We start from the raw sequence: 219702 nt of genomic DNA, 5'->3' as shown, positions 1-219702 counted from the left end.
TGTGGACCCACACATATATTCTGTCATTGTCAACAAAGACCTTATTCATAACCATCTCCCTAAACCTTTCTACAGCATCTTCTGTATCCATCGCACAGTCTGGAACTTCAGGCCCATCATTAATAAAATCCACCGTGCCCTTGCCCTTTCTCCTCTCCCTTCCTCTCGTGTTCACCCCACCCCACCTCGTTTCTTATTGCCTGGCTTGGGCTCTTACCCAAGGAACCTGCTTCTGCTGGGGTTTGCTCTAGTGTTCTGTGGTTTTCTTCTCTTTCTGTGCCCCCGGGAGTTGGGGGACAAGCAGATGAGCAACTGGATCTGCACCTTTGCTCCCAGAACCCCCTAGACACAGACATTAATGTCACCCCATTAGACTCTACCATGACCAGCTGACAAAATCAGCTCTTCCTTTTCTCTAATTTGGCCTCCTCTCTGTTCTCCCAGAGGCCTATGGAAGTTCCTCTCTCTTGCCAGGTCCCCAGAACCCTCTTGCTGTCAGCCACTGCATCTTTCCCCCTTGCTGTTTGTCTGAGGTAACTGACACTTCAGTGGCTCCCAAGCTCATTAAATGACATACTTCCACCAATGAGGATAACCTGTGCTCAAGTCCAAGGCTATATCTTCTGATGTGCTGGAGCTGGCACCTTCCGAGGTGCACAAATGGTTCTCCAGTTGCCTCCTTATGGGGCTAGCAATTCCTGCCTCTATAACTATTAGAAACTGCAAAGCTCCTGCCTCAGGCTCTTGAAGCTTTACCATTGAAAGGGAAATGTTTCAAGAAATGTAGTGAAAGGACTTTTGGAAATGAGATTGACATGCTGACATCTGTCCAGATGGCTGAAGTCTAGGCTTGCATTTCAACTGCATTTTGATCCCGTGATTTGCCCATTTCTTGCATTAGTTGAGTTTTCAGCTCTGGCTGAGGAGAAATGAGTTGTCATGTACTAGGAAGATTTCCATGAAAGAATGGCACTTGGCACAGAAAGCTGCTTCTGTCAGCCTTAGCTGAAAACCCTATAACCATCTTGCCTAACTTCCATGTTTTAACACGGAGGTGCTCAGCCTGGGGGTCCAGAGAAGTGGTAGAAACTTATGAAATGCATAGCCTAGCTGAAAGGAGTTGGGTCACTGGGGGTGCTCTTGAAAAGGATATTAGATCATGGCCCCTTCCTGCTTCTCTCTTTGCCTCCCAGACTCCATGAGGTGAGCAGTTTCCTCCTGCACAAGCTCCCAAGCCACAAAGCCAACTAGCCTGGTTGGGAGCCAACATTAACCTTGCTTGTATGTTGTTTTCCTCGGGTAGTTCATTGCAGAAACAGGAATCTAATAGGAAATTTCTCAGTATATGCCATGGTATGGTCACCAGTCAGCTAATGGAGGACCCTGGAATGAGTTCCCTTCCCATTCAAAACAGTGAGGTAGGTCAGTTCCATGTCCCTAGATCACTAGAATTAGCACACACCTAAGACAGTGCAGAGCACTTAGGGAGTGAAAACCGAGTGGAGAGAAGGCCATCAATAGATAAAAACAAACAAACAAACAAACAAATAACAAACTAGAAAAAGAAGCCAATATTCTATTGGGAATTTACATAAACATGGCCCAGGTATTCCATACTTGGAGTGCTGTGAGCTTATTCAGGCAAGATTGTTCTTACTCAGCACAGGTCCTGGGTTACATGGCTCTGGTCTGCACGGCTCTGGTCTGCATGGCTCTGGTCTGCATGACTCTGGTCTGCATGGCTCTGGTCTGCATGGCTCTGGTCTGCACGGCTCTGGCCTGCATGGCTCTGGTCTGCATGGCTCTGGTCTGCACGGCTCTGGTCTGATGACCCTGGTCTGCATGGTCCTGGTCTGATGACCCTGGGTTTCATGGCCCTGGTCTGATGACCCTGGGTTTCATGGCCCTGGTCTGATGACCCTGGGTTACATGGCCCTGGTCTGATGACCCTGGGTTTCATGGCCCTGGTCTGATGACCCTGGGTCACATGGCCCTGGTCTGATGACCCTGAGTCTCATGGACCTGGTCTGATGACCCTGGGTCTCATGGCCCTGGTCTGATGACCCTGGGTCACATGGCCCTGGTCTGATGACCCTGGGTCACATGGCCCTGGTCTGATGACCCTGGGTTTCATGGCTCTGGTCTGATGACCCTGGGTCTCATGGCCCTGGTCTGATGACCCTGGGTTTCATGGCCCTGGTCTGATGACCCTGGGTTTCATGGCCCTGGTCTGATGACCCTGGGTTTCATGGCCCTGGTCTGCATGGCTCTGCTCTGCATGGCCCTGGTCTGCATGGCTGAGATGATGGAGTAACCTGCACAGCAGCTCACTCTAACTTTCCAGATCTGAGCTCCAGCCAGCCTGACTGTTCTTCACAGGGCATAAACGACTTGTAAGAAACTTTGTACAAAACCTCACCCTAATTGAGCAGTGTTTCCTAAGTAGAGATTCTGCAGCACATTGCCTTGGGCCATGGGTACCACTAGACTACTGCCTCCTCCTAAAATGTACCCTCCTAAAAGGCACCTCCAAGGTTAGAATGAACACCTGCGTTTGTTTGGGGGATATTTGTTGGAGTTCAGCATTTTCTTTATTACCTCTGGACCAAGGAACTCAGTTCACAGCCAAAGAAACAGTGCAGAAAGCATAGAAGATACTGGCTGCCGACTGGGGCAGGCTCACACTGCTAGCCTTCTTACACAGTTCAGAATCACCCCCCATATGAGATATGGTGCTACGTATAGTGGGGTGGACCCTTCACCAAAAAACAACACACGTGCACATGCATTCACTCACTTACTCACACACACCACACACACACACACACTCACATGCACACACACACACACACGAGCACATACATGCATACCCATGCCCTTGTACATGCTCTAAGACTTGCCCACAGGTCAATCTGATGTAGGCAATCTCTCAAATGAGACTCTCTTTCCAGATCATTCTAGATTGTTTCAAGGTAACAAATGAAGCAATCTAGGAACCTGAACCCACACCTTTAACCACAGAGGCAGAGGCAGAGGCAGAGGCAGAGGCAGAGGCAGAGGCAGAGGCAGAGGCAGAGGCAGAGGCAGAGGCAGAGGCAGAGGCAGAGGCAGAGGCAGAGGCAGATCTCTGTGAGTTCCAGGCTATCCAGGGCTACATAGTAAGATATTGTCCATAAAACAAAACAAAACAAAAAACCCACAAACAAACAAAAAACAAACAACCACCCCTCAAATTCTAGAGCTATCCAGAACAGGCTAGGGGAGAGGCGAGGAGAGGGCTCTCTAATCAAGAGCTTTCCCCTTTAAACCTCTTCCTCCTGCCTGCTCTGGGTGTGGTATGCTATGTCTCCGAGGACTGTGAATATAAACTGCTTTATGATGATGCTTCAAACAAATTCTGGGCATGAGTTTTTAGAACAAGGGGGATTGTGGCTGTAGAGGGCTATATGTGTCTCCACACAGAGAGAAGGCTCTAGATGGGGGTGAAGGGACTTCCCAAGAATTTTACTCTTTTGACATATTTTAGGAATCCTCCCCCAATGTTGAAAATACAAAGCCCACCTTCCACCCAGGAGACCACAACATAGGCGCCTGCCTCTTCAGCCTTCCTCACATCCGATTCTTGGGAACAGAGTTAATCAGAAGCATTTATCCTGACCTTTGTATGAGAAGCCAGTAACATGTATAACCAGGGAGGGGGGAGAGTTGGTCGTGGCAGTGGCAGCGGCGGCAGCGGCAGCGGCAGCAGGGCTGATTTCCAGGGACAGCTGAGGTAGCCAGTACCAGTGATGCTTGACTTGGTGCCTGGCTCTGCAGCAGAGGTCTACCAGGCAGGCAACAGGGCTGCTCTGGGCTGAAGTGGAGCTGATCCTTCCTTTGTTCCCACCTGGCCACCAGGCCCTCCAGTTTTGTAAGTGCTTCTGCAAGCTGCCCCGTGGCTTTATCTTCTGCTTTCCTTAAATGATGGTTGTTTCTATTGCTGAAAGCCAAGAATCTTGACAGATATAATCTGATACTTTTTTCTTTTTCCCTTCCTCCTCCCTTCCCTCTCCCTCTTCCTTCCTCCCTCCATCTCTTCCTCTTTTCTTCCTCCTTCCCTTCACCTCTGATTCTTTCTTCCCTCTCTCCTTCCCATTTTCCAGTTTCCCTGTAAAGAATGCATGCAGCTAGCATCATTTTTGCAGATGCCAAGATGTTATGGTAACATTTTAAATCAGGATTAATGAGAATATGAGTGTTTCAAAATTTTAGCAATCAAATACTCAGCGATAAATGTAGTGCATGCAAATGTTTGTGTTTGTACAAACGTCACAGACACTCTCGCCATCTGAAGTAATTCACAGTGCCCATGCCAACTCATGGGCTCCTCAAAGAAAGCCTATGGGTAGTCACCATCATTCATACCCTCCTTTCACTTGTGAGGAAACTGAGGCACAAACCACTTTTGAGACTTGCCCGAGGTCACAAATCCAGAGCAGAACTGGAAAGCAAAGGTAGTAGCCCTTGCCCACAGAAGTCAGAAAGCCTTGAGAGGGAGTAGTTCAGTGGGGAGGCAGAGCTTGGAGTTACTGGGTGGGAGGGGCTAAGGGGAAAGAGCAGTAAGGAAGAAGTCAGGGCCTGAGAAAACCTGGGGTCACTAAGTGTGGGGTGGTGCCTTGGAGATCCCAGGCAACCAGCTGCACAAAGCTGGCTGTGATAATCTACAAACTGTAAAGGTACCGGAGGTCAGCTTGTAGATTTAGAGTATGACAACTTGATATCTCTAGAAGATAGACATTGAAGTCATGTGCAAGGAGGGTGAGAAGACAGGCCTGAAGCCAAAGCAGGCAGGAGAGAGACCCTGGCACCCTCAGGCAGTAGCTGGAGCCAGGGCAGGTACCTTCCAGGTGAGAAAGAACAGAGGCGACTGTCAGCTGAGTGGCCCACGGCTCACTCACATTTTGCTGACAACTGTACATTGTTATGACAGGCCCTACAATCCTAGAGGACCTCATCTGGGGTGTGTTCAGGGATCCAAAGACACTCCACATGACAGCCCCAGAGCCTAGGGTCCTTCAGAGCCGGGAGCAAGCCATCATAGTAATTGACTGAACAGAAGCCAGAGCCGCATCTGTCTGTGCTGGACACAAAGTAAAGAATGAACGGTAGTAGACTCCTCCTCCTTCCAGTGTGTGTGTGTGTGTGTGTGTGTGTGTGTGTGTGTGTATGAGAGAGAGAGAGAGAGAGAGAGAGAGAGAGAGAGAGAGAGAGAGAGAGAGAGAGAGAGAGAGAGAGGCACAGTACGAGTGCACAGTCTGCAGAAGCTGTAGTGCTGGTGGCTGGCTCTCCAAGAGAGCTTCTTCCGAGGCACCTATACTGTCTCTTGGAGCTGAGTAGCCCCGGAAAACTGACTGCTCTGCTGAACTCGACCATGTATCCCCAGGAAGCTAGCCTGAGTCCCTCATCCCAATAGTGCCTCCCAAACCTTCCAGCTTCCGTGTCTGTGCAACTGTGAACTGAAGTGACTGAGCTCTGATCTGCATCTGTCACAGCTTCCAAGGGACCCTCATCAGCTACCTGCCCCTCATCTCCATCCAGCTGCTTCCCCGCATGCCCCGAGGGCCCCACCTTCTTCTGTGACCACAGGTAAGTAAGCAGGTTGTTCGTTCCCAAGGTTTAGACTAGGTAGAGTAGGTGCTCCGCACACTGGGGAGATTCTGGGGGTGAGTTCAGAAGGAAGTTAGCAACTTGTGAGCACTTAGGAAATGGTCATGTCAGAATGCTGGGAGTCACCTGCTCTGCTGGGCAAAATTCAGCCTTCTGGTTGACCCTGCTCACCCTGCTCAGAACTCTGTGAAGGGATCACTACCTAAGGGCTGTGGAGGCTTCTGTCTTGTAGTAGTAGTTTTATCTTATCACTCCCATCCTCTTGTTCTTTTATCTCTTCATTCAGTGAATATTCTACTCACTTAGACAAATTAGACTAAGTGACAGTGGTGTGGTTTATGACGTGAAAGCTGGCAAGTCCTCTACAGCTTGTGTGGGTCGAGATTGGAGTTAGACAGAAGTACTGCCTCGGCTGGTGATGGCACAAGACCTTCAAGATTCCACCTGACCTTGAGAGGTGACTCTGCTGTGACGAGCAGAGCAGTTGTGGAAGCAAAGTGCGAGCCCTCCGTCCCTGGAGCATGTTGGTGAGTGTTATTTGAAAAATGAACAACTGGCACCATTTCCTCTAATCCGGGGGTCTCTTTGGTGGAGAACTGGGGTTGTCTGTGTAGTGCTGTGGCATGAGGGGTCTCTGGATGGGGATCTAAGCATGTTTGGGGGGAGAGGCAGGGCTTCCAGAAAGGTTAAGAGTGTGTTCTGATGACTGCGCAGCTAAGAAGCAGCTGCAGTAGGAGGGTGGACAGGGCAGAGGGCCCGAGTTACACTGACTTCAGTGGATTTGAACCTAGGTAGATGAGCCAGGTTGCGAGAAGTGCTGGGGCTGTGTGGGGGGGAGGTGGTGGTGCTAGACCCTCGTGAGCATCACCCCAATGGGACCGTTCACACCTGAGCCCTTTACATGTGGAATAATTTTGTGTGTGTGTGTGTGTGTGTGTGTGTGTGTGTGTGTGTGGTGTGTATGTGTATGTAATAGTTTTTGTTTGTGTATTTGTTTGCATAGGTCTCATTTCCCCAGACTTAACAAATAGCGACATCACCCCCCCACCAGCATCCTTATCCAGAACTGCTAATACTCTGACACTGGGGCTGAGTCCAAAGGCTTTCACTTTAAATCTTTGTAACTAGTGGTGGAAGGTTACTCTAATTACTGCTGATTACGTGGAACAATTTCTTCCTTGGTTTCCGGTGACAAATTAATGAAATGATCATGGTAGGCTAATTACAAAAGGTGGAAATTGGAGGCAACTCAAACACAGCCTCTGGAGCCAGAGGGGTCTCATTTGCACATTGCTCCAGACAGCCCTTAACTGACATCTTTTCCCTGATCTCTAAACAACACAACTTCAGCACTCCTGCATCCCTGGCCTCATTAATAAGAGGGAGCAAATCTTTATTCCCTGTGATAACACTCAGACTATAACCTTGGAATCTACAGCCACGGTATCAGTTAAAGGGAAGACTCAGAAGCCTGCATATACAAGAACATTCTAGAACTTTGGACCCAGGTGAGCCAGCTTGGGAATGAACACCTTGTCCATCAGGGACTCCAGTCTTGCTGGTGGCTTGGCAATTATGGTCATAGCGTCCATGTTTCTAGAATGCTACCAAGTATTGGCTGAGTGAGCTCTTGTGTGGTCACCCAAGTGGTTGATGCTACCACCATATACTTTAGAAGCAGGGGCTTGGGTTTGACCCCAGTTTTATCATTTCTACGCTCTGAGAACTGGAGAGATTCATCAACTTTGCCAAGAAGTAATTTTTTAATTACACATAGGAAACATTAGTACTTTCCCTCCGGGCCCTCCCGGGGATGATGTCAGTCTTCATGTTGGCCCACAAGGTACCAATGTGCTTTGTAAACCTTAGGGATGTTAGTGTGAATTGTTCTTAGGAAGACATGTTAACATGAGACAGATGCTGGAATGGTCCTTACCCAGCCTGTTTCCTAGCATAAGAACAAAACAGTGTGTCTTCTTGCCCATGGGATGCTGGATATAAGGACTTGAGGTTTTTAATTTTTATAATTATCTATTATCTTATGTGTACAATTGTGTTTCAGGGATGTATGTCTCTGTGCATCATGTATGTGCCCAGTGCCTGTGGAAGGCAGAAGAGAACACCAGATTCCTAGAACTAGGGTCACAGGCCTGATATGGGTGCCTTTGGGAAACTGAATCCAGGTCTCAGGCACTGAGCCATCTCTCCAGTTCCAGAAACTGAGTTTTGTGCCTTCTCTTTATAACCCCTGGCTGGTTATGACTGTGAGAGTGAGGCTTACATCACTCATTCCTGCAGGTAAATTTGAAGGCCTGGTGGCCTTGAAGTTCCCCCAAGGTAGAGAGGATGAGGAGAAGAGAAAAAGAGAGGCATAGGACAAACCACCTAGTCCAAGTCTCTCAGCTTAGCCTAGCTATATAGTCTTTCTTGGGTGTTTGCACAGAAATCAAACTTAAAGAAGGGCTTCCCCCAAACGGGTGGCCATTTAAAGCCTGGAAGAGAAGCTCAAGGAACGAGGGGCATTGAAGTCAACAAGGGGGTGGTTGTGGAACAAATAAATATGTCAGGGATCACTCAGGGTACATGACAAATGAGTTATCTAGAATTATTCTTTCTTATGGTTCCTCTCTGTCATCCAGGTGGCTTCATTTTCTGTTTGTTACTTACTATGCACATTGTTATTGTTGGCCTTGGTGAAGGGTAGGATAGGGGAAAGAAAGAAATAAAGATTAGATAACCGGGGTATCTGGGCTGATAAATAAAGAGCTTAGCACAAAAGTGTGTGCTCTAGAGTTCTGAAACCAGATAAACGCCAGGCAGGTGTGGAGGCTGCTTATAACCCCAGCAGTTCAGAGGCAGAGCTATGGGGTCCCCGTGGGCAAGCTGGATAACTGGACCAACTGGAATTGATGAGCTTCAGGTATAGTGAGAGATCCTGCCTCTATAAATAACGTGGAGATTGAGGAAGAAACCCAGTTTCAACTTGGGGCCTCCGCAAGTACACACACTCACACACACACACACACACACACACACACACACCACATACTGCACAATATACAAGTTACACATAAGTCAAGTAACCAGATTATGACAGCTATTTCCCCTGCTCACACTTCCTGCTGAGAATGGTGAACTTTGGTCTTCCCCATCAACTCTCCAGGCCTCTGTTCTCTCCCCAGACACATTTTGCAGGAGGCACAGAGCAAGTAGGGAACTTGGTCTTCATTTCAAGAGGAGAGTTTACACCAGAGCTTCTCAGTCCTCATTCTAAGGAGGGAGTTCTCAGCAGAATCCTGCTCTTCTTAGAACTGCTGCTCCCTTTGCCCCAGTGTGGGTGGCATGTGAGAGTTCAGATGTCTTAAACCTAGAGAGATTACAAGATGGACTCTGATATACAGTTACTATCATGATAAAATACTGGTAGTGCCATGGGCCAGGCCCTCAGCCTCCAGACAGCAAACCCAGCAACATGGTGTCTCTCTACCAACGCAGACTCCAGAACCATCCTCCCAAGTTGACGCTCTACACTTTAAATGCCACCTCCTCATCCCCACCTGACTCTAAGTTCTGTCTCTGGGAATATGATGACTCCAGGTGTCTCTTCCTAGAACTGGAGTCACACAATGTTTGTCCTTTTGTGCCTATCTTATTTCAATGAGCACAGTGTGTTCAAGGTTCATTTTCGCCAGGATCTTCCTTTTTAAGGCTCTATGGTCCGCACTGGGAGCACAGACAATGCTTTCTTTATCATGTCTCTTGGGGAGATAGGCTACTCCTCTCATCACACAATTCACCCTGATTGCTTGTATCCATTCCGATGGTGGACTGGAATCTAAGTGCTGGGTGAATTTGGAGTGAAGCCGCACCTGTGAGACTGGAGGAGGACACGTAAAACACACAGTGGGTGTCGTTGCATACTAAAAAGACTCTTCAATATTATGCTTATGGTAGGAAATTTAGAAAATGTAGAAATGTAGAAAAGTGTCACAAAGTTTTAAAAAGTCTCTGAGCAAGGGAGAGATGTTCTCCCCCTCTCCTTCTTGCTACCTTGGGCAGGCTATCTTGAGCTGGCTCTGAGGCCCTCAGAGTGGGAGAGCTGGTTCTGCGCTCGCTGGCTACAGCACTCACGAGAGCAGGCCCTGCATGGCAGAGCTGACCCTGGTGATGGGCTGCAGGTGAGCTAGCCTGAGGGTGGAGGCATGGGAGAGCTGGACCCTACAACGTGTCTGCTGTGCAGTGGTGCGGCTGAGGGAGGCATGCCCTCCTGCTCACCTCCCTGCTTTGTCCCTCACCACCTATGGTAGGCAGGAGAATTGGCCCCGAGGTCATGAGAGTGTAAGAACTGGCCCTGTCCCTCACCTGCAACATTAGGGAGAGCAGGCCCACAACTCCTCTGGGCAGCAAAGTAGGGATGGCTGGTCCTGGTTGTGGGGATTGCAGGTGAGTCGCCCTGAGGTCACAAGAGCAGGAGAGCTGCCTCTACCCCTGCTGGTGGTGGCACTGGATGACCTAGCCCGGGCAGGGATAGAAAGTCTGGTATGTGGTGACGGAGAGCTGCCAGGCTGACCAGCTCAGATACCTCTCAGGCCCAGATCAAGGCTTTGACTTCGCCTACCCCATCATCTACTCCATCTGTGAACCGCTAGAGCATATGAAGGGTCCGGTCCTGTAGATCCAAAACTACATTGTCCCGACCCACAGGACAGTCAATAGGGTCCCCGGAACTACCTAAGAGGAAAGCGAGAGACAAAGAGACACGGAGACATGGAGACGAACAGCAAGTCTGTATTCTGATCAAGCTGTCAAACTTTATTGTTTTACACACTGCAATATAAAGGAAAGCAAGCAGGTTGTAGGGAGGGGGTATGAGGGGGAAACATTGTCTCCCGGGCACAGTCTCTCAGGGGGCAAGCACTGTCTCTAAACATTGTCTCTAGGAAGTAGTCTCTCAGAATTTTCTCTCAGAATCTCATGACGAAGCTGGCTTGGGCTTTAAGGAAGCTGGCAAACTAAACAGATCACGAGGAGGTGAAGTGGAAAGAGATTGTTATAGTAACCTAACTGCAGGTGAGCTCTGTTTGTTCTAACCAACATGAGCTCTATATGTGCTGACCAACTTGATATTTGCAAACCTGAGAGCTAATATTTCTTCTTCCAAAGGCAGGCTTGAGCATGTAAGAGGGCTGAGGAGGAGGTTTTGAGATCTAAGTGAGAATGACTCCTGGCAGGACATGATCTCCAGGACACAGGGCAACAACAGGCTATTCGAGGGGAGTCCCAGGGAGGTCCCAGCACTGATGGTGTAGCAGAAGCCAGAGGCCTCGAACAGACCAAAGACTCAGTGCAATGAACATTTGCATGCAAACTGGTGTGGACAAAGGGTGTACCGTGGGACACACTGTGACACAGGGCAGCTTCCACTACAAGAGCTTTTTTCTTTCCTTTTGTGGTGGGGGGAGGTTGAAAGGGTGGAAGGCAAGTATGAAGGGATGGAGAAATGAGTGGGGCTGGGGTACATAATGTGAAATTCACACAGAAGCAATAAAAAGGTTTTTATTTAAAAAAAAAGTTTAAAAATGCCTCTAACCTAGGCCCCTAGAGACAACAGGTGACTGCAGGCACACAGGAGAAAAATGTAAAGATAAGGGAACGTGCTGGTTCTGATCCCTTTCCCTGGAAGTGAAGGAGCTGGGGTTAGGGAAGCCGGGTGGGAGTGGGAGGTGGGGGGTGGGAGGTGGGGGGTAGGGTAGCACCTACTGTGCCTGCTCCAGGGGCAGCCAAGGCTGGTACCATCAGCAAGGGCTGATTCCCACGGCCAGCCTTCCTGTTGCTCCCCTGTAGGTGACGCTGTTCTGGAAGACCTTTCTAGCGCTGACACTTTTTGGAAATCACTAGTTTTTTTAAACCCATTCCCTGGGACATTTGGGGAAGGGTCAGGACAAAGCCACTCACCTCTATGAGAACCAAGGCAATGCAGAGAAAGGTGTGGTCAGGATGTGTGCAGTTTAGCACAGACACAAAGGTGGCTAGGGTGGTAGTCTCCCAAGGGAGCAGATGAATGAAAATCTCATTTTTAAAAATAATACTTTTTTTGAGATTATACTGTAATTGAATAGTTTCTGCTCCCACCCCCACTCCAAACTGTCCCAAGCACATCCATCCCCTCTTGTTCTTTTTCAAATTCCTGGTGTCTTTTTAAATATTATGCATATATTGTATATATTCCTATATACATAAATATAACCTGCCTACGCTGTATATAATGATTCTTTTATGTGTGGCTCCAGGGATAAGCATTTGGTACTAGAGAACTAAATGGTGTGCTCTCTCCTGAGGAAGACCATTTCTCCAGCTCTCAGCTTTCCTTAGCTGATTGTAGTTCTTTATGCCAGAGAGGCATCATGGACTTCCTTTTCCATGTTTACATGTCTACCGTTGTTACTGTTCTGGATACTTTTGTGTATCAACTTGACACAAGCTGGAGTTATCACAGAGAAAGGAGCCTCCCTAGAAGAAATGCCTCCATGAGATCCAGCTCTAAGGCATTTTCTCACTTAGTGATCAAGGGTGGGAGGGCCCATTGTGGGTGGTGCCATCCCTGGGCTGGTAGTCTTGGGTTCTATAAGAGAGCAGGCTGAGCAAGCCAGGGGAAGCAAGCCAGTAAGCAGTACCCCTCCATGGCCTCTGCATCAGCTCCTGCTTCCAAGTTCCTGCCCTGTGTGAGTTCCTGTCCTGAATTCCTTTGGCGATGAACAGCAATGTGGACATGTAAGCTGAATAAACCCTTTCCTCCCCAGCTTGCTTCTTGGTCATGATGTTTTGTGCAGGAATAGAAGAAACCCTGACTAAAACAGACATCCTTGCTCATTTTGTGTTGATGAGACTTGGGTGTAGCTTCTGACATTTCTAGGAGACACAGTCTCACAGCAAACACCCTATTCCTCTGGCTGTGATGATCCTTCCTACCTTTTCAGTGATTCCCAAGCCTTAGTTCAGGTGCAGGGATTGGGTTGTAAATGTACCAGTTGGGACTGGATGGTCTCTCTCTCTATTGCTAGACCCCAGAGGAGGCTGTGAATGCAGGATCTGGCTGGGTGGAGAGGTTGAGTGTGGTGGTGAGGGGTAATGGTGAGGCTGTGGGTCAGGGGCCGAAAAACACAAATATTGATAAATCTCTAAATTGATGTGGGGCAGGGCCGGGGAGGCTTTCCCCCCAAACATATCCTGGAGCTGTCAGTTATAGTAGTAAATAAGTCCCATAAGCTGCAGCATGTTGGCCTTCCCCCATTCACTCTTTCTCTACTTGGCACAGACAGTCACTATGTGTTCCCACTGGGTCACGGTGCATTGACCTCCATAGAACAACCCAATGCCTTCCCTCCCCCCTTCAGTGTTCTGTAGCTCACAAACAGATGCCTATGACTCCACTGGACTATGAACCTGTTCCAGAAGGTCAAGGCTACCCTGCAGATAAGCTGAGCTCTCAGCTTATGTCCTGGACTCAAAGTCATGTTTGCAGACTCTGGATGGGGTAAGGAGCACAATGCAGAATGGTGACAGTTTGGAGGAGAGACAGCAGCAGTGGGTGGCATTAATGGGTCACTTGAGATAGGATAGGATAGACTAAAGGATGAGCACTGGGGAAAGTAGCTTCACAGCTCCATTGGTAACTATGGTGATTCCAGATTCCTGCATGGATGTGGCCACTTCTATGTTTAAAGCATCTTCTTACACATATTTGTGAAGCCATGGTTAAGAACACACGGTATCAAATTATGAGTGGCATTCAGGGCTTTAGGAATGTTGTGTGCCTATCACCATTCCAAAATGTCTCAGAATATCCAGAACATTCTCATGACTATCAAAAGGAAATACTATGGCTGTTCTAAGAGCCAGTGTTCTATCAAGTCTGTATACACAGGGTACCACACACGGGACATTTGGATAGATAAACTCTCTCTCTCTCTCTCTCTCTCTCTCTCTCTCTCTCTCTCTCTCTCTCTCTCTCTCTCTGTGTGTGTGTGTGTGTGTGTGTGTGTGCAGGTGCACCTGTGTGGGGTGCACATGTGTGCACATGAGTTCAGAGGCCACAGTCTCAGATATTCTTCAGGTGTTACCTTTATTTTTGAGACAGGGCCTCTCACTGGGACTACAGCTTGAATGGCTAAGTTTGGCTGGGTGGCCAGCAAGTCCCAGAGGTCACCTGTGAACAGACTCATGCAATATGTGGCTGGCTTCTCTCACATAGCATGTTTTTGAGGTTCATCCCAGCAATTACAGATGTCATGTTAGTACTTGATTCCGTTTGATGCCTTTATTGTGTCCCATTGTTTAGATATGCTGTCCGTCTCTCTATCGATCAACACGGATGGCATTAGCTTGCCTACATCTTTGGGTCATTGTCATTAGTAGCCAAGTACTTCTGCTGACTGCCATGTCCAATGTGGTTAGCCCCATGTTATAGATGAAGAGTTGAGGCCACTATGGCAGGAAGGCTAGCACCTTCTTCTGTGAAGGTCAGTCCTGTCTTAGCTTGTTAGTTGGTAAATAACAATCCAATGGCTCTGGAAAAAGGAGAAGTCTATCTCCCCAGCAAAGCTAGCAGCCAAGGGGTCCACAATTCAGGCAGGTCCATTGACAGCCATCTGCTCAGCTTCTAAACCTTTATGGACTATGAAAGACAAGGACACTAGATGTCACATCGCTTGACCCTAAGAGTCTTCCCCTTGTTTATTCAGTTGTAGAGAGATGGAGCCTCGCAGAAGTCAGCTCCTGGTAGTCCAAGGCAAACCAGGACCCTATGAAGCCATGGCCCCCTCCCATCCTGCTCTCCAGTTCCAGATACATCTTTATCTCTGGTGTCTGCTTTTGATGCCAGCAGGTGAGTAGGCACCACCACTTCCACTAGGACTTCATCTTACCACCGTGTGCTCACAGACTACACAGTGGACTCCTTTGAAGTCCAGCTCCCTTCATTCTCAAGGGAACAGGGAGCATTTAAGGTCAATGGTTGGGTGGCCAGTGCCACAGGGTGAAGATGAAAGGCTGTTCCAACTTGTACTAGCAGCTTTGTTGCCTTTGAATGCCCCAAGCTTTAGGGTTCCTGACCTCAAAATGCAAACAGCATCGTAGACCACCAAAGATTACGGTAGGGATGAGGGAAGCTTACAGCACACAGGCTAGGGCAGATATGTGACTGCACACACGGTAGCTACGGCCATTGCTGTACTTTCTCCCAATGGCTGCTGAAGAGTTTCTGGGTTTTTTTGTAAGGTAGTTCTTTGCCTGCTCAGACAGCAGAGCCCCTGAGTGGAGAAGTTATTATGCAAAACACAGTGCAAAAGACAATAAATCCCAATAGACAGTTTTGCAGAGCTCTGCACAGCTGAAGAGAACTGGTCAGAGCTGGTGATTTAAGAACTCAGGGTGGTACCCTGTGTGGGAGATGTTCTCGTGGGCATCAGTAGCTTGTTGTAAGTGGATGGAAATGGAAAAGCTCTCACTGTCAGCCAGGCTCATAGCAGACTGAAGCCCCTTTCAGTCATCTCCCATCCCTTCCCACATACTGCTCGAGGCTCGCTGGTTCTGGCTGAGACTGTTTTCCAGGTCTGAGCTTTCTTACTCAGCTGTGGCCACCCTAATTCCCTGACTTTTTACTTAAAATCAGGAAGACACCAGAAGTGTTTGCTGCTTGCCTGGTGTGTTATTATACAAGTGCTGTGTTAAGCACCAATCTGCATTAATTTATAGAATCCTCAATGGGATTTGAGACAGGCTTCCTATTGCTGAGGCTACATGATGCAGAGTGCTGCCGATTTGATGGGAGGCATAAGGAAAGGCACAGGCTCATCTCCTTGACCTCATGCAGACTCTTTCTCTTCTGTCCCTATCCCACAGTGTTGGCCCAGCAAAGCTCACATACCCATGCTGAAGACCGCTTGTTCAAACACCTGTTCGGAGGCTACAATCGCTGGGCACGGCCAGTGCCCAACACTTCTGATGTGGTCATTGTGCGCTTTGGACTCTCCATTGCCCAGCTCATAGATGTGGTGAGCCTGCCCTTCCATGCTGCGTTCCCTTGATCAGCCCCCTCCCATCCGCCCCCCCCAACCACCCACATGATTTTTCTCTTCTCTCTGGATTCAGCTCAGCCCTTCTCCCACCAACCCTCAAAGCCCACCCTGGTCACAGCATGCAGCTACCTTGTTGTGTTGCCATGGTGTCTTTGTTCCTACGCCTTGGAGCCCCCAAGAGCACAGGTTGTCAAAAGATGGTTTTCTAAAACACATGCTCAAACCCCTTCCTCTGTGATCCGGGTGATCCTGAGGAATCTGAATGCTGGTGACAGGAGAAGCGGCTGGGCTTTGGGTGTCCTGTAAGTAGATCCTCAAAGTGCCTCCTATACACTCTGTCTTCTGCGCTGGCTCACCAGTCACCCCAACTGTTTTTACTTTCTATCTCTGCTACCCCAGGATGAGAAGAATCAAATGATGACCACCAATGTCTGGCTAAAGCAGGTAAGCCTCCCCTAGTAGGAGCTGGCAGACATGTGCAGTCTCCAGGCCCTTCTAGGACCCTCATCATCAAGCAGCAAGATACTAAATTCATGGGTCATGACTAGTCGCCTCCAAAGGTGTGAGGCAGCTGTGGTACAGCAGGCTGCTCTCCCCAGGGGTTGTTTGTTTGGTCATTCTCTTATTCAACTGTTCTTTTTACCCACAGCACCAAAGGATGCCTTTCTAGAAGCAAGCATCTCATAGTCCCAGGTTTACAGGACAGCTCACTGAATCAGCACCCTTTCATCATAGGACAAGGGGGTACCCAGGTGTGCCCAGCTCCAAGAACTGTCTCCTTCTAGGTGTGGCTTAAAGTCTGTGCTACCTGAAAAACGACCCCAGAACTCACAGGCTTAAAGCAATGACCCGTTTACCATACTGCATGCATTAGTGACCTGGTGGTCAGATGGCTTTCTCTGCTTTAAATGGTGACTAAGGTACTTGGTAGCATCTGGCCAGCTGTGGCTAGTCTGTTGCTGTCTAAAATGGATTCTCTTACATCAGCAGTTCTCAACCTGTGGATGACAGCCTGTTGGCAAACCTCTATCTCCAAAAATATTTACATTATACTCATATCAGTAGCAAGATTACAGTTATGAAACAGCAACGAAATAACTTTATGGTTGGGGGTCACCGCAGCATGAGGAACTGTATTAAGGGGCTGCAGTATTAGGAAGGTGGAGAAGCACGGCCTTACATGTCTGTCTTTTACATGGGTGTTTGGAAAGCTCTGGAAGATTCTGAAAGGCTGGGATCCCCCATTCACACTCTCAGGTTCCTTCCCTAGGGTCCCTTTGGCAGGAGATTTGTCAACTTGGTGGTTCAAGCCTCCCTGAGTGAGGGTCCCAAGAGACAGAAAGTAGAAGCTGATAGACATTTATGGGTGTATATCGGTCCCCTGCTCTCAGCTTCATATCAGGCCCCTTGGGTACTAGACTGGCCCTGACTCAGAGGCTAGCAGGCAGAAACCCACAAAGACCAAGGTCACATTTCAGTCATTCAGATAGGTTCCTTGCTCACTGTGGGGGTCCTACACACAACCCCTGACTCTCTGGGTCCTGGATATGTGATCGCTAGTTCTAAACTAGATGCTTGCGTCAGGGGCTGCTCTGAGCCAGTCATTTCTGACATTGCTTACTCTGGAGTCAATGGAGGGTCTGAGCCTCATCTCTGTGGATGAACCAATGGGAACCAGAGTGAGGAAGGAGCTTTGAAAGGCATGAGACGGAGAGGTTGGGGGTAGGTCCAGATCCTTGGTCACTCACGCCAGGGCTTGTGGAGGAGGAGAGGAAAGAGCAGTTGGTGGAGCCAGCCTTCCACAGCTGCCTGGGACTAGCCTGAGATGCTGGAGAAGTTATTACACTCTGGGAGCCCCATTTTCTCTGTGAAAGGGTGACTCACCTGTCTTAGGCCTATGGCATTCAGATGCCCCCCTTTCTTCTAAGTGTCCTCAAACGTATGAGCCTGAAATCCTGAAAGATAAATTAGAGAGAGAATAAGAGCTCTGTTTTGGGGTCTAAAGGGTAAAGCTGAGTTTCATATGGTGCTTGCCTGGGTTTGATTCCCCGGCACCACATAAATTGGTCATGGGGGCTCATGAACTCAACTCCAGAGCCTGGGAGTAGGGGCTGAGGAGCAAACGTTTCAGGTAATGTTTTTTCTTTCTTCCTTTTTACCTTCACAGTAAGTTGGCAGCCAGCTTGCACTACACGATATCTCATTAAACAAACAAACAATAACAAAACAAACAAAACCTGGTTTTAAAACCCACTTGGACCTGCTCCAGTGGGAGCAGAGTTGTGACCTAGAGTGTTCTCTTCCTGCTGGGACTCCTGGATCAGGAGGTCTCTGGAGCATAGTTTGAAGGTCATAGGTTCCTCTCCTGGCTTCATTGGCTATCTCTGGCAAGCCCTGCATGGAGAATGAGTGACTTCATAACAGATTCACAAGGTGGGGAGAGTCCAAACAAGGGGACGTACAGCTAGGGGGCTGAGTGTGCTGGCACTGGCATCCTGGGATTTCCACTACCAAAGTCAGAGCAAAACGGGCTGATTATCAGACGGCCTGATTCCCAGGCCAGAGCCTTTTCCTGGCATCGCAGACTCTGTGGATTCTGTGGGGCTAGGAGAGGGACTCCGGGGGTCTTTTCAGGTCACCTTGAGGTCCCTGCGAGGCAGTGCTCTCATGTGACCCCTCCCCCAAGCAGGAATGGAATGACTACAAGCTGCGCTGGGACCCGGCTGAGTTTGGCAACATCACCTCCCTCCGCGTCCCTTCAGAGATGATCTGGATCCCAGATATTGTTCTCTACAACAAGTAAGAAGCCATTTCTTAATTAAGGCGTATCCCTGGAGGGGAGGAAGCCCGGTGAGCACGAGCTCTTGCTGAGCAAGCAAGAAAATCTGAGTTTGAATCCTCAGAGGTCACTTAAAAAAAGCTGGGTGTGGTTCTCTGTCTCTGTCGGGTTGTGTGTGTGTGTGTGTGTGTGTGTGTGTGTGTGAGAGAGAGAGAGAGAGAGAGAGAGAGAGAGAGAGAGAGAGAGCACTTTAGCACTGGGGGTAGGAAGAGACAGACATGCAGATCCTAGGAGTTCACTGGCCAGTCAGGTGAGCCAAAAGGACATGCCTAAGATTCTCGAGAACCTGTCTCAAGAATAAAAGATGGCGCATGATCAAGGAAAGACACTTGATAGCAGCCTTAGGCCTATATACACTCAAATATGCACAAGCACTCCCCACATGTATGCACACATCACACATATACATACTCACACATGTGTACTAGCATACACACACACACACACACACACACACACACACATTCATACATATACAAACAGGCAAGCATACATACATACAAGCACTAGCATCCTCCCCACATGTGCATGCACCACACCCCCCATGCACGTAAACACTCGTGTGTGTGCACACGCACGCGGGCGCGCGCGCGCGTGTGCACACACACACACTAACACACACACACACTATTTCTCATAAAAGAAATTAAAACCTACTCTTTCCTTTTGGCTTGGGTAAGGTTTCACAGAGAAGTCCAGAGTATTTAAGTATTAAATACTCTGTATTAATAATAAAGTATTATTAATATTTTAAATATTTTAAAGTATTAATAATAAGTATTATTATGTTAATACTTAAATGATGGCAGTGTCTCTTGCTGACACACTTTGTAAAGCAGGTCTCTGGGGGACACTGCTACCTTCCTGAGATATAAATAGGCATGGAACATTCTTGGTGGCGGTGGGGTGGAAGGGTGACATAATTTTGGATAGCATAGTCAACCCCTCCCCCTTCCTCCCTCCCCCGCCGGTGGTCTAAGCCTTAAACCCCTGCTGCTTGCTGCTTCGGCAGTCATATGCCCCAGCTCCCACACTCCAGCTCTGTGCCCTGAGCTGGCACCTGGATCCTTCCAGGTTCTGCTTCTCTCTGACAGATCAGAAGCAAAGCTTCCACAGCAGACATGTCTGAGTTTTAAGATTGTCAATAAGACAGCTGGTTGCTGATACCTGATTGCAACAAGTTCTTCTGGTAGGACAAAGGCTAGTCCAAACTTCTGCAGGCATTTAAAGGGTGTGCGGAGCAAATCCTCCTCCAGGTTAATAGGCAAAGGGTCAATGAAACCACGTGGTCTCTTCCCCCAAATGGGCGCCTGTTACCATCTAGTGGTAGTTCTGTGAAATTACCAAAATTAACACTATAGGTTTGGTGTGAATGTAGGAATTGGGGATGGAATTTAAAGACTAGACTATATTTCTACCCAGAAGGATTGAGAATTCCCTGAAGTTCTGCCTGCCAATCTCTTCCTTGTTCATGTGAGGCCTCCCAGTTTATGCCCTCATCTCCATCTCCCAGATCAAGGCCTAATTAAACAGAAACTTTCACAGTAATCCTGCTGAGCCCAGTCAGAAGTCCCTCCTTTTCTCAGAAGCATTCCAAATGCCCAGTTGCGTGGTGATGTCATATGAATATACCTCACTTCATGTAGTTCCCCAAGGGCAGGAACCACATCTGATATCCCCCAGGTTCGGGCCCTGGTAGACAAAACTGGCCCCAAATACTATGCTAAATACATAGACTGCAGGGAGTTTCCTCACCAGCCAAATGTTAGTCTCTTCTGGAAAGGAACAAATGTTCTGAGTACAAAATCTAGGATCCCCCTCTTCTGGAACTGAGTTCCCATTTGCTCGTGAGGGAAATCAAAACACTCAAAAAATCACTACTCAAGTCAGGTATGGTCGAGCTTACCTGTTATAGTGGAATTCAAGATATGGAGGCAGGAGGATCACAAGTTCAAATCCAGCCAGCAAGTTGTCGGCCAGCTGGGGCCACATAGTAAGATCCCTGTCTCATAAAACAACAACAAACCCCACAAACGCTTCAACATACTAAATGGATAAAAACAGGATCAGACTATGAATGTCCCATGATTTGAAATATGTAAAATTAAGATACAGTCTTTAATAAGAGTCAGATATGAAATGATAACATCAAAATAGCAATCGTGGTTTTTTTTTTAGTTTATTTTAAATTTTCACTTCTGTAATTAAAACACTGGTATATGAAGAGATACATCTGTCTGCAGGAGAGATCCATACCCTTGCATGGGTGGCCCTACCTAGCCAATCAATAGTGACTTTGTTTACCCAGTTGCCCTGCTTCGTGGAGGAGACAGATACGCAGGACCCCAGCTTGTCTCCTCTTCCCAGTGCAGATGGGGAGTTTGCCGTTACCCACATGACCAAGGCCCACCTCTTCTTCACGGGCACTGTGCACTGGGTGCCCCCAGCCATCTACAAGAGCTCCTGCAGCATCGATGTGACCTTCTTCCCCTTCGACCAGCAGAACTGCAAGATGAAGTTTGGATCCTGGACATACGACAAGGCCAAGATCGACCTGGAGCAGATGGAGCAGACGGTGGACCTGAAGGACTACTGGGAGAGTGGCGAGTGGGCCATCATCAACGCCACCGGAACCTATAACAGCAAGAAGTACGACTGCTGCGCGGAGATCTACCCCGACGTCACCTACTTCTTCGTCATCCGCCGGCTGCCGCTGTTCTACACCATCAACCTCATCATCCCGTGCCTGCTCATCTCCTGCCTCACCGTGCTCGTGTTCTACCTGCCCTCCGAGTGTGGAGAGAAGATCACGCTGTGCATCTCGGTGCTGCTCTCTCTCACCGTCTTCCTGCTGCTCATCACGGAGATCATCCCGTCCACCTCGCTTGTCATCCCGCTCATCGGCGAGTACCTGCTCTTCACCATGATCTTCGTCACCCTTTCTATCGTTATCACGGTCTTCGTGCTCAATGTACACCACCGCTCCCCCAGCACCCACAACATGCCCAACTGGGTGAGGGTGGCCCTGTTAGGCCGGGTGCCCCAGTGGCTGATGATGAACCGGCCCCCGCCACCCCTGGAGGTCCAAGGCTCCCCAGGTCTGAAGCTCAGCCCCACTTATCATTGGCTGGAGACCAACATGGATGCTGAAGAAAGGGAGGAGACAGAGGAGGAGGAGGAAGAAGAAGATGAAAACATATGTATGTGTGCAGGCCTCCCGGACCCTTCCATGGGGGTTCTCTATGGTCATGGCAGCCTGCATCTGAGGGCCATGGGGCCTGAGGCCAAGGCTCCATCCCACGCTAGTGAGGTCCTGCTGTCACCTCAGATACAGAAAGCACTAGAAGGTGTGCACTACATTGCTGACCACCTGAGGGCTGAGGATGCTGACTCTTCGGTGAGTTGGGCTGAGGGAAGGGTCCCTCCATGGGTGATTCTGCCAGCTTAGCAGGGAAAAAATCCCCCCTTCCCTTCTTGAAAGGACCAGTCTCCCTCAGTCATGTCTGAGGAGTCTGGACTGGACCACAAGAGAGGAACACTAGCTAGAAGTTCTTTGGTCACTTCCTGGCCGATGACAGAATACCACAGGGCCCATCTCACTCTCTTCAACCCAAGTGGGAGAGAATGAGCAGAAATTGGGGAGCTCAGATGCTGGTTTCCATCTGCTTTGGCTTTGGCTGAGCAGCCTTTCTATGAGAGGATGGGGGCAGGGCATGGAGATGGAGAGACTGCTCTGTACAGGGGCAGGAACCAAGTACAGAAACATCTGCTCAGGGCATCACTGGCCTTCGCACTACCCTGTGGTACAGGGTCTCCTCCATCAGAGCTCTGGGCATTCTGTGACTTTCCCTATTCACACGCAAACCCTGCAGATTCTCAGCTGAACCAGGGTGGGCTCCCCTCTCCAGGGCTGCATATAGAAAGTACTTAGCGTTCAGAACCTGGCTGTCCCCTTAGCAACCAAAGGAGAAGTGGTAGGTCTGTGGTTACTGTGGCATGATCCTATTGAGCAGAGAAGGATATTGATCATTAATTCGGAAATGTCTAAGAATTTCGATCCTCTCTCTGCCTTATTAGCTGAAGAGCTACAAAGCCCTAGCTCTGTTACAACCTGCCTCTTTCTGTTCCCTTCGGGTGTGTGGGTGGGTAGCATGAGACAGTGCATTATCGGGCAGCTAGATGACTACTGTGAGCTATATTTAAATTCTCCTGATTTTGAAGGCCTGTGTCCTCTTGGCAGTCCTAGTGTCTCCTCATGTCCCTCTGGTCTCCTGAACCTGGAAATGGGGAAAGGTAGAACGGGGTGCCCAGGGATTCATCAGCCCCGATAAGCCTGTTTCTCTCTCCACCCATCTCTGTGTGGGATAACCTTGGCTTCTCAAGCCTTCAGTAGCCTGGCGACTGCTGCCCCCATGAGGCGGGATGTGGGAGGGACACGTCCTCTTCCCGAAGCCTGGCTCCTGTCACTGTAAGCTCAATTCTAACTCCAGGTGAAGGAAGATTGGAAGTATGTGGCCATGGTGGTAGACCGGATATTCCTCTGGCTGTTCATTATCGTCTGCTTCCTGGGGACCATCGGGCTCTTCCTTCCTCCATTCCTGGCTGGAATGATCTGACTTCATTTCCCTCATGTTGGCTCCAAGGTGGCCTCAACAACTATCTTCTAGTCTTCTGTAACTGGAGCCCTCTCTAGAATATTCTTTTGACTTAACACCACCTGCCTGCGATGTTTCTACGAGGCCCCCAACCTAGCCTGGACTCCATAGCCCCCTTGCAACAGCTCATGGTGCCACTGTGGTAACCAGCACTGAGACCACTCAACAAGACATCTATTTAGGGCTGAGGATCTAGAAGAGGTAAAGGCATTTGCTCTGCAGAAGGTGACAACATGGTGGTGACATGGGGGTGAATAAGATATTCCTGTAAGAGCAATAGAACTGTATATGGCTAAAGGGTGGAGAGGTCAGACCAGGGCAAAGGGAACTAGAACACCATCCCAAAGATGGGCACATGGGGACAATGCAGGGGGTAGTGTCCCGTGTGGAAGAGTTCTACACAACACTGTGGATTCAGAGTGTCAGAGAGGATAGCCGACTAGGGTAGAGAGGCTGGGAGGCAGGTTGGTGTGTTTTTAATCCAGGCCTAGGAAGAAGCTCCGAGTCTGCTCTGAACCTGTCTCTATGTGCTCTGCAGGAAATGTCAGCGGGATAGGGATACTCCCAGAAGGAGTGGGACACACAGAAAGTCCTAGAGCAGTGCTTCTCAACCTGTGTCGTGGGTCGCAACCCTTCTGGGAGGTCGAACGACCCTTTCACAGGGGTCACGTATCAGATATACTGCATATCAGATGTTTATATTACAGTTCATAACAGTATCAAGAGTACTGTTATGAGGTTGAAACAAAATAATCTTATGGTTGAGATCACCACAACATGAGGGACTTTAAAGGGTGATAGCATTAGAGAGGTTGAGAGCCACTGATCTAGGTGCCCGGTGCATGCTTGAGGCAGAAGAACAGCAACACTGGGTCCAAGTGGCTGGGTCATTATTCATCCAAAAGCACCTTAGAGCCCCCAAGTTTCCCTCAGCACCATGTCTCACTGTTCTATGATGTAAGAAAAGAGGCACAGTAATTGTCACAGGGGGTCAAAGTCACCTTCAAATCACCAAGTGGATGAAATAAGAAGGCAGTCTCCAATGCTGGCCCTCCTCTCCACAGGCCCTGCTCCCCAATCCCTGCTCTGTCAGCACGCCTTGCATTGGAACCGAGATCTTTGCTCCAAGCTCTTTCAATTGTGTGCTCCTGCAGGGCGGAGTCTCTGTTTATTATTCCCACTCAGCCCAGTGCTGGGTGAGAGAGCTCAGCGCCTGGACCTTTCATCCTGAGTAGTGGAAAGAAACCAGTCTGGTTGCTTTGGGTTCCAGAACTGCTACACAGCACCAAAGCTTTCTGGAGAGGTTTCTTCCCCAGGCTTCCCAGGGGCCCCATCAGGTGGCTAACCTGCTCTGAGCTGTTCTTATAATATTCCACCGCCCTTTACTGCATAAGAGCCCAGGGGATTGGGCCTGTTAGAACGTTCTCCAGTGCCCAGGGAATTAGACCCCAGAAGCTAGCAGCAATGGATTCAGGGTCACTAATAGATGTAGAGACCAAAGTAGGAGGCAAAATGGGGCAAATTTGTTCTCTGTCTTAGGGTGCTCTCCTTCTGAACTCCACACCGCACGTTGACAGACCTAGAGGACCTGCTTGCCAGAGGCCTTACCCAGACTCCCCATTATCAGTTCTAATGATACCCCACTCAGTATCAGGCCCTGGCTCCCCACTTCTCCACTGAATGCAGCCTGCCCCTCCCTTCTCTATGTCAAGCCCCAAGACATGATTTCCTGATGGAGAGATGCTTGTTGGATCATCCACCCCTCCCATCCTCCTTGCATGTGAGCGAAACGTCAAAATAAAGCTGAAATGGCTGCTGCCAGGAGTGTCATGATTTCATGCCAGCCACCTCAGCTGTCACTGGCATCATCTAGTCCCCACCCCCAGAGCCCTGGTGGCTCAAGGAAAGTCAAGAAAGGAATGTCCCACAGAGGGAACTTCTCGGTGTCTTCTTGGAGAGCTGCCTTTAGACGAGGTGTCACTGGTGTCACATGGGACGAAAGGCGCGAAGCCACCACACACCTCTCACTGGTATCAGTTAGCTCCTGCTCTGTGCCGGGCACACACGCAGCTGGATCTTCCAGAGCTGTGGCTTCAGGTCTGCTTCCTCCCACAAAGATCAGATCAAATAAACGACACAGTCGGGGCTAACCACAAAGCAAATGGTAATGATTTTAATTCAACCACAGATCAAAAAGAAGGAAGGTAAAGGGGATGTTCTCCACAGACATGAGAGAGGGGAGGAGCAGATGTGGAAAGGGGGAAGAGAAAAAGGAGGAGTAAGAAAAGAGGGGAGAAGAAAAGAGGGAGAAGAGAAACGCAGGAAGGGCACGGAGTCCCGTTCTGACCTCCGACTCTCTGCTTCTTCCCTGTGGTACTCGCTTTCATAAACACAGAGCCCTGTGGCTGGATTGGTTTGTTCCTGGACTATGGCCCTTGGCTGTCCATCCAGGCCAAACTCACATTAAATAAATTCCAATGTACACTGTACAAGAGAGCTCAGCCCAGCCCTCATCTCACCAACTTCTCTACAAATAAAACCCCTCCCTGTCCCCTCTGGATCGGGGGTCCCTGAGGGCTGAAGAGGAAGGAGAAATACTGCCTCTCAAATGTCCATGCAGAAAGCCATATTGGCTGGTGGGGGTACAGTCATGACCCCAGTGATGCTCCAGCAACCCAGGCTGGGGTAAGAGGGAGTGGCTGGCAGCAGTACCCCTATGAACTATGTCACCCCATCCTGTGTCTGTGCCCAGAGTCCTTTCTGTCCAGATGCAGCCCAAGTAGCACAGTCTGGGGTGGGGTAGGGAAGGGGGGGTCGTGCAAAGTGGCAAGGGGAGGTCTCTTCTCAGCTTTCCCTAGAAGACCAATAACCAAAGGCAAGGCAGGAAAGGTACGCCATGACAGGGGGCAGAAGATGCAGGCAGGTGGCCCCTCCCTTGATCACTCTGCAGGCGGGCGGGCCAGATTAGCCACAACCTTGGCTTGGTCCACAGCATCCAGAAGGTTTTTGGCATCCACAGCCAGGGTATGGGACGCTGTGAGCATCTGCCGCTTGCAGTCCTCACTCAGGGACGTCACGGCGTTCTGCTGGGCCAACCTCATCTTGTTGATGAGCTCTGCCAGGTCCTTGTTGAGAAGTTTCTGGGTCCCTTCAATCTGGTGGGCAAGCACACAGGAGAGGCCGAATGAGGAATGGGTCAGGAAAAAGCATTGGCCAGGACATCAGAAGCTCCCCGGGGACAAACGAAGTTCAAGCCTGAGATGAATCCACCCTTCTGCACAGATCAGAGCTGGTCCACAAAGATCAATGCAGCAGCTAGCCCATGGCTTCCTTCACAGCGGCGACACCTGCATGCTGGCCAGAGGTCAACCACTTCACCTTTGATTGGTGATCTTGATTGTCACACTGATGGCTTTTAGAATGACCATGGAAACAAACCACTGGTGTGTGTGTTTGTGTGTGTGTGTGTGGTGTGTGTGTGTGTGGTGTGTGTGTGTGTGGTGTGGTGTGTGTGTGTGTGTGTGTGGTGTGTGTGTGTGTGGTGTGTGTGTGTATGTTGTATGTGTGTGGTGTGTGTGTATGTGGTGTGTGTGTGTGTGTGTGTGTCTGTGTGTAAGGGAGTTTCTAGATAGGGTTAACTGAGGTGAGAAGACCTAAATGTGGTGACAGCACTCCACGATCTGAGGTCTTGGGATGAGCAAATAGGAGAAAGCATTTGTTGTTTTCCCACTTCCCAACTTGCAATGCGAACAGTCACCTCACACCCCTCCGATCACGCCTTCCCTGTCTCAGTGGACCACACCTTCAAACTAAGGAGCCAAAATAAACTTTTCCCTTCTTCGAACATTTTCCTGAAGTATTTTGCCTCAACAATGAGAAAAGTAACACACTGATTCTTTAGCTGTCTGTGGTCAAGTACAGAGAACAGATCACATATCTATTTAACCATTGTATTGATAGTTATTAGCATGATTAATACATAGCACTAAAGCTACTGTAGAACACAATGAGTGAGGAAATCAGCTCTGCACTGGGAAATTCACCCAGTGAGCTGTCCAGGTTCTCAGGAGCACTCTCAGTCCTCTGGTGGCACCTGCCTAGCTGGGACTCCTTAGTAGGTCACTGCTGTCACCCAGAAGGTAGCCATCTCTGCCCTTGTTCTGTCTTGTCTTGGGTAGCCACAGGCAGTAGACATCACATGACAGCATGTGCCACATAGATGACCACTGGGAGGCGAGGCATCAAAGCACTGCATTTTCCACACAAGAAACAGATCTGTTTGCCATGACTGTGGGAACACAGCGGTGCAAACTTTGCATGTTCATTCTTGAACAGTCCTGGGGGTCCGAATTCTGAAATAAGTCCCACAGTGAGCTAAGGGCATCAACAGATGATGACCATAGGTGCTTCAGTTAATGAGTCCAGGGGAGTCTGTTCCTTGTTTTTCTCAGCTTTGAGGTTATCTCTTACATTGTGGTCCCTTCCAGCAGAACCATAGCTCTGCTCTCACATTCCCTTGTCTCTGACTCTGGCCGCTTGCCCCTGGATACTTTATTATTGCCTTTCCTGCTTGGGCCCTTAACTTTATCAGCTCAATAAGGTTCCTTTTGCCATGTAGGGTACTCTGCATGTGGATCACAGCTTTTGGGGACAACACTGTGCATCATTCCACCAGAGCACCAGGACTCCCCCTTGACGTCAGCAATAGTTTGTTATCTCAATAAGGTATCTAAGTGAAGAGGGTTACTAGGTAAGGGATGGTGGGTGGGGGGAGGAGGGTGTGCATTTACTTGCATATACCCATTGAGACTATTTGAAACCTAGACTGGGATTTTTTTCACTAGGTCCCAGAGCAGGCTCTGCCCTGTGGTGGCAACAGCTCTGATGCTCTGAAGAGACATTTGGTGGGAGAATTAAGGCTGCCCAGATGGCTCTGGTGGAAACTATAGCCAGGGATGAGGGAGGCTTAGCAGGCATGGCGGAGAATGAGGTCACTCACCTCTGTCCTAGAAGATGCTGGCAAGGAAGGCAAGAGATCGTCCACGCTGCCGATGAGCTTGCGCAGGTTCAGCCCCACATTCTAAGAGAACAAAAGCAAGGCAGCTGTTCCACCTACTTCGTGAAAAGCTGCCCCTCCTGCGACTGCACTCGGGGATGGCATCGGCCCTGTGAGACTGCCTGGGATTGGACTCCCTAGGGTCCCCTTGCTCCCCTGGGGTCTACAGGGCTGGTCAATGAGAGGGACATAGTGGTCCTCCTTCCAGGGTCAGTCCTGAAAGCCCCTACCTCCCCAACCCAGTCCAGCCCTGTCAGTCACCTTCACCACCACCACATAGTCCTCAGGGGGCAGCTGGCTGAGCTTGTTCTTGAGTTCCAGCACAGCCTCCACCAGGGTCATGACATTGTGGTACACGAGGTCATCGGTCCTGTCCAGATTGGCTGTGGGCTGGATGGACTGAAAGAGGGTGAATGGCTAAGTGGTTCACGGGAGCCGGGAGGACCCCTCTGCCACTATTATTCATTCCTGGGGATGCACAGCTATCAATCAGGGAAGAGGCCTCTGCTTTGCAACAGCAGCACTCTGCCCCAGGGGTAGAGCCACTCCTTCTGCTTCTGGGGTCATGGTCCTCCAACTGGGGGACCCAACCAAAACGTTAGTGTGTTATCAAACCAGCCCAGTGTAAATATCATCTAGCCTTGGAGTTCATGTCGTCTTAACACTTCTCCTCTAGCTAAGACTGTGAATGCACATTCTGGAACCAAGAAAACCAGTGGGCAGAAGAATGCTGGTATCTGGGGGAAAGCTCAGAAAGAGAAGACACCCACACCTCCCAATCCTAGGCTGAACCAATGAGACCCTTCCTCTAGTCAGAGCAGAGCCCCAGGAGAGGAAAAACTGGCTCTTCTCCCATCTTGTTGTGAATTAGCTATGAGGCCTTAGACAAAATGCATGTGTTCTCTGAGGTTCATCACTACAATAATGACACTGGACTAGGTTATCTCCGAGGGCCTCTGAACATTTATTTCAGGTCTATGGTTTTCGACAGTCATGGCCCTAACACATACCTGTGCGCCGAGCCGTGGTGGCTTCTGTGGGGGCCCTGTGAACTCCGCTGTAATAGGAAGGACAGGGAGTAGGTGAAGGTCTCAGTACCTGGCCTCTCTTTCTACCTTCTGATAATCAAGCCAGTGTCCCAGCTCTACCATCAGGAGAACCCCCCCCCCCCAGAGTGTAACCCCAATCCTGAGAAGATGACCAAGGAAATAGGATCTTGGTCTTTCTGCTTTTCCAGTAGCCAGAGACAAGATCTGTCCATGGCATAGAAAGAAAAGAAGCTTAAGATAGGGCTGTGTGAATGCAGCAAGTATGGAGACTCTGCGGCTTGGTGTGCTTCCTCAAGATGGCCAAGTTCCTGAGGAACAGCAATCCTGGCTTTGCACATCCATGGGAAAGAAACCCACAGCCTGCAGGTGACAGTCTGGAGAGCCATGGCGGTACAGCAGTACAGCAGAGCAGTGGCAGCTTCGGGAAGCTGAGTTTTCATACTACCCACTCTACTCTGAGCAGCAGTGGCACCTAACAGCCTGGGCGAGCCACTGTAAGAGTGAGCCAAGATACAAGCCGGTGAGCGTGCCTCTCTGATCTCCACACCGGAGCTTGTTCATCCAAGGCAGACGCTCACACCCCAGGTCTTAATTCTTATCTGGAGAATGAGATCATTCATTAGCTCAGAAACCAGAAACAGAGAGACTGTTCCAATGTTGAGAGGGTGTTAAGAAATTAAGATGGAAGACAAAGAGGAAGGAAGACTCAAAGAAGTCATTAGCTCCTGAAGAGTAAAACGGGGCCGCGGCAGATGGAGAGTGGGGGCTGGGCAGAGCTGAAAGGGAGGCTCCTTCCAAAATCCAAACGACTCCACACATTTAGGATAAAACAGGCAGACGGTACTTTTTCCTTCTCAAAGTCAAAGGCAGCCCTCTACTCCTTGCAGGACAATGAGCTATCATAGATAGCATCACATCCCCTCCCCCCCCAACACACCCCAGGCAGAAACTGCCCCAAGGAAGCACTCACTGTAGCCGGCCTCCTTCTCTGGAGTCTGCAAGGAAAGGAAGGGAGAAGGGAGTCAGTGCTCTGCCTCCAGGGAACATCCTGTTCCTCTTATCTCACCCGCTTCTGGTTTAGACATTGCAGCCATGAACAAGGGGACCTGAGAGCTCCTGACTCCAGGTGACCCAGCACTAATGATAGGACTCCCATGGCTTTCAGGTGAAGAGACGCATGGGTTAGCCTAAAGGGCAAAGAGGGGCAGACCCAGTGCTCTGGCGCATGGGTCCTGAGTAAATAAGGCTCTTTCAGGCGGTGGCTCTGAGTGGCCTTTCTTTGTGACTTACCAGCGGGGACTTGTCATTCATATAAACCATAGGGTCCTGCAGAGGAGAGCAAAGCAAAGGACTCAGATCCCAGAGTAGGAAGCACGGGCTCTCTGTGGTCAGCATCCTCTCTAGTGGGTAGCAACAGAAGGGAGCTACTTACCAAGCACCTTTCCTCCCGTCTCAGCCACTGGGAATCTTCCACCATCTGCTTCTGCTGTTTGTCTAGGACCTGCCTCATCTTGATCTTCTCTGCCTCCCAGAGCTGCTGGGCCTCTTCTCGGCTGTTGGGCCGGATGAAGTCCTCCTCCTGTGAGAACAAGAGCTGCAGTGAGCTCCTTCCTCAGGCCTGGACCAGGGAGGAGCTGCTAAGGAGCCCCAAGGAGCCAAACCTTGGCACCGCCTGCTGCTCTTTTCTTGGCTGTTCCTAAAGCCAGAGCCACAGATGCAGACAGTTTTGCTCTGGTCTCAGCCTCATCCACATGCCTGGCTGTAACCAAATGCCAAACCCCAGAGCACTGGGTTCAGACTGTCACACGGTCAGCCAAGGACATCTTTTCAACCATCCACCCATCTTTCTTGGCTGGCATTTGTGATGGCTGCGGATATTTAATAGGCTCAGAGATACAAAGCTGGCTCCAAACCCTCTGGAACTTGTTTCCACCGAAGCACTATGGTGGCAGGTCTGGAAACATCTACAGACAGTGGGGCTACCTCTGAGCTCCAGGTGGACAGGACTGTATGTGCCCATCGATCATGCATGCTTGGTTAGGACAACAGCTTGAATGATACAGTAGGAGGTTAAAAGAAGTGAATGAGCTAAGAAAGAAGACGAATAATCAAACTCCCAGAAGCATAACTACAGACACAAGATGATGCTCCTTCTTCCTCAATAGCGCTAACCCAGCAGCAGTGAAAGCTTTGGCCTTATTCTTAGTTTTGCTTAAGTGGGTGTTGGTGTTTTCCTATTTACCTCAGTCTTTCCAGCGTGCTTTTGCAAAATTATTTTCTCAGTCCTTCTAAACTCTTTTTTGCTTTTCAGCTACTGTGAGTGATGACCTTTGGTCTCCTGGGTCTACTGGAGGATGGAGGTTGTGTGTATATCTTCTTGATTAGGAAACCCTTTGCCAGGGACTGGGTCCTCTTGTGAAGTTCCTGTTTGGCTTGAGTGTGACCCCCTAAGGTTCGTGTGTCACGAATTCAACTTCCAGGGCAGCAGTGTTGACTGCTGAGGTGGGGTGACTTGGAGATGGCGGAGGCACTGACTTCACGAACAAGTTAGTAAATGCGTGGGCTCCTGGAAGAAGGGAGTTTGCATCTCTATGCTCATTCTGTGTTCTCTCTCAACCATATGCTGTCTTCTGCCATGTTAGGAAACAGCGGGAAGGCAGGCCCTTGCTAGAGGTGGCCCTCGATCGTGGCCCTCCTAGTCCCCCAAACTGGAAGTAATGACATTCTGTCCAGTAAAAAGCACCCAGCCTCAGGTATCCTGTTACAGAAGCACACGATCAGTCAACACGGTCCCTTCCCTTTGATGTGCCAGTGTACAGGCCACTTAAAGAAATTGCTAACTTAAAAAAAATTACATCTCCTTTTAACTAGTTGTGTCTCTGCCATTTTCCTGAAGAGTACCCCCACTAAACCCCATAAAACAGGCTTGATCATTACCAGATAGTTTTAAAATAGTTGTATTGGGGTGCATTGCCCATCACTCATATAGATCCAATTGTTGGTGTTTATTTCTTATAATATTCTTCATCCATCCCATTGAGCAACTATTGGTTAAATAGCTTCTGTGTGATAGCATAGAGCTGGATGCTGGGAGAACAGCAGTTTAAAACACTACCGTGTTTCTGTCTTCATAAGACTAAATGACCGACAGTTATTTATGCCCCCAACACAATGCTATCTACTAGGGTATGGTGTGGCCAGGGGGGTTGCAGGGGAGTCTGGTGGGAGCCTGTCCATGTTCTTAGCACTCAAAACTGAACTAACTATGCCTCTCTTCTGTGTGAAGCACTAGCCTCAGGCATTTTGTTACAGAAGCAAAACAACAATAACAACAACAACAACAACAACAAAACAGACTAAGAAACAAATGTTCCAAAAATGAAGGTAAGTATTTTAAAATTAAAAAAAAATATTCCCAGTTAAACTTAATATGGTCACCTTGGGCTTTTAATAAATGGTGGAACTAAGTGTCAAAAGCTTTAAATACAGGATAAGAAATATAAAAGAAAATATAAAGAATGGATACAGGGTCAGATGTATAAAAGAAAATATAGAGAATGGGGAATAGTAAATACTGATAGGACGAGTTACTAAACTCCAAAATCTACTACATAGTCTTGCCATAAGAGATTGCCACATATATTACATTATATGTAATGTAAGCCTCAGGATTGACCTTGGTAAATATTTTAGCAAACATACACTAGAAATTCTGATGACTTCTAATTACACAATAAAATTAATGGGTAAAAAGAGAGGCCTTTTGCTTTATTTCTCATCTATGTATGTATGTGCACACATGTGTGCACACATGCTGGCATGTGCTGTGGTAGCATGTGTGTGTGGTGGCTGGAGGCTGAGATAGGCATCTTCCCCAACTGTTTTTCACTTCCTTGAAGCATGGTATCTCCCTCAGAGGAACTCACTGCTAGGGGCTAATCAACCAAGCCACCTTACTCCCAGAATTCTCTGCTTCTAGAGCTGGAATTCCAGGTGAAGCAGCGTTTAGGTGAGGGCGAGGATCCAAACTCAGGTCTCCATGCTTGCACTGAAAGTGCCTTGTCCTCGGAGCCATCTTCTCAGCTCCAATAATAACTTTTAAACCTTGAACTTCTTTACTCTCTGGGCATTATTGCTAGGCAACAGACACCTACACTCCTCGGAAGGAATCGGGAACTTGTGTTACCGAATGGTGCTCATGACTTGTTTCCTGTAACTGTTGCGCCTCATCCTTCCTGCCTCATTTACACCTCCACATAAAACCTTCCTTGTTCTAGGAAAATCATAGCCCCGCCCCCTTGCTTCATTGTAAAGCAGCGGCCCCTTACCCTATAGCTTTCTGCCACTTATCTTGGCTCCTATAGCCACCTCTTCTTTATCCATCTCCCACATTCCAGTTTTGTCCCTTTCCAAAGTTTCCCTAGGTGAGTGTGCCCCTGTGTCTTGGAGACAAAGCCTCCTGGCTCCTCTGTCAGCACCTAGGACAGCACCCTGGCACACTTTGGAACCTCATTCTTGAACTGGGATATGGGGTAGGGGGTGACTACATCATCCCTGTGAGGTGTTCCACAGACTTCCAGTGAAGCCGTGTTATACAGGAAATCATTTCACCATCTCTGAATCCTTGTTAAATGTTTTCAGATGCTTCATGGGAGGGAAACCTGTTATCTTGTGAGCATGGCTCTGGGAAGAGACTGCCTCACGTATACCATAAAATGGAGTTTATGCTTTAATTTTCTTTTTGACTTATTTAAAGAAGAATCCTTCATGTTCTTTCAGAGTTCCCTTATGGCAATTGCTTCTAAGTGCCTGTCACAAAAGACCTGCACAGGCTGTCTTTATGGAATTGAACAAAGTCCTGGCAGTGAAATGAAGCCTAGACAATGGCAGTGCTGCCCCCTACAGGCAGTTAGCAGCCTCTTTCCAAAAGACCGCAAATGTTAAACAAAGCTCTCTGAAACTTAATTAACTGTGAATAAAGAGTTCAGGGCAGGGGTGTGATGAGCGTTGCCTAAATTACAGCACATGCTTAAAACTGTGGATTAATTATGGTTAATCCCATATGAAGACTGAAATTGGTTAAATTAATGTAAGAGAGAAAAATAGAGCGAGTTTGGAGAAATCTGACTTCTTAACAGACCTTGCTGCCTGGAATTCTAAATTATACTCATTTCAAATTTTTGCTAAATTAAGAATAACAGTACAGAAGCATACCAGCATAATTGCCTATGTTCCTCAAACATATTATAATGAACATGCATTTTATCCACAAAAAGCTTTAGGGTTATGGATCTTGAGTTTGAAACGTATATACATTTAGAACAAGAGCTGAAGTGGTGGGTCTTTCAGTCTGTTTCATAACTTAGTAAAATATATCAAGTGCTCACAGCAACTTGATGGTGGGCGTGGACACCTGCTCACAAGCAAAGGTGCTCTGTGCAGAAGACCTGACATTCTGGTCCATGAAGCCCCCGGGGCCTCACTGGAGACAAAGAGGCTGCAGTGGAGCTGGCGCATGAGCCTGTTTTCATTCCAGCCTCTATTCTTCATACCCAGAATCCCAAATCACAAAAGCAGCAGGGAGAGCCCTGGAAGTCTTTCTTCCAGGGATAGATTTAGCCACCAAAGCAATCAGTCAGGAAGGCAGCATGAGGAGGCACCTCCAGCATCCCTTATTCCATAGCAACCCCAGGCCATGCTATGCTCTGCCCACAAGCCTCTACACCACCTACTGTACCTGATTCCCTAAGACCCAGGAAAGGGAGAAGATCTGCATCATTGACCACTGCACCAGTCTGGACAAAACCAGGTCAGTCCAGCTGATGAGTTTGCAAAGGGAAGAGGGCCAGAGAGGCTCTCAGTAGTTTGATTGGCACATGGACACTTGGAAAACTCCCAGGCCACCTCCCTCCAGCAGCCTCCGTGGCAAGGCTGACACCCAGCATGCAGAGTCCTCTTACCCGCATGCTGTGGCGCTTGAAGACATTGTGCCGGTGGAGAGGTGGGGTGTGCAGCGAGTTAACTGGAGATGGATACTCCATAGGGCTGGTAAGCGTAGGAGAGCTGGCACACAGACCCTCAGGGACCTATTCATGAGAAGCAAAGAAGCACAAGGCACAGGGACAAGGCGAGAGGGTGGACAATTAGCTGCTACGAACAGGAGCACACAGAGGACGAGAGCACACACTTGCTCTACTGTGGCACATAAAAAATGGGGCGTGTCATTTCCCGGCTGAAGAGGTGTGGCAGAGTAGCGTGGCCTCTCCCTCTGCCAGACACTCCTCGTACACAATGTTCTCCACATGGGGAGATGCTCACACACAGCTCATCTCCCGAGACCAGGGAACCTCAGGACCCCTTGGAAAAGGGTTGTGTTTCATAGTTGTGACATGGGTTCCAATAAGTTTGCAGATAATGAATCAGACATACACACAGAGTTATCCCTCAGTGGCCCAGGGGTGTGTGGTTCCAGAATGTACCATAGATGTGGAATTCCTTATATAAAATAGTGTTGTATTTGTATATCTACAGCTGTCATGTGATATAAAGCATCTCTAGATCATTTACATTGAATATTTATATAAAGGCGATGTATATGGTGTAATATATCGTTTATGGGATAATGACAAGAAAAATTATGTACCTGTTTCATAGCAGATATGGGCTTTGTTCTTTTCTCTTTTTTTCATATTTTCCATTATTGATTGGTTGAACCCACAAGAGCAATATAGTTCTCTCTCCCTCCCCCCTCTCTCATATATGTCTCTGTGTGTGTGTTGTGGGGGGTATAATTATCTTGATTGAAACTTATTCCACGTGTGTGTGTGTGTGCGCGCGCGCGTGCGTGCTGTACATGAGTGTGTGTGTGATGTGTGCATGTGTGTGTGAGTACAAACGGGGGCTCTGGATTGATGTCAGGAACCATCCTTAATCACCATCCCACCTTATGCACTGAAGCAGGGTCTCTATGTCAACAACCCCAGAGCTTGTGTCAAAAGTCAGCAGTTCTCTCTGGGGATGCCTTGTCTCTGCCTTCTGGGGCTTGGGTTACAAACAGCCGCCATGCTCACCTGGTATTTATGTGGGTTCCAGGGCTTCAAACTCCAACTTTCATGCTTCTACAGCAGGTGCTTTACCCTCTTCTGTCTAACGATGTCACTTTAAATGCTCTTTAAAACCTTTGTAGTATGTGTGTACAGGTGTGTGTCATATAGTGATTGTGGAGGTCAGAGAACAAGTTCTGGGCGTTGGTTTTTTTCCTTCCACTGTGTGGAGTCCAAGGATTGAACTTAGGCAGCAACATCTTTACCCACTAAACTATCTCGGCAGCCTACATATCTCTCGTTAAAGGCATTTTCTTTATGTGGAGAGGATTTGTCTGTGCATTCTTGGCTGGGCTTGATCTTTGACACAGGGCCATCTCCCTGACCAGGGAAGCATTGTTGGAAGGCTCACTTCCTGTCCGGAGCAGCAGCAGTGCTAACGTTGGCTCTTGTCTTTTGAGATATTCTGTTTTCAAGCCACAATTCCATGCTAGGGAATGTAGGGGAAGGAAAGGCAGGAGGCTGGGCTATCTCCCACTCAGATACAAGAGAGTGGCACAGGGAATTGTGAGTCACAGGCTACAGCCTTGGGGCGATTCAAGGCTGGCAATGTTGGATGCAGACAGCTCAGATGGGCCCCTGTTCCCTTTTCACTGACCACCTAGGTCCTAGCCAGAGCCTCTGCACAGAGCCTTGGGTGACACTCAAGTCCATAGGACTGCCATCCATCCCTAGAGCTCTAGAATTCCTTCTCAGAAGGCTCTGCTCAGTGTAGGAGGTCAGAGAAGCCAGGGACACAGGAAGACAGCTGCAGGCAGGCACGGGAAGCAGCAGACACTGCAGACAGATGGGCTGGGCTTTAGGCAGAACTTCAGGAAGAACTGGATTTCTGTTCTTTTGATATAAGTTGAAATTCTCTCTTGGCTACCAAGAACGATCTAATCTGGGCATCCCCTAAGCAGATGTTTACTGCTGCACCTCAAAGGTGTAGGCATGACAGTTCAGAAAGGACCTTGAGGAGGGATGGAGTCAACTCTCCCCATCATCTGGTTACACACTTACCTGGAACTGCAGCTTAGGAGCCAGCAGGTTGGTCTGTGGAGGGGGTCTGTACTTGGGCCGGCTGGGCTAGAAAGAGAACACAGGGCTATCTCAGTCTGACTCTCCCCTTCTGCAAAAAGGATACACCAAAGGAACCACCAATCAGGGGCAGTTCTGTTTGTTTACAATGGAGAGATGGGAACAGAATTATCACTGGATCCATTTCGCAGGCCCTCATATAGCAATAGTTACAAGGCTGTGACAGGAGGGAGTGCGAGGAGCACATGCAAGAGAGACTATGAAAGAAGGCCTCAGGTCAGACTAGAAGTTGCTATGGATTCATCTTTTTGTACCCAATCCCAACAACACCTGTTCATGTACTGGCATCCTACTCCCAAAGTGATGGATGGTGATATGTGGTGTGCTCTCTGAGAGAGGAATGGATCAATGCCCTGACGAGAATAGCTCAGGAAACTAAGAGAGTCCTCATTTTCCCTAACATGTGAGGATATAGCAAGAAGGAGAGGCCATCTAAAAACTAGGAAGGGGCCCTGTGATAGTTAATATTGATTGCCGATTGACAGTTCTAGACTCTAGAGACAAGACTCTAGGCATGTCTTTGAGGAGTGTTCTAATTAAATTAACTGAGAGAAGATTCACTCCAGATGTGGGGTCATCATTCCTAGGGCTGAGATCCTGGACCATATGAAAAAGGAAAACTACCTTCGAAGAAGCATCCACCTCTCTGCTTCCTGACTGCAGGTGCTATGTGACCTCTGGCCGCCATGCCTTCTCTGCTCTGATGGGCTTTACCCTCAAATGTGCAGTCTGGATAAACTCTTCCCTCTTTGAGTTACTTTCATCCAGTGTTTTATCACAGTGATGAGAAAAGGAGTGACCACAAACCCTCACCAAAGACCAAATTTGAGGTTTACGGGACTGTGGACTTCCCATTTCCTGAAACTGTTGTGTAAGTCATTCTGCCTGTGGTATTTTGTTTTGTCAGCTCTAGCTAATACAGCCCTGTTTTCTGGAAACCCAACAACCTGCTGGTGGGGCAGTAGGGTCCTGGATCCTGAGCCTAAGGCTGTCATTGCAGGCATGGACATAGAGCCCGAATCTCAGGGGTTTGGGACTTTCTTCCTTCTTATCATAATGGGTACCTGATTTGCCATCCCTAGAAGCACACTGGTTTTCATGGGTAACTCTGAAGGACAATTCTTGCTCTAACTCTGCCCACCCACCCCCAACCCAAGTCTCATATTTCTCCTGATGGGACACCCATGGCTGGTTAGGGTTGGGTTCAGGGCAGAGAGAGGATTGTAAGAAAGCAACTCTTTGTGGTCTATGAGGGCAGTGGGCCACAAAGGATCCTGGCTTTGCTGTGACCGTGGGACTGATGAGACCCAGCCTCAGCTTACCTTGGGTGGGGGTTCCTGAAAGGCAGTGGGCTCCAATATTTTGGGGGGTCGGTAGCGAGCATTCCTTTCCTGCTCTATGGCAATGTCCTTCTCCATCTGATAAATGTCACTGTTGAGAAGCCCGGTCAGGTAGAGAGAGAAACCAGGTCAGAGGGAAACACGCTGAAGTCGGGGAGGCCTGAATGAGGGCCACCAGAGATCCCATTTCTACCTCCATTTTCCCTACGAGTGACTTGGGAGATGCCTCTGAGACAGATTAGGATATAGATCTTGAGAGAACCTTTATATCAAGGTTTGAGAAGGCCATACGAATGGATTCAATTGGTAGAAGCCCTTAGAAAGCCAGCTCCGTGGGTGGCAGAAGCTGGCTGGCAGCTCTACCTCCATGACCTTCTGTACCAGTTATTGGCAACAAGCCCTGTTTACATCTCCAGTGTCCCACCTAAGTTCATGACTGGGGCCCAGGTTCACCATGACATTAGAGACTCCCTTCTCACTCCATAGCTTGCTCTGGGGCTAGTGTCTACTCTCTGAATGAGGTCTTGACTTTCTCAGTCCAGAGGCCCTTGTAATTACTGCAGGGTCTTCAGTCCATGTGTTCAAAGGAACACTAAACATTGTGCATTATCAAATGCATATTACATCCCTTCAAATGTATACACACACACACATATGGCACACACACACACACACACACACACACACACACACACACACACACTGTGTCCATAGCCTACTATGTTTTGTCAATAAAAAGGATTTTGAATGTTCAATAGCATTTTCTGTAAGTTCTCAAAGTCTGACACAAGGTTGGGGAGGGTTAGTTGGATCCTTTCTTAACCATGGAGGAAGAACTGTCAGGCTACGCCTGAAGGAGGCGCCAGAGTTCCTCTGGGCTCTGAGTCTCTTTAAGGGACAGGAGTGGGTGTCAGCGCAGAGACAGATAGGCACCTGGGGTTCTCAAGACACACCTCCTTTCACCCCAGAGCTTTTATCCTCTACAGTTGTATCTTTCAATTACATTTTATCCTAGAACTTTCTGGCTTCCTAAGTCTTCCAGATGAAGGACCAACAGATGGTGCAGAATTAGTCAGAAGAGTCATGGAGGGAAGCTGGGAGCAGATAGGCATTGTAAAATTATAGACTTTTGCAGAATGTGTTTGAGACTCGAAGCCAAAAAACAAATGCAGGGCCATCTTTACCTGGGCTTTCTTAGCTTCTCCCTTGGGCCTTCTATTAGCCTTTTAAAAAACCTTGTGCTGAAGATGATCTTGAACTCATGATCCTATTGATCCACCTTTCACATGCTGGGATTATAAGCATGTGCTGCCATGTCTTGCTTACTAATTTTCTTGCCCTCAAATAATATCACTAGAGCCGGCAGTGTAGCTCAGTGGTAATACACTTGCCTAACATTTCCAAAACCGTAGTCTTGTTCCCCAGTGTATACATCCACTCATGTACACACACACACACACACACACACACACACACAAACACAGACATACACACATATACATAGATACAGACAGACAGACAGACACACACACACACACATACACACACACATACACACACAGTTTGCTACACTATCTAAGCTCAGTAAGCAAGTTTCCCTAAGACAGAGGTTAGCAAATGCTGCCCACAGGCTAATCCCACCTTCCCAACCTATTTTTCCATAGTTCCACATTAAGAACAGTCACCATGGTTTTTTCATGATTGATTTTTTTTTTTAAAAATTATGACATAGAAATAATGCCAGGCTTTGGCAGACGCAGATGAAACTTTATCAAACACAGCCAGCCTTTCCTTTACCAGCACCTCTGGCTGCAGTAGCAGAGCCAAGTGGCTGCAATAAAGGCTTACATAGACCATAAGACTCCAAATATTTTCTACCTGGGTTCTTAACAGAAGTTTGTGGATCCCTCTCCTAAGGGAAACCAAAATATGTTGATGACTCATGCGTGGTGGGCAGGCAGGTGGGGACTCTGAATCCTCAAGATGGATAGCAGTGGTCTCCTGGCACTGGAGGACAGCAGCTGGGTGATGAGACGCATCTAAGCCCCAGGCCACTGATCCCCAAACAGAACGAACAGACAGGTAACCTGTGTGGCACAGTCTCAATAACAGGCCAAAAGAACCCCATTCTTCCATAACTAGGAAGGACGGTCAAGTGAAGAGGGAAGGAGGCAAGGTCCCAGGCATAAGTAGTGGCTTCATGAGGCATCGGATGGAACAAGGCTTCCCCAGGCTGCCTGTCCTCACTGCTGAGCTTTCAAGGAACAGTGAACATGGTCTCAACTTTCTTCCAACAGCGTCTGCTACTCTTTGTGCTTCTGCTGGAAGCGAGGGCTCCTTCCTCGTGCTGATCAGAAGGAAGTTCTGGTATATGCGCCACTTTACCTATCACTATTAGGCACCAAGTCACCAACTTTAACCTGAACTCTCCTGTCTGACAAAGGGGAGCAAAGATACCCACTGCACAGGGCTGGAGACAAGGCCCACCCACCCCTTCCCCACCCCCCACCCCTGTAGCATCTGGAGCTTCAGCCCCTAATTATAGTTCCCCACAATATGCTCACCTGAGACTGCACACAAGCTCTGTGAAGCGGGGCCGGTCGCTGGGGTCGTAGTCCCAGCAGCGAGTCATGAGTGTGTAGAGGACAGGCGGGCAGAGCTCGGGCTTGGGTAGCCTGTCCCCCTTTTCCAGCACCCCGATCACATCCTTGTTCTCAAGCCAGAAGAAAGGCTGCTTCCCGAAGCTGAGGATCTCCCACATGCATACAGCTGAGAGCAGAGAGGGAAGGCTCAGGGGAGGGGCCCACTTGCTCTCCCCAGAGATAACTGTGGCCACCACTGGTGTTTGACCCAACTGGAGGAGGAGCGTTCTCCCCTGAGGTTCTGCCCAACACTGTGGCCCAGCCAAGACAGCCTCTCCCTAAAGAACATGAACCACAGTCTAGTCCCTAGAACCCTTCCCACAGAGCTACTAAGATTCTGAGGAGCCAGGGGAGGCTATTATCTGTCATCATCAGAACTTCCTCATGGGGTGGGGCCCAAAGCCTCTTCCTCATAGGGTGGGGAGTTCTAACACTAGCACTAACACTTGTTGCCTGTGTCCTTGGGCAAGGCCCTGGCTCCTCTGAGCCTTCATTTCCTCTGGTGCAGGCTGCTCAGAGGAGCAGTGATGTTGTTTCCCAGACACAGATGCAGGCCCAGTGCAAAGTGAAAAGTGGTAGCACCCATCACATCCATCTGGGTTCTTTCTCTCTATGCACCCTTCATCAAAAGAAGCTGGCCAGTTTTCTTTAAGGAGTCCATGAAGCCTTTCCCACACAGTCCCTGGGGATGGCTGATGAAGTACATGCTTGTGACAAGAGTCTTTCCAAGGGAGTGAACCCAGTTTATCCCAATCAGGCCCTTGCCCATGTCAGGGCTGCTCTGCCCCTGACTCTCTGCACCTTTGGGCTCAAGTGCCCCTAGGATCTGAGGGGGCACATGGAAGACCCTTGTTCTCTGTTCTGCCCTCCTACCCAGGCCACAGACACGAGAATTAGCCCTTCCCCAGGCCCACCTGAAACGCCACTCACCAAACATCCAGACATCACTGGCGGTTGTGAAGCGGCGGAAGTTGATGGACTCGGGGGACATCCATTTGATGGGGAGACGGGTCACAGAGGCTTTGAGCGGACAAAGAGGTTTGCAGGGATTGTTTAGGGATATAAGATCCGGAATTGTATTCCTACTCTCCAGAGACCCCTGGCTGAGGCTGCCTGAACCCCAGACTTCCTTGCTCTGGGATTTTGAGTTCTACAACCATCCTGGCCCCTGGGAAGCCCTCACCTTTGTAATAGTCCTCGTCCTCAATGTACCGTGAGAGCCCGAAGTCCCCTAGCTTTACACACTCAGGAGAGGCCACCAGGATGTTCCGGACGGCAATATCCCTGAAAGAAGAGTCGAAAACTAGCATGAGGCACTGCCTCAGGACCCTGGTACAGGAGAAGAAAGCCAGGCATCGGCCTGAAGGAACATTCCAACAGGTTTCTGACAGGAAGAGTGCCACCAGGGGAACATAACGTCTGAAACTCATAAGCATCTGTTTTCCCCTTGCGGAGTGCCCGCTGACCTGGGCCATCTGTGTTCTTAGTATCCCACCGACCCCGAAGGGCCTGCCTGCTTCTCACAGGCCATGCCACTTCCTTCAGTTTCTGTGACTGAAAGGGTGATTCCTAAAACACACAGCTTCAGATACAGAAAGGAAAGGAACCCGTGAGCACAGCGCCCTAGCTCTAGGCCATGTGCAGCTCCCATCTGACGCTCACACTAGAATGTGATTCCCAAGGAAAAGGATTCTTGTTTCTGTTGATCATAACTTTGCTTCAGGACACAGGCTGGAATGGAGTCGGTGGATGAGGAGTTGGGAGAGATATTTGTCAGTAACCCCTACGTGGCTTTGGCCCAAATCAGCCTCAAAGCCACACAGGCCATGACTGTGGTGGGGTGAGCATCAGAGAGTGGTCTCCTCGGGGCTCATGCTCTCAAGGGAATGAGAACAAAGCCAGTGGAGAGCAGGGAAGAGCCACCTATGTGACCACAGTTAAAGTAGGTGGTTCAGGGATACCGGATGACTGGGGTGGAGACCAAAAGACCCTGGGAGGCTCCAGACACTTCTCTAGCCCTCTTCCTTCTTCCTAGACTGCGTGTCACCCAGTGGGCATAGTGGAGGAGACTGAGCTCTGAGCCAGAGGTCAGGCCCTCCCCCAGCCCTCGCCAGGACTAGAAGACACAGAGCTACAGTGAGACTTCAGACTTCGGACTTCCTCTCAGTATCCTTGCACCTTTGAAGTTTCCCGGTGAGGAAATGTTTCCTGGAGACTGAGTACGGAGTGCTCAGCACTCTCAGTGGCCAGCCACAGGCCAGGCCAGGGTCCTGGCTTAGGACCACATCACTCTCAAGTTCTACACATTGTCTCCTTGTCAGAGTAAAAGTCTCCCACTCCTCCTACCTGTGCACACAGTTGATGCTCTCCAGATAGGCCATGGCTTTGCATATCTGTAGAGCGTACAGGACCAGAGTGGGAACCTTCAGGGAGTTTTTATTTCGCTCCAGGTAGTGTCCCAGCTGCAGGAAGACAGAGATGACAAGAGAATGACTTTCTGCTCCAGCATGGCACCAAGGGACCAGGCTACTGATAGCCACTGACCCCTCATTTCCTTTGAGGGGCAAATTCAAAGATAGTAATATGTTTTGGCAATCTCCTCTGCCTAACAGCTTAATACAGAAGGCAGGAAGCTGGAAAGAGCCCTTGTTGTAAATGCCTCCCAAGCCTTGCTGAACTCCAGTTGTCACAGGAGTCCCTCATCAAGTCCCCGAGCTCACCTCCCCATAAGGATACAGCTCCATGATGATCCACGTGGGTTCCTCTTCAATGATGCCAATCAGCTTCACGATGTGCGGGTGGTCGAGATTCTTCATGATCACTGGAGGAGGGCGAGGGAGATGGAGCAGGTTAAAGGTCAAGCAGAAAATAGTTTGCTTTGCTTTCCCCAGTGCTGAGGATCAAACAGGACCTTATGCTCTCCAGGCAAGTGTGCCACCAGCAAGCTATAGCCCCCTCCTAGACACATAAGAGGAATGCAGCTTCCTGCCCCAACTGTGAAACATGGGACAAGAGACCTCTTACAATCAAGAGTGGGGGTGGGGTTACTGCTCAGACTTCCTTCCCAGACCCCCAGCTCCCCTCCCCAGGGCTGGAACATCTCAGGGGTCACTCCCTAGGGGATGCCTACCTGCCTCACTCATGAACTTCTCCTTGTTGTCCAGGGTACAATCTTTCTTACAGGTCTTGACGGCCACATTAATTTTTTCCCCTTTCTGCAATAGGAGTGTATGTTCAGGGACTCCAGTGGTTTTCAGAAGAATGTGTCCTCCCCGCAGGCTCAGCACAGCCATCTCAGACTTGACTACCAGTCTAGGCACACGGTGTGGCTCCTGACTGGCATCTCCCCGCCCCCCCACACCCTATTTCTCTCTCTCTTTTCATGCTTTCTTCCTTGTTTCCTTCCTTCCAGATTATTCTGTGTTAGAACTAGAAAGAGCTTCAGGGACCAGAAAGCTCAATCCCTGTGTCCAGATGAGGCTGCAGAGGCCTGTGATCTGCCCAAAGACAAGCAGGCTTGTGACAGAGCACACACAGGGGCTCTATCAGCAGAGGGCGGGGCCTCCTTCTGTCTTTGCTGCTGGCTGTCATCTGTCCTGCTCTCCATGCTCTGCCTTCTCCAGCCTGTGTGTCACCACACAGGCAAGGCTCACCTCGGCGTCAGCGAGCTGAACATCACTTCCTGCTGGATCCACTTAGGCCCTGGTCTAGCCTCATCTTACCCTCCTCCCTGCTCTGCATTCCCACAAGCCTCAGAGCCCACCTAGCACACTGCTCCCCAGTCTCAGGAATGACTCTCTTCCCCTTCACTCCCTGGGTGCTCCAGAAATCGTCCCATGCCATGTGAATGAGAACCCAGTGTGTGTTAGCCAGCGGCTACCTCCAGCCCCGCTCCCCTTTCACTCCTCAGACAGGAAAGGGACGCCAGATAAGGATCTGGGGCTCACATGGTTTGTGTAGACACCTTCGTAGACCTCCCCGAAGAAGCCTTCACCCAGGATGCGATTAAGAACTACATCTTCACGGGCAACACCATACTGTGGACCTGCACAGAAGGAGAAAACAGGGGGTGAGTGTCACAGAGTCCAGAGTCCAGCTGGCCTCCCCAGGGGACCAAAAGTGTTCAACAGCAAAGGTCCAAGGGCATAGCTGGAAATGGCATCTAGATTATTCCATTGTCTCAGATCTAGAAAGATCTGTTACTCTGCTCCCTGCCCCTGCCCTCTACCCCCTGCCCCCTGCCTGCTGCTCCCTGCCCCTGCTCCCTGCTCCCGGCTCCCTGGGTCCTAGGTCCATATTCTTAAGGTCCTCACTGAAGCTACACAGACCCACTTAAGGTCAATCTATAATAGAATCTCAGCTCCCAAACTCCTCAGTTTTTCTCTGTCTGAGCACAGGGTACATGTAGATGAAGACGAAGGAGGACAGAAGATTCCAGGGTGTCCCACGGATACTCGTGGTGTCACTTCCCAGGGCCCTGACTGTGGTCACAGTGGTGAAGGGTTGGTCGGACTCTTCAAGTACCTACCTCCTGGCCTTCGCAGGGTCTCATCAGGAATCTCTGCATAGATGTCTGACTCTGTAAGGACAGAAAGGGGCCCCGCCCATGGGCTATGTGTCTTCACTGGGCACAGCCAGGAATTAAGCCATGGTTTCTGCCGAGAAGCCAGGGCATCCAAAGGAGTGAGTGGGGGTGGGGTCAGGCAGAAGAGTCTAGGCTCAGACACAGGATTCAAGGAAGCCACACAGCCAGAGACACTTAGCTTGAATCTACGCTTATTCTCTCAACTTTGTTAGTTTCAAATGACACATCACTCATTTTACTCTACCATTAACTTGCTTTCTTCATCTCTCCCGAATCCCCTTGCCACAGTCCTACCCTACAGTGGGACATCTGGTGTCCTCTAGGAAGTGATGAGAGTCAGATGACATCATGAGGAGAGGACTCTTACTAAAGTTAGTGTTCTTAAAAGAAGGAGACAAGAGACTAGAGGTTGCCCTCTCTACCATGTGGCCACACAGCAAGGAGACAAACCTAAAAGCAAGCCTGCTCCGGCCAGAATCTGCAGAGATGGGGCTTGCCAGCCTCTAGAACTTGGAGAAATGAATGGCTGGTTTTGAGTCGTTCAATCTATTGTATTGTTTGTGCTGATACAGCTAACCAAGATCAAAACAGTGCCATGGTGCAAACCATTCACGTTTGCTATTACAACGAATGGTGTTTTTCTGAGCCATCATTGAGAAGCACTAGAGAAAGCAGCTATCACTGTGACTTGGAGAGAAGGCTGGGAAACATCAGCAGAGGATGCACAGGCACTGGGCATGAGGGAGGAACAGAGGCTGAGGATTCAGTGAGCAGGCTTACCTATGCTGCAGCTTTCTGAGAGGTGGGACCGCCGAGCCTCCAGGTTTCTGTAGGAGAAGGTAAGAGGGCAGAGCTAACTGACCCCAGAACCCTGAAACATCCCCCTCAAGCAGCCTCATTCTACCTCCATCCACACACTCAGCATGGGCTGGATCTTTAGAAACAGCCAACCTGGCTGTCAGGGAGCTGGGAGTGTAGCCCAGGATTCCAAGGGGCAAGAGCTGAAGGAAAGGCAGAAGCCTTCTTCTCAAGAAAGTACCAGTGGAAGAGAGAACGCTCCCATGGTTGGGTACTAGGAGGGAACACACGTCCTAATGAAATGAAGAGACTCTAGCATTCTCTTAGAACCAAGGGAGGTGGTGGTGTTCCCTGCATGGTCTTCCAGTCCTGTACCACAGAGGCATCTCTCTTGTACTCACAGCATAGGGATCTGAGGCAGGCTGTTCCTCTTCTCACCATCTAAGGGAAAGTAGAGGAAGGGAGGGTTGGGGCCAGAGACACACAGGTGAATGGATGGTAGCTGGAATACTGCTTCTAAGGCCCCCCTGTCAGCACCATGGTGGAATCTGGAACTGGAACCCTCTTTGAAAACTTCCTCCTGCCAATAGCACATGCTCCAGCCTTGCCTATTTCCTGACTGGTCCCCAATCAGGGTCACACAGAACAGAACAGTTATATGTTATCAAAGGCTCTGATATGCCAGAGGCTGCAAACATAGCCCCTCCAGAAGTTACTTCAAGTAACTGACCACCTAGAATAGACTTCGCACCTCCTCACACTCCTAAAATCTTTGCTTCCACTTAAGGGCCAATGCCTGATCTTCCCTCTGCCATCCACCTCTGGGCTAGTCTACCTCAGAAGAGAAACCCACCTTTCTTGGCATTCATGATGAGAGAGCCTTTATGTTCTCCTTGTAGTCTGCAGTAGCCATCTATGAGGTCAGCCATGTTCTCAGCCTCTGCCAGGGACGAGGTTTTGATGGACAAGGACTGTAGAGAAGGGGCCAGCCACCGGTGAGAAAGCAGAGCCTGGGCTAGAGTCCCTCCCCCAGGGAGGAAGAAGGAGCTGCAGGACCTGGCCCCACCTCTGTGGGATTCCACTCACACCTTTCCTGAGTAGTGTGTGTGTGTGTGTGTGTGTGTGTGTGTGTGTGTATTGTTAGAGATAGCCACTAGAGGGTACTAGTACTGTCCATTCCTCCTGCTGGCTACCTAGTGATCTTTGTTGCAAGGCCAACAAAGATCTCATTCCAATCTTTGAGCACATAGCACAATGCCTTGTATTTGGTGAGTGCTGGGTATGTACAGGCAGAAACTGAGAATTGGGGGGTAGATGGGATTGGGGGCTCAGTGCATGCTGCTAAGAGAAGAAAGACAAATGTTTGACTGACCCCAGAACCCTGAAACACCCCCTCAGGCAGCCTCAATCTACTCCCATCCACACACCCTACATGGGCTGGATCTTTAGAAACAGCCAACCTGGCTGTCAGGGAGCTGGGAGTGTAGCCCAGGATTCCAAGGGGCAAGAGCTGAAGGAAAGGCAGAAGACTTCTTCTCAAAAAGGTCTAAGGTCTCTCTCCTACTTCTAATAAAAGCCCCATGTCCCTCGGGTGTTGATTTCTAAACCATTGCTTATTCGCTAAGTGTTAGGCTTTTGCTATACATGTACCTTATTTTCAGTCACCTCTATCTACCCTAAAGCTTCTTCTACTTCTTTCTTGATATTAAAGAAATAATTTCCCTCCAAATTTCTTTAAATATTACCATTCGCATAGTGTCCGTACTGTGTTTGGATAATGGGTGGAGTTTTATTTTGGCTTATACTTATTTATTTATTTATTAGTGGCTGCAGGAGAAAGGCCACAAAGTTGCCACTGTGTAAATGTGGAGATCAGAGGACAATTCTCTACAGGTCATTTCTTTCCTTCAGGTACTCGGGCTGGGTGTCGGGGTGAAAGTGGGGACTGAACTCAGATTATTGCGTTTGGTGGTGGGTGCCTCCCTCTGGCTAGTCATGGGTACACTTTTCTTAACAAAATCTGTTAACAGAGAACCCCTAGTCCCTCCTGGACTTGGACAGGTTGGTTTGAATAAATCCCACCCACGGAACTCCCAGGTGCCCTAAAAAATGCTCACCTGGGGGGCACCCTCGATGCCCAGCTGCAGGACTGCCTGGGTCTCTTCTAGTGGGAGGCACCTGATGGATCTGATCTGCTTGAACTCGGCCAGGCAGGTGGGCTGTGAAGGAAGCAGGGAAGACTGAAGACCATTTGACCTCAGGATCTGACCAAGGAAACTTGAAGGTGAGGTGAGGATGTGGGGTGCAGAAGCTCTTTTGAGGATGGATAGAATATTGCCAGAAAGTTCACCTCAGAAGCCTCAGATGCTCGGGTTGGAGAAGAAAAAGGGAGAAAGGTGCACTTGCCAAGATCGTATGTTAAGTTAGGGACAGAGCTCTTCCAGGTTCCAGGAAATCACTGGCTTCTTTTGCCATCTAGGGAGGGGCTCTTCTTTATGCATCACAAGAACAGCAATGGCATTCTCTCGCTCCTCACTCTACTTTGTGCATTAGCACAAAGTTCATCACTGCAAATAATGAACTATCTGACCCTCGCTGCTATCCCCAGATCCTCCCAACAAATCTACACCAAGGTCCAAGGTTGAGCCCTTATAAAGTCTCTGCCCTGAGCAATTTGGGGTGGGGGATGGAGAAGAAGAGCCAATGGGGTGGGAGACAGAAAAAGAGGAAGGGAGGAGGAAAAAGACCTGAGCCGGAGCTAGGTTAAGGCTCACTCTTGGGCTCTCTCTACCTTTGTATCTTGACTTGTCAGCTGACGGATGCCTTTAGGGCCGATGACCAGGTCCACAGTAATGTTCCATCCTTGCTGGAATAAAAGGAGAGAGGGGACTGTTTCCCACACTGCCCAGCCATATTTAGGAGCTCTTAAAAAATCTCATTGAAATAGACAAACACCACCATCTTCCTAGCCCTTCCAATCTAACTCCCACCATACAGCTCACCTCTTCCCATCCCTTTTCTTTCCCTGACCACCTTCCTCTCCCCACCCCCAAATTGGCCCCCTAGAGTTCTATCCCAGAGGCCTGGAGCTCAAGCAGTGTGAGGGTGAGAAGAACAGGCCATTACAATGAGTTCGCAGCGGTAGGTCTCCTGGTCGATGTTGGCAAAGCCAGCCAAGGTATTGAAGAATTTCATGACACACTCTTCCTCCCGGAGTGATGCATACTGCTGGAAGGTCTGCTGGATCATCTTCCGGAACTGCTTGGGCTGAGCAGAGGGTGGAGAGCACAGGGTCAACTCAGCTTCCTGTTTCGATCTTATGGAAAGGCTGCCTACTGCTACAACTTGGCTCTCGGAGATGTGGAGACATATTCCCTGAAGCTCATGACCATCTCCACAGAAGCACATTCTATCTAACCCTTTGGGGGAAGGTGGGAGGCATGGAATCCCACCCCCCAGGTCATGAAATGAATCAAGCCTCCAAGGAAGTTTTGAGCCAGGTGTATATCATCCTGATTCCCAGGCCTGGAGGGCCTATCACATGCATCCGCTGTCTTCTGTGAGGTAGCCTAAGGCAATAATAGATCCTCTTCTCCCAACTCTGATCTCTTGTACCAGAACCCACATTGAGCAAGGCTCCCTGGGCTCCTTGCTCCCTGCTTCCCTTACTTTTAAGTTTTCCTGCATCTGCTTTGGGAAAAACAGGTCCAGACCGACTTCTTTTCTGAAAGAAGGAAAACAGACACCACATTTGATACACATACTGAACTTCTGACCAGCCAAAAGGAGGCGAGAGGGCTTGGAGACCAGGGAACTGGCCCTTAGGGCTCTTGGGGAAATGGGCAGGTGAACAGGACAGCAGGACACTGGGGGAGGGGTGGGGGAATGCATGTCTGACACAAAACTTACTCTAGGAGTTCAAAGTTGGACTTTTTGTCGAGTGCATTGTGGGGCATGTCCTTGAAGAATCTCCTGCGGGGAGAGAGGAGAGAGATGGCATGGAGAAGAGGGCTGAGAGCTGAAGGCTGAAGCCTTCAGTCAGGCATCCAACATCTGTGTGCTGGCCTGCCTCTGAGTACCAATGTCTACCAGATGTAGGGACCACCGGGAGGGCAGGGGACAAGATTCGAAGAACAATAAAACCAGATATGTATGAAACCATGAGGAAAGAGGAAGCCAGTGAGCTTAGTTCCCCAGAGAGTGCTTTAGGGATCTAGGCCTTGGATTTCTCAGATGTGTAACTAAGTGAGAAAATAGCAGCTCTGTAGGCACCAGGAAAAACAAAGAGTCCTGGGGCTCAGATGATAATGGTGCCCGCCACCAAGCCTGAGGACCTGTGCTTGATCCCCAGTACACATATGATAGAAGAGAGACCTGAATCCTATAAGTTGACCTCTGAACCCCCCCTGCCTTTCTGTCTGTCTCTCTCTGACTCTGTCTCTGTCTTTGCCTCTCTTTCTCTCTCTCTCTCTCTCTCTCTCTCTCTCTCTCTCTCTCTCTCTCTCTCACACACACACACACACACACACACACACACAAGCAATGAATGTATGCAAATAAAATGTTTAAAAGCAAATACTCTACGGCATCCAGCCCTCATGTTCTCAGCTCAGGAACATCACTTTCCAATGTGGGTGCATATGGTTGCATTTCCATCTAAGTAGTTAACTTTAGAATTCACAGAAGAAAATGAAAATAATTAATAATCATACTGCTAGATATGTAAAAGTTTCCCATCTTTAAGCCATACATATATAATAATATGCTTTATGACTATATATACTATATATTATGACTCTATAAAGGAGCAAAGACTATACTATAAATGAATATAAAATACATGGTATAATAGCATAAATTATAATAGTTTATTTGTAGCAATTGTGTGTGGTTTTTTTTGTTTTTTTTTTTTGTTTTTGTTTTTTGGATTTGGATTTGAGAGACAGGGTTTCTCTGTATAGCCCTGGCTGTCCTGGAGCTCATTCTATAGACCAGGCTGGACTTGAACTCAGAAATCCACCTGCCTCTGCCTCCCAGAGTGCTGGAATTACAGGCGTGCGCCACCACTGCCCGGCACAATTGTGCTTTTAATATGAGATAAAATAGCCAATGGCCCCAAGTACAACCAGACTTACTATACTGCTAAGGCCACTGTGAATAGTAACCAACTACCAGCCATTGTAGGCATTGTCCTAATCTGGATCTTACAGTCACTCAAGAGTTCCTTTAACTCAGATGGTTACAGATATCTGGGGATACTTCTGGTCTAATACTACAAGCAGACAGGTGGTACTCAGGAATCTGAAAGAGTGAACTCAGCTAACTGGAAATGTAGAAATGTTCTAGCTTCACATTGTTTATCTAGAATATTTATTTTAAGATTTATTTGCATCTGTGTATGTGCTTACATGTGCAAGTGAGCACACCAGTGCCCATAGGGGCCAGGAAAGTGTGCCGAATCCCTTGCAGCTAGAGTTATGAGTCTTTGCAAGGGGTTTAGCACAGGTGCAGGGAGTCTGAATTTTAGTCCTTTGAACAGTGAGCACTCTTAACTCCTGAGATATCTCTCCAGCTCCTGCAATGTTTATTCTTAGTAGGCTAAAAGATAAATCTGAATAAGGCCACTTAAAAACTAAGGACTCCAAGTAAGTATTCCCATACTCTGGGTAAAAATATGAGTCACAGAAGGAGCTGTTCATTCCATCCTTACATTTTTAAGAATTAATAGTTTTGAATATATTCTCAAATATGCTATAAAGCAATGTAAATGATTACCTCATGAGGAATATTCATTTTAATTTTGAAAAAAAATGCACTGGAAAAATCTGAATAGAAGTATCCATTGAGTAGGCCATCCATAGTTAAGTGATGGTCAGGCACTTTTAGGAAGTTTTTTTTTCCTTTCTTTCCTTTTTCTGCATGTTTTCAAAATTCCATATTTACTAGGATTAATTTTTTTACATTAAAAAACTTAAGGCACTGAGTATTGTGAGACAGTTGCTTTGTAAACCTTACAGGGTCATAGTTTTCAGAGGAAGTTAGTCCACATTACACATGTAACTCATGGACCATCCTTTCCTATTCTTTCTCTCAGTGACCTCTGGGTCCTAAGACTAAGGTCATCTCCTTTCTTAGATGTCATATATATGAAGGAAATGATGTTCTTATATGAAGCTCACCAAATAGTCATTTGTAGTTACACACACACACACACACACACACACACACACACACACCGGGCCATCATCTGACACAAAGTAAGAATGAGAATGAGAATACAATACAACAGGAACCTCCATATTAAATGTGTTTAAAATGCTACTGGTAGAATAGAGGAAGGGAGAAAATTAAAGATTTCTTATTTTCTTTTTCTTATTCAATCAAAAAGGGACACATTCAACTGAGAAGGTGTGGTAGAGACAGTTCATGACTGCCCGAGGAATATTATTGAATTCTAGTCAACAGTATTGGAAATACCTCTATTCTATCTACAGAGAGAAAAAGGTAGAAAGTCTTAAACCATATCAAGTGAATGGAAGCAGGAGATGAAGCCAAGAATATGGTTACACCTGGACTCAGCCTGTAGCAGGAATAGCCTGAGGCCTGATTGTGCCCCAGGTGAAATGGGATGCAGACTCCCTGTCTCAAAACTAAACTGAACTAAAATAAAATCTATATTCGTGCTGTATATGTTTTATTTCCGAAACACAGTCCAAGTGTGCCTTGCATGGGTCTAAGTGTCCTCAACTGGGGACAAGTTGTCACTATTCCCTCGTAGCCTGGAACTCTTATCTATATCTGGAGGGGCTTTTGGTTGATCCACATGCCAATGGCAGCATCTAGATATGTATGCTACAGAGTGGACACAGGAAAGTCCATCTAGACAAGGACTTACCCATCCCTAAATGTCCCTAAATAAGGAGAGAACTTAGAAAATGCAGAACCATGGCTCTTCCCCTCTGCCATTTCTCTCTACTGGGTTTTGGAAACAGCAATGCCAGGAAAGAGGAATGAGCCTCCGTAGGGCAGGTCTGCAGACTTGAAATCACAGCACGAATGATAGCAGGAGGAGCTTCAACTATGATCTATAAGGGTCGAGAGTACTTCACCACCCACCCAAAGGTCCCTGTGGTTAAGTTCTCCAAGATCAGTCACAGCAATATAGTTCATAACTGTAGCAAAATTATAGTCACAAAGTAGCAACAGAATAATTTCATGGTTTGGGGTCACCATAACTCAAGGAGTCATATTAAAGGCTCGCAGCATCAGGAAGGTTGAGAACCCCTGGGCTGGAGCTATCCAAGCCCTCTGACCTTAGACACGGGCAACAAGATCCAGAGTTTGCCCTGTGAGTTTTCAGTCTGGCGTTGGCCCAGTATTTTCTCACTGTGTCTTCTTTCCTCCCTCCTTGAATTGAAATGGATAGTCTGTTCTCTTGTATGTTGGAAGTATGTAGTCCGTCTTTTTTATATTATCCGTGGTCACAGTTAAGAGATTGCCTTGAGTCTCAGAGGAATTTAGACTTTTAAACTGTGTTGAAACTGAAAGACTACAGGGGCTTTTGAAGTTGGACTAGATGCCATTTTGTATTATGATCTCACAAATTTATGGGGACCAGGGAGTGGAATGTGGTGGAATGGCCCCCATAGACTCAGATGTTTGAATACTTGGTCTTCAGTTGGTGGACTGTTGGGAAAAGGAGGTGTGGCTTTGTTGGAGAAGGTATGCCTTTGGGGGTGGCCTTTAAGATGTCAAAGTATCAAAAAAAAAAAAAAACTCAGACATCGATTCATTGATATTTTTGTTTACCAGGGTAGACAGAACCAACCACACAGTCTAGCATGTGGGAAGATGCATGAGCCAAGGGGGAGGGGCAGAAAAGGCTTCAAAGATGGAGAGACTCACGGGCTGGCGCATCAGGAAGAGTGGATGATCATTTCATTAAATACACGCTTTCCCAGACCTGTTTTAAAGTCCCCTATGCAGATAAAGATAGGCAGGTAGCACCAACTTAAACAATTTAAAGAAGCTGCCCAAATACGGAAGCCTACCTTCCCACACCCGACCACTTTATAATGTTAAAGTGTGAGAAGAGACTTAAACTCCGTGCTCTGTTGCACAGCGTGATGATGGACGCTAACAACAATTTCATATTTCAGAAGCAACAGCAACAGAAATTGGAAATTCTTACCATAAATAAATCATATATGTTGATGGATGCATGCAATCACTATGTGCCAATCAAAAACAAAACTTTAAAAAAAGAGCTTTTCCCAGGTTGAAGACAGGAATGGCAAGAGGTTGTTTGGACTTCCTTTAGTACCCCTGGGTTCTCGCCCCAGGTCGAGCCTGCAATTCTGAGAAGCAAACACTAGATGGCAGAAGTATACGGGCAGGCGCAGACTCATAACTGATCCACACCCAATCCCGAGGACTGAATTAAATAAAGACATGCATAATCCACTTGGCAGTAATAAAAATGTGAACTTGTTGCCAATGTTTACAGGTTAACCACAAGCTCAAATTCCTTTTGGATTTTGTGAAGCAAAGCAAGGTGAGTATTCTGTCTCTAATCCTAACCTTGTCAGTCACTACTTAGCAAGTCCTGGGTGACACACACATTATAATTCTTTGGTTCAGAAATTTCTGTTGTCTCAGTGGTTAAGGGAAATATTCCTGGTTCCACCTGGTCAAAGAATATAAGTTATTTGGTCCTTCTGACTAATTCTAGCATATGGCCCATAAACTTCATATTTTAATGTGTAGTAGGGAACAAGAAAAAGAAACTCAAAGTACTATCATGTCATTTTTTGTTTGTTTGTTGTTTTTCTTTTTGGTTTTTCAAGACAGGGTTTTTCTGTATAGTGCTGGCTGTCCTGGAACTTACTCTATAGACCAGACTGGCCTTGAACTCAGAAATCCACCTGCCTCTGCCTCCCAAGTACTGGGATTAAAGGCGTGCACCACCACTGCCAGCTATCACGTCATTTTTAAAAACTGAATTCAAGGTCCCAGGCCTTAGGGAACCTGGGAACTTCCCTATAGCTGTCCAGCTTCTGTTGTAAACTGTTGGCTGAGTCCAGACATCTCAGGGACGACTTCTTTATCTTGCTGACAGGTTAAACAAGTCCATGTTCCCAGGCTTGGGAATGAACACCTATCCCGCCTCTCCAAATGTTTTAATTGTCTGTTAACTGGCAAAGAATATAGAAATTGCTGCTATCTAAATCAAGGTGTGTAAGTTGTAAAAACATATAACCAATTGCCTGTTGTGCCCTGGTTAACTGCATGAGGCTGACCTTTCTCCACGCATCTCTCTGAGCTCTGGACCCAATGTCTAGGAGAATGAATTAAGGACCTTGAAGCCAGGTGCCCTGGATATGGCCCAGTCTCCAACCAGTGCTGCCTGGCTTAGCCCAGAAAGTGGGCTAACACTGCAGCTCTCCCCAGCCCCCCACTCCCTGTGTGTTCCCATTCTTTAAAAATGCTGTACAGTCTCCCTTCAGGGATACGGTTCAGAATCTGACCTGGCCGCCTCCCTGAGCACTCAGGACATAAAGCTTTCATTTCTGAGCTTCTGCATCTGAAGTACAATTTCTTGGCTTCCACCCCAAACCCAACAGGAGAAATACTTGCACAAAGTGATGTGTTTGGCATCTATAAAGCACCCTTAGATAAATAATAAATAAATATCAATTAGCTATCATTCCAACTACGTGATTTCCCCGGGAAAGGCAAAGCCATAATAATAAAAAGGTCGGTGGTGGCCAGGGAGGGAGAGACAAACAACAGATGTTCACGGCAGTGAGACTTCTGCATGTGTTTGTCCACACTCACAGTGTGTGACGCTGAGGTGAACCTTGATGTGAGCTGTGGACTTTGGGTGACCCTGGTGTGCATCTGTGGGTATTCATTCACCATAGGAACTACACTGCTCTTGAGGGATACTCACAATAGGGGAAGCGCTCTCTCTCTCTCTCTCTCTCTCTCTCTCTCTCTCTCTCTCTCTCTCTGTGTGTGTGTGTGTGTGTGTGTGTGTGTGTGTGTGTGTGTATGCAGGGCCCAGGATCCATGGGAAATCTCAGCACCTTCTGCTAACTTTTGCTGTGAACCTAAAACTTCTCTAAATAATAATAATAATAAAGATGAGGAAACTGAAGGGTCTGTCTCTCGGCACTAGAGCGCTTGCCTTGCACACACGAAATCCTGTACCACAGATATAACTAAGAGTCATGAGTCATGAGAAAAGGCCCTAGCCTGCCCACCCGACACAGGGTCAGAGGTAGACGGCTTGCTCTCCCTTGCACATCTTTCTTCCATTCTGGTCACCCTTTCGCTACCTGCCAGGGCCTGTGACCTCCTCCTCTTCCTGGTCCCTCTCCCTCTCTTCAGGATTCTCCAGATCTCTGACCTCTTATAGATTCAATGAATAAACAACTAATTCTAGAACAGTTTTGTTAATGTTCTAAATATATTAACTAACTCACTCTTCCCAACAGCCCTCCAAGACTCTTATTTTCAAGATGAAGAAATTAAGGCCCAGAGAGATTATGTAACTTGTCAAGAGCAGCACAGCAAACGAAGACTCAGGATTCCTGTCCAGGCACCTCACTTTAGACCCTCTGTTCTTCCCAGTCAGCCCAATTCTTCTCAACAGGAACCAATCCCCCGAGCTTTGATGTCACTAGTCTCCTGTATTATATGTATACCATGCTTCTTTAATCCAGGAAAGGATATGTTATTTTTTTCTGGTGATGTCATTTATCTGTAGGCAGGTTATGCAACCCCTGGTGTTGGTAGAAGGAGACACAATTGCCCATAGTTCTAGAAGATTCTGCCTTATATCTGATTTTCAGAAACATGTCTTTCCTACTTTTGGTAAGAAATAGTAATAACATGATTTTAAACATCCAATCACCCCATCACCATGTAAGTTGTGTATTCTATATTATTCCCTTGAAGCTCATTGGGCCTGGAGGCCTAGTAGGTTTACATAGATGTTTTCCACAGGGATGTGGTACTCACTGGAACACCACATCCCTGGCCCTCAGAGTCAGAGACTGATTCTTTCTCAGGGCGTACATGGCAGGATGTTGGATTCTGAAACAGTGTGAGTTTGGGGACAACCCTGAGGTGAATAAGGAACAGACTCTGTCCTCTCAATGAGACCAATTCAGATAGAGGCCAATTCAGATGCCTCCCTGGTTGTCTAACCCTTGAGTGCTGTGCTTGGCATTTGGACCATAACCAATATCAGTTTGAGGATGGTTGAAGGGTGTAAGAATATGAAGTCATTTGCCAGCAGATCTGGACAGGTAGCTTACTGGAGTCTCAAAATTACACCACAGTCTAGCATGAGCCAGTCCCACAAATAGAAAGCTCAATAGAACCACTTTTCTGCATTGTCTGATTTCTGAGAGGAATCCTGTAGCATCTGGTACAAGCTTCAGGACCACAGCAGACCCAGGAAACAGACGAGGGCTCATATAACAAACTTCATGTGTTCCCTGGTCCACCAGCTCTGAGCACCCAAGATGACAGAGCCTATACTGGGTGCTATTGAGTCCTTGCTTTTGGGGACCAGCTGCCACTCACTGTAAGGAAATGAGACGTCCTTACCAAGACAACAATCTTAGATACTCAAGTCAAAATGGAACCTTCGCCTTCCAGTTGCACAATTCCCACCATGGACCTCATCAGCCTCTCTCTTAGCCACCCCCCGCCCCCCAACCCCCCTACCCTGCCCAAGTTTCATGGAAGTGTCAGCCGAATTCTGTTTTCAGTCAATGTGAATGGATATCATGGGTAGAGTCAGAAATCCCCCAGAATGACACATTGAGCCAAACAGAAGTAACACTTCTGTCATGTTTCCCTGGCAATGGTCCTTGAAAGTCTTTTAGCAATTCTGACCAGGCTAACTGCCTCTAAATCACCTCAGAGGCTAGCTTAAAGTTCATCTCCTAAGGTCTTGTAGCCCGGGGCCAAGGGTGGGTTTGGGACACTAGTGTGTATACTTCCTCCCAGGTAACCACAATGTGCACTCAGACGTTGAAGCTACTTTTACATGAATGGGGGTGCAAAACAGGGGAGGGAGGTAGAGCAGCAGGTGGCTGGTCAAACTGAAGGTGGTGTGATCTTGGTCAAGACCAGGCTAAGCTCACAGGTTTAGCCACAGAGTCCTCTTCTGCCCCAAATGGCAATGGGACGCAACAGCCAAGGGTAAGGCCTGGCTTCTTAGACTGTCCTGTCTCACTCTAATGATGTTATCCTAATGACATCGTCAGCATGCCGTCATAATGATGATTGCTTCCTCTCCCTGTGGTTCTCCAGTCACAGCTTCTGTTTCTACCGTTTCCTGGGTCTGGAATGCCCAGTTCCCCACCCTAATCCCACCTGTTATCTGCTAGCTGAAATCTTTCACTTCCTTGCAGGAACAATTCAACTTTCTTCTTTCTGGTTATCTTCTCCTGGTAGAAGACTGTTTGAGACATACTCATTTCATCTCTAATTATAATTTACAGCACACATGCCACCTCCAAACACTGTGAACTGGAAGTCATGGTTGGACAGTATGCTAACATAGGTACAGATGGAGAACCTACTTCTTGGAGCTTGGAATGCAGCAATGGGCAGCCCAGACTGAGATTCCTACTTCTGAGTGGTTTTCTAGACCCAGGCTACAGTTCTAGAAGTATTTCTGAATCACTGAGTAACAGCTGCCACGAGGGGCAAGTAGGAGAGACAAGCAATTTAGAAATGAGGGCGGGGACAGGCTGTGGGGGCGGAGACAGGCCATAGGTGGGCATAGGTGGGAGGAGACTAGGAAGAATGGGAGTGGCCCTTCTCCCTTGTCTTTAGTGAAGACTAGATAATGAGTTTTTCAGGTTGTTGGCCTCCTTTCCTCTTCCTGTCTCTCACATACCCACTTTCACTTCCTAAAGGAGGGACAGGCCAACAAGTCCAAAGCCAGCACTGTGCTTTACCAGAAGAGGGCTCCCAATTACCTACCTGAGCTCCAGACAGCCCAGCTGCAGAGCCATGCCTTCACTGACCTTGCTGGCATAGCGTTGCATGTAGTCATTCCGGAGCTGATGGGAGAAAGGTCAAGGGTCAGACTCATGCCCTCATTTTTCCTTCCTGGAGCAGAGGCCCTGGGAGGTAAACACACTGATGCCTCCTGGGCTTTGTCTCTCAAGTACATATTGGTGGTTTGAATGGGAATGGCCCCTATAGACTTATACATTTAGATGCCCGGTCCCCTGTTGGAGGAACTGTTTGGGATGGATTAGGAGATATAGCCTAGTGGGAGGAAGTGTGTCACTGGAAGCACGCTGTGATGCTTCAAAAGTCAAGAATATCCCCAGTATCTGCCTACCTGTTAGAGTCTCTCTCCCCCTCTCCCTTTCCCTCTTACCTACAGATAAGGATATAAGCTCTCAGCCGCTGCACTAGCACCATGCCTGCTGGCCTGCTGCCATATTCCCCGCCATAATGCTCTTGAACTTACCCTCTGAACCATAAGCCTAATAAAGTCTTTCCTCAGTGTGTTCCCTTGGTCATGATACCGCAATAGAAAAGTAATTAAGACAGTATCCCACCGTGGAGAAACATTTTCATGCCCCTCTCCCCCTGCCATTTTTGATAGAATAAAACTGAAGGCTGCCTAATGGTTAGATCTGTAATCTCAGCTACTCCACATGCTAAAGCGGGAAGATCAAGGTCTCTTGGGGCTACATGAGTTTATCAAGGCCACCTTAATCAGCTTAATGAGACACTTCTGCAGCCAACATGGTGGCATGGGCTTTTAATCCCAGTTCTTGGGAGGCAGATGGGTCTCTGTGAGCTCCAGCTTGGTTTACACAGCCAGCTCCAGGAGAACCAGGGCTACACAGAGAGACCCTTTTAAAAATAAATGAAAATAAAATAAAAATGAGGTGGGGTTGGAGAGATGGCTCAGGGGTTGGGAGGTCTGACTGCTCTTCCAGAAGTCCTGAGATCAATTCCCAGCACCCACATGGTGGCTTATAACCATCTGTAATGGGATCTAAAGCCCTCTTCTGGTGTGTCTGAAGACAGCTACAGCTGGCTCGTATACATAAAATAAATAAATCTTTGAAAAAGACTAAAAATGAGGCACTGCAAGAAGAAACATGGCTGAGGATTTGGTTTAGTGGAAGAATATTTGCCTAGCAAGTATTTCTTGCAATAATAAGCACTAAACTCAAGATATCGTGAACTCATGTGATATCTTGAGTTTAGTCCTTATTATTGTAAGAAAAATAAAAGTGAAAGAGAGGTGAAGAAAGGAAGGAAGGGAGGAAGGGAGGGAGGGAGGAAAAAAGGAAGATAGGAAGGAAGATTTGGGGGAGGAATTAGTGATTTAGCCAAGCCCATATTGATAAGCAGTTGATAAATGTCACTCAGAGTCCATGAAACATCTGGGTTGATGTCTGGCCAACAGGAAGTGAGGTGCAGAGAGACAGAAGTGACAGTGCCCTCTCTGCTGGCACTGCTTCAGAGATTCCTCTGTGCAGGTGTTGCGGCAGCTACTTGTTTAGTCTGAAGGAATGTGAGAGAGGTTCCGGTAGCTCAAGAGAGCCGGCTGGCACACTTTGGAAAGTCTTTTGAGCTAGTGGACGCCATGTTGGTAGCTTGAAAGAGGCTGCAACCAGAGTAATTCACACCATGGGAATTGGTAAGAAGTACAACTTGTGACTGGTTCTTCCTCAGGCCAGTTCACCAGTACTCTGCCTTGGCCATCACTTGGTCCCTGTGACCACTCTCTAAAGCAGATGCCATTATTATTCTGAACTTAAAGAGGAGAAAGCAAATTCATGCAAATGAAGTCCCTGGGTGGTCAGTGGCAGAAGCAACTGAAGCCACACCTCGGTGCCTGCACACTAACCTGCTTTTCCTGCTTCACAGGTACCCAGCCACACAGACAGGAGATAGGAGCACAAGAAACAGCCTTGGGGGAAGCCTTCTAAAAGGCTGCTCCTTATCTCACCATCTCCCCAAAGAGAATAGATTTGTCTCAGCACTTAAAGAGCCCCGAGACACCGGGATGCTTTTCACCTGTTGGTAAAAGTACAGCAGCGTGGTCCTGTCTTCTTTCAGGCTTTCCATGAAGTCTTCTGGCAAGTAGCGGATTTGAAGGTCATACCTGCAAAAAGACAGACTCTGGTTGGCACTGGGAAGCTGAGTTCCCGAGAGCAGAAGAACTCACAGGGCCAAAGCTTCTCTATCCTGGGCACGCAAGGACTATCCGTGAGGGCTTTTGGCACAGATACTAGTTTCCTTACTTCAAAGACCAACGCTTGGTCTGGGCTCTCCTTCCTTCCTTCCTTCCCACCCTCTGCTTCCCTTTACCATAGCACCAACAGCATCTTGTCTGGAACTGTAACCTAGATAATGTCCAGAAAGGACGATTCTCTATGAAGCCAAGTTAGATCTCAAAACTACTTTCATCAGAACATAGTGGGAGGACTAAGTCTAGAAAGCCACTCTAATTTTCTAGAATATTCTGAGCCCAGGGAAGGCTTGGAGGATGACCGTCCTACCTCCACTCAGCTTCCACATGTAGACACTCATACTTGTCCTGCACTTCGCCCACAGTCATCTGTGGGTGCAGCCAGTGGATCTCGTCTGATTTCATGTGCTTCAGCCTCAGTCCATAGCATTCAGCCAGCTGGATGTTGGGCCCTATTCGCCCACTCAGGAGGATGGAGGTGATGATCTCCTGGGGAGGAGATGAGAGGGTGAAGAATCAGGGATGCTCCCCTGCTGGGCTCTCACAGGCTCCCCATGCACATCCCCTTACTCTGTGTGGCAATCTGTCTTGACTATTTCTGATTCTCTAACAGTGAGCGCAGGCCCTGGGACACAGTGTGCTCTGCCCAATGAATGAACAATTTGGCAGAATGAGACAGACATAGAGGAAGTGGGAGGAGGTAGCAGAAGCGAGGACAAGATGCAGAGGCTGAGAGCACAGTTCAAAACAATTAATACCAGCTGGGCATGTGCGCCGTGAAAAGCCCCTTCTGGATGGTTTCCAGTCTAGCCAGCAGGATGCAGTACAAGACCACGCACTGCTAGGTCTTCTCCACACATGACGGCACTGAGTCCACGTGACACAGTGAAGCAAGCAGGTGTGACCACTGTGTTATGGCTGGTAAATAAGCTGATGCTGGGACCAAGCTGGAATGGTGAGCCCTGGACTTCTGGACTCCGATGTTTTGCTTTGCCAAGCTGACTTAGGGCATGGCAGAGCTGGGGGAGACAGGAGCATGAGGCTGACTTTAAGGGACAGACCCACAAAAAAGATGCTCTCAGGAAGGTACCTTTTTATTCTATTCTTGAGGTTTTCTTTTTCTTTTAACCACAGTTACAGCAGGTCCCACACCCACAGACCAATGCTGCTACTTCTTGGCCCAGACACAGAGCCCATTAACACAAATGTCAAGGCCTGTCAGAAGGCCCTGACTAGCCCAACTTAGCTGCTGGTAATCGCATTTCTCCCTTGGGTCCGCATCGGGTGAGTGAGCTGAGCTCATTCTTGGCAGAGCAGAGTTCCCGCCTGCAGATCTAAAACATCACTGACCCTGACCCTTGTGAGTTAGTAGTCTGAAATGCATGCCCACCCGACCTACATCAGTCTACCCCAGACTGCAGGCTGCAGGCTGGCCAGGAAGAAGAGGGAGGCTTCACTGTTTAGGCTGACTGTTGTTTTAAACATGCCTCCCAAGGAGTTGTCTAAGTTAGCAAGCAAAATGCAATTAATTCCATAATTGGAAATAGGAGCAAGCATGTTTCTTTTTCTCTCTACTAGGAAAATGTCAAGACTAATATTTAAGTAATGCTGGTTTAAAATAATGTCCAATTATTCATCAGCCTGGACAACTGTGGTTCTTGTTCCAGATGCCTCCTTTCAGTTCTCATGAACTTCCATAAAACTCTTTCCTACAGAGAAAGACAATGACTATCAGGGAAGCTCACTACTGCTCTGTGAGATGTGTGTGTGTGTGTGGGGGGGGGGGGATGTGGGGACCAGAGTACACACCAGCAGTCTATATCAGCTCTGAAATCAGAATGGAGGCTGAGGTGAAGATGTGCTCCTCAGCGGCTCCAGAGAGAGAAGCATGGGCGAGAACGTCAGGTCTATGTTGTGAGGCAGACAGGTCTGCCATCATCTCTACCCACTTCTGCTACTGATCATCTCTACCCACAGGCCACCCTGATATTTTACCCAGAATCCCTCTTATCTCCGCCGAGTCCCACTTGCAGTTTCTACCTCTGCTACTGAAGTATAGAACCTACCCCTTACCAAACTGAAATCTACTAACTGGGCACTTCAGTTTGTAATAGCTAGGAACCCTGACCCATGTAGAACTGAAAATCTCAGATATGCAAAACAAGGTCAGGAGGACAAGAGCCCTCTTTGCATGCGCAACCACTTCAGCAGATAGATGCTGCCATCTATACCCAAGCATGACCCACTGTTGTTCTTTCAGTTCTTCTCTAAGGTGATATGTATGTGTACACACACACACACACACACACACACACACACACACATGTATACATATATGTAACATGTTAAAATGTATAGATTTTAGCAATGCAGTACTGACACAGAAATATTCTCTTGTGACATGCATACCAATTTAAATAGACATTTCCCACATCTTTAGATGATTCTCTGTCTGGGTCAACCCTGTGGCTAACTCCTCCTCCCTCTAATAGAATTTTCCTATTCTATAATTTTATATGCATGAAACTACTTAATGTGTGACATTTTTTCCTGCCCAACTTCTTTCATTTAACTTAATATCTAAGATTTGCCTAAATTGATGAGATTATATGTGTGTGTGTGTGTGTGTGTGTGTGTGTGTGTGTGTGTGTGTGTTTGAGACAAGGTCAGGGTGATCTTGACCTTACAATTCTCCCGCCTCAGCCTCCCAAGGGCTAGGATTACAGGGATATATCATGATACTCTGGCAATGTTTCTTTCTTGTTTTGTTACACTGGGAATTGAACCTAGGGACCTGTATATGGTAAGCAAGTGCTCTGCCACTGACCTACACCTCAGCTTTCTTGTTCCTTTGTTTCAGGGATAAGTAATAGTCTACTGGATCAACAAACAACAATCTGTGTATTTAACCCTCTGTTTCTAGAAAGGTAAGGCGTTTATGTGTTTTGTTTTTTTTTTACTGTCGTGAAAATTAATGTAAAGTGTTTCTGTGTGTAAATGATACACTGATGTTTGCTTTCAATTAATCCAAAAGAGTAGGGTCTTGGACTTTATAAAAAACTTGCCCGGGCTGGAAAGGTGACCTGGGGACTAAGGGTGAATATTGAAGACAGATTTGAACAGTTGGTCTTCTCCATTTCTTTTCCTTCATTTTAAAATTACTTCTTTGATAATTTTGTACATGCATGCCTTCAGATCCAGCTTTTTAAGAAGCTTTCCCTAAAAGCTTCAGATCTAGGATTTTCCTAAACACTGAGATAGTAATAGAGCCTGAGCGAGGTGGTTTTGTGAAGATTAAATTAGTTAACTCTCCAGGATGTTGCTTGGCTCCAGGTTAATACGCTTTTTCTTTAAGTGAGCATATTTTAACACAGTAATCTTTTACAGGATCCCATTTAAACTGTACTATAAAAACCACAAGTTCATTTTATTCTTCTTTTTGATACCCACAGCACACCCCCCCCCCCCCGAAACACACCCTTAGTATCTCTTTCCTTCTCTTGGCAGGGCCAAGGGTCAGAATAGTAAGGCTGAGGAACTAGCATTAGCAGCCAGCCCAGAGACAGAAAATACTGAATAAGGGTGAAATTAGTTACCTTCAGGGGAGCTTAGCAAAGGGAGACATGTATTGAAAAGAATGGACCCTTCTAACAGGGAAAGTACTCAAGCCATGCCGAGGGGAAAGCTAGAGCAGACCACATAATAAGGGATTGTTTTGAAGTTGTGGTTTGAATGACTTACTGAAGGGAAGAGGGATTTGTTTTGAGTTGATTCTAGGGCTTAATGAGCAATGTCACATCATAGTGGTTTTCAAACCAAGCTTAAGTTTTAGTTTCCAAGCAACATTCTTCTGGAAAAGGGTCCAAGGCCCTTGTAGAAATAGATGATTCCAGGGCTGAGAGGAAGACAGACAGCACTAGGTGAGTCTGAAACATCGATTTGGACCAGAAACCAATGGCTGGAGTATGATGAGCATTCCTGACTACTACACTCCATCATCCCGAAGCACTCACACGAGGGAAGGCAGGCATAGCCCAAGCCATACATTTCTTTCCTGAGGATGAATGTGGATGGTGCTGGAGACTGCAGCCTTACTGAATGACACTGCTACCTTCTACCCACATGACCCGACTGATGACTGAGGTTGGATTATAGAGGACTTGGCTGGTCTTTGTCCTTGGTTTCAAACCTTGGGATTTTCCAGGTGGTGGAACTAGCTTTGTTTTTCTTGTTGGGGTCTAACATATAGGGGACCCACAGTTTCAGAAGCATGGGGGAAAGTGGGGGAACCACTGCCCATCTACATATTGGTCTTTGTTCTTGGGGTGATGCAACTTAGAATCTGAGAGTTAGCCCCAGCTGGGGATTGGGCGGGGGTGGAGAACACATGGGACCGTGTGGCCAAAGCATTCACTCATCATCAACCATGCCATAGTTCCTTTTGGAAGCTCTAATATATTTGAATCAGGACATTCACCTGAGACTTGGTGATGTGCATTGCTTTGCCTAGCAGATGATGGGTCTTGAGTACAGAAGCTTCTGGTCTGGGAGTCTCCCAGTTCTGTGTGCCTCTTAGGTATTAATTTGTATCCACTGGGATAGAACTATAGCCATAAGTATTGTACTTCCCTCAGTTCTTTGACTTCTTCTAGTAATTCATTGAGCCTGAGGAGGAAGTGGGAACCGACTAATTCATAGCAGAAGTGTGGATGGTTCAGGATCTGAGGGAAGGGGTGTCTGATGAACTGGGCCCTTAACCTATGAAGTCTGTTAACTATATAACTGAGGAAATTCATTGTGTCAGAGCTTCACGGCAAACTCTTTCCATCCCTCTTCAGACATGGCTGGGAGAAATGAACGTGATGCTCATAACCACATAGAAAGAATATCAGCATCGTATCATGCAAACTAATGTGTGACCATGCATTTCAGAAATAGGGACGTGAACACCAGAGCTGGATCTGAACTGAAACCTGTCTTCCTGAAGGCTGGCTCTTACAGTACCAGAAGGCATCATGCAAGCTTCCAGAGCAGAAACACAACCAATAGTCCTACTCACCCAAGGCCTGTGAACCACAACAAGAACCAGCACAGCTCCACAACCCTCCCTAAGGGCATACAAAACCTAGTGGTAAGCGACAGCTTTCTAATTGGACCTAATGGTCAGCCCAATGAGAGAGAAATCATGCCTGATAATTAGAAACCTAAATGAGCTATCTGGAGTTAATAAAGACATGGAGCTTAGAGGAGAATATACAATCAGTTCATTTCCAAACCAGCATAATCCCCAACTACATTCTAAGTATATAGCCCTACACCACACATAAGAGTAGTTCTAAGTATGTAACCCTACACCACACATAAGAGTTTCTTCAAGGAAACTCCTCTTTGCAAGAAATGGAAACTATTACAGAGAACTACAACTAATCAAAATGAAGAGGGTGGAGCCCAGACCCGATGGATGCACTTAAAACACAAATCCTGCACCTAGGGTTCAGGGATCTTTACAGAAGAAGGGGCAAAGAGCCAGAGGAACAGGGAGTTACTGGTGAGATTGTGTCTCCTGGAAATGTAAGAAGTTACACTCATGAAGTCTCATCAATATAGATGTACAAACAGAACATGGACAATGTTGGCAACACTGGACATGATAAAATTAAAGGGGGGAGGGAATCTCATGAGGCCACAACCCTAAACAAGGCAAGACAAAACTTCAGGCAACCAAAGAGTGCTGAGAACAGAGAAACAGTCTTCCCCAGAGAAGAGCACAACATTGGTTATCCAATACAAAATGGTCAGCCCTGAAAACATACACACAAATGATATACAGACTGAGCAGGTTGTATTTATATATTTAGGAACACACATGCACATACACACACACACACACACACACCACCACCACCACCACCACCACCACCACTACCACCACCACCACCACCACCAACAACAACAATTAAAGAAAAAAAGGCCATGAATTTGAAAGAGAGCAAGGTAGGGTTCAGGGGATTTGGAAGGAGGAAAAGAAAGGGGGAAATGATATAATTATCTCAAAATATATGATATATACTTAAAAAAATTAGGCTGTGAATCTAGTTCTGACGAGAAAGGTCTTCTAACAGGATGACAAGCTTCCTGGACCACAGTGTCCCCCTGTCCTGGGCCACAGTGTCTGTCTGTGATCGTCTACCCTTGCCCTATCAAATGGCAGATGGTTCTGTAGTCAAAGCATCAGCCACCATCTGCCACGTGCACATGTGAAGAGCTATGGGGCCACGGCTCCAGTGAGCACACACCCCTCAGCCACACAGAAGCTTGTGAGTCAAGTGGGAGGAAGAGAGAGGCTCCTGTTTAGGGGGCTCACCTGCCTCCAGCCCCGCCTCCCTTGGGCGCTCACTCACACATGCTCACACAGCAGGAGCAGCAGTTTGGTGCCCCACCTCCAGCTCATCAGCTGCCACAGCCAGTATTTCTTTCTCTATTAATAAAGCATTCCTTAAAAATGACAGTACGTGATGTTTCCCTTCTCACTCAATTGCCATATGTAACCTGAGTTTTTACCAAATGCTGCCTCTTTAGATAAGCCCAGGGTTCCTTTTGCTCCAGGAAGACCTTTCCTTCTTCTCAAACCAAGGCTTCCAGTGCTGAAGGGCAGGCTTTCTGGCTGCCTTGAGTTACAGTCTAGCCTCTAAAAGACTTCTGGTACTTTCTTGAAAATGTCTGTATTCCTCAAATTTTCCTTTCCTCTAGATATATTCATGTTGATTTATTCAAATTGTTAAATAACATGAAGATTCCAGAAGGCCTTTAACCCCCCTCCTTGATCTTTGACTTTTCCCCTTGTAAGTCAGAAACAAAGAAGAATTATCTCTACATAACTTGTCCCCACACCCACACCCACTATGTGAGGACTTTTCAGTTGGTGGTAGACCACATTTAGGAGAGCAGTCCCATGAGATGACATCATCTAGTGATGTCATAGCTGTCACAGCTTGTACATCCGCTTTCTAATGTTCATGTGTATGTATGTGGTATGCATGCATGCATGTACGCATATCCACATGTGTGTTGGTACATGCGGAGATCAGAAGTTTATGCCGGGTGTCTTTCAAAAGACATTCTCCACTTCATATGTTGAGGTGGGGGTCTCTCACTTGAACCCAGGACTCACTGATTTTGCTGGTCTACCTGGCCAACTCTCTCTGGGGACACTATGTCTCAGCCCCTGGAGAGGGGATCACAGGTGGGCTCTGTACCCACCAGCTTTGATGTAGGAACTGGAAGTCTGAGCTCTGGTCCTCATGCTTGTCTGGAGAAGAGGCAAGCAAAGATTCCTCCCCAGCATTCTAGGGCATAGCCCCACCAACACCTTGATCTTGGCTGTCTAGACTTCAGAGCTACGAGGCAATGCATTTCTGTAGTCTTCAGCTATACTACAGAGGGTATTTTGCTAAAGCTCCCAGGACTCTAAAACAACTGCCTGTGTCTGATCTTGGACCAGATAGACACATACCCTCTTTGAGTTCTAATCAGTGATTGATTAAGGATTCCATAAACTGTGTCCTAGCTCAAAAAGAATCTTCTATTGATAACTCTCTAAGAGACACCAGCGCAGGCTTAAGTTTATTTTCAGTTCTTTTTAGGTGACACACTAAGGTGTTTTGACACATGACACATAACTGGGACTGGCCTGCCTTATGTGCATTCCAAGTTCCTAAGGCACTCAGGCAATGCTTGGGATGTATTAGGTATTCAATGAATAGTAGTTATCTTGGGATGTATTAGCTATTCAATAAATAGTAGTTATCATGATGGGGCCATAAGTAATGATGATACAGCTTGAGTGAATGTGGATGCTACCAGAAACAAAGAAGATTATAAATAATAAAATTAGGCCCAGGATGATCAGGCCACACCCAGAGCTGATCTGGCTATACTTGCTCTCTGGAAGGAATGGTCCAGGGGAAAATAACTTCATTCTGCCCAGAACAAAGATCTGTAAGAGTTTTATGGCATCAGCATCAAGCCCAATATAGCAGTGTCTTCACTACCTTTTTTGTTCTACATGAAGATAAAAGGTAGAACTTCGGGAAAAAAAAAGAGAATAAAAAGATTTTGAGACAGCAACATGTGTCTTATCTTTAATTGACTTGGAACAGAGGGGTTGGCTTCAAAAATAAAAAATACTCTGTTAAATATAGACCTGTTCTATTCAAAATTCTGATTGTTAATATGCCACAAGGAAGAGCTCTTAATGCTAAGATGAGCTTCAGGAGGAAGAAAGAATAAGAAAAGGCAGACAGGAGAGTACCAGGCAGGTTAATGCATTTTTAAAAAATAAAATAAAAGTTCCCCACTACTCTGATACCTTTTAAAGTAATGACTTTGTAATTCATTGTGAAGTTGGCTTGGGGGATGGGTCACATGCCTTGCTTCAGAATGAACAGTTGGAGAGTGTTATTGGCTATGGGGGATGGATCTAGAGTATTCACATTTGCTATAGTGCTTAATAATCTGCATTGGTGAGTCTCAACGGGGTGCTGTTGACATTTGGGGCATGTGCTGGCTAGTTTTATGTCAACTTGACACAAGTTAGAGTCACTGGAGAGGAAGGAGCCTCAATTGAGATAATGCTTCTATAAGACTGGGCTGTAAACAAGCAGGAAGGGCATGGCTAAATTAGTGATTGATATGGAGAGGTTCAGACTATTATGGGTGGTTCCATTCCTGGGCTGTTTCTGAATTATATATTTATATACACACACACACACATATATACATATACACATATGTGTATATGTATACACAGATATATATACATATACATACACATATATACATATACATATGTGTACGTATATGTATATGTATATGTATATGTGTGTATATATATAAAAGCAGACTGAGAAAGTCATGATGACCAAGCCAGTAAACAGTGCCCTCCATGACCTCTGCATCAGCTCTGGTCTCCAGGTTTCTGCCCTGTTTGAGTTCCTGCCTTGACTTCCTTCATGATGGACTACAATGTGGAAGTGTAAGCCAAATAATCCTTTTCTTCTCAACTTGCTTTTGGTCATGGCGTTTTGTCATATCAGTACTTAGTCTCTAGAAAGATGGCTTCAAGAGATGGTGATGAGTTCTTGCCTAAGATCTGGATACCCAGTGAAGATGGAGAGCAGGCAGGTGAGCAGGAGAGTGTTATGGAAGACTGTAAACGACATTCAAAATTTGGGTACCACTGCAGTCAGCATCACAAGCTAGGGAACCAGAATCTAAGAAATGACGAAGTTACACTGGAGGAAGGTTCAATAGCAGGTGCTTCCTGTCTTCCCCAGGACCAGAGTTAGGTTTCCAGCACTCACACTAAGTGACTTTATCCACCTGTAACTCCAGCTCCAGGGGATTCCATGCTTTCTTCTGGCTTCTGCAGGTACCTACACACAAACCTAGCATGCATTCACACAGATGAAAAAACACACACATAACTAAAAATAAATCTTTTTGAACAGTGACAAGGCACCATATCTCCTGAGAACCTCACAGGAAACCAGATGCAGGGCAGGCTCCTTGGTGACTGAAACGCTTGGCAGTGGGGGTGGGGTGGGGTGGGGCAGAAATGACAGAGTTGTATCATCTGGGCTCAGTTCCCTGATCCAGCTGGGTGTCAAGGTAATATGTATATGAAACACCCTTACATTAAACTCACTGTGCATGCCTAAAGGTAACACTAGTAATTTCAATCAGATGGCTAATAGGCGATTGAATGTTCCAAGGAGATATGCCCATGTTCTCACCCTTAGATCACATTTCAAAAGAGGCTCTATATAGATATAATTAAGTTGAACAACTCAGGTTACAGTCTTTCTGGACTGTGTGGCTGTTAACCAGGGGTACCTTTATGAGAGCTATGGGAGAGAGGGCAGTAGGACTAGAGAGGAGGGGTGAAGTAATGCTACTAAAGCCCAGGAGCAGTAGGAGTCACCAGATGTGTTTCTGACACCTGCACTTGGGACTTGTAGCCTTTAGAGCTGTGAGAGAAACATTCCTGATGTTTTAACCATTGGTTTCTAGTATTCTGTTAAGGCAAAGTTAAGAAGAAGTAAAGACAATAGCTATTTAAGTTCTGAATCCTCGATTCAGATAACTGATTCTTTTCAACTAGCGGTAGCAGAGAAAAATACTAAAGTTTGCACAACTTATCACTCTGAAAGCATTCATTCTGAGGTGATAAAAGCTCTAAAGAGGATATTCAACCACAAAACTATCGGATCAAAAATAGAACAGCAGCACAGACACCTGCCTCCTCCTTCCCAGACGTCACGAGTCTTTGCACACGGATAACCGAAGAGACCTGTCAGTCTTCTCTTCACATCTTCGTTCTCACTGTGGTGAGTGTCTGTATGTGTGTGGGGGGGTTGGGGACACACACAGGAAGTAAGAAGGGGTGCAGAAAAGAAGAAGTGTGTATTAATGTGCTTCTTTTTTGTCACTCTGTGGTGATGGCTTGTGGTTTCCTGGCTGAGCCCTTCCTGCCTGTTTCATGGGCTGGTCTTATGTGGGGGGCTAGCCTGGTATGGCCTAAGCCTTCTCTCAGGAGTAGCTTTCCTGGACAGGGAGCCCCCTTTCTTCCTGTTGCTCCTCCAACCCGGAGGCATTGCCCTTGTGCCTCTGAAGGGGGGAAGTGAGGAATGCTAAGGTAAGGTGAACATGGTCCCTGAGCCAGGGACTGCCTGCCAACCTTAGGGAGAGCCTGCCCTGACCCTGGTGCTAATCTGTCCCTTCTACTGTCACAAAGTTCCTTCCTGGCCAGTTATAGACAGTGAAACTATGTCATTTTCAGTTCTGGGAAGCCTAGGATCAAAGATCTGGCATCTGACACAAGGTTTCAAGGTGGAGCCTATACTCAGTTCTTACATAGTGGAAGGAGATGGGCAGGGGGTCTTCCCTTTGACATCTTTTAAAAAATGATGTTTACATTTTTATTTTTAATTATGTGCATATGGGAGGAGGAGCTGTGTGCATGAGGATAGTGCCCATGGAGGCCAAAAGAGGTTTTTAGGTATCCTGATCCTGGAGTTCCGTGCAGCTGTGACCCACTGATGTGGTGCTGGCAACCAAATTTCAGTCTTCAGCAGGAGCAGTATGCCATCTTAACTGCTGGCGCAGCTCCCTGGACTCTCAGCCTCTTCTTAAGCACTTCTAATGATGCTCATGATTTAATCACATCCCCAAAGGCCTCGCCTTCCCGTGTTGCCATATTAAATATTAATCTACATAGGTATTTTGGGGAACACACCAATATTCAGTGCTAGCTCCTCCCAAAGGTTCCTATTTCCCTATCTATCATATTAGGAATTAGAACTTCAACATATGAATTAAGGGGTACAAAAGCATCCATCCCCTAATTCCCTGTATCTAGTTAGGTGACAGGATTAAACTTGAAGCCCTTGGGGTGTCTTGATTAGTTAGGACAGGACGGTGTGTCACAATACTTTAATCTTCCTCTGGGGAAGGCTTGTGGGGATTGACAGGTGATGGTAGTGAGTGGAAGTGTGTGCAGAGCCTGAGCGGGATTCCACACTCCCTTTGTTAAGCAATGAGCATCCAAAGGATACCAGCAATCTGGAGAGCCCACCACAGGTGGAAGGTCTGCATCTGGGCAGGGTAGGGAAAGCTCCCGAAGACTTCAGTTCAGGACAAAACCAAGATGAATTCTTTCCTTCTTTTCTTTCTTTGTATTTTATTTTTAAAGATTTATCTTATGTGTCTGAGCATTTTGCTTGCATGTATGTATGTGTACCACATGAATGGCTGGTTCCCACAGAGACCAAATGAGGGCATTAGATCCCTTACAAGTTGTGTTTCAGACTTGGGAGTCCCCATATAGTTGATGGGAATTGAACCTGGGTCTTCTGCAAGAAGTTCTCTTAACTGCTAAGTCATATCTCCAGCCATGTCCCCCTTTAAGACAAGGCTTTTCTATATATCCCCCGCTAACCCAGAAGTTATTCTGTGAATCAGATCTCAAATTTCCAGAGATATTCCTGCTTTGGCTTCCCAAATGCCGAGATTACAGATATGAGCCACCGTACCTGGTAAAAATAAATATTGACTTCACGTTCATACAAGGTAGGGGCTTGAAAGGGATCTAGGATGAAGATGGTGCTGGGCTCCAGCAACTCTTGAGATACATTGTACCATCACGTGGGTGAGAGAAATTCTTGAGATACATTGTACTATCACGTGTGGGTGAGAGAAACTCTTGAGATACATTGTATCACAGGCATTCTTGATGTGTTCCCTTATGAAAAGTAGAAGTTCTAATGATGGACAGAGTCAAGCACAGAATGGACCAGCAAGAGTCAGCCAGAAGAAGAAGAATGCGAGCTAGCCTTTCAGCATCCTGGTCAGAGAGGAGCTTGGCACTTAGACCTGAGTGATCTTAAAATTCATCTTCTAGTTCATGGTTGAATTGACATTAGCAGGCCACTACTAATCATCAAGGGCAGTGCATACAAACTGGGATAGAGTCCAGGACCTATGGTCACCCAACCTGCAAATGAGTTAGGGATGGGTAAGAGGGGGAAGAAAAGGAAAAGGTACTAGAAGGCAGATTTTAAAAAACACGAAGGATGAACCTTGTTCGCAAGGTGTTATCTTAACCCCTTTCCCAGACAAGCAAATTAGCACGTTTGAGGAAACTATAATGACAGAAGCTTCCACCTGTCATGAAGACTCAGAGCTCCTAACAAACATGATTTCAAAGAAAAACAAAAGTAGGAATTCAAGAAGGGCAGCACCCAGGTCTCATCTGGGCACTGTTGGCCTCATTAACTGCTGCCTGCTTTCTGCAAGAACTGAGGCTCCAGGGCCAATGCTTATTCACAAAGCTGTTCTGATTTGGATAGGGTCTCACTGTGTAGCTCAGACTGGTCTGGTACTGATGATCCTCAGCCTCTAGAAAGTTGGGATCATAGCTAAGTGCTGCCATGACTGCTTCACCATAGTTTGTTTCATCCCAGAGAAAGCATAATAGGGCATTCACATTTACACAGAGAAGAGTCGAGATTAAAAACTTGAAATCTGCAGTCTGTCTGGAGTAAGGACATTGTGAGACCATGATGGTAATGTTGCTTCTGTTTCATCTACACAGTTAAGAGAGGGGGTTGGAGTTGCAGCAGTGTTCTTAAAGAGGGACACGTGCTTAGCAAGTCTGAAAGGGCTGAGAACTCGAGGGTAGAGAGGATGATGAAGGGACATAGAGTGAAAGAAAAATTCACCAAAATCAAGACCAAGTGATAGGGGACACAGTTTAGGGTTTGGAAGCAGGAGAGAAAGAAGCTGCTAACTTCAGAAAAATCTTAGGCAAGGATGCTGGGCTTGGGTCCCATCTCTACACATAGGGGATGATGTCTTCAAACAGGCACTGCGCAAAGCTGGACCAACCTCTTTGGGTTGCACACTTGCCCAGGTTTTATTTCTTTCTATCAGAGCACTTCCATTGCCTTTTAAAGATTCATTCATGGGTATAAGTCAATGTCACAGCCTTGGTCAGGAAGCCTTACAAGAACAGGGAATCGCACCGTGTTTGGAGAATGTCAATGCCCTGTGTAGGCAGCTGGTACTGGAGGCTTACAGCCACAGCTGTGGGATGGAAGACAGATTATTCCGGTTGCTTTTCTGTCATCTTGTCCACAGGGTTTCATTCAGCCACCATCCAGAGGCTGACCAATTCAAATGGCTGTACCAAGAGGGAATCTCGCTCCAGAGTCACCTACCAATGGTGTTTTTCAATGTTGCCACTTTAAGATATGAAGGCATCCCAAATGTACTCAGTGACAAACCTGGGTGGAGGATGCGCCATCCCCAGCCATCTTCCTCCAGTGCTCGTCTCAGACAATGGCTCCTGTCTGTCTGAGTCAGGTTTCAGTTCTCCATATCCCCTCCCATGCCTCACGTTCTCAACCCATCACCAGAGCCTCTCCCTTCCAACTCCTGGATCCCCCGAGTCACAGCTCTTCCTTTCAAAGACTGAACTGGTTAAGAGTGTATGCTCTGGAGGCGGACTGTCTGGGTTTGAAAACAAAACCCACCACTTAAGTAACAATTTGCTTAACTCCTCTGCACTGAGTTTCCTTAAATAGAAAGTAGAGATAATAACACTATGTGTTTCAGAGGGGCCTTTTGAGAAGCCAGTGAGATAACAAGTATGGGGGGGCAGGTAAAAATGTTAGCTTTTGCCATCACCTTCATCATCAGCATAGTCGCCTACCCCTGTCATTACCACCATCATCACTACCACCACCACCATCACAACCACCACCACCATCACAACCACCACCACCATCACAACCACCACCACCATCACCACCACCACCACCACCACTACCACCACCACCACCATCAGCACCACCACCACCATCAGCACCACTACCATCAGCACCACCACCACCACTACCACCACCACCATCAGCACCACCACCACCACCACTATCACTATCATAACCACCACCACTGCCATCATCCCTACCATTGGTGGAGTCATCATCAGTATTACCATATCCATGACTTTCCTAATTGACACTCTTATCATTTCTCCGCAGACCTCTACCTATGAGCATACTTGCCTCTTTCCAATCTCCACCCTGTAACCTATATCAACCTTTAAAAAAATAATCTCATATCACTTGATAATTTGCATTTATATCAATGTTTCCAATGAGATGGAGTGAAGACAAAGGCACTAATATGACTTTATTTGTCAATCTTGGGGCACTGATGGCCTCAGAGCTACTATGTGCCTTCTCAATTTAGGACCTTATAATGTACCCTTTGCTGTGTCTTCCCCTATTTTCTTCTTTTCCTGGTCAACAATGCTGCCACATATTGGTTAATTCTCTCTCCCCACCAAAGGTCTCCTGTGGTGGAACTGCCCAGCAAAATACTATCCATGACATATAGTCCTAAAAGTCCTGAAGACAGTGAACCTATTTCTGGTTTTATCTGAGAACTGATTTTTTTAAAAAAAAAGATGTATTTATTTATTATATGTAAGTACACCCCAGAAGAGGGCATCTGATCCCATTACAGATGGTTGTGAGCCACCATGTGGTTGCTGGGATTTGAACTCAGGACCTTCAGTGCTCTTAACCACTAAGCAATCTCTACAGCCCCTATCTGAGAACTTCTTAGCATCCCACACTGATAACCACTCCTTTCTTGGCCTCTCCCCCCACCTCTGTTGGTTGCTCTTTTTTTTTTTTAAACTATCCTTTCTCTCCCAGCTCTTAACCTGGCTTCCCTGATCACCCCGACTGAATCCTTCTCTTGCTCTCCTCATCCTTCATGACCTGCTTCTCTGGCTTGACCTCCATTGCAGGTTGACAGCCAAATCCTCTCATATGCCCTGTCATCTATCCAAGCTGCAGGACCATGCTCATCCGTAGCGGTGCTCCAAATGTGCTTCAAACAGAAACACAGGTGAAGCTGAAATCTCAGGTTGGACTTCCTTTCTCGTCCCAATGCCTGGCACCAGTGCCCTCTGCTGCTCAAGCCAGAGCCTGAGTCATCCCTGTCTCCTTCCTTTTCTTCCCTCCCACATTTAATCAATCACCAGTTTCTAGTGACTCTATCATCTTGATACATGCAGATCTATCTACTTATCTCTGTTCCCCAACACTGTTAGTACAAATCCACATCTTTGTCCTACTAGTAACTATTGCCTCCCAGCCCATAGCCTGCTCCCCTTTCTCTCTCAGTCTCTCCCATTCTGCTATGGAGCAGGGTGGGGCACTGGGTGGGTGGGTGGGGGAGGATGTGTCTTAACGGCTTGCCAGGGAATCAACATGGCCTGCATACAGAAGAATCCCTTTAGTACAACATTGTGGCCCTGTGTCAGTAATTCATCAGGTAAAACTGAGGGTTCTTAGAAGTCTTGCTACAAAAGAATCTGTTCATGATTTTCAGGAAGGGCTGAGGGAGGTGTGTTCTAGGGACAGAACCTACGGCCTCCCAATTACAGGCCAGTGCCCTGTCGCTGAGCAGCTATCCAGGCCTCAGCACTGTTTAACCAAGCATTTCCCATGCTTCTTTGAGCATAAATCTCTTCTGTGAGCCTGCCTTCTTCCTTTCCCTTCCCTATGGTTCTCTCTCCTCTCTCTCCCTCCTTCCCTTCCTTCCTTCCTTCCTTCCTTCCTTCCTTCCTTCCTTCCTTCCTTCCTTCCTTCCTTCCTTCCTTCCTATAGTACTAGAGATAGAAACCAGGACCTTGTCACACCAGGCATGTAATCTATTATGCCATACTCTTCAGCTCCAGGGCAAACTCCTTGCAGAACACTGTATGCTATTTTAAAATACAAATGTAGTTAGTGCCTAACTTTAAAAATAAGACAGATAAATGGATAAATAAAAAAAAAAACTGAGTTTTTTTTCCCCTGTGGAACACTAGTTGCTCTGAAATAGCTGTGCAAAGCAACGGTAAATCAGATCACCAACGGTTCCAGATCCTGGGACCCACTATGTGCTAGGTACTCGACCCACTATGTGCTAGGTACTCCTCATTTATTATCCTGAGTCCCTACAGCAAAGCGACAGGTGGGCATGGTCCTCTTGAGGGAAATCTGCACACAGATTCCTTAAGCATTCAGATCCAAGCCCACACAAGCCACCCAGATGGAGCCTCACATGATTGTTAGTCCAGGTGGTTTTAAAGTCACAGCTTGTAATAACAGGATGGCATTAGAAGGTTACGTTTCATAGACAGTAGGAAACATTGCAAGCAGGAAAAACCAACTTGGTTATGAGTTCCAAGAAGAGAAGTTACGTCGCTCTTTTGTTATCCACTTTGTCCCTGTGCCCCTCCAGAGGATTCTTCAGACATGGGATTCTTAAGCTTGGGTCCATCGGCCTTTCCCTAAGCCCTTAAGTACATTCTGCCCTTAAGTAACTACAGAACGAACCATCACATCACCTCAGGAAGGTCCTTGCTTAAGAACTATGAGTGGGAGCCTAAATATGTATAATATTAGTACCTGGGAAGCTGAGGTATGGTGTTCATGAGTTTAAGATTAGTCTATGCTACTGGATGAGTATGAAGCCAGCCTGGGCCGTTCAGTGAGACCCTGTTAAGAAACCAAACCAAGCAAACAGCTATATGCTGTTCCCTAGTTCCCATCTAACTCAGGATTCCCAAGGCAAGTGTTCTACACTTTCATTATTTGTGGCCATCTCTCCTTTAGATACTTAGAAATACAGCTTGTGCCACATTTGAAATCTGTTTATTCACTAAGACAGCCTTCCAGGCATTCTCTACCACTTCTACCCCATGGCCAGTAGTTGCCCCGATTTCAGTCCCATCTGTCCATCAGCTGATCCACAGAGCATATCCTATCAGGAATAGCTGAAGACTGTTCATTTGTCATTAAAATTGGACAGTATTGTGCCCCTTCCCTTAATCAGATCAGCTATGGAAAACAGTCGTCTACCCAACCACAGCAACGATGCTAACTAGAAGAGACAGCATGCTCATCAAGGCATCCTGTTCTGGTGTGTGAGCTGTAGCATGCACTGTGCAAGATACAGCACAGAGACCTGGCAGCCAGGACCACCACAGCAATGATGGAAGGAGTCACCAGTGGACACAGGTTTTGGAGACTTTAGAAGAGCTAGTGACACAAAGCCTTGGACCTGGGGAGACTTCCCCCAAGGTACCCAATTCTTTTGCTCAAATTATGAGCCCTCCAGAGAAATCTTCTGAGGGTCATCATGAAGGAATGTTCTGGAAGAGAATGGGTGTGTCCTTATTGTGTCTCCTCATGGGAGAATTCAATAGCATGTGTGTGGAAAAACTGACCACATGGATTCATATAGTAAGAATTCAGTAAAGGCAAGTTCAAATAGGCCAGTGTACTGTAACCCTGCATGCACAGCTGGAGGCGGCTGGTGCAGCAAGCTGCAACATCTCTCATGATGCCAACCTCTGCCCTGCCCAGACAACGCTGGAAGAAAAGTTACTAGTTCAGGAAGCATTGCTCATCTGTCCAGGAAGAGGAAGGAGGAGCAGACCAGCTGAGAAACAGAGCCACCACTCTTACCTGGATCTCCGTCTGCACTGTGCATTTGACAAGCTTGAAGTTCTTCCCTGGGTTGAAGCTGTTGCTATAGAAGCAGACCTTGAGGATGCGCACGTCTTCCTTCTCCACATCTACTGGTACCACCACCATGGGCTCTGGGGGGCCCTCAGGCCGGCGTAAAGTGCTCACTTTCACACGGCTCAGGGGCTCAGACACCCCGGACATCCTCTCAGACTGCAGCTAGGACCGGCACATCGCAGTCCTGCAGAGACAAGAGAGAGACAGCCACAGGGTGAGTTCCCGCAAGCCACATGCCTCATCCTTCCAGCTAGTGCACCCACAAGATCCACAACTGATACAACAGCCCATTCTCATAATCCTGAAAAGTCCCTGCAAAGGCCTCCAGTTGCCTCGACTGGGGAGGCTGTGGCCTATGAGCACCTGTGGGAAAAACATCCAGGTATACAATCTAGACTGCATCGCAAGCACACAAGCTCTGTCTTCTAGGCCTATTTCCTTCCCTGTTCTCCTCCGACACTGGGCTCCCAGGCAAGAGGCCCACACTTAGCACATGAGGCAGCTGTGAGAGGAGGCGGCTGTGGCATGACACAGCAGAGCCGAAAAAGCAAGGAGCGAGGCTGTGGTAAATAGAAGGGAAACAGGAGTGGAGAGGAAAAACTCGGGGATCGGTGGCCCCAAGGGAACAAACAGAGAAGATGACAAAGAGCCCAGATCTGGTCCAGGTCATTAGCTTGATGGTCTGCCCACATCCTCAGTATTTGCTAGGAGTTTTCCTATAGGAGGCCTGGACCTCAAAGGAACTCACCTTGTAGCTATCAGGTATCACAGAAAGGTTAGCCTAGGGGAAAAGCCCCTTGGCTATTTCCCTGAGGTTTAGGGTGGAAAGTTGTTTTGCATGACAGTTGGAGCTAGTCTGGGCTTCTGCAAGATGCAGCTAGTACTGAGGGCAGTACTGGCATTACACAGAAGTAAATGAAGAATCCTTGTAATCTGTAATTCAGCCTGAATCTCAGCTGTCTTAACCTAGCCTCTGCATCCAACAGACCTATCAAGGACTGACTTCCTTCTGATCTAGAGCAGGGAATTAGGCTATTGAGATGGCTCTGCAGAGAGATGCCTGACCATCCCACAAACTCCATCCTCAGTCCCACCAGGTGGCAGGAGAGAACTTACTCCAGAGAGTAGTTTGTACTCCACATGGGTGTCTGCACATGCACATGTGCATGGGTACACACACACCCACACACACACACACACACTAAAAACATAAATAAATGTATAAAATTATAAAGTGGGGGAATGTCCAAAAGAAGTGAGGCAAGTTGTAATTATGCACTGGCAATGTCAGCTGAGACTTGTACAGGGGTCACCAGTGTACCCCCAAGCCCTGTCCTCAGTGCTGGCATTGATGTGTCTGTGGTGAGGATTAGACAGTCTTAATTTCCAAGAATTTTTCTAACAATCACCTTAAGCTTGGGTCTGATGGCTCACACCTGTCATTTCAGTACTTGGGAAGCTGAGGAAGAAGGATTGCATTAATGTGAGGCCAGCCTGATCTACAGAGCAAGACCTTGTCTCGAAACAAAAAAAACATCCAGCTAGTTCTAGGATGAGCTAGACAGCCCTAGGTCTGAGACTTATTCTTAGAGATAAGAGGTGTGTCTTCTCACATGAGTGTGGTTTTGGGCGTAGGGGGGATTGCCTGCACCAGGAATTAGGAGGGAAAATAATGGAGCTGGCAGAGTCACAATACAAATACGGAGTCACGTATTTTAGAAGCAGAACACAGCCTGGTTGTTAATTTATGCTGAACCAGATACCAGGAAAGATGTGAACAGTCATTAAGGAACTATTCCTTTAAAACAAAACAATAAAGTCATGGCCGGGAAGATGGCTCAGTCAATAAAGTACAAAGACCTGAGTTCAGGTCCCCAGGAACCTCATAAAATCCAGGTATGATGATGTGCTCCTATATCCCCAGCACTGGGGGCTGAGGAGAGGAAAAGTGGAGTCTCAGAGCTTGCTGGCCAGTCTAGTTGAATCCACAAGCTCTCAGTTCAACAGAAAATCTTATCCAAGAATAAAAATGGAGACTGAATGAGAAAGACATTCAAATTTTATCTCTGACCTCTACCTGTGTGTGCACACATACCTCAAATGTACATGTGTGTATACCCACACAACAACAACAACAACAAAGGAGATATGTTTTAGGAAGGGACAAAGGGGGTGCTCTAAGAATTTAGGGAGAAAGAAGACATGTCTCTTCTTGGGTTGGGGCAGGCAGAAAGGGGGAGAACAAGGCTGAGCTCGAAAGGGTAGATACATCTTGGAAGTAGACTGAGAGTGAACATGTGTTCTATAAGTCTGAATTTGTATACCTGTCTCTACATACACCTCTTTCTATGTATACCTCTTTAAGTATACCTCTCTCTTTCTCTCTTTCTCTCTGCATACCACTCTCTATATATATACTAGGCCCTAGTGTTCTATCCTACAGTAACAATCCATACGAATTCTTTTTGATCTATAGGAATTCAGAAGTTATTTGAGGGGTATCTGCAGGAAGCACCCCCAGGAGCATAGAACAACGTGGCACTGAAGGAAAAGCAGGCAAAAAGAGGGCTGTGTGCTGAGTACTGAAACTTGGGCAAGCTCAGTTTCAATCTTCTGGGAACTAGAGGGACTGGAAAGATCAGGATAGACCATGTCTCACTCAGAGAGAGGGAGGGCTGGGAGTATTTCTACTCCACTTCATATGCTCAGTGTTCCTGGCAGTTCCTGTCAGTTCTGCACAAGGAAGATGTCAGAAAGCCTTTAGGCAAAGATGCAGAGCCAGCAGCTGGGAGATGAGGGAGAATACTGAAGTGGCAAGGCCTGAGGGGACCCAGGAGGGATGACAGCAATGGGACTTTAGGACTGAGAAGATGGGGGAGGGGTACCTTGTCCCTAAACAGCATAGTCCTAGTCAGGAGTACAAACAAGCAATGCATATAATGCAGTAAGCACTGGCCTGCTGGCTTGAGGATCTGCTGGTCTGGTAGGCTTCTGTTTGTATGTGGTAATCTGTCCACAAGGCTTTCACAAAGGTGGTTCGGAGATAGGCATCTGAGGGGGAAGTGGAGTGAGCTATGATATACAACCCCAGGGACTTGACCTTATCTGCAATGGACTGAATGCATGGGTCCCTTAATATTCATATGCTCAAGTTCTAATCCCCAAGGTTCTGGGTATGAGAGGATGGAAATGTTGAGCTATAGGACCCCAATGAGTGGCATTAGGGTCTTTTTAAAAAGGGACCAAAGAGAGCTTTGTCACCCTCCTTTTGTTACATCAAAAGGTCAGCAATGTGTACCTGGGAAGGGGGTCTCACCCAGACTTGACCACGCTGATGCCTCAATCTTGCCTTCTAACCTCCAAATGCTTTTTGTTTGGAAACCAACTCTGCTCTGGTATTTTGTTATAGCAGCATAAACCAATCAAAACAGAAATGCTAGTGTCCTAACAGTGAAGGCCAATGGCTGGACCCACGAGTGATCACTGGGAGACCTGGCACAGCAATGATGCTGTGTCATGCTGATGGGGACACAGACTCAAGGCTAGAAAGGACATTAAACCCAAATCCAATTTACAAAAGGCAACTGCTCAGCACCCATAATGAAGAAAAGCAGGGTGTGTGAGAGTCCTTAGTGATCCCATCAGGTGCCCCTTCAATCTAGGTAGCACCTTCATTCAGAGGGCTACAGCATCACTAGGCACATTCTAGATGCCCCAGATGCCCCTTAAAGGCTGGAAAAGTATGAGAATCCTAATGTATACGTAAAATTCAAGATCCAACTGTGAGAACTGGGAAACCCTCCATGGTCATATGTCATGTGTCATTGAGTAATGAGGAATGTGGAGGCAGCAATCCCTGCCTGAAGATAGAGCAGAAGGTTGAATCCCTGTGCCTAGACACAGCCAGGGCAAAGTGTCAGGGACTTAGGAACGAGACCTTCAGATGCTCTTGAGCCTGTGCTGTTACGGCTGCTCCTAGAGTAGAGTTTTGCTTTCCATTCAAAACATAGAGAAAACTGCAATAAGAATGTGAGGTAATATGAACGAGGCAGTCCGTATTAGGAGACAGCCTGGCAGTCCCTCACCACCCCATCAAGGGATCCTCTCCCTCAGCATTTACCCAAAGTATCTGAAAACTTAACAGCCACACTAACATTGGCAGCCTCATCTGTAATTGCCAAAATGTGGAACAAGCCAAGGTGAATGGATTCGCAAGCTGGTATCCACACGATGAACTCTTATTCACACTGAAAAGCTGGGGCTGGGTAAACACGGCACAGCGCTGGCCATGCAAGCATGTGGACCTGAGCTCTATCCCCAGAACTCATGCTGTTGCTGCTGTTGTTTTAATAGCCCTGTGTGGTATCATGTATTTATCTTCCCATTGTTAGGGAAGGCAGAGACAGGCAGGCACCTGGCCTTACAGGCCTACCCGGGGAGTCCCAGGTCAGTGGGAACTTGTTTCAAAGAAGGTAGGCATTGTTAAAACCCAAAGCTGCTTCCAAGCCTCCATATGCACATGCACATTGGTGCGTGCATACTCCCACACAGACGTGCTACCCTCGTGTATAGGAACACATTTGCAAACACGCACACACGCAAGCATGCATGCACAAAGAGAGAGAGGAGTTGTCAAGCTATAAACTACATGGAAGAACCTTAAGTGATTATATTTTTTCCTTTGAGACAGGGACTCAGTATGTACATCAGCCTGGCCTCAAACTCACAGAGATCTGCCTGTCTTGAACTCCCGAGGGCTGAGATTCAAAGCACAGGCCTCATATACAGCTAAATGGATATTTTTAAGTACAAGAGGAGTCTATGTACATCCTGAGTGGTTCCAATTGTGGGAAAAAAAAGTTTAAAGATAGTTTTAAGGCCAGAAGTTGCCACGAGGAGAGGAGGAGGGAGTAACAGGGATCACAGAGATGCTCGGAGAATGGAAATGGTCACTGTGATTCCATAATGGCAGGCAAGGCGTACACCTGTCTATCTTGTAGACAGTCCATGAAGGATAAACTTTGATGTTAAATGACTGAGAAGGTCACAATGCTGTCAGTATGGGATTGGTAATGATATAAGCTATCTATGCATGTGGTGATGAGTGGCATTATGGGAATTCTTCGCATCTCCTGCAATTTTGCTGTAAGCCTAAAACTACTCTTAAAAATCAAGTATATGTGTGTAGGTATAAGCATATGCATATGTATATGTGTGTATGTATATGCATGTATGTATATATTTATGTGTGTATGTATTATACATATGTATGCAGGTATAACAATGAGAAACTACAACCTGGTATAGTTGTATATAGGAGCTCCACCCATCTCCCAACCTGACCAAACAGTGTCTACCACAGTGAGCATCCTGTCTCCAAATCCTGACCATGACCAAATACTCATGGTCTACCTCTGAGCAACAACAGCCCACACTGGCCAACAAGTCAGTCATTGCCTGTAAGCCCAGAGGATGTGGATTTCTTATCTTCTGCAGTTCCCCCTAGCCCAGTGAGCTCATAACCCACAGGGTGCTGACAGAAATGTTAGCAAAGTCATTCTGGTCACCCATGATCTGCTTTTACCTTTAGCCTGATGTGGGCCCCTCAGTTCTACATTTCGTTCTGGGGAAAACACATTTGCAGGAGAAACTAGCAGAATGGCTATAGAGTCTAGAAAAACCTTAAAATACACACACACAGGCACATGCACACACACAGGCACATGCACACATACAGGCAGTATTACCTCAAGGGTAGGGAAACATAAAACTCTGCAGTAACAAATGTGCCAGGCAGCATTTACCAGCCCAGACTTCCCTGGGAGACTGTCTCCACTGGTCCTATAAGAACTTAAGAATGAAAACAGAATTCAAATCCAAAAGCCCCAGCCCACAAGGCAGTGCCCAAACTCCCCTATGCAGACAGCAATCCGCAATGAATTACCCAAACTCTCTGAAGCAGAGTTACTGTACGATAGTGTTTTGGGAAGCCTGTCCTCATGGTCTGAGAGTCACCTGGATTCTCCAGTCTCTTGGCTCACTCTGTCTAGGACCCTGTTGCAGAACTTAAAAAAAAAAATTTCCCCCAAGACCCAGCAAATGGCTTAACTTTTCCTAGCCTCTTTTTCTCCACTGACAACATGGGACAATAATGCCCTATTTACCTTCTAGAAGCCTTGTGAAAGGGGAGAAAGAATGAAAGCCCATCAGTAAAAGTAGGACACAAAGAGAAATCACTCCCTAGCGATCGCTTGCCTATATTCCAAAATATTATGTGACCACCACATTCCAGTACTTTTTTCATTCTGCCAGGTGCTTTTTACAGGGGAAAGCGTCCGTCTTCGGTCTTTCCCACCTATGGTGTAGATATTCCCATCGTGGCTGATTTCAAGCCACCACTGTGTACCACTGAATTCCACGTGAGGATGAGAGAGGACCAACGAACTGACGGCCCCCAGCACTGGAGGGAACTTGCCTGCATCTCCTGGGTATTTGAATTTCTCATCTGTAGCCTTAGCCTGTTTCTAGCTTTCAACCTCTGAAAGCTCCTCTGACCCCTCACTCAGTTCATGAGCCAAAGCCCTACCCTTTTCTGCAGACGTGGCTCCCTCAGCACCGGTGACCACTCCACCCTGTATCCTAGCATGCCCTCGGCCCTCCAAATGGTGTCCAAGACATGTCTACACTGTGGTACCACTGAGCCCTTGGCCCTGAGCCACCGTGGGCTTCAGTGTACTTCTTAGGCCCCAGAACTGCCCAGGCCATAGGCAAAGAATAACAAACACAAGGAAATGGGCCCAAATTAAAACAGGAAACATTTTGATTGGCTACAAGAACTTCTTGGCTCAAACTTTCAAAGGGTACTCCAGGGGCCTATTGAGTCTCCGAGTCCCTAATAATCTTCTGGAAGAAACTCAATTATGTTCTTCCTGAATGGCAAGTCATCTACCTGCCCAAAGGAGGTGGGACTGAAATAGGATTTAAATCTCTTCCAGACAGCACAGCCATACTACCCAGCTCTGCACTCCCAGCCTGAGCAAGGTTCTGGGGATCATCACAGGGAAAGAAAGTCCTTTGTCAGGTGGACACTGGAAGGCAGTGCTATCTCTTATGGAACCAATACTGCCACGTTCCAAAGAGTTTACACAATAGTCTGATTTCCCGGAATAATTCTGCAGATAGAAATTGTCCTTATGTACTGCAAGAGGAAACTGAGGCCTACAGAGGTCAGCTTTGCCAGGCCACAGAGCCAGTAAGTGACAAAGACTTGAGGCTACCATGATGCCTGACTCCAAAGTCCACGGTGAGTGATATCCCAGGGGTGTGGCGCAGTAGCCCTGGAGACAAGTTTGAAACCCACATCTGAATGAGTCAAGTGGGTAAGCATCCATCTTCCTGACATCATGTCGACCGCGCTGCTGACTAACACCAGTTACCAAGGCTACCAGGTTGGCGTCAGCGTCTGCTGCTGTTAGAGAGCGCTGGGTATTAAGGCCCAGCCACTGACTGGCTCTGATGGTTAGAGATGGAGGTTGCTTGAATCAGAGTTTCCAAATTGTGGTTGGTAGACAGATGGTGGCCTTGACAATGTTTTCATGCATCTACCACAGAATCTGATATATAAGGATTGTGCAGAAAATTCATCCTTAGCCCAGTGAATTCGATTTTGGTTTTGTTCTGAGTTTTCTTGCTTTTGCTTTATTGAGACGGGGTCTCGTGTATTAAGGCTGGCCTTGAGATTGCTATGCAGCTGCAGGTAACCTTGAATTCTCTTTTAGAGTTAGGTGTGTGTGTATACACCTCTCTGTGGGAGTTACCTGCATATGAATGAGTGTGCGGGTGAGCATAGGTATTTGGATACAGGCCAGAGTAGGACATCTGATGTCTTCCTCATTTATTCTCTTCCTTAGAGGCCTCACAAAACCAAACACCCACGTGAGCCAGGCTAGCTGTCCAGGGAGCTCTTGGAAGAGTTGTTTTCTGCCCCTCAATGCTGTCGTTACAGATACACGCAGTCTCTGCCCCTCAGTGTGGTTACAGACATATGCAGTCATGCTCAGCTTCTCTCAAGGGTGCCGGGGACTCAAACTCAAGTCATGTATGCATAGCAAGTGTTCTTCCCTACTGAGCCTAGCTCCTCACCTTGGGCTCTTGATACTCCTGGCCCCACCTCTAAAATGCTGGGAGTGTAGGTGTATGTCTCCAGGTGTTTGTTTGTTTGTTTGAGGTGTATCCTGGAACATATACAAGGCCCAGTCTAGCCCTGGCCTTCTGCTTGGCCTTCTGAGGCTGGTGGTTGCAGCTACTGACTGTCACTTCCGGTGTCGAGTGTATTCAGTTTGAAAGGCATCCTCTCGTTCTTGGATCACACACTCTCTTTGGTATGACAATGCTCATTCCCTTATGAAATGCCAGCAGTAACTTTTGGCAACTTTGGTCTGAGGTCTCTGCAGCTTATCGGCTCTGGTCCCTGGACCAGGTGACCTTTTTGAGGCCCGTTTTCTCTATTGAGAAATGAAGCTGATGTTATCTATCTACAGAGTCTTTCCGAAGAATCAGGGGCATTGCAATACACATGTTGTTTGGTTGGTTGATTGGCTGTGCCTGGGAATTAAAGAAAGAACTGAAAAGCCAATTTAACAGCAAAGCCAGGTTTTCAAAGCCCACCTCAGCAGTCACTGCAGTGACCTCTGCAGCCCAGTCTGTCTCTCCAGCCCAAAGATTGTCTTCATAACCAAGATCGCCTTCCTGTGTCCCTCTGTTCACCTGGAAAGTTCCCCCTACCCTGAGTTCCCGCTCTGCCCACACAAGTTCCCCTGCCTGACCTGAGAATACAGAAGAAGCATGTTCCATGGAAGGAAACCCCACGGGAGAGAGCCACGCAGACCAACAGAAGTAAGAATGTCACGAGAGGCACACTTTGTTTCCACTCTGTCGCTGAGTCACTTCCCTTGGCTGTTTCCACATCAACAAAATGGGGAAGGCAAGCCTTTCCTATCTCAGGGCCTGCTGGGCACAGGCACTTAACTAACTGCAATGACCTTGCAGTCTTGGGGAGCCATTCCTGAGCTCCTGGACCCAGCTGTGCCCCAGGCTCCATGCTGCACCCGCTGACTTGGTCCTTTCAACCCCCAGGCTCCCGTGGGGCCAGCATTCTACAGCTCTGGGACCCCCAACCTGTCATTTGGTTAATCTCTTCCCTTCTTTCCAAGCAAAGGAATGAACCTGGAAGGTTGTGATTACCGCCAGCTATAATTCAGCGTAATTCAAAAAGCATTTGAGACTCCACCACATTTTCTGCTCCCCACCCCCGCACCCATTACCCACTTGGAGCCTTCTGTTACCAACACCTGCCTCGCTACAGGTCAGCAGGCTCTCTGAAGAGCCTGGGAGAGCACCAGAAACTCAGGGCTTTACCTTCCTGTGAAGGGAGCCTCAGTTCTCCCCATTAGTTCAAGGCTTGCTCCTTGCTGCTGGCCAGATTCAGCTCCCTCCAGTTTGACCTTTGGGTTCCTTTGCTTTCCATAATCTCTCGCACTCATGGTGGCGCATGTGACCCCACCACTGAGACAGAGGTGGGAAGAACATGAGTTTCAGGTCAGACTGAGCTATAGAGCAAGACCTTCCCTTTTAAGACCTTCCCTCTCAAGCCAAGCAGGGTCTGGAGAGACCTGAGGATCTGAGTTCAATCCCCAGCACCCAAGTAAAAATACTGCACACACACTTTAAAATTCCAGTGCTGGGAAGACAGCAATAGGAAGATCCTGGGCTTTCAGCTCAGCCTAGGCACCTGTCTCAAAAAATCAAGGTGGATAGTTCCTGTAGAACGACATCTGTGGCTCACCTCTAGCTTCTACATACGTGTTTATACATGTGCACAGAGACCAAACACAAACACCAAAATAATAGTAATAATAAGGATAATGAATTCTAAAAATTCCCTATTTGCCAGTTCATGAATGGTGTTTAGCCAGTGTTTCTCTTTCCTTTCCTCTTAGCACTCTTCTTTTCTCCCATCTTCTCTTCCTCCCCCTTCCCTTCCCCCTCTGCCTCTCTTCTCCTTCTCTTCACTTTTCCGAATCTCTGGAGCCATACCAGAGCTTAATAATGTAAAGCCAACCAGACAAGAAAAGACGATTTCTATCCACAGAGATCCATAATCCAAAAGAAAAAAATGTAGTGCATGTGTGTGTGTGTGTACATGCACACACACATGAACACATACACACACACACACACACACACACACACCAGTCATAGCATGATATGGGGCCCAAGGTGTCCTTAAGTGTACCTCTGGATAAGCACTGGCAGGACCTGCCCCCGGGGCTTTGGGACTCTGGGGTGGATGACCCAGAAGATCAGGAAATGAAGTGACAAACAGGGCTGGGGATAAGGGTGGGAGAGGGGTCACAGAGAAACAAGACCAGAAGGTGGCAACGTATTATTAAAGAATTTGAACTTCATGTGGTGGGGGAAAGCTTTTATTTTTAATAACTATAACCTGGTAATAAGGTGACTCACTGTATGACCTCAGAGGCAGCAGGGGTGGTTTGGATAAAGTCTGGCAGTACACAGGGATGCCTTGGCTCATAGCATGTGCCAGTTTCTCTGGTGTAACTATTTCTATCATGGACAATTTCAATCACTGGTATGATCTCTCAGAAGGCAGAGAAATGGCCACTGACTGGCTCATGAGAGTGCAGTCTAGCCTTCCCCTGTCTGGATAGTGTTAAGAGTTGGGACAAGGAGAACAGTTTTCATGGTTACAGGCTTCCAGCCTGTGACCTTTGACCCCCACCTTCGTTCACTCAGTGGTTTCCCCACTCAGCCCAGCAAGAGAAAGGAGCCAGGTGCACAGGAGCAGGGGCAGGCCATGCGCCTTCTTCTGAGAAGCTTGCTCCTCTCTGAGGTGGAAGACCTTTCAGAAGCCACACTCTGTGGCATCTGTCAGCCCAGGCTTAACTCTCCCCTGACTGTTCCACTTCCAATCATGTAGGAACAACAGTGCCGCCTGGGTAGGAAGCCTGCAGCCATGAGCAACCAGAGCTTTGTTGGGCATTTGACTGAGTTCTCATCCCATCTTCTTGAGAGGTTAATGAGCAGGCCAGATGGTAAGTAGGGGAAGTCACAAGTTTTCAAACAGCTCTTGTTGGTCAAATGCCCATGAGAATCTAGCATGGGGAAGATGGGTGTTCCCCGCCCATGGCCTTGTACTCCATACAGAGAGCTTATAGTTACTGAATGAGACATCAGGTTGAGATGGAGAGTGTTGGCATTAATGACAGACCAAATTCTTGGGAGGGAATGGACCAGTCAATACTGAGCTTGCTTTGCGTGCATGAGAATCCAGTTTACTCCCCAGAGCCTAACAGGAAAACAAAACAATCTAGGCATGATGACTTAATCTTGTAATCCCATTGTTGTAGAGGTCGACAAGCAGACCGGCCATCCTAGACTAGTTGGTGAGTTCTAACCAATGAGAGAGCCCGTCTCAAAAAAAAAGCTAGACAGCACATGGAGAATATGGAGAATGGTACCTAAGGTGGTCAAGTTTCCACCCCTATTTCTATCTCTCTCTCTCAAAATCTTCACAGATTTGTGAGACAAGGCAAGATTAGCTTGTGAAATGGGATAAATCCTTCTTACAGACAAAACATTAAAAAATTAAGCTGGGCATCGTAGCACTCACCTGTAATCCCAGAACTCAAGAAACAGATGTAAGCTTAACAGATTTTCAAGTGCAGGCTAGGCTGTGCTGCATAGAAATACTCGGCCATGAACAGATGAATAATTAAGGCTTCCCCTCGTGGGATGGGGAAGACTGGGCTTAGCGGTTCCATGGTTTAAACACTTGGACTCATATTTACTGTCATACTAACTGTCATGTTACTCACTGTTAGTTAAAGTAATGTGGTCTATCAAAAGTTAATGCATCGTTGCACTATCTAGAAAACTCCTACACATTTCCCCCTGGGCTTTGTACACATGTGGCTATAGCTAGGTTCTGCTGATTAAGGGCCACAGGTTTTGAGGGGCTGTGTTCCATGGTGAGGGACCCCTGACACAGAGTTCCAGGGGGAAGTAATGCTCGGGAAGACAAAATGGAGTATCAGTGTCAGATGGGTGCAGGGCTGCATGAGTCCTCATCCCCCATCAAGTCACAGATTCAAGACTAGGAGGAGCTTCATCTTGCTTGGAGAGCTCATGGGGAAGCTATAACTGGCAGGTTTGGGGGTGTCATCTAGATGCTGCGTGAGTGAAGAATGGCATGGGGTATTTAGAGAGGGGTGAGCAGTGACGTCAGGTCTAGCTCTGCTACCCTTCCTGGGTTTCAGGCTGTATGTAGGAACTTTGCCCCAGCTACCATGCCTGGAGTGATTGGCCCTGAGTTGGGTCCCAAATCCCAGGCACTAGCTGCCTCTTGGTCCTGCTGGCTCCTCTCTCCTAACCCCTCCCCCAGCCACTTAATTTTCCCTGTTGTTCCCTTGAACACATGGAAGTTGTTGATGGATCCTTTTCTTTTCTGTTCCAAGGCAAGTCAAAAGCAGATCAGTGGATAAGGGTAAGCTGTCCCAAGGAGCCTGATGTCCTTCCTCCCTCTTTTGACCTCCACAGCTACAGACCTGATTTGTTTATTTTGGTTTAAAAAAATGGAAAAAAAAAGAACCAACTTTGCATTACATTGACTTGATTCATAAACTAAGTTATCATGGCAAAAAAAAAAAATTTAGAACCATTCCTCCAGCCAAGATTTAAGTGGCTGGGGGAAGGAGGGGAAGAGTCTTTATATTTACATGCAGGCATCCTTCAGTGTTAGCAAGACCTTACAGATGTCGGCATCTAAGCATGTTCCAGCCCCTCCTAGAAATGTTGTGGCACTTCTATCTGGCCTATGCACATCCTGCTGTAGGTGCTACACTGAACCCAAGATAATTAATACACTTGATATACAAATGGTTATTTTATCTTATTACTTTAGAAAATAAGAGTCTGTAAATATTCAGTGCAGATAGAATGCGTTTCAAGTATTTCCTGTCTTTGGTTGGTAACCACTTAGATGAGGAGCCTTCCTGGCAATGCAGGGTTCCCTCGTCACATGTCTTTGCTCTCACTACTTTGCTGAAGTCCCTCGAGGCAGATGTCTCTCCCACTTTGAGCGTAAGGAAAACTGATGGAGCCAGCCACCTTAGTGTCCCCTTTCTTAAGAGACAGAAGCTGGATGAGAACTTCTTAACCAACACACCTAGGCCATACGCAGCCTAAACACCACTTTGGGATGTGCAGCTCTGGATGTGTTCGTGTGTCAGGGGTATCTCAGCTGCACATTGCTTTTCTGACATGGCTCCTAGACATGACTGCTTAAACAAAAATTCCGCTGCTAAGTTCATCTGTTGCCAGCTATGCAGCCCTGATAGGAATGTAGGCCTTGAGCAGAATGGCGTGCGTAGTGAGATGAATACGCAGACTTTCATTTAAGAGATCGAATGTGATCCATAGATTTCATTTAAATAATGGTAATAAAAAAGAAGACCCACCCGAGGGGCTGGAGATGGATTGACAGTTAAGAGCACAGGCTGTTCTTCTTGAGGACCTAGCACCCACATGACAGCTCACACCCATCTATAACTCCAGTTCTAGAGCCTCAGGCTGTTCTTCTTGAGGACCTAGCGCCCACATGACAGCTCACACCCATCTATAACTCCAGTTCTAGAGCCTCTGACACCTTCACAGATGTACATGCAGTTTAAAAGAAAAAAAATTGATAAAATAAAATTAAAACTTAAAAAAAGAGAGAGAAAACCCGAGTCCTCAAAAGAGCCCTATATAGTATAAACACGAGATTTTCATCATAGCCATTGCCCTCCCCATCCCACAAAAACATCCTCTTGAGGAAGCTTCCACCTGCCAGCCTCCAATCTGCCAGTCTACAAATCCAGTCTACACCAAAGCTCTGCATCGTGTAAACAGACACCGAAACCGTCGCACAGCCTGAATCCCCCATCTGTACACTACAGCCATCAGTCTTTGTTCTAACGGGAATCAACTAGAGCAACAATCCAGATGCCCTGTCAAACAAACAGGATGCCACCTGTGTGTGAAAAGACTTGGGAAATTAAAAATAGATGGAGAAACCCGTGCGGTTAAAAAATGCTAATAGAATCCACTTTAAGAAACCAACTGAAAACTCCTTAAAAGAGCTAAGAGACCCAGAGGGAAAACAAATGAAATTCACGTGGATGGGTGGTGAGTTACTCAGAACTGGCTTTCTGGTGAGCCACCTTTTAAAATACTAAATAACTCACACCTTGCTAACCTGGTTTGGGAAACACGGTCCATGTCCTAGTTTCACTTCTTATTGCTTTGATAAGAATGCTCTGACAAAAAGTGATTTCAGGGGAAAAGGGGTTTATTTGGCTTATGATTTTACAACCATCCATTGTTGTATAAAGTCTGGGCAGGAACTTAAAGGTGTACGGCAGGAACCATGAAAGATGCTGCTTGCTGGCTGGTAGGCAGGCTCAAGCTCAGCTAGCTTCCTTAAACAGCTCAGCACCGGCTGCCTAGGGAATGGTGCTGCTCACAGTGGCTGTGCTACGAGTAGCAATTAAAACAATCCCTGCAGACATGCCCCAGGCCAGTCTAACCTAGGTGATTCCTCAAATGAGATTCCATTGTCAGATCTTTCTAGGCTGTATCTAGTTGAAGGTGAAAGCTACCCTGGATACTCCATGGGTCAGAGGGGAGGAAAGCAGATCTTTTGTACCAGGATGTTCACTGCTGTACTGATTACCACAGGGGAATGACGAGAACTAGAACAAAAGGCTCAGAAGGAAATTTCAGCAATATCAATAACATAGAGATGAACCATGATAAAAATACAAGAGTAGTAGTATGTGAAAAGATGTATATAAAAATGTTAAGCCACAGAGAATGGAATTTGCATACTGAATTTGTAACTACATAAAAACACACCCACATTTAGAATCCCATGTAGCTACACGATTTGCTCTCTTGCTTCTATATTGGTCAAATGTATTTAAAGATATGTGCCGTCTGTCCCATATGCATAAGCCTCGCCTCTTCCTGGAGCCCTCTTTCTTACAGTCTGACTTCCTGTCTTCTCCAAAGACCATGGAGAGTGGCCAGTCTTAGCTCAAAGCCAGGCTAGGCAGCAAACAGCATTCCCGAATCCAATCCAAACTGAGGTATAGTGTAAACAATATAGACAGGCAACTGATACGACCCGGCAGGAGAGATCTGGGACGTGGAAAATCATCCTGGGCTCTAAGCAATATCCTGGGAGATGAGTGTCTGATCCTGCCTCAGCGTCCTTTACCGTGCTGTGCCTTCTGTTTGCTCCAGCCTTGAGTAGCTGACCACTCACCCATCCTGTCCTTCTGCCTCCGCGTGCTTCCTGAGTTATTTCTGCAAATAGCACAGGTAACAGAATCTTTCCCCTAAACTCCCACTATGGACAAGCAGTTGCACTCACAGGACAAGCCCATTATAGTGTAATAACAATGCAAAAGTACTGATACACACACACACACACACACCACACACATACCACACCACACACCACACACCACACACACACACCACAAACCCCACACACCACACGCATGCACACAACACACATACCACACACCACACACACACACCACAAACCCCACACACCACACAATGCACACACCACACACAACACACACCACACACACACCACACCACACCACACAACACCACACCACACCACACACACACACCACATACCACACACACACCACACACCACACACATGCACATACCACACACACACATGCATACACACACCACCACACATACATACCACACCACACACACACATACACACCACACACACACAACACATACCACACCACATACACACACACACCACATACCACACACTACACACATGCACACACACACACCACACACATGCACACACCACACACACAATGCACACATACATACCACACACACACACACATCACACACATACACTACACACCACACACACACATACACTACACACCACACACATACCACAAACCCCACACACTACACACACGCACACCACACTACCATCACCAATTTTTATGTGTGGAGCCACACACTGAACCTGGACTTGAAATTATATATACTTAACGTGTGCAGTATGATGTCTTATCGAAGAGCTAACTGGCATATTCGTCTATTTACATAGTTACCATCTGGCATGGGGGTGGGCATGGGTGAGATATACTCCCAGCGACTATCAACCACAAGATACCAGACTAGTCACAGCTTGTTAGAGATCTAGAACTCATTCATTCTGTATCACTGAAACTTTGCCTCCTGTGCCCAACATCTCCCTCTTTCCCAGCCTTTGACATTCTGAGTAATTCTAACACCTTCCCAGAAAGGGTAAGAAGCCAAAGCATGGCCTTATCTCTCTGGTGAGAACTGGATTTAGGAAACTAAACGGTGCATCCATCAGTGGGATCCCAGAACCCCGAGTTCCCAGGCCACAGGACTCCCTTGACAGTGTGCTGTTCAGCAGAGTTGTGACAGAGCTCAGTGGGTTACAGCTCATAAATGCAGGCCTTTCTGGCTATCTCCAGGCCTCATATCTGAGTGCTCTAGTAGTTTCTATTTCAGTGGCTTGTTACTCAAGCCTTCTATTGGGAAATGAGAACCAAGAAAAGAAACAGGTAGTTTCAGTTTTTCAGCACTCAGAAAATTTGGGGGGAAATTTGTTCTTCTAAAACTCTAGCTTTGAGAATTCAAAGTAGGGAGGAGTCAGATCCCAACCAAGAGCACTCCCTCCCCCTTCACCTTCTCCCCCTTCACCCTCTCCCCCCTTCACCCTCTCCCCCCTTCACCCTCTCCCCCCTTTCACCCTCTTCCCCCTTCACCCTCTCCCCCCTTCACCCTCTCCCCCTTCACCCTCTCCCCCTTTCACCCTCTCCCCCTTCACCCTCTCCCCTTTCCCCCTTTCCCCCTTTCCCCCTTCACCCTCTCTCCCCTTCACCCTCTCCCCCTTCACCCTCTCCCCCTTCACCCTCTCCCTCCCCCTTTCCCCTCCCCTCCCACTTCCCCCTCCCTCCCCTCCCCTCCTGTGTGAGGTCTTCTATATAGCAGCTTCCTGACTGCTGTTCCAACTACAGCAGGGTTTCTTATTACCGGCTTAGAAACTCAAATAAAAGATGATGGGAAAACCCAACTGGAAACCTCCACAGCATGGAAGTAGCAAAGAAGTCATGAAAGAAAATGTTCACAAGGACCCAGAGCCAGCCATAGGAGTGGGAAGCCAGGTGGATACTCAGGAATCTTCCAGAACCAAAGCTCTACAAATGAGAATTTGTAGAGAGAGAGAGAGAGACTAGTAATTTATCTGAAAAAGAAAGAAAGAAAGAAAGAAAGAAAGAAAGAAAGAAAGAAAGAAAGAAAGAAAGAAAGAAAGAAAGGAGAGGGGAGGGGAAAGAAGAGAAGGAAACGAACAGAAGGAAGAAAAGGAAGGGGAGGGAGGAAGGAAGAAAGAAAGGGAAAATGATGATAAAAAAAAAAAAAACCATGGTGTTTCCACTGGACTTCCTTCCCACCAGGACCCAGAGCCTCATTCAGAATCAACTCTATCCTAAAAAGTAACCAGTGAGCAGACTAGATAGGTATCCTGTGTTACCTTAATGCAAGACCTCAAAGTTACACATAGTTGTGACACAACTGCATCTCCATGTTTATAGCTAGAGTATAAACTAAGAACAAATAGAGCCTTGAAGTCAGTTATTTGAGTTTTCCCATTCCATGTTAGATTGGTTCAACAGTAGATATTTCTCTGGGATTGTTTTGGCCATCTCTTAAGATATATTGACCCAAATATGAAAATAGTGAAGACCCTATACCCTACATCCAGCCCCTCCCAAGCTTTTCATCTCCCCTTGTAGGATGCTAGCAAAAACACAGACAGAACCCTGGGTTTTACCTGTAAAACTTATGAGTCCAGCTTCCCTGCATGGATCAGAGGCTGTGTTTAGCCACCAGGTCCATCAGCTTTCCTTCGTTCGTTAAGGTTTCTGAAGAGCACAGGAAATCAGAAAAAGAATAGCAACTCACTTCACTACAGCTCACCACAGACCAGAAGGCAGGAAGGACAGAGAACCTAGCAGAGGGCTCAGGGGAATGGTGGAGGCTCCCTCCTCTGGCACACAAGATGTGTATGTGGGGGAGGTGAAGAGAGAGGGGTAGCTCATGGAGGCAAGTGTGAGGTTATGATCATAGCCAGGAGCTCAGGGTCTTCAAAGGCACCACATTTTATTTCTCTCTTGATTGAGAACTTTCTAGATCACTCACTCACACACACACACACACACACACACACACACACACACGCGCGCCTCATACACCAAGATTTTATACTTTAACTGCATTCCGTTGACATCCAGAAAGAGACCCAGATGGCTTAAGTAGCACAGCTGGTCTATCTGACCCCTACTTCTGTTTCATATAAAACCCCAGATTAGCTAAGAATGATTTCCCAACAATACCTTGGGTGTGAATATTCACAGTGCCTAAAGCAATAGCCTAGTTCCTCAGAGAACTGAATGTACCACTCCTTTCTAAGCCTTTTGCAGAAGTCCCGAGACCCCCTTGTGAGGGTTCCAGCTTGATGACACCAGGAGTAAGTTTCCTAGCACAGACTAGAGGCTTTCCCAAGTGGACCCTGGGAGTTAAAATCATTGGCCACAGGAGGAGGCCTTTATGGGAGGGGGAATGGGACAGCTGAGCATGTAGAAAGTGAGAGAAAAGAAAGAGATAAAGGGGAGGTACTGTCATCTACAGGAGGGCATGCTATCAGGGGTCCTGTCCCAGAGAATGAAGGTGCATACTATGGATGCTGGGAAGGAAGGCAACAGCCAACCTTGCAAATAAATGTGACAGCAAGGGAGGGAATGATGGCCACAGGAAATCCCAGCTGGGGTTTGACTTCCTCTGCTTTTCAGAAGAAAGTAAAACTTGAGGACAGAGACATTAAACTCTCAAATACCCAGGCTGAGATCCTGACTATCAGAAACAGTTGGGAACAGAACAGAACCCAAAACAGTTGGGAAGATTAAACTAATATTTATAATCTGTTTATTATTCATGAACAATCTTCTCATGAATAATTCTCCCTCCATTAAAGCTGCCTATAAAACTATAAAATTCCAGGCTATGCAGGTTTCTTGAGAAGCACCCCCCGCCCAGTGCTTTACCCATAATGCCTTGGTTCTCAAGCCTCCTGATGCTACGACCCTATAATACAGTTCCTCATGTTATGGTGACCATCAACCATAACATTATTTTGGCTGCTACTTCATAGCTATAATTTTGCTACTGTTATGAAGCATAATGTAAATATCTGTGTTTTCCAATGGTCTTAGGCAACTCCTGTGTAAGAACTGTTCTACCCTCAAGGGGGTCTTGGCCCACATGTTGAGAACCACTGCTGAAATAAAACGCCTTCTCATTTACGTCATTTGTCTCTTCTCTGAACTCTTCCTCTCAAAGTGACAGAGAGATGCCTCCAATACGGAATATCCGTCATGGTCATGATTACAGATCCTTCCTTCAAGCCTCTTCATAAAGGCTTTTGGTGAAAAGTTATCTTGTCAAGAAAACCTATCATCTACCCATTTCACATCTGCAGCATTTTCAGTATCACAGCTTTTTCCTAGGACATGTTGAAGTTTTTCTACATCTGCTTTCAGATCCTAGCTCTGCCCCTGGAAGTGCCAGTCATGAGTTTCACTCAGGCTTTGCCATCCATAGTCTATGTTTTTAACACAACCTTGTAGTGATGGTCTGAAGTATTCACACATCCTTCCATAATAAGGTCCCCTACTATTCACATACATTTTACTCCCATCTCCAGAGCTCTGTAGCAGTCAGAATGAGCAAGGCTGTTAAAACCAGGTATGATAAGCAGGAACTTTGGAAGCCAGTCCCAGAAGGCCAAGCCAGTGGTCCTACCCATTTGCTGGATGTGAACCTAGCCAGCAGGTCTCTGCTCTCTGAGTTTAGGTCTTGATACTTAGAATTTTGGAGTATAATAATCTCTGAAGGTCATACAACCTTCTCCATGGCCTTAAAGTTCAACCATTGGCTCCTATGAGATGCCAAGTCCATTCTGAGTTCTGTTCCCTGCTCATCCTTCCGCTAAGGTGGCGACCCCCAACTCTTTTTATCTCCACAGCACTGGCTGAGCAGATGCCCCTCTCACTCTTGGGTTCTATTCTCAGCTGTCAACATTGCCAGCTCTTGTCAAGTGTCCCAATGTATGGCTGGGTGCCAGGTAAGGAAAGGAAGAATCTAGAACACAGGCTGCCCTACTCACTGCATACCCCATAGCCTTTCTCGCATGGTTGAGCGCTAGGTAAGGAAAGGAAGAATCTAGAACACAGATTGCCCTTCTGGCAGCAAACAGGCTATATGGGTAGAACATTAAACCAGACAGGAATGGACACTGTAAAACTTGTGTTCCGTGAGGTTCACTGGCACAGGCACATGGCATGAAGAGAGAGAACCTGGTGACGGAGGAGCCCATGGGGCAGAAGAAAGAACACAGCCCCAGGAGACGGGATGATGCCTAGGTTGTAGCTTTCAGCCCTTCATTTCTGAACAGCTAATAACTTCAGATGCTCCTCTCCTGTCTGCCCCAGCCCTCCTCTGCCTCTGTGGACAGTGGTAACAATTTATCCCCTTGGACTAGCCCTGGCTAAATCAGAACACTGTAGAATTCAGCACTAGACAGGGTCTCAGAGATCATCTACTCTGCTGTTTTTTCTAGAACTTGCAAGATCCTTGGGAAAGATTGTTAAAAACACATGGCCCATCCTTTACCTTTCAATCAGAAAATAGGATTTTGAAACATGTAGAGTGTGTGTGTTTGTATGTTTTTGTATGTATTTGTGTGTGTGTGTATCTATGTATATATATATATATATATATATATATATATATATATATAGAGAGAGAGAGAGAGAGAGAGAGAGAGAGAATGGGGGAAAAGAGATAAAATCAAAGTACCTAGATGTTGATATAAACTCAGGTCTGTCACAGTAGACACCATGTGACCTCTAAAAGGACAAAACCAAGACCATCCAAAGCCAGCTAGAACAGGCATGAACCAAAGCAACTGCTAACTGCTTCATCTTGCAAAATCCACCGTTCCTATCATGTACCTAATGCTGTGACACATCCAAAAATCCCATATAAGGACGCAAAGTTGGAGTAAACTCTGCAGGAAAAAATTCCCAACCTGTTCCTGGAATTGCCTACCTTTGCCTTGCCTTAGTCATGGCTACAACCTCTTCATGAATATTTCTTCCCTCCTTCCATTAAGGTTTACACATCAGACTGCCCAGAATCCCAGGGTTTGCAGCTTTCTGGGAGAAGGCTGCCCTTCCCATTTGAGTTTGTACTTTTGATTTATAATGAAACTACCTCCCAATTCCTTCCTCTGTCTGGGCTCTAAGTTCTTCTCTTTAAACACAGGCTAGAGGGCTCAGCCTGGTCTCTCTCTCTCTCTCTCTCTCTCTCTCTCTCTCTCACTCTCTCTCTCTCATTCCTCTCCAGCCTTTACTTTCTGGTTTCATTAGAAGATCCTTAATGGGAATGATGACACAGCTATTTGAGCGTGACTGGGTGACATTTGCAAGACTGGTACCAGAGAGGGGAAATCAGCTGCCCAACACTTGGTTCAGACTGAGGTTGGGACTTACGGAGATTTCCTCATCCAGAGCAGCATCCTGGCTCTGACATCTTGTGGTCTTGGCTAAGCTGAGGATTGGGAGGCCCAGCAGGGACCTAATGCTGCTGTCTTCTTGCTGTGCCAGGGAGTTGTCAATGCCCCTGCTAGGAGCATTTCTGACCTCATGTTTTCCTAAGGTTTAAGGACTCTTACAGACAGGGACAGGGCATGCTCTCTCCAGTTTTATCCAACCCCAAGGAACATGGCTAAAGCATTGAGTTCTAGGCTGTGCTCTACAGTTAGCAATGCTATTTTTATTTTAATTAATTAATTAATTGATTAATTGATTGATTGATTGGGGACAGGGCCTTACACAGCCCAGGCTAGCCTCTGATTTATTATTTGGCAAAGAATGGATTGATGAATGAGAATTCCTAAAGTGGCCTGCCCACAAAGGCTGTGATTAGCACTTTATCTACTGTGAAGCGTTTGGAATGTTGCAGCCTTAGACCTTAGTTAGAAATTCTCTTTGGCTTTTTTTTTTTTTTTTTTTTTTTAGCCCCACAAGGAGTCAGACCTGTATCAGACTTAATATCCTGATAAACAGATTAAAAATCTCTGGAACATATTAACAAAACTCATATCATCCACCAATGGAAGGGCTAAGAATCAGCTACCATCTGGGGCCTAGGGTGGGGCCTCTCTTACCTTGAGGTAAGCCACCCCTTTGGCCTAACTTTTTAAATGCCTTCGGGTATAACTTTCTTTGTTCTAGTACCACAAAAACTCCATGAAATTGCTTCCGCACTGGGAAGCTGTATTTGGAGAGATCCAAATCTATGTTCCTGAGAACATTCACTCATATTTCGCCTTCAGAATAAACTGATTTCCTGATTCTCTTTGAGTTCGGAGCCGTTTTCCCCTCCTTACCTTCTGATTTCCCTGCTTCCGGTTCTAAAGTTGTGGAACAGAAGCTCGAGCCACAGTGTTGTTTCCATGACGCTGGGCAGTGAAATTAGAGGTTTATTTACTAGGTGAGCCCTGTAGTAAATGAGCGACATCCCCAGACCATGAGACTTTAGTAAAGGAAGCTCCACGCTTTGGGTTCAAGCTACCTCTTTACAAGGACTGGACTCTTGGGTCCCTTCGGGTTCCATTTAAAGTACCCCTGGGCTAGAAGAGAACCAACCAACTAGTGTGATATGTTCCTCCTGCAGGCACATGGAGAAGCTGATCTTCTCAACCCCAGGAGCTTACAATGAGGGCCCCCAGGGCCTTCTTCAGGCCAGTTTCTCCTCTGGTACTTAATGCTCTAAAGCTCTAACGCTTGGGGCTTTGTCAAGCCCCTTAGAGATGTTTCCGGCAACAGCCAGAGGCTAAAAGCATGCTTTTCACATGCAAAACTACCAAGTAGATCCTAAGCTCCTTCTATGGGTCTCTTTGACACTGAGCAGATTCCCATCTGATCTGCACACATCCTGGGCTCTCTGGCCCAGGCTACAGGGGAAAGCACTGACTCCTCAGAGTCTGCAGAAATTATTTACAGCAGCCACTCCTGAGCATGCTTACCGTTTCCCCGTGGGAGCCACAATAAGGCTCCTGCCCTACCCGAATGTTCCCCTGCTTGACACCGCATGGCCTGCCAACAAATGTCTTCTTCCTTTATCACAGCAATTTACACACAAGTATAACTTATCACGCCTGATTCAAACAGACCCCAAGTATCACAATGGGCCTACTACTTTCTGAACCTTTGGACCTAAATCAAGTCCTCTTTAGTGCTCCAAATTCCTTATTTCCTGAGACTTATGTGTTGTATAAGAAGTTCAGTGCTTATGTCTGAAAACAATTTATAATGCCAAGTCATAAGCCTGCAGTCTAAGAATGGGGTCTCTGTACTCCCTGAAGGCCCTCAACCTAGGGCCTCACTGCCTTCTGACTGGATGTTTCCATCTTTGAACAGTTTCTCATGCATAGCCTTCCTCATCACAGGTGGCCATCCCTGCCCAACAGCAACATACAAAATTGCTTCAAGCCCTCTCCAGTAGTGTGCTATCCCTTCAGCTTTGTAAGAGTGGACGTTCTAGGCTCTCTGGAAAGTCTCTTTCCCTGACCTAAACATGTTTATTTTGCTTATTGTGCTCAGAAATGGAGCCACATTTCTTTTTGCCACTCAGTGGTTCTAGAAGATTCCCATGTCAAAGCCCATCTCACCAGACCTTACCTTCTAAAATACTTAACAAGGAAACAGGGCATCTGACATCCATATGACCTAGTAGTTTCCCTCAAGAGTTATAATAATAAATTAATAATAACAGCAATAATAATAATAAATAAGATATTAAATGTTGATACAAGTTTACAAAATGTGGTAATCAGGAGGAAGCTGCTAGTCCTTTCCTGGCTCATAGCCAAGACCCTGCAGCTGTTTGAGTACTCCCTAGATAGAGAAGACAGTTTTCTTACCAAGGTCCTTCCCCTGCAAAGAGCCATGGGAAGGACTATGGTGGCGGCTGGGGGGTGGTCCATTAGACAGCCACTGGTCAGAGCAGCTTGGGAGGGGTTGTCAGAGCATCACTAGCAGAGGCCAAGGCAACAGGACAGCAGGTACACACTAAAGAAGGCAGCCTGGGCTCAAATTCAACATGTGTTTTCCATGTACAATCAGACATTTGCAGTCATATAATCAATTTATGGTTCTTCACCACGAGAAACTACAAATCGGATTTTTATTGTGAACTGTCTTCAGTATTGGCACAACTGAACAAAACATAAAGAGATCAAAAGCGTGTCCCTTGTATTAGATCGAGCTCTAAGGTTAGTAGTGACCTTCCCTGCCTCAGCCACAGGCCAGGTTCCCTGGTCTCAGGAAGCAGTGGGGGTGGGGGCTGCCCAGCACAGCCCAGAGGTCTCCCATACTCTTTCAGACCCATTCTCAGCTACGACTACCTCCCTGACCATTGTTCCTCACAATGATTTTTTTTTTCCTAAATTTCAACTTGACTGGGCCAGCCCCGAGGTAACAGGCATCTAGTTAAAACTTATTCTGAGTGGATCTGCCAGAGCATTTTTTGATGGTACTGGCATTTGAATGGTGAGCTGTATAAAGCAGCTCACCCTCTTCTAGGTGGGTGGGCCTCATGCAAGAAGGTGAAGAGATGAAGAACAAATAATGAATTTCCCAGGGTAAGAGAGAATTCCTACTGCCCTAAAGACCTCCCAGATGGGACTCAGGATTCTTCAGTCTTTTAAACCAAACCAAAGCATAGATTCTCCCTTGGTCTTAAGCCTGCCAGTTCTCAGACTGGAGTTTATCCACCATTCCTCCTGGGCTTCCAGCTGACTGACTACAAAGGTGGATTCTTACCAACTTCTACAATTATGTGATCCAACTCTTCAGATAAATCTTTCTATGCTTCCTATTGGTCTCTTCCCCCCGGAAATCCTAATAAAATCTCAACACAAGAGGAGTAGGATGGTTTACCAGATGAAGACATGTTTTCTTTTCTTTTTTTTTAATATTTTTATTTTCTATATTCTTTGTTTACATTCCAAATGATTTCCCCTTTCCCAGATCCCCCCTCCCCATATGTCCTATAAACCTTCTTTTCTCCACCCATTCTCCAATCACCTCCCTCCTTTTTCTCTGTCCTTATATTCCCCTCCAATGCTAGATCAATCCTTTCCAGGATCGGGACCCTCTCCATACTTCTTCATGGGAATCATTTGTTATGCGATTTGTGCCTTGGGTATTCAGAGCTTCTGGGCTAATTAATATCCACTTATCAGAGATTGCATTCCATGTGTATTCTTTTGTGACTGGGTTACCTCACTTAGGATGATATTTTCCAAATCAAACCATTTGCCTAAAAAATTTTGTGAATTCATTGTTTCTAATTGCTGAGTAGTATTCCATTGTGTAAATATGCCACATTTTCTGTATCCATTCCTCCTTTGAGGGACATCTGGGTTCTTTCCAGCTTCTGGCTATTAAAAATAAGGCTGCTATGAACATAATGGAGCATGTGTCTTTATTGCATGCTGGGGAATCCTTTGGGTATATGCCCAGGAGAGGTATAGCAGGGTCCTCCGGAAGTGTCATGTCCAGTTTTCTGAGGAACCGCCAGACTGATTTCCAAAGTGGTTGTACCATCTTACAGCCCCACCAGCAGTGGAGGATTGTTCCTCTTTCTCCACATCCTGGCCAACACCTGCTGTCTCCTAAGTTTTTTTACCTTAGCCATTCTGACTGGTGTGAGGTGAGGTGAAATCTCAGGGTTGTTTTGATTTGCATTTCCCTAATGGCTAATGATGTTGAGCACTTTTTAAGGTGCCTCTCGGCCATCTGAATTTCTTCAGGTGAAAATTCTTTGTTTAGATCTGTACCCCATTTTTAAATAGGGTTATTTGGTTCCCTGGGGTCTAACTTCTTGAGTTCTTTGTATATATTGGATATTAGCCCTCTATCAGATGTAGGGTTGGTGAATATCCTTTCCCAATTTGTTGGTTGCTGTTTTGTCCTTTTAACAGTGACGACATGTTTTCTAAGGTTCATTTGTGCCTTGTTCCTAATGCTGAATGGAACAGCAGCCATCATCACGGATTTTCTACAAGGTTTAGTGGCACAAGCAAACGTTCTTTTAGAATCCACATAATACTCCATCTTCTGGCTGAGTACACAGACAACCTCAGGACAGATGCCACATCAGTCTTTCCCACACAATGTCCACTCCTGGGTCATGCTTGGTATGGAGTAGACTCAATGAGTGCTGTGGTGAATTAAAGAATAAGGAATTCCTTGATAGAGGTACTGTTTGTACTCCCTCATAATAGATGGAGAAACGAACTCTAAGAGACACTAAAGAACCAACCCAAAGTCTCAAGGCTAATTCAGGGGAAATGAGATAAACTTCTAAGTTCAGTTGAGTTCAAAACCCACATCCTAAACCCTGGACTATAGAAGAGTTGGGCCTGACTCCAGATGTGATCCTGGCATTCACAGCTGTAAGTCTCTCAGCTAGTGGGAAGGATATGTGGCATCCCTTACAGCTCTGTAAGCCCTATCCTACCCCAGAGTGACAGCTGTGACATTTAGCTGTCCACCGAGGTTTCTATAGGCTAATTTGGGAACCTAGCCAAGGATGGGTCCATCTTCAACACCATAAGCAAGCCAAGAAAGAAAACTCAGCACAGGCATCTTATCACCCCCAACTCTTTCCTCAGAGATGCTTGCAGGTAGCAGAAGAACCACGTGGATCTGACCCCCAGGCTGAGAACTGAAAGCATGGAGCAGATAAGGCTGACTACTCCTGAGAGGGAGGGAGGGTTTGAGGTTGTGTCTCCATCTCTCAAGATTATCATCTGCTTACACCCTACATGACTCCTAAGGACCCTGTGGGCTGAGCTGTACTATACGGTGGACAATCAGCTAAGAGCTGGGTAAAGGCAGTCAGTTGAGCACATATCAGCAGGAGAGGGAAAGGAGGAGGCAAAGGCTTGCAGTGGAAGCTGATCCAGAGGCTTTCGTGATTCCCATGCACTGTCGAATCCACTTGCCATGGGAGGCACACAGGGAGATACCCAATAACCTGGCCTCAAATGAGGCCACACACTATTCTGCTTATTTGCCCTTTAGTAATCATGCCTTCTCACCACAGGTATTTAGAGAGCATTGGACTGGGTGCCTTGCCATGGGGGCCACCTTAGTCCATGGACCCATTGCATGACACAAACCAAACAAGTCAGATTTATCCTTATGTCCCTGCAGTACTAGCTCCCTTCCCAGGGATTTTAATACCACATAGCTTTGGGATAAGAACAGTGTAAGGCTGGAGAAAAGCTTCTTAGTCTGAGTGTTAGGGGTCTACCTCACCTCTAGGAGTCCTGGGAACCAGAGCGCAGCAATTCCCAGAGGGGATATCAACTTAGTTGTGTCATCTCAGAAGAAAGAGGGGTCCAGTTCTTATATCCTTTGTTGAAAAGTGTCCTTTGCTGAGTGTCTTAGTTTCTTTCTTTCTTCCTTTCTCCCTTCCTTCCTTCCTTCCTTCCTTCCTTCCTTCCTTCCTTCCTTCCTTCCTTTCTTTCTTTCTTTCTTTCTTTCTTTCTTTCTTTCTTTCTTTCTTTCTTTCTTTCTTTCTTTCTTTCTTTCTTTCTTTCTTTCTTTCTCTGTGAAGAGATACCATGACCATGGCAACTCTTACAAAGAAAAACATTTAATTGGGGCTGGCTTGCAAAACTGTAAAAGCAGGCAGATGTGGTGCTGGAGAAGGAGCCGAGAATGCTACATCTTGACCTGGAGGCAGCAGAAGGAGACTGTGTAGCACACTGGGCGTAACTTGAGCATATATAACCTCTAAGCCCACCTCCACAGTGACATACTTCCTCCAACAAAGTCACTTACTCTAACAAGGCCACACCTCCTAATAGTGCCACTCAGTGTAGCCAAGAATTCAAACAAACGAGTCTCTGGGGCTATTCCTATCAAACCACCGCACTGAGTATCCCCTGTCTGAAAACCCAAGCCTGAAATAATACTCTACAGGTAGATTTTTCAAGGAACATGACACATAAATGGAAAATTCCACATATGAACCCACCAGAACTTAGGTACACTAAAACATTGTGTGAAACCACCCTGAGGCTATACCTATGAGCTGTGCATGAGAAGTAAATATTTAGATATGACATGGGGCCTTTCTTCAAGATGCCTCAGTATGTCTGCATAAATTTTCCAAAATCCAAAATACTGCAAAATCTAAGGCCTCTCTGGTTCCAAGCATTTTCAATAAGGGGTATTCAACCTTCATATGAACTTGTGACCCTTGACATTAAATCTATGTAGTTTGGAACTTGTAGAGACAGAGCAGGATACACAGAATTGCCTGTGAGGGGAGCCTGTGCTTATAAGAGAGCCAGCAAGCAGGCATTGTAGAGGAAGGGGTCTCTGGGAAAGGCTTTGAGAATAGAAAATTGGAAAAGACTGAGGAGTGCGGGAGTCTAAACGATGGTAAGATTCCTTTCTCCTTTTATCCCCATATCACAGCTCTATTTATTCTGAGAAGCACCCAGCTGTAGCTCCAAAATAGACATGCTGAAAAACGCCTCTAATGATAGAGGAGGCTTCTGCAGGATCCCAGCTCGGAACAGCCCTCCGCAAGGGGTAGGAACACCAAAGGGCCCTCGGAAGGGGACACCTCTGGGTATCTCTGTCGTTCCTTTCCCCCATCCAAGGGAGTTATGGTTCCTCTTTCCAGGGTTACAGGAAAGAGGTTGTGGTCTGCCCCAGGAAGTCTGTCCATCTCTTTGCTGAAAGAGGCTCCCAGAGCTACACGGGACAGGTAGAATTTGTAGCAGACAAGGATCTGGCTGTCAGAAAGAACTCTTCACGTTAGTTAGGCAAAGACAGAGCTACCATAAGAACAGCGAGTCTCTGATCTAGAGACTGGACACGGCCACTAGATTCTACTCTGTACACAGGAGACATATTAGGTCAACACGAAACCCAAGACCTGGGCAGTTAACCCTTACTCTCCTGGGCTGTAAAGACACCGAGGAAGCTGAGATGCTAAGGGTTAAGTCTGTTCTCAGAAAAATGAACTAGTTAGTTCTTATGTCTGGCATAGACATAAGATAATGTCTAATAAGACATGGAAGCCCTGATATCTTCTAGGCTATGACTTTTGCTACTCAAGACCAAAGAGCCAGGATTAATTTCTTTGGGCTTTAGGCTTCCTGTTGATCACAGGAAGTGGAGTTACTGCCCCATTTAACACGAATCTGAAGTGGACAGTGGCACGGCTGAGGAGCACGGCAGCTAAGTTAGTGCTGACTGAAGGCCTCTTAGGTCTCAATATGGATGAAAACAGTGCACAACGATAAGAGAGGAAGTCTGTTTAGTGGTGTCTGGACGCTTCCTCAGAACTGCTAGTGTGACATTCCTTGTTATCCCCTGTTTCCATCCTCAGAGGACAGTTGATGTGGCCAGAAGATATATTACCAACAAGTTCTAAACAACTATTCATTATAAGGATTATCTTGAACCTTCCTGGTTGTATACATTTTGCCTTCTGGGAGTTATAACCACTAGGTTATAACCTTGGATAATTGGCATCTCCTGGATACTTTGAATGTTTCAGTCATACGTGCTAACTTTTAACTGTCAAAACAAAGGGAAGAGGTTGGTACTGTTACTCCTCTACCATGTTGCATATGGAGAAACCGAGGCATGAGGACATTGAAGTAACTCAATATCATAGAGCTAAAAAATGATATATTTATATCTTATATTCTTATCTGCTTTACCACACCCCTAGCCCAGTGAAACATATGACCAGTTCATTTTGTTAGGAAAGGAAGCAGGCAGCTGGGCAGGGGTGGTGCACGCCTATAATCCTAGCACTTGGGAGGCAGAGACAGGCGGATTTCTGAGTTCAAGGCCAGCCTGGTCTACAGAGTGAGTTCCAGGACAGCCAGGGCTACACAGAGAAACCCTGTCTCAGAAAAACGAACAAACAAACAAACAAACAAACAAACAAACAAAAAAGGAAGCAGGGCTTGGTTAGGTCCATATTCTAAACAAACAAACAAAAAATCCTATAGAAAAGATATCAAGGTTAAATTACGTGTATGGGTCTTCATGTCTCTAGCCTTTTCACAACAATACTTGAAACATACAGCTAGGATTGTGATTACCATAAATCAACAGTCAGTTTGAGTACCCATATAGTAGGAGAACAAGGAAGAGGCTACAAATGCTACAATGTTCAAATGCTCAAATGAACAAAAGTTCAGGGAGAAATCCTGACCAGTTGGAGAGAGGAACACACTCTCTAAATAATGCCATAGGGCACAGTGTGGTTTATGCAAGAGAGGTTTAAATGACATTACACTCAAGAGCAAAGCAAGCAAAGGAGTTAATCTTATCTCACGGGAAGGGTGGGGCAGGAGCTGGGTCTGTGAAGAGGAGAAGGTGGCTGAGACATGGGGTTTGTTACAGGGTGCAAGAGAAGCCCTGAGGTTTACAAAGGTGGCTGCACCCAGAGCTAGGCAGGGCATAGACTCCTTAGGAATGCACCCCGAGGGTAATAATTTGGTGACCAGTTCATTGATTTTGGCAAGTATAACTTCACCCAGGATACGGACAACACTTAAAAGATACAGAAGGCATGGGTGAAGGGAGTTATACTGAGGCAGGATCCAAAAGATCCACAGCCCATTGGAGGAAGAGCTGATGGTGGGGAGAGGCTGGCTGGAATCTGTCTGGGCCTGGGACCATCCACTGTGGGAGAATATAAAAGAGAAAGTCACAAACGCTTGTTTCGCAACTGCTGGAAACCTCGCAGTAAGATTCCCTCCAGCACAGAATGCTACACCACCAGTCCATATTCTGTATCTTCACAGATACGAGCCTCCTTTGTGCAAACACCTCAGACACCTTTTTTTTGTTGTTGTTGTTTTTTGTTTTTTTGCCATGGAACTTTCTTTATGCCCCCAGTAAGATGAGCTCTCTCTACTTCTACTTCTGTGTTTACTATACATTTGTTATGGTCCCTTTTCTAACTACAAGTTCTTATGTGTGCCTGAGTGTGAGTGTGGTTACACACGAGTCGAATGTGTATGTGTGTGTGTGTGTGGTGTGTGTATGAGTGTGTGTGTGTCTCTGTGTGTGAGTGTGTGTGTCTGTGTGTGTCTGTGTGTGTGAGTGTGTGTGTGTGTCTGTGTGTGGTGTGTGTGTGTGTGAGTGTGGTGTGTGTGTGTGTGAGTGTGTGTGGTGTGTGTGTATGTGTGTGTGTGGTGTGTGTGTGAGTGTGTGTGTGTCTCTGTGTGTGAGTGTGTGTGTCTGTGTGTGTCTCTGTGTGTGAGTGTGTGTGTGAGTGTGTGTGTCTGTGTGTGGTGTGTGTGTGTGTGAGTGTGGTGTATGTGTGTGTGTGAGTGTGTGTGGTGTGTGTGTGTGTGTGTGAGTGTGTGTGGTGTGTATGTGTGTGTGAGTGTGTGTGGTGTGTATGTGTGTGTGTGTGAGTGTGTGTGGTGTGTGTGAGTGTGTGTGTGAGTGTGTGTGTTGTGTATGTGTGTGTGTGAGTGTGTGTGTGTGTGTGAGTGTGTGTGGTGTGTGTGTGTGGTGTGTATGTGTGTGTGTATGTGTGTGTGTGGTGTGTGTGTGAGTGTGTGTGAGTGTGTGTGGTGTGTATGTGTGTGTGTGTGAGTGTGTGTGTGTGTGTGTGTGTGTGTGTGTGTGTGTGTAGGCTGGAGGACGACCTTAGGAGTTACTCTGCAGGAGCTATCAACATTGATTTTATCATTCTCTTTGGTCTGGCGCTCTCCCAGCAGGCCAGCCTGGCTGAGTGGGCAGCAAACCACAGGGATGCATCCATCTCCACCTCCCCAGTGCTGGGACTACAAGTGCACATGGCCAAGCAAGCACAGCTCTTTTCCATCAGTTCTGGGGATCAAATCCAGGTTCTCACGCTTGCATGGTAGCACTGATTCCCCAGCCTCAGCATGCCAGCTTTTTGCAAGCTAAGCAAAGGGAACGCCCCTCTTCTGAAGTTGTATTTAGCACAGGACCTGAAATACAATAAGCAGCCCACCATCCATCCAGGAGTGCGATTCCGAATGGCCCTGTCTGTTCTGGAGATGCCCTTTCCAGGAGCAGAGTTCTCGAGTCAGCTCTTGGTGGCATCTCATTAAAAAGGACAGGAAGACCTTGGGGCAAGCTCTAGCTCTACCCCTCCTTAGGCACGTCACGAGTGCACTGCCAAGTGTCCTCCTCCTCGACTTCCTCCCCAGTGACACAAGCATGACGGTGCAGATGCTGTAGGTCATAGTGAGGCTGCAAAGCCACGCTGGGCGTACACAGGGTGGGGGTGTATGCAGAGCCAGGCTCAGGGCTCTCCGGGCAGAATGCAGACACTGAATCAATGGATGCTCTGCGTGTACACGCATGTTAGTGGCAAGTGGCCAGGCTCCCTAATCAGCCCTGCTATTTCATCACTTCCTCCTCTGCAGTTCTACAGAGAACAATTGTAATCCATGGGCCTGAGGGAGGTGAAATGACCAATGAGAATTCACATTCACACTCACACACACACACACACACACACACACACACACACACTACAGAGACACTGAGTACTTGAATCCACTCAGCCTCTGTCACTCAAAGGAGAAGGACTACGCTAGGCGGAGTAGCAGAGACTGGCTACAGAAGCATGCAGAGGTGAAAGAGACCACAATAGATTCCAATCCCAGTCACAGAGGATCTCAGAAAAAAGCTGTACAGGTCACAGGACCAACAACCCAGCCCAGCTCAGGCCCCTCTGTTTGAACTCTTTTAGAGATAAGGGTCTCCATACTTGCAACCTGTCCCATTGCTCAAAGTATGAGAACGCCTTATAAAGTTCACATGCAGAGGTAGAGAGCTGGCTCAGTGGGTGAAGTGCCTGCTTTATGAGATCTGAGTCCAGCTCCCTAGCCCCCATATAAAACCTGGGCATGGCAGCACGTGTCTGTAGTGTCAGCGATGTGGGAAGGTGGTGGGAGGATCCCTGGAGCTCACTGGTCAGTTAATATAGCTGACTGGTAAGCCCTGGGTTCAGTGAGAGACGCTGTCTCAAAGAATAAGGCGAGAGCAATTGAGGAAGACTTCCTATGTTGAGATCTGGTCCCCACACACTTGGGTGTGCCTACTCACATACACACTGCACCAAACAAACATAAAAAACAGACAGACAAAAGAGAGGAGGAAAGGGAAGGAAGGGAGGAGGAAGGGGAAGAAGGAAAGAAAGGAAGAGAGAAGGAGGGAGGGAGGGAGGAAGAGAAGGCCCAAGTGTATTTTCTGCCATCTTTTGTGTCTGCCTTTAGGACACATGTGGAGCCAAACCCATCTCACCACCACTTGTTGACCCCTTTCATGGGTGAAGAACAGAACAGCTTATGGCAACAACCTCCACCTAAAATGATCCAACTCCTTCAAGGGACTGTGTCAAAGATGGTGTCTTTGGGGCATTCCCCCCCGCCCCATCTTCCAGTGAGGGCCAGGATATGACCAGAGGGGCCCTGGGTAGCAGAGAAGCGTGATGAGGTGGAACCAGGCTAGGAACCAGGTTAGGGCATGGGACTAAGCACAGGAGTGGTTTGCTGAAGGGAAGAGGGGAGGGCAGGGCAGTGAGAGGAAAGGATGTGGAGCCTGACGTTGGTTCCTGGTTCCCCTAAACTTCCCAGTGAGGGGACAGCAGCTGAAGGACCCCTGGAAGGATGTCTACAGCAAGCATCCAAGCCCTGTCAGGGGGTTAGCTGGGGTGGAAGACAGTGTGACTTTGGGACTCCTCAGAGTAAGGAAATGACACACACCTGCTCTGCTGACAGGAGCTACCCATGAGTCACACCCCGGAAGTGGAGAGGGAGCAGCTTGGGGTGGGGGAAGGTAGGTCCAGGAGGTGCAGGCAGAGGCTCTGGTTTCAACTTAACCCTGCCTTCAGAATGTCAAATGGGTCATCAAAGAAGTCGCCAGAGGACAAGGGCGAGACCTGGATTTGTACCAGCTTACCAGGAATTTGTCAGCAATGTGTATCAATAAAAAGAAGCCTCAGGCGAGACGTGGGCTGCTCTTCTTACCACTATGGAAATCCAGGCTGTCCCTTCAGAACATGAACATCGCATGTTCTTGATATACTGAGCTAAGGGGGGTGGGGGGTGGATTTAAGGACGAGAAAAACTCAAAAGGAGCGTGTTTAGAACAGCGGGGTTATAGATGAATCTGTGTGTGCACTTACTCATTCCCACGTGGCCTTCACGTGGGTACAGGGACCCAGCTGGTGTCATTGGTAGCAATGAAAACATGGGTCCATTTAGTATCTCTCAACATCTTTTCAGGATATAGGGAGAGTGTCTCAAGCAAAAGTCCTTCCAGCTCCTTCAGCTGGGCCTTCCAACACCACAGCGAAAGTACATGATACATGAAACCCCACTTGGTGCCCTCAATCTGGAGATTGAGGAGACCCAGGGCTGTGCTTCCCCCAGCTCAGGGCTCTCTGGACCTATGGAGTCGTCGTTGTCGTTGTTGTCGTCGTTGTCGTCGTCGTTGTTGTCGTCGTCATTGTTGTGAGAGACAGAATTTTATGTAGCCCAAGGCGGCTTCAAATCACTATGTAGCTGAGAGTGATCTTTAACTCCTGAGAGCATACATTGCCTTCATTAGAAGCTTTGCCAGTGAATTCGTGTGTATTCCCCAGAGCGTTTGACTTTGGCCTGTGTGCCCTACTGTGTATGAAGAGCTGGGAGGGCAGGGCGCCCTGGATGGCATGGATTCATTGACATTTGCTGCCTGAATTGACATAAATGAGTGTCAGTCTACATAAAAGAGAAGGCACGTGTGATTTTTAGTGGCTCTAGTGAAGGGACTGTGTCAAGCTCCTCTCCTCAACCTGCATGGAATGCTGGGTAAAATGAAAGCAGCTGGCTCCATTACACCCAGGTAGGAATGTGGAAACTCCAGGTATCAAAAATCAAAGAACTGTGATTTAGAGCAGTGAGTGATCGGTGGTGAGGTCACGGGACCAGAGGAAGCTCTGAGAAGCAGAATGGTGACCAGTGTTGGCATAGAGTCATGCCATCTGACCTTAGACCCAGAGGATAAGGCGCTGTGCTAGCCTGGAGACCCAGAGCAACAGCACTGCTCGCTAGCTCGCTGACTGGAGGAAGCCTGACCTCGGACTGGAGCCCAGCTACAAAAAGAAGGGAAAAAGTGAAAGGCCAAAACTGATGTAGTGTGTAGAGAAAAGTCTAATTCAAATAATTAAAATAGAAATGAATACAGAAATGAAGGGGGTGTGGGAGACTCAAAACACCATAGGATGCGTCTATAATCAGAACCCAAAAAAGTTATGCCCACTCCTCGTTTGCAACGATGATTGACGCACACAGGCAAGAGCCAACCTTAAGGCGTGGCAGCAGATACACATTGTCAACCAGAAAATCTACAACTGGGATGGCAGAGTAATTGAGGACTGTAAAAAGGATAGGGACTATACATGGCTCACACCTTTAATACCTGTACTTGGGAGGCAGAGGCAGGCAGATCTCCATGAGCTCAAGGCTGGCCTGGTCTGCACAGTGAGTTCCAGGACAGGCAGGGCGACACAGTGAGACCCTGACTCAGAAAGGAAGAGGAGAAGGGGGAGCAGAAGGAGGAATAAGAGGGACTGAGGCACTCAACAGTAGAGTGTTTGCCTAGTGCAAGGCCAGAAGTCAGGCCCTCAATACAATAGTAGCGGTCGAGCTGTATTATTTAAATAGAAGGGAGAGCACAAAAAGTTCAAGATAATAATCTTAATGACTAAATGGGGGGGGGGGTGAGGATATTTAACAGAAAGTCTCACTGGAACACTAGCTGACAATGGTTTAGGGACAGCTTGTCATAAACACCTTCTGCTTTGAGGAGGGGACTGTAACGGTAATGAATGTTGGGCTTAATTCACATACATGTTAAAAGTCAGAAAGACCGAAAAAATGTTAGAACTCCAACAGACACAATTGATTCAATGGCTGGTCACAGTGTGGTAAAAGCAAATGCAACATATGACTAACATCGGTATAAAATGACATCATAGACCTATGCTACATAAGGGCTGGACAGATGGCTCAGTGGTTAAGAACACTGGCTGCTCTTACAGAGGACTTGGGTTTACAGCCATTTGAAACTCCAGTATCAGGGGATCAGATACCCTCTTCTAAACTTTGTAGGCCCCATGCATGCAGGTCATACACATACATACATACATACATACATACACACACATGGGCAAAACACTTATGTGTGTGATAAATAAATAAATATTTTTAAACAAATATGTTAAACCTATTAGAAGTTGGGGCCAAGGAGATGGCTCAGCTATTGAAGCATTTAGACTCATATTTGAGGACCAGATGTCAGATCGCTCTATATTCACCATTGAACATCCATACACATATGCCTGCACAAGACATGCAAAATATAAAGCAAACACTAGCAGACATACAAAAAGAATTGCAATTTTTCTCCTCCACAATTTCATTTGTCCCTGGGCACTACAGAACTTCATAGCATTCAGTCAGCTAAACCCTCCTTCCTGAACTGTACCCTGAGCCCCGTGCCACCTCGATGGAACTCAGGAGACCTGAGCACTCTGCAGGAGAAAGGATACCAGAGGCAAAAGAACATGGACTCTTCAAGGCGTCGCCATCCCTTGGGCTCCTCTGTGGCGCTGAGGAGAACCCATAATATTAAAGTGGGAAATCCTGTTGACAAGTTATGCTCATAAATGTATACACTCCCAGACAGAGTTAAATACAAACCACAAATATCAAAAGAAATTAGTCAGCCTGGTTTCTATGAGCGATACCGATCCACAGAAAAGGAAGCAAGCCCCGAAGATGCTAAGAAACTTCAGAGGCCACATGAACTTTAACACTCGAGTGCTAAAGTCAGAATTCAGGATATCTAAAATAATCTCACCTGGTATTCCTTGTTCAATACAGAAACCTGTTTACACCAAATACCTATCTTGTTACTCAATCGTAGCCATCTGTTTCCTTGCCCAGACTTCCCCTCCAATGAAGTCTTCTCTCTAGCCTCTTTCCCAGCTATGTCCCTTCTCTCATGAAGAGAAGGTAAGGCAGGAAGCTAGACCGATAGCACGTGACAGCATTAACAGTGTCTCAGAAGCACAGAATCTCCTTGTTCCTTTAGTTGGCAATGATACACTGTGTAGGTGAGGGATGGGCAGGCATGATGTAGCCCAATGAGATGCAGATGTTGGGGGCGGGGAGCTACCACTCACTTGGCTCTGCGCCAGTTGCTAGTATCAGCCCTGTCCCATTCCTCCATGAGCAAACATCTGGAAGCCACAGAGGACCGTGAGTTGCTCTAACACTAACTCAAGTGGCCCTGAATGTATTCAGGTTTTGAAAATATTCATAGGAACAAAAGAAACTGAGAAATTTTAGCCTGTAGCTATTTTTATTTCTTTTGCAATGATTATAGATCACAGGAAGGGGCATAACCAGCAGAGTTCTGTGACTCAAGACCCACCTTTCATCTTTCCCTAATGATGACATCTCTCAGTACATTATCAAAGCCAGGAAATGGACACTGGTATAACACTGGGACTGAACTACAGTCCTTACTCCATTTTCACTGTGTGTGTGTGTGTGTGTGTGTGTGTGTGTGTGTGTGTGTGTTTACGCATGTACATGAGGAGTGTGTTGAGGTTGGAAATCAATGTCAGGTGTCTTTCTCTTCTGTTTTCCCTTTTCTTTGCTCAGGCAGGATTCTCACTGAACTTGAAGCTGATTCTGTTATACTGACTGGCCAGTCAGACCCAGGGACGCTCTTGTTGCAGCGTGTGTGTTCTGCTGTGTCTGGCTTTTGATGTGAATTCTGGGAACCCAAACTCAGGGTCCTTATGCTTACTCAGCAGACACGTTATTGATTGGGTCATGTCCCCAGTTCCCGTTTTCACCATCTGCAATACAAGTTCTCTTGTTTGCATGCGCTCGTGTGCTCTGTGTAATTTCATCTTACATGCGCATTCACATAACGACAGTCACAATAACCCACTGTTTTATCAGCACAGATGGACTTCCCTGTGTGGTGGCCTTTTTAAAGTCATAATACTATACGAAATCTCTTAATCTCTAGAACTCCTAACTTATTTTTCATCTGCACAAGGTTGTCTTTTTAGTTTGTTGTTGTTGTTGCTGTTGCTGTTGTTGTTTTGAGACAGGGTCTTACTGTATGTTCTAGTATTGTCTCTGCTGCTATAACAAATAACCCCCTGAACAAATGCAACTTAGGGAAGAAAAGGATTTGTTTGATTTATGCTTCTAAGTTACTTTTCATTGAGAGAACTCAACGCAGGAACTTAAGGCAGGAACCTGAAACCAGGCCTGTCTGCTATTCCACCCGTTGTCCCAACCCAGGGAACTTACTTTACAGCCAGCACAGTGGAACCCGTGGATGATGGTGGTTGCTGGCTTGCACGGACTCATATTTAGCCAGCTTTCTTATATGACTGAGGACCACCTGTCCAAGGCACGGTATGGGCCTTCCAATATCAATTAATAATTAAGACAATCACCTACAGACATGCCTGCCTATAGGCCAGTCTCATCTGGGCAATCCCTCAGTTGAGATTGTCTCCTTAGATGACTTTAGTCTGGGTAAAGCTAATTGTTGAAGCTATGTATACTATGTATACTATGTATACAAGGCTGGCCTACTCATGTTATTCCTACTGTCTAGGTCTCCCGAGTACTGACTTTGCAGGCTGGATGCAATTGCCTTTTAGGGAATGTTATATAAATGGCCCCATCCAGCATTCAGCCTTTTGCTGAGATTCACCTCAGTTATGACGTGTATCTATGGCTCAATCATTTTCATGACTGCATAGTATTTCGTTGCATGGATGAACCAGTCACCCACTGGAGGACCTTCAGGTTTCTTCCTTTATTTATTTATTTTTCTCTTTTAACTGTAATTCGAGGGTGCGTGATTTGCTTTGGAGTACAGAGCCTAGAGAGTTATTGAATGGAAGCAGGATCCGCATGTGCTGTTATTAACATGCGAACAGATGGGGAAAGTGCTGTCCTCTCTAAATTAGCTTTAACAGCTACCACTTGTTCCTACTGGTCCTTCAGAATTTAAGTGGAATGTCAATGTTCCTGAGAAATCTTTGTATCTGTTACCGTCTGTGTAACCAACCCCATCTACCTTCCCTGGCCTATTATGTGGCCAGGGTCAGTGAGCATCTGCTGAATCAATAGATCAAACCTGTCATCATAGCCACTTTTAAGTACAGCCATCAGTCCCCCTCGTGCCATAACAATATACTGTTCAGAGCAACAGTCGGTAGGGCAGCGGTTCTCAACCTGTGAGTCGCAATCCCTTTGGGCAATCGATTAACCTTTTCACAAGAGTCACCTAAGACCGTCAGAAAAACACAGAGATTTACATTATGATTCATAACAGTAGCAAGGTTACAGTTATGAAGTAGCAATGAGAAGAGTTTTATGGTTGGAGTCACCACAACATGAGGATCTGTATTAGAGGGTCACAGCATTCAGAAGGCTGAGAATCGCTGCTCCAGGGGAAGAGCCAACAGCATAAGGATCGTGTTGCAAATTAAGACACAACAAGGAAGGAAGAGTGCCCACAGGCCTCAGGCGGCTGCTCCCAAGGTTTTGGAGCATACACAAAAACACAAACATCATGAGACATCGTCAGATGTGTAAGTGGAATGACTAAGTGAGAACTCATTGAAATTTCTCCTAATCCATGCTGCCAAGTTGCTTTCCAGAAAGGTAGAGGAACATTTCTCACTGATGCTATAAAATATTACCATAAGATTCAGTGGCTTAGAACAACATATGTTTATCTTATAGTCCTTGAAGTCAGAAGTCCTAAAATGAAGGTGTTAACTAGACTAGGGGAGAACATTTCCCTTTTGCAGATTTTAGAGACTTTTTGTATACTTTAGTGCATAGTCATCATCGGTCCCTATGCCCCACCCCCACCCCCGCCCTGGCCCCTGCTCTCTCTATCTCTGTCTCTATGTCTGTCTCTCCATCTTCTCTTCCTCTGGCCATGAGTCCTGATTTCCTCTTTTCATCACAGGAAACCCACATGACCCATCCAGAATGTTCATCTCCTTAAAGATCTTCAACTTCACCCCCACTCGCACAGCTGCCTTCACCATGTAGGACAATCTTCTCTCGGAGATTCCGAGGCCAGGGTGCGGACATCTTTGAGAAGTCATTATTGTATAGCAACGAGCGGAGTGTTAAAAGCATGGAGACTCTTTTTGAACAAGAGCAAAGCGCAGTCTGGAGAGTCAAAAGACAGAACCAAAAATAGCTGCCTAAAAACATCGCCCATGCAAAGGCTGGAGGGCAAGGTGGCTTTTCAGTTTCAGACATAGGCTGCACAATATAAATATCATCTTTGAAAGCCAGGATCTGGTTCCGTGACAGGCACCTCACTGACGCTGACCCTGGGTTCGAGCCCAGGGAGACAGAACAATGAGCAAAGGCGTCCGTTGCTCTGAACAACCCCACAGCAGGCCGCTGACACTAAGAAGGCAAAAGCTGAGGCCTTCTTCCTACCGAGGCTGCGACGGGAGGGCACGGAAAGGCGCCAGGCTGCACAGCCCTACATAAAAGACTCACCAAAGTCTCCTTCTCAGTCCTGCTATCTTGTTCTTCCTTCACGGTTTCTGCTCTTAGCAAAATCATAACACAACCGGTTTCCAAAGACTTTCAATGCCATTGTTTCCATTGTCCCAGTTACATGTGGCCACTAATCATGAAGCACTACACAACTTATCAGGGCTTGCCAAACACTACCCGGGGCTCACCTGTTCTATCCGCCCGCCATGCCTCCTCCCAGCCCTTCAGAGGATGTCTTTCATTTTCCTGAGGGGAACCGCTCTCCTTCTCTCTCTCTCTCTCTCTCTCTCTCTCTCTCTCTCTCTCTCTCTCTCTCTCTCTCTCATACCTAAAGTGGAGGCTGCCCATCGTGCTGGACCATCTCTTCAGCTTCCTCATCCCATTCTACACACAGGATGCAACACATTAACTAAATGAAACCAACATCCTGCTTCAGTCTCAGAAGTAGACAACGAGACTGGTTTCATCATCCCATCTGAGTTTAGAAAAATGTGCATCCAGATAGATAAAGCTGTTAGCATGGCTGGTGTGTGTGTGTGTGTGTGTGTGTATGCGTGTGTGCATGCACATGTGGGTAGAAGCAAGAAGACAACTTTAAGTATCAATCCCCAGGTTCCATCCATTTTCCTTTAGCCAGGGATTTTCACTGGCTTGAATCTCGCTGAATAAGCTTGTTTCTTCTTCACCTGGGAACTCCAAGGATTCATCTGTCTCCATCCCCCCAGTGTCAGATCAGAAGTGAAAAGCACCAGGCCCAGCTTTATTTCACATGAATACTTGGGATTGAACTCAGGTCCTCAAGCTCGCAGGACATGAATCTATCTCGCACAGCCTCTGGTTGACTCTGATGGCAAAACACAGGCTCACAAATGTGGGATCTCTTACTATCCCACTCCTCACCGGCCCCTGCCCAGTGAAGTACTTGCTTGCCTTGTTGGGCATTTAGAAGAGAGAGGAGAAACTAGGAGACATCTCTTGGCTCAGTGAGGGGGTTCTTTATAATGTTTTATCTTTGTATTATTATTATTTTATGTGTATGAGCATTATGCCTGCATGTAGCATTTGCACAGTAGTCTGGTGTCTATGGAGTCTAGAAGGAGGCATTGGATGCCCTGGAACTGAAGTTTTGGACAATTGTGAGTTACTGTGTGGGTGCTAAGAATCAGACCTGGGTCCTCAGGAAGAGCAGCCAGTGCTCTTAACGGCTGAGCCATGTCTCCAACTCTTGGTTTTTGTTTGTGTTTTTCACAGGAATCCATTGTGACCCTCACTTGGCCTTCCATACCTCCTGCAGAGGAGTCAGTGGGTGTGGAAAAAAAGCACTTGGCTGCTCACCAAGATCTATGCACAGTGGGGTGGGGAGTGGGCATACAGAAAGCTGGAGAATCGACGAAGAGCAGAGATCCCACGACAGAAGGGACCTGAGTTGGCTGAGCAAAGAAGACATAGCCCTGCCCGTGGGCCCCTGAGTCACCCAGGATAGGGAGCACAGAGTCAGCTCCCTGCCCAGAGGAAGTGGGACCCAAACATCAGACTGAGTCATATTTATTGAAGAGACGCTGGGAACAAAAGCTGTAGACAAGAGCCTGTGCGGGGGAAGGCATTCAAACTGCTTTTCCCCACCCCATTAGCCCTGTTTCCCTGCCTGCTACGTGGGCCTCGGCTTACGGAAACCAAACACACAGTCTACTTTCACATCAGCCCAGGGCGGGTGGCTTTAACCCAATTGCAGCAGGTGTGTTTTGAGAGAGTGGCTTACTGCTGATACTTCATGATTAACATTTTCCCATAGACTGTGTCTATGTTTTATTCAAAAGATAATGTGTCTGAAATGATCCTGTGACTTGTGGAGTGTTGACAATTTAATGTTTAAAATGGCAAAAACTGCTCTGGGATTAGAACAGATCTTTTTGGAGATCCAGTTCCAGCTTTGCCTGGAGTCGCACTGAAGTTAGCAGAGGGATGGAAAGCAAGAGACGCGGGGAATCTGGACAGATTCTGTCTCCACGTGATGGCAGGGCTTTGGGCAAAAATGTTCTTCTATTGTCTTACATAGGAATTTTTATTTGCAATGTAAAAGAAACATTTTTTTTTAATATTCACAATTAACCTCCAGTCACATCTTGGGAAACAATTTCCTAAGCTGTGAATGGTGAGTAGGTTGGGCAGTTGCCAGAGTCTCTCTTGACTTAACCACCTTTGGTTATGACTTACTGTTCTAGCTGTCTGGGCAGAGAATTGGTAAATCTGCCTTCTCATAAGACCCTCATCAAATACCTCTGTCTTTTCAAAGCTAGCTCTAACTAGGTCAGTGGTTGACCTCTGTGGTATATTTAACCTCTAGGGACTAAGTATTCTTTTTTTATTATTAAAAAGCAGGAATTTTAGCAAGAAGCCCTGCTTAGCTCCTCGATGAGTTCACAGGATTGAGGGGTGGGGGTCGGTCAGCTCACTCGGCGAAGCTGCCCATGCCCCTCTCTAAGGGCTTTGGAAAGTACCGTCCAGTGAAAGACAGGGCCTTGAGAGCTCGCTGGGTTTCCCACCTTTCCTGTTGAGACCTTCATTTATGAAACTCGCCTCCAATTGCCTAAGGGTAGGTGTTGGGGCAAAGCGTTCATGCCTCTGGAATGTCTGTTCATCCTTGGCCAGACTCCCAACCTTCGAGATCCAATAACACCCAAATTCTATTTGACTTACTCTAAACCACCTATGGAGTGTGCTTTGCCACCTCTTGCCTCCAGAAAGCCTCCATTTGCAAATTTGCCTTTCACCCAGCTACCAAGTAATTGCCATGGAAGGTGACATAAACCTCAAACACCTACCTCAGGGACCGCTCTCTCTCAGCACCTCAGCTAGGCCTTGGTTAGCTTCTGACTCATTTGTTTTTTTGTTCCCCAGCCAGAATGAGAAGAGGCCCGTAAAATTCTTAAACTGAAGTCCTAACAAGGTGCCACCTAGCCACCTGAACCATGGGGCCCAAGGAAAGAAAAGGTAGAAGTGTTGCTATAATTTATTCTGACAGCTTTGAGACAAAGTGCTTTGAAATGGTTTGATGGTGCCACCAAGGTCATCAAAGAATGGGTGACTGGCATATATCTGTTTCAATAGATATCTCAGGATCTTTTCCAATCTCCAAGCAAAAACAAGACCAGATTTTTTTTTCCCAAGAAAATTTTTCTCTCAAAAATCTGTAAAGAGGCTCATAGAATGTAGAGTATATCAGTGCATTGATCTTCTTTGGGCCTTGCAAGCAGCTCTCCTATGCACAGGTTAAGTTCTATACTCAAGGGTCCATTTCCAAGATGAAGGAAAGGGACACATGGCTGTTGAGAACCGAGCCTGCTTTCGCAGACGCCAGGCAGTGCAGCTTAGCTCTCCTATGTGGTTTCTGCAGGACCCTGAGTCCTGAGACTCCAACCAGAAGCTGAATTTGGCTTAAGAGGCAGCAGGGCTAAAGGAAGAACAAGGACATTGTCTCTTGGTGTTCTGATCAAAAACTGGATTGGCATGACATCCCTGGAGACTCCTGGGTGCTGTGTATTAGGAAACAACACAGCCAGCCAGAGAGTCTGAGCCTGAACAGGTTGTTCCCAACTTGTGTGATGTCTGGTCCAGAGGTTGGATCAGGCTGGGATGCGTGTACATGGAAGAGCAGAGAGAAGGGAGGGACATAAAGATCCTGGGAAACTGAGACTGTTCGGCAGTTCAGGAGTGTCTGAAAGACAAACACTCTGGGCCAGTGGTTCTCAACCTCTGGATCATGACTCTTCTGGGGGTTGCATATGATATATCTTGTATATCATATATTTGCATTACGATTCATAACAGTAGGAAAAGTACAGTTAAGACATAGTAACAAAATAATCCTGTGGTGGTAGTCGGGTCACCACACCATGAAGAAGTGCATTAAAGGGTCGCAGCACCAGGAGGGTTGAGAGCCACTGCTCTAGGCACAGGCAGAGCAACAGCTGACAGGTAAATGGAAGGGTGTAGAGAATCATCTCCGAATGGAAGAGGATGTGGGGAACACAGTGGCTGGGGGCAGGGGTGCAGGCTTGGTGTAGGGAGGGCTGCGTGGGAGCAGAGAGGATTCTGCAAGCTGCCCTGACTGCATCAGAGGCATCCTGGGAACAAGTGCAAGCAGAGAGATCCGGCCCTTCAAGAACCACCTACCCACCCGCCCCCACAAAGATATTATCCAATGCCAAGTAAAAGCCAAACAACAACCAATGTGGGCCCCTGGATGATGAGCACTATGTCTCAAGAGCAAAACACTGGCTACCTCTGAAAGTTACCTTCCTGCAGCTGCAGAGAGAAATCAGGAGCTGTTTGTATCGTCTGCAGTGCTCCATGTACAATGCGGAGAGGTGTGATCGCACTTCCTTTACTGGTTGCTAAGCATATTGTTACTAGGCAACGGCACTGAGATGATGCACAAGGCTGAAGTTCTAGGAGCTGTGCATGCTGGAGAGCTGCATACCAGGGAAGAGTGGGAAAGGGAAATGGGAAGAGAAGTGGGCTCTGTTGGTTTTCCTTTGATGGAGTGGTCTTGGCATAATCCTGTGTTTGGTGGCACAGTCCCCTTAATCCCAGCACTAGGGAAGCAGAAGGAGAGAGACCTCTGAGTTGGAGGCCAGCCTTGTCTACATCGTGAGTTCCAGCCAAGCAAAGACTCCATGGTGAGACCCTGCCCTGGGTGTTGGGAGTATTGTCATACATAGTGTTTTGTCTACTTCCAGTTCTGGCTGTGACATTCAAGACAGTAGTAGAATCATTTCTCCAAAACATAGAGAGTAAGCGAGGCCACGCATTTGAAGATTCCGTTCATACAAGGAGGAAAGGAAGTGACTCTTTGTGTTGCACTTAGATAAGAGAAACTCTGGGGGATGGGGATCCCCTGTCATTGAGGGCTGTTGGATATAGACTTCAGGGCAGTTCTAGTTCCAGTTGTCTGAGAATGCAACACAGCAAGGGGACCAACCCTCTAACAATAAGAGATATCCAATAATAGATGGTGTCATTGGGAGGAAACCCATCCAATAGTTGGTGAGATGGAAGAAAATATCCTTAAAGAGAGAGTTGGAGAGTTGAGAGCAGTCTACCCCATACTCACCATGGTGACAGCCGTAGCCCATGTTTTTCAACAATAAGAGACTACTACTTTACCCCACGTCATCATGGAGTAGAAGGCAAAGTATTCTATTGGGATTGCTCCAAAGAGTCTCTTTCTTGAGCCCTTTCTCATCCACACACAGAACACGGGAGCACCAAGGCTCAAGTATACCAATGCATACCATGGTTCACAGTGCCCAAACTGACAGCTTAATTATGCCCCACCCATCTCCAGAGTGGCAGTGAGCTACACTTAATTATGTGTTGAATGGAATTTTATGAGATACGTGGGGACTTAATGAATAGCAGATGTTGTCAAAGTCACTCATCAGGGCTGAGAGTGGATTTAAAAATCCCATTCTCTGAGGGCTTCCTTAGAGACTGAGGGAGGAGAGTGCTTGCCTTCACTCAAGCTGTCGTGGCCTCTAGATTTGGCATGGGACGCTTCTCTGACCCAGGTAAAAGGAGATCCCATCCCGGAGGGCTTCATGAAGGTGGGATGGTAGGAAGAGGACAAGGCTATCATTGGGTGGAGAAGAAGCAAGAGGCAAGAGGACTACTTGGGATGACAGACCAGCTCCTGGGTCAAGGAATGAGACCCAGATAAGACTTGGGAGACCAAGTGGCTCTTTGTAACCTGTGACATCTCCTGCATTCTTGTAGTCCTCATGTGACTTCAGGGCCCTGGGTTCCTGGCATTCTGGGTGGCAGCTGGCATTAAGCACCTCTTGACTCACCTATCCAGGAAAATTTTAGGCATGTCAAAGGTTTCATTTGTTTTCCAGGCCTGGAATCCCTTGTACATAACAGAATCTATCAACCTTCACCTGCCTTTTCAGTTGATGAGAAAGTCAAGAGAGCACTCTTAGACAGGTTACCCAGGCCCACCATCAGAACATCAGCCTTGAAGTCTGTGAAACACAAATACCCTCTCTTTGTACACCACAAAACCCACCACACTATACTTCCAGCTTGTTTTGCCTTCTGAGTTCTAGGCCTCACAGTAAGTTACTCTGCCTGAGTATTCCCACTCTGCACTGACCAGGCAGATCCCCTCTGCTGAGTCAGAGCTTGCCTCAGGTTCACCTAGATTTTAACACTGGCTACTCCATCTCAAAGATCTGACATCTTTATTTAGACATAAGTCAATGCTGAAGAGGGAATAGGAATAGATGTTGGCAGGGCGGTGGTGGCGCACATCTTTAATCCCAGCACTTGGGAGGCAGAGACAGGTGGATTTCTGAGTTCGAGGCCAGCCTGGTCTACAGAGTGAGTTCAGGACAGCCAAGGACTACACAGAGAAACCCTGTCTCGAAAAACCATTAAAAAAAAAAAAAGGAATAGATGCTGTCCTTCCAGGAAGAAAACATTTTCCCATTTGATAGAAGTTGTCCCATTTGATGAGTGCAGTTAGAAGATGAGGCTCAGGGAACCCCAGGCATGCATCTTAGAGTTTGCTTGTTGTTCTGCTAGGGAAATGAAGAAGAGCAGACCAGAGAGGTAGCAGATACTACATCCTCTAACCTTCCCTTTCCTTTCCCTTTCTTCCTCTATGCCTCCATGCAACCTGCAAAATCCTCATTGCTTCCTATAGTTTGTGGCATCTTGGGGGTGAGTGCATGTCTTAGTTATGGTTTTTCTGTTGTGAACAGACACCATGATCAAGGCAAGTCTTACAAAGGACAGTTCAATTGGGACTGGCTTACAGGTTCAGAGGTGCAGTCCATTTTCATCCATGCGGGAGCATGGCGGCATCTAGGCAGGCATGATGCAAGAGGAGCCGAGTGTTCTACATCTTCATCTGAGGAAGACTGGCTCCCAGACAGCTAGGACGAGGGTATTAAAACCCACACCCACAAGGCCACACCTACTCCAACAAGGCCACCTCTCCCAACAGTGCTACTCCCTGTGTCAAGCATATACAAAACATTACAGTGGGGGACCGTGTTTTCTAGTGTGTCTTGAAGTGACATAGGCAAGAAGAAGCAATAGTGCAGGGGTGATAAGAAGCACGTGAGGTGAGTCTTAAACTGCCAGAGACCATGCTGAGGCTCTGAGCTGCAGAGCTGGGATTTGGTGTATGTGTAGTTGGATTGACCAGGGATGAGACTCCACCGGTCCCTCAGTTACACACACTTGCATCTTCTAGAAGTGTTTCCTCTGATACACAGAATCTGTAAACCAGATTGATTACTTATGACACATAGTGCAGCACACACCGTGTATTAACATACGTGGTAGATACATGATTATCTACTGCCTTTTGATCTTCGCAATGGCCTAGTGAGGAAAACATTGGCTGTCAGTGTTGAGCATGGTGAAGTGTGTAGGAAGGCTGAGCTGGAGGGTTTGCAAAGTGTGGTCACATGGCTGGGAAGAGGAGGCTGCAGGGCATGAGGGACGGTTCAGTTTCTAGGCATACCTAGAAACAGAGGCCTCAATTCTCATCCTCGTGACCCGTGTCTCTGACAATGGAGAATCGGCTGTATGCAGACAAAGGCTCCCTCTGCTATGGTGGGAGACACTGCAGAGTATCAGCTTCAGTCCTGTAGCTCTCCCCTGCTTCATACTGGGGCACCCCTGTGTCCAAGTCCTGCTCCTTCTCTTAGCCCTTGCTAACAAACCTCTGGTGTCCATCAGGGTTATGGTGTCTGGGGCCAGGAGGTAAGGGAGCATGCGTGCTTACCATTGTCTTGAAAAGAAATGTGGGGGAGTGATTGGGCCTAGGTGGTTTTTTTTCCTCTCCAAACACTTTCTGAAAACCAGTGTGCGTGGTAATGGTTAATGACTTATAAAATATTGAAGAGAAGTTACCAGCAGCGCATGGCAAGAAGTTTAGCTGGCTTCTGTTAAGGCACAATCTGGAGCTGTGGGTCCCTTCCAGGGTGATACTATCATCAGTTAGGTACAAACAAACAGCAAAGGCCAGAACTTCCCAGAGACGTGTATGGAACCTTCCAGAGCTTCTGGAATTTATGTGGGATTCACAGGTCATGGGGACACCATAATCCTGAAGGACACCAGGGACTTGGTTAGCATGGACTGAGACAAAGAGCAAGACTCAAGAGACAAGGCTGGAGGGAAGAAGGTCAACGAGGGAGCTGGGGAAGAGCTGCAGGGCAGGGGCAGGCTCAGCTTGGTGTCCACGGGGGTATAAATGGGGACGATCTGGAGGAGATGAAGAAATGAGCCCAAGAAATTAAAAATTAACAAGGAGGGATTATCATAGCTGAAATTCCTGAGACAGATTTAGTCACTAAAGACAGCACTTTTTTTTTTTTTGGCTTGAATAAAACATTCCTGATACAGCTTCAGGGGTGGCAGTTCCCTGGGTAAGATTGGTAATCAAACTATTTTCAAGACTAAGGAACTGACTGATGACTCTGGCTCTCAGCCAGCTTAGCTCCTGGTGGATCCAGCAGCTGTCCCCTCTTTTCCAATTGCCTAGGCCTTTGTAGCTAGATCCCTGCATCGTGGACTTCTGGGGATGGGAGTTGGGGGAGACTCAGTTTGATCTTGGTTTGTTTCTAGTCCCTTCCTGTCCTACAGCAGACAACAGCCACAGTCTCCTAGGAACTAACCTACCAAGTAGGACACAGACACCAAGACTTCCTCGGGTTCCATGAGCTCATTGAGGAAGCTGTCTGTGCAATGAAGGATACCATAAAGCAGAAGGCCTGTGTGACAAGCAGCACAGAGACTCATGCATTTAGGAGACGGGTAGGATCAGCAGAGATGGTCCTGAGCATGGGGGAACAATAGCCTGGCAAACCAGCCCAAGGTCAATGTACCCAAAGCAGATGGAAGGTCATCTTGACCGTCCAGCATTGTGGCTTTAAGCAGGGTTCATCAGAACCACTTTGAGTAGAGGAAGCATGGAGAACACCTTCCCCTACCCCCCCCCCAAAAAAAAATCAAGAAAGAGGAAGCAATTGTTGCCTATGTAGACAGACATGGGAATGCCCACCATGCTTTAGGGGGAGGAGTTTCTAAGACACTCCCTTAAGAAGTGTGGCTGAAGGACTTTCAGGGGGCTGTTATGCAGCCCCTTACTCCAGAGGCTTTCAAAGTGTGACCCTTGGTCTACTCTCAAGGCTGTCAGAAGGATTAATGATGCTCAGGCTGTACCCCAGACAAGCACAAAAAAACGTGGGGCCGGAGCCAGGAATCCAAGCTTTGGTGAGTCTTTGGCCCTTAAGCATGAGCCCGTGCTATGCTGAAGGTTCTAAGGTCACTGTGTAGTCAGCGAGGTGATCATTGCTGTGAGGCAAGCACCAGCTTTTCCTGGGTCCTCACATGTTCTTTGCTTGTGCTTATTCTCCTCTGGAGCAGCTATATCCCTGGACTGGGGAAGCTGTGTGTGAACAGAGCTATTGCAGCAGCCAGTAAGGCTCTATGTGTCTTCTAATCCCAGTCTCTCTGCTGCCAATCCTTCTCAGAGCGGCCAGAGACCATCTCTGACCTGCCCTTCTCTGAACATCTTTTCTCTAAAGCCTCATCCAGATCTGACCAAATGTTTCCCTGAGTACAAGCTGTGAATCCTGACATTTTGCTGGATTAGGTTTGGGAAGCTGAGGGCACAAAACAAGAGCCCTGCCTTCTTCCCACCACTTCATTTAGCAAAGCGTGTACTTGTGAAAAAATAATTTTATCTCAAGAAAACATTTGCCAGGCAAAGCTGAGTGGAGCAGCCACGTGTTCTAGGAGAGGCCTCTGGGGGAAGGGGTGTGTGAGTCTGTCAGCACCCAGCCCATTCCCTACACCAGAGTCCTCTCGCCCTGCACACATACCCCAGACATTCCGGGAATCCTTTGTAAATCGCCTGTTCCAACTGTCAAGCAAACCACACACCTGCCCACCCATGCACTTCAGGTAGGCACACTCTTCATGAGTTTCCCATTCCTGTAGAATAAGTCCTGTCTCACCCTCTGTACCTCTGCTGGAGGCAGGTTGGTTCTTGCTAACGTGGCCAAGCCCTCTATGCCCCTTTCCTCTACAACCTGTACTGGGACCGAAGAAGAAAGCAGGAAGTGGGTTCCTTGTGGATCAGCCCTTGGGGGATCATTCCACGCCACCAGCTTCTCTGCAGCCAGCACTATGGGCAGCTGTGACATGAAAGATGCCCAAGTGGGATAGCAGGCACTGAGGTCTATGTCCCTGGGGGAACTTACACAGTGCCTGGCTGTACATTAGTGGCACAGCCTGGCTCATAGCCCTTGACCACACCCCAGAACGCTTGTCTGCAAATCTCCCAGCTGGAGTCTCTCTGTGCTTGGCACCAGAGTTCCTCTGGCCTAGGGCCAGAAACCTCCTATCAAAAACAAAATGCTGACTGTCTTCCCAACCTAAAAACCTGCATAGCTGAATGTTCTGTTCCTATATATTCAGTGGCTTCTGACTGCTTGAGAATAATGCTCAGTGCCAAGTCACCACGGCCGAGGACCCTGCATCCTGTTTGCATTGCTCATGCTACAGCTCCGCTACATCGTGGTACTTTAAGCTGTTTCATTGCCCATGCCAGCCTGTCTTCTGAGTCTTTGAGTGGGGGAAGAACTTTGCCACTCTTCTGTTGGCTTGGCCCCTTCCACGCCTGAAAATCTACCCTTGAACTACTTCACTTGGGATGTCTTTTTAGCCTCCAGTTGGTAGCACTGGTAGCTCTGGCCTTAGAGACTCAGTGACATTTATACTGGTCTCTGGCACTTCATGTGGTGTGCACCAAAGCTATTCTAACCTGGAAGATAGCTTCCTATTCACCTCTGTGTACCCAGTACTTAGCATAATACCTGGTCTATAATAAACAGAATAAATACAATCACCTACTCATAGGCACACACACACACACACACACACACACAATACTAAGAATCTATAGAATGAATCTCGAGCCTTCGCTAACTGATAGGGATCTGAACCTTTAATTCCGAAGGTATCGATCAGCAGCAGCAGCAAAGGAAGGGCTGGGGTTTGGGCTCAGTAGAGCGTTTACCTAGCCTGCATGAATCCTTGATCTGGGACGGATCCCTAATGCTACATCAACTGGCTTGGCTTATTGCCGTGACCCCTGCAATCTGAAAGTGGAGGCAGGAGGTTCAGATGTTCGTGGTCATCCTTTGATTCAGAGTGGGTGAGAGGTTAGAGTGAGCTCTACAGTCCTGTGTCTTGAGAAAAGAGAAAGGACCCGATGGGAAGAGCAGAGGATGGGAAGGAAAAGGGCGGGAGAGAGGGACAGAGGGGAAGGGAAGGAACAAAAGAGAGAGAAAGAGAGGAAATAGGAGGGAAGAGGAAGAAAAGGAAACAATGTTGCAGCCCCACCCAGAATGCTCTCTACTAAATCTTGCTCCCAGAGCCCAGTGCCCGCTGTACACCCCACTGAGTGACTCTTCCAGGCGCCCACCCTCCATGTTGTTGCCATGAAAGTCTATCTACAGAGCATGTGCTACTTCTCCTCTCCCTCTCCAGGGTCTGAAGCTTTAGAAGTCCTCTCTTGCCGCTCCGGCCCAAGTCCACCATACCTTCCTGTGCCTGGCCACAGCTTCCTTTCGGACCTTCCTGCTTAGCACCTTTTCTCTTTCCTTTGCTTACTCGATCCCCGGACACCAGAGCTTCGTCCAGTAGCTCACACGTGTTTTCTGTCCTTGGAACCTGGTGGTGAGTCATGGGAGCTTGTGGTCTCTGGCTAGCCTGTCCCATCTGGACCACCAGAGAAGGAAAAGGGCCTTGAGGCTGACAGTGACCCAGAAGTTTTCACAATAGTAGGAAAAGTGCTAGTGGGGGTGGGGTGGGCTGGGGGGGAGGTATGAGCATGGAGAACCATGTGTCCTGTCCCTGAAGTAGGTGTCTGTCATATAAAATCTGGGGCTTCTCAGCCACATATAAGAACCAAGCAAGCTTTCATCTTTCCAAAAAAATATGGAAAATTTATTCTAAGAAACAGGAAAAATAGTATCTAGTTTCAAACTTGCAATAAAAAAAAAAACCAACCCTGCTCTTCTATAGCTCTGTGGAGTGGAACCTGGAAAGCCATCTACTCTCCTCAGCCGAGTCGAGAAGATCCAAAGGAAAGCTGGGAAGCCTGGACTGGCTGCTTGGTTGTCTGATTGCCTACACTTCATTCCTTGTCTGGTTCATTCATCCATCAGTCCATTGATGCATCCTTCCTTCTTCTCACCATCTACCCGTGCCTCATTCACCCATCTCTCCACCTCTCCGTCTGTCCACCTATACCTCCACCCACTCACTATCCATCCACCTGCCCGGCATCTCTCCATCAGCCACCTGTGCTGCCATCCACTGACCCATTTTTAAATATCACATCTGCATAACTGTAAGGTAAGGGTTCCCCCCACCCCCCAAAAAAACTAAATTGGAAAAGAGAAATTAAATACCCAACCCTTATGGATTATCCAAATTATCAATTTCTCTCTAAATGACCACATTTCAAGTAAAAGACAACTGGGAAAAATCTAAGTCTGGAGCCACCTGAGTGGTTTGTTTGGCTAGCTGTTTTTGCTTAGAAAGGTCATTTGAAAGAACTCTTTTCTTTTTCAAGCAACTATTTAGATTCTGTAATTTTTACTAAAGGCATAGCTCCACAAACTAAGTCTTTCAGAAAGCCCTTTAAAGAACAATGGATTGGATGGTTATCCTGTGGGATTTCAGAAATACTTTCCAGAGGATATGAATAGATGTTTCTTCAAAGGAAACATCTTGTGTGCCCACAAGGATTGTACAAAGATGCACTATCACTAGTCATCGAAAAAATTAAAATGAAATTGCAATAAGACGTGACAAAGCCACTAAGATGGTTAAAGTCAAAATCACCAACAGCAGCAGGGGCAGATGAGAAGATAGTTTCAATGACTGTTCTTTGTCTGTGACAAAACACCATGACCAAGGCAACTTCTAACAGAAAGCATGTAATTGGGGCCCTGCTCAGAGTTCCAGAGGGTGAATCCATCCCAATCATGATGGGGACCATGGGACCAGGAAAGAGCTGGGACAGGAGCTGAGAGCTTACTTCCTGATCCAAAGGCAGCAGACAGTGAGTGATAGAGAGGCTGAGCCTCGAGTAGGCTTTAGAAACCCCAAAGCCCACTCTTCAGTGATACATCCTCCAAGGACACAACTCCTACCTCTTCCCAAACACTTCCACTAACCAGAGAGCAAGTGTTCAAATTCTTGAGCCTATTGGGCCATTCTCATTCACCCCACCTCAGGTAGGAACCACCATGTTCTGCTGTTGTTAATTAAAACCTTCTAAATGCTATGTAAAAGAGCATGGCAACTACTCAAAATGTTAAATGTAAGCATCACAAGGTGTCTCTGCTGATAAAAATGATGTTGACAAGTCAGAGGACCTGAGTTTGAACCCTAGGATGGAGAGACCTGACTGTAATATGTTGTTCTCTAATCTCCACACACATGGAGGCAAATAAATAAATGTAATCAAATATTTTAAAGTGTTAAACATGGAGTTACTATGTGCCCCATCAATTCCACTCTGAAGTACATAATTTAGAGAAATGAGAACATATTATCCGTACAAAAACTTGCACATGAGATTTACAGTAGCATTATTTATACTTGTTGAAAAGTGGGAAACAACAATTGCCCATCAAGTAAGGAATAGGAAAATGAAACGTAGTCTTAGGTGCTACACACAATTATAATCATCTGATATTCAGTGAAGTGTCAAAATACAAAGCATAGGAAAGGCAGCATCAACAAACTGTGCTGGGAAAACTGGGCGTCCACATGTAGAAAAATAAAATCAGACCCATATGGATCACCCTCTAGAAAAAACAACCCCAGAGTGATTAAAAACATCAGTGGGGGGGCTGGAGAGGTGGCTCAGCGGTTAAGAGCACTGACTGCTCTTCTGAAGGTCCTGAGTTCAAATCCCAGCAACCACATGGTGGCTCACAACCATCCGTAATGAGATCTGATGCCCTCTTCTGGATTGTCTGAAGACAGTTACAGTGTACTTACATATAATAAATAAATAAATCTTAAAAAAAAAATCAGTGGGGAACCTAAAACTCTGAGACTACTGGAAGAAAACATGGGCAGTACCCTACAAGATACAAGTGTAGGATCAGGACTTTGTGAATTCACCCAGGAATCAAGGCTAACAATGGACCACGTGAGCCCATGAAGCTAAAAAGGGTTAGGATAGCAAGGAAACAGTCAACTGAGTGAAGAGGAAACACACAGAGTAGAAGATCATCTGTGCCAGCCAGGCATCCAATAGAGGATAATATCCAAAATACACAAAAACTAGGAAAACAAAAAAATCAAGAAAACAAGTGTCCCAGATTTTTAAAATGGGCTATAGATTTTTGTCTTAGTATTGCTGTGAAGAGACATCATGACCAAGGCAACTCTTTTAAAAGAAAGCAATTACTTGGGGACTTGCTTACAGCTCTATCATCATGATGCCACTATCATCATGGCAGAGAGCATAGCAACAGGCAGGAGTGGTGCTGGAGAAGTAGCGGAGATCTGATCCACAAGCAGAGAGAGAGAGGAGAGACTGAGGCTGGGATAGGTTTGTCAAGCCCCAAAGCCTACCTCCAGTGGCATACTTCCTCCAACAAGACCTCCTGCCCTAATCCTTCTAATCCTTTCAAATACTTCACTTTCTTCTGACTAGTCATTCAAAGATGAACCTAAGGGTTTGTTCAAATCACCACATATTTGAATCAAGAGTTCTCAAAAGATGAAATAAAAATTACTACAAAGTATCTTTGGAAGTATTCAATATCCTTAGCAGTCATGGAAACTCAATTAAAGTTACATTGATATTTCATGGCTAAGATCAAGGAAACAACTGACAACAAAGGCAGCAAGGATTCATGGGAAGGGAAACCCTGACTCACTGTGGCAATGATGTCTGGCCTGCAAGATACACCCAATTGTGCAACCATGGTACTACTGTCCTGGGGCTAACCAACAGCTGTCAGGTTGGAATTAAGTCCTACTCAATAGGCAGAAACTCAGAACTATAATGTGAATATAGTTAAGAGCCCCTAGAGGACAATCTGTTAATACCACTTTACCAGATTGATAGAGTGTCCAGCACTCACCTCTAATCAAAGATGGTTATTTTTGCAGTTTCTTCTGGGTCTTTTACAGAGAACCACAACTAGTCAACATGCCAAGAAAAAGTGATAACAGAATGCCCAGCCCCACACAGGACATCTATAATACAACATCTATACCAATGACTCATAGAACATCACGGAAGAGGGGCCAGAAGGACTGTAAGAGCCAGAAACCCAGGATGGTTGCTGTGATTGTGTGCACACATGCCAGTGTAGATGGGGGAGGAGGGGGTCAGAGGGTAACCGAAGGACTACAGGCAATCAATAGCTACTGAGGGAGAGAAAGTTAAGTTCCCTTCAGGGACAGTACTTAATACCCAAGCCCAGAGATTAGCTCTACACCCATGTAAATACAGGCAACACTAATTAGACTCTGTGTGTGTGTGTGTGTGTGTGTGTGTGTGTGTGTACCCGAACGCATTATAGAAGACAAGAGTTCAGGGTTACTCGGGAGGAGTTGGAGGGGTTAGAGATATGGATAGAAATGATGTAACTACAGTGTGCTCATGTATGGAATTCTCAAAACCTTTTTTAAGTGTAGTATATCCATACAATAGAATGCTATTCGTCAATGAAAATAGAACAAAGGGTTAAGAGATGTGGCAACAAGCACAGCCCTTCAAAACATGCAATGAGAAGGAAGCAAATCACAGGCTATGATTCCACTTGCATTCTGTCTGGAGGACAAACGCCCCACGAGCAGAAAGCGTACTAGCAATGCCAGGAGAAGGAAGGCTGATGGTTCAGGGTTTTTTTCTAGAATAATGAAAATGTCTGTGATTGGCAGTGGTGGTGGCTGTACATATAACCTGTCAATATAAAAATTTTTACAAAAGCATTGAATTGTGTATTTTAAAAGGGTGCATTTTGTAATGTTGAAATTACAGTACAACAAAATGCCATTACTGTAAAAAAATGAACACATTGTGAATTAACAAGGAGCAGCCACCTTCTCTAGCCAGTGGGGTGATAACATTTACAGGCCACAGTTGATGAGGAATGACTGTTCTGATTTGATAGATGAAGGAGCTGGGGGAAAGCTGTATTTCACATGGAACGTGATATAAAATGTGTCACTAAAATAATACATTAGCTATTATCCTAAAGTCTGACAGATTCAAATTAGCTTTATTAAAAAGGTTATCTTCACTGGGATTTGGGGAATTCTCAGGCACCTGTCTGTACACAGCCAGTGCACAAATGCTAACCATGTAACTATATGTTAGTGCCATGTTACATCCTTAGGCTGTAGCAATGGCTCTCGGAACAGTGTTCTATGTCCTCTCTGGGGCTTCCCAAGTGAGTTAAACAGGAGCTCAAGCATGACGAGATATTTATAAGAATTCTATAAATCTGACAATAATACATAGTAAGAATCTGTCTTGATTTTTGTGGGGGCTGGAGAGATGATGGTTCAGCGGTTAAGAGCACTGACTGCTCTTCCAGAGGTCCTGAGTTCCATTCCCAGCAACCACATGGTGGCTCACAACTATCTGTAATGGGATCCAATGCCCTCTTCTGGTATGTCTGGAGAGAGAGAGAAAGAGAGAGAGAGAGGGAGAGAGAGAGAGAGAGAGAGAGAGAGAGAGAGAGAGAGAGAGAGAGAATATTCACATACATAAAATAAATAAATAAATCTTTAAAATGTTATTTTGGGCCTCCATGTGTGTTCGAGTGTGGTATATGGTTTGTGTGTGATGCTTGCATGTCTATGTGCAGGGTCCAGGGAGAGGGTAGAGGGAGGCCTCCTATGTCTTCCTCAATTCCTCTCTATTTTATTCCTTTAAGACAGGGTCTTACTGAACCAGGAATTCTCATTCAGCTAGAAGAGATGACCAACACACTCTGGAATTCTCTCACCTCTACGCAAAGCCCAGACTGTGATTATAGGCACTTTTGACCATACCCAGCTTTTTATGTGGGTGCCAGCGGTTCAAACTCAGGTCCACATGCATCCACAGCATATACTCTTACCCACCGAACTAACCCCCTAGCCCCAGTGTCTTAATCCTTTGAGCTCTAGATTCTTTGGGACATCAACTGAGCTTTCTTCCCATGAGCATATGTGTGAGCTCAGGGGCGAAAATTGCACACCTTTCAAAGAGTTTGTGTGGACAGCTCCACACTGTGCACACCACTAACCCAAGCTCACCAACCCAGGGCAAGGCTCTCTAATCTTTCAGGCACCTCAAGGTGTGAACACAGGTTAGGGGCTCAGCACAAATGTACTTTCTATAGAGTCAGGTCCCCACTAAGGATGACATCACTCTGCAAATAAACAGTTAACGTGCACCGGGAGTCCTCACCTCTTGAGACCTCGAGAGTCAAAAGCTCAGAGTCCACAAGCACAAGAGATAGGCTTGTGGTCACTGTGAGAGTGAAGTCCAGGCGATTTCTATCCATCGTCTGTGTTTCCTCGTCGTGGCCCAGACAATCTCAGAGCAAGAAAATGAAAGAGCTGGTAAAGAAATCAGAGTCTGGAGCATTCGAAGGACTCAGGAGTGGATTTGTAAAGGTATTTGCAGGCTCCTTATCTTGATCCAGGACTCCTCTCTGGGTTTGGGGAAATCTCTTCCTCAAAGGAAGACAGCTATCTAGGAAGAGGCTTGATAATGTCTTCTGTGTCACAGCTGGATGTCATGACGGCTCGTGCCAGGAATGAGGAAGAGCTAGTCTGTGTAGCAAGGTTTGGACAGGCATGAGTGTGTGGGGAAGGAGTGATGGGGACATGGAGTCCCATGACTATGGAATTTGAGGGTGCATGAAGGACTGAAGAAGGAAAAGCACCTCCCTGGCTAGGAAGAATTGAACGTGAAGATGTGTCAATAAACTGCAGATCCCAGCAATCAAGAAGCCTGGGAGCCGCCATGGGGAAAGCAGGTTTCCAGTGTGTGTCATGAAGCAAGCTTTAGAACAGGAATAGGTAGGACCTGGTTTACAAAAGCAGGATGGGACTGGTGTCCTCCAGAGGAATAGAGATTTGTGGGTACAAGTGACCAAGGCAGCTTGGCAGGGGTGAAGGGCTTTGTTTGGGATATTTAAGGACATGGGATAAAAAGGGTCAGTTACGGTTGGATTGCACACAGATAGCATTATACAGTCTGTTCAGGTTATACTTAGAAATATATGTACAGACATATATACATGTAATAATAATTAAAACAATGAGGGCCGGGTGGTGGTGGCACAGCCGGGCAGTGGTGACGCACATCTGTAATCCCAGCATTCTGGGAGGCAGAGGCAGGCGGATTTCTGAGTTCGAGGCCAGCCTGGTCTACAGAGTGAGTTCCAGGACAGCCAGGGCTATACAGAGAAACCATGTCTCAAAAAAACAAATCCAAAAAAACCAAAAAACAAATCAAAAAAAAAAAATGAGGAGGCCATGACTTTGAAGGAGAGTAAGCAAGGGCTATATAAGAGGCTTTGGAGCGAAGAAATGTTGTAATTAAATAATAATCTCAAAAATTAAGAAAAAAAAATGAGAGCCCTGAATCATAAAGTTGAGAAATTTGGAATTCTATCCTTGACAGCTCCTAGGGATGGGAGGAGGAGAGATGGTAATTCTGTTTAGTAATACTAGGTGATAAGGCCTGAGCTCTGAGAGGAGGTCATAAAATAAGGAAGGAACAGGAATGAGAGGCGTGAAGCAGGAATCTGTGGGATTCAGAGATGGGCGAGCTTGGAGCAGGGAAAGTGCAGGTGCAGAGGAAGGCCAGAGTGTGTGGAGGGAACAAGGGCCTGGAGATGGGGTACTGGAAGGAGAGGCTTGCTGAGAGGAGAGGACTTCAGTTTAAGGTGGGTCACTCCAGCGGCAATGTTTCTAGACTTAGAAGTGTAGGGTTCTCGGTAGATGCAGAAGGAGAAAGATCTGCAGATCTAATTGCTGTGTGCAGAGACCTCCATGGGAAACGTAGACTGGATGGTAGTGAACACGGACCTAAGAACAACAAGGTCCATCGAAAGGAACACGGGTGTGCTTGAGTGTGTGTGTGTGTATCCACAACATAAACAAAAAAAGGGTCATGAAGAATGCAAACGACCCATACAATCTACACAGTCAAACATTCCCATAAGCCTTCCTTCCAGCTTTCAAATTCATCAAAACAAAACAAAGCAAAACTGTAGCACCGAGAAAGTTGAAGCCTTGGTTGGTGCCTGAGTACTCAGCTGGACACTGCTCTCAACCTCTGAGACGACCCTGCATGGACTGTTACAAGTCTACACCCCACGCAAGCTCAAGTTTCCTGCTAAGCTGTCTACTCTGTAGCCTGCTCCCCAGATTGGACCTCAGTCCCTTTACCCAACTCAACATCTTCAACATTGCCCTGCTGGTGCCTTCCCAATAGAGTCGCTAGCTTTTCCCAACAATGTCCACAGTCTTCAGCTTCCACGTCCAGGTCTTCTCTCTCTCTCTCTCTCTCTCCTCACCCCAACTGACTCGTTACCTTTGGCCCCACCTAGAATGAGTCAGTCAGTCAGCTCTCCCTGTCCTCCCACCTGCAGGCTCCTATTTACACTTTTCTCTGCTCCCGGAAATGGAAATGGAGCTTCCTTTTCTCTTCAGAGCTCTTCCCAATACCAAACCTTCCTAGGAAGCATCTGAGACAGAATAGTCTCTCTCCTCTAGTCTTAGGCATGCAGTGCCTTTCTCATGGCGCCACAAATCTCCACCTTCTCCTAAAGAGCTTTCTCTATGCGTGGTGCCCTTCACCTCCCCCACCCAGCCCGCCTATGATCCTGCTGAGGTAGATAGGAGCCTTCAGATGGGGGGACGGGGGGGGGGGGGCAGGGAGGAGGTAAGAGAAACATTAAACAAATGTGGAAACTGAATTACACGTGAGAAACTGAGGCTTGGTAAGCTCATGCAGATATAAAATAAGTTAAGGCTAGAATTCACATCTTCCTGATCCCTAAACCATCTCTTTTTCCTGTCATGATGCCTGTGATATTTTATAGGACATGGTGACAGGCATCAAGCATTTCTCCCAAGGATTCTGTCAGACAGATAGTACCAGTTATATATATATAACTCTCTCTCTCTCTCTCTCTCTCTGTGTGTGTGTGTGTGTGTGTGTGTGTGTGTATGTACCCAAGTAGAGAAACTTCCTCAAAACTGTTTAGCCAGTTATTAAAGACTCAAGGGCCCAGACAGACTCTCAAGGCCAGGTCTTCATTCACTCAGGCTGCATGCAGCACCCACCGTTTAGGTGGGGGCTCCACAGAATTAAGCCCGAAGTTTGGGATTCACAGGACTTACAATCAGTTGATGATTCAGAGCCCAGAATCCATGTGGAAGGGGCTGAACCGGATGTTGCTAAGAGCAGCCACACAGGTGTTGGGGAGCCAGCACTAAGCGCCCCTGGAGAGGCGACCCCCTGAGTGGGAAGGTGTGGAGGCGAGCTGAGAGGACTAACTGGAAATGTGCTGTCACCACACGCTCCTGAGCGACAAAGAGCTGTGGGTCTGGAGGACTTGGAAAGAGGACAGGGCTGCTTTAGAAACCAGGACGCGGTGTGCCTGAACGTCTGCCTCAGAGAGGAACCCTGTGGGAGAGCCAGCTTCAAACTGGGAAGAAAATCCCAGCAGGCCCATGGGTTCAGGAAAGGCACCACAGTGGGGAGAGGTGGCAGAGGTGTGTGTGTGTGTGTGGGGGGGATCCTCAGGAAATTGTGGTTAGAGGAATGTTAGTGACAAGGTCAGGAGAGATGGGAGGGAGAAAACATAAATGAGCAAGATAGGAGCCCAGCCTTCCTGGGCTTAGCTGTGGTCCATCTCAGTGTTAATCGCATTGACATGTGCCTGGTAAGCATCCTGGCCCCTTTAGCATTGGGCAAAAGGAAAAGCTAGAGAGACCCAGAACCTAGAGAGGTGCCCACCAGTAAGAAGACCACCTGGTCTGTCTGGAGGATCTATCTCTCAAAAAAAGAAACAAAAACAAAAACAAACAAACAAACAAACAAAAAAAAACAAAAAAAACCCCAAACTCTACACTGTATCAATCTGCCCTTTGCATCTAGGTAGAAATGTATCAAAATGTGCAGCCTGGAGTCTGCTCTATTAATCAGATTGTCATCTCGAGTAATAATTATACCTTGAGAAACAGCTGAGTGACTCAAAAAGCTGCCCCCTTCCCGGCCACCCCCTCACACAGCTCAGAGCTTTGCATGCTAAATGAAAAGACCTAGGAAGGATAGCCACCATGTTCTGCTACCAAACCATTAACTGGTCCTTCAAGCTCCAGGGCCTGATGAGTATCAGTGGGGCATCATCTTTCCTGGCCAAGAGCTGTCCCCAGAGCATGCTGGCTTGACAGTTGGAGAGCCAAGATAAAAACTGTTGGGCATTTGCCTCATGCCTCTCTGACTTGCCACCTGAGAACGTTCTTCTCACGTCAGAAGTGGTCTATGGCTTCAGAAATGGAACAGAAAAGACTGAGGTGGAACCCATTGGTAGATTGGGTCTGCCTGCTATTTGTGAGACCCTCAATTCTGTCCCCAAGCCAGGAAAAAAAATTCCTGGGCATGGCAGTGCATCCCTGAAATCTCAGGACTTGGAGGGGAGAGGTGCAGCGGGTGGAGGTGGCGATGGTTGTTTGAGGCCAAGATGGGGGTACCCAGCGTAATCTTATCTCAGAAAGCTTAAAACAAAAGCAGGCAAGAGAAATGGCACAGCTGATAAGATAGCTGCAGTGGAGAGACAAAGCAAGGCGCGTTCCTGCAACTTGCCAGCAGGTCAAGCAGAGTGAGAAAGTTCCTGGTCAATTGACCTGTGGTGATTGGTGCTGTCAGCTCAAAAGAATTTAGGATCCCCGGTTCCCTGTGGAGGAGTGTCTAGATTGCAGAGATTGGGGTGGGAAGACCCGCCCACTGTGTGTGGCACCAGTATGGGGTTGAGGCTATAATGTTACCAGCTGCTTCCGGTGACTTCTGCCTTGCCTTCTCTGTCATGGCTGACTGAAGTTTTTTTTTTTTTTTTCCTTTAAGCTGTTTTTGTCAGAGTACTTTGTCACAGCAACAGGAAGGGAAACTAAGACACATCTGGAAAATCAAGATGCATGGCATTCTGGGACATAATGCCTGACGCTGACCTCCAACCTATGCCAAGTATACACAGGCACGTGTACAACCCCCTCTCCGACCCCATCCTGTCCTACCATAAACATATGTGCTGCAAAGTCAAGCAAGATAGTAACAACAACAACAACAACAACAATAACCAGTTTGTTATTGAACTCTTATGGGCCAGATGTAGCCCATAAATTTCAAGATTTGGGAGAGTTCACACTTCTGAGTATCTACTGTGTGTCTGTTATGTTTTATGTACAGCAGAGGTTATTAAGTTGGTACATGAGTATCCCTTCTCAGGGGTAATATTAATTAATATTGAAACAATAGCCCATACTTCTTGGTGTATGACTACAGCCCCAGTGCTCTGAAGGCCTGGCTTCTGCAACAGATTACCAGTGCTCTGACACTCACTAGGAGTCAGGAGTGGCAGTAGGGGTTCTCCTACCCTGCCCTGGGTAAGAGCAGCTGTCATCTCTGTTTTATCTGTGTCCTGGCTAATGCAGATGACATCATCCTACCCTCAAAAGACCTGCTACCACCTCTGCCTTACAGATAAGGAAGCCACAACTAAATGACCTTCACAGGGTCACAGAGAAGGTCCAGTTAGAGTCACTGTAATCCTGGCTTCCTGCCCACTCAACTGCTTCTCAGTGTGACCAGGGTCCTGCTCTCCCTACCTCTCTTGGGACCAGCCTGAAAGATAAGAGAGTCACACAACAACAATCTCTCTCTCTCTCTCTCTCTCTCTCTCTCTCTCTCTCTCTCTCTCTCTCTCAAACTTGCTCTAGCTCTCAAACCATCCCAGCTGTGCCTCTCTGATCACGGTGTCTTGGCTAACTCTCTGAAGTTCCCAATGCCCTGGCAGGCCAGGTAGTCTGAGATAATAGATCCTTGGTAGTGAGAGACTGAGGAGTCTGGGGACCCTGTCAATCAGGAAGTGCTAAGCAGCCCTGGGTAAGGGAGATTTCTATTCCTGAAAAATGTTGAGGCTGGAATTTTGCACACAAAAGCTCATTTCCTAAACCTCTCTGAGTTGGGCATGTCAACTCTAGGATGAATTTCACCCATCCTAGTTAGAAGTATGGGGGAGCAATGACTTCTGATAGATTGTGCGGCCTGCACCCCACACATGCATCCACACTCTCTGTGTATGTAATGCTTCTTTTCCTTGAAAATCTGGTGGGCTTGAGTAGCCACATTCAGGGAATGCTAGGCAAATCCCAGGACACACTGTCTTTTCTGCAGGATTTAGCACAACCCTGGACGTGCATATATCAACAGCCTATCATTTGAATGTTTCATTGACAGAATATCTCTGATTATTTCTATCAGATAAATGGCACCCTTAAGGGACTAGGGACAAAATGGGCTGGGCTAGGGGACAGAATTTTACCACTGAAGAAAAGAACAACTTAATATAACCCATCAGTCCTCAAGGGAAATGCCTCTCTCTGTCTCTGTCTCTGTCTCTGTCTCTGTCTCTGTCTCTGTCTCTGTCTCTCTCTCTCTCTCTCTCTCTCTCTCTCTCTCTCTCTCTCTCCTTTTAGGAAGTCTCTGACTCCTGAGAAATCTGAGAAATGTTCTCATTAAAGCCAGGGCCTGTTTCACTGGGTACACTTCCTTCTTATAGCTCCAGTTCAGGTTTTCTAATAAGGAAGTTATTATAAAACAAAAGAGAATGAAAACCTAATTTTATGGTGCATTTTTGGGTGTTTTACACACATTTGCTTTTCATCCATCCATATTTCTCTCCAGTTAATTAAGGTTTGAACCAGTCCTCTCTCCCCACCTGCAGCCCTCCAGGAAGAGAGCCTTTTGTCTCCTCTGTCTTTGAAGCAGGCTCCAGGAGGGGGTAAGGAACCCTGAAGAGATAATTTTCTCACTCCCCCTCCAGCCTCTGTCCAGAGGCAAACTTTTCTCACAGCAAGCAGGAACCAAACCAATTCAGGTTCCCTGAGATCTCTAGGCACTCTATAAAGACAATCAGAAGAAGATGCACCCCAAGGACTTTGTGGATGCTCTTTTGGTCACTGTCTGTGAATATACTCAAGTGGTGTTTTCATACATCATCAAGGATCTTACCCTAAACCTGACAAATAGGCTCTGAGGTTCAGAGAATCAAACAGTTTCCCATACATCTGAATCTAGGACCATTGGTCCAGCTTCTTCCCAATGTACTACCAAGTAGCCTAGCTGCTTTCCCAGTTTCTAGACCCTTCCTCAGCTGTGCAGATGAGTGAACTGACTGAGAAGCTGCTTTTCTTTTCTCAAGAGTAATACCATGACCAATCATAGAATGAGCCTCCAACGGGATCTATCAGGATTTGTCACAAAATAAATGCTGGGTTAGTTCGAGGTCTAGACTTCTCATAACACTAGCCTCCCTGTTCCAGACAGACTCAGGACATCCAGTTAAATTTCAGATAAACTGTAAGTGATGCCTGAGTATTAGGTATATCCCATATACTGCATGAGACATACTTAACGCTGAAAACAAAATCTTCAACAAATTTGTACATTTAAAATTCAAATCTGAATGCCCCGTGTTTTCATTTGCTAAATCTGGCACCTCCATCCCAGAGTGGAGGCACCCTGGGAAGTTTCAAGCAGCCTGAGGTTCCAAGCTTTGCTCCCGAGGAGGAGTTGCCATGGCAGCCTGGGCACGCCTTCCCAGGCCTGGGGAGCATCCTCTATTTAAGGTTGCAGGTCCCCCTCACCTCTGAACTCTAGGCTCCTAACTAGCCGCACTTCTTGGCTGCTTTCAGTTCCCCGGCATCTCTAGCCGCCCGCCCCGCCCGGTAGCCTTGCATTTGTACTTCTCCAGCTCTGACCTGCTTTCTTCTCCTTGTTTAGTTAATCCCTATTGATCTTTAGTTCTCACAGCTGCTTCTGCCAGAAAGATTCAGGACCTGTCCCTGACCAGCCCCATGGCACTGTATTGGTGGAACTCTAGTTCTTCTCATGGCAGTCCCGCCCATCCTTGCTTGGCCCTGGGCAGCTGGAGCTACAGGTCTCACCTGACAGGAGCACCTGGCTGCGCGAAGGATGCTAGTAAGTGAAAGAAAGAAGGCAGGCTGTCCTGCCGAAGTTAGGGCTTTCTTATGAATGTGACTTCTTCCTTCCTCCCTAGGGTCGTGAGTCACTCCCCACCTCCTACATTTCTTGCATCCCCGCCCCCACCTGTAGCGACTGTGAACCTCAAGAGCTTGTCCACCTGAGAACACGGCCGAGGGGGAAGGGGGGCGAGGCGGGGGCTGCCTGGCACCCCTACCCTCTCCAAATCATGCAGAGGGCTCCAGACTGGCTCAAGATCTAAGGTTCTTTTCCCTCTTGCTCCCCGGGCTAATGCCACCCCCAACCCCCAACCCCCAGGTCCCAGCTTGGCTCCTTCAAGGAGCCCAGCGGTCCAGTATAGGGATGATGGGAGATACTGGTGTCATATGGCTGAGGGTGAGGGCAGGTGGCAGGGCTTGGTGGGCCTCAGAACATCACCCATATGCTCACTCACTGTTCACCCACCCAAAGCTTTGCCCACGCACAGCCTGGCAGCAGGAACAGCAGCCCAGAACTTAACCCTTGAGGGGCATGGGGAAAGCAGCTTCAAAATGAGCCAGTGTGGCTAGTGTGAACTTTGGAACTTCGGCACACACACACACACACACACACACACACACACACACACTATGGTATGGTTCCTCTTGGAGAACCCCGCTCGTCTTAAAGCTCCGGCTTCGGGGGGTGGGGGTGGGGGGGAACCAACAACAAACGAACAAACAAGCAAATGAAAAACGTTCTAGAGGTTGGGATAGGGGTGGTGCAGGGGTGGGAAGATAGGCCACATGGGTGCCAAGGGCACTGGGGAGAAGAGCGCGCAGTGCCTGGGCAGAGGTCTCAGCTAGAGCTAAAGTTGGGTTCTGAAGCCCTCGGTTGGGTTTGGAGTCCCCAAATGCAGCCTATAGAGACAAGCAGCTTCGCTGAGCCGACTTCAACTGTGCCCCAGTCTCCCCTGTCTGAATAAGCTAACAGGACAAAAAGAGAGAAACACCCTTTAGTCTTAAAAGAACTCCAAAAATAGATGCCTTCTCCCCCAGCTCAGGGCGACTAGCTCAGGGAGAGAGAGCACCTGCTCCGCGCCTCCGACTTTCCGGGTCCTTGGCTACCTTTCCAGGAATTCTCAACCGGGTCTAGGCTCCCCGAAGGACCGGAACTGTAGACCCTCTCCAGCTTTCCACTTAAGCCGAGAGATCGACGTGTCCCTGACCCCGGCGCTGGGTAGCGACACGCAGGACTTACCCTCGGGCGAGGCGCGGACTCGGGCCAGGGCTCCGGGCTGGGCCAGGTGAGTGCAGCCGCCGCAGGTAGGACGCGCGGCTCTGCCGGCAGAGGCTGAGTAAGAGGCTGACAGGTTGTTTTTCCCCCTCCTCCTCTCGGTCGTTAACCACACCCCTGCTGCTCTCCTCTCCACTTCCTTAAAGGGTGGGGTGTGCTGTCTGTGTGTGTGCAGGCTCCAACCTTTTACCATAAACTCTGAAATAGATGGCGCCTGCAATTCCCGGAGCTGCCCGGCTGACCCGGGGACCAGAGCCCATTCCCTTAGGACCCCTCTTGGGGTCCTCGGGTGCTCTGGACCTCTTGTGGTTGGTTGACCGCCAACTCCTACCACACCTGGCTTCTTCCAGACACCCTTCTCTGCAGCCTTTGCTCACCAGACCTGTCTCACGTTCTCAGCAGTAGCCCAGTGGTCCCACACCTTGAAATGGCCCCCACCCCAGGTCAGATGAGTATTAGTGATGCCCTATACAACTGGTAGAGGATTGGAAACATCTGGGACTGGGTTTCTGAGCCCAGACCCTGGAAGATCAGAACACAGTCCAAACACAGTCGGGGAAGGGGTTGGGAATGCAGTTCAGATGAAGAATGTGTGTCTAGCCTGGGTTCCGTTCCCAGAACCAAAGGCATAATAATGAATGTAGTGGTGGATATCTGTAATTCCAGCCCTGTGGAGATTTATCCTCAGCTATGTGGTGAGTTCAAGATGAGGCTAGGCTGAAAGAGATCATGTCTCAACACAACACAAAACAAAACAAAAACAAAACAAAAGCCAGCAACGATAACAAAAACAACAAAACAACAACAAAAACAAAACAACGAAACTAGAAAAGAATACAGAATCCTCACAATTATTTTCTTCTGTGGCCTCTCCCTATGCCAGTTTGTGTCCCGGACCCTCTGAAGAGACTGGCCACCTCTTTATTGGGTCAGTAAGGCAGTGGTACTTGAGGCAGAGCAAAGGCACTTTGTAACATCACTTCTCTAGCCCTACAAAGATTCCGACTTTCTCCTAAGTGGAAGTCAGTGAGTTGGATTTAGCAGAAGACCCTCCCCCAGACATTTTTATCCTGTGCCCTTTGGGGTTTGGGGTTTAGTCACAATTCTGTCTCTGACAGTAGCAATCCTGACCCTGTGTAACACCAAGCCGCCCAACTACCTGTGAAAGCCACAGTCTTCATGACACTTCTTCACCTACCCCACCTCTATGTTCAGCAGACCTGCTGTGGCGAGAGGACATCAGAAGGCGCCAACACTGACCTTCCAGAGTGGTGGTGATGGTTTCTCAAGAGAAAACAGAATTAATTAATTAAGACCTCAGGAGGCAGAGGCAAATGGAACTCTGAATGCAAGGCCTGAGGAGTGAGTTTCAGGACAGCCAGAGCTACATAGAGAAGCCCTCCCCTCCCCCCTCTCGAAAAATCAATAACAATCATAAAATAAATTAAAGCTATAAAGTTCATGTTTCTTTTTTTAAGTTCATGTTTCTTAAGATGTAATAAAATGTAGATTTTTAGCTGTATACTCTGTGTCTACTGAAAGCCCTAATCTAAAGCGAGCTTCACCCACCCGCAAATGTCTCAACACCACAATATACCCTGCCGTCTGCTGGGCCAGCAGGGCCCTCTCTGCCATCCTGAACTGTCCCATTTGTCAACTATCTCTGCACTCACATGCAGGCTTGGAGGTGATGTTGGTGGCAGGAAGGTGGCAGAGGTGGCCAGATGGGTTTTTCTTCAGCTAGTCCTTGGGGGGAAAAAAAGACAAGTAGAGGGATAAAGTTGGGGGCGCAGTGAAGACTCATGAACACAGTCTGAAGTAAATGAAATGACCACAGGGCAAAAACAAAACAAAACAAAACTGTCAGAGGGTGTGAGCAGTGGGGTGGCGTAGGGTGTCGGCAGGGGGTGGCTTTCTGAATCCTTGCACTTGGGAAAGGATGGGTAACGGTCTTGTGGTGTAAAGGCGAGAGCTACCTAAGAGAATGGCATCTGGCTGTTGAAGAAAAGCTGGGTTTGTGTGTGCTGCCCCTACGTGGGCACACACAGGAACTGCAGCCATATCTCTGTCCTGCTCTGTTGAGGTCTTAGGTTCTGTGTGCACAAACAGTGCATTTTTTTTTTTTTACCTAGCATATTGTTTCCTTCAAACTTCTCTGAACACTTATTTTTTTATTTCTAAAAATAAAGCATGTTTCATTATAACATTTCATACATGTAAATCAGGCACTTTGCTGCTAACTCATTACCCACTGTCTTCCCTGTTGGGCTGGTATTTGCTCCTCCAGTGGTTCTCCCCCTCCTGTCTGCCACCCTTTAATACAGTTCCTCGTGTTGTGGTGGACCGCCCCCACCATAAAATTCTTTTTGTTGCTATTTCATAGCTGTAATTTGCTACTGTTAAGAATCGCAATGCACATATGTGTGTTTTCCCTTGGTCTTAGGTGACTCCCGTGAAAGGGCCATTCGACTCTCAAAGGGGTCACAATCCACGGGTTAGGAACCACTACCCTGGGCAGTCTCACTACTCCCTCTGGCCAAGTAGGAAGAATAAGAGGCCAGAATCACCAGGGCCAATTTATATAAATGTTGGAATCTAGATTCTGCATTATAAGAGAAAAGATTTGATAATTTTCTGAGTCTGGCTTATTTTGCTTATCACGATGATGTCCAGTTTCATTTATTTTCCAGAAAAATGACATATGTTTCATTCTTCTCTGTGTCTGAATAAAATGTCTGCATGTGTGTGTGTCTGTGTCTGTGTGTGTGTGTGTCTCTGTGTGTGTGTCTGTTTGTGTATGTGTGTCTGTGTGTGTGTGCATGTCTGTGTGTGCGCATGTCTGTGTTATATGTGTCTGTATGTGTGTCTGTGTGTGTCTGTTTGTGTGTGTGTCTGTGTGTGTGTCTGTATGTCTGTGTCTGTCTGTCTGTGTGTCTGTCTGTTTGTGTCTGTGTGTGTGTCTCTGTGTGTGTCTGTGTGTGTGTCTGTCTGTCTGTCTGTCTGTGTGTGTGCGCGTGTCTGTCTGTGTGTGTGCGTGTCTGTCTGTGTGTGTGTGTCTGTGTCTGTGTACTACATTGTCTTCTCTCACTCATCGGTTGATGGACAACCATGTTGACTCTATACCTTGGCTGCTGTGAATAGAGACCCAGCCAACATGGACATCAAGTGTCTCTGTGGCATCTAACTTGTATTCATTCTTCCGGTTCTCTCCTCAGGAGTCACGGCTGGATGACAAGGACGTGAGTGGACCAGCGAGCCTTGTGCACGTGTACTGGGTTACTCTGGCACCCTCCTTAGCCTTTGAGTCCCATTTTTTCCTTGATGGCAGCCATTCTGATAGGGGTGAGATGGAATCTGAAAGCAGTTTTAATTGACATCTCCCTGATAGGTAAGGATGTCGAACACCTTTTCAAGTACTTGCTGACGGTTTTGTACTTCTTTTGAGAACTACCTATCCTGTTTATTTGTCCATTTATTCATTAGATGATTTAGTTTTGTGGTATGTAATTTTTTCAGTTCTTTACGTAGCATGGATACTAATCCTCTCTGTCCAGTATGTAGTTGGCAGAGCCCTCCTCCACCCTGCCCTCCCTGCCCCACCCCGCTCCACCCCCCATTCTGTGGGATGTCTCTCCACTCCAGCGGCTTCTGCACGACAAAGGAATTCTTGAGATTGACAAATGTCATAAGAACCTGGGAGCTTGTATTCTTGGGGCCCTTGTAATTGATCCATTGTAAATTTATCCTAGCTTACAAATGAATGAGGCTCGGGCTATGGTTATTTTATTTGGCTTTGACCATCACTGGGGGGATCACCCCTAACCTACTTTTCTAACTGCCGGCCTGGCTCCTTCCCCAGCGGAGTACCTCAAATACTTGCTGTTACTCCTGATTGGGTTCTCACGGTCCATCTCCTCTCATGATGGCCTCTTCCTCTCTCCCTTGTCCTTCTTTCTCTCCCTCTCTGCAACTCCAACCAGCTAACTTAAAACCTACCTACCTTTAATCCCACCACTAATGGGTTGTAGACATTTTTACTTAACCAATAGTTTTAAATTAGGAACAAGGTTTGCGCAGCAAAAGTTGGTAGCTGTGGTTGGCAACTAGACCTTCATTCAGGCACGAGATTTAGCATCACAATACATAGCAATAGACCAAGCCTCAACAGGTCCTGCTCATACCGTCCTTGTTGTGACCACATCCTAAAGTGCTTTACCTGTGCTTTTCTCTAGCACTTTCAAAGTTTCAGGTCTTATGTTAAGGCCTCTGGTCTGTTTGCTTTTTTGTGCAGAGATAAGGATCTGGTTTCACTGAACTTGTGGAAATTCAGGTTTTCCTGCTCCACTTAAGGGGCTTGCTGGTTCTCTGATGTGTGTTTTTGGCAATTCTATCAAAATTCAGCTGGCTGTACCTGTGCTTCTTTGTTTCTTCCTTCCTTCCTTCCTTCCTTCCTTCCTTCCTTCCTTCCTTCCTTCCTTCCTTTCTTTCTTTCTTTCTTTCTTTCTTTCTTTCTTTCTTTCTTTCTTTCTTTCTTTCTTTCTTTCTTTCTTCTCTCTCTTTCTTTCTTTCAAATGCAATATACAAAATTTATTTAACAAAACAGGTAAAGTAAAACAGGCATTTATATTAAAAAAACTACAAGAAAAATAGTCTTTAACAACTTAAAATAACCTACTTGCAGTTGCATTTACCTGAGCTCTGTTGTTGTGAAGAACACAGCTCATGCACAGGTAAGGATGAAAGGTTTGTACATTTTTCAAGTATTCACAGAGCACTACCTTATATACACATATACATTACATTTGAAAAAGATCAAATGATCCCAGCTATGCTTCAGTTTTGCTGTTCTTTTGGAAGAGGCCGTCTAAAGAGAAGAATATGCAGTTCTGGCTCACGAATCATGTCACAAACTCATCCTAGACTCTGTTGGACACTAAGTCTCCACTCCTTTTCAGACATCAGTTGACTTTTGGGAACTTGTTTAGAGAGTTCTCTGGTAACATGACATGCCGGTATTCATGGTGCTCTTCGAAGTACTTGTCTGGGTGGTAGATCTGCTTATGAGCCATCCTGCCGGGCACACAGAGGAGAAAACAGGAGCAGGAAACCAGCACAAGGTGCTCCTCGACCGACTAGGGCCAGTACAAGGACTAGAATCCTGTGCTTATTTCTAAGTCCTCCATTTTATCCCGTTGGTCTATGTGTCGGTTTTGGGCTAGTACTGTCTGGTTTTTATTACCTTGGCTTTGTAATGCCATTTGAGATCAGGTATTAACTCAGTAAGCCAGAAAAAGTCGTGCTTGCAGAGAAAAACACTCACTTTGAAAAGAGGCTCAAATCTTTATTCCTGAGTGGAAGAAAAGGGGGCGACCCTTTCCTATTGTCGTTCTTAATTCCTAAACTTTCTCAGGATAAATGACCACATGGTATTCCAAGCATGTTTGCAAGGTCATCATAAATCAATAAGGAGTTATGACAGAAATGTTTACATGTGTTTCCGTTAAGATTAGCTACTAACAAAACATTCATCATCCATTTTCATTAAAAGTTTAAAGGAATACTTTGATGTTACAAGTTAACATGGTTTTGTCAAAAGGCAAATCAGCTGCCTTGTGTCTCATTAGTTTTGAAGGTTTGTATTTATAGATCCAGCCAATATTTTATTTTCTGTCTTTGCACCCACAATAAAGCTAAGCTGCCCATTCCCAGCTTACGATCTTTAGTTATCAGATAATGGCTTCACAGCTAGCCTAGAAGGAATGTTTTCCCTGATAATAAATTTGTTCCAAGACAGATTTCTATATCCTATGCAATTAGGTCATGACACATGAAGGTTTACAGAACTCTAATTGCGACTTTCATACTATAGAGGGCTCAGAATTGCTTGTATAAATTTAGGAACTCTATAGAATCATTATTACGAATTATGAAGTCATCGGTTTTTCTACATAGCATTAAAACAAGAAAGCACATCTTCACTGATTTGTAAAAAAGAAAAAAATCTACCCAATAGGGTGGGCTAATGCCCAGGAATGAATATACTATTTAACAATGACAGGAAAGACATAACAGTAACAAGAACCAATCCTGAGATGAATCTCTGAAGGCCTTGCAATTCAGAGTTTATCCATCACAGCCATGCAAAATGATGGCTCATGTCTAGAGAGACACTTGTTAGTTTTTGCCTCTCCTAAATGCTTCTAACATCCGGCTTCTGCTCCAGCACCATGCCTGTCTGCCAGGATGATCAGGGACTAACCCTCTAAATCTATAAGCATGGCTACAATGAAATGTTGTTCTCTATACATTCCCTTGGCCATGGTGTCTCCTCACAGCAATAGAACAGTACCTACGACCTTGAGTAGGAAAACCCACCCTAAATGTAAGCAGCACCATCCTATGGGGCCTGGGCTGAATACAAAGGGAACAGAAGCAAGTGTGGTGAGGATTAGCATCCATCTCTCTCTGATTCCAGTGGGATGTAATGTCACTAGCCACCTCACACCCCTCCCTACCAACACGGCTTCTCTGGCACTATTCAGTATATTCTAATTACAACCCAAACTAAATGCTCCCCATGTTGCTTCTTTGCAGGTATTTAATCACAGTAACAATAAAAGTAACAAATACAATGGACTTTTCTAGGGCCTCAGTGTCATTAATTGTTATAGATCTGACTGTTATAGGCTCCTCATTTAACTTTGGTAGGCATGTGTCTATGGATTTACCTATTTCTCCTCTATTTTCTAATTTTCTGAAATAGTTTTTCAAAGTGTGCTATAACGATCCTCTAAATATCATTATTACCTGCTATAATGTGCCCACCATCTCTAATTGTTAATTTGTGTTGGTTGGGCTAAGGTTTCGTTGATATAATTTCTTCAAGAAAACAATTCTTTGCTTGATTCATTCTTTTAATGATAATTTCATTATTTTTTGCCCTATCTTCATCATTCTTTCCATCTACTAATTTGGAGTTTGGTTTGTTTTTCATTTTCCTAAGCATTATTTATTTGCATTCTTAATAGTTTTTAAGATTTTAATTTTATCATTTTTAGTTATGTGTATGTGGTCTGTGTGTGAGTGCAGATGCCCCAGAAAGCCAGGAGTAGAATCGCCCTGGAGCTGGAGTTTCAGGTGGTTGCAGGTCTGTAGGCAATGGGAATAGAACTCCAATACTCTTCAAGAGTAGTGTGTGCTCTTAACTCCTGAGCCATTTCTCTAGATGCTTCTTTCAGATTTTCTTCTAAATTTACACACTCAGAGCTATAAACTTCCACTTTGGAGATACCTATACTGCATCTTAAAAGGTCTGTCAAACTGGGTTTTGGTTTTGTTTGATTCTGGGAATTGTTTCCCTTCCTCTTTGTTTCCTTCAATGAGCCACACCAAGGGTGCACTGCCCATGTTTCACACCTTTACATAGATCCTGCAGGCTTTCTGATTTCTTTTATATTCCAGTATGATCCGATAAGATGCCAGATTTTTTTTTTTGCTTGTTAATGGGTTTTATGCCATAAAATGTGATATATTTGAAAGGAAACTCCATGGAATACTGAGAACATGTTACATGGAATATTCTGCAGATGTTGTGAAGGCTACTTGATCTATAAAGCAGATTAACTCTGAGGTTTCTTTGTTATCTTTTCTTTGGAAGACCCATCAACTGATAAGAGTGGGAGACTGAAGTCATACCGTATTATTGCAGATAGGCTTGTTATTTTTTATTGAGTAGTGTCTATTTTATAAAATTAAGCATGTCGACATTTGTGTCTTCTGGATGGACCGTTCCCATTATTAATATGCAGTAGCCTTCTTCATACGTCTAACTTTGAAATGAACTATGTGAGATATGGATATACCCACTCCTACTTGGTCTTGGCTTCTAGTCTCTTTGATATAGTTTTCTGTTCTGTTTTTAGCTTTGATAGCCAGGTATGTTTCTTGCAGACAGCAAACAGTTGGTTCATATTTTTAGTTCACTCACTTTCTCTGTGTCCTTTGGTTGGAGAGTTAAGACCATTTATATTAAGGTTATTATTAAGAGAAATTTTCTTGTTCTTATAATTTTATTGGCAGTTTTCCTAGTTGGATCAAAGATTGCTTGTCCTTCTTCCTTCACCGTTCACATTAGGGATCTGTTGGTTTGCTGAAGTGGATATGGTCAGTTCTTTCCCAGTTCCCATTTGCTCATCTCTCCTCTCACAAAGCTTATGCCTTCGTGAGCTCTTGTGTTTACAATTCTTTTTTCTTCCTCTGGGTATAGGAATCCTTCAAGTGTCTTCTGAAATGTTGGCTCAGTAGATGCTTAGCTTGAGAAATCTTTATTTCTCCATCAATATATAAGGATCGCTTTTCTGGATATAATGATCTTTGTTGATAGTTATTTATACTTTCCTGGCTTTTAGGGCTTCTGCTAAGATGTTAGATATTCTGATGAGTTTGCCTTTTTAATTTTCTTTAGCAGTTTGTGATGTTGTTTCTTTGATCTTTAGCCCTAGCATATATAGTGTGCCAGGGAGGGCTTCCTTTCTAGTTATGTCTTTTGGGGGTCCTACATGTCTCATTTGCCTGGATGCCCATCCCTAGACATTGACATCTTTCATGACATTGACATGAAATAAATATTATTTTTTCTTTTTAAAGATTTATTTATTGTATATATGTGAGTACACTGTTAATCTATTCAGACACACCAGAAGAAGCCATCTGATCCCATTACAGAGGAGTGTAAACCACTATATGGTTGCTGGGAATTAACTCAGGACCCCTGAAGAGCAGTCAGTGCTCTTAACAGCTGAACCATCATCTCTTCAGCCCCATGAGATAAATATTTTATGCTTTCAGCTTATGACTTCTTCACTTCTTATGAGGTGGTACATCTGATCATGTCCCAGAGTTCTTGCATGTTATGCGTGCTATCTTTTCTTTACTGACATTTTATTATGATAAGTCCCTTACTATGTCTTCAGTCCCTGATAACTGTTTTTTTCCTTTGACCTCATATATGGATGATTTCCAGCTGGTTTTACATTTGACTTACTGCATTTTTTTTTTTTTAATTTCCAACATGTTTTAAAGTGTTCTGTTTTCATCTGCATCATTGGCTTTCTTATCCAAGGCCAGAACTGACAATTTTACTTCATTCTCTTTTTGTTTGTATGATCTTTGAAAGCATTGATTTATAATTAGATTTTATAAAAGCATTAATTTTAAAAATAATATGTATCTGTATATGTCTGTGTGTAGGAATGTACAAATGAGTATATTGCCTGTGGAGGGGCATCAGGCTCCCTGGAACCTAGGGAGATATGAACCATTAATTATAGGTGCTGGAAACTGAACTTAGGTCCTCTGCAAGAATAGCATCACTTTCTTAGTATCACTGAAGTATCTTTCTTGTCTCTTATAATTAGACTTTAGAATCCTTTATAAATTGTTTTAAAAAGCTCTGTCTTTTTAGACACAGTTATTAAGGAACTATGATCATTTGGAGTTTTATTACATTGATTTTACATGCTTGTTTAATTTCTGTACAAAGCCATATTGGGGCAGTCAAGCTCGTGGTTTGAGTTTGATGTTGGTCAAGGACAATCCCTGGCTTCAGGCAGGAATCTGCGTTTGGACACAATAGGAAAGTAGGTTAAAGCAGGAATTTTTATCCTTGGGTGGAGTGCTAAGAGTGTACTTGACTATAGTCAAGGTTAACTTCTCCCAGATAGCCAGGATCCTGCTCCACCTAAGGTGGAGTGCTCGAAGTAAAGGTTAAGTTCATTGTTCCTCCAGGTCTAGGAATTCTTGAATTAAGCAGGTGACCCACCCAACTGCCGGAGCAATCAAGACGAGGACCTCCAAGAGAAGCTAGACAACTTCCACTGGAACTCAGCAGCCCGGAGTCTGGGGGGAAGGGTTTGCCCAAACTGTTAAAAGGTCTGGCGCCATTAAAGTTTCCGGCTTGGATCAGTGAATAATGTCTTGGCCCTTCTTTTCGCCCCTTCCCTATCCATCCCTCAGCTTCTGTTCCAGCAACCCACTTCGTAATAGCTGCAGGCAGCTATGGAATCCAACAAATTTCTGTGTTGTGGTTTATACATCAATTGGGAAGGATCTTTTCCAGTTTGGAGTATTGGTGAGATTTGATTTATTTAGAAGGTCTTCTTAGTAAGCAGTCCTGCATTGAGGGCTCAGTCCTCAAGGCCACTCAGACATTTAAAGAGGAGAAAACAGTTCTGTAAAAACAACAACATCAACCCAACCCAGGTTTAGACATAGGATTGTAATGGATTGATTAAAGCCAACTACGATATCACCAAAGCCTTAGAAAATAAAACAGCAAATTAATTTAGAGTTAGAGATGAAGTTAAAACTTAAGGTAATAGTAAAATTACAACAGGGATAGGGAAAGGAGCCCAGAAAAGGATGGAAGAAAGAAGCATCAAGTTAGCAAGAGGAAGGCAAAAGCATGAGAGATGAGTGGATTCACAGTAACAAAATTGTACAAATAAAATTAGGTCAGCATAAGAAGAGAAACAAAAAGCACATGCTAAAAACAGATACTAAAATTCTACTCAGTAAAGAGAAAAACATGAAGAAAAGAAAAAAAATTAAAGACAGAGTTTTGAGTGTCTTCCTTTTGGGGGTCCTTGACATTGGCATCTGTTAGGTAGAGGGAATGGTCAGGTCAAGGAGTCTTGTATCTTTTTGCTGTTTAAGGTGATGCTGCGTGTGGTTTGGACTGAGGCCTCTTGGGAAGGGACTACCCGTTCCTTCACCTTAAGAGCTTCCCTTCGCCAGGCAGTGGTGGCGCACGCCTGTAATCCCAGCACTCTGGGAGGCAGAAGCAGGTGGATTTCTGAGTTCGAGGCCAGCCTGGTCTATAGAGTGAGCTCCAGGGCAGCCAGGCCTATACACTATACAGAGAAACCCTGTCTCAAAAAAAAAAGAAGAAAAAAAAAATCCAAAACACCAAAACACCAGAATAAATAAATAAATAAATAATACGAAATAAATAAATAAAAGAGCTTCCTTTCTTGGCATACAAGAAGAAAAGGTCCAGGAGGGAACCACACCTTACAGTGAATGTCCTTCCTATGAGGCTGGCTGACTGATTAGTACTTCAGTGACTGTGGAGGGGCTGGAATGTCCCAGGGCTAATTACAATTTATCTTGTGCTATCTTTAGCCCCCTGAATGCCCAATTCTTACCCTCTCCGTGTCTGATGTAACACACTTGTTACTAACAGCTGAAACCTTCTCTAAGGTATTCACTTAACAGACTGCTAGCTCCCACGAAGCAAAAAGCTAAGCGTATCATCAGAGAGTGTAAGGGGTTGATAGAAAGAGTTCCAGGCTGTGCTTTAACCGCTCAGCCTCATGTTCCCACCAACATATTTGCAATGACCTTTGATTTATGACTTGTTGTTGATGTTGTTATTGTTGTTGTTCTAAACAGAACAACAAAGTTTTACAAAAACTTTGGAAACTTTGCAAAACTGTTATTATGATACATTTGAACCAATCTGGATGTGTTTCTGGGCTATTGCCACTCATATTTGGCTCCAAAAAGAACTAACCTTTGTTCCTTTTGAGGTGCGAGCTATATTTTTGAATGGACACATGTCAGAAACTGTTCATGGACACACTCAGTTTTGTGGATCGGGCAGACTCACTCTTGCTCCCGAGAGGACCCAGTTTGTAACCCCCACCCCCACCTCTGCAGTGGCTAACAGACAAGCTAGAAGGAGCCACGGAATTTAGTGGAGAGAACAAAGGAAGCAAGGAGCCCCAGTACCTGTGCTGGAGCTCCAGGCTCGGCACTTGCAGAGTAGGATCTTCCATTAACATCTTCCAGGAGGGAGGAGGATGCAGAAATCAGATGCTCCTGTGGACCACATTACCAGCAGGGAGGCAGCTTTGGAGGCTGAGCCACCCGCTGACCATGGATTACAACTGTCTGTCTCCATTACTGTCTTCAGATGACAGAGCCCCAGCCACCACACCCTTCAGAGCTAGGAGTCCTCTGCCACCTGGACTTCTCAGTCCATATCAGGTTCTACCCCAATCACACTGGTTTCACCCAGCTGCTGCCCACCTGGAGACAGGTATCCCCAGTCTCCGTGTCATGTGACTGTTCCTTATCTTCACAGGTGCAGAGTAGCACGCTCAATCTTCAACAAAGGGCTCCCTTTCAAGATGGCCTTTGGCTTTGCTCTTAGAGATATGGGGTGTGACAGAATAGATTTCTTATCTAACGCTAGCCCGTCCTGAATGTCACCCCTGAGATAAATCCTCTGGTGTGTTGAAAGCTGTGGGAGCTTCGGGACAGTTCTGTGATTCTCTGTGCTCTTTAACTGTGTCCTCACCTCTTAGGACTTCTGATGATCCTCCTCTCTTCAGAACAGAGTCCTCCCTTGTTATATTGATCACTGTCTTTCAAGGGTGATCACGGATATATCTTCTCACCCACAAATGTCCTCTGGACGTCTTCTAAGCAGCCTTTATCATCTCCAGCAGGGTGACCATCTAACTACCCCCAGCCTGAAGCAGGTCGTGCTTGTTCTTAAAAAACACCCCCTACATTCTCCCTTAAGTGCTCACCTGCACCCAAACTTCTTTGGCATCCCTGTCTCCCCCCTTAAATAATAAACCCCCACAAGGGCATGGGCAGGACACACACACACACACACACACAAAACTTTGCCATAGTAAGCAGTGACCAAAACCTCATATTAAATATGCAAGGAGTCAGACATGTTTCTAGCAGCGCTCACCTGCGTCATGTCACATGACTTCATTACATGCTTGATTCTGAACACACAACATGTGTGCTTTGCACTGCATATGTTGTCTGCACTTACAGCACCTCAGCTCAAGTTCAAGATTATTGTAGGTCATAAACAGTAGCATTTTACTGTACATAGTTTTCTTCCCTTTTGGAGATACAATAGTTGAATTACATTGACTGAATGTTTGATGTTAAAAATTGCTGTTTGAGTTGACTGAGTTTCATTTTGAGGTAATCATTCGGTGAATTTGGGCTTGGGATGAGGATAGAATCTCCAGCAAATTCTGAAGTGACCTAAACGTACTTCTGCCACTTTATTCTGTGCATTTATAGGAAGCAACACTCTTACCTTTGTTTTTTTTTTTTTTTAATAAAATAGAAATGTTGATCAAATTTGAAAAATGTTGAAAGGCAGTATCTAAAATTCAGCTAAGATTTAATCCTGGCAACATTTATGCATTACTTTAAAAAGTCCAACATAAGCCGGGCGGTGGTGGTGCACGCCTGTAATCCCAGCACTCTGGGAGGCAGAGGCAGGCGGATTTCTGAGTTTGAGGCCAGCCTGGTCTACAGACTGAGTTCCAGGACAGCAGGGCTACACAGAGAAACCCTGTCTCGAAAATACAAAATTCAAAAAATCAAAAAAAAAAGTTCAACATAAAGTTTATGTAGAATCACAAGAGGTCTCAGATATTCGAAACAAATTTTAAAAGGACAAGGTCTAAATTCTACACTTCTAGATTTTAAAACCTACTACAAACATATAAACTAGATAATCCTGGCACAAAGACAGACATACAGACCAATAAGAGGGACTCCAGAAATGAGCCCATGCATGTGCCCAGTCAAATGAGTCTCAACAAATGTGTTATGACCACACAACAGAGAAGGCTCATCTCTTTGACAAACGATGATGAGGAAATCCAACATCCACACATAAAAGAATGAATGTGTATATTATATCAAATGTAACTCGGAATGAATAAACAAGTAACAACAAGGAAAGACAACAGAACACACTTCCTGGCATTGGCTTGGGCTCAATACTGAGAACATAAGCAATAAAAGTAGAACAGGATACTTTGAACTAAACACACTTAGTGTGTGGAAGCCAAAGGACACAATAAATAGAGTAAAATGACAACCCAGAGAATAGAGGGAAGGGTTTGCAAGTCACAGATCTGATAAGGAAGGAGCTAATATCTAAAATTTATAAAGAACTCTTATACATTAACTAAAAGCCTAAGAGTCCGATTGAAAAATGGGCAGGCTTGGTGTGCTGACGTGTTCTATAATTCAGCATTTATGAGGCAGAAGGATTAAGAGCATGAGGCCAGCTAAGGCTATACTGCAAACTCAAGGCCAGCCTGAACTGCATCTCAGGTGTTGTCCTCCAAAAGGGAACAAAAGGCTCAGATTCTCTTCAAAGGAAATATCCAAATAGTAACAAACATAGAAAGGTAAGTAGCATTGCTGATGGTTAGGGAACTTAAAAACAAACAAACAAACAAACAAACCCCACAACAACAAAAAGGTAAAAGAAAAACCCATTAAGATAGTTATGATGACATAAAAAAAACCCTAGGAAGTAAAAAGTGTAGGCATGGAATAGATATAAGCAATCAGAACATGTTTCCATGGGGACACAGCCTGGTGGTCACTCAGAAATCTAAGGGGCAATGCATATTGGTAGTAGTTCCACTCTGGGGCATATACTCCAAGGAATGAAAAGACAGTGTCTCAAACAGGTCTGTGTACACTCGTATTCACAGTTGCATTGGGAACAGACAGGAAGCGGAAGCAACATAACTTTCAGTGATGGATAAGTGGATAGACAGAATCTGGTTTAAATGTGCAAGGGACTTTATAGTAAAATGGAGGAAATTATGAAATGGACTGGAGCAGGGACAAACCTTGAGGTGTCCTTGGGGGTCTGTTCCTCCTGGTGCCCCAATTTGTCACCATCTGTCTATGCGTGAGATGTTTCAGTGATAGCTGAAGGTTAGTCACAAAAAGGTCAATGCAGTGTGCATCCATCCACTTACAAAAGGGAATCCGGAGTACTCAAGCACATAGAGACAGAAGTACAACGGTGGTTTCTAGGGAGCAGAAAGCGGGCACTTGGTTAATGTGTAGATGAAAAGCTTTGTAGGTAATGGGCTTTGCACAGCAACGAAAAATGCCAGACACTGCCCAACTGTATCCCACCCAACGAACAGAATCATTAATGCGTTTGACATTGTGTGTGTGTATTATACAACTACAAAATTTAAATGCAAAAAGGTAAAAGTAAGAATGCAAATTTTTATGTGACATCTCTAAGATGTGAGTCGGGCCAGTTCCTTCATAGACCAATAAGAGGGTTTTTTTTTGTTGTTGTTGTTGTTGTTCATTTCTTTGTTTTTGAGACAGTATCTTGCTTTCTATCCAGATAGGAAGTGTGGCGTTGGCACAGTCACTTTCCAAAGTGGCAGGGAGGACCAGAAAGACCAGTTGCTTCATAACTAACCTTGGGAGCCTTATGAGTGCTTACAGTTTAAAAGATCATAAGTGATACACCTGACAGACTGAATCTGTCTGTCAGGTGTCTGCGGCCCAATGCACCCTGAGGTGGGTGGTTTCCTACCCTTGGTTCATCCCTAGGCACTGTTGTAATGTGTTTTCTGTAAGCTCCTGCGTTCCCTCTGAGCCCCAAGCTCCGGGTCTAAGAGTCCGAGACTTAAATATATTTACAAGTGCCTTGGCCAAATGCTCTGGACCGTTCCCTGACTAGATTATATCTTAAAAATCCCGTTATTCTATTCCAAGTTCTGTCATGTGGCTGGCTACCTGGTCCTCAGTTACTCGTGCCCATCTCCTCTATGTCTGGAGCTGAATCCTTCTTCCGGTGCCTGTCTCTCCCTCAGAATCCTTTCTCTGAACTGGGGCTTCCATCTCCCTGTTTTCCCCAAGCTAATAGGTTAATAGCATTTTTATTGACAGTGATTCTTCCATACAGTACAAGAGATTCTATAAATTGTATTGTACATCACTTGTTAGGGATGACCTCCCTGCCTTACTCAGAGCAGCTGAGTGCCCTTCATCTTCCTACGAAGACTCCAGGCTTTAGGTCTAAGCCATGGAGTCTTCACTGTGAGCATCAGGACAATCTGCTGTCCTCACAGGTTTCCCTGGCAACTGATGAATAAGCTCTGCTGACTCCGCAGCTCTGGCTGCCTGTGTTTAAAGATGCTATCAGTGACTCTCCCGCTGAACCGACCTTCTTCTGCCTGTAATACTTTCTGTCACCGGATATCGACAGAACCATACTGATACTAGCACTAGCTTTTTCTCTTTGTTCACTTGGGCTCCTTAAACACTTGCATGTAAAGTGGATTCCTTGCAGACAGCGCAGAGTAAGGCCTTGCCTCTTCAGGTAATGCTTTTATCCCCTGACCTCTGCTTTACACAGAAGGGAAGCAGGAGAAAAGAGGAGGGGAGACTAGAAGGGAGGTAGGCATGCATTGCTTCTTGCCAGGGTTTCAGCAGATACCCCAAAAGTTCATGCTTTGGAAACTCACTCCCTAAATTCAAGTTGCTATTTGAAATGAGATTTGTAGGAGGAGGTTCTTTGATGAAGGCAGAGCCCTGTCCCTGTTAATTTTCTATTACTATGATAGAAACCATGGACAAAAGCACTCTGGTGAGGAAAGAATTTATTTGGCTTACATGTCCCGAGTCATGGTCTGTTGAGGACGCCAAGGCAGGAAAACTCAAAGCAGGACGCTGGAAGCAGGAACTGAAGAGGATGCTGAAGGACTTTGATGCGGCGTTGGAGGACTTTTGGCAGCAGGATGATGAAGGGGCTTAATAGGGGGAGTATAGGGGGTTAGGTGAGTGTGGCTAGGCGGCGTGGGGGAAGGTGTCCAGGAGGGCCCTTGCCTGGGCACCTCTGCCCCTGAGGGACCACACACACACAGACATGGTATAGAATAGAGTTTATTCAGAATAGGGGATGGGAGTTAGTGCGAGAGAGAGAGAGAGAGAGAGAGAGAGAGAGAGAGAGAGAGAGAGAGAGAGAGAGAGAGAGAAAGGAGGCCGGCCATGACCACGTGGAGGGCGGCCATGACCACGTGGAGGGGGGGGGGAAGAGCCCCAGGGGCAGAGAGGTGAGAGTATGTGGGAGAGTGGAGAGCAAAGAGAGAGAGAGGAGGGGCAAGTAGCCCCTCTTATAGTGGGCCAGATCTCTGGGGCGGGGCATACCTGGCCATTGCCAGGTAGGTGTGGGGTGGAGCTTAGACAAAACTCCAACAGAAGCCATGAAGGAGTGCTGCTTACAGACTCGCTCCTCAGGGCTTGCTCAGATTGATTCTTTACACAATCCAGAACCACCTGCCCTGGGGGGTGGGGCAGGGACACAACCCACAGTGGACCAGGCCTTCCCACATCAATCAAGCCTCCCACAGAACCATCTTACGGATCTTTCCTCCATAAGACGTTTTCTCCCTTCAGGTTCTGTTGTGATTGCCACGGGGCTCCAGAAAGAGCACACGAGGCCAAACAGTTCCACACGAGGTTTATTGAGAGAGAAAGGTTTCCTCTTTCCAAATGACTCCAGCTTGCATCAAGTTGACAAAACTAACCAGCATGAGCTCCCATACCAACATCAGTGACTTTATAGGACGGAGTGAGATCTGAGCTCGCACAATTGCCTGTCTGGCTATGTGATGCTGTCTCATCATGATGCAGCAGGAAGGCTGGCACCAGGTTCTTAAACATCCCTGCCTCCAGAACCTCTATTCTTTATAAACCATCTTATCTGTGGTTCTAGCAAGAGGAATAGGAAACAAACCCAAACATGCTGCCTTTGTCTTAGCACCTAGTAATTGTTTATCTCGTGCAATATTTTTTAAAAATTATCTGCTTCATATGACTCCAAGGAGTCTGGAAATCTTCAGTGCCTTGCTTATTTAGTGCAGGGAGAAGACAGCAGAAGGCTACAGATAGGAATGGGCAGCTGGGAACATTCACCCTGCCTTTCTTGGCAAGAATCCAGCATGGACTTTTTTTTTTTAAGTGTCCCTGTGTAACCCAGGTTGGTCTCAAACTCTTGATCCTCCTGCCTCAGCCTCCCAAGTGCTGAGATTACAAGCATGCTCACCTTTCTCCTCCTAGCTTTAATGGAGAACTGCATGATGCTACCAGCATGCTTCCATATTAATTGCGTTCTCACGTGCCCTTTTCACGGAGACCACCATTTTACACATAAACTCATTTATCTGACCACAAGCCAGGAATTGCAACTCCCTAGGTCTTCCCGCTACCTCGAGGCGGCAGTAAGCCCGACCAAAGTCAGCGGATGACCTACGTGAGGGTTTTGAGAAACCAACCCCAGTGCTGCATGACCCAGCTGCTGCTTCGAACCGGGGTTCAGATCCCACTTAGGGAGCTAAGGGGTTAAAACATGAACGTCCCTTCCCATCTGTACAAGGAGACAGCGGGAATTGCTTAAGGATGGCGGCCCACGGCTTCACTTCCTATTTTACAACGGAAATCCCACACTGCGGTGGAATGACAGATCCTTCCGCGCTGGATCTAAGTGGATTGCCTTGGAGCTAGCAGAGACCGCGGACCACACCTCCTCCGGGAGACCCCGCGCAGGCCGGAAGTGGGCGCGTCCGCTCCCTCAAAGCCCATCCTTGATTGGTTGGAGCTGTCTTAGCTCCCAGATCTTCCACAGAGACAACGCCCGCAGGCTAGGCATGAAGGCGGCGACGGCGGCGGTGGTGGTGACGGCGGCTTCTCCTGCGATGGAGCCGGGCCCCTCTGTGTCTCCGGGGCCTTCGCGCTCCTTCAAAGAGGAGCTGCTGTGTGCCGTGTGCTACGACCCGTTCCGCGACGCAGTGACTCTGCGCTGTGGCCACAACTTCTGCCGCCGGTGCGTGAGCGGCTGCTGGGAGGTGCAGACGACGCCCTCGTGCCCGGTGTGCAAGGAACGAGCGGTGCCCGGGGAGCTGCGCACCAACCACACGCTCAACAACCTGGTGGAGACCTTGCTGCGCGAGGAGGCCGAGGGCGCGCGCTGGACCGGTCGCCGGTCCCCGCGCCCCTGCCGCGCGCACCGTGCCCCGCTCACGCTCTTCTGCCTGGAGGACAAGGAGCTGCTGTGCTGTGCCTGCCAGGCCGACACCAGGCACCAGGAGCATCGTGTGCAGCCCATCAAGGACACTGCGCAGGACTTCCGGGTGAGCCCCGCGCCAGCCCGCCCTGGGGACCCCCGGAATGCCCCTCCCCCTCCCCCAGGTCTAGCAACCTTATCTTGCCCGTTGTCCAGGCCCTGCTGAACAATGCTGGAGTAGTAAGGTCTTCAGACATTTGGGCTTGGTGCGGTCAGTTTAGGGAAGGAAAAGGACCTAGCTGGGTTCTAAGGCCTTGAGATTTCCCCAACCCAGCAGTGCCCACGGGTTACAAAGCCATAAGAAAGGCCTGTGGCGCTGGCCTGCCGCCTTACTCCGATTACTCTTTTAGTATCCAAATATCTGGAGTTCCAGTGGCTATAATTAAACCAAGAGCAGCTGACACAGCAAAACTAGCATGGCGGGGAAGGGTGGGTGTCGGTGCTGCAGGCGATCTCACTAGGCAAGTACTTTACCTCGCAGCTGTACCCCAAGCCTAGTTTTGATTTTGAGCCAAGCTCTTAAATTAGCCAGGCTGGCTGGCCTCGAACTTTTCTTTGCTTGCCTCAGCCTTGTGAGTGGCTGAGATTACAGGCCTGTGGCACCAAGCCCAGTGAAAAAGCCTTTGTTCTAAAACTGAAAAAAAAAAAATTAAAGTAAACAAGGTCAGACATTTTCGATAACAATTTGACCTAATCGTTTAGAAATGCATGCTCCGTTGCTTTACAAAACACTCGTACTGGCATATGGACTGATTTTCTTATTTTAAGGGTTTCTGAAATGTCCATGTCACTCTGGCAGTGTCTTGTCTTAGTCGGGGTTTCTATTCCTGCACAAACATCATGACCAAGAAGCAAGTTGGGGAAGAAAGGGTTTATTCTGCTTACACTTTGACACAGCTGTTCATCACCAAAGGAAGTCAGGACTGGAACTCAACCAGGTCAGGAAGCAGGAGCTGATGCAAAAACCATGGAGGGATGTTTCTTACTGGCTTGCTTCCCCTGGCTTGCTCAGCCTGCTCTTTTATAGAACCCAAGAATAACGGCCCAAAGGTGGTACCACCCACAAGGGGCCCTCCCCCCCTTGGTAACTGATAAAATGCCCCACAGCTAGATCTCATGGAGGCATTTCCTCACTTCAAGCTCCTTTCTCTGCGATAACTCTAGCCTGTGTCAAGTTGACACACAAAACCAGCCAGTACACTTGTTAACTTTTCTCTTTTAAAGTCATGGATGTACTGGAACAGCTAGATTTGTTTCCTTAGCTACTAATACACTGGTCAGACCCACAGTTGGCAGGCCCCGGGTTAGCTGCTAGGAAGCCTGACTTAGTGAGGAGGAGGTACTGCACGAGCCCACGGTGCCTGATCTTTAGACGCCCTTTCTCCATGTGAAATGTCTTTTTTTGAGGGTCGGCAGTTGGTGGCAGCTCCATGCAGAGTGGAGGCGGAGCAGATGGGTGCCGTCTACACGCATGGTCGTCCGGTTAGCCATCATATTAGCTTAGCAGTGGGCCATGGCCGTGCCTGTTCCCTCCTTCCCAAGCAAAAGTGCTAGATCTCTGTTAGGCATAGCTGAAGTAGACAGCCTAGAGGCTTGGGTCCTGGTTTGCATTCCCCGGGGCTAGCAAAGGTCCAGATTAGCATGGGTGGGATCCTCAGAATGGGGTAAAGCATCAGCTCAAGGCCTGTGGGCCTGGAGAGGGCCTTCTGTTCTTGCTGGCTGCCTTGTATTGATTAGGAGGTCTGAGGGACACTGGAAGTGAGATATAGGTGGTAATAATTCCTACTCTCAGGGAGCTTCTAGCAAGAATCTAAAGAACCTAGAGGCACTAACCAGGTGAAGGTAGTTAGGGGAGGTTTTTGCAAGAAGATGCAGCAGCATGTAGAAGATTCTAGAAGAGAGAAAGCTTTGGACACCAGAGCCTTAAAAAGCAGGGAGTGGCTGATCTGAAAAATCCCAGGAGGTCTCAAACTGTGTGCCCAGCTGGATGCAGTCATTCATTTGTAAAATAAACATACTGAGGATGCCTTTGATCCCTACGCTCTGTTCTAGGTGTTATGGCTGTGAGTCCTTAACACAGCCCCTCTGTTCTGGTTAATTTCATCTTGACACAGCCCAGGGTCATCCGAGGGAATTTCAGTTGAGGGGTTGCCCAGAATGGATCAGCCAATCAGAGATTGCCTAGATTGGTGATGGGTGTGGGAGGGCCCAGTACATTGGTCCTGGTTAGTGTGAGGCCAAGGTGGCTCTCCCACACCAGTCAGAGGGGCTGTCTTATGGACAGCATGCCTCCAATATTTCCATAATGTCTACATTAGTTTTTGCTTGATTTCCTGCCCTGACATCCCTCAGTGGTGGAGTATGACTAGGAACTATAAGCTATAATAGATCCTTTCTTCCCAGCATTGCTTTTTTTGGTTGTCATGGCTACAGAAACCAAACAACATTTTGCAGAAGTTGACATTTCAGAGGAGTTGGTGAAGCAGTCATTAGATAAACTGGTTCAGTGTGGTTGGGTATGGGTGTGGATTGTCAAGGCAGCTTAGGACGATCCGCCATCAGGTGAGAAGAGTGAGATTGTTAGACTAAGCTTGGCCTTGCTGGGTATCCTCAGGAATCCCAGGGATGGGCGCTTAGAAAGATCCCTTTGTCCTCCATGTTGATAATGGAGCAGCAATAACCTTTGAGGACTTACTTACTCCGTGTTAGGTGCCCTGAAGTGTTAACAAACTTTAATGTCCTTAGAAACCCTGAAGCTGTATGATGGTTAATCTTGACTGTGGCAGTAAAATACAACTTCTTGAGCGTCTGCAGGCATTCCAAGAATGACACCCTGACCCTATCAGTGAATCCTTTCGCGGGCTCTTCACTTGCTGGCCTCCTTGGGAGGTGGTAAGGTAGGAGGTAGGGCCTAGCTCGTGGACGGCAGTTTGTGGAACTGTTCTTGGAGGCTGTGCCTTAAAGCTCCTCTCTCTGCTTCTTGGCCACCTCTGTTCCTTTACCCGTATTCCTACCACTGTGAGGGACCCAGTCGAGACTTTCAAAACAGCAAAATGAAGAATTCTCTTCTTTGGTTGTCCTATTGTCTTTGCGGTTCACAGTCCTGCAAAAGTAATAAAGGTCATGTGTGTTGTTTTTTTCTGTCACTACTGTGGGGCAGACACATTCATGGGACACTGAGGGGGATGTTGATGAGCTGGGACTTTGTCCTAACACAGTGGGACCTGATGGAAGGAAGGGTGACAAGATTTTGGAACATGTCATAGTGGATCATTTGACACCAGGCCTCACACTAGATCTGAAGTACATGTTTGAGCTGGGTTTGCCTGTTGAACTCCGGGGATCCAGAGCTGAGGCTGCAGGTATGTGGGTGCTCAGGGCCAGAGCTGAGGTTCTCTGACTTGGACAACACACCCTTTACTGCCTGACTCACCTCCCCAGAGCCGCATTTCTTCTCAGAGGGAAAAGTATCCCAGCAGCACGGCTTAGATGTGCTCTTGCACATGTGTGTACAGAGTTCTTCATGTAAGAGACAACCAAAAAGAAGTTGACAGACTGCATCTCAGGAAAACTAAAATCGGTATATATAATTCTAGCTGGGAGATTAGTGTGGGGTTGTTTGCATTGGTGAAATTAAATCTTTGTCCTTGGCAAAGAACTGTTAGGTGAATTTTCTGTTTGCTTTCTTTTGAGCAACAACTTGGCTAATCCTTGCTCTGCGCACTTGGGATTCCCTTCTCCGGAGTGGACTCTAATGTCTCTCTTACTGGAGAAAGCTGATATGGTGAAGTCACCCGTAGTGTGCGGATGAGTGCAGACGGGCAGAGTGAGTGCTCAGTGGACAGAGGTCGCATTATAGTTAACATTGAATTTGTCTCTGGAAAAGTCTGTAACACATTTATGGAATGTAGAGAGGAAAGAATAAAAGTAGAGAGAAGTTAATAGGCCTTGGATACAAAAGATAGGAAGAACCCAACTGAAAACTCCAAAGTGTTTCTTCCAAATCCCAGCTTAGCAGTAACATTTAAAAATTTAAAAGCATTGGTGGGATGGAGAGATGCCTGGGTGGATAAGAGCACTGGCTGCCCTTACAGAGGACCCCACTCTTGTTCCCAGCACCCCATGGCGGCTCACAACAGGAAGCTGACATTCTCTTCTGGGCGCTGGGTACCAGTCAAGCATGTAGTTCACAGACACATGCAGACAAAGCACCCACACACATAAAATAAAAATCTTGCAAAAACCAAGTGTTTGCGTACCTTCCTTAAATTGATATTTATGTGTGTTGGTTAAAATAAAGGTGATTTTATTTTTTTTTTAAATTAAAATTAAGCAGGATGCAAGAGAGATGGCTAAATGGGTAAGTACTTACTGAGTGCTTGGCTCAAGTTCAAAATGTAACATAAAAAACAAGATCACATGATTACCTGAACTTTAGCTCTGTTGTGGGTCAGAATAAAGAGATTCTTAGGAATTGCTGGGTATTGGTCTAGCTCTAGATTTAATGAGATACTTTGTCTTAATTATGATAGAATAAAGATTACGGGACATTGAGGAAGAGCCAGCCAATCCGTGAGTTTGCGGTGAGTCTGTCTCCTAGGATTGTGAGGAGTGACCCTATGTCTCACCAGTATGACTGCCCGATCATGAGCTCAACAGGGCAGCATGAGTGGACATTCCAGAGTGGACGGGGAAAAGATCACAGAGCCTCAACCCTACACAAAGAAGCACAGGCAAATGATGTGGGTGGGGGGGTTCCCAGGGGAAGAGCACACCAACTGGTTATCCAATACCAGATATTCACCCCTGAAAAAACATGTAGTGGTACACAGACTGAGCAGATTCATGTGTATGTAAATATGTGCATATGACGATATGTGAAAAGGGCTATGGATTTGAAAGGAAGCAAGGAGGGTTTGGAGAGAAAGGGAAGGGTAATGATGTGATTCTCTAAAAAACCAAAATGACAGATTGTGATGGGAATGAAAAGAGTGGGGCGCCTACCTACACTACCCAGCTTTCAAGAGCATGTGGGCACACGCATGCCACAAAATACATCTGGACTCCCCCCCCCCCAAAAAAAAGTAGGAAGGACAAGAGTTAGTTGGGTGTGATTGCTTATGCCTGTGATCCTACCACTTGGCAGAAGGATCACTGTGAGTTCTAGAACCGCTTGGCCACATAGTGAGTTTAGGCAATCCTGTACTCTGGAGTAAGCCCTGTGTCAGAAAGTAAAACAAGTAGAAAAGACATGAGTTCGCTGTTTCTTTTCCTGGCACCATTAAAGGAAAAGGTGGCCGCACAGCCACGTTTAAGTGAGAGCTCATTTGAATGTTTTCCCTCTTGGGAAATGACATAGAAAGATCCAGTTGGGAAGGTTCCAGAGTGAACCAGTGGCCGTGACATCTTGATGGTCTTCCCACAGCTCTAGCCTAGGAGCAGACAAGCTGGAGCTGGCTGTTCTGTGGCCAGTTGTACAGATCTCCACTTCTGGAGCCCCTGAGCCCTGCTCCCCACCTGCACCAGGTTTCTCTTCAGTGCTGGATTAAGAGACCCGAGGTGGGAAGCAGTGCAGTTCAAGGTTGGGGCTGTGCTGAAGAGCACTTGGCACACACTGGCTTGTGGTTGGACTCCTCAGAGGAACTCCACTGCTAACTTGTCCTGTATTCCGCCCGCCCCCCCCCCCCCCATTAGGCCAAGTGTAAGAACATGGAGCATGTATTGCGGGAGAAAGCCAAGGCCTTCTGGGCCCTGAGGCGCACCTACGAGGCCATTGCCAAGCACAATGAGGTGAGAGCGCTTTGTTGTAAATATTTAATTCAGTGGGGGTTTCTACCCCACCTCTGGTTATTCAGTTCCCAGATAAAAGATGCACAACTTCTATGTTTATAAGTCTTAATTAGCACTAAAGCTGGGTAGATAACTACCTTAGCTATGAGAATTTACTTCCCATCAATAACCCTTAGTTATAACTTGCTGTGTTTCATCTGGGAAACTCTTAGCTCCAGTTGGCCAGCTCTCATGGCCATGTTTTCATGATTCTACCCTAGGTCTGTCTTCTCTCTCTACTTTCTCTCTCTACTTTCTAATGGTCTCGGCCTCTAACCCTAAGCCCAGGAACCAAAAGGACCCGCCTCTCTCTTTTGCCCAGCTACAGGCTGTTGGCATCTTTACTCACCAATCAGGGATAACTTGGGCAACAAGGTTACATAGAATCACTCTGGTCTAGGTACTGATTATCACAGCCCTGGCAGCAACCAGGCCTCGGGGGCCAGTATTTAGCATTATAATACATAGCAAAAGGCCAAACTTCAACAGGGCTAGGCCAGGTGGGAAGGCTGGGAGGACTGAGAGGAGGGAGGATGAGTCCCTGGCATTGGCCCACCCATCTCTGTCTTTGGGGCTCTTCACGGCACACCTAGAGCGTTGAGTTGCTTTGCAGAAAGTGGTCCCCAGCTGGGGCATCCCAAAGCTGTACATCCGACCTTGCTGGCTCGCCCCTCCCCGGTGCAGGTGCAGACAACTTGGCTGGAAGGACGCATCCGCGATGAGTTTGACAAGCTCCGAGATTTCCTGAGGGTGGAGGAACAGGCCACCTTGGATGCCATGAAGGAAGAGAGCCGAAAGAAGCACCTGCAGGCTGAGGAGAAGATGAAGCAGCTGGCAGAACAGACCGAGGCGTTGGCTCGAGAGATTGAGCGTCTGCAGATGGAGATGAAGGAAGACGACATGACCTTCCTCATGGTAAGAGGCTCACTGTCCGAACCGAGGCTGGGATCAGGGTCAGCAGTCTTTCTGTGATAGTGGAGGACCTTATTGGTGTGCCTTATGCGTGGCAGAGCAAGGCTTGGGGGATTGAGAATATCCTCCTGCCTCCACTTCCACCCATTACTGTTCTTGCTTTCTTGTTTGTTGGTTGGTTGTCTCTCTACCTCTAATGAAATAGGCAAGTTGTGTAATACTTTAGCTTTAAAATGTTTACTTACTGTGGATGAGTGTCGTAGGGTTCATTCGCTATGAAGAGGCACCATAAGCACAGCAGCTCTTATAAAGGACAGTATCTAATTGGGGCTGGCTTACAGTTCGGAAGTCTAGTCCTTTATCATTGGGGTGGGAGGCAGGCAGCATGCAAACAGATGTGGTGCTGTGGAGCTAGTTGAGAGTTCTACATCCGGCTCAGCAGGCAGCAGGAAGAGAGAGTAAGCCACTGGGTCTGGCTGGAGCTTCTGAAACCTCAGAGCCCATCCCCTGGGACACACTTCCTCCTACAAGGCCACCTCCAATAATGTCCCTCTCTCTATGGACCTATGGGGGCCATTTCAGACTGCCACTATGGGTACGCAGTGCAGAGTACCTGGATGGAAGTCAGTCTTCTTTTACCATGTGGGTCCCAGAGACCAAACTGATGTCACTAGGCTTGACAGCAAACACCTTAACCTGCTGAACCATTTAGCTGGATTTTTTTTTAAAGAAGCTTAAATTATCACATAATTTGACTATTTCATTCAGGAGTAGAGAAACAACCAACTAACCAACCAACCAAAAGAGCAGCTTAGTGGCCCGTCAGCCCAGCCTGCTCGGTAAGGTCAAGGGCAGGGAAAGACAATGGCTGCGTGAGACATATGGATACATGCACACACACACACACACACACACACACACACATGCAGAAAAGAAATTCTGTTCTTCCTTCAAAAACGTGATTCATTTTCTTTCTTCTCTTATTTTGTCCCAGACTTGACAGCTAGTGTATCCGTCAGTCCCTTTTGATGGGCGAGTGTTTCCCTCGTGCGTCGCGTTTACCTGTTTAGTCATCCTTCCATTCTCACTTGAGTTACTTGTGCTCTTGCCTTTTATGGGCAGCAAGACAAAGCGTGTGTGTATTGGATTGCATGGACGTGCCCTTTTGGATGTGTACGCAAGGGGTTTCTGGGTTACTTGATGATTCTGCTTTAGCCCACCAAGGGCTGCTAGGCAGGCAGTTTGACCAACATTGCCACGCTATTTCGTCTTCCCACCAGCCGAGTCTGAGAGTCAAGTTTCTGTCCTCTTGGCCACTTCTTTTCTCCATAGCCTTCCTTGTGAGTGACTTGTGGTCTCATTGTGTTTCCACTGAGCATTCTCCAGCTAGCTCGTGACACTGGGCCTGTCTTCGGTGGCTTTGTGGACATTACTAGCTCTTCCTTACGATGTCTGTTTAATTTTTTTCCCTGAGACAGGGTTTCTCTGTGTAGCCCTGGCTGTTCTGGAACTCACTCACTCTGTAGACCAGGCAGGCCGCGAACTCTTTGCTCTACCTGCCTCTGCCTCCTGAGTGTGCTAACATGCCCAGATACAGTTTTCAGTAGGGTTGTCTGTTCAATGTTTAGCTGTGAGTTCATTCCTTTAGTGCTCCAGTATAACTCTTATCTCAGTCTTAGCTTTGCATTTAGATCTTACATGCATTTTAAGGGTTTTTTGTTTTGTTTTGTTTTTTGTTTGTGATCTGACGCAAGGCGGAGGCTTTCCTCTTTTTTGTTGTACCTACATGTTTGCTGAGAAGACAGTTCTATTAACTTACCTTGGTTCCTATAGAAACTCTGACATTATCTAGATGGCCGCTTCTGTCCTCGTTACTCCTGTTTGAAGCTTAGGAGTCTGAGTCCTCCAACTTGGTGTTTTTTAAGGTTGCTTTTATTTGGCATTTCCTGAAACTCCTTATGAATTTTAGGATCAGTTCTAAGTTTTGTCAAAGAAGGCCCTGGGCCTCGTGTATACTGAGCAAGGTCTCCCTCCCATGACTACATCCTCACCCTGGGACTTCGAAGGGGTGACACTGAATCTGAGATGAGATCCCATGGGGTGTGTGACAGCTGAATGATACGAGTGCTGCTCATCCATGAGTGTGGGGTATCTGGCAACTGTTTCTCAGAAACTTCCTGTAGTCTCTTAGTTTGTGTCTTTGCTTTTTTTTTTTTCCAGAAACACAAGAGCCGAAAACGCCGGTAAGTCGTCAAACTTGATGGGCATGGGACAGGGTGAACAGATAGAAAGTCAGGGCTCCTCTGTCCTGTGGCGGAAGGGCTAGGCAGCTAGCGGATCCAACTGGGTGGACTCCAGAGGGAGCGGTAGAGGCCAGCCAAGAGGCCTGCCTTTTTAAAGGCATTCCAGTTCTGGTAGGCATGGAAACAGGGAGTTGTTTCAGAACACAGAGGGTTGGTACTCTGCACAGGGATTTGCAGCACCCGGCACATGACTCATGTTTCTCAGTCGTCAACAGGCTTGGGTTTTGGCTGTCTTCCTACCTCTGGGGAAGCTTTGGCATGCTTTGCTGTGGGTGGATGCTTGCTGGGCTCTCTAGGATGGGTAAGGAAGAGGCGTGTCCTGTCAGATGAGAGTGAGTGCTCTGGGCTGTGACGGGCTCCCGGGCTCTGCAGGAGCGCAGCAAAGGCCACGTAACACATGACTCTTTTGAATTCAAGCACCATTAAGATCCTTCCAACTTGGACCTCCCACAAGCCTAAGTGTGGTTTCTGTCCATGAGGATGGCAGCTAGGTTGGAGAACCCCCAGCCCCTGTGTCTCTCAGCTGTTCAGGATTGAACCTTCCTGCTGAATCCTGAAAGCTGTGGCAGCCCAGTGGACTCCTGCCTTGGGACAGGTGTCCAGGAAACTTACTTAGGTCTGAGACAAGGGAAATGGTCCTGTGGCCTGCTTGTAGTAAATGCAACCAGGGTCCCTGGCCCTGGCCCCATCCGATGCCCAGCCTTCCTTTACCAGGCTCTTCTGTACGGTGGAGCCAGCTCCTCTGCAGCCTGGCTTGCTAATGGATGCGTGCAAGTATCTGGAGTCCCTGCAGTACCGAGTCTGGAAGAAGATGCTTGGGTCCGTCGAATCTGGTAAGGACATGCAGCAAAATGCTCCAGGAAAATGGAGACCATCCTGTGCTGCACAGACCTGGCCAAGCTTCTCAGCTGTTCTCTCTGCAGCCTTTCTAGGTGGGGCCAAGGGCCTTCCTGCTCTGACCCACTTGAGAAAGGCTAACTCTCCTTTCTGTCTTTATAACATAACATGATGGAACACCCAACTCCAGGTCACCTCTCCCAAAGTCACTCCAACTCTCTCCTGCCAGTGTGCCCTGGTTTTGTACCCAGAAGTGGCATCAACCCAGGGGAATATTCCTTGATCATCTTCGGTGTCCTGGAAGTGTGTAAACCTTCCTACTTAATAGTCCCTGCCTGTGTTAGTCTCTTTGGGCACTGTGACAGAGAACCATAAATTGCCTTAAGTGACCAAAATCTGTTTCCATATTCTTGGAGGCTAAAAGCTCATTCCCAAGAAATAGTCAAAACCGTGCTCCTCTGATCTGTGGGAAGGCCCTTAGACTCTGCCATTTGCTGCATTGTTTGGGTATCCTTGGGTTGTAACTACCAAACTGGCCCCTGCCTTGGTTGGTCACATGACATATATTCGCTCTCTCTGTCTATCTGTCTGTGTCTGTCTGTCTGTCTCTGTGTGTGTGCCTATTTCTAATCCATTTCTAAATAAGGTTCTATCCTAAGGTACTAGTGTTTGGGACTGACATATCTTTTTTGGGGGTGGGAGGAGTTTGATCTCTACTACCCCAGCAGCCCAGGGCAGCTCCCTGCATGCATGGGTACATGGGGCCTCAGCCAGCCTGGCAGAAGAAGGATGTCCAGTTTGCTGACTCTCTCGTCTCTCTCTGTCCCTAGTGCCCTTCAGCTTGGATCCCAACACAGCTGCTGGCTGGCTCAAAGTGGCCGATGACCTCACAAGTGTCATCAACCATGGCTATCGTGTGCAGGTGGAGAATCCAGAGCGCTTCTCCTCGGCACCCTGCCTGCTGGGCTCTCAAGTTTTCTCGAAGGGCTCCCACTCTTGGGAGGTGGATGTGGGTGGCCTGCCAACCTGGCGGGTGGGCGTGGTACGGGTGCAGGCACACGCACAGGCGCAGGCTCAGGCTGATGTAGGTGGTGAAGGCCACTCACACAGCTGCTACCATGATACACGCTCAGGCTTCTGGTACCTGTGCCGCACGCAGGGTGTGGATGGAGACCACTGCATGACTTCCGACACCGCCACAGCCCCTCTGGTCCAGGCCATGCCACGCCGTCTGCGTGTGGAGCTGGAGTGTGAGGAGGGTGAGCTGTCCTTCTATGACTCTGAGCGCCACTGCCATCTGTACACCTTCCATGCCCACTTCGGGGAGGTGAGGCCCTACTTCTACCTGGGGGCCTCTCGGGGTGATGGTCCTCCAGAACCTCTGCGCATATGTCACCTGCGCGTCTCTATCAAGGAAGAGCTGGACATCTGAGCTGCGGGAGTAGCCCACTGACCCCCATGCAGCGTCCTGTACCTGTCTTATCCTTTCTGTAGCCCCAAGTCCTCCTGTGCCTCTGTCTTTATTTTTAGTCCTTTTTCTGCCCAAAGTTAGGAACCATCCAGGGGGTGCTTGGCTGAGCCTAGGCTCTCTGTGTATAGTCATGCTGGATGTGGGCTTTCCGATTGCCTTTGTTCTTGGATTGCTGGTACACTATTTTCTTGTAGGATGGATGGCATTATAATTAATGTAGGTGTGACTATTTTTAGAGATGATGAAGCTAGCCTATCAGAAGATGCTTCTTGCTGAGTCCATTTGTCATTTATGTTTCCCAGGAAGAGGTCCTTGTCAGGCCACACAGGGAAGCCCCAGGATGGGTTGAGACGAGTGGGCAAAGCCTTCACCTAGGCTCTCCCAGCCTAGTAGGACAAGCTAGGCACTGGCCAGCCTAACTGAGCAAGCATGGAGTTTCCCTGTTGGACCCTAGGACAGGATCGTCCTTGACTTTTTCTGTGGGAGCTCTGTGAGGTACTCTTGGAGTACAGCTGAGAGTTAGTGGGTATCACAGGAAGGGCAGCTCTAGGGCCTTTGGCAGTGAGTAAGGATTGACCAGCTTCAAGTCAGTGGTGTAGAGGCCAAAGCACCAGGATGCAATGAGTGAGAAGACTGCTGGAGGGAGCCCCCCTGCTGCTCAGTGGGGTGGGGGCTATGTTCCTGGTATGGAATCAACACAGATTGGTCAACTCCTGCTTTGAAAGTTTCCTCTGGAATTGTCCAGTTTTCTAGAACTGTTTTGTTATTTTTGGTTTTTTTTTTTGTTTGTTTGTTTGTTTGTTTGTTTGTTTGTTTGTTTTGAGACAGGGTTTCTCTGTGTAGCCCTGGCTGTCCTGGAACTCACTCTGTAGACCAGGCTGGCCTCGAACACAGAAATCCTCCTGCCTCTGCCTCCCAAGTGCTGGGATTACAGGCATGTACCACCATGCCTGGCTTCTAGAACTCTTTTTAAAAAATTAACTTTTTGCCCTCTGAATTGATACTAGTTCTTGGAAGTCACTGGAGGAAGGTATGAGAAGGGGCCTCAGCGGATGCTGTCTCAGTCAGGAACTGTTGGTCTGGAAGACCAGTCCTGCCCTCCTGCCCTTGTCTTCATTGGCTTCCCCTGCTTGTTCTTGCCCTGCTCGCTGCGGACTGCTGTGCCCTCCGCCTTTTCTTCCTCAGTCGTGCCTATAGGTGGAGTCTAATTGCCAACTAACCAAATCCAAGTGGTCTCATAAGGAAAAAACACCGTCTCAGGGGTGCCCTGTCACAGTCAAGACCTAGGACCTAGCATCCCAATTTCAGCCTGCACCCCTCATTATATAAGACTTGTTTTAAACCATGTCACTCACCCACTAACTGGCTCTAAATGGGTCGTGTGCATTGATTATCTAACAAGTGGAGACACAGAAGAAACGCTGGAGCAGGGACAGTGTTGGCAAGCCGGCTTAGGAGTGTCAGAGGCTTGGGCACCATGGGTGTGAAAAGGTGTCCCTGGTGTGGTGGATGTGGTCAGTTTCTCTATAAGAGACTCTGAGATTACTATTAAAAGTTTTTAAACATTTTTTTCTTTTTAAAATTTTAACCTTAACTCTTTTTAAATAGGGTAGTTTCAATGACCTAGTCTCTTTTAGAAAAGTTTTGTCCCACAAGACATGTTTCTTTCAGAGCTTTTGTAAACACAAATTCCTATTGTAACTCATACCTAACTTGATCCTTCCCATTGTGTGCAGTGAATGTGCTGTGTAACTTGTTAGTTGGTGGACATTTGGCTTGTTTAGCTATTATGAGTTCTGCTGCTATGAAATTTGTGTACAAGTTTTGTATGGATGTATCTTTTTTGATTCTTTGTCATATACCTTGGAATCTGTTTTCCAGGTCATATGATAATTATTTTAAGCCCTTTGGGGACTTGCCAAGCTGTTTCTAAGAGAGCCGTCCCATTTTCTATTCCCACCGGCAGCAGGTGAGGGCTGGCTTGTAACGAGTTCTGTCTGCCCTCTAAGCTAGCCATACTGAGGAAGCTGGAGTACGTCTCATTTGGCCTGTAGTTGCTATTCCTGATGGGCGGGAGCATCTTTCCTCATGTTTGCTGTGTATCTGCTTTAGAGACTTCAGAGTTTGCCCATTGGGTTGTCTGACCTTTTATTATGAAGTTTTATAAGTTTGTTAATGCATTCTAGATAAAAATTCCTTTGTGTCAGATGAATCACTTATAAAAATTTTCCTCCCAATTCAGTGAGTTGTTTTTTATTGTCTTTATTTATTTTTTTCTTTTTTAGGGGGTGAGAAATGTCTCAGTGATTGAGATCACTTCTGCTCTTCCAGAGGTCTTGAATTTAATTCCCAGTACTTCTATTGGGTGGCTGATAACCATGTGTAATTCCAGCTCTAGGGAATCTGACATCTGGTACCTGCATGCATGTGTGCACATACACCCATACAGATATATATAAATAAGTAATCTTTTTAAATGTATTTGTGAGTATGTATATGTATGCAGGTTCTTATAGAGGCCAGAAGAGGGCATCAGGTTTCTTGGAGCTAGAATTACAGGCTGTTGTAAGCTACCTACCTGATGCAGGTGCTGGGAAATGATCTAGGTTCCTTTGGAAGAACAGCAAATGCTCTTAACTGCTGAGCCATTTCTCCAGCCCCCTTGTACTGTCTTAATGATGCCCCTTCGTATTCAGAAGTTTAAATTTATGATATCCAGTGCATCCAGTGCCTATTTCTTTTTGTTGTATATCCTACAGATCTTGGGCATTGCCCTGAAACCCATACAACACAAGACCTGAATTATGGCTCAGGGATGGGGCAGCTGTTGACAGGCCCTTGTCCATGAGTCTAAATTCTTTCCACTCTCCTACCCTTTTGTCCTCCTTTTTGTACCTTTGTTAATACTAAAGGTGGCATCTTTCAGTTTCTCCTTTTGAACTCATCCTGTGTGGTAGCTAGCGGAACCATCCTTCCATGTCCTCTTGGTCACCCTAAGTGGCTCTCTACCCAACCTTGGGTGGATTTCTGCAGTGCTGTGTTCAGAGGTCCAGTTGCCTGGCTCTGCCTTCATTACTGAGGTTTCTGACTCTTACACACAGGATTCTAGCTGGGTGAATGTTGGTTATTCCCTCCAGACATGCCACCTGGTACATAAACGAGCTATTTTCATGACAGTGAACGGATGAGATGGGATCTTTGGTGCATCACCCACCTGCCCAAGCTCTCTTCATCTGAGGCGATGGAGAGGGTCTTTCAGGCCCAGACTTGGTAGTGGACCTTTCCCACTCTGGGTGACAGGAAAGCCCCTCTCCATTGCTGTTAAGAGACACCATGGCCAAGCCAACTCTTACAAAGTACAGTGTTTAACTGGGGCTGGTTCACAGGTTCTGAAGTTTAGTCCATTATCATGAAGAAAGCCCAGCAGTGTCCAGGCGGGCATGGTGCTGGAACAGCTGAGAGCATCTTGTTCCAAAGGCAAACAGCAGACTGCATCTCTCTTCCAAACTGGATGGAATTTGAGCTTAGTGGCCTCAAAGCCCATCCCCACAGTGACACACTTCCTCTAACAAGGCCACGCTCCTTTGATAAGGTCACACCTCCCAAGTGCTGTTTCCCATGGGCAATCCAAATTCAAACCACCTCATCCCACTCCCTGACTCCCATAGGCTTGTTCAAACACATTAGTCCTATGGGGCCCATGCCTAGCCATAGCATAATGCAAACATACATTTAGTCCAACTTCATAAGTCCCCATAGTCTATAGCAGTCTCAACAATGTTAAAAGTTCAAAGTCTCTTCTGAGATTCATCCAATCACTTAACTAATCCCCTATAAAATCCGAATTTCAAAAAGCAGATCACATTTCTCCTACACCACAGGATATACATTACCATTCCCAAATGTCATAGAGAGGAAATACTGGACCAAAGCAAGTCCAAAAACCAGCTGGCCAAACTGTACCTCCATGACCAATGTCAGATCTCCAACTCCTTTCATCTTTGTTGACTGCAACAGACTACTTACTCCTGGGCTGATTCCATTCCCTGTTGGCAGCTTTCCTCAACAGGGATCCCACGACTCTGGCATCTGGAACATCTTGGGGTCTCCAAAGCATCTTCAACTTCACACCTTCTTATTCCAGTGTTTGCTATCCACACATGATCTTGGCTCCTCCAAAGGGTATAGGTCACTTCTCCAGCTCTGCCCTCTGTAGCATTGTAGGTGCTGGTGGATTCCACTCCACTGCTGCTGTTGTTCTTGGTGATCATCCCATGGTACTGGCATCTCCAAGGCACTGGGGTCTTCCATTGTAACTAGGCTCCCCCAAAAGCCTTTCATACGCTCCCTTCATGGTGCTAAGCCTCAGCTCCTTTGATCTCTTCACTCCTGCTCAATTGCAGCTGAGGCTGCACCTTCACTCATGGCCTTCCCTGGCCTCTCAGTGCCAAGCTTCAGCTGATCTTCACAATCTCTTCATGTACTCAAAACCAGAAACACCCAGGTCACTCTTACACATCACCAAGTCCAGCTGCAGCATGAGGTACGACCTTGGATGTGTTTGATTTTTGTTTTGTCTTTTGTTTTCTTCCACACGGGGTTTCTCTGTATAGCCCTGGCTGTCCTGGAACTCACTCTGTAGACTAGGTTGGCCTTGAACTCAGAAATCCGCCTCTGCTTCCCAAGGGCTGGGATTAAAGGTATGTGCCACCACTGCCTGACTTAGCTGGGAAGAAAACACTTCCCAGAAGATTTCACCTCAGGGATGCTGGTCTCTTCTTAATCACTAATTTTTTAGCTCCAGCTAACCAGCATCAATTGTCCCAGTAGTCCCTTCTGTTCTTGACTCTAAAGCCAGAGCCACATGGCCAAAGCCTCCGAGTTCGACTGCCTGCTAGAGCTTGAAAATGCCCCCCTTGTTCTATTATGTTATCAGTTTTCTGTTTTCCAACTCCTTTCCTGCCTAAGCGTGGCTGTCCTGAAACTTGCTCTGTACATTGGCCTTGATTAAAGGCCTATAGCGCCCACCTAGACTTGAGCTTTTCCCCTAGAACTTGCTCTGTCCCAGGCCCACCTTGAACTCAGAGATCTGTTTGCCCTTGTCTTTTGGGATTAAAGGTGTGTACCACTGTGCCTGGGCCTAAGCTTTGCAGAGCCACTATTCCTCAAGATCTTGATCAAGAGCTTGAGCCTTCCAGCCCCAAGATCTGGACCACAGCATGCCATCCATTTCTGGATTGTAGTTCATTCCAGATTAAAAGTCCAAATAAAATCAATAACCAGGTAACAACACCTAACATGATATACCTGTTCCTGTTCAACTACAAGCACAAACAGTAAGCTTAGCTGTGGAATCTTGCCCTGAGACCACCACTCCCTTAATCTGTCTATCTCTTTGTACACAGGATTCAGTTCTGTTTCACTTTCTGGTGCCCCTTCATTATTTGAACCATACATTTTGTATTTTTCCTTGCTATGCTTGATCAAAACACTCTTCATGAGATCAAACCAGAGGACAAAGTCTGTACTGGGCTTTTTTGAGACTTCCTTTGTCAATGCAGTTAATTGAAATCTGTTTACCTTAGCTTCAGGAAGATTCTTCAGACAAGGGCAAAGAGTAGCCACTTCTTCACCAAAATATTACAAAAATAGTTCCTAGACCACATACTGAAATTCTCCACTGAAACATCTTGGGCCAGGTGTGCACGATTCAAATTGCTCCCAGTACCAATATCTTCCATATTCTAACACTAGAACGGCCCATTAAGCCCCACTTGAAGCATTTTACTGCTGGGCGGTGGTGTCCCGCGCCTTTAATCCTAGCACTTGGGAGGCAAAGGCAGGCGGATTTCTGAGTTCAAGGCCAGCCTGGTCTACAGAGTGAGTTCCAGGACAGCCAGGGATACACAGAGAAACCCTTGTCTCAGGGGGGAAAAATAAAAATAAAAATAAAACAAAATAAAAAGAAGAAGCATTTCACTGCTTTCCAAGTCCAAAGTCCCAAAATCTACATTCTTCCAAACAAAAACATGGTCAGACCTATCACAGCAATACCCCAGGCCCTGGTACCAATTTCTGTCCTAGTTTGTTTTTCCCTTGCCTAAAAAGATACAACCAACGCAGCTCCTAAAAAGAACAACATTGAATTGGGGCAGGCTCACAAGCTCAGAGGTTCAGTCCATTATGTCAGGAAGCATGGCAGCATCCAGACAGGAATGGTGTTGGAACAGCTGAGAGTCCTAGCTACATCTTGTTCCAAAGGCAAACAGAAGACTGGATCTGTCTTCTGCACTTGAGCTTAGGGGCCTCAAAGCCCACCCCTACAGTGACACAGTGATACGCTTCCTCTAACAAGGCTCTACCTCCTCCAGTAAGGCCATACCTCCTAATAGTGCCACTTCCCATGGGCAAAGCATATTCAAACCACCGTACCCCCTTACTGGGTCATCCTTGAGTTTCCATCGACCACTTTCCCCTAGCTCCCTCTTACTTTTTGGAGGGTGGGACTTCAGAAGAATATGGTCTTTGCTTCAATATCAGAACAAGAGAAGTCTCTGAGACTCTAAGAGTAGACAGGGTCGGTATTTATTATTTATTTATGGCCAGATTTGTTTGTTTGTTTGTTTGAGACTTTGAGACTGAGCCTCTCACAGATCTGGCTGGCCTGGAACATGCTGTGTGGACCAGGGAGGCTTCACAGAGATGTGCCTATGACTCCCAAGGGCTGGTGTGTGTGTGTGTGTGTGTGTGTGTGTGTGTGTGTGTGAGTGTGCAACCACACTCAGACCAAGATTATCTTGTTTTTAAAAGATGCCTTTATATTGTTTAGGCCTGTGTCTGCCTGAAGAGGCTAGAAGGGAGTGTTAGATTGCTTGAAGACAGAGATACAAGTAACATGGGTTGCTGGGTCTGAACTCCATTCTCAGAGCGGCGAGTGCTCTTAGTCAGAGTAATCTCCAACCCTGAAGGAGTTTATGAACTTGAGAGCATGATCCTTCTCAGCATGTTCCTGCCCCTTGGTCTCCATCTCTCTGCCGGCTGTGACTTGGCCATCTTGCTATTAACTTTTATGGTGAGTGTAGGAGCCACACGGCTACCTGTCAGCTCTAGATGTCATAGCTTCCAGATGGCTATTGGGTAGTTATACAGCTATGCACCACTGTTGGGTGGCCTAGGGAGACATGTTCACCCCAGATAGGGCACACACCATAGATATGATCATACCCACTGGACCAGTGACATTTTGGGGGTTATTTCAGGTGCATGAGTCATTTCATGGCAGCTGTGTCATCTTAAAGCCTGCCCCATTGTGGGTATACAGCTCAAAAGCTGCATTGCTGGGCCTACCTGGAGCTCATGGGCAGCTCCACCAAAGAATCTCTCCTTAGCAATGTATACCACTTGCATTACCCTGGGGAGGGGGCATTTTCTCTTTAAAAGTTATATTCATGGTTCCTCGGAAAACTGAGCATGACACTTCCAGAGGATCCTGTTATACCAGTCCTGGGCATATACCCAGAGGATTCCCTGGCATGCAATAAGTACACATGCTCCACTATGTTCATAGCAGCCTTATTTATAATAATCAGAAGCTGGAAAGAACCCAGATGCCCCTCAGTGGAGGAATGGATACAGAAAATGTGGTATATTTACACAATGGAATACTACTCAGCAATTAAAAACATGAATTCATGACATTCTTAGGCAAATGGTTGGAACTGGAAAATATCATCCTAAGTGAGGTAACCCAATCACAGAAGAATACACATGGAATGCAGTCACTGATAAGTAGATATTAGTCCAGAAGCTTCTGAATACCCAAAACACAACATACCAAATGATTCCCAAGAAGAAGGAAGGAGAAGGCCCTGGTCCTGGAAAGACTTGATGCAGCATTGTAGGGGATTACCAGGACAGAGAAATGGGAAGGGGGGTGATTGGGGAATGGGTGGAGGGAAGAGGGCTTATGGGATTTATGGGGAGGGGGGAACCGGAAAAGGGAAAATCATTTGGAATGTAAACAAAGAATATAGAAAAAAAGTTATATTCACTGACGCTGTGGGTGAGTGGGTGGGTGTGTGTGTGGCCACAGCACCATGATGGAGGCCAGAGGACAACTTGTAGAGCTTTTTGTTTCCCTCACCACGTAGGTCTTAGGAATCCAACTCAGGTTTGGCAGCAAGTGCCTATGCCCACTGAGATGTCTCACTAACCCCTCTGGCAACATTTTTGTAAGATTAGAGGGCTTTATGAGAATCCCTATACTTTCTAGAAGCTACCATTTCAACTTTTGGGAAATGGCCATTCCACCACCACATAACAATGTTTCTGTCAAAGAGGGGCCACATGTGAAGATCCTGTAAGGTTATAAGTGGAGTCAGAAAATGTGTGTGTGTGTGCGCGCGCACGCGCGCACGCACGTGTGCATGTGTGGGCTCTGGAAGTCTAGCTAAAATACTTGTGCTTCCACATCAAACTCTTTACCAGATGGAACGCCTGCCTCTCCAGCCCAGGACTGACCGACAGGTTTTACCGTCTGGTTTTTCTCCCTGTCTTTCAGTGCTTAGCCACACAGATGCTTGCAGGATTGGTACAGTGGCAAGTGTGTGGACAAGGAACAGCAGCAGTCTGCTGCATCATCTAGGTAGGGGTGTAGTAGATGGCAGCTTGTTTTGTATATAGTGCACAAAAACATCACTCAAGGATAGACCTCAGGTGATGACCCCGTTACTAGACAACTTATGGCTTGTCTAGTAGGAGTTGTGCATCATGAGCTAGCAATTATGTCCTTGAATCTCCATAAAACAGACATCAAGCCTGTTGTGCTAGTGAACACCTTTGAACCCAGCCCTCAAGAGGCAGAGGCAGGCAGATCTGAGACTGCACTGTGAAACCCTCTCTTTAAAAAGGTGGGCAGGCAAAAAATGCTGCCTTCATTTGGGGAAGGAGAACAGCACTCAGAATGTAAAGCTCAAAAGCCTGGGTCCAGGCGCCAGCCTTGTGGTAGACAAGCTGCCAGATCTCTGCAGCATTTCCCATAGGGGTCTGAGGATAACAGGATCTACCCTGAGCTGTTAGAGGATTCCTTGAGGTGGCTTAGAGTGAAAATGCCAAGTGCTCTATCTTAAGCCCTGCACAGGTTTCTTACATGCCAGTTAATTCTTCAGAAGGTGGCAGATGCTATATTTTAAAATCATGATTTCTCAGCAACAAATCCCAGAAACAAGGGAGAGATTGAGAACTACATTGTCAGAAGCACATTAAGAAACAAAAATCCCCCTACAGTTTAACAAGGACATATATTTATGGTCTCGGGATGTTGGCCTGGAATTGCAGTTGCTTGAAGCTGAGGCAGGAGGATCTTAATCTTGGCATGGGATCATCTCCAAGGATATAGTGCAGTGGTGGAGAGTCATTGCCTTGTGGGGATAGAGCCATACATGGAAGCCCTACTGTCACAAGAAAGTTCACCACATTTCAGGAACTGGGGAAGCCAAGCCATTAGGTTGTAATAAAAATGGGGTCCAGAGTTAAACATATAGGCGTGCAATGTATGAAACCACAAGCCTCTCAAGTGTGTGTGTGCGATTAGATTATGTTCATGTTACTATAACTCCAAAGGTACAGAATGTGCTAGAACAGTCTCACTGCATACTGACCCTCCAAGGCGGGGCATGGTATCAGTTTTCTTCTTATTCTTTCAAGAGGCTTTGTTCGTGGTGCATACTCTATTGATGAGTTCCTTCTGTATGCACATAACATGCACTGTAACTTAAAAGCAGACTGTCCTGCCCTGTATCTAGCTGACCTGACTAGGAGCAGGAAGCTCAAAATGAAGAATGCTGTTAAAATAAGTGAAAATATTCCTTCTCTGTAGGGAAGGTGTGGCCTGTATGGTTTCACGCAAAGTTACCCTGGTAGATTCCACACTTTTTGCTTAAACATCGCATCTTAAGAGTTTTAAAAGAAAAAGAAAAAGCCTTTTAAATCTGAGACCTTAAGAAAGATGTTTCAATTCTAGTCTTCACAAAGGAGTCTGGTAGTGCAGAGACTAGGATAGGGAATTGGGTTGGACAGCCTGGGTTCAGATTCTGTCTGAACTGCAGTCAGACCTTGGGAGATTTCTTTTTACTTTAGTTTCAAATAAAAAAGAGGGAGCATTCTTACACCCCCAGCATGTATGGCAATTATGAGGTGGTATGTGTGTGCAGTATGCATATATGCCTGCCTGAGGTCCATTCCTCAGAGGCTGTCCATCTTGATTTTGGGGACAAAGTCTCACAGAGGCCTGGGACTTACTGGTTAGTCAGCATCTACTGGCCAGTGAGCCCTAGGGACAGACCTGCCTGTCTCTCCCTTCCCAGCACTGGGATTAGGAGCTCACCACTAAGCCTTGCTTTTTATGTGTGTGCCAGAGACTGATGCAGGCCGTCATGCTTGTGTGGTGAGCATCTTACCAACCAGGCACCTTCTGCAACCCCTGGTTGTGAGATTGAAGGGGAGCAAATGTGCACAGCACTAGAGTTTGGTGCACATATAGCAACTGAGTTTACCATTAAGTCACTGGGCTGCAGTCATGTCATGCAAACTTGGGACACTTGTACCATTTTCTTTACTAGGTAATTTCTAGTGTTAATGCCTTGTAAACCGTAGCTGTCACCAGCAAGAATCTGTCTTTGCATTGGAAGGGACTGCTGATTCAAGAAGCAGATGAAAGAATAGAAACTACAGCCTAACTCCAGCCTTCTAAGGAGCACCAAATAACTTCATATTCCAGAGCCCACTTTTTGTGCTCTTTGTTAGAAACTAGGTAAAAGGTCACATTCCAGAGCCCGTCCTTTGTTCAGAGCTAGACAAAAAGGCCTTGAATAGGTGATCCTGGCCCCACAAGGTAACTGGAAATGAGCTAAGCTTATCTTGCTTCTGTAAACTGCTTACGCCATTACCCCTATCCAGGAGTTCACACAGCTATAGACTCCAATAGGAAACTAATTGGTCCACTGAGCGCAGGCTCCGATAATTTAAACTGATTGGCCTAAAAACTATGGAATGGTACAAATCGATTGGCTCGCACTTCGCGGGCTCTTAATGCTAAGGAATGATTGGTTTGTGATTCGTGGGCTTTGTTGTAAACTTATAAAAGCTGTCGCAATTTGGCAGGGGTCCATAGTCCTCTACCCCTGCGTGGTGTACAGCTGTGGAACCCAGAATTCTGGAATAAAGAAATCCTCATGCTATTGCATCGAGACCGTTTCTCATGAGTGATTTGGGTGTCGCCTTCCAAGGCGTGGGGTGCTGGGGCGCCCTTGGTTTTTGGGGGTCTTACACAGACTGACACCCACTGACTGGAGGTTTTTTTTTTTTTTTTTTTTTTTTTTTTTGAGCCCGGAAGGAAACGACTGCGTACATTGTTTCAGACACAGCAAAGGAATAGAGGGGAGCAGAGCTAGAGGATTGTGCATAAAATTAGTGGATCACACAGGATAAAACTGTGCTGTCATTTTTGCAGTGGCTCACAAGTACACGTGAGCTGAGTGATAACACCCGATGCTGCCTCCCGCCCACTGAGGGGCTGTCTTCATGGTGATTGGACAAAGACCATTGTTAGTGCTGAGAGAGACCGGGATCACAAAGTCTCCAGGATTCTAGAAGAGAAAGCCTTCCATGCTGTGTCCGGCCACTCCACTCCCTTCCCCCAGCCACACAGAAGGGCTGAGAAGATGGCTCCATACTGACAGAGACCAAAGGCCCAGTGCTCTCGGGAAGCCTTCCTGCCATTTGTCCTTGTTTGTGGTTGTCACTTGGATGGGTCTCTTCTGCCAGAAAACAGGCTGAGGAATGCAGGAGATGTGGTTTCCATGGATACTGGGCTGGCTGGTATTTGCATAATTCAGTTTAAAGAACAGACAGTCTGGGAACAATGGGGACCTAGCAGAACATGAAGGAACATAGGAAAGAGTCGGGCTGGGGGCTGGGCTCCACCCCGCTCCTTTCGTAGGGGTGCATTTGAATGTGTACACCCCAGCTCTAGGTCTGTGGCAGCATGGAGGGGGCTGCGATGGAGCAAAAGCAGAGGGAGAAAAGGAAGCCGGTGAAGTCAGTCCAGGAAACAAGAGGAGTCCTACAGCCCTGACACCCACAGAAGAGACCTCCTGGACAGACAGGCAGAAGACTAGGGGAAACTGAGGAAGAAACATGGAGGGCAGCTCTAGTAACATGGCGAGAGAGAGGGAAAAGAACCAAATACAGGAGAAAATGAAGAGCAGAAAACGGAAGTTTCATTTAAAACCCACAATGATGGATATTGAAGTTGCTTATCGCATCCCAACAGACCAGCATGTGTTTTGAATTATAGGTCACAGAACACCAACATCTAGAGAAATATTGCCAAAGGATCACAACAACAACAGCAAAAATGCATACAGAGGAATGACAGGAATGACAGGAATGAAATGAATGCAGAGCAGCCGCTCTACCAGAGGGCGAGGAGCAGGGCAGCAGGAAGCAGTGCCAAGGTTCTGAATCTCCTAGAATTCTAAGTCACTTCAGCCATGTACTGATTGTGTGCGTTCACGAATGTGTGCCTGCCACAGCACGTGTGGAAGTCAGAGGACACTCCCAGGAGTCAGTTCAAACAGATCATCAGACCTGGGTGCAAAGGCATCTATCTACTGAGCCATTCCCCTCTCCCTTGAGAAGTTATTTTTGGAAACTGGGTGTGGTATTGCTTGCCCATCATCCCAGACATTCAGGAGGCCAAAGAAGGATCTTGAATTCAAGGGCCAGCTTGTGGTACAGAATAGACTTCCATCTCAAAACAACAGCAAACAAAAAAAGAGGGCGGGGCACACACACACAAAAGAGTCCCCTTAGGATTTTTACTTTAAAAAGTTTCCAGAATATGAAAAAATAGAAGAAATAATTCATATACCAAGACTTAAAGCTAAGTAAATATAAAGTCACAAAAGAAAATATGCCAACAAATAGAATTTTTATTTAATTTTGTTAGTGTTTTCAAAATTAAGTGAGCTGTAGTGACTTATGTCAGTAATCCAGATACTTGGGAGACTGAGGCAAAAACATTGCTAGCCTGGGTAACAGTAGGAGACCCTACCCGAGAGAGAAGACAGAATCCTATTTTTCTAAAGAAATAATTACTTTTTATTACTTTTATTTTATCTGAACGCATTTTCTGCCTGCATACATTATCTGTGGACCCTGTACATGCAGTGCTCCTGGCATGCAGATCCCCTGGAACTGGAGTTCCGGGAACTGGAGTGTTTATGAGCCACCATGTTGAGTGCTGGGAGCCAGCCTTAGATCCTCTACAAGAGCAGTAAATGCTCCTTACCCTTGAGTCATCTCTCCACCCGCTGGTAAAATTGTTAGTTAAAAACTAATCCTTGTGGTTAGAGAGCTGGGGCTCAGAGGCTGAGTTGTTACTGTTCTCTAGAGAGCCCAGGTCTGATTTCCAGCACATATGCATGGTGGCTTACAGTTAGCTCCAGCTCCAGTTCCAGGAGGTCCAGTGCCCTCTTCGGCCTCAGTGGTGCAAGGCACAAGTGAAATGCATATACATACATCCAGGCAAACACTCGCACACATAAAAGTCAATAGTTTTTAAGGGATTCTTAAATTGGGCATAATAATACTATAATCAATTGCTTTAATTTTCTTTTTTCAAAATAAATTGATGAGCGACAGTAGCAGGTGTTGGCATGTCTTTCTTTCTTTCTTTCATTCATTCTTTCTTTCTTTCTTTCTTTCTTTCCTTCTTTCTTTGTCTTTCTTTTTTCTTTTCCTTTATTTATTTATTTATTTATTTATTTATTTATTTATTTATTTATTTATTGGTTTTCTATATCCAGGACTATAGGATTTCTCTATATAGTCCTGACTGTCCTGGAACTCACTCTGCAGACCAGGCTGGCCTTGAACTCACTCTGCCTCCCAAGTGCTGGGATTAAAGGCGTGCACCACCCCTGCCCAGCAGTGTTGACATTTCTTCTAGGCTCCTCCCCACAGTTACCTGGCAATAGCCAAATAGCCAGGTGTGCCTGACTCACTATAATTGGGACTTCTCTTCCCCTCTTCCCTCTTCCCTCTCTGTCCCTTCTCCCCATTCCCCTTCCCCTTTTCTCTCTCCATGTGTTCATGGTCAGTCTTTTCTCTCTCTCTGTCTCTCTCTGTCTCTCTCTGCTTTTCTGTCTCCACTCCCCCCTCAACTCCCCTCCCCATGCCCTAAATAAACTCTTCTATACTATGCCATCCTACGGCTGGTCCCTCAGGGGGAAGGGATGCCCTAGTATGGGCCCGCAGAGGCACCCCCTTCCCCCACACCATACTGCACCTCCACCAAACCTACTCCTGGGTTTTTCTTTTTTATAAAACACAACAGCAGGGAGTCTAGTTCCTCACTATACGGACTCAAGAAAAAAAGAACATGAGATTCTTGATAATTTCAGACAAGAATTAACAAGGTTGGAATAAAATACAAAGCAAGTTTTTATTTAAATTCATCAAAACATATGAGGCAAGTCTACTCCAAGTTTGTTTGTGTAATTACCTGGAGTCTTCAGAGTCACCTGAAGACAGCAGACTGCTTCAAGACTGGGAACGGGAGCCCAATGGCTCCCTTCACATATCAGTGCTTCCCCCTCACCCCCAGCCAAATGTCTTACTTGTTCATATTGTGCATTTGCAGTACTTGGATGACAGCGGTGGCCTGAGATTCCGTCATTCTCCTTTACTGGCCTTGTGTGGTTGCCTGGGTAGCAGCTCTCACTGGGTGTTAGCTGGTTACAGTGAGGCTCCTATGATCTAGGATGTCTTACAGCAACACTGTCCATCATCATTAACATTTATTGTCACCATTTTCAAGGACCTTGATGATTTCTGTGTCCTGTTGACTCACAGGATGACATCACCAACAGCTTTTTTTTTTTTTTTTTTTTTTGGATTTGTTTTTTTCGAGACAGGGTTTCTCTGTGTAGCCCTGGCTGTCCTGGAACTCACTCTGTAGACCAGGCTGGCCTCAAACTCAGAAGTCCGCCTGCCTCTGCCTCCCAGAGTGCTGGGATTACAGGCGTGTGCCACCACCATCCGGCTCCAACAGCTTTTTCTAAAGGCTGTCAACACCTTTTCTGTCAGCAATATCAATCAAAGTATAATGGAAATAAGATTATATGAAAATAGCAACTAAAAATAACAAGATCCTTAACTCAAGATTTCTTTGTGTGTGTGTGTGTGTGTGTGTGTGTGTGTGTGTGTATGCACGTGTGTGTTTGTGTGCATGTGTTTGTGAGTGTGTATGTTTTACTGAGGATTAAAGCAAGCACGGTGGCTTGAATAAGGAAGCCCCCCTCCCCACCCCCATGTTGGTGTTGCTGCTTGGGAAGCTTATGAAACTTTAGGTGCTGGTGCCTGCCTCGCCCTGCTGGAGGAAGGCTTTGGGGGTTTAGAGCCTTGTCCAGCTTCCTGCCTCCCTCTGCTGCCTGTGTGTGGACACAGATGCTCAGCAGGCTTCCTGCTCCTGCCACAAGGCCTGCCTACTGCCCCGTCTTCCAGTCCTAACGCTCGCTCCGTCTGGAACCATAATCAAAAGAAGCTGTCTTCTGTAAGTTGCTGTTGGTCACGTGTTTCATCGCAGCAGCAACAGTAACTAATTCACCCGAACTATATCCTCAACCCTTGTCTTTAGATTTTTATTTTGGGTCAGAGTCTTCATAAATTTCCTAGGCTGACCTGAACTTCAGATCCTCCTGCAAAACTCCCAAGGAGCTACTGTCACAGGTCACCCCCGCCACGCTCGCCAAATGAAATTCTAAAGCAACTACAACACCTTACTGGAATGTTTAAAGCAACATCTCAGAACAAGTAGACATGGTGCTAAAAATGGCTAGAGACTTTGAAAATCGAAAAAGTGATTTTAATTTAACTGGAAATGAATATGAAAAGGTTGACAAGATATTTTAGGGAAACGATCACTTTTTTAATGATTGTATCAAAGGAAACATTTCGCTGTCTACAAAAGATCCATTCTTTCCCCCAAAAGATCTGTTCTTGTTTATTACTGATTTGGAACAAGGAAGTTGAAAATAACGAAATGTCCAAGAGTAAGAGGAATAGTTAAATTATTCCTTACACTGGAATATTATGGGGCCACTTAATAAAAAAGAATATTTCAAGTCAGGAGAAATTATTTGACTGAAGCAAATATACAGTAATAATAAGTGTGCTGACTAATTAATTGGGATTAAAGGGAAGAGACAAAACTGTTATAATGGCTTTGTAATTGCCTTTTCAATCCAGACATTTTCAATTTATTTATCTATTATTTAGCATACCTATCAAAGAGGTTCACAGAGTTACCATACCCGGATACCCTGGTTCTGTTGGAAGAGTTGTCTATGCATGGCCTTGCTCTCTCTCCTTTGCCCCTGCTGCCCTTGGCCATTGTGTTCTTAGCTGAGAAATCACTGTGCCTTGGGTCAGAAAAAGAGAACCAGACTAAAAGAACGAGAGCGTGGACTGGGAGATTAAATAAATGGTGGCAGGTGGTCTTGAGGCAGCTGGGCTTTAAGGCTGTGAGGGGGCAGCCTGGTCACCAGCTAGAGGGGCGGGTCGTTGCAGAGCCTCAGAGCAGAGGGGCTAGGAGGGCAAACAAAAGAAACAACCCGGGGTGGAGGCACCTGAAGAAAAGCGCGGTGCACTCCTCCACCCCTATCCGATAACCCGAGGCCAGAAGAGGGGCGGGGCTGCCGTTTGTCAGCATCAGCTCTCTCAACACAGGGGACAGTGACCTGATCGGCAATGTGTGTGTCCATCCCGGGCAGGGCCGCCCACGCCACTAGAGTAAACGCTACTCTAGTGGCCCAGAGGTCTCACCCAGGCATCAGGGCTTAGTGAGCAGGGGCGCCATTATTGGCTGCAGCTACTAGCATGATGTCATCAACACCCAATCTGAAGTCAGTGCCCCTCCCTAGGCTAGAGAATTAATTAGGAGCTAATTAACTCTTCCTGCAGTGGAGTCCAGTAGAATGCCAAGGTTTTGTAAGGGGTTGGGGGAAGGAGGTGTGCATACATACTTGTACGTTTATTCAGGAGATTGTTGAACGGATAATCCAGGATATTATTAGCCGTCTTGTTCTACTTTGTGTGTGTGTGTGTGTAGGTGTTTGTTTTTATTTTGTTTTGTTTTTGAGACAAGGCCTTGTTATGTGTAGCACACTGTAGCCTAGGACTCAAAATTTCTGCGATTCACCTTTCCAAGAGCTGCGATTACTAGAGCGCACCTCTACTCCCAGTTTACAGTGAAATATGTTAAGCCCTTTTCTGTATTTAAACTCAGTCATGTGAGGTGCCTTACGGAATTTTGCTCTCATACTCCTGGCAGCCTCTTAACTCCACATTTACTGTGAGAAATCCCCTTTGCATGTATTCTTTAGATTCCTAGTAGTTAGCTGATGCGAAACTGGCATTCTGTAGGTTCACATACTACTTCCAGCGCATAAACGTGTGTGGTCAAAGTAGGCTGAAATGAACATAGTTGTGGATAAATTACACTGTGGGTTGCCTGACCACTTAATTCCTTTAGGATCAATTTCTAGAAGACAAACTTGTCAAAGATGAAAACACATTGTTGCCATGAGCTGGGACCACAGCACTAGCCCAGCATAAGCAAGGTCCTAAAGTGAATCCCAGGCAAACAAAACAACCAACAGGAAAGGAAGAAAAGTGCACATCACCAGGCTGCTTTGCACGGTTACATTGTGAGCACCTGATTCTCCACATTGTAATCAAGTGTGAGATTGTCTTTGATAATCTCACGTTTGATGAGAGCCCATGTGTGAATTTTAGCTCTTCATTTCCTTCATTACCAGGATTTTGGCTGTTTTGAGTCTCGGTCAGCCTCCTGGTGATTCCTTGGACTATCTTTGCCCTTTGCCCGATTTGGTACTGGTCAGGGCAGCTTCTGTTTACTGTGAGCTTCTGTTTCAGCCTGCCCACCTTTCTTGAACCTTTTCCCACCCAAGTGATTGGACTGGTTTCTGTTAGGCTGTCTTTGCCCTCAGAACCCTGTGCCCTTAGGGCACCTAAACTGTGTCTCCTTGTTTCTTTGTGTCACACTGTAGGTATAGCATGTTCTGCATTACCTACATTATGATTACAGCCATCCCTGTTTTTAAGTCTGTAGCCACTTTTAAAATATCTTTTTTATGTCCCCATCACTGCCCTGCCTTCCCAGTCCCCCTTCACACAGCCCCCCTCCCCCCACTTTTAAAACACCTTACATGATTATTACTCAGTCCAATTAGTTTCTTCCTACAATTTTAAATTTTAATTAATCTTTGTTAAAGTAATTAAGGTTTTAGTTAAGAGATTGTTAAGTTTTCCTTATGAAAAAATTTAAATTAGTAATACTCACTTGGGCACAAAGTGAACTTTCAAGGGAGACTAATGGGGAGTTCCTCTGGCTCCTGTGTCTTTATTCTAACAATAGCAATCGTTACTACTGGTTTATTGCGGATTTTTTTCCAGAGGCATTGTGCTGGAAAGTTTTATGTCAACTTGGCACAAATTAGAGTCATTTTGGAAGAGGAAATCTTGATTTAGAAAATATTCCCAGCAGATTGGCGTGTGGGCAGGCCTGCATGCGATGCATTTTCTTGGGTGATGATCGATGTGGAGGACCCAGTTCCTGTGGGCAGTGGCACCCCTAGCTTGGCGTCCCAGGTGCTGTAAGAAAGCAAACTGGGCATAAGGGAGGCTCCCAGGAATCAATGCAGGTGACCGCAGCAGAAATGCCTGACTGTTGGGATTTGGAACCCAAAGAGACCACCTCCAGAAGCCAGACAGGACCCCCAGCAGAGGGACGGGGACACCAACCCACCTACAAACTTTTGACCCAAAATTGTTCCTGTCTAAAAGAAATGCAGGGACAAAGGTGGAGAAGAGACTGAAGGAATGGCTGACCAGTGACCGGCCCGTTTTGAGACTCATCCCATGGGCAGGCACCAATCCCTCACACTGTCAGTGATGCGATGTTGTGCTTAAAGACAGGACCATAACTTAGGCTCTGCTCAGCAGCCGACTGAGACAGATGCAGATACCCACAGACAAATGTTGGACGGAGGTCAGGGATCCTATGGAAGAGTTAGGGGAAGGATTGAAGGCCCTCAAGGAGATGGCAACTCCTGAACCTAAACTAATAGAAACTAACCTGAACCCCTGGCAGCTCCCAGAGACAGAGCTACCAACCAAAGAACATATACAGGCTGCTCCAAAGTCCCCGACACATATGTAGAAGGGGGCTGCCATGTCTGACTTCCATGGGAGGGGCTGTGTCTAATCCTGCAGAGACTCGATGCTCCAAGGTGGGGGGATGGGGGAGGTGGCCCTCTCAGAGGTGAAGGGAACTGGGAGGGTGGATGGGGGGGGGAACATTTGGGATTTAAATAAACAATTCAAAAAAGAAGGAAGGCAAGCAGACTGAGCAAGCCATGGCAGCAAGCCATGACGTCAGCAGCACCTGTCATGGCCTCTGCTTCGGCTTCTACCCTCAGGCTTCTGTCTTCACTTCCTGTCCTGACTTCAAGATAAACTGCGATGTGGAAGTGTAAGCAAAAGAAGCTCTTTCCTCCTCAAGTCATGGTGCTTTAGCACATCCATATAAACCCCAAGTAAAATGAAGATGGTAAATAATTTTGTTTTTGCATGCGCGCGCACGCACACACACACACAGAGCATCTCTCCGAGATCATATCTCACTTAATACATATATAGCTAATTCATTCTTTCTTTTTAAATGTTATCCTGTTTGTTATCCCAGTGTGTGGAATGTATCCTTTCCTGGGTTATGTGCTCACTTTTTTTGTTTTTGTTTTTGTTTTTGTTTTTGTTTTTGGTCGAGACAGGGTTTTTCTGTGTAGCCCTGGCTGTCCTGGAACTCACTCTATAGACCAGGCTGGCCTCGAACTCAGACCTCTGCCTACCTCTGCCTCCCAAGTGCTGGGATTAAAAGGTATGCACCACCACTGCCCCGGCTCACTTTGTTTTTGAGGGAAATTATTTCTAATACTTTTATGACACATAAAACTACAGTATCAGCCCTGCATATATCAATCAGATCTGTGAGTTGTTTCTTTTCATTGAGGGAGCTTGTCCTATCTGTAATAAATATCACAGCAGACAGGCTTGGCGACGCCATGCTGCGTCAGATCTGTGCTTCCGCTTCCGCTTCCACTCGTATTGCTTCTTCTGATCTTTCACGTTTTGCTGGGTGTCCGTGTCTGTTTTATTCCTGGCTGGGTGAGTCTTCTAAGAAAGGGGCTAGAGTCAGTCTATGGTTTTGTTTTTCTTTTTTTTCTTTATGACTGTAATCTTTACTTAAGTAGTTTTTGTTTTCATTGAAGTCAAAAAATGTTGCCTTAAATAATTTCCGCTTGTTGTGATTTTGGTGTTTCTTTGTGGAATTTCATATAACCTGGTTTATTGTTTTCCTTGTTTGGAAGGGCAAGAGCAGCCCAGGGAAGGGAGTGGTGTGCAGAACCTTCCAAATAGTAGGGCAAATGCTCTACCACTGAGCTATACTGCCAGCTCTTTTTCATGTAATTTTGAGACTGTGTCTAAGTTGCCCAGGTTGACCCTGAACTCCTTGGCTAGCTGGGAACGGAACCCAGTTCTCTGCAAGAGCAGTGGATGCTCTGAGCCTTGAGCTGCCAGCCAAGCCCCATGCAGATGTCTGGTGGGAAAGTGTAAACATGGCCTGCTGTCACTCTGATGGCCACATCCCCATCTCTCAACCTTTGCTGTGTACAATATTTTCTTTGAACCCTTTTCCCCTCTAGAAATTTGAGCAGCATTTATATCCTTTGTGGTATTAGGATTGTTGTCTTTACTTGTATTGGAAACCATAAACAACACCCTCTACCTCCACGGAACTTGCATTATAGAGCAATACCTGTGAGGGTGTGGTAAGAAAACGTAATTATGAGCTCACTTCACCCATAGCTGAAAGTCCCAAAAGGAAACAGTAAATAGTGAAGCGAATTCTGCATTGTTTAAAGCCAGCAACCAGGGCCAGGTGGTAGTGGTGTGCACGCCTTTACACCCAGTGAAGTGCTGAGGAGGCAAAGGCAGGTGGGTCTCTGAGTTCAAGGCCAGCCTGGTCTACAGAGCAAGTTCTAGGACAGCCAGGACTACACAGAGAAACCACTTTGAAACACACATGCATACGCACACGCACACAAATCAGCAAGCAGGTTAAGTGTATTTCAGGATTTACTTTAGACACGACTTTTAATATCCAAAAAGCAATTATTAAGGCTGGAGAGACAGCTCAGTAAAGTACTCACTATGAATGCACAAGGTCAAATGAGGTACAAGAAGAAAGGAGGAGTGGCCCCTGGTTCTGGAAAGACTCAGTGAAACAGTATTCAGCAAAACCAGAACGGGGAAGTGGGAAGGGGTGGGTGGGAGGACAGGGGAAGAGAAGGGGGCTTACGGGACTTTTGGGGAGTGGGGGGGCTAGAAGAGGGGAAATCATTTGAAATGTAAATAAATTATATCGAATAATAAAAAAAAAAGAACTCTAAAAAAAAAAAAAAAAAAAAAAAGAATGCACAAGGAGTGTCGTTTGATCCCCAGAGCTCATGTAAAAAGCTGGCTGTTGTGTTATGTTATAATCCCAGTGTTTCAGAAGTAGATAAAGATCCCTGGGACTCTTTCACAGAAAGAGTTGCAAGGTTGTCCTCTGACCTCCAAACACATGTACACTCACATGTACCCACACATACATGTGTGCCTGCCTCCCCCCAAATATGCTCCAGAGCCAATAAGTGAGGGGTGGGGACGTTAGGAGGGAACCAGCTTCTTAGTCACAGCTAGTAGTTTTGTTTCTGCACCAGTATGTCATTTCTCTGTGTGCCTCTGTCCTGTCAGGACTAAGCTGGGTCTGGTGACACCTCATGCCAGCTTTCTCTTTGTTGACCCCTTGCTTTCTGCTTCTGGGCAGGTCACCGAGACCTGGAATTGTGAATAACTTTAATCTTCTATTTTGTAAACCCCACAATATCACCAAAACCACTGTGACAAATATATGTTCCTTATAAATCAGAAAGCAAAATTAACTGTTTCTTTTGAGACAGGGTCTCACTACCTAGCCCAAGCTGGATCTGAACTCATGGAAACCGACCTGCCTTTATCTCCTAAGCACTGCACCATCCCCCTAAGATGTAGGAGAATAAGTCAGTAAACCCTGATTGAAAGGGACACAGTGACCCATGCATGCGCAATGGTAGATTACAAACCTGCTAACCCCTAAAGCCTGCCTGACCCCATGGAGACAATGACAGAGCACATCACCAGACCAACCAATCAGATGGTGCAAACTACATGGACCTAGTGGTCGTGGGCCAATGAGGCCCCAGGTGGAGGTTATAAAGGCTTGCCCAGTTCCTGCAATGAATGAGTCTACTTTTGCCATTTGCCTGACATCCAGAGTCTGTGTCATTGACTCTGAGCCTTCTTACCCCGCCCCCAAGGGTCTCGATTGGGGTCACAAGCCACACTAAGATAATTAAGAATAATTTATATTTTTATGAAAATGTGCAAAGCTGTCCGATTGTGTAAAGTGGGTACCATAGCGACACCCTCTCCTTATTCAGAGACTTTGTTCAATACTTGTTCATGATTGTCAGTGCTTTATCATGGAGAGTCCTGTAATTTAGGAATCCTGACTTCCCCGAGGCTGCCATCCATGCCACCTTTATGTGTTGTTGATCAGTATCGCCCTCGTGTGCTTTGGGAAATGGGTGAGATGACTGTTTACTGCGTTAGGGAAGGCATCCCGGAGGAGATGACAGTGTGCACTGGGGAATCAATGTGCAGCCAGAGCTGGCTTGAGAGGGCAGAGGAAGTCAACCTGTGCACGAGGAAGGGTGGTGCGCGCGACTGTGGGCAGCAGGAGACACTGCGGCATCTTTGGAGACCGCAGCGTTTCTCCAGGGGTCAGTATACAGGGTGGGCAGAACAGCCCGTGGAGAGACCGAGTGAAGAATTCCTGTTTTGTTCAGCGTGGATTGAGAGCCGATGGTGGATAGAAAGGGGAGGAAGGGTGGTCTCTCTCTCTCTCTCTCTCTCTCTCTCTCTCTCTCTCTCTCTCTCTCTCTCTCTCCTCCTGTCCATGAGCATTGGAGCTTTTCTCCCGCAGACCCACATTCTACGTACTGAATTCTAGTGGGGCTACCCCTCCCCCTTTCCTGGTTCTCAGGCCGTCCCACAGATTGATCCTCTAGCTTGCAGACTGCGGATCATAGGACTCCTCAGCTGTCAGAGCCTTGTAAACTATTTTTTTTTTAAATTTATTCTTCTCTCATACGATACATCCTGACCACACTTTTCCAGCCCCCTTCACTTCTCCCAGACCCTCCCTAACCCCTCTCTCCCCCAGATCTACTCCTCTTACACTTACCTTCAGAAAAGAGCAGACTTCTCAGAGATAACAATTTAACATGGAGTAACTGAAGATTCAGTAAGACTATGCACAAAACCCCATATCAAAACTGGACAAGGCCACCCAGTAGAAGGAAAATGGTCCCAAGAGCAGGGAAAAGAGTCAGAAGCACCCTCACTCCCACACTAAGGGGCCCCACAAGAACACCCAGCTATACAGCCGTAACATGTATGCAGAAGGCCTAGTGTGGACCCATGCAGACTCTGCAGCTGCTGCTTGAATCTCTGAGCCCCTGTGAGCCCTGGTTAATTGATTCTGTGTGTCATGCTCTCTTGGTGTCCTTGACCCTTCTGCCTCCTACAATCCTTCCTCCCTCTCTTCCTCAGGATTCCCTGACCCTGGCCTAGTGTTTGGCTGTGGGTCTCTACATTTATGCCCATCAGTTCTTGACTGAACCTCACAGATGACAACCAGGTTAGGCATTGATCTTTTCTTTTGGCTGCCATGATCTAATTTTTATGGTGAATTTCAGTTCTATCCACAGTCATATCTATACCTGTGTCCTTTTCTGTAACAGGTTCTGTTTCTCTGGAGAACTCAGCTCTCACAGTATGTCTGATTATAGGTGGCAGTTGTTGGGGTCTAGAGGAGAAAATGGGGCCTATGGATGGCCCTGGGGTTTGAATATTTTTCCTGTGGTTGCTGGGGATCCATTGAAAGTTTTAAAGGAGAGTCGGGTGTGTTAGGGAATATATTTCCCTTTTTCTCGTTCTCTAGGCCCTACACAGTCATTCTCTGTGTGAGGACAGACTGTAATAACAGCATACTCCACAGACACGATGCTCATTACCAGATGACCTGAAACTGGCTCTGTCCCCTAGAGTACCTGCCCACAGTGTCCCTTGGAGGATGAGAGCATCTTTGGAATCCCTAGTGCCTTAGCCATCCAGGATGAAGTCATAGCCAATGTCACCTGCATCCTCCTGCCCCAGGGACAACGTTCCCTGTCTCTCCTCAGACACAGGGCATGCTCACAGGCTGGGGGAGGCCAGGGGCTGAGTGGTGTGGGGAGTACCACCAAATGAGAGCAGTGGGTGTGGCCAAGGTCAGAGAGCAGAGTGTACCGCCAAGAGGAACTCTTATCTATGCTCAGTCTTTAGAGGAACTTTCTCAAGTGCTCATGAGCTGGAGCTGCAGAAATAAGCTTTGAGTCTTGACCAACATCAGGCTTGACTCTGTTCCTTGAATCTGTGTCTTTTCAGTCCCCACTCCCCCATTCTTCGTGTTCTGGGTTGACTTGTACCTGCAGGCCGGGCCAAGCAGAGAGTAGGTTATTGGTGTGCTCCACTTTTCGAATCAGCCCCGAGAGAAGCACCAGGCCCTTCTGCTTTGGGCTTCTCTACCATAGCTAAGCTTCTTCACCAGTCCCAAGCTTCTCTAACAGACCCAAGCTTCTCTACCTAGATACCATCAAAAATGAAAGTAATGAAACAAACCAAGAACAGTGTAGTATAGTTCTCTGTATCCCTGGTCCTGTATCCACAGATTCAAGCATCTTTTTTAATGCCTTTAGTTTGTAAGCCTCTGCCAGTCACTGAGGCACATGCAGGGAATATCGAGTTTCTATTAGAGGCATGGTGGCCTCTTGCTTCTGAGGACCTCACAGTCCTCCATCAGAATAGGTAAAACACACTGAAAGCTTAGTGTCAACTTTTAGCTTTTGACCTGATAGTAGTTAAGGGAGGTAGTGAAGACAGGAGGAAGGATGGACAGGGAAGAAGGAAGATGACTTCACACACACCCATCTGATATAGGTAGTTCTAAAGGCTGGTACAGATGATGAGCTATGTAAACTGTCTACTCCTGAGTCCAGTGCAGTAAAGACCCAGAAAGCTTTGGTCCACAGCCCATCTGCACAACACAGCAAGGTAGCCCAGGCCAGTTAGTTAACATCCCTGAGACTTGGTCTCCTCCTCTGTGAAAGAACAATAATCATTCTCCGACCACATGGGCTTGTTGTGGAACTGAAGGATGAGAGTCTACAGCAAGATCAGTGTGGAGAACTGGACTCCTGTAGGGATGAGGACTCAGCTGTTGTTGGCAATGTCGCAGGCTGAGAGTCAAAGGAGACAAGACCAAGCCTTATGATTGACAAACTGAAAATAACTTCCCGAAGCCTGAGACTTAAAGGCTGTCGTGTTAGTTACTTTCACAATACTGTACCCAAAATACAATTTAATGGAGGAAAGATGCATTTTGGCTCAAGGTTTTAGGGTATTTTGGTCCACCATGGAGGGGGTACTTATGGCAGTATGTGGGGAAATGGAGGTGTGTAGTGGAGGCCTCTCACATCATCATGGCCTAGGAAGCAGAGAGTATGAAAGGGATCAAAGACTGGATATAGGATGTCACCACTAAAGGCCCTCCACTATTGATATACTTCTGTCAGCTAGTGTATTAATCAGGGTTCTCTAGAATAACAGAACATATAGAATGAATTTCTCTCTCCATATATATATGTGTGTGTGTGTGTATATACATATACGTATATGTATACCTATACGTATACATATATATATATATATATAATGAATGAAAAAGACCAAAGACTGGATATAGGATATCCTATATATATTTGTATATAGGGTATATATATACATATATATACCCTATAAATCCCATTATATATAAGTAATGGGAATATATATGTATATATATATACCCATTTTATATATATATATATATGTATATATATATATATATAATGGGTATACACACACACACACACACACACACACACACATATATATAGTTTATAGGAATGACTTACAAGCTGCAGTCCAGTCCAGTCCAGCTCATCCAACAATGGCTGGCTATGCACGGAAAGTCTAGGAATCCAGTAGTTTCTCAGTTCATAAGGCTTGTCTTCAGTATGTGCCGGAATCCTGGAGAAGTAAGCTCTAATGCCAGTGAAGGAATGGATTTGCTAGCAAGCCGAGGGCAAGCAGGCAAAGAGCAAAACCTCCCTTCTTCCACGTCCTTAAGGTGTGCCCCAGATTAAAGGAATGTCTTACCACCTCGAGATCCGATAAGAAGTGTGTCTTCCTACCTCCACAGGTCTGTACTAGAAATGGATTCACCCACCTCAAACCAGGCAGAAAGGCTCTCACAGGTATGCGTTCCGTGTCTGGATTGTAGTTCATTCCAGATGTAGTTAAGCTGGCAGCCGAGAACAGCCATCACAGCTAGGCACCACTTTTTGAAAGTTCCGTGACCTTCCATACTCTCATCACAGTAGCCTGTGGGGGCATTCCAGACACAGTAGCAGGGGCTGAGATCCCTTTCTTGCATTTCTCAGTTGACTGCCCCCCAAAGTCTATGAGAAGGTAGAGATCAAAGGCGATGGGACCAGAAGGAAGGTTGCTCTGAGGTGTGATCTTGACCCTCTGTGAACCCCACCTTCCCTCCCAAGGCCTCAGACCCCCACTATTTGCCACCCTGAGAATGAATGAGCATAGTAACCAGTGATATGTCTCTCTTCAATGCCAAGACGAAGGAGCCACCTGGAGAAGCTTCTGTGTGACACTGGGAGCTGGGAAGTCACTGTAGATTGGTCTGAAAAGTGTAGCACTGGAATGACAACTCTGTTTCAGGAGAGAGAATCCTCTAAGGAAGGATCAAACATGGCCTGTAAAATACATCCTGGGGTTGTCTTCAATTCTGCCTAAAGGGTAGGAGTTCCTGAGAGGAGGAAGTGCCGTGAAGGAGCTGGCATGTACCTCTATCATACACAGGTGCTGCCAGAGGACTCTAGTCAGCAAGACTAAATACACTTACCCTCAGCTCCCACAGTGATGAAACTGCAAAAGAAGGGTCAGGAAATGGAGGAGAGGGTGTGGAAGGCTGAAGACCTCCAAGTCATCTTTAGATGCCCTAATGCATCTGGGCTGGACACGGTGAAAGTAGAACTTCAAACCCAGATGGATACTTAGGTGGATATACTGATTATTGAACTGTGGCTGTTGAGATCCTGTTATTTAAATACAGGCAAGGCTATGAGGTGAACTAGAGCTTTCCTCCAGAGATAATGTCATCTTCTTACCAACACATCATCCTGTCAATACTAAGGTTTTTTCATAGTTTCTCTAGGCTGGGTCAGCTTCCCCTCTACAGTCACCTGGTGAATCCATACATCTTCCTCCACCCAGAAGACAGTCAATGATCTCTTTTACTGGCCTCCCCTTAGTTGAGGTATAATTGGCTAATAGACCGGTGTAAGCTTAAAGCACTCAGTGTGATGCCTATAGCATCATCAAGTGACAACCACAATCTGATTCATTAACGAATCTGTCGCTTCCGGTACCATATTCATTTTGTTGGTGTGAACTGTTAAGACTAACTCTCCTCTTAGACAGCACAGATATCCCTCTCTGTAATCATCTCACCCATCATTCTGTCCTCGGCACTTGCTTCCCATTGACCCACAGAACCTCACCCCTGCCTTGAAACCCCCAGAGCCACACAGTGTATTCCCTTTTGACCCTGGCTCCACTGTTTCCCTTGGGGAGGGAAAGAAGAGTGTGTGTCTCATCCCAGGATGATATGAGAATATCTGCCAGACACTTTTGCTGCTTTGGGTCAACACTAGTCTTTTAATCATAGACATATACATAGTGGTATAGACATGCATATAGACATGTAGTACTACTGCATAGCATTTGGTTACTTCAAAATCATAGAGCTTAGCAATAATGAAATCTACTCATGAATTTGGAAAGTTTTGACAACTATGTCAACACACATACTCTACCACAATCAAGATTTGCACCCCCTTCTGTCACTCCTAATATATCCCCCGAATGTCCCTCCTTCCCTTTCCGTCTGTCCCTCCTGCCTCTCTCAGGCCACATTCCACCCTTGTCCATGTCTGGTGATCCTTGATGGCCTTCTCACCACTACTGATGGAATTAAATCTCCTAGACCAGTGGTTCTTACCCTTGCTAACCCTTGATACCCTTTAATACAGTTCCTCATGTTGTGGTGACCCCCCAACCATAAAATTATTTTTATTGTTGCTTCATAACTATAATTTTGCTACTGTTATGAATTGTAAATACCTATGTTCTCTGATGATCTCAAAGGGGTCGAGGCCATCGGTTGAGAACATCTGCCCTAGACACTCACAGAAATGGAATCATATTCTGTGATTCCGTTTGCTAATTGAAATCAGCCTGGGCACGCTGATGCGTGACCTTGACCTTGCTGGTCACAGTCCCATTGGCTCATGGCCAATGTGTCTCCTCTCTCAGACACCTGTCTCTGGTTCTCTGTTAATGCCTCATTTATTGTGCTAGCACATGAAAATGCCATCGGCTTTCTGCATGTGGATGTTTCTAATGTCCTTCGGGTTTTATATACAAATTGGTTTTTCATAAGTACATGCATTTTTTAAAATGATCATGAGTTGCGATCATTGCTCTAAACTGGTTTTGTACCCTTTGAACAGAGTGGGGCAGAGCCTAATCTGCACAGGAAGATGGAGGAAGGTTGAAGTGACTCTTCAGCAACCACTATGAGGGGTTGCATGTGTTTCTCCTGCATGTTCCTTTCCTGTTCTTCTGGGTCTCTTTTGTAAACTTTTAGTCTAGTAGGGCCGTCCAATCTTTTGACTTTGCAATGTGATGTTGTCATAGATGAATGTATTGGGCCACATCTGTAGCTGCCTTGGGATGCATACAGTCCATGGACCCTGGATTATCCATGTGTTATCACTGCAAGCTCCTGGCAGGGAGGGGTTCAAGTTGGCCCCCCACCCACTGGTCTCTCTGAGATTCTGAACAAGTCAGGGAAGGAATGCAACAGAACTGACTCCAGCTCATGAGTTCTAGAATGCTCCCTTCAAAGGGAAGCAGACAGCACATAGAAATGGATGGCTCAGGAGGGTGGGCTCACTCCACCCCCCCACCCCCACTCAACCACATGTATGTGCCAGCTCTGGCATTTCTCAGGGCATCATCCTCTGGGAACTCTGCTGTGGGCCAGAAGCAACTCTCCCTTTAGTCAGCTGATACACTAAAAGACACCACCCTTGTCCCACCTGCCTTGCTTTGTTTGGTCCAGCTAAATTTAAGTGCCGTGCCACCAGCAATGGCCTTCTGCTCAATGACATCTCGTTAATGAGCATTGTATTGTTTTATCATAAGTTGCTAACCTAGATGGAATACACACTCAGGAATTCAGTAAGTAGCTCTTCATTACTCCCACCAACGACACATCCTGCAGAGTTGTACATTCTGTGGCCAAAACAGACTTGTCCGAAACTGACCGGGACAGGTTCTCTTACCTAGAAGTTTTGAATGGGATAGAGATGGCCTACTCTGTGACTCTGTCACCAAGAAACATGGGATGGGTGTGCTGAAAGGCTGAGCAGGCTGCTTGCCATAAAGTTACAAGGATGTGACCTTTTAAATGCAGTTACAGATGGGGGTAAATGCAAGGGGGGAGGGGAGACTACACAAGCAAGAGATTGAAGAGGAAGGGGTGGGGTAGATTTCCAGGTTCTGTTTGGTGACACTTCTCTAAACTTAATGAATGTCTTGCTTTAGTTTCCAGGTGGATTGGAGTAGCCTCTGGTTCATCTACAGCAAAATGAACTCTGAACAAGATACAACCTGCCATCAGGAAATCAAGTCGCACAGAACCTCAGAGTTGACCTGTGTCAGAGGCGTGAGCACAGCAGGATTCCACCGTGCTGGGGATGGAAGACGATGCCAGTGACACGCAGCTGGAGATAGCTGGTGCAATGGTGTCTGCTGGGTTAAGAGCTTAGGCTGCTTTGCTGCCGAGACAGAGGAGTCAGGCTTTGTGTCGGAGTCTTCCTGGGGCTCCAGCAAGGTGCACGAAAGAGATATCCAGTCTGAGACTGACAAGATAAAGTGGCTGGGAAAATCAGGTCGGTTATGCAAGCCTGCTCCTGATGCCCCTCCTGCTGGAGGTATAGGATGGGGTACCACTCAGAGTCTGTTCTGGAAGTTAATCACAGGACCGGCTGAGCTGCGGCAGTGACACCCTGCAGCAACCTACATCGAGAACTAAATTTGGCACACCACTTATGAAACAGTAAGGTTCTGGCAATTGGAACAAGGACATAGGGGCAGGGCCAGGGGAGCTGGGGAACCCTATGCCTTCCCAGGACCTCTCCAGTTCATCTGTGGGTGCTGGGCGAGGGTGGGATACCTCCTGCCACCCAGCCAAGAAGCATGCTTCAAGACTTAGCTGGGGATGATCCACATGACTAAAATGATTGACAGAGAATTTCTCTACTGGTGCTCCAGGGCAAGATGCATTATGCAGACACGGATCCAGCCCTTTGGCTCCTGTCAAAAAACTTGAGACCTGCAAGCACAGGTTAAAAAGCTGTGGAGAGATACCTTTCAGCTAAGGTGGCCTCCCTAAGTTAGATTGATGGACTGTCAATTAAGATTTATCTAGGCATTGTGCTGTGAGAAAAATGTTAGCCCGGAGAATAGGATTGTTTTAAAATTCATATCAATACATAAGAGGTAGGCTGATGCCCATAGGCAAGATACAGGCCCAAGCCTGGAGGTTGCCAGCTCCTCTCAGAAGACTCCTGTGAACACAACCGACCCCCTCCACACACACCCGACCCCCCCCCCCCCCCACACACACCCTAAAGTCCTCAAATGGCTCAGAGGACCCTGGACAAGGAGATCTCCTTGCATTACCCTGAAGGATGCTACGGGCTAACCAAGGAAGCAACTCCAGATACTCAGGGATTCATCACCACGTGCTTGGCTCTGTCAGGTGTCCAGCCTGACGTAGTTTGCACTTCCAGTAGGACCACAGCATGTGATGCTGGCTTGAGGTTCCTGTGTGTCACCTTTGGAGCTGTGCCCAGACCCTGCTGCAGCAGATGAGCCCCAGGTGATGGGTCATTACCATTTTCCCAGAGACTGGGGCAGGCTGGAGGCTGGGCTGGGGGAGAAGGGCTCTTGTCTGGGATCAGGGCCTCACTCTCAAGGTGACAAAAATGAGAAGTACCCCACCCTCATAGCTTTGGATGTTTGAAGACTTAGTTTCCAGTTAGTGGCACTGTCTGGGGGAGATTTAGGAGTTGTCTTGTCTGGAGAAACATGCCACTAGGGGCAGACTTGGAGAATTTCAAGTTTGCTCTCTCTGCTTTGTGCACGTGTATCAAGATGTGCAAGCTGCTAGCGTTTGCATCAAGGTGGACACGTATCCTCTGGAACCATAATCCCCAATACACTGTGGTGTTTTATCACAGCAACAGAAAAGCTAGCAGTCTTCTGCAAGGGGAGCTGATAAAGGAATTATGCAGGTGTGTCTGTACAGGTGACCATACCGCCATGGGAGAGGGGTGAACTCTTGGGCTACACAGGGCTGCTTGGGTTCTTTTTTTCCCCCTCAGTTCAAATGGGATCCAAGAAATAGCTAGGGGATTTCTCTCTGTGGTCCAACACTGAGGATATCGGTGCCACAGTGGCCTAGAACATTAGGCAGCAGAGACCTGCAAAGAGAAGAGTGAAAGAGTGACAGTAACCTGGCAGGCAGAGGGAGAGAGAGAAGGAGAAGGAGAAGGAGAAGGAGAAGGAGAAGGAGAAGGGGCTGTAATTCATTTTTCATTTTCTTCTCTCCCTCTCTTCCCCCTTTCTTCCCCCTTCTTCCCCCCTCTCTCTCTCCTCTCCTCTCCTTCCTTGAGATGGGCATTTCATACATTTCATTTTTTTTCATACAAACCAAGCTGGCTTCAAATATCCTATGTAGCTAAGGATGACCTTGAACTTCTGATTCTCACTCCTCCGTCTTCTGAGTGCTGGCTGGGATTTACAGCCCTGTGCCACCAACCAGGCTTATGTTTGCGGTGCTCAGAATGGTGACCAGGGCCTTATACATGTTCAACCCACCAGTCCCAGGCCCTGAACGATTCTTGAATGGATCCCTCTGCTGGGTATGAAACAGTCTGCACTCATTTCCTTTTTTTCTTATTTATTTATTTATTTATTTATTTATTTATTTATTTATTTTTATCTTTAGTAACATTTAATTCTGCAATACACATTCAGAAGAATTTTCAGAGAGTACAGAAAGACCCACATTCTCTACACTGAGTTCCAATAACTACAACAACTTACATTTCTGCAGCACAGGGTCAAAACCAGGGAACTGACATTGTTGTTAGGTGCAGGAGCCGTCCTGGCTGTTTACCATGGGTGTTGGCCTTCACTGGATCACCACAATCAAGATGCAGAGTTGCTGGACTCCGTGAAGATTTATTTTCCCACTCTCATCATTCCCAATCCCTGCTACCTGCCAGTCTTTTCCACTTCCACAATCCTGTCATTTTGTGACTGTCTTGTAAATGAAATCATGTCTGCTTTGTGACTTTTTGAGATTATTTTTTCTCTCTCACTCAGAATCATTCCCTAAAGATCCACTCAAGTTGTACCAATAGTCTGTTCATTTTTATTGCTGAATAGTATTCCACAGGATGACTATACCACAATTTGCTTAGTCATTCACCTGTTGAGAGACATCATACTTCCACTTTGGGGCTATTATGAAGAAAACTCACAAACATATTGTACATAGATTTTTTTCAAGAATATGACTTTTCATTCTCTTGGAAATAATGTTCAAGAGTACAATTGCTTGAACCTCTGGCTAATGGATGATTATTTAAGAAACAGCCAAACTATTTTCTGAAGCAGTTGTATCATTTTACATTTCCACAGCAGTGTGAAGACTTAGTCTCTCCAAGTTCTTACCTGCATTTGGTATTTTTAAGTCTTTCTTTCTTTATTAATTAATTAATTAATTTTTGTTTGTTTGTTTATGAGACAGAGTTTCTCTGCTTTTCCCAGGTCAGTCTCAAGCTCAACACCTTCCTGTCTCAGCTTCTTGCATGCTGGGGCTGCAGGCAGGTACCACAATGCTCATCCACTTTAGCTGTGGTAGATTGTTTCTAATGAAGACTTGGATAGATTGCTCAACGGTTAAGAAATTTGCTATTACAGAGTATCCTAGTTTGGTTCCTAGCACCCACACTGAGCACCTCACACTCATCCATAACTCCAGCTCCAAGAGATCTAACAGCCTCTTCCAGCCTCCATAGCTGCATGCACTCAATTATGACCTCTGTACGTAAGGACAGTCTCAAGAGCTGACATTTACTGAGGCCATTCTTTGTGCCAGGTGCTGTTCTCAGTAACACACAGGTCTCCGATTCCTTGGAAAGAGCAATTTTTATAAACACAATCTGCTTTTGTTATAAACACAAACTGCTCTCCTGACTTAGTTTTCAGACCCAACAGTCAGCACAAATGAATGGCTCCCACTATCCAACAAGGCTTAAAGGCGAGTGAGCTGTGTTTCTTTGTGTGTCTGCTGGCTGAGAGAGAATTTAAAGTGTCACAAGGGCTCATGAGTCAGAGCAGACACTCTTCCAGTGAGACAAGCGTCCACATTTAACAATGACATCATATGTGCATGTTGTTATTCACACTGAGAAACTCACGGACAGCGTTCAGTTCCACAAAGTCTGCATAAAGAAACTGTGAGCCCTCAGCCTCCTCGCAAGCAAAGGAAGAAAAGCGCCACCAGCTTGTGAACTAGACTTTTAGATAACTGCATTGGTTCAAGCCAAGTGGATACAAGGTTATCAGACTTATTGAATTCTCCCATCAGGCTAAGATCCTATTTTCTGAGGGTTGAAAGAGGTTCAAGGTTCTATAATGCTACAGTGGCTGACTGTCTATCAGCAGAACTACCTACCCCAGATGCAGGCAGAGGTGACTGGGCACTATTCTACACCAAGGGTGGTGAATTAGTTCACTAAGAGCCACCTTCCCTGGGATCCTTGGCTAGAAATAAATGACTTGGTGTCCACGGTACAACCAGGCAGCAGGTGGAGATCTGAGGGCTGAGTGTCCTTGTTACACACAGTCTATATATAGCACAGAGCTATGACAGGGGACACCACAGAGGCCATGGTGTGCTCTATACATCGTGGGCTTCACAACTTCTGACTGGGCTCCAGCTGCCACATCTGAGCCTTGGTCACTATCTCCTTGACCAGCTTGGAAGCTGGCTTGGCAGGTACAGTGACAGCCTCATGCAATCTGCCTTTTTCAGCCAGGCTGGGAGGAGTGAGGAGCAGTCTCCACCCAGCTTTCTGTATCTGTCACCAGTCTTAGTCTCACCCTGCTGACCTCCTAGCTCTGACCTAACTGATCTCTTTTGTGGCCTTGGCTTTCTTTGAATGCAATGCTTGGAACATTTTCCTACAAGAATTGTGCCTTTCCATTGCTTTATCATTTTATATCACCTCAAGGAAACCACAGCACTCAGTCAGCCACACAGACTCCCGGCAGTGGCTCTGCCTGGCTTACCTTTCTCTCCTTTTCTATTTGCTCATTTTGTGTGCCTCAAAATTCAGATGGAGGCCTCAGCCCCTAATAGGTGCACTGTTTGAAGTGTCTTTGTTATAAATGGTATGGGTAATCAATCCCCTTACAGAGTGACTGCTGTGTGTGTGTGTCTGTGTGTAGTGTGCATGCATGTATGCATGTGCACATGTATGTGTGTGTGTGTGTGTGTGTGTGTGTGTGGTGATCACAGCCTATCATTCACACAATAGCTAGATGATTCTAGAGAAGGAGCAGCTCTCTTCTCACATCCCTTTCCCATTCCTGTTCTTTGCCTTGGGTAGTGATGGCCTGTCTCTTTTCATCTTACCCTTGCCCCTACTCCACCCTCCTTCACAGGCAGGGCGACATCAGACCACCCTTCCTTCTCTTGGTAGCAGCAGATAGCTGATTGGCTACCATTGTCATGGCAACCCACTCTCTTTCATCCCCCTTCCTCCATTTCCAGAGCTAGCTAATCTGTGTGGCGCATGGAGTTCCAGGCTGGAAAGGGCAGACTGGGGGAGGGGAGAGGGCTCTCTTGACAGCCACGTGGCCTCACTTTTCAGTTTGCTTAAATTTGGACCCCGGTCTGGTATGCTAAGGGACGCCTCTGAGTCCGATCTGGGTCCCCGGCTGGGGGCACGTGGCAATGCTCATTGAATTTCTGGAATTGCATTCGTCCCTGGCTGCACTCCTGAGGGCGATGCCTGAAAGAACAGGCAGATGTGTTCTGAAACCCAAGGCCCCTTCCAAGCAGCACAAGGCTGGCTTCTTCTGGGGTGAAGTTGGGGATTTGGAAGTTGAAGGGTAAATGTCAGGATCAGAGTCTCCAAGACACTCGACATGTGAGCTGTGTGTGGCAACCATTACTTCAGATATTCACACATGCTCTTCTGCAAACCTGGGTGTGGTGGCATATGCCTTTCACCCAGCACTCACAAGAGAGGAGAGAGGCAGGTAGATCTCTATGAGTTCAAGGCCAGCCTGGCCTACATTGCGATTTTCAGGCCAGTCAGGGTTATATAGCAAGACCATGTCTCAAACAACAACCAAAAAGTAAAAAAACAAAAAACAAACAAACAAACAAACAAACAAAAAACCTTAATCTCAAAGTCTGAGCTAAATTCAAGGTGATTTGTGTGTTCTCAGCCTATGGGGCTGTAGAGGATGTGGATGCTTGATGCCAATCAGTACCGAGCAAACCTTCCTCAAGGATATTAAACACGTGCGAGAAGGAGGTCTGATTCAGGAGGACAATATTGTCTGATCGCTTACACTAAGCGCACAGGACAGGCATCTTTATTGAGCTACGCAGGAGACAGAGGCTGGGGAAGGTGGATTTATGGTTTGAGGTTATGGATGGAAGTTAGGAGGGATGAAAGAGTTCTGAAGGGGGGTGGTGACAGGCTTTACACAGCATGGTGGCTACACAACCACAAATTATTACACCCTTCTAAGGAAAGGGAACGAAGGAAGGCTGGCAGGGAGGACAGAGGATCATGGGAGGGAACTTCCAAGAGGCAGCACTTGGAGGGAGTGATTGGCTCCCCAGGGCCATTTGTCCTTCTCTCTGCACCTGCTGTATGCAGCAGACAGGCAATGTGTGATCAGCTGATGCATTTGTACAGAGGGTCCCCCTCAGTCCCCGAGGAAAGCTACCACCAGTGATCTATCTCTGTCCTCCAGGAATCCATCACATTTAGGAATGTCCCTGGTGTGATGATCTCCAGTTTAATTTCCTACCTGTGGCTCCTTCTGATTGGCCCAGGCTGGCCGAGTGGGTTGTGAAGACACATTAGTGCTATGTAGATTCTGTAAAACAGAGGGAGGAACATGTTTTTGACGGGGGCAGAGGGAAACCCTGTCTTCCTGGGACACCTGTAAGGCTAGAACCCTCTCCAGCTCCGGGGAGGGAGGGGGCGGTTTTTCAGCTTCCCCCTCCCGTCTAAACCATCCTCCACATGTCTCAGCTGTTCTGATGGAGCTGGGAGCAGGCAGCTTCAGGGGGCTGTATTTAGGGTTCATCTGCTCTTTTATTGCTTCTCTAGATTCCATATTCTCCCTTCCCCAGATTTGAAGAGCTAAAGATTCCTAAAGTCATTCACCTTTCCCCTAGCTAGAAAATGCCAGTTGTGCCTGAACCTCCACCTCTTCATACCACACCCTTTCTTGCCTCCTGGCAATCCTCACCCCCCTCTGCTTCCCCAGCCCCACGGGCAGCCGGTGCGTGTGGGGTGGGGGTTGTGGGGAGGGGGGCGAGCAGGCTCTTTGTCTGACATCATCTTCCACTCCCTAGCCTTCTAAGAGTTACTCACTCAGGCAATCCCCGCTCCACCAGAGGAGACTGTCCAATTGCCAAGCAACCCACTGTTAGCCAATCAGGGAGCTTGGAGGTGATGTCATGGCGAGAGCCCAGCAGTGGTGCTGATGTTGAGAGAAGCCCAGGGTACCACTAATTGAAGGAGTGAGAAGAGAACAGCTCGCTTTGGAAACCGGACTGCAGGTAAGGGGAACTGTGATACGGACAATCGGGGGGTGGGGTGGGGACGGAGGGGGCGTTTAAACAAAAGAAAGAAATAAAACAGCAGCCACAGAGGAGAGAGAAACGAAGGCTTTGGTGTCTATTGTGTTGCCTTTGGTTTCACTGAGTGGATTAAACTTTGTCAAATCCTGGGGGAAGCAGGGCGAGGCAAAATTATGGCGCTAGAAGAGGGGCGAGGGTGGGCGAGGGACATCATTTTTGTTCCAGATGAGTGGGATATGTCGGAGGTCCAAGCTGAGTTATTTCTGCATTAAAAAAAAAATAAATGTTTGGTTTGGGGAGAGGAAGATTTGCTGGAGTTCAGCTTCTTCTGGGGCTGCTCTGACCGAAGACCCTATTTCAGCAGAAGGAACTCTATGACATTTTCATCTGCTTTTCTTGTTTTTGCTCTTTGGCACTCCTGTCTTTCTCCCTTAGTTCTGTGTAGTCTTGCCTTTTCTCTCTTGGCCCTAAGGAAGCAGTGAGATCATCCCCTCTTGCTTGCCCCGCCCCGCCCTGAGGTTAGCCTAATTCTAACTGGCTCAGCAACTGGCTCTAAGGCAGAGGATGCAAGCTTGCAGGACTGCCACACCCAGACTCTCTGATCTTGACCAGTCACAGCTAACCCCCTTCAGGCTCAGCCCACAGCCCCAGCAAGGAGTTTTAGCATTCCCCCCCCCCTCCCAGACAGGGACCCAGAGCTTTGATGTCCAGCCGAGAACTGTGTTCCCACGTGGCAGCGCTGTCTTTGTTTTATATCTCCCAGGAAAATTATATCTGCTCAGGTGTGGAGGAGCCTCATTGTCCTCGACCTAGACAGTTCTTGGGGATGCCTTAGAGGATAGGTCAGACAGCCTTAGGTCACCCTCTGAGGACCCCAGACAGGGATACCCTATACCCCAACACCAAACAGCAGATGGGATGACCTGGTGGTGACCTGCTGGAGTTCTGATGGAAGGGTAGAAACAGAATGTGTGGGAATCTGTCTCCCCTAAGGCTGGGTCCCCTGTGGGGGTGGTCTCCCTTGGATGGGTGCTTAGGAGATGAGATCATGCACCAGGTGTGGAAATAATGATAGCTGTGCAGGGAAGCAAAGGCAGAGGGGGCAGGTCAATGTACAGTCGGAAGGCAGCCATAGCCTCCCAGTCCCACGCCTTTGCCCACAGCCCACCTTGCTCCGTGCTTGTGGATAAAGCTGTGTTCTTGGTCCTTTCCCAAGCTGCTGAGATCCCACTAGCTGGTTCCAGACTTCTTTGCCCCAGCTCTACCCATCTGGAACAACTGGGAAGTGACTTGGGAGCTTCTTTACCTGCTAGGCGGGTCCACCGCAGAGCCTGCTGCCTTGTGGGAAGTGAGATCCCCATCTCTGATGGCATCAGGGGAAGCTGGGTGACCATCCAGCAAAGAGACACTAGACATCTTTATATCACTGTGGAGGTTAATCCAGACCAGGGTCCCTTGAACTGCAGGCTGAAATCTAACTAGTAGATAAGAAAGTCAATTTTGTAGAATGTAACTGATATTTAAAAATAAAATTAGATCAGACAGAGTAGGGGAAAAAAGACAGAACACACCCCATATAGTGGCTCATGTTTCTTGTGCCTATTTAACTCTATATTTTTAGCTGTGTGTATATTTGTGTATAAATGTGTTGCTATGCAAATATACATGTGTATTCTTGTTGCAACATTCATATGCTAGATCATGACATAAAAATCTAGCTTTTGTTGTGGATCCCAATCGATAGAGTTGAAAATCATCGGGCTAAGTGACTTCTGCTTCTCTCTTCTAGCCCCCAGCCTACATATTTATGGAAAATTCACTAGGTTGAACTTTTTCTCTGTTAAAAATTAAAAAAATTAATTGTAGTAAAATATAACCCATATGAAAATGGCCATTTTCATTATTCTGAGTGGACAATGTTGTCTATATAATGTTCAGAAGTCTTTTCGTCCTGCAGATTGAGACGGTGGACCTGCTAAATACACACTCCTCAGTGGCAACTGCCACTGCCCCTGATTGACAATCATCGCTCTGCTGTCCACCTCTGAATGTGACCCTATAGGTGCCCCATAGCAATGGAATTGCACATTATTTTCTGGCTTATTTTACTTGGTATGATGTGTTCTGTTTCCATCCATATTGTAAACTATATGCCCCTGCTTCTGCCTACCAGTTAAGTGACTCAGAGTTACAACAGAATCCTGGTCTTGTTTAACCAGATGGGATGTCTATTCAGGGGTGTGCCAGGTCCTGAAGGATTACTAAAGCTAGAGAAATTTGACTGTATAGCACACACACCCAGCACACTGTTGAACACACATACCACAATTGCCCCCTTGTTCATAGTTTCACCTTCCTTTGTCTCAACTACCTAGGATCCATTACATCCAAAATATTAAAGGGGACTTTTTAGGGGGAAAAGACAATTCAGAAGTTTTAAAGTAACTTTTACCAATATGTTATATTTTTTATTTAATAATTACTATTGTTGCTCTTTAATTGTGTCTTCTATATATATTCAACTTTATTCTAAGTATACATGTATAGAATTGGGGAATGGTGTATAGAGAGTTTGCCATTGTCTGTGGTTCCAGATATCCAAGGAACCTCTTGGAATGTATTTTCTGTAGTTCAGAAGGAACTGATCTGGGAAGAAGGAGTGTCTTCTGCTTTTGTTTGGATTAGTAGTGAATATTCATATTTCATTTTGACAACCCTCCCCAAAACAAAAAACAAAACAAAACAAAACAAAAACAAACAATAACAAAACAGAAAAGAAAGAAAAGAAAAAGAAAAGAGGAATCTAAGGTCTAAGGGATTATCCCATAAACCACACTTGCTTTGTGGGAGGGAACTGAGTTAGTTGGTATTTAAAACAAACAAGAAGGAAGGGGAGACTTAGGGATGTGGCTCAGTGGTAGAATGCTGGCCGCCACACACCAGGCCCTGGGTTTAGTGGCTAGTGCTCACCTGGATATTGAATGATCAAGATCATCACCAAAGAAAACCTTGTGTTTTTCTTTTTTTCCTGAAACACAACGATCCTGTCTTTGTGTCCAGTCACATGCACCCATCTGCCCCTTCAGACCTGTCCATTTTCTCAGCACTTCCATAACCCATCTCAGACAGCAGGACCCCATGGGAGGGGACATGTAGCTGTAATGAATGGAATAGACTACTGGATTTGTCAAGGAGGCAATGCATGTGTGTAGGGGGGAGGGTGGGAGGGACATATGTGTGTGGGTGGACACATAGATCTCTATGGCTTCATTCTTCCTGTTGGCACTAGAATGTAAAAGTCTAAATGCTTAAAAAATGCTTTAAAAAAAACTGGCAAGGGAGGGGGAGGGTCCTTTTGTTCCTCTCCCCCGTTCCCCTGCCCCAGGGATGGTCATCTTGTAAATGCGTGTCTGGTAGCAGCTATATTGCAGGATTCAGAGTGAAATCATTACAACTATGTAATAAACTTAATGGTAGGGAAGAAAAATCCTAGAGGGAAATACTAATAAGATGAAGTGGCAGACTTCAGGAGGGCTTGATTCCCTGTGATGGGTTTTCCTGATGTGTAACATTAGTGTCATGTGGTGCTGTGTATAAAGGGGTGTGTATGTATGTACTGGAAAGTGTGTGGTGCACCATGTATGCTACTAAACATCTGCATTGCTGCTGTTAGGAGGGAGGCCAGGAGGGATGCTCTGCCCATGGAAGGCTGCAAGTGCCCTTGACCCCGGGCCTCACCCTGGGCCTGTGTCTTGTGTCTGGGCCACCTTCTTGCGTCCCAGCTAGCACGCCTGAATGGAAGCTCCTGCCCAGAACTTAACTTCTGGCACTGATTCCCCTGCATTTATTGAACTGGGAATAAGAATAGCCCAAGATGTCCCATCGCAGCGCATTATTTGGGGCTGTAGGTTTTCCGGCTGTGGTTCCCCATCCCCGGCTTGCCTCTCCGAGTGGCTGTTGGAGCTCCAAGGCTTTTGCAGACTCAGATCTCCAGGGCTGTCAGGTCAAGTGTCCTCAAAATGCACCGGAAGCTTCCTTCTGATGTCTGCTATGTACTCTCTAGGAGTTCTTGACCATGGGCCTGGCATCAGTTCCTGTTGGAGCCCTTGGAAACACTCAACGGGTGATTCAGCAGTGACAGTCTCCTCCCTCCCCCACACTCTTCCCCC

General features: G+C 46.7%; 3 protein-coding genes, 1 long non-coding RNA gene and 1 pseudogene across 10 annotated transcripts; 3 read left to right on the top strand and 2 right to left on the bottom strand.

Annotated features, from left to right (window-relative positions):
- Positions 1 to 4978: 4978 nt before the first annotated feature.
- Positions 4979 to 25032, top strand: Chrna2 (cholinergic receptor nicotinic alpha 2 subunit). 3 transcript variants are annotated; one of them, XM_052191149.1, is made up of 9 exons: positions 4979 to 5144; positions 5532 to 5625; positions 5933 to 6173; positions 14388 to 14530; positions 15547 to 15698; positions 16122 to 16166; positions 18412 to 18521; positions 20929 to 21958; positions 23052 to 25032. In XM_052191149.1, exons 4-9 carry the CDS (start codon positions 14398 to 14400, stop codon positions 23175 to 23177), a joined length of 1596 nt encoding a protein of 531 aa, XP_052047109.1. In that variant the 5' UTR covers positions 4979 to 5144; positions 5532 to 5625; positions 5933 to 6173; positions 14388 to 14397; the 3' UTR covers positions 23178 to 25032. The 3 variants fall into 3 exon arrangements, with proteins under 3 accessions (XP_052047109.1, XP_052047110.1, XP_052047111.1); XM_052191150.1 differs by lacking the exons at positions 4979 to 5144; positions 5532 to 5625 and having other exon boundaries at positions 5841 to 6173; XM_052191151.1 differs by lacking the exons at positions 4979 to 5144; positions 5532 to 5625; positions 5933 to 6173; ... (1 more) ...; positions 15547 to 15698; positions 16122 to 16166 and having other exon boundaries at positions 18282 to 18521; positions 21065 to 21958.
- A 331-nt stretch (positions 25033 to 25363) lies between these two features.
- Positions 25364 to 147927, bottom strand: Ptk2b (protein tyrosine kinase 2 beta). Of its 5 annotated transcripts, XM_052191146.1 has the most exons (32): positions 147780 to 147927; positions 128020 to 128139; positions 80212 to 80452; positions 62430 to 62608; positions 61945 to 62032; positions 59878 to 59957; positions 50779 to 50841; positions 50539 to 50593; positions 49996 to 50136; positions 49661 to 49735; positions 48987 to 49088; positions 47723 to 47840; positions 47271 to 47310; positions 46852 to 46898; positions 46015 to 46065; positions 45434 to 45531; positions 44617 to 44701; positions 44207 to 44307; positions 43833 to 43948; positions 42670 to 42770; positions 42417 to 42506; positions 41409 to 41613; positions 38827 to 38935; positions 37427 to 37492; positions 35282 to 35407; positions 30754 to 30900; positions 30612 to 30647; positions 30292 to 30316; positions 29283 to 29329; positions 28534 to 28671; positions 28216 to 28296; positions 25364 to 26371 (listed from the first exon to the last, which is right to left on the bottom strand). In XM_052191146.1, exons 3-32 carry the CDS (start codon positions 80413 to 80415, stop codon positions 26156 to 26158), a joined length of 3030 nt encoding a protein of 1009 aa, XP_052047106.1. In that variant the 5' UTR covers positions 80416 to 80452; positions 128020 to 128139; positions 147780 to 147927; the 3' UTR covers positions 25364 to 26155. The 5 variants fall into 5 exon arrangements, with proteins under 5 accessions (XP_052047106.1, XP_052047104.1, XP_052047105.1 ...); XM_052191144.1 differs by lacking the exon at positions 128020 to 128139; XM_052191145.1 differs by lacking the exons at positions 128020 to 128139; positions 147780 to 147927 and adding an exon at positions 98255 to 98345.
- Positions 65601 to 68603, top strand: LOC127691381 (uncharacterized). The gene is made up of 3 exons (XR_007979255.1): positions 65601 to 66262; positions 67052 to 67250; positions 68242 to 68603. It is a non-coding gene; the product is annotated as an uncharacterized LOC127691381 (long non-coding RNA).
- A 4721-nt stretch (positions 147928 to 152648) lies between the features above and the next one.
- LOC127690690 (cyclin-dependent kinases regulatory subunit 2-like) lies at positions 152649 to 152884 on the bottom strand (annotated as a pseudogene).
- A 13348-nt stretch (positions 152885 to 166232) lies between these two features.
- On the top strand, positions 166233 to 180348 carry Trim35 (tripartite motif containing 35). The gene is made up of 6 exons (XM_052191142.1): positions 166233 to 166822; positions 172450 to 172545; positions 173269 to 173499; positions 175717 to 175739; positions 176514 to 176632; positions 177467 to 180348. Exons 1-6 carry the CDS (start codon positions 166340 to 166342, stop codon positions 178066 to 178068), a joined length of 1554 nt encoding a protein of 517 aa, XP_052047102.1. The 5' UTR covers positions 166233 to 166339; the 3' UTR covers positions 178069 to 180348.
- Positions 180349 to 219702: the final 39354 nt, after the last annotated feature.

Source organism: Apodemus sylvaticus, chromosome 8 (assembly GCF_947179515.1).
Source record: "Apodemus sylvaticus chromosome 8, mApoSyl1.1, whole genome shotgun sequence".
Lineage (NCBI taxonomy): Eukaryota > Metazoa > Chordata > Mammalia > Rodentia > Muridae > Apodemus > Apodemus sylvaticus.
This window is presented reverse-complemented; position numbering and strand designations above follow the sequence as displayed.

Bases quoted from the DNA above. Each gene is read 5' to 3' on its own strand.
- Chrna2 (XM_052191149.1), top strand. From the start codon at position 14,398: ATGGAGCCTCGCAGAAGTCAGCTCCTGGTAGTCCAAGGCAAACCAGGA. The intron at 14,531-15,546 runs GTGAGTAGGCAC...CCTATCCCACAG, and splicing joins TCTGCTTTTGATGCCAGCAG to TGTTGGCCCAGCAAAGCTCA. The intron at 21,959-23,051 runs GTGAGTTGGGCT...TTCTAACTCCAG, and splicing joins CTGAGGATGCTGACTCTTCG to GTGAAGGAAGATTGGAAGTA.
- Ptk2b (XM_052191146.1), bottom strand. From the start codon at position 80,415: ATGTCCGGGGTGTCTGAGCCCCTGAGCCGTGTGAAAGTGAGCACTTTA. The intron at 44,308-44,616 runs GTAGGCATCCCC...GCCCTCCTCCAG, and splicing joins GAAGTTCATGAGTGAGGCAG to TGATCATGAAGAATCTCGAC. The intron at 30,317-30,611 runs GTAAGTCACAAA...CTTTCCTTGCAG, and splicing joins TGAATGACAAGTCCCCGCTG to ACTCCAGAGAAGGAGGCCGG.
- Trim35 (XM_052191142.1), top strand. From the start codon at position 166,340: ATGAAGGCGGCGACGGCGGCGGTGGTGGTGACGGCGGCTTCTCCTGCG. The intron at 173,500-175,716 runs GTAAGAGGCTCA...TTTTTTTTCCAG, and splicing joins ACGACATGACCTTCCTCATG to AAACACAAGAGCCGAAAACG. The intron at 175,740-176,513 runs GTAAGTCGTCAA...TTCCTTTACCAG, and splicing joins CACAAGAGCCGAAAACGCCG to GCTCTTCTGTACGGTGGAGC.